This window comes from Homo sapiens, chromosome 4 (genome assembly GCF_000001405.40).
Source record: "Homo sapiens chromosome 4, GRCh38.p14 Primary Assembly".
Taxonomy (NCBI): domain Eukaryota; kingdom Metazoa; phylum Chordata; class Mammalia; order Primates; family Hominidae; genus Homo; species Homo sapiens.
In genome coordinates this window covers 98,459,560-98,747,917 of record NC_000004.12, presented here as the reverse complement: position 1 = coordinate 98,747,917, position 288,358 = coordinate 98,459,560, and the positions used below count along the sequence as shown (strand labels likewise).

Below are 288,358 nucleotides of genomic sequence, written 5' to 3'. Positions count from 1 at the left end.
CCTATCTTTTCACGCTGAGGATTACTTCAAAGGCTCAGCAGCCATGGGAAGGGAAGAATGACAATAAAATAAATCCCAACTGCAGAAAGGTTTGCTTTGGCAACTGCTTGATTGTTCTGTAGGTGGGGAGGTGCCTGCTCTGACCTCTGCAGCTCACTGGTCCTCACAGCTCATTACAGATGTTTTCCTTTGGTCTGGTTTCTTACTGTCCCTTCTGAGGCTCTGAGCCCCTACTTCTAGCAGGCTTATGTAAATTTCCCCAGGCCTCAGCTGCTCCTTCTTCCATTGATCCCTTTATCTGTTGCCAAGACTGATTCTCCTAATCTTGCTCTGAGCCTCCGTGTTTCCACTCAGGAGGGGAAAGTCTCAAACACTCTGAAGGTGGGGCACTCTGCTATTTTGCGCTGCAATTTATTTCAAGGTCACTGGGCAGGACTAGAGTGAGTGACCGGAAGACTGGCCTATCAGAGAACCGGCCTATCAGAGAGCCTGCCCATCCAGAGTGCTCAGAAAACACTTGTGGGCCTCAGTCTAAATCCTGAAACCCTACCTCCAGTATTGTTGCTTTGTGCAGGGGTTGCCAATTAAAAATAAAAAATAAAACGTTGTGTGAACCAAACCAATCACTGGCTGAATTCACCTGACTGATCCCCAGTTTAGGACCCTGGAAGACTTGCCTGAACTGGGAATCCTTAATTCTTTTTAAATAATGAGGGCCTTCTCTTGTAGTGTTTTTTTGCTTTTGAAAAAGCCTGAGTCATAAAGTCCAGGAATCTGGCCCCACAGCTGCCAGGATAAATGTCTGCTTAGACATCCACGGGGATGTCTGTCCTTCAGTTGAACATGGAGGTCTGGCTAAGTGAAATATTAAATCCTTCTCTTGACGAAATAGGGCCCAGAAAGCCTCCTTCTTTCGTTGCAGACCAGGCAGGTCCCTACTGACTGGATGGCTCTTTTGCTGCTACTACTATCAAGTGAATCCAGTGGATAGGGAGGTGAAAAGGCAGGACACCCATTGATCTTTTTGGTTCTTTCCAGAGGTTCCATATCCTTGGCTTGCCTCTCATGGCTGCTGCCTTTCCCTTCCCCACTGACTCACCCACACCATGAAATGTCAGTGCAGCTGGACAAACACAGAGTGCCCAAGTTAAAGCACTAAAGACCTTTCCTGGGGCCTCAAGCATGTTGATGATGAGAGATTGTTTCTTAAAAGAAAACAGTCCCACAGAGCCTATGCCACCTGCTATCAGACACTTCCTGCCTGTGTGATATAATTTGAGAGTTGGGCTGGGCACGGTGACTCATGCCTATAATCCCAACACTTTGGGAGGCTGAGGTAGGAGGATCATTTCAGCCCAGGAGACCAGCCTAGGTAACAAAGCAAGACCCTGTCTCTACCAAAAAAAAAAAAAAAAAAAAAATTAGCCAGGCACAGTGGCAGGTGGCAGGAGGTTGAGGAGGAAGGATTGCGGGAGCCCAGTAGTTTGAGGTACCTGTGAGCCATAATGGTGCCATTGCACTCCAGCCTGGGTGACAGAACAATACCCCAACTTGAAAAAGAAACAAAATTTAAAAAATTGAAAGCAATCTTTTATGATGCATTCTCTAAATTGCTCTGAATTCTTTAGGAGGTAAATTATTTTAGTTTTGTGTTTTGTTTGCACTAAGCTAACTTAAAAAGTACTAGGACAACAAATGACCCATGTGAAATTCTGTCCATGCAATATTAGATCAAGACATGGACTAATATGGCAATTTCCAGGAGTCCTGATCGTGTGTGTGCATGCGTGCACGCAAGCGCACTAAGAACTCATTGGAAATATAATGAGAGGTGAAAATTACACTCACCAAATTCCTTTCAGGGAAAGTACTGCATGTGGTTCAAAGAAATAAAGCTCTTATACAGCCACTTGGATTGAGAATTAGAACCTCTAAGAGGCACCCTTGAATAAAAATAGTTGGTCAACTAACTACGGTCTAAGGAAGATGAGTGCAATTAACACTAAGCTTTTGTTTCCCTTAGTGAGGTGCAGCCAAGGCAGGATTGCTGGGTCAACAGAGGAGATGCTGAGTCCTGGCATCCATGTCCTCCTGCTCCACCCATCTGCCCGAACATTTTGTCATCTCCCGCAAACATTAAGCTGAAAATCCTAGAATATTTTTAAAATATTAATTTGAAACAGTGTCAAAATGTTAGCTTGCCAAGGAGCTCGCACATGTTGGCTGAGACCCTGGACCTCAGGAGTCTGACCTCTTGGAGATTTGACTGGTTAATATCATGGAGGCAGCACTGCTCATCTGGAGAGTTTTTAAAACTAGGTGATTTGAGTGTGTCCTGGTTCCAGAGCGCCCTCTTGGGGAGTGGATAGTAGATTGGGAGATCTCAGAGAACATATGCTTTAGGGATAAAAGAGGAAACAGGACATATGTGCAGTTACTCAGTCAATCTTTACAGGTCATTGCATCTAATGGTACTAAACACCCTAGTTCTATTACCCCCGGTGTAAAAGTAGGTAGCTGGGCAGACATGAGCAGGGTAGGAGAGGTCCCCACAAGGAATGTCAGGTGACCATCAGGTGATGCTCAAGTTGTTGTTAACTGTCACTCTAAAATAATAATTGGACACAGCTGGCACCAGAGAAAGGCAGGCTCCCATTAGATAGAAAACACCTGAAGTGGGTGATCAGCGGCTTCCTGATAAGATCTCAGGAGCTGAGTAAGTGGACTCAAGCATGTGCCCTAAAAGGCAAAATGGTGGTGTTTAACTGGTATATGAACTTCTTCTAAGAATATTCGGCTGGTGTATTAGTCTGTTGTCATGCTTCTATGAATTATACCCAAGACTGGGTAATTTATAAACAAAAGGGATTTAAGTGACTCACAGTTCCACATGGCTGGGGAGGCCTCAGGAAACTTACAATCATGCCAGAAGGGGAAGCAAACACATCCTTCTTCACAGGGTAGCAGGAATCAGAAGTGCTGGCAGGGGAAAGCCAGATGCTTATAAAACCATCGGATCTCATGAGAAGTCACTATCATGAGAACAGCATGGGTAACCACCCCCATAATTCAATTACCTCCCACTGGGTCCCTCCCATGACACATGGGGATTATGGGAACAACAATTCAAGATGAGATTTGGGTGGGGACACAGCCAAACCATATGAACTGGTAAGGGAAAAACACCTCAAATGAACATGCACAAAACTTTGGTAAGCACACTGCACATGTAGCCCCTCCTAAGTCCTGGCAGGCCACCACATGCAGACAGCCTGCCCCAAGGAAAAAATCAAGGGAGAGACACAAACCCTGGAACCATGCCAATGTATAAACCTCCAAGTGAAGGGCTGAAAGTGCACTTGGATCTTTCAAGTTGCCTGCTTGGCCCTCTTCCAAGTATACTTTACTTCCTTTGGTTCCTGCTCTAAAACTTGCTTTGGTCTCTCAATCTGCCTTATGCCTCTCCAGTGAATTCTTTCCTCTGAGGAGCCAAGAATCGAGTTGCTGCAAACCCATACGGATTCACTGCTGCTAACACTGGCACCATCTCATTCTCACCAAGACCCATCTGAGATGAGTTGACTCCACATAAAGAGTCTCTGGGCCCCACACCTGAAGCTCCCACCAGTAGGAATTAGGAAGGCAGGTAGCTGTACTATAGGTAAATGGACGAGGTGGAGGAGAAAGGGCCTGCAGAATGAAATGACTTTTCAGAGATTCTGGAGAGGCATCTGGGCCATGGGTAAGGCCATCTGCAGAGAGGCTGAATATGATGGACCTCCTCTGTACCCAGAAGCTATGGTCTGAACATTTGTGTTCTCTCACCCACAATCTATTATTGAAACCTAATCACCAAAGCAATAATATTAAGAGGTGAGGGCTTTAGGAGGTGATTAGGTCATGAGGGCAGAGCCACATGAATGGGATTAGTGCTCTTATAAGAGAGGCTAGAGGGAACTTATTCTGCCCCTTCTGCCACGTGAAGACACAGCTGGAATGCATCATCTATAAGGAAGGGGCCCTCACAGGACACCGAATCCGCTGGAGTCTTGGTCTCAGAATTCTCAGCCTTCAGAACTGTGAGCAATAAGTTTCTACTGTTTATAAATGACTAGTCTAAGGTATTTTTGTTAGAGGAGCCCTAATGGAAGAAGATAGAGCTATTTGGTTGAAGTCTCTTGACCTAGAATGTAGCCATAAAAGAGCCACAAAAATCTCTTTAGGTCAAATTCATGTATTCTGCCCCATGTGGTTTGCCATCCCAAGCACCTAGCTCTACCCTGTAAGTCATTATTTATGTGCCCATCTTCTCTATTAACATGGGTTCTCATTTTGTTTGCCCTGTCTTTCCAGGAAAGGATAAGCTTCTTCCTTAAGTCTCGGGCTCAGAGTAGAGCTCCATGCACAGAGAGGGCTCAGGGAATGCTAGAAGCCTATGTTTACAACAAACTTGGTCTTGCAACTTCTTCTTCTCTACAGCTTATCCCAGGTCCCTTCCGCAGTGGAAGACCCTTTCGGGCTTTACTTGAAGTTTTCACTAAAATGAAAAGCAAATGTGGTTTATTACAATTGGTCTTTGTTTAGGCAAAATGAAGTATATTTTACCCTAATTAAAATGTTAAAATGGAAAATTTGGAGTCAACCTTAGACACTTTTAAAATAAGGGACTGTGCCTGTCCATGTGCCTGTGTGTGTGTGTGTGTGTGTGCTTGGTCCTCACTTAATGTCTCTAGTTGCTCATATGTTCTTGAACTCCAAATAAATATAAGGGAAATTATTTGACTTGGTCTGCATATGGAGTTGGGATTGTTCAATCTGGAGACATGAAGTCTAAGGGGCAATAGCCTGTGGAAAGTCATTGTTAAATAATAACTTTAAAAAGAAAATCAAAAACAGGCAGGGCACGGTGGCTCACACCTGTAATCCCAGCACTCTGGGAGGCCAAGGTGGGCAGATCATTTCAGGACAGTTTGGTCAACATGGCGAAGCCCCATCTCTACTAACACTACAAAAAAAATTAGCCAGGCATAGTGGTACATACCTGTAATCCCAGCTACTAGGGAGGCTGAGGCACAAGAATCACTTGAACCTGGGAGGCGGAGGTTGCAGTGAGCCAATATCATGCCACTGCACTCCAGTCTGGGCAACAGAGACAGAGTCTGTCTAAAAAAAAAAAAAAAAAAAAAAGAAAAACAGCTTAGATTGCTGCACGAGAGATTTTTATATTAACGAAAATCATTTAATGTTGGAATAGGTTACATCAAGAAGACATAGAATTTTCTCCAAGGGTCACTAAAATAAATCTTGTAAGTTACTACATAGTTTGGCACTGGTTCTAACTGAAGGAAGGTGGGACATCTTTCCCCACATTTTTAGCTGAAGAAAATAATCCTGATAATGGTTCCTCCAGCTTTAATTTAGTTTTTGATCTTCTATGCATTTATAACCAAGGGCAAACTGGTTCTACTAGACAAATCCTGCTTAATAATACATTTTCATGAGAAAAGATAGTGTGGACTAGTACAGAAAAAGAATTTTAGGCTGGGCGAGGTGGCTCACACATGTAATCCCAGCGCTTGGGAGGCTGAGACAGGCAGATCACCTGAGGTCGGGAGTTTGAGACCAGCCTGGGTAACATGGTGAAAGCTCCTCTCTACTAAAAATGCAAAGGAATTAGTGGAGTGTGGTGGAACAGGTCTGTAATCCCAGCTACTCGTGAGGCAGAGGCACAAGAATCGCTGGAACCCGGGAGGAGGAGGTTGCAGTGAGCAGAGATGGCGCCACTGCACTCTAGCCCGAGACTCCATCTAAAAAAAAAAAAAGAAAATCAAATGCATGTGTAATTTATGTATTATTATATTGAGATCAAATTTTTAAAAAATTGTGGAAAAGAATATGCCTCAGCATCCTTTAAACACTAGAAAATAATAATCTACAATAATCTTTTAGGGTTTTGTTTTTTTTTTTGAGACGGAGTCTCACTCTGTCACCAGGCTGTAGTGCAGTGGCGAAATCTCAGCTCACTGCAACCTCTGCCTCCTGGGTTCAAGCGATTCTCCCTCCTCAGCCTCCCAAGCAGCTGGGACTACTGGTGCGTGCCACCATACCAGGCTAATTTTTTGTATTTTTAGTACAGATGGGGTTTCACCGTGTTAGCCAGGATGGTCTTGATCTCCTGACGTCATGATCCACCCACCTCAGCCTCTCAAAGTGCTAGGATTACAGGCATGAACCACTGCCTGGCCACATCTTTTATCCATTTATTTCTAGTTCATAGTTTAAAAAGTTACAACTGCTATTGATTAAACATACACACACAAAAAAATACAAGATAAACGAAACACTAGGGAAAATCTTTGCAACATGTGAAAAATGCCTATTAAAATATATAAATGGTCTTTCAAATTTATTTTTACTTTTTAATTTTTTACTAGGCAAAGAACTTTATTAACCTTTGTTTCGAACTTTATTTCCCAGCTTCTGCAGCTTAATTAGCTAAAAAGAATGATTATGTATAAGCGAAAACTAAAAAGTGCTACAGTGTCCAAGGGGCTTGGGCTTAGAAGTATAGAGATCTAGATTTTATCAGATCCATGAACAAAAATTTCTTAAAAAGCAGTCATAATAGAAAATAGCAGCTCCCAGTAACTTCTTCAAGTTTTATCTTCTTCAGAAGTCGACTCAATTCAGCTTGCCTCATTCCTGGAAGCCTCATCAAAATTCTCCACAATTCTGGAACTCCATCATCATCATCCCCTCCAGTAGCAAGTGGTGCTTTTCCATCCACAGGTTGTTTGGGCAGAACTTCAGCCAGTCTCCTTAAACTAGTCAGACTGTCTGCACCAAGCTGGCTTAAGACACTGGGTAGCATTTCTGTCACCTGCTTTGCCTCAGCATGACCTGTTATGGTGAAAGTGTTCACTGCCAGCGATGCCTGAAATTTAGGGTTGTTAAAGTGGATCACTGTTCCTTGGTTTGTAAACATATTCACCTTTTCAATACCAGAGATATTGTTTACCTGTAACTTCTTTAAGGAGAATTGAAGCTTTTTATCATCGGCTGTGGCTGTTCTATGGAAGACCTTCTTCTTTCTGTGAGCAGTTCCTTTCCCACCAATGCGCACTTGTGCCTGCAGTTTGGCGAGTTTTCCTGGTTCATGATCATTTCTTTCATCTTGTTGGAGCAGATAAGGGGCTGCTAGGGGGACTAGGGTTGGTGCTCAGGGTATCTCGGGTGGACCAGCTAAGATTAGGCACACACATTCGGGGATGCAAGATGGCAGCTAGAGGGAGGATCTTTCAAACTTAAAAGAAGGAACTTACCGATCAGAGAACGGACAAAAGGCATAAATGGACAGTTCTCAGAAAAAGAATGTCAAAGGATGAATAAAAATATGAAAAAATATTCAGCCTCACTATTTATAAAAATTTGTTCCTTTACAAAGGTATAATTGACAAATACAAATTGTATATGATGTGACATTTTGGTATATGTATACATTGTGAAATGATTAAGTCAAGCTAATTAACATATCAATCACCTCTTATACCTTTTTTTGTGGTGAGAACATTTAAGATCTACTCTCAGCAATTTCAAGTGTGTAATACATTATTATTGTCATCATCATGCTATACAATAGATCTCCAAAACTTTTCATCCTATCTAACCAAAACTATGTACCCTTTGGCCAACATCCTTCTCACTCTTCTACCTGACCTCCAGCCCTTGGAAACTATTGTTCTACTCTCTGTTTTATAAGTTTGCTTTTTTGAATGAGATCACGTTCTTTGTGGGAACATGGATTGAGCTGGAGGCCATTAGCCTTAGCAAACTAACACAGGAACAGAAAACCAAATGCAGCGTGTTCTCCTTTCTAAGTAGGAGCTAAATGATGAGAACTCATAAACACAAAAACGGAAACAACAGACGCTGGGGCCTACTTAAGGGTGGAGGGTGGGAGGAGGGAGAGGAGCAGAAAAAATGACTATTGGATACTAGGCTTGGTAACTGGATGATGAAATAATCTGTACAACAAACTCCCATCACACGAGTTTACCTATATAACAAGCCTGCACATGTGCCCCCAAACCTAAGCTAAAATAAAAAAAAAAAAAAAAAAAAAAAAAAAAAGGAGCACGCTGCAATTCAAGACTCACTTCTCAAAAGAAAAAAAAGCCATGTTCTAAGGGAAGCTCAGACTTTCAGACTCTGTTCCTGGTTGTAATCAAATTATCTTTGTCTGTAAACAAACACCTTCTCCAGGGGAAGCTATAGATAGATCATATCATCACCGGTATGTCTCCACCTTTAATGACCAGTTGTTTCCATTCCTTAAAAAGTTTGCTTTTTTTAGATTCCACATAAAAGTGAGATTATGCCATATTTGTCTTTCTGGCTTATTTCCCTTGTCACCTATTTATCACAATCAGATTTCCTTCTTTTTTTAAGGGTGAATCATATTCCATTGTATATATACCATATTTTCTTCAGTCATCTGTTGACGGACACTTAGGTTGTTTCCACCTCTTGGCTATTGTGAATAGTGCTGCAATAAACATGGGAGTGCAGAGATCTCTTTGATATACTGATTTCATTTCATTTGGGTATATACCCAGGAACGAAATTGCTGGATCATATGGTAGTTCTATTTTTAATTTTTTTAATTATACTTTAAGTTCTGGAATACATGTGCAGAACATGCAGGTTTGTTACATAGGTATACACGTGCCATGGTGGTTTGCTGTACCCATTAACCCATCATCTACATTAGGTATTTCTCCTAATGCTATCCCTCCCCTAGGCCCCCACCCCCCGACAGGCCCTGGTGTGTGATGTTCCCCTCCTTGCGTCCATGTGTTCTCATTGTTCAATTCCTACTTATGAGTGAGAACATGTGGTGTATGGTTTTCTGTTCCTGTGTTAGTTTGCTGAGAATGATGGTTTCCAGCTTCATCCATGTCCCTGCAAAGGACATGAACTCATCCTTTTTTATGGCTGCATAGTATTCCATGGTATATATGTGCCACATTTTCTTTATCTATTTTTTATTTTTAAAGAACACTTTATACTGTTTTTCTATAATGGCTGTACTAATTTGCATTTCTACCAGCAGTATACAAGAGTTTCCTTTTCTCCACATCCTTTTCAACACTTGTTAACAGCCATTCTAACAGATACGAGGCAATATCTTATTGTACTTTTCTATTGCATTTCTCTTGTCATTCATAATGTTGAGCATTTTTAAAAATACCTGCTGGCCATTTGTATGTCTTCTTTCAAGAAATGTCTATTGCCTTAGTATATTCTCTGTTGCTACAACAGAATACCACAGACTGGGTAAATTATAAATAATAGAAGTTTGCTTGGCTCATGGTTCTGCAGGCTGACAAATCTAAGAGCATGGTGCTGGCATTTGATGACGGCTTTGTGCTTCAATATCCATGGTGAAACGGCAGAAGACAGAAGCAAGCACACAAGACTGAGAAAGCAAGAGGGGCCAGGCTCACTTTTATAACCACCTGCTCTCTTAATAACTGACTTACTCCCGTGACTACATTAATTCATCCATGAGGCTCTGCCATTATACCCAGTCACCTTTATTGGGCCCCATCTCTCTCTCTCAACATTGTTGCACTGGGGATTAAGTTTCCAACATGTGAATTTTGGGGAACACATTCAAAACATAGTATTTATTCAGGTCCTTTGACCATTTTTTTAATTGAGTTGTTTTCTTGCTCTTGAATTGTTTGAGTTTCTAATATATTTTTTATATTAACCTCTTATCAGATGTATTGTTTGCAAATATTTTCTTCAATTCTGTAGGATTTTTTTTACTCTGTTGATCATTTCCTTAGCTGTGCAGAAGTTTTTTTTTCTTCATTTGATGTAATCCCATTTGTCCATTTTTGCTTGTGTTTTCTGTGCTTTTGGAGCCATATCTAAAAAATCTTTGCCCAGACCAATGTCAAGAAGCTTTGTCTCCATATTGGTTTCTAGTAGTCTTACAGTTTCAGGTCTTACATTTAAGTCTTTAATCTGTTTTCAGTTGATTTTTGTATATGGTGTGAGATAAGGGTTCAGTTTTATTCTACTGCATGTGGATACCCAGTTTTCACAACACCACTTACTGAAGAGACAGTCCTTTCCCTACTGTGTGTTCTTACTATCTTTGCCAAAGGTCAATTGACTGTAAATGCATGGATTTATTTCTGGGCTCTCCATTCTATTCCATTGATCTATGGGTCTGTTTTTATGCCAGTAGCATGCTGTTTTGATTACTATCTCTTTGTTGTATATTTTGAAGTCAGGGAGTGAGATGTTTTCAGCTTTATTCTTTTTACTCCAGATTGCTTTGGCTACTTGGGATTTTTTTGTGGTTCCCTAAGAATTTTAAGATTGTTTCTTCTATTTGTGTGAAAAATGTCTTTGGAAACATGGAATCAACCCAAATGCCCATCGGTGATAGACTGGCTAAAGAAAATGTGGTACATATATACCACTGAATATTATGCAGCCATAAAAAGGAATGAGATCGTGTCCTTTGCAGGAACATGGATGGAGCTGGAAGCCATTCTCTTCAGCAAACTAACACAGGACAGAAAACCAAACATTGCATTGTTCTCACTTATAAGTGGGAGCTGAACAATAAGAACATGTGGACACATGTAGGGGAACAAAACACACTGGGGCCTGTCAGGGGGCGGGGTGGGGGAGTGAGAGCATTAGGAAAAATAGCTAATGCATGCTTGGCTTAATACCTACGTGATGGGTTGATAGGTGCAGCAAACCACCATGGCGCACGTTTACTTATGTAACAAACCTGCACATCCTGCACATGTACCCCAGAATTTAAAAATAAAAATTTAATTAAAAAAAAAGTCTTTGGAATTTTGATAGGGATTACAGTGAATCTGTAGATTGCTTTGGGTGGTATGATCAGTTTAACAATATTCTTCCAATCTGTAAACACAGGATATACTTTCATTTATTTGCATCTTGAATTTCTTTAATCACTATTTTATAGTTTTCAGTGTACAACTCTTTTACTTTCTTGATAACACTTTTTCCTAAGTATTATTTTCGATGCTATTGTAAATGGGATTGTTTTCTTATAGTTTGTTGTTACTATACAGAAATGTCACTGATTTTTATATGTTGATTTTTGTATCCTGCAACTTTACTTTGTTTATTAGTTCTGACCGTGTGTGTGTGTGTGTGTGTGTGTGTGTGTGTGTGTGTGTGAAGTCTTTAGTGTTTTTTCTTTCTTTCCCTCTTTCTTGCTCTCTCTTTCTCTCTCCTTCTTTTCTTTCTTTCCTTCTTTTATTTTATTTTATTTCCTCTTTCTTTCTGTCTGTGTGTCTGTCTCATTCTGTCACCCACCCGAGCTGGAGTGCTGTAGAGTGATCATGGCTCACTGTAGTCTCTATCTCCTGGGCCTAAGCAATCCTCCCACCTCAGCCTCCTGAGTAGTGGGGACTACAGGCATGTGCCTCCAAGCCTGGCCAATTTTATTTATTTATTTTTTAATTAAGACGGGTCTCACTGTGTTGCCCAGACTGGTCTTGAACTCTTGGGCTAAATTGATCCTTGTTCCTCAGCCTCCCAAAGTGCTGGGATCACAGGCATGAACCACCATGCCTGGCCAGGTTTCTATGCAAAAGACCATGTCATCTGCAACCAGAGACAATTTTACTTTTTGCTTTCCAATCTGGATGCCTTTTATTTCTTTTTCTTGCCCGATTTCTCTGGCTAAGACTTCCGGTACTATATTGAGTAGAAGCGGGGAGAGTGGGCCTCCCTGTCTTGTTCCTGATTTCAGAGGAAAAGTTTTCAGATTTTTATCATTGACTGTGATGTTAGCTGTAGGCTTGTCATACATGGCCTTTATCTTGTGGCGGTACACTGGGTCTGCTGGAGCCTGGGGTGGTGGGGACTGGTCTCAAGCCTGGGCCCACAGGGGCTGACCAGTGTCAGGGTCTGCAGGGGTGATCCTGGCCCTGGGTCTGTGGTAGTGGGCCTTGAGCTGCAGGGGCTGGCCTAGCAGCTGGGGCTGTGGGACCCAGTCTGGCACCAGGCTTCCCTGAGGTGGGCCTCGTGCTGGGATCTGAGACACAGTCCAGAGCTCACTTCCTTGCCCTCATGAAGGGTCTCTCTCTCAGTGTTGTGCTGCCCAGGCTTGAGGGAGGGGCAACACAGGAAATGTGAAACTGTCCTTTCTACCTTCTTCAAGGCATCTTTTCTTATTTTTATGCTGTACCCAGGTGCTATAACCTCTCACCTGCATTCTTTAACTCATGTGATGGTATTTTTGTGTGGGAATAGTTGTCCAAATTGATGTTTCTTGTGAGGGATGAATGCTAGAAAGTCTTATTCCACCATCTTGCTGGTGTTCCTCTAGAAGAAATTTTTAAAAGTATTTCAGTGAGCTACCATTTTCAAACCCAATACATTGACTAACAGTAAAAAGAATATGTCAGTGGCAAGAATATGGGAAAACTGGCATTATAGGAGAGAAAAAGTAATATCTTTTCCTCACCTATTGCAAGGTTCATGGGTGACATTCTTATAACAAAAGACAGATCACAAATATACAGCTAGGTAGAAAGAATAAGTTCTAATGTTTGATAACTAAGTAGGGTAACTGGGGTTAACAACAATAGTTGAACAACTATTTTTCAAAATAGTTAGGATTTGAAATGTGCCCAACACATAGCAATGATACTCAGGTGATGAATACCCTTAAATACCCTGACTTCATCATTACACATTCTTTGCACGTAACAAAATATCACACATACCCCATACATGTGTACAAATATAATGTATCCAAAAAACCAAAAACAAATCTAGGATATTAAAAAAGATAGATTAATAAGAGAAGATTACAATAAATTTATTTAATCAGTTTTATATGACACAGGATCTTTCTGTAATGAAGACCCAAAGACCCAGGGGAACTTAGTCTGTATATGTTTATGCTTAGGCTCAGTGAAGAGTGGACAGTGCATAAAAGTATCATTGGGCAAAAGGGGCTATAATCTAATGGTAATAAGCTGGTGGGGGGAGCTTAGCAAAGTCTATTTGTTCAGATTCTTCTTGGCTTCTTGTGTAACATTTCTTCCCTCTGAGTATAGGGAGGACACCTATTACTTGAAGGTCTTCAGGTGAAAGAAAGTCAGAGAGACCTTTCTGCTTCTGTGGTTTTCATGATTTCCTTCAGCTTAAAATACACAGTATGCCAATGTGCCACAGTTTGTGTTGTCAGTTTCTGAAATGGACAGCATTCATCTATCCGAAAGGCAGAAGCAAAATGGGTACCTTTCTGGATGGAAGTTAGGTGGTGTAAACCAACAAGCTTAAAATATACTTTGACCCGAGAATTTCACTTTTATGGATTTACATTATAGAAACAATTAGAAAACAATAAAATAAGATTTATGTAAAGATCACTATTCCATCATGATTTAAAATAGTGAAAAAATGGAAATAAATGCCTAAAGAGAAGACTGGTTATACTAATAATTTGATATCTATAGACTAAAACACTAGTTGCTAAAAATCACACTGCAGACGAATACTTATTGGCATGAAAAATGTTCAATTTATTGTTAAGGCTACACATTTTATGTGAGGTGTGACGTTATGAAATACATTCTTGTGTGTATGCTGCAGCATATACAACAAAGTTTTTCCTGATAGTGAAATTGATTTCTTTTGATTATCTTTTGCTGTTCCTTTCATTCCAGAAATTCCATTTGTCTGCACGGAGCATATATTACATAGTAGAAAGAAAAGATAATTTTTAGTAATGATAAAAAGGAACAAAGTAACCCCAATTCAGTACACTAGCCAACTAGTCAGAAATAGACTAGAGATCCCATAGTTATTTTAGACTATAAATTTAAACAGCTTTGAAATAAAAGGTAAGTTCTTGAGCTTACCACAAGGCCCTGTTCTCCCTTCCTCTTTGAGCTCTCTGTTATCTCTGCATCCCTTTCCAGGAGATGTGGGTGACTCTCCTCTGTTCCATGCACCAAGTGCTGGTCCTGATGGAGAGTTAAAGTCTTGACAACATAGCCAATCAAGCACAGGAGGCACCTTCAGCCACCTGCACAGAGATGACAGATTGCCCTACTTTAGGCCTTCACATTTTGGAAGCTCTATGTTTAAAATCTGTGCCTGCTTCCCTGCCCTGTTATTTATAGGTATTGCAGGCAGAACCTTTCATACTGTAGCAAATGAAGAATTATTAGAGTCAGTTAATTAATAGAATTTATATAACTAGCTGCAAGAAAAAATACTGAATGAGAAACTGCAAATCAACAAAGAAGTGCTTATTACTTGTAAAGAAACTGATTACTCAAAGTCAAGATATACATCAACTTTTAGAGGAGATTTCTCAGGTAAGAGGGAGGAAAACATCCCATTCTTTTCCTCTCCCTTGGAAGTGTTTTTTGTTTTGTTTTTTTTTTAAGGTTTTCCTAGAAGATATTTTTTAATTAGTAACTTCATCAAACGGTCAACAAGCATTGTCTTATTTGTTAGGGTCACTAGTTTGTGCCTTTGTATTCTATGGTCTGGGTACAAAGGATTCCCTAAAGCCACTTGCAATGATATGTTGTTATATACAGCAAAGGAGTACAATAGACGAAGAATAAACAGAGGAAGTTTTCTTCACTCTGAATTGTTTAGTGTTAAAATAGCACACTAAATAATAGCAGCTGGTCCTGCAGTGATAGGAATTTACACTTTTATGTTGTGCCCCATTTTCAGGTCTATGAGAAATCTGTGTGTAACTGGGAGATATGGACCTGGGTACTCTTCTGTTTGCTAGGCACTAGGGATGGCTGGCACAAAGTCCTCTGGAGTGTTACGTGGGGCTCCTGAAATCAGGGTTAAAAATTGCTAGCCTAAGTTATGCAAAAAATATATTCACAATAACAACTTGAGTTTGTTTAAGGAGGCAACATGTAAAAAGAAGAATCTGGAGCTAGCCCTGGTTCAGATCCTCACTTTCTTATTAGAAATGTAGCCTTAATCTCTACGAATTTCAGTCTTCTCAGCTGTAAAACTAGAATAAAATTATGTATAACAAAATATTTATAAAGTGCATTGAGTTTTATAATGCATTTTCAAATACATTAGCTTATTTATTCCTTGCAATTATCCCAGGAGGAAGATATTATCCCTAATTTACAGTTGAGGAAACTGAGGCTCAGAAATGGAAGTGCTTTGTCCTAAATCACACAGAATAGGGACACTTATCTTCTGATTCACAATCCTATGCCATTTCCACAAAATCATGTAAAAAAAATTGCTAAACAATCAATAGAAGAAATGGATTAAAAGAAAGATAGGTAAAATGCCCATCATCCAAGCACGCTCCTACTGTTGACTACACTTGTAGGTCCAGTCTGGCCTGTCATTTGCCCACCCCTGGGCTGCAATGCCTGTAAACTGAGCCATTCTCATAAACATCCCAGAGAAAAGTAGTAGTTAGCACACTGGTAAAGGCCTCTCTCTGCTTAACCCCAGCAGCAAGTCTGCCTGGACTGAGCTGAGAAGATGGTGGGAAGACTGCACAGGATGCCTTCTTCCTCCATGACCATGAAGGTGGCTCTCTACTTGCAGATGTGAATCAACTTAATCTAAATTGGTCAAATCAATTAGGAATCTCTGATTCTACCGGTAGGGAGCAGATTTTACACATCAGCAGTGGAAAATGCTCTCAATTAACTTGTGAACAGAAACTGGATATAACATGAAACTAAGGTTTTAATCTGAGCTACTGTGAAATTTAAACAAAGTAAGAACAGATTCCATGAAATTGACTCTGTCTTTGTGTACTTCTGGGCAGTTTCATGATGCTAGTCTGGATCATTAGCTCACTTTATTCCCTGTGGGGTCTTCTCACCCTCCACTGGATAACTTTTCCGAAAGCTCTGCCTGGTATTATAATTCAAAAGCTTTGAGAAACATGAAATTTGTGATCTGAGATTTTTCTAGTTATGTAATGATAACCCTCTCATTTCCATTGATAACCCTCTCATTTCCATTAAAAAATGTTCCAAAAAAACTTGAGGAATAAATTTTGTGACATGAGATCACATAAAGACTGGATTGTTCAAAGAATTAAGTGTTCATATCTCATGTCTAAAATTCCTCTACTAGAAATAATCCTCTAGATAGCGTCACAATCAAAAGCTTGAGTCTCAAAGTAAACGGAACCGGGTTTTAACCTCAGCTCTAACTGTGGGATCTCAGATGAGACATTTAACTTCTTTATGTGCTCGGTTTCCTCATCCGTAAAATAGTGACAATAATTGTACTTATAGAGTTATTATGAGGATTTAAATGAGATAATGTATATAACATGTTTAGTAACTCCTGGCAAATAGTTATTCAAGATTGTTACTATTGTCATGTTCATCAAGTTCTTATTCCCTCTCGTGTGCTAGACACTGCACTCACCATCAGGATTGCAGCTAAGGGTAGACATGGTTCTTCTCAGGAAGCCAAGCTGACTAGTGTCTGGCAAGTAGTAAGTGCTGAAGAACAATTAGCTTTTTTTTTTTTTGTCTCTGATAAAACAGACCTTTTTTTTTTTTACACTTTAAGTTTTAGGGTACATGTGCACAGCATGCAGGTTTGTTACATATACATGTGCCATGTTGGTGTGCTTTTGTTAATAAACAACACAATGAGAGGAGTTACTAAGGAACCCAACTTTAAGCAGGGGTCTTCACCACAAAATGAGCTTCCCACCTTAAAAGGTCAATTGATTTGGGGTCATATTCTTAATTTATAAAACATTCCAACGATTTCATTATAAAGACAATCATCAACAGAAAAACAGTTAAAGGCTTTGGACACAAAATTTGTAGAAGGAAATATAAATAGTGAAAAAATGAATGCATAAGGATGATGTACAAGTAAGTTTCCTATGCTTTCTAATTTTATGAATTTTTCCAAACTTTCTGAACATGTGTTACTTTAACAATTATTTTTAGATTATTATTTCCATAGAACTAGGACTTAAAATACCTATAAATGAAGAAGACAGGATCCTCCTCTACAATCCTCCAGTTATAAGCATCTGTTGAAGTTTTGTCATAATCTTGCTCCAAAAGAAAAGACCTGTAGGAGTTATTTCAAAAACTAACTCTTGGTAGTGCTTCTTGTAGGTAAAGAGAAAGTTAAATCCTCACTGTTAAACAAGGAAGGGAAAGAGAAGGTTTGGTTAATGGCCACAAGACTCTTCACTGACAGTCAACTAGGTAGGGATGTCAGTCATCATCCCTACCTAGAGATGATGAAGTCATCATGACTGCTTCCTAGAACGAGTCTTAATTCTATTAAAGTTTATCAGATAATTGCTTATCCATTTTTATCAGAGAATGCATATATTTCTTCCCAGAATGAGGTTGTAAATTAAATCAGACCCAGAAAGAGTTTGGGACAACTTTTCTTTCCACATCTTCCAATTTTCCTTTTCTTCCTCTAGTTCTTATTTCTATGATGGGTCTTCCTCCCTAGTGAGCTACCTGATCCAGAAACCTGGAAGTTAATCTCTCCTTTGCACTTTCAGGCCCAATCACCAAGTCCTGGGTCCCATTTGTTAAATAAATCTCTCAGTTCAGTTCCCTCCTTTCCAAAGCCCCCAACCACAACTTTAGTCTAGGCCCTAACCAGTTATTTCACCCTCGGACTCCTGGGATTATTTCCTAATCAGTTCCCAAGCCTCTGAGTCAAAACAGCCTGGACGAATATAAATTCATTTTTTCTATATTATCAAAAATATCCCTGACATTTATTACATATTTCTCGATTTCCCAATTATAAAAATTGTCACTTCATACTTCAGTCACATCTGTATTTAATATTATTTTTCACGAGTTCTTTTAAAAGATGACTTTTGGGCTATGCATAGCGGCTCACGTCTGCACACTCTCAGCACTTTGGGAGGCCAATGTGGGAGGGTCATTTGAGGCCAGGAGCTTAAGACCAGCCTAGGTAACATGGCAAGACCCCATCTCTACAAAAAGTAAAACAATTAGTTGGGCATGGTTGCACGAGCTTGTATTTCCAGCTACTCCAGAGGCTGAGGCAGGAGGCTTGCTTGAGCCCAGGAGTTTGAGGTTACAGTGAGCTGCAATTGTGCCACTGCACTCCAGCCTGGGTAGCAGCCTGGGTGGCAGAGTGAGACCCTGTGTTCCAAGTTAATCTTGGTTAAGAGATTCCTCATTCTCTGACTGATGAGATTCCCAAGGGGATTCAGGACAGCTGAGCTCCTTCTGGACTATCTGTCTTTAGGTAGATAAGGGGAGCTCAGAGAAAGCCTCTGCCTGCGTCTTCTGTTCCCCAAGTGCCCCCTAGTTTGAAGTAATCAGCATACCAAAGCAGCTGGCATATTCCGGGGTGGCATTTCTTGAACTCCTTCAGGCCAATAACTTTGTTTTTACTTACAACTAAAATCATCCTAATTGATATACTCTCTCTCCAGCTTCCCTCCCAATGCATAACCTGAATCCCAAAAATAAATTGAACATTTTATGGAAGCCCATAAAAGCAGAGGTTTTTGAGATTTTTCTAAGGAAAATAGGAACATCAGTTAAAGCACTTAATAACATTTATTAACCAAAACTAAATTATTGCTACAATCATAATGGCAAGGGAGTAACCAGAAATTTTGAGGTGCAGCTCTTGCAAAATACAAGGAAATTCACAGAGAAGGAGCAGGATGCTTGTTGCATATTAATGGCTCTTTCTGAGGTAGGAACCTGCAGTAAACCGCCTCCTGGCTATATGTGGCTTATCTGTAAGATGTTGTGAAATACTCCCTCTACCCCTAACCCCAGCTCCAACCTCCACCCCTTCCCTGAGCTTCATCCTAGATGCAGGGGCTAGCATGAGGTGGGGTTCTGTGATGAGGTGAGATGAGTGTTTTGCACATGACTTAGTAATTTTTAGGAGTTGAAAATTAAATTACTTTCAGGCCACCTCAAAATATCCCTGAGTCAAAACACCTGCATCCAAGTAGCAGCTTCAAAATGCCAGGTATTCTTTGCCTTTTTCTGGCTGGCCTTGCCTCATTAACTTAGTTTCCATTCAGCCTCCCGAGGAATTTTTATAAGATCTGATCTAATCATGAATTTGTTTAAAAATCCTTCTGGCTTCTGTTTTCCTTCCTCCCACCCCATCTGCTGGCTTCCTAGCTCTGGTTATATCAAGCTACACACAGTTGCCCAAATGAGCATGAGTCATGCCTCCATGCCTGTGCAAACCCCTTCCTCTGCTCAGAGGCTCATTTCCTGCACCCTGCCTGATGAAGCCCTTATCTCGGGTGGTATCCTCTGGGAAGTACTCCGTGTCTCGCAGGCAGGGGTTAGTTAGCCATTTCCTGCTCTGGGCTCCCACAGCATTCTGTGCTGATCCTCTAATATCACACTTATGCCTTCAGTGGAATTACTTACTCTCATATTTGTCTCTCTTGCTAGGCTGTGAGTTCCTCAAGGGCAGAAGATGTGTCTTCTTTATCTTTATAGCCCTTGAACTTGGCGTGGTACATCACAGGGCAAGTATTCAATAAATGTCGAATGAGTGAATGCACGGATGAATAAATGAATAATAAATTGATAAGAGAACCCAACTATAATAGGATGATAACACTGGGGCCTCTTTCATAGCTACACAATTTTCAATTTGTTCCTGTGAAATTTGATGTTGCTATGGTTTTCTACCTTCTACTTGAGGAAAAGGGAAGTTTGTGTTGTCCTTTTGGGTTTGGGAAGAAAGTTCTGATCTTTAGTCGTACTTGTATGTCATGATACGTCATTGCCTAAACTTTAAGGATTTCAATCTGATTTAGATGGAAATTTCCTGGATACTAAATGAGAGAATCCATGGAAAGTGCATGCCACACACAGGCATTAGAAACATTAGCTCTTATCAGCCGGACGTGGTGGCTCACACCTGCAGGCTCTTTTTTGGTTCCATATGAACTTGAAAGTAGTTTTTTCCAATTCTGTGAAGAAAGTCATTGGTAGCTTGATGGGGATGGCATTGAATCTATAAATTACTTTGGGCAGTATGGCCATTTTCACGATATTGATTCTTCCTATCCATGAGCATGGAATGTTCTTCCATTTGTTTGTGTCCTCTTTTATTTCCTTGAGCAGTGGTTTGTAATTCTCCTTGAAGAGGTCCTACACATCCCTTGTAAGTTGGATTCCTAGGTATTTTATTCTCTTTGAAGCAATTGTGAATGGGAGTTCACTCATGATTTGGCTCTCTGTTTGTCTGTTATTGGTGTATAGGAACGCTTGTGATTTTTGCACATTGATTTTGTATCCTGAGACTTTGCTGAAGTTGCTTATCAGCTTAAGGAGATTTTGGGCTGAGATGATGGGGTTTTCTAAATACAAAATCATGTCATCTGCAAACAGGGACAATTTGACTTCCTCTTTTCCTAATTGAATACCCTTTATTTCTTTCTCCTGCCTAATTGTCCTGGCCAGAACTTCCAACACTATGTTGAATAGGACTGGTGAGAGAGGGCATCCCTGTCTTGTGCCAGTTTTCAAAGGCAATGCTTCCAGTTTTTGCCCGTTCAGTATGATATTGGCTGTGGGTTTGTCATGAATAGCTCTTATTATTTTGAGATACATCCCATCAATACCTAATTTATTGAGAGTTTTAGCATGAAGGGCCGTTGAATTTTATCAAAGGCCTTTTCTGCATCTATTGGGATAATCATGTGGTTTTTGTCTTTGGTTCTGTTTATATGATGGATTACGTTTATTAATTTGCATATGTTGAACCAGCCTTGCATCCCAGGGATGAAGCCCACTTGATCATGGTGGATAAGCTTTTTGATGTGCTGCTGAATTCGGTTTGCCAGTATTTTATTGAGAATTTTTGCGTCAATGTTCATCAGGGATATTGGTCTAAAATTCTCTTTTTTTGTTGTGTCTCTGCCAGACTTTAGTATCAGGTTGATGCTGGTCTCATAAAATGAGTTAGGGAGGATTCCCTCTTTTTCTATTGATTGGAATAGTTTCAGAAGGAATGGTACCAGCTCCTCCTTGTACCTCTGGTAGAATTCGGCTGTGAATCCGTCTGGTCCTGCTGGACTTTCTTGGTTGGTAGGCTCTTAATTATTGCCTCAATTTCAGAGCCTATTATTGGTCTATTCAGGGATTCAACTTCTTCCTCGTTTAGTCTTGGGAGGGTGTATGTGTCGAGGAATTTATCCATTTCTTCTAGATTTTCTAGTTTATTTGTGTAGAGGTGTTTATAGTAGTCTCTGATGGTAGTTTGTATCTCTCTGGGATCAGTGGTGATATCCCCTTTATAATTTTTTATTGCATCTATTTGATTCTTCTCTCTTTTCTTGTTTATTAGTCTTGCTAGTGGTCTATCAATTTTGTTGATCTTTTCAAAAAATCAGCTCCTGGATTCATTGATTTTTTTGAAGGGTTTTTGTGTCTCTATCTCCTTCAGCTCTGCTCTGATCTTAGCTATTTCTTGCCTTCTGCTGGCTTTCGAATGTGTTTGCTCTTGTTTCTCTAGTTCTTTTAATTGTGATGTTAGGGTGTCAATTTTAGATCTTTCCTGCTTTCTCTTCTGGGCATTTAGTGCTATAAATTTCCCTCTACACGCTGCTTTAAATGTGTCCCAGAGATTCTGGTATGTTGTGTCTTTGTTCTCATTGGTTTCAAAGAACATCTTTATTTCTGCCTTCATTTTGTTATGTACCCAGTAGTCATTCAGCAGCAGGTTATTCAGTTTCCATGTAGTTGAGCAATTTTGAGCGAGTTTCTTAATCCTGAGTTTTAGTTTAATTGCACTGTGGTCTGAGAGACAGTTATAATTTCTATTCTTTTATATTTGCTGAGGAGTGTTTTACTTCCAACTATGTGGTCAATTTTGAAATAAGTGTGATGTGGTGCTGAGAAGAACGTATATTCTGTTGATTTGGGGTGGAGAGTTCTGTAGATGTCTATTAGGTCCACTTGGTGCAGAGCTGACTTCAATTCCTGGATATCCTTGTTAACTTTCTGTCTCGTTGATCTGTCTAATGTTGATAGTGGGGTGTTAACGTCTCCCATTATTATTGTGTGGGAGTCTAGGTCTGTTTGTAGGTCTCTAAGGACTTACTTTATGAATCTGGGTGCTCCTGTATTGGGTGCATATATATTTAGGATAGTTAGCTCTTCTTGTTGAATTGATCCCTTTACCATTATGTAATGGCCTTCTTTGTCTCTTTTGATCTTTGTTGGTTTAAAGTCTGTATTATCCGAGACTAGGATTGCAACCCCTGCCTTTTTTTGTTTTCCATTTGCTTGGTAGATCTTCCTCCATCCCTTTATTTTGAGCCTATGTGTGTCTCTGCAAGTGAGATGCGTTTCCTGAATACAGCACACTGATGGGTCTTGACTCTTTATCCAATTTGCCAGTCTGTGTCTTTTAATTGGAGCATTTAGCCCATTTACATTTAAGGTTCATATTGTTATGTGTGAATTTGATCCTGTCATTATGATGTTAGCTGGTTATTTTGCTCGTTAGTTGATGCAGTTTCTTCCTAGCCTTGATGGTCTTTACAATTTGGCATGTTTTTGCAGTGGCTGGTACTGGTTGCTCCTTTCCATGTTTAGTGCTTCCTTCAGGAGCTCTTGTAAGGCAGGCCTGGTGGTGACAAAATCTCTCAGCATTTGTTTGTCTGTAAAGGATTTTATTTCTCCTTCACTTACAAAGCTTAGTTTGGCTGGGTATGAAATTCTGGGTTGAAAATTCTTTAAGAATGTTGAATATTGGCCCCCACTCTCTTCTGGCTTGTAGAGTTTCCAGCAAGAGGTTCACTGTTAGTCTGATTGGCTTCCCTTTGTGGACAACCTGACCTTTCTCTCTAGCTGCCCTTAACATTTTTTCCTTCATTTCAATTTTAGTGAATCTGACAATTATGTGTCTTTGAGTTGCTCTTCTCAAGGAGTATCTTTGTTGTGTTCTCTGTATTTCCTGAATTTGAATATTGGCCTGCCTTGCTAGATTGGGGAAGTTCTCCTGGATAATATCCTGCAGAGTGTTTTCCAACTTGGTTCCATTCTCCCCGTCACTTTTAGGTACACCAATCAGATGTAGATTTGGTCCTTTCACATAGTCCCATATTTCTTGGAGGCTTTGTTCATTTCTTTATATTCTTTTTTCTCTAAACTTCCCTTCTCGCTTCATTTCATTCATTTGATCTTCCATCACTGATACCCTTTCTTCCAGTTGATCAAATCGGCTGTTGAAGCTTGTGCATGTGTCACGTAGTTCTTGTGCCTTGGTTTTCAGCTCCGTCAGGTCCTTTAAGAACTTCTCTGCATCAGTTATTCTAGTTAGCCATTCGTCTAATTTTTTTTCAAGGTTTTTAACTTCTTTAACATTGGTTCAAACTTCCTCCTTTAGCTCAGAGTAGCTTGATTGCCTGAAGCCTTCTTCTCTCAACTCATCAAAGTCATTCTCCGTCCAGCTTTGTTCCATTGCTGGTGAAGAGCTTCGTTCCTTTGGAGGAGGAGAGGCACTCTGATTTTTAGCATTTCCAGTTTTTCTGGTCTGTTTTTTCTCCATCTTTGTGGTTTTATCTACCTTTGGTCTTTGATGACGTTGACATACAGATGGGGTTTTGGTGTGGATGTCCTTTCTGTTTGTTAGTTTTCCTTCTAACAGTCAGGACCCTCAGCTGCAGGTCTGTTGGAGTTTGCTGAAGGTCCACTCCAGACCCTGTTTTCCTGGGTATCAGCAGCGGAGGCTGCAGAACAGCAGATATTGGTGAGCAGCAAATGTTGCTGCCTGATCGTTCCTCTGGAAGTTTTGTCTCAGAGGAGTACCTGGCTGTGTGAGGTGTCAGTTTGCTCCTACTGGGGTGTGCCTCCCAGTTAGGCTACTCGGGGGTCGGGGACCCACTTGAGGAGGCAGTCTATCCGTTCTCAGATCTCCAGCTGCGTACTGGGAGAACCACTACTCTCTTCAAAGCTGTCAGACAGAGACATTTAATTCTGCAGAGGATTCTGCTGCCTTTTGTTTGGCTGTACCCTGCCCCCAGAGGTGGAGTCTAGAGAGGCAGGCAGGCCTCCTTGAGCTGTGGTGGGCTCCACCCAGTTGGAGCTTCCCCACCGCTTTGTTTACCTACTCAAGCCTCGGCAATGGCGGGTGCCCCTCCCCCAGCCTTGCTGCTGCCTTGCAGTTTGATCTCATACTGCCGTGCTAGCAATGAGAGAGGCTCCGTGGGTGTAGGACCCTCCGAGCCAGGTGCAGGATATAATCTCCTGGTGTGCCGTTTGCTAAGACCGTTGGAAAAGCACAGTATTAGGGTGGGAGTGACCCGATTTTCCAGGTGCCGTCTGTCATCCCTTTCTTTGACTAGGAAAGGGAATTCCCTGACCCCTTGTACTTCCCTGGTGAGGCGATGCCTTGCCCTGCTTCGGCTCACGCTTGGTGCGCTGCACCCACTGTCCTGCACCCACTTTCCGACACTCCCCAGTGAGATGAACCCGGTACCTTTGTTGGAAATGCAGAAATCACCCGTCTTCTGCGTCGCTCATGCTGGGAGCTGTAGACTGGAGCTCTTCCTATTCGGCCATCCAACAAAAATTATTTTAATTACATAAACGTAAACACATTTTAATCATAATATATAAACACGTGTATGTGTGTGCATGTGTGTGTGTGTGTGTGTGTGCTTTAATAAAACCATGTGAAGGTGAGTGTTTGGGGGTTTTGTTTTGCAAAGCCCTCTTTCCGCTTCCCCTGGTGCACATATGGCTGGATTTTGTCTTGATAGGGTAATGATATACAAACAAGCAAGAAACCATTTAAGAATAGAATTGATTCTTTCATAATGTCTGTTTCTAACCAGACCTGACAAATGAGGAGCACTCAGATCTAGGTTGTAAAAATAAAATTAAATTTTTGTACTGATTACGTGTAATACCATTGAAGCAGAATATTTTGATGTGACTGTTTAAACATTTCCCTGTCAGTATGTAAAAACGTGTTTGTTACAATCAGATGTGGCAGGTTTCTCTCCCATCTATTCTCTTGTTTTCTGGGCCATAACAAACTAGATTAATGAAACAGCAGTCCTGGTAAGAGTAAGTAAAAGAGACTCTTTTAAAAAAAAAGGATAAGACTCTTTAAAAAAAAGTAAGTAAAAGAGACTCTTTAAAAACAACAACAACAAACAACTCTGTCAAGTGGTGGCAATTCTGGAAGTCTTTGATAAGGCAGAGGAAAAAGATGGAGATGCTAAGTAGTCTACCCCTTAAGACATTTTAGTACCAGACTATATTGGACTTAACTAAGGAGTTACACAAGGCCTGGGCTCAGTGGACATTTCTGCCCCATCTCTAAGATTTAACCAGGTTACCTGTTTTGTATACTAATAATTTTAAAAGTTGAGTTGTTAATATTTTAAAAGTACATTGACATATGCATGTACATTTAGAAACATACAGTTTGGAGATACTTTTGTTTTATATAAATGTCACATATTTTCAGCAGCTTGTTTATAATTTTATAATATTCATATGTGATTGCTTTATTTTTGAATAGCATCCCTCCTTGCACTAGGCTCTCAGTGAGCAGAATCTGTGTTTGACTCACTGTTGTATGCAGAGTCCCTAGAACATAGCAGGTAATCAAATATTTGATGAATGAATAAACTAGAGATGGCCTGATGATAAAATAAATTTATACTGACTAAGCACTTCATACACTGTCCAGTATTTAGTCAGCATTGAAAACATATTTATTCTTTGTACTGTTATTTATTCAGCATACACCTTCTCTACAATAAATCCCTCCTGTGCCAGTTTTACACCTAATCTATCTACGAAGCTCATCTGCAGCGTCTGTTTTTGGGGAGCCTTCCCTGAATGCCCCTTTTGGACTGGGGGTCCCACTCAGGTACTCTCATAGCATGTTGTGTTTCTCTCTATCACAAGATTTGCCAGTAATGTGTCTCTTTCCTCCCCAGATTGTCAGCTCCCAAGGGCAAGGACATGTCATATTAGGCTTGGAATCTCCAGTGCCTGGAACGCTCTTTGAAACATAGCAGGTGTTCAATAGATGTGTAATGAATCTTATTAAATCTCAGTTTCCCTTAGATTTGTTGCAACATGGTTTCTATTAGTCCATTTATGAAATTTGGGAAATAACTAGCTTTATTAATAGCTTTTGCAAACCACCTCTTAGAGTTGTGTGACTTTGGCATATGGCTAATATTCATTTTGTGTTGAAACTTTCTAGCTTCAGAATGAAAGATGATATATTCTGGTCACCTTGTACTCCTCTTTGGGAAATCTGTTCTCTCCTATACACTGACTAAACCTATTAATTTGGCTTTTGAGAAATCAAATACATGGAGACATAGAGTTGAAAGGGATTTCCTCCTCCAGTGACTTGCCTAAACTACCCATAACTAATGGTTGCTGAGCACATTTTCAAAGCTCTCCGGTGTTGGTAATGACAGAGTTTAATCACCTTTGCAGCTGTGTTCTGCCTTAGGTCAAAGATAATTCTCTGGTTGCATTCTAATCCCATTTTGTCTGGTTTTCATCTCTATAGAGACAGAGAAAAGCCAGCTAGCATCCTCCTCAAAATAAACCATCCTGTTCTTGAAGAAAGTTATTAAATCAGTCCTTGGCCTATAATTTTCAAGGTGAAGGTAGTTCAACTTCTTTCACCTTTCCTCCTAGGTCTTATCCTTCATCATCTGAATGGTTTCTGTCATTTCTCTCTGGATCTTTTCCAACTTCTCTGCCACTCTCTAGAAATTCAGAAACCACAACTTGACTCAACATTAATAAGCGGCTGACCAAAGTTAAATATAGAAAAAATTATAGGTTCTCAGCTTTGTGTGTCGTGCTCTGTCAGTACATGTCATGGTAGGAGAATGCCATTAATCTAGACATTACTAAAGCATCATTTGTGATATCCTAAAACAAGGTTGAATAAGGATTTACCACTTTAAAAATAATCTTCTCCATAAATACAATAAACAGAAGCACAGGAAGATATTTAAAATGCTTACAACAATATACTATTTCAGGAATTTGTAAGTGAAAAATAACCAATATCACACATTATAAGCTGTTTTCAACTTTTCACTAGACCAGTTTGCCTAAGGAATTCTTTTAACGATTGGTTTAGTAAATCAGATTGTATTTCTGTGGGTATTTGAAAATGATACTGCATTTTGACACTGAAATCATTTTGTTCATTAGAGCTTTTATTAATTCAATTGCCTTCCAAGTTTCTCAAATTTAGTATTTTTCTGTATTTTAAAAATAATAATGACATATTTTTAAAATCGCTGTTTTTTTTAATTTTAACTTTTTTAGAGACAGAAACAGTCTTGCTCTGTCATTCAGGCTGAAATGTAGAGATATAATCATAGATCACTGCAGCCTCAAACTCCTGGGCTCAAGTGATCCTCCTGCCCCAGTCTGTTGGGTAGCTAGGACTACAGGTGCATGCCACCACATGCAGCTAATTTTTAAATTTTTTGTAGACATGGGTCTCACTATGTTGCCTGGGCTGCTCTTGAACTACTGGCCTCAAGTGATCCTCCCACTTCAGCCTCCCAAAGTGCTGGGATTGCAGGCATGAGCCACCACACCCAGCCAATAACTGTATTTTCTTTTTTTTTTTTTATTATTATTATACTTTAAGTTTTAGGGTACATGTGCACAATGTGCAGGTTAGTTACATATGTATACATGTGCCATGCTGGTGCGCTGCACCCACTAACTCGTCATCTAGCATTAGGTATATCTTCCAATGCTATCCCTCCCCCCTCCCCCCACCCCACAACAGTCCCCAGAGTGTGATGTTCCCCTTCCTGTGTCCATGTGTTCTCATTGTTCAATTCCCGCCTATGAGTGAGAATATGCAGTGTTTGGTTTTTTGTTCTTGCGATAGTTTACTGAGAATGATGATTTCCAATTTCATCCATGTCCCTACAAAGGACATGAACTCATCATTTTTTATGGCTGCATAGTATTCCACGGTGTATATGTGCCACATTTTCTTAATCCAGTCTATCATTGTTGGACATTTGGGTTGGTTCCAAGTCTTTGCTATTGTGAATAATGCCACAATAAACATATGTGTGCATGCGTCTTTATAGCAGCATGATTTATAGTTCTTTGGGTATATACCCAGTAATGGGATGGCTGGTTCAAATGGTATTTCTAGTTTGAGATCCCTGAGGAATCACCACACTGACTTCCACAATGGTTGAACTAGTTTACAGTCCCACCAACAGTGTAAAAGTGTTCCTATTTCTCCACATCCTCTCCAGCACCTGTTGTTTCCTGATTTTTTAATGATTGCCATTCTAACTGGTGTGAGATGGTATCTCATTGTGGTTTTGATTTGCATTTCTCTGATGGCCAGTGATGGTTAGCATTTTTTCATGTGTTTTTTGGCTGCATAAATGTCTTCTTTTGAGAAGTGTCTGTTCATGTCCTTCGCCCACTTTTTGATGGGGTTGTTTGTTTTTTTCTTGTAAATTTGTTTGAGTTCATTGTAGATTCTGGATATTAGCCCTTTGTCAGATGAGTAGGTTGCGAAAATTTTCTCCCATTTTGTAGGTTGCCTGTTCACTCTGATGGTAGTTTCTTTTGCTGTGCAGAAGCTCTTTAGTTTAATTAGATCCCATTTGTCAATTTTGGCTTTTGTTGCAATAACAGTATTTTCTAATTGATTTTTTTTCTATTTCCTTTTAAGTTTTTATTTGTGAAACGCTGCTCCCCAGAATAGATTTTCACATTCTCTGTTCCCATTTTACCTGGAAATATGATGTAGTGCAATAGTGTTGCTAGTAGTTGTTGGCACCTCTCTGAAAAGAAGGTTGGCTCTTAAGGTGTCCCTGGTTTCCTTTCCATGTTCAGTTGCTCCTCATCTACTTTTGACTTTTCCAGCTGCCAAGTGGATGAGAAATGGGTTCAGAGACAACAACCCTCTGTTCTATAAGATTGCTAAATTTCACTATTAATTTGTAAGTTTTGACCTCAGTTTCTTTTGTTCTTCCAAGGACTAGCTGTACTTCCCCAAGTAGTTCTTTTAGCAAACTCCTTCCTATTCTTTTAAAAACATTTGTATATATCATATTGAAAAGACTTTATTTGGATTCATGAAATAATTTGTTTAGTTATTTTTTTCCTAAGTCAGTTAGATTCTGTTAAGTTTAGATTCTCTTTTATTTAATAGTTTTCCTAAAAGCCAAATTGCATACAAGGACTTGGATGCAGATATTCTGTTTGAGAGGTTATCTCAAAGATTAAGAAGGAGGGAAAGGGTCTGGGTGCGGTGGCTCATGCTTATAATCCCAGCACTTTGAAAGGCCGAGGCCGGTAGATCACCTGGGGTCAGGAGCTCGAGACCAGCCTGGCCAACATAGTAAAACCTGGTCTCTACTGAAAATACAAAAACTAACCGGGCATGATGGTGGGTGCCTGTGATCCCAGCTACTAGGGAGGCTGAGGCAGGAGAATCACTTGAACCAGGGAGGCAGAGGTTGCAGTGAGCTGAGATTGCACCACTGCACTCCAGCCTGGGTGACACAGCGAGACTTAGTCTCAAAAAAAAAAAAAAAAAAAAAAGGAAAAGGAAGAGTGAGAAAGGGAAGGAGGAAAAGCAAATATAGTACATTACCAAGGTCTAGCCATGGACAGTGGGGATTCAATTTCACCCAGAGCTCTGAGAAGCATATGGTGTTCCTCCCAGGACTGTCCCCTGAACGACAGGAGGCCAGAGCATGTGTCCATCAGTTCCCATCCTTCCTTACTTGAGGATTGCTCTGAGAGATGTTAAGTCTCTGACATTTCTGGTCTTCCTTGTGCATAGGCAGATGCTTGTGGCAGGCATTGGGACAGGCCCTGAGGCTGAAAATGGAAAGATATCCCAGGCAGGTACCTGAGGGGAGGCCTAAGACTGCACAGAACTGTCCATTACCGTTGCTCTGCGATTAAAAGTGAGATGAGGGAATGTGGCATGGAGCACAGATACCTTACCTTAAGCTTTCATATTGTAAACATATATGATTCATAAGAGCCCTCAGAACAAGTAGAGCTCATGATTGGCCTCCTTGTGAACAACTAATTACACTGAAAATTGGAATTTGGGAGCAATTTCTAATCTCTTTGGAATTAAAAAAAAATCAGCTTTAATAAGAATCCATATCAGTACCAGGTTACTTACATCAGCAAAGCCATGGAAATAAATCTCCTTTTTCTCCTCCCCCAGAGTTACCATAAAAAGCAAGACTCAGGCAGAAACCAAATACAGCTTTCCAAAGAGACCCTGGGAAAGAACCCGAGAGTAAACTACACCAAACAACAGGGGCTCCAGGACCCAAGGAGCCCACAGGGGCTCAGCTTGGTGTCCTGAGCCCCTGTTGATTCATGCGTCTGGGGCATCGTTTTTATTTGAGAAGGAATATTTTATTACATCACACAGTGAGAATAATGTTTATTAGAAAAGATGTTAGATTTATTTATATAATTAAAGGAAATCAACCAGACAGTGCTAGTGATTTAGAGTGTCATTATGTGTAAAGAGGGATGGTCAGTGCTTCAATTTATTCTTAGAAAGTATTTCTCAAACCCTTTTGACCATGATTGACCCAGAAGAAGACATACATTTTACACAATGACTCAGGAGACACATATATACATATATAACTGATAGAAAAGTTCCACAAGATAATCCTTCCTACATGCTGTGCTTTGTACTCTGATATTTTCTATTCTATTTATTCTATCTTATTTGTTCTATTCTTTTTTTAAAATGCTAGTCTAGACTCACTAGATTGTTTCTATGACCTACTAGTAGGTCACAAACTGCAGTTGGAAAAACACTTCCCTAGGGCACCATAGCTTTGCACTCAGTTCCACAACTGATTTGTTTCCTTCCATGTCATAAATCAATGTACATATAATTTATTGCCTACTATCACCATGGAATTGTTTTCTTATCCAGCCTTTTTTCCCTACCAAATCTTTTTCCTTCAACTAAGAGTGTCATAGTATAGGAGCTGCAGTTTTGGACACCTTGGAAACATTTCTAAATCCTTTGGTACTTCACTCTAAAAAGGACAAGTGATAAGACTTACAAAAGAGCATCCTGGAGTAGGACGGTTCAAGGTGCAAGAAACAGACATCCCATCATCAGCTATCCTAAATAATACAGAAATACACTATCCCACAATGAGAGAGTTCATAGACAGGCTTGGTTGCTTCAGTGGCTCAGTGATGTCACCTAGGACCCTGGTTCCTTCCATCTCTCGGCTCTGCCAACCTCCCTGTTGGTTCATTCTTAGGCTGGTAACAAGATAATTGCAGATGCTCCGGGTATCACATTCAGGCACAACTACATCTAAAGGGGGGAAAAAAAGAGTGACTCTCTTCTACCAGTGGTTCTTTTATGGAGAAGCTCCCAGAAGATGCCTTGTCATATCCTGTTGGCTATAACCAGGACACATGCCTATTCCTAAATCAATAACTGGTAAGGAAGATATTACCTTTCAACAAACGAGTTTATGGAGAAGAAAGAGATACCTACAAAATTAAGTCAAAAATCTTTGAAGTTATCATTGACTCTCCCATTTTTTTTTCATATTCCTCATCTAATTTGTCATCAAGTCCTGATGATTCTACTTCTAAATATATCCAGAATCAGACTACTACCCACTGTGTCCATTGCTACCACCCTGGTCCTAGTCACCATAATCTTCCACTTGGATATTATTGCTATATAGTCTCCAAATTGGCTTCCTTCCATTCTCCACACTGCTCCTCAGAGTACTCTCTTCTCAACACAGAGTAACCTTGCTACTCAAACAACATTATCAGGAGCCTGTCTCTCCCCACCTCTCCACAGTGCTTGTCTCCACATTGCCCATATTCAGACATACTGTCACTAAATGGGACAGCAATGAACATCAGGACTCCAACTAACATCTTATTATCTTAGCAACCTGCTGGAAAGAGATCCTATCCCAAAAGTCTAGCCACATTTCCAACCACATGTTGTAAAACATGGCCCCCACAAATTATTGAGCTGAGTGTCAATTTTCTTTTCTGTAAGTTGTGGATAATAATAATAATACATATTTCACAGACCACTGTAAGGAAATTTTGATTGATGTATCTAAAGGCAACTTGTATAGAATTTGGCCAAAAGTAGCCACTTAATATTTATTCATTGTTAATTTTCAGATATAGGTGAGTTGATTGTAGTTACTGCTTTAGAGAGCTATTAGAAATCAACATCATTTATCAATGCTTAAGAGTAGCACTCTTTGTATGTTATCTTGTGCTTTGATTGTTTTATGAGAATAATTTCTTCAGTTATATTGCCAAGTTTTCCCTGTGAAATAAGGTAGATAAGAGATGGTTTTAAAATTTGGAAAACCTAGATTCAGAGCCTGGTTCTGCCAATAAAACGTGTGGGATCTTATGCAACCAAATTACTTTCTATGAGACTCAACTTACTTATTCATAAAATGAGGATAGTGATACTTACCTTACTGGGGTTACTGGAAGGATTAAATGAGATGATATTTATTATTTACCTGGCACCATGTCAGGTTTAATAGACAGGGACCATTGTTATTATCAGCCTAGCATGATGTCCCCCACACAGTGACTACTCAGTAAATGCATACTTGGGATTAGATTAGACACACATTCCAGACCATCAGGTTTGGTGGTTCACACCTGAACTCTTGGGGCAGTTCTGCCTCCATAGGTATTTCTACAAACTCATTCTTCTTAAGAATTTCCTTGGACACAGAGTTCTGCACAGTCAGGTGTACAAGACACTTCTTTGGTTTAATAACTACCCAAAAAAAGATTTATTTTATCATAGTTTTTCTTAAGCTAAATTTTATTTCACATCAATAATTATTCTTGTATGTCATTTCCATCCTATACTAATCTTTTTTCTCAAGACTATTTCAAAGGGGCTATGGGGCAAAGAGGAGTCAGGAGAGAGTGCACCTGTGCCCTGACTTCTCCTAAACATTTGGTTTAGGAGAGATGTGTGTGTGGATCGAGTGTGGAAGGGGATAACCAGGTAGAGAAACAGCACTGATATTTTGGCACCAGTTGGTGATATTACCATCTTCATTCAGTAGGTTTCTCTTTTTGTCCGTGATATGATTTGGCTCTGTGTCTCCACCCAAATCCCAAATCTCATGTTTAATTGTCATTCCTATTGTTGGGGGAGGGACCTGGTGGGAGGTGATTGGATCATAGGAGTAGATTTCTCTCTTGTTCTCATGATAGTGGATAGTGAGTGAGTTCTCATGAGATCTGATAATTTAAAAGTGTGTGGCACTTCCCCCTTCACTCTCTTCCTCCTGCTCCACCTAAGACATGCTTGCTTCCCCTCACCTTCCACCATGGTTGTAAGTTTCATGAGGCCTCCCAGCTATGCTTCCTGTATAGCCTGCAGAACTGTGAGTCAATTAAACCTCTTTTCTCCATAAATTACCCAGTCTCCAGTAGTTCTTTATAGCAGTGTGAGAACAGAATAATATAGCCCACTTTTGGCTTATTACAAAAAAATATTTGTTGAGCTCATTTAATATACTGGGCTGCCTGGTTGATTTAGAGCAATGCAGAGGCTGCAAGGCACAGCCTAGGCCCTGAAGAAACATAAGAGCTGTTAGAGAGACGGTTGCAGAGTGGATGTGGGTGGAAGGGATTCTAGTGGAAGAAAACTTGAAGGAAGAGTGCTGGGGGCTACAGCAGAAAGGGGAGTATAAGAGAGAAGGCTGGAGAGTAAGTTGGGACCATATCATGGGTCCAGGAGTTAGAATTTTCATGTCACAAATCCTATCACAAGGGGCATCAGAAAGCAACTATTACCTCACCATGCCACCCTGGATGTCTCCATGGTGATGCTGGGCAAAGAGGCCAAGCAGAGGCTGCAGTAGCTTTTCAAGGGCAGTCAATTTTCCATCTGCTGGGGCTTTATTCATCTCATGACTTACCTGGAACTAAAGAAGGGTATAGAGCCTGGGATGTCTGAACCAATCGTTTTGAGCCTGCTTTGGAGATAAAGGACTATTTGATCATCTGGATTTGGAAGCCATCAATGGACAGGAACAACATGGAGCTGTGCGCTCTGATGGGGATAAGAAATGGGGCCTCATTCAAATGTTCCCTAATCGGCCAGGCATGGTGGCTTACACCTGTAATCCCAGCACTTTGGGAGGTCAAGGCAGGTGGATCACTTGAGCCCAGGATTAGAGATCAGCCTGGGTAGCAAGGCAAAACCCCAACTCTACAAAATATACAAAAATTAGCTGAGCCTATAGTTCCAGTTACTCAAGAGGCTGAGGTGGGAGGATTGCTTGAGCCTGGGAGGTTGAGGCTGCAGTGAGCTGTGATGGCACCACTGCACTCAGGCACCTAGCCTGAGTGACAGAGCAAGACCCTATCTCAAATAAATAAATAAATATATTTCGTGGTTGAATGGCACAGGACTCTTCATAGAGGCATATGTGGCAGAGTGGAAGCTCTACTGACTTTATGTATCAAAATGAATGTTTTTAACAATGAAAAAAAACATATCTACCTAGACTCTCCACCTTTGGCTAATAAAGAATTATCCCTATTTGGCTAAAGAAGGAATAAGGTTTGGAGAGGTTAAGCGACTTTCTCAAGGTCACACAGTTTCCACAGACCCTTTTTGGCATGAAGCAGATCCCAGAACCACCCCTTTAATATGTCTGTGTTCTAAAAGGGGAGTCAATGTGAGTTACAAAAGATTTTCATAACCTAGTTGACCAACGAACTTCATAAATAATGACAACTACAAATATTTTGGTATTTATTTTAATCTATTTTCACTCAGCTTAGGAAATAATAATTTAAATAGAGGATCTGCTTAGATTTTATTTATTCATGAAGCAACCACTACATAGAAAGCACAAGGCTAGGGCTCTTCAGTGAAGAATAAACAGTGCAAGCTTTCTCTTCTACCAGTCATTTTCATCCTAAAATGTGTTCTGTGCTCCATCAAGGTAATAAAGCCAATCCATTTTGACACTGAGTTATCCATTATCCAATGCAAAGCAAGTTTTAATATAAGAAAAAACAATACATATCAGACGGCTCAGTGGCAAAAAGATAAATGTAGGAATCTGACTGTTAAGGATCCAAGCTCCATCATTTCCTAGTCACTTGGCCTTCAGCCGATGATTTAACCTCTCTACTTACTTTTTTATAAACAGGTCATGATAATGGAAGGCTTCATAGCACTTTTTTTTTTTTTTGGAGATGGAGTCTTGCTCTGTCCTCCAGGCTGGAGTGCAGTGGTGTGATCTTGGCTCACTGCAACCTCTGCCTCCTGGGTTCAACTGATTCCCCTGCCTCAGCCTCCTGAGTAGCTGGGACAAGCATGCGCCACCACACCCAGCTAATTTTTGTAGCTTTAGTAGAGACTAGGTTTCACCATGTTGGCCAGGCTGGTCTCAAATTCCTGACCTCAAGTAATCCACCTGCCTCGGCCTCCCAAAGTGTTGGGATTATAGGCATGAGCCACCATGCCCAGCTGCATTTTGACAATATTGTATAAAACAACATACATAAAGCACTTAGCAATGTTCAGTCACCTAGCAAGCACTTAATCAATATGTGTTCCCTTCTCCTCTCACTGTAAAACATAAGCTTCAAGTAATCTCTCTTTATTGTGATAACACTTCTCTATAATCTTCCCCTTTGCAATCAATTACTAAAATGACCATATTAACTTTCTGAAGTTTTAGGTTATACTTTTTATCTTTTTTCACAGAATAATGGTTAACTTAATCTAAGCTACTTGCCTTTTATTTTACTAGTAGCCGCATGGCACATAGGGTGTAACTTAAAGCAATATAGAGCCTAATATTAAATGCTCATTTCATGTAGTATTCTTTTAAATGAATCAAATCCCCTAATTTGTTAGATTATTTTAAAACCAGCTAAGCAAACACATAGTCTTGGCACTCTATAGATTCCTGCTTACATCACCTATCCTTGAACATATTAGAATTCAGATTTTTTAAGTTTCTGTTTCTAATTGTGGTTTCCTTCAAAGGAATATTAAGTTCCTTCACATAAGGCACATACTACATAAATAAGTTATGCCCACTTGCAGAATGCTGCTCATACAAGAACCACAAGAATCCTACCAGAAAAGATAACAAAATTTCTCTAACCCTTGGAACAAGCAATATTTGTGGCATAGAAAAGGGGTGGCAAATAAGGAAACAGAACTTACTGAATCCCATTCAAGTCTCAGCCAAAGGAATTAGAAAACTGTAACCTTGATGGTACAAGCAAGATTTGCCTTTATTTCTCAAATAACAGTAAAGGAAACCATGAACAGTGGGAGGGTTCCTTCTATTTTCCCAAATAGAGTTCTCTTTCCTTTGGAAATAGAAGGGATATAGGAAGGCCATCACATGACTTTACAAATAACAAACTGAATTACTTTACAGCCAGTTTTACTACCACGAAAATGAGAGGTTTTTTTCCCAAATGTGGCTAATGATGGGTGTGTTGGGCTAGGACAACTTAATTTCTAATTCCAGAACTAACACACATATGCTTGGTTTCCCTCATCCTGGCTTTTCTGATGCTGCCATAAATTATGTTAATAGTACATTTTCTTCTTTGAGAGGAATAACAGAGTGACTGTTTATAGTTCGTTTTTTTATTATTTTGTTAGTTTTAATATATTTGACCAGAGAGGAATCTGCCAGACATAATAATATGTAACCAAGTCAACATGCATCCTGAAGCTGGAAGTTCCTTCAGGGCAAGGAACATTCTTGAAATTTTTTTCACATCCTTTAGGGCCGTAGCTAGTGGATATGGGTGAGGTGTCCATAGACCACGGCATTGAAAAGAGATTCAGGGCTGGGAAGATGGCAAAGTAGGAAAGACCAGAAATCTATCTCCCTATCTACACAACAATTACACTGGAGGAATTTGTCTAGTAACTATTTTAGGTCTCTAGAGTATATTGAAGGCTTACGTATTACAGGGGAAGACATGTGTGGTAAATTGTAGTTAATTTTGGTAAATTTAAGTTCTTAGCACAATAGCAGCTACCCATCCTCTATCCCTAGCCCCATGGCAGGCAGCTGTGCATGTGTTCTTGAAGTAGTTTGCACATACTTTACAGGAGCCAGGATGGGCAAAAAGAACACTGTTCTCCAAATATCAGGCATCTGTGTAATGATTGCTGATTGCTACTTCTGATCACAGAAGGTCCCACAAAGAGGTAAGTGGCCATTGTTATTGTACCTCCCACCATTGTTGCAAGCCCCTCCAGCTCAAGCTGAAGTGACTCCAGAGGATTTAAAGGGCTGCCATCATTTTACCCAACCCTTTTATTTTTCTGTTTTTCTCCTTTTGGGAGATAGACATTAAAGACTAGGACATTCAAAAGCAACTGTATACATGAGATAAATTAGAGAGTGATTGTGCTTGTCCAGGGAAAGGTACAGACTTAGAAAAGATTTGAGAAGATCCTAAGTTTATACCTCAGGTTGATCCTTGGCACAGGGACAACCGTCTACAACAATAAAAGCAAACAAAAACAATCAACAAAACAATAACACAAGAGAGTAAACCCTGGAAAAAAGGAAGAACCATATTTCCAGAGCTACTATATTAATACATTTGAATGCCCACTTTTCAACAAAAAACTACAAGGCATACAGAGAAACAAGAAAGTTTGGCTCACTCAAAAGAAATAAACTAACAAAAGTTATCCTTGATAAAGACTTAAACAAAACTTTAAAACATTGCCTTAAAGATGCTAAAAGTACTAAAAGAAGATTTAGAGAAAGTAAAAAAAAAAGTATGAACAAAATAAAAGTATCAATAAAGAGAAGAAATCTAAAAGGAAACCAAAAAGAAATTCTGGAGCTGAAAAGTACAATAAGTGAAGTGAAAAATTTACTAGTATGATTTGAAGGCAGATTTGAGTAGGCAGAGGAAAGAATCAGAAAACTTGAAGATAGAACAGTTAAAATTATTAAGTCTGAGGGACAGAAAGAAACAAGATTTTGAAAAAAGTGAACAGAGCCTACAGGGCCTGTGGGATACTATCACGCAGACAACCATATGCATTTTAGAAGTCCCAGAAGGAGAAGGAAGAGAGAATATTTGATAAAATAATGGCTGAAAATTTCCAAATTTGATTAAAGACATAAATATAAATATCCGAGGAGATAAACAAACTCTAAGTAAGATAAACTCAAAGAGACCCACACTGAGACACACTATAATCCAACTTTTGAAAGACAAACACAGAAAATCTGAAGGCAGCAAGAAAGAAGTGATTCATCACATATGGGAGATCCTCAATAAAATTATCTGCAGACTTCAGAGACTTTGGAGGCTAGAAGGCAGTGGGCTGATATATCAAAACTACTAAAAGAAAAGAAAAAAACTTGTTAACCAAGAATTCTATTTTGAGCACAACTAAGCTGAAGAAGTTTATTGCCACTGGACCAGACCTGAAAGAAATGTTCAAGAGACTCCTGCAGGGTGAAATGAAAGAACACTAAACAATAACTTGAAGCCATATGAAGAAAGGAAGATCTCAATAAAGGTGAATAAATGAGTGATTTAAAAAGCTACTATTATTGTGACAAAGATTTATAACTCCACTTTTTGTTTTCTACACGATTTAAGAGTCTAATGTATATATATTTAAAAGTATTAGCCCTGGCCGGGGATGGCGGCTCATGCCTGTAATCCTAGCACTTTGGAAGGCCGAGGCAGGCAGATCATCTGAGGTCGGGAGTTTAAGACGAGACTGACCAACATGGAGAAACCCCATCTCTACTAAAAATACAAAATTAGCTGGGTGTGGTGGCGCATGCCTGTAATCCCAGCTACTTGGGAGGCTGAGGCAGGAGAATCACTTGAACCCGGGAGGCAGAGGTTGTGGTAAGCCGTGATCGTGCCATTGCACTCCAGCCTGGGCAACAAGAGCGAAACTCCATCTAAAAAAAAAAAAAAGTATTAGTCTAAAAGCTAGTATTATTGTAACTTTGGTTGCAACTCCACGTTTTGTTTTCTACATAATTTAAGAGACTAATGCACTTAAAAGAATTATTTATTTGGAAGGCATACAATGTATAAAGGTATAATTTTGTGACATCAGTAAGAAACAGGTGGGGACAAAGATATAAAAGAGCAGAGTTTTGTATATTATTGAAGTTAAGCTGGTATAAATTCAGATTAGAATCCTAGAATTTTAGGCTATTAAATGTGATCCCTATAGTAACCATAAAACATAGGTATAGAATAGAATATGTGCAAAAGTAAATAAGAAATAAATGTCTACATTTTACTATTAAAAAATCAAACACAAAAGATGACAGTACTGCAGGAAATGAAGGACAAAAAAACTATAAGGCATATAAAAAACAAATATCAAAATGCTATAAGTCCTTCTTTATCAATAATTACTTAAATATAGATGGATTAAATGATCCAGTCGAAAGACAAAGATTGGCAGAATGGATAAAAATGCATGATCCAAATATGCGCTGTTTATAAGAGATTCACTTTAAATCCAAAGATAGAAATAGGTTTAACATAAAAGGACGGAAAAAGATATTCCATGAAAATAGTAACCAAAAGGTGGCTTTACTAATATCAGAAAAAATAGACTTTATATCAAAGAAGGTTATAAGAACAAAGAAGGACATTATACGTTAATAAATGGTTTGATACAGCAGGAAGATAATTATAGACATTTACATACTTAATAACAGACCATCAAATATAGGAAGCAAAAACTGACAGAATTGAAGGGAGAAATAGACAGAATAACTCAATGATATAGGTGCAATTATTCACATTTCAGAAATAGGAAAACTGTGGCTTAGAAAGAAAGACAAAGTCATTTGCCCAAAGTTGTGCAGCTAGTAAATGATGAAGCCAGGGTTTGGATTCAAGAATTTTGATTCTTGAATGTAGACTTAATTACTTAATTACTATAGTGTATCTCTTCCTTGAAAGAAAAAAAAAGTACAATTTTTGCTTTATTCCCCTAAAGTTTCAGTATTTTGTGCTCAAAAGTCTTGTCACCTCGATTTTTTTAAGAACCATCTTGTGGACTTCTATGAGCCTGAAAAGTTGTCTCAAAGTCCTTTAATTATGAAAAATCCATGTTTGAGGATGCAATTCTGTGACTCTCTTCAACAAGGTTCTTTGACTTAGCTATCTTGTTTTATTTAACTAAACATCTCCAATGTAATACTCTGCTTCAGCTTCTCCTAAATGTCCCATAAACTGTGATAATCATTAGGGCAGAAGCAGGAAGAAAACTCATGATCTTAAGATTATTTTCTTTGTAACATGTGATGAATCAGACTTGCAAAGTTCAAAGCACAAAAACTCCTAATGAATGCTAATTCTGTGGAAGATGTGCATATCACTCTCTTTCAAAAACAAAACTTTTTTTAGGTGTTCTGTTTGTGGCAGATTTTCCAAGTTTAGACTTGTATTCTCATTCTTCATCACTATGTGGATAGAACCCAATTATTAGGTCATAAATACAGTGAGAATCTAATATCTATCAATGACATGCAACAAGTCATTTAATTCTTTGTGTCTAGGATGGTTAATTTCAGGTGTCAATTTGACTGGATTCAGGGACATGCAGATAACTTCTGATGAAGCATTGTTTCTAGATATGTCTGTGAGGGTGTTCCAGAAGAGACTGGCATTTGAATAACTGGACTAGGAAGATCCCTCCTCACCCAGTGCAGGCCCATACCATCCAGTTGACTGAGGGCCTGACAGAACAAAAAGGCAGAAGAAAGGCAAATTTGCTCACTCTCTCTTCTGGAACTGGGACACCCATCTTCTCCTGCCCTTGGACATCAGAACTCCCGGGCCTTTGGACTCCAGGACTTGCACCAGATACTCCCCAATTTTCAAGCTGTCAGCTTAGGACTGAGAGTTACACCGTTGGCTCCCCTGGTCCTCAGGCCCTTGGATTTGGACTGAGCCATGCTACCATCTTCCCTTGTTCTTCAGCTTGCAGACAGGATATTGTGGGACTTCTCAGCCTCCATAATCAAGTGAACCAATTCCCGAAGTAAATCCCTTCTGATATATCTATATCTCTGTCTATCTATCTGTTTATCTATCTCGCTCTCTCTCTATCTATATTCTATTGGCTCTATTTCTTTAGAGAACTATGACTAATACAGGTTCTGAGTGCTTTCACTTTTAAAATGAAGTTTGGTATAAGGCCACCTTCAAACCTATTCTCTACCCTTTCCCTTCTACTCAATGTTCTGGGGTCCTATGGACTACATCAACAGGTTTTCTTGCCCTCTGACTTCCAGTCGGGTTCATCCAATGGGAGGCATCAGCAACAGAAGACCAGAAGAAGGTACACTTACTTGACCAGATACCTCCTTGTTAGCAGTAAATGCACAGCAACATTTCTCTACCAAAGATCGCTGCATCTTGTACAACCACAGCTCTTCAAGTTCCAATGACCACTTCCTCCCCTTCCCCTCAAACAGTAGTAGTGGCTTCCTGCCTATCTTAACCTTATCTTCACCCTGACTGATACAGAAGATATGAGTTTAAGTAAACTCTAGAGTTTACCTTTTTGATATGTCCTAGAAAGGTATTCTCTGCTGGGAGATCACATTATTATAATGCTTAGCCAATAAATGATACTCTGAGAAGAGCCAGTATGTATAAATGAGAGGACACCAGACTGGGAGGCAGGAGATCAACAGGGCTACTAAGTAGTTAGATAACTTTCTTCCTGATATGGTTTGGCTGTGTCCGCACCCAAATCTCATCTTGAATTATAGTTCCCATAATCCCCAGGTGTCATGAGAAGGACCTGGTACGTAATTGAATCATGGGTGTATTAGTCCATTTTCACACTGCTGATAAAGACATACCTGAGACTGGGCAATTTACAAAAGAAAGAGGTTTAATTGGACTTACAGTTCCACATGGCTGGAGAAGCCTCACAATCATGGTGGAAGGCAAGGAGGAGCAAGTCACATCTTACATGGATGGGCAGCAGGCAAAGACAGAATGAGGATGACGCAAAAGCAGAAACCCCTTATAAAGCCATCAGCTCTCATGTGACTTATTCACTACCACAAGAACAGTGTGGGTGAAACTTCTGCCATGATTAAATTATCTCCAACTGGGTCCCTCTCACAACACATCGAAATTATGGGAGTATAATTCAAGATGAGATTTGGGTGGGGACACACAGCCAAAACATATCATTCCACCCCTTACCCCTCTCAAATCTCATGTCCTTACATTTCAAAACCAATCATGGCCTCCCAATAGTCCCCCAAAGTCTTAACTTATTTCAGCATTAACTCAAAAGGCCACAGTCCAACATCTTATCTGAGACAAGGCAAGTCTCTTCTGCCTATGAGTCTGTAAAATCGAAAGTAAGGTAGTTATTTCCTAGATACAATGGAGATACAGACATTGGGTAAATACAACAGTTCCAAATGGGAGAAATTGGCCAAAACAAAGGGGTTACAGGGCCCATGCAAGTCCAAAATTCAATAGGACAATCAAATTTTAAAGCTCCAAAATGATCTCCTTTGACTCCAGGTCTTACATCCAGGTCATGTTGATGCAAGAGGTGGTTTCCCATGGTCTTGGGCAGCTCCATCCTTGTGTTTTCAGGGTACAGCCTCCCTACCCAAGCTGCTTTCATGGGCTGGAATTGAGTGTCTGCAGCTTTCCCAGGGACATGGTGCAGCTGTAGGTGGATCTACCATTCTGGGGTCTGGAAGATGGTGGTCCTCTTCTCACAGCTCCACTAGGTGGTGCCCCTGCAGGGACTCTGTGTGGGAGCTCCAACCCCACATTTCCCTTCTGCACTGCCCTAGCAGAGGTTCTCCAGGAGAGCCCCATCCCTGCGGTAAACTTCTGCCTGGACATCCAGGCATTTCCATACATCCTCTGAAATCTAGGTGGAGGTTCCCAAACCTCAATTATTGACTTCTGTGCACCCACAGGCTCAACACCATGCGGAAGCTGACAACGCTTGTGGCTTGCACCCTCTGAAGCCATGGTCCAAGCTCTACATTGGCCCCTTTCAGCCATGGCTAGAGTGGCTAGGACACAGGGAACCAAGTGTCTAGACTGCATACAGCCCAGGAATCCTGGGCCCTGCCCACAAAACCATTTTTTCCTTCTATACCTCTGGGTCTGTGATGGGAGAGACTGCCACAAAAGTCTCTGACATGCCCTGGAGACATTTTCCCCATTGTCTCGGTGATTAACATTTGGCTCCTCATTACTTATGCAAATATCTGCAGGCAGCTTGAATTTTTCCTCATAAAATGGGATTTTCTTTTCTATCACATTGTCAGGCTGCAAATTTTCCAAACTTTTATACTCTGCTTCCCTTTTAAAACTGAATGCCTTTAACAGTACCCAAGTCACCTCTTGAATGCTTTGCTGCTTAGAAATGTCTTCTGCCAAATACCCTAAATCATGTCTCTCAAGTTTAAAGTTTCACAAATCTCTAGGGCAGGGGCAAAATACCACCAGTCTTTTTGCTAAAATGTAAGTAAACAAGAGTCACCTTTGCTCCAGTTCCCAACAAGTTCCTCATCTCCATTTGAGACCACCTCAGCCTGGATTTCATTGTCCATATCATCAGTATTTTTTGTCAAAGCCATTAAATAAGTCTCTGGGAAGTTCCAAACTTTCCCACATTTTCCTGTCTTCTTCCGAGCCCTCCAAAATGTTCTGACCTCTGCCTGTTACCCAGTGCCAAAATTGCTTCCACATTTTTGGGTATCTTTTCAGCAATGCCCCACTCTATTGGTACCAATTTACTGTATTAGTTGATTTTCATGCTGTTGATAAAGACATACCTGAGACTGGGCAATTTACAAAAGAAAGGATTAATTAGACTTACAGTTCCACATGGCTGGGAAAACCTCACAATCATGGCAGAAGGCAGGGAGGAGCAAGTCTCATTTTACATGGATGGCAGCAGGCAAACACAGTGAGGAAGACGCAAAAGAGGAAACCCCTGAAGAAACCATCAGATCTCATGAGACTTATTCACTACCTGAGAACAGTATGGGGGAAACTTCCCCATGATTAAGTTACCTCCCACCAGGTCCCTCCCACAACACATGGGAATTATGTAAGTAAAATTCAAGATGAGATTTGGGTGGGGACACAGAGTCAAACCATATCAATGGGGGTGATTTCCCCCATGCTATTCCTGTGATAGTAAGTTCTCACGAGATATGAGACAGGTTTTATAAGAGGATTCCCCCTTCACTGTGCACTCATTCTTCTCTATCCTGCTGCCATGTGAGAAAGGATGTGTTTGCTTCCCCTTCTTCCATGATTGTAAGTTTCCTGAGGCCTCCCCAACCATGCTGAACTATGAGATAATTAAACCTCTTTCCTTTGTAAATTACCCAGTCTCAGGCAGTTCTTTATAGCAGTGTGAGAATGGACTAATACACTGCCTTTCCTTCTTTTAAAACTGTGGTAAAATACACATAACATAAAATTTACCATTTTAACCATTTTCAAGTATATAGTTCAGTGGTATTAAGTATTGCATACCATCACCACCATCTATATAACTTTTTTCATTTTACAAAACTAAAACTCTGTACCCGTTAAACAATAACTCCTCATTCTCCCTCCCCTCAGCTCCTGGGAACCACTGTTCTACTTTATGTCTTTATAAATTTTCCTACTGTAGGTACCTCATGTAAGTGGAATGACATATTATTGCTTTTATGCAACTGGCTTATTTCACTTAGCATAATGTCCTCTAGGTTCATCCTTGAGGGTGTGTCAGAATTTCCTTTTTAAGGCAAAATAATATTGCATTGTATGTATATATCACATTTTGCTTACCCAATCATTTGTTGATGGATACTGGGTTGCTTCCACTTTTTGTCTATTTTGAATAATGCCGCTATAAACATGGGGGTACAAATAGATTTTCAAGACCCTAGTTTCAATTCTTTTAGATATATACCAAGAAGTGGAATTTCTAGATCATATGGTAATTCTATTTTTAATTTTTTGAGGAACCACCATATTGTTTTCCACAGCAGCTGCACCATTTTACTTTCCCACCAGCAGGGTTCCAATGTCTCTACATCCTCACCAATGCTTGTTATTTTCTGTTTTTTAAATGGTAGCCATCCTATAGGTAAACAATTTCAACAAAGTTGTTTCATTTAACACCTATTCCTCCATTCATGGAATGAGGCTCTGGGAATACAAGAAACAGACCCTGCTTTAGTGGAACAGACAAAAGCAACAAAAGAGAAATAAAATATTTACAAATCATGATAAATGCTATGAAGGAAATAAGGAGATGAGGCTGATGATAATGGGAACTACTTTGAAAACTTTTTATGAAGCCACATTTAGATAAATGGAAGGAAAAGATTGTAGAAATGGGCAGTCACATGGGGCAAAGAACATGCAAGGCCTTGGGGCTAGAAAGAGCTGGGGTGTTCCAACTGCAGAGAGAACAACAGTGGGACTGGAAAGAGTGTAGCAGGAGGGTATAAGGATGGAGAGAAAGGCAGGGGCCTTGGTGTTCAGGGCCTTATGAGCCATTTTTCAGATCTGGGGTTTATTCAATGTTCTGTAGGAAGTCAGTGAAGAGTTTTATTTGGGAGAATGGCATGTTCTGAACTCTGGACTAAACACAGACCTTTTAAGCCTCGGTTTAATAAATGTCTTCTCAAGAGCTCCTTTGCAGCTTCAAGTCTGCAGATCAGAAGTTCAACAAGGCTTCAGAGGTTCCTAGAAGCCTTGTTGCACAGTGGTTAAGAACTCATGCTCTGAGGTCAGGCATACTTGGATTCAAATCCCAGCTCTACTGCCTACTAGCTATGTGACTTTCAGCAAGTCACCCAAGCCCTCAGATTTTCAGTTTCTTCCACAGGAAAATGAGAGAATAATGGTGCTTTCCTTACCAAACTGGTTAAGCATAAAATGAGAAAATGTATACGAATTCCTTAACACGGTGCCTAGTGCACACTAAAGTCTAAAAACCCTCAGCCATTATGATTACCAGAGCAGCAAGGGATGCTGAAGGCATTGGCACTGCGGCATAGACAACATAGTTTAAAGGAAAATGTATGGATTTTGGAGTTAAAAAACTCATATTCATTCATTCATTCAGCAAGCTTTTACTAAGGGCCTATTATGTCCTTACTTCTGAAAACATGAGAACACTGTCCTGGCTTTCAAGAATCAACAGCACAAACACATCTAATTATAACACAGTGTGCTAAGTGCAGTGGGAGATGTATGGATAGGGTATCATAAGTGCAAAGAGAAGGGGCACCCAACCAAGACTGGGGATAGGGAGTTAGGGAAGGTCCCTAAAGCAAGTGACAACTGAGCCAATTTTTATAGGATAAATTGTGTGTGAAGTGAAGGGCATCTACACAGAGAGGACCACATGAGCTCCGGCATGGAGGCAAGCAGCAGCAGAGTGCGAGGGGAACGAGAGGCAAGTAGAGGAGGAGGCTAGTATGTTAAGTGTTGTGAGCCAGCTAAGTGGCTGAGGAGGGCTAGACAGGTCTCAGATCAGAGAGGCCTTTTATAATAGGCTAAGGAACTTGGAGTTTACCCTGTAGGCAATGGTTAACTATTAGAACATTTCTAGCACCAGAACACCGTGTCCAGATTTGAGTTTTGCATAGTTCGTTCTGTTACATACATGGGAAATCGGTGTAACTGGGGAAAAAGTGAAAGAAAGGAGAACAGGTAGGAGGCAACTGCAGTAAACGAGTCAAGAAAGAGACAGTGTGAATCTGAATTAGGACATTGGACATAAGGATGGAGGAGATGAGGCAGATTTTTAAGTATTTTTAGAAGAGTAAATTGGCAGGACACGATGAGTTATCAGATGTAGAAGTGCTAAGAAACAGAGAGGAGTCAGGGATGACTAGAAGCTATTGACTTGGGTGCCTGGCTGGATGGCACACACAGAAACTAGAACGAGAGCTTGAAGTGGATTCTGTGCTGCTCTGCTTCAAGACAGAAGCCATCATTTCCCCAGCCTCCAGGAAGGATGGTTGCTGATGGCTCACAGCTGAGCCCTCTGTAGCCCAGGGGAGCTGCTTTGCTCAAGGTTATACTCCCATGACAGGGAGAGCCCACATTCAATGGCTGGTTGATGTAGGGGCGCAAAAGCCAGGCTGCTTTCCTTAATTCAGGAAAACTCTGATGGGCCATTCCAGCCCCAGAGCTCCAAGGGAGGAGCTGATAAATGGTGTCCCATTGATAAATATCTTGTACACAGATATGTGCTTCAGAGTGTTTCTTAGAGGACCAGACCTTAGATGGGAAGACATTCAAGTTTTGGGTGAATTGAGCTGGATATATCTGTAAGACTTTCAGGTTGAGGTATCCAGCTGGCTTTTTAGATACCTAAACCTAAAGCTCCAGGGAGAATTATGATCTGGAAATACAAGATTTTGGAGTTATCAGCACACCAGTAGTATTTGTCTATAATCCTTTACCTGTAGTTTCCAAATTCAAAAGAAAATCTAAAAAGCCAAAGTTTTTTTAAAAACTTATTTGGTGGCAAAGCCTGATCAGATTTGAGCCCCTTTGACTCCAAAATATGACCTGAACATATGAGAGGAGTATTTGCAGCCCCTTTGAAAAATCCTACTTAGTGTGAATATTTCTGTGTTTCGCTACAGAAATATCCATTTGTTTAACTATGGGTGCTGTCCCAAACTCTACTGGGACCAGTACGTAATTTTTACTATATGTTATATTACCTTTCCAAAATCTAAAAATCCTAAACCCTGAAGCCATCTGGCTCCAAGAGTTTCTGATAAAATATCTGTAATTGGGAGCATGAAAAAGAATAAGATTACCTAGGGAGAAAGTATAGACAAAATGCAAGCAATAGAGAGATAACAGCAGCATTTTGGACTAGACACAGGAGGGGTGACCAATCAAAGACAGAGAAGGAATATTCATAAGGTATGGCCAATCAGGAGAGTGCAGAGTCCTGGAGGCCTAGAGAACAGAGAGCTTTAAGGAGGAGGATGATCCATGGACTCAAGTGCAGCAGGGGTTTAAGAGCTTGGAAGTAGAACTTATCCTCCAGAGTTGGCAATTGGTGGTTGATGGATGATCATGGTGAGAGAAGTTCTGAGGAAAAGTGGGAAGAGAATGCAATACACTCCAATGCAGTGGATTGTGAAGTGAATGGGAAATGAGGAGAGAGATTATATAGTTGTTAGATGGAGAAGGGTATGTGGTTTTAGGCTGAAGAAAGCCTTGGGTGTGTTTATAGGGAGACAGGGAGAAGCAAAGAATGAGAGGCTGAAGATAAAGCAGAAAGTGAGGCAGGCTAATGAGATAAGATCCAGGGAGAGGCAGAGACAACTCAGGAGTGCATGAGGTTGGGATCCAAGTACAAGTACAGATGGGGATGTTGGGGTCTGGTCTTGACCTGAGGAGGAACTCCTTATCTTCTAAGATTGGGAGAAAAGGGATCAGAAAGGGGTTAGATAGAGAAAATGGATAGGTAGTGTAAACCAAGTATCTGAGATAGATCTCAATCAGTTTAGAGGTTTGTTTTGCCAAGGTGAAGAACCATAGCCCGTGACACAGCCTCTGGAGTTCCTGAGAACATGTGCCCAAGGTGGTTGGGCTACCACTTGGTTATATACATTGTTGTGAGACAGAAGTTACAGGCAAAGACATAAATCAATATATTTAAGGTTTACATTGGTTTGACTTGGAAAAGTGGGACATCTAGAAGTGGGGGCTTCCAGGTCACAGGTGGATTCAAAGATTTCCTGATTAGCAATTGGTCCAAAGAATTAAGCTCTGCCTGAAGAATTGGAGTCAGCTTGAGTTAAGATAAAGGGATTTGTATCACTGATCATTAGAGAAATGCAAATCAAAACCACGGTGAGATACCATCTCACGCCAGTCAAAATGGCAATTACTAAAAAGTCAAGAAACAACAGATGCTAGCAAAGCTGCAGAGAGATAGGAATGCTTTTACACTATTGGTGGAAGTGTAAATCAGTTCAACCATTGTGGAAGACAGTGTGGTTATTCCTCAAAGACCTAGACCAGAAACACCATTTGACCCAGCAATCCCATTACTGGGTATATACCCAAAGGAATATAGATCATTCTATTATAAAGATACATGCACTTGTATATTTATTGCAACACTATTCACAATAGCAAAGACATGGAATCAACCCAAATGCCCATCAATGATAGAATGGATAAGGAAAATGTGGTACACATACACCATGGAATACTACGCAGCCATAAAAAGGGGTGAGTTCATGTCCTTTGCAGGAACATGGATGGAGCTGGAAGCCATTATCCTCAGTAAACTAATTCAGGAACAGAAAAACAAACACCACATGTTCTCACTCATAGTGAGAGCTGAACGATAAGAACACATGGACACAGAAATGGGAATAACACACACTGGGGCCTGTGGGGTCGGGGAGAGCATCAGGAAAAGTAGCTAACACAGGCTGGGCTTATTACTCAGATGATGGATTGATAGGTGCAGCAAACCACCATGGCCCACATTTACCTATGTAACAAACCTGCACATCCTGCACATTTACCCCAGAGCTTTAAATAAATAAATAAATAATTATCAGAAAACATTCCCTTGAACTCTCTGGAACAGGTCCTCTTAGATCTTATTACCCAGGTATTAAAAGTAGAAAAAGAGAAGCTGAGAGTATCCACCTAGACAACAGCAAAGCTGGATTATCTTTGTATCATTCTTAAGAATAATAAAAAGAACTACAACCCATAAAAAAAGATAAAGGGGGTTGTGGAAGCCAAGGTTCTTGTCATGTTTATGTCACCTCCAGATAACAGGCTTCAGAGAGAATAGATGGCGAAGGTCTCTTATCAGATCTTAAAAAGGGATGGAGATTCTCTATAGAATGCAAGAATTTCCCCCACAAGAGACAGCTTTGCAGGGCCATTTCAAAATATGTCAGAGAAATATATTTAGGGGCAAAATACTTTGATCTTTTTTTCAGGGCCTGCTATCTGCTGTGACAGACTGCCACAATTACTACTTGAGACCCTCATTACAGCAGTTACTACTGTTACTACTTGAGACCGACATTACGAGACTGAACGAAGGGGGACGAATGAATGCAGAAATTAAGACTTAAAAGAAACTGTTTTAAAGAAAGGGGCCAGGGGACGAAGAAGAGGGCTCCTTGCTTCTAGTGAGCAAAGGCAGCAGCCATGAGCTTCTACAGCCCTTCGTATTTATTGGGTAGCAAGAGCAGGGAGAAGGAGGTAACTATTGGTCAGCTGCTTGATTGATCACATTATTGCTAACAGGCTTCAGATGTGCCTAATCACAAGAAATACTTGTGCCTGGGTTGTGACTGCCCTCAGCATTCCTTCTGGATGGCAGACAGTTTGTCTGTTTGCCAACATTCTGCACTTATGAGAACAGTTTGCTGTTTACTCATATAGCCTCCAGTGGTATACTGAGTTGATCAAGACCCTCACTCTGTCGGCCTCCAACAATCTGCCATGTGATGCTCTACCAGAGTCAGTTTGGAATTTTGTATCTTATTGCTACAAAGAGTCTTTCGCAGTCTTAAGGTCTCTCTTTTAATGTTAATGCTGGTCAGTTGCCTAAACTCCAAAGAGAGAAGTGTATAATGAGGCATGTCCAACTCCTCCCCTTCCTGTCATGGCCTGAACTAGTTTTTCAGGTTTCTTTAGGAGCCCTTTGGCCAAGAGGGGAGTCCATTCAGTCATTTGGGGGCTTAGAATTTTATTTTTGGTTTACAGCAGGAGAACATGAAGTTGAGGCTGATTGTCTGCTGACCTCCGTTTTCTCACTGAAGCAGATTAGCTCATCGGCTAAGAGTAAATGGGATGCAAGTTGAAAAGAGATTCAGGGAAAGAAGTGAAAGTTTGGTGTCAAGAGAGGGAGCTAAGGAAAATTAGAAAGATGAACAATTGGTGGCCCAAAGTTAGAGAACATGCAGTGACATTAACTGACACCGCGGTGTGATTTTTTTCTTCCCCTAGCTCTCAGCTTGATGCACAGAGATGTTAATTAAACAAAATAAAATATCTAACCATTAAAAGTTGTCACAGAGAGAATTTAATGACAAAGAAAATGCTTAAGATATTTGTGCCAGTTACTATTGGTACCTTCCTCAGAACCCCATGGCATTCATCTCTGTGCAGAGCTCTGTTGCTGAAAGGCTGCTTGCTGTGAAGACCTGAAACTCTCTGCCTGAGGCTTTCCACTGGCCAGTATGCTAGAAATCAAAGCCAGGGAACTTCTCCATTCCCAGGGCAATTAATGCTCCCTCTTCCCACTCCCCAGCCTGACCAATTATTAATGGGAAATTGATGGTTGAACACCTTAGTTTTCGCAGCCTTCCATTGGGACAATTTGAGATGTTTTTTATATTCAAATTTTTCTAGATTTCTCCAGCAGAACTCAGCTCCTGCTGCAACACAGTGCCAACTGGATTAACTACATACAATTTATTGGCTTTCTTTCTGTGGTGATTTTTTTTTAATAGGCTTCAAGTTCTACAGCGCTCCTCCCATGAAGTGGTAGGATCTATGTCTCTTCCCTCATGGGCTTGCAACTGCTTTCATAGAAAACGATGGCAGAAGTGACACTGTATGATTTTCAAGGATAGACCATAAAAGGCCATTGGCTTCCATCTACTTCTCTTGGGCGCTCACTCTTGGGGAAACTAGTCACAGACTAAGAAGTCTCACTAAACAGAAGTTGCTATGCTGGGGTGCCCCATGCAAAGATCTGGATCCCCTGCCAGCTATGGGAATGGCCATCTTGAACATCCAGCCCAACAGAGCTTTCAGATGCCTGCAGCCCTGGTGGACTTCTATAGCTGAGCCCTTCTTGAGTTCCTGATGCACCAAATCTTATGCAAAATAACACTGTGGTTGTTTTGTATCACTCAGGAGTAATTTGTTACACAGCTATAATGACTGTAACATTTCCCTTCCTTATATCTCTTTTCCACTTTCCTACTGGTGTTTCCTGGGATAGTTTTAAAGATAAATTATGTGCTCTTGAATTTTTTTTTCTTTTTTGAGACATGGTCTCACTCCAGTTGCCCAGGCTGTAGTGCAGTGGCGTGATCTCAGCTCACTGCAGCCTCAACCTCCCAGGCTCAGGTGATTCTCTCACCTCAGCCTCCCAAGTAGCTAGGACTACAAGCACACATGACCATGCCCGGTTAATTTTTTTGTATTTTTAATAGAGATGGCGTTTCGCCATGTTGCCCAGGCTGGTCTCAAACTCCTGGACTCAAGCAATCTGCCCGCCTCAGCCTCCCAAAGTGCTGGTATTATAGGTGTGATTGCGCCCAGCCTGGAATCCTTATTTCAGAATTTGTTCCTGGAGAATTCAAACTGAGAAAAACTATGTTACAAAATAATAGTTACAATATAACCTCAAAAATGAAAAAATACTAGAGAAAAAATAAATATAAAAATGTTAACCCAGTTAATTTCTAAATTGGAAAAATAAGGTTGATTCTTACTTTTAATATTCTTGGTGTATATTTTCCAAAGGTATAAAATATGTATGTATTACTTTTATCAGAAAGAAGTGGTTTTATGAAACATGAAAAAATGAGTAATGTTTTATGAAAAGATTTTTCTATGAAATTTAAAATTTAACAGTTTCCATAGTTAAGGTGAAATTTGTCTTCTAAAGTTTTTTTATGGTAGAAGTCCTGTTTTTAGCTTACTGGGCCCTACCTGCCTCCCTTGGACAGAGTTATTCCAGTATCATGTGACCCACACTCACCAATCACAGCAGACTGAACCAGGGAGCACCACATCTGAGTCCCCCAAAAAATCAATCCATAATGTGGCCAAAATTCCATCAGCTTCTCTCTAGAATTTGACAGAAGAAATGCAGTGCCTGTGATTACATGACCATGAAAATTACATATTCAAGGCCCCTGGCTGGCTCGCACCACATGCAAGTTGAAGTTGTATGGAGGGGCAGAAACCATGAGAAATAGAGGATGCTGATCTGCCATGGAGAATGGGGCAAATGCAGGGAGAGAAACGATGAAGAATTCTCTCTCTCTGTGTGTGTGCGCTGCCCGTGCATGCTTGCATGCTTGGAGAGAGAGAAAGATAGATGCCCGTCCAGTTCCTATGAGGCTTGGTTATACTTCTCACACTTCATTAACCTGAGAATCTCTCATACCTCTTCATAATCCCCTTTTACTTGACCTTGTTTGGGTGATGTCTGTTCTTTGTAACCAACAGAAACTGATCTGAACAAGTTCATTTCTGAAACCTAAAAAAGCTGAAATAATTCTAATGCTGATATGAATATTAACACAAATGCTTAACAACAAGGAAGTATTATTCATGTCCCCATTTCACAATGAGGCCAGTGCAGCATAAGAATATTTGGCACCGACCGTCCCACAGCTGGCAAGTGCAGGGCAGGATTCTCACACGGGCAGTCTTGCTCCAGGGGCGGAGCCCTTCACCTGGATGCAGATGGCGTCCCACCCTCATCTTTGTGATTCCTCACGCTGTAGGCTGGAGGCCTCAGGTGTGGCTCTTCTGTGATGACTGGTTACAGGGTGTTGAGGAGAACCAGTGTCAAGACTCCTATCCTGCACAGCAAGTCAGAGGCCACATTAAGAAACTAACGTGCCTAGGTGAATGATTGGCGAAACCAGCCCGGACGTTTGATTCCTCCTCCCAACATTTACATTTTTCAGCCATATTTATTAATTTTCTACCCATAATCTGACTAGCAAACACAAGATAACTCAAGTACATCGAGAATAAGAGGGAACTACAAACTGTAAAATACCCTAGGCTGAAAGGTGGAGGAAAGCTGAGTGGGATGCAGCTTGCCTCAGCAGGCTAAAGTGAGATCACAGCCCCAGTTTAAGGGAGCTAGGTGGGGAGACATCAGTGCTTTCACCAACAATCTTGAATTTGACCCTTCCCACAATCCTGTGAAGTGAATATTATTAAATTTATTTTATTTTATTGTTTTGAAACAGAGTCTCGCTCTGTTGCCCAGGCGGGAGTGCAGTAGCACCATCTCAGCTCACTGCAACCTCTGCCTCCTGGGTTCAAGCGATTCTCCTGCCTCAGCTTCCTGAGTAACTGGGACTACAGGTGCCTGGCTAATTTTTTGTTATTGTTGTTTTTAGTAGAGACAGGGTTTTGCCATGTTGGCCAGGCTGGTCTCGAACTCCTGACCTCAGGTGATCCACCCACCTTGGCCTCCCAAAGTGCTGGGATTACAGGCATGAGACACTGCACCTAGCCTAAATATTTTTTAGAAATGGGAAATGTGGGGCTCGGAGAGGGCAAGTGACTTGCTGCAGGACACACAGCAAATAGTGGCAGAATCAGATTCTAAATCTCATACAGTTTTCATCTCAGGATACTACCTCTTCAGTACGGTCTAGTCTATATTTGATTTTTCCCTACCACTTAACCCCCAGATTAATAACACTGTGAGCTGGAATAGCAAATCTAACTCTAACAATATTAATACTTGGCCTCAAATTATGCCATCTAGTGACCATACTAGCCTTACTCAGTAACATATAAGGCTAGTTACATCAGTTTCTCACATAGACACATATTTTCTGAACTCAACTGCTACCAATTTTCAAATTTCTAAATTGAGAGCCACAGCTCTCCAAATCGGATGTTAACAGAGCTTCCCTACACATAAGTTGCCGAGCAAACCCATCATTATATTCTGGTTCTTACACACACACCAAACAAGAAAGGGCATAGTAGGCAAGGAGGTTGATGAATTCATATCCAATAACACTTATTCTATAACTAGTTAGAATCATTTATTTTTGCAGGGTAATCATAATACTTCATCTGGAAGCTAAATTTTTCTTTGCAGATAACAGAAATAGAATCTCAAAAATATGTAACATGAAAGGGTGAAGATAGAAATTTCTCTCCAAGATTTATAATGAGGGGATAGGTAATCCACATAAATAACGAGCCCAGCATTTTTATAGACTAAATGAGGCCAGTCATTTGTAAAGATATTTCATTTCGTACTTCAGCAGCTCTCTGGGCCTTTAAAAATGCAGTGCACAGCCACGAGTTAATGCTTGTACAGGACTGCATACCTTTTAATCCAGCCGGAGAGTCAGCCCTGAAAGCAATGCATTTAACAGGAAACATCAGTGGCTCACGAATGTTCAGGAAGAGAGCCTGCTGACATGAACGTTCAGGAAAGAGAGTGCAAAAAGAGCCTTTCTGATTTTTTTTTTTTTTTTTTTTTTTTTTGGCAGACGGTGATAATGAAGGGAAAAGATTGGCTTGAGGACTGTGGGGGAAGGGGATCCACTAGCCCCTTAGAATATGGTTTCCACATTCCCATCGCTGCAATCTGCTTTAAGGCTGAAGAGTTTCTGAAGTTCTCTGATATCCACAGCCAGCTCAATTCACATAAGCGCAAATTTTAAGAGCCGCATTTTGGGCCTTCGGTAACATGGCTCTCACCCCTGAACTCTCAAGACCCTAACAATACTGAGAATTTACTTGGGAATGGGTAATTATGTGGAATAAGTATGAAATACTGGGAAAAGCATGAATTTAGCTACAGAGAGCCTTGCATGGAGATCCTGACTGCACAACTTACTAGCTGTGTGGTGATGGGTAGGACGCTTGAACTTCCCAAGCCTGTGTCCTCATCTCTAAAGTTCACTCAACAAATACTTATTCAACACCCACCATGAGCCACCATGAGCTGTTCTAGGTGCTGGGAATACAGAGCCCTGCCCTCATGGAGTATCCAGTCAGAGCTTAAATCCTCACAGCAAAGTGTCCCTGGAGAATTGTGAGGATCGGAGCTTCTGTCAGGGAGTTCCTGGAGCATTGTAGGAGGGCTTAACAGACATCAGCTCCTTCTCTATGAGAAGTTGATACATTCTTGAGGGTCCACTTGAGAATTCCTGGAGCCCTCAATGGGCAGAGTCAGAGCAGTTACCAGGGCACTCATGACCAAATATGGAGCTTAGATATCTCCTGTTTCCCGAGAAGGCTGCAACCAGCTCTGGAATCTCTGCATTATCAAACTTTAGACACCTGACCTTGTCATGAAATGTGGCAAACTCCACCTGGCTCTACGAGGTGAGCTATTTAGAGTTGCATCTCTTGACCCAGGCGACCAGGTATAGATTACTGAATTTCAAAATTCATTTGTCCATCTGTTCTCAGGAATTCAGAGTCAATCCATTCATATACCTACTTTGTAGCAGCCACTGGGTTGGGGAACATTAGGGACAAGTTAGGCTTGACCCTGTTGGAGCCTACTGTCTAATGGTTTGTTTGTGTAGGAGGTGGGAGGGTGGCTGATAAACAGGTACTATAAGAGTGCCTATTCAGGCACATAGACCCTAAGTCATACTGCCTGGGTTCAAATGCCTCAGTTTCTTCGTCTGTCAACTGGGAGAACCCTGATAGGACTGTTGTAGGCATTAAATAAACAAATATATAATCAAATCACTGGGATGCCATGTTGGTGATTACAGCAGTGTTGAGTCTTATTAAAGGCGGCATCAGTGTGATCTAAGGGCTTAGGGAATGGTCTCTGAGAGAATGTCGCTTAAGCTGTGACCTAAAGAATAAATAGAAGGAAAGTTGGGTGGCTTCTATTCCAGGTAGGGGAACTGTCAAGTGGTGGCATTAAGGGGAAACAATGGAGACATTTTTATTGTTGTTGTTTTGCAGAAACACTGTTGTGAGTTGAGTCCCCTCCCTGTACTGGCACTATGCTGGACAATGCAGGTACAGAGGTGGTGATCTTGCCACCATTCCCTCCAGGTGAGATAATGACAGATGAGGCAGCAAGTGTGATTGGGTGATCCAGACACCAAGAGAGCAGCATGAACAGATGGCTATAGGGGCACCAGCAAGCAGCAGTTGATTGCTTGGGGGCATGATTTAGCAAGGGGTTCACGGAGGAGGTGATGCTAGAAAGGTGAGGTGTGGTCATGAGGCAGGGAGGCAGAGAAGGGCATTTCATTGTAGGCCAACGGATCAGGGTGGGCAAAGGCCCAGAAATATGGTGCAGCTAGGCGCATTTGAGGAGGAGTGAGGAGTTTCGGGTGACTAGAGTGCATAGTTCCCAGCAGCGGCAAAGGGAGGTGTGGGAGAGATGTGGCTGGAGCGTGAGGGGGGCTTGGTCATCCTGGAGGGCCTTGGAAACCAAGCCAAAAGTTTAGATTTCATCCTGAAGAGCATTTAGAAATAGCTGTCTGGCAGCAGCATGGAGGGATGAATTGGAGGTGAGTGGGACAAGAAACTGAGAGGAATTAGGAGATAGCTGCCAAAGTCCAAGCAAGATAATAGGAGGGATCGAACCATGATTAGGACATGCAGAGCAAAGAAGAGGGAATGAAACCCAGAGGTATCTCCTATAGCACTGAGTAACTGGTGGATCAAGGGAGGTCCTGATGGGGTGACTGAATGAATAGTGGATTAATACACAGCATAGAGCAGGGTCTCAATGACCATGGGTGGGCTGGACAAGTGCAAGCAGAGAGAATGCATGCCTTCCAAAGGGCACAGCTGTGCTCAGCTCCACCTGATCACTAATGGTTACTGCAATGGTTATCTATTGCTGGGTAACAAATTACCCCAACACGTATTGACTTAAAACACAAACATATTTTCTCACAGTTTTTGTGGGCCAGGAATCCAGGCATGGTTTAACTGGGTCCTCTAATCCATGGTCTCTCACAAGACAATAATAAAGGTGTCAGCTGTGTCTGTGGTCTTGGCTTAAGGTTCAACTGAGGGAGGATCTACTTCTGAACTCATTCATGTGGTTGTTGGCAGGCCTCAGGTCCCTGGTGGCTGGTGGCTGATGGAATTGGTTCCTTTTCATATGGGTCTCTCCTTAAGGCAGCTCATAATAGGGCAGTCAGCGCCTCTCCAGAGCAAGCGAGGAAGAAAGATGGAAGGCAGTCTTTTTGTAACCCAATCTCAGAAGTGACATCCTATCATTGTTGCTGGATTCTGTTAATTAGAAGTGAGCCAAGTTCACCACACACTCAAGGGGAGGAGATTTGACAAAGGCATGCAAACCAGGAGGTAAGCATCATTGGAAACCACCTTAGTGACTACACTACAATATTCGTCTTTGAGAATACAACTCAGTGTTGGGACTGCCTGATTTTTCAAGAAAAATTGGAGATCTGATTTTTATGTGAAATCTTCCAATTTGAAAATACTGGCCCTTAATCCCAACAATTTTTTTTATATGCATTTGGTCAAATAAAACTCTCTCAAGCATGACCCATGGGAGACCATTATGAATCCTCTGGTACAGGGACCAGAGAAATAGGAGCAGAATTAGAGGAGAGGGAGCAGAGGTTAGGATGTTTGCCTCGTTCTTTACTTGAGGAAGTTGGGAGAGCCAAGTCATTGTTAAAATGATGGGAGCTTGAAAAAGATGAATGCCAATCATTCAATCCAGATAACTGTATTCGTATAAATTCTACAGTCATGTTGGTAAAGATGACTTGTTTTCATTAAAGAGAAGCCTTTGATCTCTGATCTGACAGCTGCACATCTATATAAAATGAGACACTTTGACATCTGCAGCTCTGATCTCAATTGGACAGGTGGTTTCCTGCACACTAATGGAACAGAAAGACAATTGAGCATTATTAGATAAGAGAGAATGTTCTCACACACAGGAAAACAGCTTTTTCCTTTGAAAAAAAACATGATAAAGAACAGAAAATGACTGACAGAATCAGAGCTTCCTAACTGTCAGAAGAGCTGTTTCAGCTACACTCTGGCCTCTGTTAGGGGAGATTAGGATCGTTTTCAGAAAAGTATTGAACATACCTTAGCATTAGCTGACTCAGGGAGGAATTTGCTGGTAAAATAAGCCTGTTCTCGGAGTGTGCCAAAGAGCTAAGATGCAGCTTGGGTTTTTCATAAACAAAGCAAACACTTTAGTGAAGCCTAATTTATACACATTCACTGAAAAGTTTAGTAAGCAGGAAAACTTCTTAGTGGAAAACCTTTTTTGCGTCTTCATTCAGCAAATACTTATGGAGTACACACATGGCTAGATGATGGAGATACTGTAGGAAAGACAGCCAAGGTCACTCTGCCCCAGTGCCTTACAGACTAGAGGACAAGGCGGATATGGAATAATGATAACAAAACAAAACTCTGAGTCACGTTTTGTCAGAGGAAGTAGAGGTGCCATGGGAGCTTCACCCCAAGGTGACCTATCTCAAGCCAGTGACTTGGGGAAGGCATCCAGAGAACTCAAAGATGAGTAAGAATTGCCCAGTTCAAAGTGGTGAGGTGGTGGGGTATTGGGAGAGGCTTTGGGCTATTTACTGCTTAAGTGGTAACACAGGAAATATTTTTTACGTATTTCACATTCAGCATTGGATTTTCTCTTCAACACTCAAATTATTATAGTACATCCTGAAAAAAAAGTCAGCTCACATTTGTACTAGAACTATAAAGTAGAAAATAAGCATTTCTTAGGATATTAATAACAGTGGGTTCTTTTGCCTAGAAAGCAAATCCTATATTTTTATCTCATTTCTCTTGTCACATAGAAGAAGCTATGTAAAGCCAGAAGATGAGCACACATGATAGATGAGGTTGTAGAGAAACCTTATGAGCTGCTGCTGGAATGTAAAATGGTGCAGGCACTTTGGAAAACAGCCTGGCAGTTTCTCAAACAGGCAGAGAGTTGCCACATGACCCAACAATTCCACTGTTAGGTACATACACAAGAGAAATGGAAACATATGTCTATACAAAAACCTCGACATGAATGTTTATTCAAAATATCCACAATAGTCCCAAAGTGAAAACAACCCAAATGTCCTTCAGCTGCTGAATGGATAAGCAAAATGTGGCATAGCCACACAATAGAATATTATTCAGCTATAAAAAGAAATGAAGTACCGATAGACACTGCAGCATGGATGGACCTTGAAAACACGATGCTAAGTGCAATAAGTCACAAAAGTCGCATTTTCATTTATAGAAAATGTCCAGAATAGGAAAATCTATAGATACAGAAAGTAGATTAGTGGTTGCATGGGCTGGGCGATGAACAGGAGAATGGATGAGAGTCAGAGCTCAAGGGTACAAGGTTGCTTTCTGAGCTGAAGGAAACGTTCTAAAATTGTGGTGATGATTGTACATATCTGGGAATATGCTAAAAACCACTAAATTGCATACTTTAAATGGGTGACTCTTCAGGCACGTGAACAGCTCAATGAAGCTGTTGAAGCAAGCACACAAGCACCCCGTCCTTCCTAGCTAGGTAGTAGAGCCCGCTAGCACAGGTGGGTGTGGGGTTTGGCTCCTGATGCCAAAGCACAGCCCTGCTCTTCCAGGGAAGGTTCTTTGGTCTTTGCCTTCTTTTCTTTCTATTCATTTTTTTCTTCATCCTCAATAAACATCAGGAATACTTAGGTGTTATATTTTTTCCTTCTTTTTAAATCTTTATTTACTAGCCTCTGGTAATGTATTAGAGGTGCAATATCTTTAATTTTGTTTGGAATTGTGATGCTTTACCCTCTATACCATACCTAAGACCTTCATTTTCAAATGTTTACCACTGTTTTTAACCATCCCCATGTATCATTTCAGCCTTTTCCCCAGGACTTTAAGCTTGCCAGTTCTGCATTAATCTATGAGACTCAGCTTCGTGGAGTAGCTGATAACTCATGAGCCAGCCTTGATCCCATTAACTCTTCTCTCCAGGGGCCCAGGAATGGGACTGAGGTTAGACATTACTGATATGATTATCTCAACTGAACCAGTGACAGCAAACATTTTAGATGCCAGAAGAGCTGTTGGGTGAAAATTAATATTGGTGTTTATACACAGACATGGTCTGAGAGTTGCAAATAAAAAGAAAAATTAAAATTTACAAAACCACACAATTATTTGGCCACACAATCCTGTTCCCCCTTTTAATACAATAAAATTAAAAATTTTCCAACTGGCTTATTCAGCAACTTGGCAAGTCATTGCAAGTTAGAGAATTTCAAATGTCATACACGTTAGGTTTTTTAAATGTATCTTATTTGTGGACGCAAATTTACCTTTCTACAAAAGTAACACATAGCTTAATATTAAATTGTTTGCATTATATAAACACACATGAGATTGGTGGTGGAAAGTCAGCCAAGAGTAAATGAGGAGTTCATGGGAAAATCTGCTTACTTCAAAAATGTGCTGGAGCTAATTTGCAAAGAGAAGAACCCACATGTGGATTATTGAGGGTTAGCTGTGTAATCCCCAAAGAGCAAAACACTGGTTACTGATTCCTATTGAGAGAGAGAGAGAGATTTACTGCCTGTTTCTGTGCTTGAGGCATTTTACATATATTATCCCAAATATTTACGATACACTTACAAGGTAGACATTATTAGCCTCATTTTCTAGATGAGGAAACTGAGGTCCAGAGAAGCTAAGTGGCCCAAAGCCATAGAGATATAATAGATGGAGCCAAGACTTGATAGACTTGGACTTATCCGCCACACAACATTGTACCTTTTGTTCATTCATTCATCTATTCATTCATTATTGTAGTATACAAACAACTGCCTTGATTGTGCAACAGCATCTGTGTATCATAATTAGCAAAACAAAGAAAGAACAGGATAGTGGTTAATGTCTTGATTGTAAATAGTTTTAATGGAAAAGCATAAAAAGGATAGGATTACTTAGCAGAGAGTAACATCTACATAAAAACATAATTTTAAAAATCAAACATCTCCAGTCAATAGCGGACAGTCTGCCAGAAGATCTGTTAGGTCTTGAAGTCAATTGCAGCAGTGGCATCTGTCTCTTTGTGCACGCTGAGCTGCTTTAGATGTTAGTCTAAGAAAGAGTGATTTTTTTCTTTGATATGTAAAGTTCAAAGAAGCTTTGTTATACAACAAGTTGAATAATAGCATGCAGGTGAAAAGAATTCTGGGTTGACTGGTAAACTGTGGCCCCCACCCAAATTGCAAATATTTGCGCAAAATCAGGAAAGCACAAAATGGCAAAGGAGCAATGAAAGGAAATGAGCCTCTCAGGAATCTGGAAATGGACTTTGATGCCCTTTGATTTTATTGTGGAATCAGCAGTTTAAATCAGGCCAAGACAAATAATAACAAAAATAGTAGTATTTTATCTCTTGATTGTGTGTTCAGGCTAGATAGTCACTCAACTCATGCAAAACAGAACACTCGAAGTTCTTAAGAGGAGCGATTTTACCAATAATCTTCATTATTATTATTAATTTTAAGGAGAGGAGCCATTCTCACCCCCCTCATTCTCACATTACCATGTTGGAAAACCTCTCCGGAAGGCTACACATTGGCAATATTCCAAAAATGTCCCTTGCAGTAGAGTAGGAAGGAGCCGGGAAGGCTGCTGACCACTGTGCCTCCCCCAATTCTGTTTTAGGCTAGGGAAATGTGGTAGACAGTATAATGGCCCTTCAAAGATGTCCACATTTCAATCTCTAGAACCCATGAATATGCTACCTCACGTGGCAAAAGGGACTTTGCAGAAGTGATTAAGGACCTTGAGATGGAGAGATTATCTTGGATTAGCCTGGCAGGCCCAATCTAATCACGAGTCCTGAAAAGTGAAGAACCTTTCCCAGCTGTGGTTAGAAAAAGTTGTGACAATGGAAGAAGGGTCAGAGTGATCCTATGTTGCTGACGTGAAGATGGAGAGTAAGGGCCATGAGTGTGGGCATCCTTCAGAAGCCAGGAAAGGCAAGGAAAGGAATTCCCTGCCTAGAGCCTCCAGAAAGGAGTGCAGCCCTGCTGACAGCTCGATTTTAGCCCAGCCAGATCGATGTTCGACTTCCGGTATAAGAACTATAAAACAATATATTTGTGTTGTTTAAAGCCACCAAGTTTATAGTAATTTCTTACAACAGCAACAGAAAACTAATACAGGAGAGACCAAGTCAAGGCAGTTAAAGAGCCTGAGGCTTTTCATCAGCATGTCCTTTCTCCCTGCTGCTCCATGTTAAACCAGGCGATGGGTACGTCGTGGTTAGGGAGGACACCTAAGTAATTTTTGACCAAAATCAAAGCCTGTTAAATTCCTTGTTACTTTTACTGATCTGTTAGATTGTGATTTTGTTTTTATATTCACTAAAGGATATGAATTGTATATTAATGTCTTTGATATCATTTCTTTGCCTTTCCTCTATCTGAAGACCTACATTTAATTATTAATCAAAAGAGCACCACCTCTTTTACTATAAAGAAATCTACCCTATAGCCAAGGGCGATTTTTACCTTAACACTGGTGGCTTCAGTTGGACCAAACAATGTAAAACCAAACAGTATTCGCTAGGCCCACAAACTAATATTATCATTATTATCACTATGACAAATAACAAAACTTGGGCATATTCAAATATATTTATCACTATTTCTCAAAACAACCCTTGTGCACATTCTATTTATAAACAAATTAATTAAAAGCATTTGGTCTTAGGCCCACATATGAATAAGGTATAAAGTAATAACTCAAATTAACTTTCAAAGGGTAGGTCCTCAATCACAGACCTTTCTGGATTTAACAAAACCAGGTCATCTGACTCTCTTTGTTACATAAGCCAGGCTAACATCTCCTCTTTGAAGATTATCTTCTATCCTTTTATGTCAGAAGTGGAAGAGTCAGAAAAAAATGCTTGTATTTTACACTCACAACTTATTTCCATCCATATTACCACTTTCCAACTCTTATAACCATTCCTCTCTCATTTACTCACTCTCTTTCCCACTCATCACAGCCTCCCCTTACCCCAGAGGGATGGTCTAAATTTCATTCCCTATTGCCAAAGCCTAAATGATAAAAAATTAAATATATAAAGAACTTACCTGGCTGGGCACAGTGGCTCACACCTGTAATCCCAACACTTTGGGAGGCCGAGGCAGGTGGATCACCTGAGCTCAGGAGGTCGAGACCAACCTGGCCAACATGGTGAAACCCCATCTTTACTAAAAATACAAAAAATTAGCCAGGCATGGTGTTGGGCACATATAATCCCAGCTACTCAGGAGGCTGAGGCAGGAGAATCGCTTGAACCCGGGAGGTTGGGGTTGCAGTGAGCTGAGACTGCGCCATTGCACTCCAGCCTGGGTAACAAGAGCAAAACTCCTTCTCAAAAAAAACACAAACAAACTGTGACAAAGCTTCAGATCATTCATTTAGCATTGTGAAAGGCAGGTTACTCTGACGTATGAATGAAGGTTAAGCTTCAGGCCGCTCTCATGGTGGGTCGTGTCATGCCTGGGCTCCTTACAAGGTCCTAGGAAGTATCCTGACACATGCATTCACATACTTGTAGATTTTTGTAAAATTTGCAAAAGTAAATATTTTTATCTTTTCTTTCTTTTTTTTTCTTTTTCGTTCTTTTTTTTTTTTTTAAGAAATAAGGTTTTGCTCTGTGGCCCATGCTGGAGTGCAGTGCCATGGTCATAGCTCACTGCAGCCTTAAACACCTTGCTCTGCCTCCCAAGTCACTTGGATTATAGGCTTGAGCCACTGCACCTGGCTCAAAAGTAAAATATTTTTATTGCAATTGGTTATGACCCTTGTCTCTTTCCACTTTGACTTCCCATCTATTACATTGCAGTCAGGTGGTATTACTGGGGACGTAAGTGTTTTGGGGAGCTGGCTAAGAGGAAGTTGAATTGGGGAATATATTAAATAAATTGTGGTTTTAGCAGGATATATTTATGAGGGTCAAGTGACTTCCTTACATAGTTAAGCTATTACTGGCTGATCTGGCATAGAAATGGCTTCTGGATTCTCCTCCTGCCCTTGAGCCAACATTACCAGGCATGATGTTGAAAGGACTAGGGCCAGAGGCCATATCAGGATAAGAACCTGCCCTGTAGTAGGAGTATGTGGGGAGAGAGATAAGCAAGGTCTGCAATGTGCAGAGCCAGAAGCAATTCTGTGGAAAATTCCTTCGAACATCAGACATGTAAACTTGTAAACAAAGAATTCAATTCTCATCAATGCCCCATCAAGACAGAAATTCTCTCCTGTTTAGGAATGTACATTATACATAATTATAAACCCAAAATACATTTTCATGAAAATCATCTAAAGTAGATTTTATCAGAATTCTTGGGTTTCTGATGCATAATCCTGTAGCAGTGAACACATCTATGTGTGAGGTTGCATGTTTTATGCATCCCATCTATCAATAATAAAACACAAATTTAGACCAACCATGCTAGAGGAAGGCTGTTTTCTATCTTTAGAAAGCTGTGTTACAAAATTGATGTTAAAGAGGTGATCAAAGAATATGCAGCCAAAATATGCAGAAAAATATATTATAAAAAGCTGTCAGAGAATTAAAAAAAAATTGGGTTCTAGATGTATGGGTATTCATAGTATTTATCATCTTTCTAATGTTTGTAATTTATTTTTTATTTCTTTTTATTCTAAATAAATATTTACTTTTGTATCTAATTTTATATTTATAATTTTATACTCTTTTTCTTAAAGAGAAGATTAAATAAACTTCAAGCCTCCCAAAAGCTAGATCCTCTCCTCCTGCATCCAATTCTAATCACTGATTACCCAAATTTGTCAATTCATGGTAAAGGCCTTCATTGCCCATTGGCAGTCTCTGGTTTGCTCGGTTATCTTTCTTTGTTTTAAATTAGAGACAGGGTCTCTGTCTGCCACCCAGGCTAGAATGCAATTGCAAGATCCCAGCTCACTATGGCCTTGAATTCTTGGACTTAACGAGATCCCCCTGCCTCAGCCTCCAGTGTAGGTAGGGCTACAGGCACATGCCACCATGGCGGGCTATTTTTTTTTTAATTTTTTGTACAGAAGGGGTCTCACTATGTTGCCCAGGCTGGTCTCAAACTCCTGACCTCAAGCAATCCTCTCACCTTGGCTTATCAAAGTACTGGGATTACAGACATGCCACCGCCTGCTTCATTATCTTTAATGTCTAAAACCACAGGGAAAATAAGAGAAAACAAACAAAACATCATGATACTTTCGAGAGTGAGATTTATATCTGAGCACGTGTCAAACATCAATTACCACCCAAGTCATTTGTAAATCTCTGCTTCCAGTGGAACCCAACTTAAGAAACATACCTGTATTGGTTTAATAGGGCTAACACAACAAAGTACCACAAACTGGGTGGCTTAACCTACAAGTGTATTGTCTCTGTCTGGAGGGCAGAAGTCGGAGATCAAGGAGTTGGCAGGGCTGGTTCCTTCTGAGGACATGAGGGAGAATCTGTTCAGTGCCTCTCTCCTAGCTTCTGGTGGTTGCTGGCAATCGGTGTTGCTTAGCTTATAGTTGCATGACCCCGATCTCTGCCTTCTCTTCACATGGCATTCACAGGGAGAACAGTCAACTGGAGTCGGGACCACTTTAATGATTTCATCTTAACTTGTCTACATCTGCACAAGCCCTGTTTCCAAATAAGGTCACATTTCTGAGGTACTAGGGCTTGAGACTTCAACATATCTTTTTTGGGGGGACACAATTCAACCCATAACAATGCCTTCATTTTTTTTGTACTTTCCTTCTATAAAAGCAAGTAATGATAGTACTCACTATTGATGAGAATACAATATGCAGTAAAGTGGTCATTCCCATTGCTATTGGAAATGTCAATTAAAACATTAGAAACAATTTAAGTTCATTTTAAGATGTAAATTCCAGAAAGTCAGGGACCTTGTCTGTTTTCCTCACCACTGTTATCTCAGCTGCAAAAACACAGCTTATCACACAACACACACTCAATGAATACTTGTTTTGAATTGATGTATTATCTTGAAATGCCTATACTAAATGGTTATGGTTTGGCATTGTTAGAATAACTAGACAGAAGAAAGTGATGTTAAATACCATACTCTTTACTAAATAGATGGGAAGTTTCCTCTCAGCCTAAGTATCTATTCAAAAGAATAATTTAGGTCTTTATAGAAATAATAGAATGTGTTTGCTGGAATTCATACAATGGTATAAAACCTATAGTTAATATTTAACTCTATAGAAAATATATGTATATTGTGTATTCAGTAAACTACAAATAGTTAAGTTTCCATTTCTGTCCCCAGTAAGGAATTGGTAAAAATGATTACCTTAGGTAAATATCTTTCACCTTTAAAAGTTCATTAAAAATTTCAAATCTCTTAGAAACCCCCAAATGAATTATCTGATCCCCTGATTAGGTTAGGTTCTCCTGTCACTCACTCTCACAGATTTCAAAACTTCTTTGTTGTTAGTACTTATCAATTTGAACTTAAATAATTTTTTTTATTGTTTTAAGGCCTAGCTTTGCTGCTATTATACAATCCATGAAAGCACACTTTTCTTGTCTTTTTCACTAAGGTAATTTAACCTCCAATATTTGCTTAGTGTCTAGCATATATTTGCTGCTCAATAAATATTTGCTACGTCAACACATAAATTACTGAAAGAATGAATGAGTGAATAAATGAATGCATGCTTGGAGTGTGAAGTCTGAGCCTGATTCCCCTGCTTTGGACTTTACCTAAGTTCTGCTGATGATCTTCCTCAAGAGCCTTGTCCTAAGGCAGTATTTTCAGGAATGTCATTTTCTTTCATTTTTCACCCTAATTTCTCTGCAGAAATTCTGTCTTTGAGTTTGCTCAAAATAATAGCCTATATCGATTTTATTGCAAAGGAGACATTGTTTTCCTTCAATAAACTCTGCAAGAATGCCTATTGCTGCTTGTTTGTTATCAGAGGAAGCTTCCCTTTCTATTTGCATGATCCTGTAGTTTTCCAGCCCTTTAATCTGGTTCTCCATGTTCCCTGGTCAGCGGCCTGTAGGTTGTGCCCACATTGTGTGGATGGAAGCTAAATTCTTCTTCTTTTGGTGGGCGAAGTAACTTACTGATTGGGGTCAGGGCTACAAAGAGATCCCCACTGGGCAAAAGAATGCATGCAGTGAAGCTTCCTTTGTAACGTTATTAGAAATTATTTTCTGGCTCCAACAGGAAAGGCTGTTTTCTAATTTAACCATTTCAGGTCCACTGTATCTGCAAAACTTTCATTTCCATTTGTAGGTAATTATAAATAATGGGATATATATTTTTATTTATTTTTATGAAAAGCTTTATATTTCTTTAAGATAGTCTACAAGTGGAGATGCCAAGTCACCCACTGAATACAGACTTTTCTTTTTGAGGGATCTTGATACAAATTCAAATTGCTTGTCTAAATTTATATCATCAGTACAAAAGAGAGTCCCCTTAACTGAACCTTTCCCAAGGATGTATATTATTATTTTTAAAAACAAATCTTTAGGGCTGGGTGCAGTGGCTCACACTGGTAATCCAGCATTTTGGGATGCCGAGGTGGGAGGACTCGTTGAGGTCAGGAGTTCAAGACCAGCCTGGGCAACATAGCAGACCCCATTTCTACAAAAAAACCCACATTGTTTTAAATTATCAGGGAGTGGTGGCATGTGCCTGTAGTCCCAGCTACTCAGGAGGCTGAGGTGGGAAGATCTCTTGAACCAAGAAATTTAAGAATGCAGTGAGCTATGATTGTGCCACTGCACTCTAGCCTAAGTAACAGAGTGAGACCCTGTGTCAAAAACAAAACCAAAACAACAAAAAAACTAATCTTTAGTAATAGTATTAGTGAAAAATGAGCACGATTTTTTTGTGTTGTTTCTTTGGTTACTATCAAGGATCAACATGCTTGCATATATGTGTTGACTGGGTGAATTTTCTCTTTTGGGTAATGATCTCTTTCATAAATATTATATTGGCCAGCTATCAACAGGGACCCTACCAGTTTTCGTATCTGTTTGCCTGAGGTCTTTATGTAGAAACTATATTAACTTTGACATTTTATGGAAAACATTTTTCCATTTTAATATTTGTCTAATAGTTGTTTTGTGTATAGAATTTCTCATTTTTATAGATCTGCTGGTCTTTATAGTTTTTTCTGTTATTTCTAGTATAGGAAAACTTCCCCCTTGTAGAAGTTTTATAAATAAATATCCATGTTTTCTTCAAATGTTTCTACTGTTAAATTTTTAAATATTTAAATGTTTAACCAATCTAGAATTCACTTTGGTGTGTGGAATAAAGTGAGAAATCAAAGTTTTTGTATTTCTAGGCATTCATCTCATCACCATTTATTGAATAATTTGTTCCTGCTCAAGGGTTTAATAAGCTTCCTATGGCATAATAGATTCTTATGTAAAATAGAGTCAATTTATGAATCTCAAAAACAAAATGTCCTAGACAAATTTTTCTTCAAGCATGTGCTACATGTTATTAATTTGCTACAAGGGCTCCAGGAAAGTGACAGAAACATGTGTGACCCGTATAAAAGTGGAGGGGTTATACAGTGAGAGACAGAAGGCTTGCATAAGTAAGCAGTTTTTTTAAAAAAATTAGAAAGATTCCATTTTTATTTTACAAAGTCATGAAAATATCATGTTCATATCAGCTGTGAAAAAGGAACAATGTGACAGAATGATCCATTATCCTAGGTGTGAATTATACTTTTCAGGTATGTTTTAGAATCCTTTTGTCAGTTAACAAAAATAAACCACAAATGCTTTGATACGGATTATATTAAACCACTTTCTTGGCCTCTAAGACTCTGTGCTCTCCAGGTTCTCTCCTATTTCATTAGTTGCCTTCTTTCAGTCTTCTCTGCTGGATCTTCTTTCTTGTCCCAAATTCTTCATGTTGGTGAGCCCCAGGATTCTCTCTGCATTCTCTCCGTCGATGACCTCATCCAATCCTCTGGCTGTACATTCCATCTATCTGTTGATGGCCCAACATGTTTCTATGAGTTTCATGATCTTTTAGCAACTGCCTACTCAACATCACCACTTCCACTTGGAGTCTAACAGACATTTCAAACTTAACATGTGTTAAGACTCCTGGTTTCAATCTCCAGCTCCTGCTCCTTTCCCAGTCTTCCCCAGTGAAGCAATTAGCACCGTGATCTAACCAGTAACTTCAGGACAAAAATCAAGGGACCAACCTGGATTCCTCCCATGGTCCCACCCTTCATACCCAACCCATCAGCAAATCTTTTATGTCTATCTCCAAAATCTATCTGAAATCTACTTCTGGTTCTTTCCACCCCTACTATACAAGTACAAGCCCATCTTTTCCAGACTGAATTACTGAAATAACCTCCTAACTGTTCTTACTGCTCTATTTTCCCCTCACCTGTACCCTGTCTATTCTCAGCATCAAGACCAGACAGCTCTTTAAAAAAAACCTTATTAGATCACATCCTCACCTGGTCAAAACAGCTACCACAAGACTTACACCCCAAAGTCCTGTTCTACAAGGGCCTGCACAATCTGCCCTCACATTACCTCCATCTTCATCTCCCACAGGTCTCCACTTTACGCACTCTGCTTTAGCAACACTGTATTTCTTTTCTTTTCTTTCTTTTCTTTTTTTTTTTTTTTTTTTTTTTTTGAGATAGAGTTTTGCTCTTGCTGCCCAGGCTGGAGTGCAGTGGTGTGATCTCGGCTCACCGCAACCTCTGCCTCCCAGGTTCAAGCGAGTCTCCTACCTCAGCCTCCCGAGTAGCTGGGATTACAGACATGCACCACCATACCCGGCTAATTTTTTTGTATTTTTAGTAGAGACGGGGTTTTTCCATATTGGTCAGGCTGGTCTTGAGCTCCTGACCTCAGGTGATCCTCCCGCCTCGGCCTCCCAAAGTGCTGGGATTACAGGCATGAGCCACCGTGCCCAGTGCAACACTACATTTCTTGCAGTTTCTAGACTATATCAGGCTGGTAGCATGTTGGGGCCTTTGCATTTGCTGTTCCCTCTGCAAGAAATACTGCTCTCCCAGATAGCCACACGGCTCTCTCCTACACTTTATTCAAGTATCTGTTCCAATGTTACTCCCTCAAAGACCTTCCCTGACCACATCCCCCTTCTTTCATTCTCTATCCCTTAACCCTATTTTATTTTTATTCAATGCACATATCGTTACCTGACACTATACTATATTAAGGCTTTATTTGTTTGTTGTGCCAACTCCTCAAGAATTGAAACACCAGGAGGGCAGAGCCTTTGTGTTGTTCATGACTGTATCCCTAGTACCTAGCATTTTGCTTGGTATACAGTGGGTGCTCAATAAATACTTGTTGAATGTCTTGGTTAAACCTACATTATTTGGAAAATATTTAAATATTTATATCAACATCTTTCTGCCCAGGAACATAGTGTATTTTTCCATTTTCTCAAACTTTAATAAATATATCTTAATAAAATTTTGTTCTTTTCTTTGACTATTTGAAAGACATTATGCATTAAAGCTACTTCTAGATGTTTTATATATTTTTTCTTCTTACTACCATATGAGCTTTTTTTTAAAACCATCTCAAATCTGTTTTAGAAAAGGTAAACTATATATATATATACATACATATACATACATTTAAAAGTTTCTAGCTGATTATTACAATTATATTGGAATGCTTTTGATTTCTGCCTATCTTACTTTCAGCCCCTTGTGTTTAAACAATTTTCAAGTTATTTATTTGGACTTATAGTCATACAATAACTGTCACAAAATAAGTATCATTTTATCTCTTCTTTGTTAATAGTATATCTTTTGTATCATGTGTTATTGCATTGATCACAGCTTTCAGAACTATATTAAACAATATTCCTTTTTTGTGCATATTTTAATGGGAATATAACTAATGTTTTGCTATTAAATATAATGATGGCTATTGGTTTTAATCGAATACTTTTTCTTATATTTAGTAAGTATTTTTTCTACTTCTCCTCTTAAAATAATAGTATCAGGGATTGCTGTTGATTCTTACCAAATATGTTTTAAGCATGTATAGAAGCAAGTCTATTCTTTTGTATTTGACATAATGATTGGATGTATTATGTTAATGGCTTTCCTATTATTTGATAACTTCTACCTCTCTGAAATAAGCTAGCTGACTGTGGTGAATTATTTCTTTATTTACTACATTTGCAACTTGATAATATTTATTTTGGAAGGTTTTCAGCTTTTTTTTTTTTTTGAGACGAGGTCTCTGTCAGCCAGGCTGGAGTGCAGGGGTGCAATCTTGGCTCACTGCCTTGACCTCCCCAGGCTCAGATGATCTTCCCACCTTAGCCTCTTGAGTAGCCAGGACTATGGGTGCATGCCACCACCCCCAGTTAATTTTTGTATTTTTTGTAGAGATGAGGTTTCACCATGTTGCCCAGGGTGGTCTGGAACTCCTGGGCTCAAGCGATCTGTCTGCTTTGGCCTCCCAAAGTGCTGGGATTACAGGTGTGAGCCACCACACCCAGCCAGTTGTGGATATTTTATGTCTCTCAGTAAGTGCTGAATATTTTAATTTAGAGTTTTCTTGCTGCTCTTTCTTCCTGTTCTTGTCTACCTGTCATTTCACTATTACCACCAATCCTTATTATTACTGGCAAACAGACAGATAATAGGGAGGAAGCTATTACTTCTCTGCTTCAGAGTATTGTCTCAAAAATAAAAATAGCCCTGTAATCTTCTTAACAGGTAAGAAGGACCAGGTGGTGAATATCTACAGAAAATGGTTCCATCAAGCTGGATTAGTGGGGTGTCACCTTCCAATATAGATAAAAGCCTGTCAAGCCTCTGTTTGACATTTATTAATGGGACTACCATTTGTTGAAAGCCTTTGTGTGTGTGTCAGGCACTTTACATGCATTATCTCAGACTTCATCTTAATTCTAGGAATTGGATATTAATATTCCCATTTTACAGATGGAGAAACTAAGGCAGGAAAGGGCTAAATAATTTGAACAGTTCAAATAATTTAACAGTTCAAATGGCTGTTTGTTGGTAGAGCTGGAATTTAAACACAGGGATCACTGGCTCCAAAGCCCACTCTCTTTCCATACAGCGACAAGGCTCACAGGGCAGTGCTCTGAAGAAGCAAGACCTCAGCAAACGAGGAGAGAGAAGATAAGCATGCTGCAAGACAGGATGTTATGACTGCTGCGGAAGAGTCAAGCACAGTGTTACTGCCATTCAGATTCATTTGGAAAGAGCTGGAGAGCCATTGGGAAGGAGGTGGCTTACAAAGGAGAGGAGGGTATTTTAGGTGGAGAGAAGAGTAAGGGCAAAGGCATAGGATCTAAAAAGCCTAGGACATGTTTACAGAAGAAAGGGTAATGCTCTTTAGATGGTGGATTGTGTTCATGCTGCTATGTAATCAAAGATAAGCCTGGAAACTTAGATTGGGTTCCTATTGTGAAATCTAAGAGATAGATGAAGGGGTTTGTTTTTAAAAGATAGTCAGCGGGGAGCCATTGCAGTTTTGAATAAGGAGCTAACAAGTCAGATTGGGGTGGATCATAATGGGTAAAGATGGGAGAATGACACTCCGATCACATGACTGTAAACAATTTATCAAGTAATAAAGGGAGCCCGGTTTGAAGAGTGGCGGGAGGAATGGAAAGCAAGGACCTGGTTTAGGATCAGATACAAGGGTAGGTTTACTATGTTTGTGCAGATGGGATTCTGGGGCACGGGGAATGGCAGTCGTGGATGCCTTCAAGTCACTGGGAGCCTGAGTCACTGGAAGAAGTGTTGGGCCACTACAGATAAGAGGATCTTGGAAGGCAAGACTGGTTGTTGGAAAAAAAGTTGATGAGACACCCGGATAGAATGTGGTTGTTTATAGAGGATTAGATTTGGAGTCATCTACCTAAAAATGATAACTTACATTGTAGGGTGTCATCAATGATCAATGTCTTTTTTTTTTTTTTTTTTTTTTTTTTGAGATGGAGTCTCGCCCAGGCTGGAGTGCAGTGGCGCGATCTCGGCTCACTGCAAGCTCCACCTCCCGGGTTCACGCCATTCTCCTGCCTCAGCCTCCCGAGTAGCTGGGACTACAGGCGCCCACCACTACGCCCGGCTAATTTTTTATATATATATATATATTTTTTTTTTTTAGTAGAGACGGGGTTTCACCGTGTTAGCCAGGATGGTCTTGATCTCCTGACTTTGTGATCCTCCCGCCTCAGCCTCCCAAAGTGCTGGGATTACAGGCGTGAGCCACCGCGCCCGACCATCAATGTCTTTTAGGAGAGCAGTTTTATTAAAGGTCGAAGGGCTGACGCCAGGCAGAAATTCTCAATCCTAGTTACACGTCAAAACCACCTCTGGATCTTAAAAACCACATCTGTTGAGTCAGAATCCCCAGAGTGGCAGATCAGACCCTTCTATCATTTAATACCACCACAGGGGATCTGCTGGGCAGCCAGAGTTGAGCACCTCAGGAGAAAGGGTAGAAATTTTGCTGTGAGAAGGCAAGAGTGAGACAGCCTCTTACCTAGCCAGGAAGAGAGATGTACCATCTGGGTTTCTCTTTAAGTTTCCTCTTTCACATCTTTCAAGCACCTCTTCGTTTTGCAGATTCTATTGATACCTAGTGAATACTTTTTACTGAGAGCCTTCTGGTCGCTTTAGCAGGCATTCATCTCCTCTTATCATAGGCTGTTAAAAAAAATCAGAGGGTGGTAGAGCTAGAAGGAAACAGATGTTTTAACTTTCTTTAGCATCGGATACCTTTCAGAAAATGAAATCTTACATGAAATCCTGATGTGTAAACAGACCAAAGCAGAATCATTCTGAGAGAACCACAGCCCAGAGCCCACTTACTTCCCCACTTGCCCCAAGCAAGGACTTTAGAGAGTCCTTCCAGATCTCAGGATCTCTATCTCACAGGTTCAGTGCCACCTTCTCTCTTTCAGATAAGGAAATTAAGATTTTTGAGTAGTGAAATAATCGATCTTAGGTGGCATATTTCGGTTAAATCTCCTAAATCCTTATGCAGTTTTCCTTCCTTCACAGGGTGTTGTCTCCCCTTCTGCCAGTCTGACATCTCCCTAAAATTCACTCTCCATTCCGACAGAGAAAGGTACACAGGGAATCAAATTACCCACAGCAGCCTTGGTACAAGGTTAAGTGACAGAAGAGGCTGCAACTCCTGACTGCCATGAATTATGTGGTTTATCTACAGGGATCTCATTTATTTCTGCTGCTCCAGTTGCAGCTCTCTCTGGTAATTCTGAGTGGCCTGTAAAATCATTATCTGGCCAACGGAGGGAGATAAAAAGCCTTGTTAGTTTTAAAGGGAAAGTTTCAGTGATTGAAGTTTTATCAGCAGGATGAGCACGGAAAAACTTTTTTCCTTATACTGATCTGAGGAAAAAGTAATGAGACCTAAGGCATTATAATTGAAAATGAGAATTGTTAAGTATCTTTTTTGCATATTTTATGTGACTGTCAAGGGAGGCTACTATGAGGCATATTTGGCCCTAATATACTTTTGGCATCTAGTATACTCCCTAGTTGTCCCAAAGCTTTGTCCTGGCTGCATCTCATTCTTTGGGAAAGTTTGTCACAATAGAAGGAACCACAACTTCTAAAGAGAATAAGATAAATTTCTGACATGAGGATACTTAACTTTAAATTCCTATATTTAAGAAAAAAATTATTCAGACACTTGAAGGATTCTTACTAAATCATTGCATTTAGAAGATTTAACCTCTTTTCTCATACATGCTATTTTCTTGTACAATGTGCCTTTGCTGAGGTTGCATTCATTGTTAATATTTCGCTGTATAATCACAGGTCTAGATGGGATGATAAAAAGCTAGTCCATTGCCTTGTTACTATGCAGGCACATATTTCAATCACAGAGACTGTGTTCATCTTTTTTTAAGGAGACATGGAGCAAGGTTTTCCTTGTATTAATGCCAGGTGATTTTGCAGGCTACTATTTAGCTCACAACTTCTTGTTCAAGTCTGAAGAAGAGAGTAGTTGTTATCTCCAAATTATCTTCTAGCACCCTGCAACAATACTCATTTCTTTCATTTCTGGCATCATTGCAAATTTTCTTCATCCATATTGTAGGGAAGGTCCTGATATTTGTGTCTGTGAGGGGACTATGCTCTAACTACATCCCTCTGTAATTCATGGTGTAAGTCAGCAGCTAAACTGGCAGGATAGAAATCTTTTCCCAGAGTGGCAATCAATAAAACTCATGAGTATCCCTTCATACGGATGCTTATCTTAGCATCTAGTTGAGTTGAGGAATCCAACTCAGATTCATTTACACAGCAGTACTAAAAACTAAAATTGGAAGTTCAATAAATAAATGAATAACTTTGCTAAGATAGTCCTTCTTTAATATCTGAAAATTCATGTTTAACAGAATGCTGCACTTACCTAGCTGTTTACATTTTTTCCCTGCATCTCCCTCCTTCTTCCTTTGATTTGTATCAGCAGCCAAAGCAATTGTGGATTGAAATACATATGCATTGATTTCCAGATTTCAGGCTTTGCTCCTCCTCCCTCTCTCCACTGCCTTTGGCCACTCCTTGTCCTACTCCATCTTCTAGGCTCTCAGTCACTTAGCTCTGTGTATTGAGAAGAGGCTCACCCAGACTGTGCTTAGTGTCCTGGTGGCTGTGGCTAAAGGTATGTAATCATAGTAATGGTAGCATGCCTTGGATTTACATAGACTTCCCAGCATTCTCACTTTAATCATCTCCATAGAGGACAAGGTTTAAATCCACAAACAGCAACTCCCCTCACCAAGAGACTAGGGTGAGCACTTTGAAGAGTGCTTGAACACAGTATTTTCCAATATTCCCAGCTGAAGAGTATTACCTGGGCACTTGTTAAACATTCAGATTCCTGGATCCCAAATAGACCCACTATAAATATGAATGCTTAGAGAAAGGTCCTGGGATCTATGTTTATATCAACAGCCCTGGAGAATTCACATCACAAGACAAGGTTAGAAAACATTCTGCTAGAAAGATGCCTATTGCTCTCATAGGCTCAGTGCCAGCAGCTCTAGAAGGACTCAATGACCAAAGTGCTGGGCATTTATATGGTGCCAGATTTATAGTGTCAGATGTATACCAATAGCAGGCTGTAAGGGGAGGCTGGGTGCTAGAGATTCTACTCAGGCTACTTTCTTGATCCTAGAGAGGTGCTCCAGGTGGTGGTGAATCCTAAGGGACTGCAGAGCTAAGAGGAAGGGACAGAGTGTCTTTTAATAACAGCCCTTGGGCCCTCTTAATTGGCTTGGCCCAGACCTGGTGTAGTCTGACCCAGGTTTGCAGCTTGGATGTGTTCTTCCTCCCAGGACCATGGCCTGATCCGTTAGTGTAACAGTGTACAGAGTGTTTGTCTGGTTCCCAGAGAGTCTTCCCTGCCCTAAACCAGAGTCTTGGAGAAAAGAAGGTGGGGATGGACCAGCTAGAGTAAAGCGGCAGGTAGGAGGTGAAGTTATGGAAACTGCAACCAGGAAGCTTGCACATTTCTGGGGCTATACAACTCAGCAAGGTGCTAGGATTCAACATAGTACTTTCATCTATAGGAATTAATCATACTGAGGGATAAGAGTTCTTGTTCTATACCTCAAACTTTAGTTTCCCTTAGTGGTAGTAAGTATTTATAGAGCTAAATTCAACATAAAATCTTAGATTTTCGGCCAGGCGCAGTGGCTCATGCCTGTAATTCCAGCACTTTGGGAGGCCTTGGCGGGAGGATCACTTGAGGTCAGGAGTTCTATGAGACCAGCCTGGTGAACATAGTGAAACCCCATCTCTATTTTATTTTTTTTAAAAAAAGTCTTAGATTTTCAATGATCTTGTACTGTTTTTACTTTTAGAGGATAAATGATCATTGAATTAAAACAAAAGTTAGTTTTCAGTTATAAATCATTACTGTGTATTTTATGCCTAATAACTTAATTATGTCACTCTGGAATTGATGAATTTGAAGAAACATGGAAAATTATATTGGTTATGGCTGTGAATCTAGTGATGTGAAGATGTTGGATTTATGTATGTTAATTTGATTCATATGCAAGTCAAAACACGCATATTTTTAATCAGCAAATGGTTTAATATGCTTTCCACACTTATAAAAAATGAAAAGTACTGCGAGCTATTTTTTGCCTCGTCATTCATTCTGTCAACAGTACTTATTATGAATGTGGTGCATTTGGGTACAAGGCAGAGTTACAAAAGCAATAGAAAATACATCCCTTTTGTAACAGAAGATAGAATAAACTTAAACACAATTTTTTCTCACTTTATGCTTTGAGGAGTGTTTCTAAGGAAAATCGTGTGGGTCATTTGAACTTTTATGACTCAAAGATCTAAATATTAAAAATTCAGAGCTGATTTATAACCATGTTGTTGGACCTTCTGTTGTCATTTTTTATTAGTCATTCATTAATTTATTCACTTTTTATAAAATAATATTATTCACCCAGCATGTGTGAAATACTTGCAAGGCAGCATGCTACAAAGAAAACTTGATCCTTGACCTCAAAGGGTTCACTGTTTACTAGAAAAGGTAGCTGAACTATTAAAATGAAAACTCGGGTCATCAGCTTGGAAGGCAGCTGTGCTCTCTCACCGCCACAGCCCAACTCACCTCAGCTGTGTTGAATTCTCATGCGAGGCTTGAGAGGGGCCAGTGCCTCCTATAAGAGGACAGAAGTGAAGGTGGGCTGATTTCTTGCCCAAGACTGTGTGCTGGACAGTCTTCCAGCTTCCTGAGCTGCTTCTCTAAAGCTTCTTTGTACCTCCTTCCAATTAGCCCAGAAACTGGTTCCAAGCCAATCCCATAACCTCCCGACTCTCTTGATAAGATATTAGTAAAATTATTACATAACTTTTTCAAAGTTAATTTATAGGTTAAATCCAAATAGCGTTTCTGCTCTCAACAGCTTTTGTTGGGGTGTTAACGATCCATTAGTGAACAATTAAGTTTATGAGGGAAGCAGCTGCCTGTTTAAAGGGATGCTTGGATAAATTCCTCAGCAAAGTAGATCCTTTTATATGTAATAATGTCTTAATTTATTTTTACAATTAGATTTTCTTTTATTTTAGATTTGAGGGTTCATGATTCCACTTATATGAGGTACCTAGAGCAGTGAGATTCATGAAGCAGCAGTCATGAATCTGACTGCTCCAGGTACCTCATATAAGTGGAATCATACAATATTTGTCCCTTTGTGTCTGGTTTATTTCACTTGGCATAGTGTTTTTGAGGTTTATCCATGTTGTAGCAACTATCAGAATCTTGTTCCCTTTTAAGGCTGAATAACATTCCATTGTAGCTATATATCACATTTTGTTTATCCGTTCAAACAAAATGTGAAATATGTTGATGGCCACTTGGGTTCTTTCCACCTTTTGGCTATTGTGCTGCTATGAGCATTGGTACACAAGTATCTGTTTGGATCCCTGCCTTCAATTCTTTGGGGTATAGACCTAGGAGCAGAATTGCTGGATCATATAGTAATTCTGTGGTTAATACTGTAAGGAACCACCAAACTGTTTTCCACAGCGGATGCACCACTGTGTTTAAATTTTAAAACTTATTCTCTCAGTCTTGATGTCATTCAAATAAATGATTCAGATATAAGGCATTAAGACTTGGTTAATTTAACTAATTGTTATTCCTACTAACTGCATTTAGTAAATGCTACTAGTACAGAAAAGAAAAATGAAAAAAATAGAAAAGAATAAATTGGAAGAGGTGTTTTTTCACAATCCCATTTTGAATATTTATCATACACATATCACACTTTGTTGGAACTATAGCACTGAAACCATTCTAACCCATGTTCTTACTCCTGTTTGTCTACTTTTTTCCAGGTACAATCTTAGGGCAGGAACCATGGAAACAGGTGCATTAACAGGAGATGTGTTTTTTTGTGTAAGATGTGTAAGTTTTTGTTGTTGAATCAATTGATTCTTTATAATAAAACCTAAATGAATATCTGATTAATCTGCTAATATCTATTCCTGTTTCTGGACATTAAATTCAATGTTCCAGTAATTATAGTTCCATCAGAAAGGCATATATCACAGAAGTAAAGCTTTTAGAAGGTAAAAGAAACCAAACGGTGACAGGAGAAATTATTGGATATGATTAGCATGCCCAGTGTTAAATGGGGCAGATTTCATAAGGGGTTGAATTATGCTTAACTCTGCAAAATACTTAGATTTTGGTGACAGATGGAAGGGTGGAGTTTGTGGACTGGGGCATGGCATTCTGAAATTGTTTGGAGGTAGGAATGTAAGGGAACATGCAAGTACTTTTGCCCTACAAGAATGAAACAGGCCAGGCATGGTGGCTCACGCCTGTAATCCCAGCACTTTGGGAGGCCAAGGCGGGTGGATCACCTGAGGTCAGGAGTTCGAGACCAGCCTGGTCAACATGGTGAAACCCCATCTCTACTAAAAATACAAAATTAGCCGGGTATGGTGGCACAGGCCTGTAATCCCAGGACTTGGGAGGCCGAGACAGGAGAATTGCTTGAGCCCAGAAGGTGGAGGCTTCAGTGCCCTTGACCAGATGGCTGGTAGACTACATCAGGCTGCTGCTGAAGTCACAAGAGTATATGCATTCATTAACAGCTATGGACAAGGACACAGGCCTGTTGTTTGCCTACCCTTGCAGGGTGGCTGACCAACAGCACATCATCGGGGCATTGCAACACTTACATGCCCTGTATGGTTGCCCTCTGTCCATTGAGAGTGATAGGGGAACACATTTCACTGGACAACAGGTACAACAATGGACACAACAAATGGACATAAAGTGGGGATTCCACGTGCCATACAAACCACAAGCTGCGGGTATGACTGAGCAATATAACGGACTGTTGAAAAATGGGTTACGCTTGCATGTTATACCACCGTCTTTGCGGGGCTGGAGTTCCAGGCTGGACCTGGCGCTCCAAACCTTGAATGAACAGCCATGGAAAGGTGGCCCAGCCCTGGTGGAGGCTTTGTTACACTAAGCCACCACCCCCATGCAGTTGCAGATACATACCAAGGATGACCTCCTTCAACCAGGTATGGGGATGAAAGGTAACCTGTTGTTGTCTGCCCCAACACCCCTGATGGCAGGGGAACAGAAAACCTGGCTGTGGCCATGGACCCTCCAAGCCCCCCACTGCTGGTGGTTGGCCATCGGAGCTCCCTGGGGGGAGGGCCTACAGTATGACTCGTATATCACTCCTTGGGTGTTCAATACATGGCCCCTACAGCGGGAACAGCCAGGGAAGGAACTCTCCTCTGGGGGACATGTGTACTGTCTGTTTGGCCTATTATGAGCTCTCCTGTGACTTTGGCACAGATACAGGACTCAAAGGAACCATGGGGAGTTGAGGTGTGGTACCATCACCCAGAGCAAAAGCCCTTGGTGGCTGCATTGTTATCCAGGGATGAAAGATTAGCCTGTATTTTGCCTGAGGGATATGATTTACCTCTGTTAGTACCTGTACCTGCTCTGTCATTTCAACTGTAGGTTAACATGCTCTAACTGCATTTGGACTGGGCCCACACCTACGCTGAGGTGACCAAGTTTCCATCTGTTGGATCTGCACTGCCCTTCCAACAGCAGCTGCAGATGGCTTGCCTTGGCACATACATTCAGTATCTGCAGAGAACTGGACATGGCTGGAGACCTGGGGTCCCATGGCTGATGTCTGTGAGGCAACATGGCAAGCTTTGAAAAAGGATGCTGTAAGACCCACAGCACACCCGCCCCCTGGCTGGCCTGTAGTGTTTATGATGGGTGGGGCTGGCTAGCGGGGGAACATGCAGTACCCCAAGCCCAGGTACTGTGGTACATAGAGCCACATTGGGGCAACACCCCTGTGGGATGGGTACCCATCATGGCCTGTGCAAACATAATACATGTCACCACACTGAAGGTATGATGGAACGAGCGGCCTCACCAAGGTTGGGCCCCAATGGATTTTGTGTCCCCTGGGAGTTTATGGGTCTGTGGGGACACAGGGTGGCCTTAGCTACCAGTGAACTGGACTGGACATTGCACCTGGGGGTGGCCTTACCTGCCAATGTTCTCCCCAAGTTGCCCAGATAGCTCACTTAACTGGGAGGTGCTATGTTCTCGGTTTGTGCAAGTGCGACGAGTCCCCTGGTGGTTCTGCCTCTTGGCAGTGACTATCCCTGGAGTGGGTGTCATAACCGTAGAAGCACAAGTTACCACTCTTGCACAGCACACCACTTGGGCTCTGAATTACACTTGAGTGGCCCCCCTCCTGTTAACCAATGAGGTTGATCAGATTAGAAAGGTGGTATTGCAAAATCAAATAGCCTTAGACATAGAAACTGCTGCCCAAGGAGGCACCTGTGCACTTTTAGGAACACAATGTTGTACCTTTATTCCTGACAATCGGTAGAACATAACAGCAGCCCTGCAAGGGGTCTCATGGCAGATTAACGCAGTTGAGAGCCTTACTGATGATCCCCTGTGGAGATGGTGGGCATCCCTAGGCTCTGGCCTACACTGGGCCCTAATAGTCATAAGTGGCATAGCTGGGATCCTAGTAGTGAGGTGTTGCTTTCTGTATTGTTGTTGTGGGTTATGGATTCAGGGCTCTGCCCTATGGGCACATGTGCCTGCCTGGAGGATGCCCTAGGCCTAGGGGGTGGAGTGTAAGGGAAATGGCTGTGCTTTAGTCAGGAGTAGGCTGAGGCAGGCTTCCGGCACAGCATAACTCAATGGGTTTGGAGCGCAGGCGCATAGCTCCGCACATTATGTAACCAAGCCATGTGAGGCACATTAGGTGATCACCCATGTGAGCTTGTGCTGGGCTTGGAGCCACTACTGTCTGTAAAAGGTATAATTACCCTGCTAATGCTGTACATATGGCTTGCTCACACCCAAAGAGAGGGTAAAGCCATGTCAAAACTGTCTATGATTCCTTTAGTGTTTTTCCAGCTACCCACCACTCATCCACTGATTCCCGTTGGATCTCAATTAGAACCTGGCAGCTAGCTTATGGGAACTCGGACATCAGTTAGAACCTGACAGCTAGCTTATGGGACCAGAGGGAAGGCAGAAGAATCAGGAGGCTCCCAAAGGTCTCAAGGGCAGCTTCAGGCTTGTCCAGGGGCTGCAAGAAATGAACTCCAGGTGGCTTTTGGTCTCTTTCTTTGCTCTGCTCAGTATCAGGAAGTAAGCTTCTAATTGGCTGAACTTGTGTCATGTGCTTGGCCCCTGGTAAGGTAACATCAGGGCCTAATGCCTTGATCCACACAGGTCTAGCTATCTCCAAAGCAGCAGGAAGTTGAGGTGCCAGAAGAAGATGGAATGGCCGAATTAAAAAAAAAAATCAATTACTGCTCTGTCATATTGTGTGAAAGACATAATTCATTTTATTGTACAAATGATTATAATTGATTCTTAAAAGTGAAACAACTGTGCTCTACATATGCTTATTCAATCATATTTACGAGACAGATATGCCCCATTTTATGTTATTCCTGGGGATCTGAAAACTGGTCTTTAGTAGGTATGTGTGGGCACAGGGCAAGAGGGTCACAGTGGGCGGTAAATCCTGAGGAATCAGTTAATTGTTTTGTTAGAGAAATAGACCATTTAACTGCTCACTTTTCGACTAAGGAACAGAAGATACAATATTAATTCATTAACTATAACAAAAATATAGTTTAATTTTATATCATAGCTAACTAAAAAGTATTTTAAGTTGACCTCATTTCATAAAGGATTTGAGGTGAGAAGACCTTTTGTTTTAATCAGGGTTCTTTGATTTGAAAATTTGAGATACTCACTTCAAAGTATCTAAAGCCCAAATGGGATGTGATGAATGATTCCATCTAAAAATCTCATAGACCTCAAAGACAGAGTCCTCTTTAAATCTAGAAGCAGGCCTTTAGCAGGGATGGGAGCCTTTCAGAGCACAAAATGCACAACCATACACAGCACCCAGGCTGTCAGACTCTGCTACTGTTTTTCTCTGTTTAGGCTTCCTTCCTCTTTCTGCAGAGGATGAGGGAGAGTCTTGGCTTCCTCCTGGAAATGCGGACCCACCCCCAGCTTTCGGGTAAACATTGCCTGCACTTCAGCTGGGCGCAGGGTTCCCTTTGTTACTGAGACAGACTCTCAGGTTGGCCCAGCCTGAATCTACCGGGACCCCATCAACTGTGAAGTACAAACCTCGCTGGAGGTGGGAGAGCACCTTGTGGTTGAGAAGGTCTGAGAAAGGGGTGGGTGTGATCTGTCAGACACCCTAAAATGTTTCCCTGTATTGTTTGAGACAGAAACAGCTAGGGAAGAGAGGGGGTGGTGGGTGTGGGGAATAGAAAAAACGTGGTACTAAGAGAAATGCAGAAATGCTGGTGGTGATTCAAGAGGAGAAAATCAATAAAGGCTTGGGGCAGAACCTCAAAAGGTGTTTAAGTCAGGATACTTTCAGTTGTATGAAACGGAAAACCCCTGTCAAAGTATCTTAACCAAGAAATTTGTCTCATCTGACAGGAAGTCGTGAGTAAGGCCACCTTCAAGGTTGGTTAAGTCAGCCATACAACAAAGGCTGGAAGGCCCTGGTTCTTTTTATCCTTCCACTCTGCCATCCTTGGTGTGGTCTTTGTCATCAGGCTGTAGAGGATCGAGGCATCACATCCAAACCCAACCAAGTCCAAGGGCGAAAGAGACCATTTCTTAGATGCAAGGAAACCTCTAGCAGATTCTTCTCATGGCTTGTTGACCAGAATTGGGCCACCTGCCCATTCCTGAACCACACATTAGCAAGAGGAATGGGACTGCCAGATGTGACGCAGAGGGCCAGTCTTCCCAGAGCATGTGGCTGCTTTAAGAGGGGGACGCTGAACACAGCTGCTAGGGTTCTGAGAGGAAGGCGGCAGGAGGGGTGTGGAGGCAACCAGCAGGGCGGCTACAGAGAAGCAAAAGAAAAACAGAGAGGAGCAGAGAGGCAGACAATGACAGAGCCCAAGAGGAGGGAGGCAGGAAGGTGGGCAGGAACAATAAAGCACAGGTGGAGACAGACAAGCTCGTTAAGTTTGGTGTCTTAGGTTAAAACGCTGTTGTCATATCTTGCTCCTCAGCCAGGCAACTATTAGAAGAACACGCTTTACCTGTTTTCACTGCCACTTGAAGAGCTGATTAACTTGTCAGTAGTTAAACTTATTAACCATTTTTCAACCTCAGAGTTATAAGGGAGGTGGCCTTAGCAGTATTCAGACAGAAAATTTTTCTCCTTTTCTCCTTAAAATAGATCAGCATTTATTGAGTTGTGAAGGAGTTGCGTGAAATAAATATGATTACTTAGTTACTTTCTTACATCTTTATGTATAATTTTATCTTCTTAATTGTAAAAGCAATTTAACCACACTTAAAAATTGCAAACCAGAAACATGAAAACAAAATCACCCAGCCTTATAACTGTTCTTATTTGGCAAAAATTAACTCCTAACTTTTTTTCATACAACTGCATACCGTTTTGTAGACTGCTTTATTTTTCAAAACGTGTATCATATACATGGTACAAATTTCAAAAACAGACTAAAGGGGTTATTTAAAAATAAAACATGTCTCCTTCCTATCAGTATCTTTAGTCCCCCAGTTTGCCCCCCATTCCACCCTAACTCGCTGTTACCAGTTTATTTCGTTTTCTTCCATAGATAGCCTACCCATTAACAAGGAAATATGTGTATGGATATTCTTTTGCCAACAGAGCTTATCTTTTCACAAAATGATAGCCTACTGTGTACACTGTTTTTGTTCCTTGTTTTTAAAATTTAACAATATTACTTGGAGATAATTCCATATATAGTGCCTTTAAAATTTAACATTATAATGTATCCATATATTGCCACATACTCTATAAGCAGTATCTTCAAGAGCTGTAAAAACTGTGAGCAAATGACTCATTCATTCCTTTAATAAATATTTATCAAGCACCTGCCATATCTGCAGAGCTCTGGTGATTCTAAGATTACCAAGGGTTAGGTCACACCCTAGAAGGAGTCACAGCAGATTGAGGAGACAGGTAGGTAAACAAGTTCTTACAGGCAGCCTTTAAGTGCCGGGATGGAAGAACACAGCGGGTGTTGAGGGAATAAAGAAGGAGCCTCCGAGACATTGAACAAAAGTAGTGAAGAATAAGAGAAATCAGCTCACAGACAAGAGACAAGGAGAATGCCCCAGGCAGAAACTCTAAATGACATGTGCAGAGGCACAGAATGTGAAGGAACATTGTGGTCCAAGTAACTACAAGGAATTGGATATCACCCCTACTCTTTGATCTTTAATTTCTGGCCAAGTCTTCAATATAAATAATGCTATGATATACATCTTGCAGTGTATAACTTTTTCCATCTGCTGGGGTATTTCTTTGGGTAGATTCCCAGAAGAGGGACTGCTGAGTCAAAATGTAGGAGCACTCTGACCTGATATATACAGCCAAAATGCTTTCCAAATGGACATATTATTTCATAAGGACACCAACAATGTATGTGCTAACCAGTGCTCATTATTTTTGTATCTTTATTAGTTTTAATGTATACTTCATTTATTACTAGATTAATTTCCCCATATATTTTATTTCTTATATGATTTATTTTCTGTTTATACTCAACCACTGCGATTCTATATTTTACTATAGCTCTATGAGCCCTACTTATAATATAGACATTCAGGTTTTTATTTTTCATGTTTGCTGCCAATTTTTTTTCTGGTTTAGCTTACACTAAAAAAAGCTGGACACGTAGAAGTGTTTAAGATATTACCCAATCATATCCATTGATTATTTCCTTCTATTGCCTCTAAGTTGAGAAATACTTCTATACAGAGGTTTGACAAATATTTTTCCTTCTGGTCTGCTTTAAAATATATTTAACTCCTTAATCCTCATAGAACTTATTTTGGATATACGAAATGAGATAATTCAATTAGTTTTTCCACCCCCCCCTCCAAATTACTGATTAGTTATCTTACCTTTCCCTTCTCCATTGATTTTTCTTTTTAAGACTTTATTTTCTTAGCAGTTTTAGTTTCACAGCAAAATTGAAAGAAAGACTGCATACTGTATGATTCCTTATATATGGCATTCCGGAAAAGGCAAAACTAAGGAGACAGGGATACAGTCAAACTTCAGTGGCTGCCAGAGACTGGGGGGAGGAAGGGATAAATAGGTGGTGTACAGAGGACTTTTAGGGCAGTGAAAATACTCTGTATGATACTATGATACTATGAGGGTGGGTTCATGTTATTCTATATTTGTCCAACCCTATAGAATATACAGCCCCAAGAGTGAACCCTAATGTAAACTATGGACTTTGGGTGATAATGATCTGGCAATGTAGGTTCACTATTTGTAGCAAATGTGCTACTTTGGTTGGGGATGTTGACAATGGGGGAGGGTGTGGGGTCGGGTATATGGGATATCCACTGATTTTTATTTCAAAGATAAATCCACTTAGAGATCAACTCAGTCATCAATTGCATCTAATTTCTGGTCCTTTTGAAATGTGTCACATCAGCTTAGGACAGACCTTTCTTCTGACTCATCCAGTATTCCTGCAGCGACTGTTCTATTTATATACAGAATTACAACATAGCTCCAATAGGCTTAGGTAAAGCTTGTCAGTACCTTCCTGTTAACAAGGAAATCTGCTGCTGAAAGACCTTACTTTTGAAGTCTACCAGATTGGTGGTAGTATGGCCTGTGTTTTGAGTGGGTAGAGAGCACTTTTGAGGGAGTGAGGATTATTTCATCCAAAGGGCTGAAGCTACTGTTATCCCGTGTCATAGCTTCTGAGGTACTGAATGAGTAGGATCTCCTGGCCCTCCCATCTCTGTGGGTACCTCGTTCATACTTGCGACCTCAATATAGCCTCAATCCTGCTGAAGCCCAGTACTATCTCTAAATGTGGTTTATTGCAGGAAAAAGTAGCTTCTTGACTAGCCAAAACTTGACTGCCGGTTGTCAACTAGCCAGTTTTTGAGAAAAGTGAGAGGTTGTTACGTAGGAAACCTTATAACTAGAGGCTCTCAAACTCAAGTATTTAAGTATCATCTTTTAGATTTCTGTGTCCAGGATCGGGTTGCACTGGGTGGTGCTGGAAAAATTTTTTGATCTCACCTCCTTCTAGCCTTTTGAATCCTTAAAAATATTCCCATAGACATTTATACACAGTCCTGGGCGGTTCTTCCTTCTCCTTCCGTGAAATACTGGTACCTGCTTTGCCAACACCTATGAAAGTGCTCCAGGAGGAGGGCGGATAAGCAACTAATGAGCACACCTGCTCAGGTAGGGTTCTAAAACAATTTCCAGCCACCTGTTCTATTCTTCCCCAGAGTTCAAAAGCTTAATGGTTCGTGATCCAAAAACCCAATTCAGATTCCCCAGAAGACCTCCCTGGAATCCGTTGTGGATTCCTTCCTAGAGTTAGGAGGCAAGCAGGTTTCTTAGGCACTATTCTGTCGGGGTAGGGGGGAGCGTGCGCTGTCCGGGTTTGTGTGGTTGCAATAGACCCTAGGGCGAGGATCGCATCCCGGGCCAGGACTCCCTTGAGCCATCTCTTTTTCCTCGTCCCCATTTCTAGGATAAAACCCATTTCTCCGGTAGGTGGGGAGGTTGGGTTAGAGTCACACAGGGATTCAGGAAGCTTTCCTTTTCAACGTCCCATCCCTTCATCCTTTCCTCCCACTTCCCGTGGCTCTTTTCTCCACCTTCCCCAACTACCCCCTTTTCCATTCAGCGAAGTCCACGACGACTTTCCTTCCCTGTCCAGTGGCATCGCATCTTCTCTAGCCACATAAGCCTGTTGTGGAGGAGGGGGCGCCAGTGTGGCTACCCTGGAAGGGGTGTCGGGGGTGGCTCGCAGGTCCTCACTCACCCAGCCCTCTCCCCGAGGAGCGACCCTCTCGCCCGCGTCCCTCCAGAGCTGCGCCGCTCATCAATCCCGGTCACTCTGCCAGCCTGCTCCCCGGGCGCCCTTCCTTCTCCCTCTCGCCTGCGGTCCTCCACCCTCCCACCCCCTACCTACCCCGCAGCGACGTTCGGGGTCAGCGGCGCTTGGGGTTGGCCCGAGAAGGGGCGGGGATAAAGCGAGCGGTGGAAGGAGGCGGCTACGTGGTGCCACCGCCGCCCGGGAGCGCCCGACCCCGTGCGCGCGCGCGCCTAGCCAAGGCTTGGGCGGCGGGCGGAGCTGCGGGCGGCGCGGGCGGAGGAGCAGCCGGCCGGGCGGGCGGAGCGAGAGGCGGGCGGAGCGAGGGGTGGGAGGGCGCGCGCGAACGGGCGGGCGAGCAAGCGAGCGGCGTCTCCACCAGCATCTGCCGCGGCCGCCTTTGCCCGAAGCCCGGGGACGAACCGACGGACCGACCGCCTGGCGCACGGACGCGGGCGCTCGCTTTGTGTTCGGGGCTAGCGTCGGCGAGGCTTGAGCTTGCAGCGCGCGGCTTCCCTGCTTTCTCGCGGCCACCCCGGCTCCGGCGGCCTCGGCGCGCGAGGGGCTGGAGGTGCGGGAGCCGCTCTCCGCCGGTCGGTCCCCGCGCGGCTGAGCCCAGGCCGCCAGCGCCGCGGCCCCGTGCGGTGTCCCTGAGCTCCTGCTCCCCGCCGGGCTGCTCCGAGCAACGGTGCTTCGGAGCTCCAAACTCGGGCTGCCGGGGCAAGTGTCTTCATGAACCCAGAGGATGTCCGGGAAGCACTACAAGGGTCCTGAAGTCAGTTGTTGCATCAAATACTTCATATTTGGCTTCAATGTCATATTTTGGGTAAGTTGGAGCGCTCCTGGGATTCCAACTATTGTGGCCGATCGATTCGCGACGATTTCCCCCACGTTGTTCGTTGCCTTTACTTTTCGCAGCCCCGCAGGCGCTTGCCGGAGCAGCATAGAGGCATTCGCCTTCCGCCTTTCCAGCTTGCGCGTTGGAGAGATAAACATTTAATCCTTTCGAGGAATGGGAAGAGGTGAAAAGAGAAATCGAGGCGGAAAGGGGGCACCGAGGCCTTCTGGTGGCTTTTTGAGGAACGAATAGCAGGGATGCAGATAAAAGAAAGGGTTCGGCAGTTTGAGAAATGAGCAACCACACGAATTGGATTTGCTCTCGGTGGGATATAGATGTTGGGCAGAGCGTGGTGTCATAATAGGGAAGGCTAATCGGGCACGGCCGACCCTGAGGTCCACCTTCTAACAACGATCTGATTGGACGAGGGCTTGGCTCCGTGTTGCCGCGGCTGGTCTGTGCCATGCTCAGCGTGTATCTTCTTGCACCATCTCGGGCTTTGTGTAGGATGCAGATGCCGTGGTATATGGTCCTGTAATTGCACGTAAATAACGTTTCCTGCACGCTCTCCTCTTCAGCTGGAAAGCGCTCCCTGTGCGTAATGGACTGGTCAGTGGGGGTGCGGGGTAGAGGGATTTATTTGTATGTATATATCATCGTCAGGATAATAAGTCACCGTCAACATATATTTCAGTGTGTTCCTGCCCCACGTCCTCATTTTTAAAGGAGTGACACAGAGCGGGCCGTTTGGGGGAACCTTTGTAGAAATGCAAAGGAGAAGGTGTGCGAGGCATGTTTTATTGGGGAACCGAGAGAGCAAATGCTTTAACACAAGATTCAAATGATGCTCTGCTTGGGACTGCAATGTGTTGGGAACCTATTGTAATTAGGCTGGGACGCCTACTCTTTTTGTTTGTTTGTTTGTTTTGATTCTTTTCCTTGATCTGGCAAACGTGTTCAGCAGCCAGACAAAGAGTTCTCCAGGACAAGGGGAAAACGTTGGTTCAAAGACCATGTTATTTTTCTTCCCCTTCTCATCCCATCTCATCCTCTTCCTCAGTGGGCACCCGCATTTCCATAGAAAGTAAAGATGGTGGCTGTCTGGGTAGGGGGTTCTCTAAGTTGCTGTTCAGTGTGAGGTAAACAATGCTCCAACTGCAGGATCAATAATTATCCACAGCAGTCTGAACACGGAATGTATTTATTTGAATTCTCCTTTAATTTGGGCTGTTTGCTGTACGTATATACATCTGTGAGAATAGTTGTCAATACGGCTCTTCATATTCTTTTTTTGTACCGCACTCTTACCAGGTTATTTTATTTTCTGTTTTCTATTATAATACCTTGCATTGGTCATGTATGTTTTGTGAGGGGAAATGCAAGGGATTGGAGACCACTTTCCGTGTCAGCATGTCATCTGTCTTCAGGACTAATAAAGATAATGAGGGGACACATGAATGGATGTCATATCCGATCATTCCACAGGCAGTTTTTTGCCAGTGTTGTGCATGATTCCCGGGAGCAGTCACCCACCTCCCTGCAATTAAACACTGCTACAAGTACAGGAAGAAGGAATTATTTTCTTTCTTTGCCCCTTCTCCATTTGTGAAAATGTTTAAAAGTGGTGGGTAGCCACGGTTTTGAGTAAGATATTCTGATTTGATTGGAACTTGAAACTTTGTGACTTGGAGAGGCACGGACTACCGAACTGGGACTGGTTCTTTTTGGGGTAGTGAGTTCAGGCCTCTTGTTTCTACTTGAACATTTCTAAAAGTTGCACATTTTAGCTACCCAGCAACAAAAAGCACCCAGGGACTTTCTCTGCCGTTTCCTAGCAGGGGGTGGTAAGGAAATAAAAGGATTTGGGTCTGTTTCCCTGACAGTTTGCTGTAATTCTGTGGAGTGCATAGAGACAAATTTAGCCCTTTCTATGGATTAGGTTGCAGCAAAACCCCTGGAATTGTAGAGAGCTTCAAAGAATTGCAGAGTGCTTGCTTGGAGAGGTCCAGAACAGAGCCGCATGTTTTCTGATTGTGAAGGTCTTCATAGGTGGGTGGGTGAGTATGGGAAGCCTGAAAGGAGACCTAGGCTATGGGACTAAACTAGCTGCCCCAGGCAGAATTGTTAAGTGAGTGCCTTCCTTATGAGGGCCCTTCACTTACCCTGCCTCTTGCCTTCCCTTCCTCTCCTCTCTGTGCCCAAAGCCTTCCTCTCAGATACTCCCTCATACCTTTCCTATCCTGCTCTCTGCCTCAAAATTACCCCATATTTAAATTTCCTGCTTTATTGTACCATGGTCTCTAGTGATGATCAACAGAAAGGCAACCATATGGTTTTGGTTAAAGTAATTCAGACTAAGATGTTAGTGACTGAAAAGCTGGGGTCAGTAGCTTGGCAGCTTGCTTCTGAAAAGTTACACACCTCTGCTCTCTACAGAGTCACCAACCTGTCTGTGATTGCCAAAAACAGCAGACTCGGTGCTACTCCCATACAATTATGAAGAAGAGATTGCCAACAGCATGGTTTCCTAATTTTCATTTTCACACTGAACTGCTAGACTACATTTGACATACACTGGTGACATTCAAAGGTATAGTTCTGGTAAAATAAAATTGAACATATGGTGGCACCAGCACTGAGAGCTTGGTTCTTTTCCTGATCAGCAGTTTGGCTCTTCATCAGTTAACTGCCTGGGCCTCAGTTTCTCAGCTGTTAAATTGAAGGAGGTGGATGAGTTATAACGTTCTTTCTAGTTCTTACACAGAATGAGTTTCTTGAGTTCCAATATGCTGGAGAAGAAAAATAGAAGAGTTTGGCCACTAATTTATAACAGAAGTAGTATATACCAGGACACGTGATAAATTATAGACATTTTCTGTTAGGGAGACTTGTCTGAAGACTAGTTTTATTACTTTCATTTCTTCCTCAAAGATCCTTTCATAAAAAACAAACAAACAAAAAACAAAAAACAAAAACAAAAAAAAACCAAGGCTGGGCGCGGTGGCTCACGCCTGCGATCCCAGCACTTTGGGAGGCTGAGGTGGACGGATCACAAGTTCAGGAAATCAAGACCATCCTGGCCAACATGGTGAAACTCTGTCCCTACTGAAATACAAAAAACTAGCCAGGTGTGTTGGCGGGTGCCTGTAGTCCCAGCTACTCGGGAGGCTGAGGCAGGGGAATCACTTGAACCCGGGAGGTGGAGATTGCAGTGAGGCAAGATCACACCACTGTACTCCAGCCTGGCAACAGAGCAAGACTCCGTCTCAAAAAAAACAAAACAAAGCAAAACAAAAAACCTTTCACTAATTTCTTCTTGGCTTGTTCAGTTCCTGGTATAGTGTCCGTGCTTCTCTCTCCCCACTGTGAATCTCAAATGTAGTCCTGTGAGTCATTAAATATATTTTTATTATTAGAATTACAGCTTCATGTATAAAATCTGAATCCTTTTATATAACAGTTGTAATGACATTCTGAGTAACAAAGTCAACATCTTGTACAGATTCCTTTCTCATTAGTTATCACAGGCTGGTGGGGGAAAACTTGTTTCCTCTGTTATATATTGGAACAATTCAAGACAGAAGGGAATTGATTTTATTGAGGGTGTCACCGTACTGGGACATTTCTCAGAAAACCCTGAGACTGCTTTGGGTTTGGGGGAGGGAGAAGAAAGAGGATTTTGTTTTAAAGTCATTTCTTTGGGGTACCGAACACCACATCCCATCACTCATCATTAATAGATGTTTTGCCCTTTTGGATTCTGGCTTTTAACTGTTTTGGATTCTGGATACTTAACTGTTCCCAGGCAAGTAAATTGATCTCAATATTCTGGTTATTTATTGCTACATAACCTCCAAGCTTAGTTGTTTAAAACACAGTTGTTTATTATTATAGTTCACAGTTCTGTGATTTGGCCAGGCTCATCTGGACAGTTCTCACTTGGGGTCTCATACAGTTGTGGTGAGATGTAGTTGGAGTTGGACTTACCGGAAGGCCCTCTGGGCAGGATGCCTGAGATGGTATACTCATATGACTGGAAGCTGATGCTTGCTGGGAGCTTAGCCAGAGTTGTCACTGGAGCACCTACCTACACGTGGCTTCTTCCTGTCTCTAAGTCTTAAAGAAGCTTCCAGCCAGTTAAGGTTCCACTTAGAACTGGCAGTGCCACTTTTATCTATTCCATTGGTTAGAGCACTCATGCAGACTGCTGAATTTCAAAGGGTGAAGAATTAGAAGCCACCTTTTGATGGAGAAGTGTCAAGGTCACATTGCAGAAAGTCATGTAGGTTGTGGCCATCTTTGAAAAATATAGTCTACTGTATTAAGGCACTGAGCCTTAATTTCTTGTTTATAAAGGAAAGATAACATTAATGGTGTTGTAGTTTTAAAGATTCAGTGAGATAATGTTTTATTCGGCATAATATCTCAATATTTAACAAATAGTGAATATCATTACTGTTGTTGTCTCCAGATTTTATACTGGTTCCATACAGGGCTATAGAACTTCTAGAATGCCTTAGTCTAGTACTTTGGCATCATTACTACTAGGTAATGATAATACCCTTAAGATCTGCCAAGAAGATGAGGCAAATGGATTCAATAGATTTTATAGTGACTTGTTAGGAAAGAACTCAATGGAAACGGTGGAATGATTTGGGAGAACCAAGTCATTTTTCTGTTTTCTTTGCTACAAAGGATTAGAAAAGCCTCAGTTACTTGAGGCCAACTTTCTCTTTTGATATGCTTTCAGATATTACCTTGTGTCTTTAAGTGCAAGTTTATCCAGGGTTGATGGCAGGATCTTGCCTCTAATTTGCTTCCACAGGGCTTAATTCAGAGAGGAGGGAGACTCAGGAAACCTTGGGGCGGTGGGGGAGGGGGGGCATCAAGTAGGAAGCTTTATCTTATGATTCACTATAAATTGCAAGATGTTCTGGAATGATGATACATCAGCAGTTTATAAGTCATAATTTTTGTTTTAATTTGCTAGACATCTGTTAGCTTCGATGGCAACCATATGGGAATCTAAATTGCGTTTTGAATTACAGGGAGATGGTAGGAAGAAAGCTAAATATGGTTATGAAAGTGTCATATGGGAAAAGTGTAAGAAAGGTATAAAGTGGGGAAAGTAATTGAATATAGGCTTGCTTAGTGTGGCCACTCCCTCTGTGGGGCAGTATGAAGGCGCAGAAGCATTCTCACTTGATATACTCCGCAGATTGAAATGAAGCCAAGTGGGGAGAAGTTGGAAAACCAAATCATGTTTCAACCACCATAAACTTGCCAAAATGTTGCACTCATTTAGATGGGTCACTTTGTTTTAATGTCCACAGTAATAGGTAGTCCCTGGCAAAAGGTGAAAGCAATCTGCATTTTTAACAGAACTTTTCACTAATGATGTTTTTCTTGTAAGCACCCCAAAGAGTCTTCCAAGAATATTATATCTTTGTGACAGATGAAGAAATTGGAGTACAGAGATGTGGAGTAACTTTTGAGGTGTTGAAGAGCATGTCAAGGTTCAGTTTCAGAGTGTTAAGTCTCTTCCGTAATGATAGCCCCAGCTTTTTGGGTGGAGACTTATTTTAGAAGATGCTTGTTATTCTAAAATAAAACATCAAGTAAGTCATTTACATCTGTTCATAATCGAAAAGTGATAAAGTTTTTGCATATGCCACAATTAACACCACCCACAAGCACAAAAAAGTTAGGATGAAAATGTTCTTCAAGAATATGGTGGAATAATTGTAGCCTATTGAAAATTCATAAATGAAAATTGGAGTATTGTAGACAGCATTCTTGAATCACATGTTTGTTTCTGTGTGTAATACTGATGACTGTCTTAAAATTTCTAACTTCCAAATAAATCATACTCCACTGGATTATAAGGGCTTCAAGTGTGGGGGCTGTCTCACTTTCATAAGCCCAGTGTCTTGCGCATTGTCTGAAACACAGTAGATGTTTTGATAAACGTTTGGGCCAGGCTTGGGGGCTTACACCTGTAATCCCAACACTTTAGGAGGCTGAGGCTGGAGGATGGCTTGTGCCCAAGAGTTTGAGACCAGCCTGGGTAACATAGTGAGACCCTATCTCTACAAAAAAAAATTAAAAATTAAAAATTAGCTGGGTGTGGTGATGCGTGCCTGTAGTCCCAGCCACTTGGGAGGCTGAGGTGGGAGGATCACTTGAGCCTGGGAGGTTGAGGCTGCAACTGCACTCCAGGGTGACAGAACAAGACCCTGTCTCAAAAAAAAAAAAAAAAAAAAAAAAAAGTATGTTGAAGGAAAGAATTACAAAATCATCAGAAAGTACGTAGGAATCATCTCCTCTAACTTCCTAGTCAGTGAAGCATTCTCCATTGTATCGTGCCTACCTTTCTAAGCATGGATCTGTTTTTGGACCACTTTAATTGTAGAGTTTCATCTGTTCAAACTAGATGTTATCTGTCTCCCCATCATTTCCATCCTCCTAATTTACTGTTCATTTAAAATTTTTATTTGGAAACATTAAACCAATAGGAAAATTGCAAGTAGTATAGAGAACCTGTTTTTATCCTGTTTGAGACAAAGTTGCCAGCATGTTGGCTATCACACAAACAGTTGAGTATGTATTTTCTGTAAACTGGACTATTCTCCTAGATCACCACAGTACAACCATGAAAGCCAGGAAATTACCAATGATACATTAACACCATTTAATCCTTAGATTTCATCCAAGTTTCCCAGTTGCTCCCATAATGTTTTAAAGCAAAAGAATTCAGGTCAGAACCACACTTTGTATTTAGTTACATGTTTTTAGTCTCTTTCAGTCCTTCACTATCATGCTCTTGATACTTTTGACAATTATAAGCCAGTTATTTTGCAGAATGTCCCTCAGTTTGTGTTTGTGCCATTTTCACAAGCTTAGATTCAGGCTGTGCATCTTTGGTAGGAATAGTACAGAAATGGTGCTGCGTTCTCATTGTACCCTATCAGGGTGGCATTGATTTCTGTTTGTCCCATTACTGATGATGGTCACTTGATCAAGGTGTTGTCTGCCAGGCTTCTCTACCATATAGTTACTCTTTTCTCATTTGTAATTTATAAATGTTTTATGGCAAATTACATTGAAACCATGTAAATAGCCTATTCCTCATCAAATTTTCAATCTGTTATTTATTTATATCAGTAAGAACTTAGTGTCTTCCTTTTTTCAGTGTGGTTTAATGTTACTGTCATTACTTTATTTAAAATGGCCCTAGGTTTGGCCAGTGCAGTCTTTTCACATTGGCTCCTGTGCTCTTTTAACTCCCATCAGTCTTTGAGCACCATCTTGCTCTCTGGCAGAATAAGATGTTCCAAACTCATTTTGTGATTTACCTGTGTCATCTTTTGTATCAGACATTTCTCCAAGGAGCTATTGAATGGAGAATGGAATTTAGAAGCCAAGATCTGGTTGCTTGGTGTGCTCATTGCTATTAGGGTGTTGCTACTCTGTGTATATACAGACACACATGTACATCTGTAATTCTGTATCTATGTACTTTTAAAACCATGAGTTTACAGTCATACCTTAAATTCCTGTCTGATACCACAGGGTTTAGTTTTTCCTCTCCATATTTTATAACTGCTTTATTTGACAGTGAGATTCTTGGTTCGCATTATTCTTAACAGTTTACTTATTTGGTAAATCTCCCCATATGTAACCAATCTTCTGCAGCTGCCACCACCTTTCCTCCTGGGGCTGCCCTCCTCAGCTGTTAGTGCTCTAGCATCCTGTGCCACCACCCCCATCCCCATATGGATACCTTTCTCCCTGAGATACCCTGCTCTGGGCTTCCACAGCATCCCTCTTCCTACGTTTTTGTAAACGTAGGAAGCCTACCAGATTGGACCTACCTAATGGCTTTGAATTTTCAGGAAGGAGAAGGCGAAGAGCCTCGGCTACTCTTGAATGATGTAAAATAAGACTTATCTTCCTTCCCCATGGTCCTTCATTATTTAAAAATAGCCATTATGTCATTCCTAAACATTCTGTTTTCCACCTTTAAAAGCTCCTAGTTCCTCCATGTGTTTACACTAATGATGTTTTTCTTGTAAGCATCTCAAAGAGTCTTCCAAACATATTATATCTTTGTGACAGATGAAGAAATTGGAGTACAGAGATGTGGAGTAACTTTTGAGATGTTGAAGAGCATGTCAGGGTTCGGTTTTAGAGTGTTAGGTCTACATATACTGTTTCCAGATTGTTCTTTGCCCTGGTCACGGTGCTCTGCCTAGGGTCCCATTTGGACACACCTCTATTAATGCAGCAACCAGAATGAAACACGTTGTTCACAGGCTTTTCTAACCATCCGAAGAGCAGCAGGCTCTTGAACTCTCCCTTCAGTCCCTAGGCTGTGCTGTGCCTGGTGGCAGAAGCCTCTGCTACTGTCTGGAATTGACTTTGAGTAAGTTACTTTCACAGATTAGTTCCTCAGTTGCTCATCTAAAAAAACCAGGAAAATAATTTTCTGCAAAGTTGTTATCCAGTATTATGTGAGATCATGCATATCAACGTGCTTCATAAATGGTAAATCTCTAAATACAAATACTAGTTATTAACCCAGGCTAAACTGCACTTGCTTTCCCTGGCAGCCAACGAACACTTTGGCTTGGATTGACTTTTTAGTGAAATAAAACCTTCACTTTTTCAAGTGAACTCTATTAAACCATCCCCCTAAGCTATATGCTAATCAGAAGCCCTAACCCTCCAGTTAATTATTTGAATTTAGATTTAGTTCTGTTTATTTCTCCCATTTAAATGTCTTATTCTGGCCCATTGGATTTCAAACCTGCTACCAGCAATCCTAGGCCTCCTTGAGGCGTATGTGGGTGGGTGGGTCTGTGCTGGTGGGGTGTGGACTGAGCAGTACCTCTCTTTCCTCCAGAAAAGCTTGGTTATTAGTTTGATATTTTGGGATACTAAGAAAGATTTTGCTTGAAAAAAGGGGTCCCACCACTTAAGAAAGAAAAGAACCAGTATTCTAGCCTTTAGATGTCTTTGAATCTTGATGGCCAAAGTACATTTTTAAAAAAATTACTCCTCGTGTGGGTTTTTATCTCTTGGAATCTCTCCATGCATGGGAAGTCCCTCTCACTAACTAGGGGTCACTTCTGTAGGATTAGTTGATATTTCACCCCTTTATGCATGTAGTGTGGCAGCCTGATTAGTAAGGAAATTTCAGTCTTCCCACTGGGAGATCTGGTTCAGTAGGTCCATCCAGGATGGGGTCCTGGAATTTCTGTTAAGAAAAAAATCAAAACTTCCTGCAGGTCATTGTGATGCCCAGCTGAGTTTGAGAAGCTTTAGCTTGTTTTTCTTGGGAAGATGTGGCCTCTCCTTCCCGTTGCTCCCTGGAGGGGATGTGTGGGAGAGCTGGGCGTGGGTGGTGTAGAGCGGTGACCATTTCACCAGCACATGAAGCTAGTGTTCTTTGCTTACGAGAAAAAAAAGGTGGCCTATTTTATCCCTCATGGAATTTTTTATTAATCCAAAAACGCCAGTTTATTTTTAAACCTGAAAGCCCTAAAAACAAAATGAGAAAAATCTCTTGAAAGAGAACCTCTGGTGCTGCAACTAGTTTGCTAGCAGTTAGCATCATATAGGGCTAGAAGCTAGCCATTTATTCGATAGGCACAGTGAAGAGCTAGACTTCTGGTTCCTTTGCCCTGCTTGTCCTGGACCACTCTGCGTGTGTCAGTGCAGTTGAGTAGCTCTAACTACAGACACTTAACAAGGGCAGACCACCTTCTCCTTCAAAAAAAATCAGCCTCCCCATCCACTGTTGCTGTTCCTTTCAGCCTCCCTTTTCTGGGGCTTTCTCGTTGGCCTCCAGCCCTGACTATGCTCAGTTTGTAGGAGGGGAGTTGCTTTCTGCGTCAAGGTCTGCATGACAGGTTCATTGAATTCCCTCTGCTGTAATGCTGTGGAGGGGACATTTCTTTTCCCATATCCAAACTTGCAGCACTGTCACAAAGACAGTTGACAATAAAGCAAATACAGAAGACCCAGACATGATATTTGCCAGTGTTCTTTAGAAAGCTTCAATGTGGAATATCCGGGTTATGCCTAGTGTTTTCCTGTTATTTTCTTAACTTTCTTTTTTCCTTCACCCCCTTTGAAAGTTAGATCTTTGATTACGGCTGGGTTCCTAAAGTAGAAATCTTGAAAAATAACATTTTGAATAAAACTCTGTATTATTTCTCTGAGCTGTTTTACTGGGTCTAACACCACTCCTTTTTTTTTTTTTTAAACAAAACAAAACAGAAAAGCCAACCAAACAAAACCAAACCAGAATGGTATGCAAACCCAATGGTTAGCACTGTGATATTATCCATATGTACATAGAGGATTGTTAGTTATGAATCACAAGGTATAATTTTTAAGTAATATAATCACTAAGCCCAATTACAAAATGGTGTTTTTGTGGATGGCAAAACATCTACAAATGGCAAAACATTTTGGCTCTCTTCATTGGAAGGGAAAAGTGATGTTCTATACCACTTCCAGCTACTATTTACTATTTTGATAAGTATTAGAAGGCATAGGGCTCTTTTTACTTGTTGGAAAATTTTTCTAAATTACACTTGGCACTAAGGCTTGAATTTCTAAAAATCTGGAGGGAACAGCTGGTGCTCTAATAAATATTCAGGCCAGCTATTTTAATGCATTGTACTCAATTAAGTAGTCCTAATAAAAGAGGAATACTTGACTTAAGCATTTCTCAAAGCATAATGTTGTGCTTCCAACAAAAATTTCCTCCAACTGTTGATATTTCCCCCCAAGCAGCCTTAACATTTAATTCTGCCAAGTAAGTAATCTAATCATGGATGATGCATTTAATGCCAAAAGTTAGTTCTCTTTTAAGGTATAGTTGTATCAATGTGGCCTAGCCCTTTAACTGGAGACTCCATAGGTCACTGACCTTTTAGAAGAATTCTTCGTCTGGTTCAGAGTGAGAGAGTATTGAAAGATTCATCCTAACTTGGGCATTCTGGTACCCTTGTGGTGGGAGGGCAGAAAGTCTGCTGTTAAGGAGTTTAGACTTTGAGTGTGTCTGGATTTTTACCCAGCTATGTTCCCAAGCTTGTGACCTTAGACGTTACTTGCCCACCTTGCAGTTAAGTCTCCCCTTCATCTGCAAAATGGCACGTTTAGTAGTATTAATATTATTAATAGTAGTATTAAGATAACGTCTATCTCGGAATCCTGAGGATTTGAGGAGTTAATATGTGTAAACTGCTTGGAATAGTCAATAGGTATTAGCAATTATTATACTGTTTTCCTCATAATTTATTTTGATTGTTTTCCCTTCTTTCAGAATCATTAAAATAATCTTACATTGTAACATATATTTTTTGTTCTCTGTAATATTCTGCCTACATAAGTGCATTCTCAAAATAACTTAAAAGGAAAAAAAGATCTAACAAATGTTCACAGTGTTCTTTTCATTGTAATGAGTGGCACGCAGTTCTTATCGTGGATACCAGACCATGAATTCGCTTCTATTGTTTGTTGTTAATTTTCCCTTTTTTCTTTACCCAGTTACATTCACTATTTTCTTTGCAAAATCAAAGTGTCTCCTATTAGTATTTTGTACTGGGAAGTTGAGTTTCTGATGGATAGCTGTGGTGGTGTTAGGCCTAACACCTGGGTGGGGTGGGGAGGATAGATACCCTTTGTCAACATCTGTTAAATCTGGGCATTCTGGAACTATCTAGATGGCTGTAACTAAGTGTCTTTAGTTCTTTATGGTATCATAAATCCTGCATATTTTGGTCATTTTTTTCCTCTATTTCAGACAAATTCTTGAGGTCATGAAGGTGAAACTTGAGTCAGTGATCCTGATAACTTGGGTTTTCCCCTTATATGTCCTTCCAGCTGATGCAGAGCTAGGATTTTGGATTGAACTACCTGGATCATTGACTAATCATCTTGGTGAATGAGAGACTCACTGGCTTCTCCTCTAGGGCATAATGGGATGCGATGAGAGCTTGTGCTTTTTTTTTTGCCACCTGTACTGTCCCCTGACACAGGAGACGTGGGCTGTCACATTTCCAAGTTGCCTCTTCCATATAACTGGGCTCAGCTCTGAGAGGAAGGCCAGGGCGTGCTAAATTAGTAGGTGCCTGTCACTCATTCCCATGCAGAAGGCATGCTGAAAACCCCAGCCCTTCAAGGGGAAGCAGGGGATAAAGGGATAAGTCTAAGTAGAATTTTTACTGTAGTTTTTATTAGTAAAAAAGAATGATATATGTAGCACAACAGGAACAGAAGCGTATTTAAAGTCATCTCTAGCTTACCAGAAACACCCCTAAAACTGCTGGTTTAGATTCATTAATCAACCTCATGGTCCTCAGATGGGTTGTGACTCCCTGTTGCGTAAACACGAACCATGTTACTTCCTGGTCCTCCTGACCTCCACTAGCTGATTTCAGCGAGGATCAGGAGTTAGGTCGCCAGCTGATCTAAAGCAGCGAGTCCCAAAGTTCAGCCATTTGTAAACCACCTGCATGGTTTTGGACCAACTCTTGTGTCACCCCATAGTTTCTCAGATTTTAATATGCATACAAGTGGCATGGGATATGTTGTTCAAATGCGGATTCTGGTTCAGTAGGAGTGAGAGGGGACAAAGATCCAGTACCTTTAACAAATGCCCAGGTGATGCTGATGGCTCTGGCCCACTGATCTCACTTTGAATCTCAAAGATATAGTCCATCTGAAACAATCTTTTCTTTTAAATTGACTCTGATTTTAATCTTAAATACATATATTTAAAAAGGAATGTAAAAAGTATCACTATTCAAATGCATATAATGACAATAATATGACTTACTAACTTCTAGGTAGCTATTATTGGTGCCTGTTGGTAAGCCTGAGTCAGAGGCCTCTTTTCTTTTGTTATAATGGAGGTTAACAAGTGTAGCAAGTGTTCGACATTCTGGCATCAAATGGAGACTTTCTCCTTAACTAGACCAGAGGATGAAAAGATAGTTGAAAACCAGTGACTTTATATTGAAGGATATTTAATGCCACGTTCTAAAACTTCTCTTCTGGTACCCCAAGTCACCAGGGAATCGCACTTTGGGGAACACTTGTGCTTAAGTAATTTGCAGCAAGGCATGCATTTATAAACTGAAATCTATTAGTGAGGTGGATGGATCCCTAGAGGTAAAATGCTTGGGGAATGTGTTTAAATGTTTGCATACTCCATGTTCTGTTTTCTGTTGAGAGTGTGGGAGAGAAGAGGGGCATCCCCCATTTCTGAAAAGTTGCTAACCCTAGGCCCAGTGAGTAGTTACATCTTAGGTATGAGAAGGAAAATGCTTTGGGAAATTGTATCTCAGGCCAGCAGGAAGTCAACTTTAAATGCTTAGGAACTGTATCTCAGTGGGCTTCCTCCTCTCCTCTTTCAAGTTACTATAGGTATTGCTTATGGTCAGCTTTGGAATGAGTCTATTTACATAATGCATTTTAAAAATAGGGTGCTTTTCATTGTTCAATGACGAGTTAGTGGGTGCAGCGCACCAGCATGTCACATGTATACATATGTAACCTGCACATTGTGCACATGTACCCTAAAACTTAAAGTATAATAATTTAAAAAAAAAAGGGTGCTTTTTTATTCCAAAAATACGGGAACATCAATATTGCTTTTTTAAAGGAAATTTACTACAATAATATTTTCTTTCGGTTCAACTGTATTAAAAGTGGAAACTCTTCGTCAGGTGCTCCGAGAACAGTGAACAAACACTTCAAATGAAAAAAATATTTTAGAGTTTCAGTTGTATTTCCCTATGAGGCCTTGAATTTAGCAAACCTTAGTTAATTAACTTTTTAAAGGAAAAATGTGCTCTTACATTAGTGGCTTTTAAGCATTTCTTCCGACTTTACCGGCCTTTCCCCCTTAGGACAACATTTAAAATAAGTGTTTTCAACAAACAGAGCAAATACCTTGTGAATAAACATCAATTTCACACAACCAGAAAAAAAAAATAAATCAATAAATCTCCTTTAGGCATTTGAAAAACTCTATACTTTTTAAAAAGGGAGGAGTTGTAATTCAGTAACAGGAAAACTAAACCCCAAGAAACCAGGCTGTTAGTTTTAGATGTTTTTCAGCATGACCTTATGGAGGCAGAAGACGGGCTGGGAACTTCCTGAGCACCTGTTTCGTTATTGGTGCCCTACTTATCCAAGGATGGGCAACAACTGCCCACAGGGCAACTCCTGTGAGAAAGCCTACTCTGTTTTTGTTTTTAATCTCATAACTGGAATCCTAGGGAAAATAGTGTTTTCTTTGGTACCAAGTTCTTTTGGCTTCATCTATTGGGTTTTGAAAGAATAAACTGAATGAAGAGCTGTCTAGATGATACAACTATATGTGGCATTTTCATATTTTTTCCTGACCCTGCAAGATTAATAATCCCTAATATTCTCACTATATGCTTTGAGAGTTTTGCTGTCCAGTGAAGATTTGAAACAATTGCACAAAAATTTGAAAACGGTGTTTTACTTGTCATGTTTAAAGATACAGAGTCACTATTTTAGAAGTGAAGGGATAGGGGTCTCAAAACAAATTGAAATATATTTTGTGAAATATATACATATGTATTCCACTTAAATATAAAATATATAGTACCAATATATATCCTTGATGCTTATTAAATACTGATCTATATCCTTGGACTTTTTAAAAAAAGTACAGTCATGTATCGCTTAACAACAGGGGTATGTTCTGAGAAATGAGTCATGGGATTTCATCATTGTGCAAACATTGTAGAGTGTACAACACAAACATAGACGGTGTGTAGCCTACTACACACCTAGGCTGTATGGCATAACCTGTTGCTCCTGGACCACAAACTTGTATAGCATGTTATGGTAATGAATACTGTAGGCATTTATAACACGATGGTATTTGTGTATCTAAACATACACAAGGTACAGTAAAAATATAAAAGATAAAAAAGTGGTACACCAATGTAGGGCACTTACCACGAATGGAGCTTGCAGGACTGGAAGTTGCTCTGGGTGAGTCAGTGAGTGAGTGGTGAGTGAAAGGGAAGGCCTAGGACATTACTGTACACAAATGCAGACTACATTAACACTATACTTAGGCTACATTAAATTTACAAAAAATATCTGTCTTCAATAATTAACCTCAGCTTACTGTCACATTTTATTTTATTAACCTTTTTTTAGCTTTTTTACTCTTTTGTAATAACACTTAGCTTAACAGATTGTACAGCTGTACAGAAATATTTTCTTTATATCCTTAGTCTATAAGCCTTTTTTTAAAAATTATTTTTTATCTTTAAAACTTTTTTGTTAAAAATGAAGACAAAAACACACACATTAGCCTAGACCTATACAGGATCAAGATCATCAATACATCACTAGACAATAGGAATTTTTCAGTTTCATTAGAATCTTATGGGACCACAGTTATTCCGTCATTGATTAAAATGTCGTTATGTAGTGTGGGACTGTAGATATGTGCTCTCTTTGGAGAAAAAAAAAGAGAAACTACCTAAATGACCGTATCACCTCTAAATATTTTCATTCATAAGAGACTAAAATTTCTTTACTGTAGTATACTATAAATATGCAAACTAAATGAAACTTGTTTTAAAGTTAAAAGCTGGAGATCCATTTTAGAAACTAACACATAAGCAGAAAAAAAATTTTGTGGTTATTAGTTGGAGGCTAGAAAAGAAACTCTTTGAACTATGAAGTTACTAAGTCTTAGCTAGAGACCCCAACAAATGATTAATTATTGCTAAGAATCTTTTAAAATCCAGTTTTAAAGTTTAAGTGTTGTTTCTGTGGAATTTTTCCCTCACCTGCCCCCTTCTTTCTGTGATTCTAATTCCAAAATTGAGAAGACAGAGCTTTTTACTTTTAGGGAAGCTAAACCTCTTTCTTGCTCTAAGAAGGTTGACCTGCTGATGAAAGAACAGAAGGTTGGAATTCTTTTGAGCAGGAATAGCTGTGCAAATGCTTATTTCATTGTTCTTTGGCCAATCTTTTTAGCACTCAAGTATTAGAACTATGCTTTAATTGGTCTTTTGCAGCCCTGATTGTATAATCTTAGGATTTATATGTTGAAAGAGACCTTACAAATAATTTGGGTCCTAGTTTTTACTACTCACTGTTCAACACTTTGCCTACCCTTTTCATAGTGGAATCCTTTGTTTTCCTAACCAAAATTTTAAGCAAAGACCCCAGTTTATAAAACAAAGAACAGAGCTTCTCTTCTGGGAGCCCAGCATCTCAGGTGCCTCAGCTGTGTTCTTGGTATCACTGTGTAGGAACAGTGTGCAGAGGGGACAGTGGGAGTCCTGGTGGATTTTACCCATGGGTGGAGTTTGAGCTGAGACTGGTGGAGAAGGCATCTGCTTACCGTTTATATGTTGAATTAGGATGAAGTCGGCACTTGGCCTGTGTTCTTTGTAGGATGTGTGCACGCTGAATTGTCCAAGTTCCCAAGTCCCAGCACTTTGACTGTATTTGGTTCCACTAAATGGTTTTGGCGCAGTCGTTTTGATTAACATCAACCTTGCTTATGTTAAGTAACTATTCAGGTTATTTATTATGCATTACTCTCATGCTTTGGAATGAGCAGACTCAAAAACTTCTGCTTCATATGGATTCCATATGTGGCCTTTAAGTTAGCAGAAACACAAAGGTTTCCAATTAATTTGCACATAAAATTGTATATTGAGTAAGTTAAGCTTGATGGCATAGGCATTATTTGAAATTCTTTGTCATCTTTAATATTTTTATATTTCATTTAAACAAGTTATTAGGTGTTTGAAGGTTCTGTGGTGACGAACATAACCTACACATTCACATATGTCCTGTTTGGTTTTTTTGTTACAGAATGCAGGTATCCATGGAATTTATTTTATTGTTTTATACTGATGAGCTCCAGATAGTAGGAGATTATATAAAAAGAGGGGATATTTACTTTTTTATTTCTGTGATTTAACTTTTTCTCCCCTCCTCTTCCCAATGCTAGGCAGAGAATATTACAACATGTAAGACAGTGGTTAAGGGTGAGACTGCCTGGATTCAAACATGGGCCTTGATATGTCCAAGCTGTGTGACCATGGATGGTTACTTCATCACTTTGAACTACTCCTTTTGGGCAAAAAGTGGGTAATATTAGTGGCGACCTCTAGGATCATTGTGAAGATTCCATGAGATGATGTACATCCAACCCTGAGCACTCAGTGAATGCTGACGTGATAATTGAGGGACCAGTAGGTGACCCACTCAGGGGAGTTGCGGGCTTTTGGTTCACTGTCACCTGGGAAAAGGTGTTGTCAGTGTCCGGACCCTCAACTTTCCTTGTTAGAAAAGTGTACCCTGTATAATAGAACTTGTCACTAATGCCAGGCTTTGTTTCCTTTGTCCCCCACCCATTGGAGGAGAGTGTATCTCCATGCTTTCCTTTGGCAACTGGATCTGAGGGTTTTCTCATCAGAGCAGCTGCCATGTTCCTCTCCTCCTGGGCTGTAATTTCCTCTCCTGTGTAGCCATAGCTGTCCACCACGTCCATTCCTGACATGGCCTGGCCAGTCCTTCCTTTCTGGATAACAACGCCAACATTTCTTATGTCTTACCTCAGGGATCATTTTCAGGCCACAGACCTACCTGTTTTGTTTTGTTTTTTTAAAATGGTAGTATCTACAGAACATTACAGTTTCCGTAAAATCATGTATATAAATATGCCTAGAAAACTACCTGAAATATAGCAGCTATCCCATAATTACTAATTGAAATACGTTAGTTGAATCTGAAATAAATTTCTTAGCCTAGGAACAAAGTTAGCATCCATCTGGGTCTCTGCAAAAATTTGTAATGTGTAAAAATAGGCATGTTTAGGAAGTTGCTTAATTTATTAATATATACTTCATTTTTATGGCAGTTACAGATTCTCTAATTGAATTTATATTTGCATGATTACAGTTTTTTTTTTGTTGCAAACGATTTTTATGGGCTGCTGAAGTTTAAGGAGTCTGGCATTTTAAATTGTTCTTCACTGTCTGAGAAGTAAAAATATGTCTTAAAAAATCATTGATGTTATAGTAAAGGAAAGCTCCCTCCCTTCCCTAAGTTAGTGCCTTTCAGAATGTGAGCATTTGTCAAGTGGAATTCTGTCTGATCCTTTTTCATTTTCTGAGCTATTATAAGTGCTTTCTTTTCCTTTAACTGTCATAAATGGTTTTTCTTCCCTTAACTAAGTAAAGATTTCTGGAACAATGTTTTGACCAGATTGAAACCAGCTTCTGTCCTATCTACTAGTCATTCATTTCTTGATTTCTCGTGCATTTCTAAACATAGATAAGTTTCTAATGGTGAAGAAAGTGAAACAGAAAGGAAGGAAAGAAGCAAAAGCTGGGTTGGGTCACCATATTGAGCGAAGGATATGCTTGTGGGGAATCCTACACTGTGATATTGGAGTAAACAGTTACATTATGGGGTGAGACCAGGTGAGATGGCTTATGCCTGTGATCCCAGCACTTTGAGAAGCTGAGGTGGGAGGATTGCTTTAGGCCAGGAGTTCAAGACCAGGCTGGGCAACAAAAATGAGACCCTGTCTGTACAAAAAAAAAAAAAAAAATTAGCCAGTCACAGTGGGGTGTGCCTGTTTTCTCAGCTACTCTGGATGCTGAGGCAGGAGGATTACTTGAGCCCAGAAGTTCAAGGCTGCAGTAAGTTATGATTTTGCCACTGCACTCTGGCCTGGGCGACAGAGCAAAACCTTGTCTCAGATTAGATTAGATTAGATTAGAATAGATAGATAACATAGATAAGATCAGTGTTTCAAAATCCTTTTCCAGTGAGAGGCATGTACTGCTGCTTTTGTAACCCATGACATTGAGAGTGTAGCAGGGGGTTCATGTGGAGGAGTTGCTGAGACCAAGAACCCCGTAAGGATAGTCATCTAAGTTTGGGAATACACACAAATTGTTGGGAGACACTTCTCCATGGGTCTCTTGTGCTCCTGCATGTCTTACTGAGTATACCAAGAACGTTCTTTACCTGGGCCATTTCTTCGTGTTGTGTTTGCAATGAGCAGCCTTGAGGGATGAAGTAGTGTCTCTTTCTGGGACAAAGACTGACCTACTCTCACTTACTGCTTACTATAAAGCAGCAGGTTTCCCAAGCATAGGTTCCTCAGCTGGATGCACGCTCACTGCATGTGCAGCTGCCATCTGGGCCCCTCAACGCTATTTCCATTGGACTGATGTAAACATGATGCTGGTGTTGTCTGAATCATGCTGTGAATAATAAAGTCCTTTGTCCTTGACCCGGGAATCTCATGTCTTCTGCCAGCTTCTATGAAACAGTAACAGGCTAACTTATTACCTTGCGAGTAGGGTAAAATCAAACAAGACCAGATACAGGTGGAGCTTCCAGATGAGCTGAACATGTGGAGGTTCCTGTAGGGTGGTGCTCTAGAAAGGGCATGGAAGCGCCATGTCCCTTGCCCCATACCTTTACCTGTGAATCTCTTCATCTGTATCCATTGTAATTTTTTAAAATAATAAACTAGTAAATGTAAAATAACCAAAACAAAGAAACCAAATGCCGGTGTATTACATATAAGTTGATACCTAGCCAGTTAAATGCGTTCAGATGTGTCTTGTTTAGGAGGTAATCACCCGGGCCTCCCCCACAAAGTATGGTTCAAAGGGTCATGGTGGGTGGCTCCTCAGAGCATCTCAGCTCCCTTAGACCTGATGAAGGCTTCACAGGCATTTCATATCTGTGCCTCTGGCCAGTATATCTCCAGGGAACTGAGTGCCAAGGGAGACCAAGGCATCTTTACTGACATTGTTGTACCTTAAGTGAGGCAACATGTAAAACTGTGACACATGGGAGTGCTTGATTTTTGAGCGTGCGGAGCAACAGGGTCCAGTGTTATGGTGGCAGGGGCAGGAGAACTCATGGCATCAGGAGCGTAGACAGCCCCACTGGGCACGAATTATAACCCAGGCAGAGGCAAGGCGCAAGGGTGGTCAGACATCTGGCCCTGAAATAAGAAGAGACAGGTGGGAAAGTCCAGGCCAAGACCGTGGAGCAGAGTTAAGAAGGAGCAGGAAGAGCCGATCTCAGAAACAGGCTGGCTCTGTTGAAATTGGACTGAGGCAGATAATTTCTTTCTTTCTTTTTCTTTTCACCTTTCAGCACTGTTGGACATGAAGGAAAGATAATTTCTAAGTTTACTTTTTGATATTTATAGATAAAATGCTTTCAAGCAGTTAACCAGCCTATTGGAGAGTGACACTTAGATCATCTTGAAGTTGGTTTGGGCGATTTAGAGAAACATTTATAATTAAGTTATGCAGTTAATGAAAGCCAAGTGGGGACATTTGTTCAGAACAATTGTTTTTGTACCTTTTCTTTGTGATAGAGCTGTAAAAGTGTATTTACTTGTAAACTGCAACAAGTTTTTGCTCCTTCCCCCATCAAAAGAATAATATATCTATATAATAATTAGGCCTGAAATTAAGATTCTAGATTTAAAGAGGACTCCCAGGGCTCAAATATAGGAGATAAGATGTTGAAACACCACTCCTGTTGTTTGCAAAATGAATATTAATGACATTTAGTCAAAACCAAATTCTAAATATTTAATAATATGTGAAAATTATTAACTGCCTGTGGTCATCAGTTGAGACCCATAGTTACTGCTGGAATCCAGGGATACAGGGATTAAAAAAATAATGGATCAGAAAGTAGATGTTAATGGGGAAGTATCTGTGGGAGAGTGACCTCTTATCCCTGAGGGCCGCCATGTACAGCTACACAGGAGGCGAACTGCACAATTCCCTGGAATGTGCGTGATGCTCCCTGGAGTTGTGCAGTGTGGCAGTGCTGTGTGCATCAAGGGCAGGAGCAACGGCAGTCCTTCAAAGGCTTAAGTAAGTGGCATAGAAAGTGGACAGTCCTTTTAAGTTGCATGGCTTCAGACACTTCTGTTAGTGTGATAACTACTGCCTGTGCCTCTCACTCTTTGAAGAGGAACTTGCTGGTGATGGGGCTTCTCATGGGGAAGCTGGGAAGCTCCCTACCAAGGGGGAGGGTTCCTAAGCCTGACAAGGACTGCTCATCAGGTGCTTTGGTATCCTGTAGACTGGGCTAAGAAACCTCACACCAGGGTCCACTCTCCAGCTGGTCTCCACTGGGCCTAGGGAGACCAAAAGACCTGCAGTTGCTGAACCTCTCTTATTGTACCTGTGAAGCCAAGTAAACCATTTGTTCACTTATGTTAAAGAATAAGCTTGATCATTCATGTTCAAAATAGTTAACTCTTTTTTGTGAATTAATAGTCTGGCTATAATTACATTTGACATTTCAGTCCAGTATATTTGTCATCCAGATGAAGAAGCTGCCAGCCGCATTTTTTTCCAGCAGTTTTACTTGACTTTCTTTTAATTTTATGTACAAGGTGTTATTTAAGTGCACAGATTAATAGAGATAATATTTATATGTAAAATTATTTTTATTGCATACCTCTATGAGTAATTTCTCACTTGCATTGTTATAATACCTCCCATCCTTCCCTAAAGCGCCACTCTCCCCACTCTACTGCAGGAGATTTCTCTAGCAGCAATTCTGATTATGTCATACTCCCCTGCTTTAAATAGCTAAATATTCTTAATTTGGAAAAGATTAAAGCTAGGCACCATTATAGGAACCTTGCCTACTTGTCACCTCTCATATTTTCTCATCCATATTCTGTTCCACAGTCTTACCTGCATGGAGCAAAGGTGTAGGGCATATTTGATGTCCATTATAAAATATTCAGGCTCCCTCAGTTCAAGGGTCCTCCACTGTAAAGCAGTCCACTATGTATGCAGGTGTCAGTCCTTTTTCCACCACCTTGTGGGAATTGGGACTTGGAGAACTGCCACATTATGCCCTTATTTACATTTCTTGACTCTGTAGCTTTGCGCTTACCTCTGCTTTAAATGATATTTCTGCCATTTCTGTCTACCTTCCATCAAAGGTATGGTGTCTACCTTTACAATAAGATTGTAAAGAATAAAGAGGTAATGAGTACAAAGCACTTAGCTCAGGGCTTGATTAGCTGCTGCTGCTATTATTGTTACTCTTGCAAAATTGGTTCCAGAATTATACCCTTTGGGTGCTCTTTCCTAAACTTCTTCTATCCCTACCCTATTATTTAGGGAGACCCTATTTAGCAGTTCAGTCTTTATATATTCCTTATAGCTCTTTGTTGGCAATATTTTTAAATCATAAAGAATACCTAAATCTATAATGATACTAAAAAGAGTATTTGTCTAATTTTCTTCTGGCCAGGTGGATGGCATCTATGAAGAGGGGGCTGTGGAACGCTCTCAGCCAAAGAGTGCTAGTCTGGCATGTTGTGCTTTTTCAGTTTGAATGGCTCTGGGCAATCTGTTTTGCTGTAGTCTCTTTTTTTCCCCCGTTCAGCACCTTATTTTCCACCTGATGGTCTTTGATTCACAGCAAATTGTTTGTCTTCTAAAGGATAAATCGAAGGTGGGTTTAAATGGTTCAAATACAAGCTGGCTATTAAACTGTGAGTTTTACAAGCTGTCATGTCATATGGGCTGAGTTCTATCTAGCTAGATCCACCATTGGAACTATTCTAAGCCATGGTGAAAAGATAAAAGACATCAGCCAATAAATCCCTTCCTCATGTAGGGGATTCATTGTTGGGATAGTACCTCCACAGGGTGTACTATCAGGCCCAGGCTTGTCACCATGACCTCTTTGGTGCTAAGTCAGTTAGAGGACCCATTTCTCACTGGTCTTTGAGTTCCCCATGGGATAGGACCTTAAGGGGGTTTTATCCCAAGCTTTGCCAGGGCCTGGCTTCTGGAAGGCATTCCATAAATTGTTTTGAATGCATGAATGACTAAATAAGAAAATGTGAGAGTGCTTCGTTAACTGTAAAATTAGCTAAATGTCAACTAATATTTTTTCCCTTCTGTGATGTGGAAAGATATGCAGGTGCAGGAGCAGGCAGCTGATGGTGGAGACTGGGGCGAATGGAAAGTGCCTGTTATAAATGGCAGCCTCCTTACCTGTGCTTCTGTCCAGCTCTCTTGCCTCTCACCCTGAAAGGCTGTGGTCTGTCAAATCACTCACAGGTCTGTCTGTGGAGAAGTCCTAAGTAGTATAGGGTCCCCACTTCTGTGATCCATTTCAGTTCCAACCCAAAGGACTTTCCAAAGAATGGACATCTTTTGTCTCTTCTCCCACTCTGTCCAGTTGGGTTTATAATCCCTTTCATTATCTTCTCCTCATTCTCCCCACTCTGTTCTGGTCTTCATCTGTAGAAATTTATCTGTCACCATTTTGGGTGCTCAGGATGCTATCGTTTCTCAGATCCTTCCTTCGTGTTTCATGGATACCTCCTGGAACCCTTTTTTCAGTGAGCTGGGAATATGTCTTTCAAGAAAAGGAGGTGGTATATATTATAAAAAATTTAATTTGGGACAAAGCATCTGACAAAGCGTTTTTCCCTCCTTATGTGTGGACTTACAGCAAGTGTTTTATAATAGCATGCAAAGTAAACCACATTTGATGGGTTTTATTGAAAATAATACATTTACCCCAAAAGGGGAAAAAGTACATTTTTGTGCATGTCAATTGACAGTATTTGAAATGGAAATTTTTCTAGAAAATTTGGGAGGTAACAGTCTCAGGAAAGGAAACTTTATATGCTATAATCCAGACATTGGTCACAGAGAGATTTCCTTTGGTGGCTTAGGTAGGGCAAGGCAAAAGGCCCCTTGTACCCATCTGCTGTAGAGATAGCATATGGAAGAGCCCTGCCACTCCCTGCCAGTCAAGCCCTTGTGATAAATCTTGATACTCCCATGTATATTTGCCTGCTTGTGCTGCCAAGGCCACTGAAAAAGGTCAGTGCTTTGTGAAATGGAGAGTATGATATAAACATAGAAGTTGTTAGTAATTTTTATTGTGATTGATCACTTTTTTTTTCTTTTCTTTCCTTTTTTTTTTGAGACAGAGTTTCGCTCTTGTTGCCCAGGCTGGAGTGCAGTGGTGCCATCTCCACTCACCGCAACCTCTGCCTCCCGGGTTCAAGCGATTCTCCTGCCTCATCTTCCTGAGTAGCTGGGATTACAGGCGTGTGCCACCACGCCTGGCTAATTTTGTATTTTTAGTAGAGACGAGGTTTCTCCATGTTGGTCAGGCTGGTCTTGAACTCCCGACCTCAGGTGATCCTCCCGTCTCGGCCTCCCAAACTGCTGGTATTACAGGCGTCAGCCATCGTGCCCGGCCGTGATTGATCACTTTTAAGTACATGAGAATTCTTGGCATGACATACAAAAGAGGATGGGCAGAGTTCCTTTTCCTGTCTGTGATATATTTCATGACGATCCAGTCTTTGCGGGCAGTGGTTCAGGGTAGTGCAGCCATTGTAACCTAAACCATTCCTGTGTGTTTATTTATCAGATTTTCTCAAAGGGTGAGTGCTGATCATTTTAAATTCTGTTTAAAAATAAAATTGTTCATCGAAGTGATGAAATAAATAGGGGTCAGATATGATTTTAGAGATTTCGAATCCTGAAGAGGGTTTGAGATTTGAATACCATCTCTGTACACTCAAGGCAAACTTCCTGTATCACTCAGGACTCATAACTTCATCTGCAATTTTATTATTGGGTGACATAACTGAACAGGTCGCTGCAAACACTGAGAATTATTGAGTTGTTTAGGTGAGTCTCTCTTGTTTAAACTGTTGAAAGGTTCATTGATTTGTGGGTGAGGGAAAACTGTTGTAGCGTAGTTTTAGTGTTTGCATTTCATTTTAACATTACCTTGCAAGGGATTTTTCATGCTGTACTAAGGAGATTACAAGGCCACCCTAAGGCATTTTAGGGTTATATAAGGAACTGGCTTTGCTGTTTTATGTACTGGCCCTTTTATTTTCTGGCTAAGCCAGAATCTTGGTAACCCTCTCACCTATCACCTTTGGGTATTACCTTTTCAGCTCTCCCTTTGCCCTCATGAGTCCAACCAGTGCCCTGGTCTGAGCCTCCATCCTCCCAACTGCCCTGGCTTCCTGCTGTCTGCCTTCCGTGTTCCTGCCTACGGTTCATGCTTTGCCCTGGACCTCAGTGGTCCTTCATGTCTGTCTGATCACGACACCTCATGCTATGAGTGACCTCCACAGCTTCTGCTGCTTTTGGTGCAGCATCAAATCCTCCCGGTCTGTGCTTTCTCCTTCAGGGCCCACCTGCAGCCTTATTCCCTTCTCCTCTTCCTTCTCTTCCACTCCAGTCCTCCTCCCCATCCCCAGTCAAGTTAACCCTTGGAATATTCTGTCATACCACCCAGGACTTTTCCTTCAGAGCATACATCATAATTAGGTGAGGTCATTATTGCATATTTGGGTGATTATTTGATTGTCTGTATCTTGCGCTAGGCAGTCAACTTCCAGAGGGAAGTGGCTGTCCTTTTAATGCAGCATTGATGGTAGCACCCACACTCAGGGCAGGGTTTTCGAAGTGCTCCATAGGTCCTGGTTTTCCGTGACAGTGCTGGTATACCCCTGAAGTCCCCATGTAATTTATTAATAGTGTCCCCTTTCACTTTCAAAGTTACTCTCATTTTGAATGACAGCATATATGATGATCCCTTCTAAAGCCCAGTGATATGTAGTCATTCAGGTAAAAGGTTTTATTGTCAGGCTCCCAGAGTGGGAGAGCCTGGTTCCAGGGTCGGGGGGTCAGAGGGGAGCTGTTGCTGAATTTTGATTCTGGCTGAAGATAATTTATCTTCTTGAAACTCTGGCAGCATATACAGATGTGCCTGTTGTTAACATTTTAAGAGGTAAGAACACTCTCTGTGCACCTGGGATTTTGGAATATGATAGTGGGAGGCACCAAGACTGTTACAGAAATGGAAAATGAACACAGGGTGGCAGAGGGTAGGTACTTCTGCCAGTCAGAGGCAGACAGACTTTCAACTGGAAGGGGTCAAGGACACTATTGCATTGTGTTTGGCCAAACAAACAAAATGCATTCTAGGGGAGAGCTGGTTTTAGTCGTGTGTTTAGCGGGGGCTCAGTGAGAGGCACACAGATGATCTGTGCATCCATTTCTCTACTGATGTAAAGACTCAAAGAAGGTAGTGTGCACGGTGCCAGGGGAATCTTGTTGAATTACTAACAGTGAAAAACTAAAAAGTGGCCTAAGATCTTGGTTTCTAAGGCCTATTATGGCCGAGTCCCCAGAGACAAAGTTTCCTCCTGTCTGACTTGGAGCAGATGCTCGTCTGCCTCAGGAAAGGCTCTGAAGAATCCAGGAGAACATGCTTTGCAAGGCACTTTCAAATTGCTGGGTCCCTTCAGGGGAAAAGGGGTTTTTATGACACCACTAGTCTGAAGATAATTTTTATCAGATCCTATAGCCTGAGGTCTTAAAACAGAACAACACTAAAGAGCCCCTCTCAGGCCTGGCTTCCTAGCAGCAGTTGGATGGGACCTTGAAGTGGTGGCTCCCTTCATGTTGGCCCTGCAGGGTCAGGCATCTAAGACTCGTGGAGGCCCAGGCAGTCTGGAGGGATACCAGATGACATAGCAAATGCCAAAAAAAAAAGATCGAGTGCTATGTTTGCCTGTGTGTGGGTGTGTTTGTTTCACAGGTACAGGTGCACCCACCCGGAGTCAGGGATGGAACATGTGCAGTGAAGGCTATATGCTTCCCAGATATTGGGGTGAACTTGATGAGAGTCTGGTGGTGGACTCAGGGACCTGGAATTGTCTTCCTCACTTTCTTGCCACTTCTCAGTGTGAATGTTGTCTGTAGGGGGTGCTCTCCTTGCTTGCCGTGGGTCTCAGAGCTACCAGAGCATTAGAATGTAGGAGATGCGCAGGCCTTGTGGACGTTTTGCCAGTCGAGCGATTCAGCAAAGTAATTGCAAGGTTTCTCTAATTGTTAAATATCTACAACAGGCTGAATTTGGATTGGCTGAAAAGAAAGGTGAAATGAGGTCATCAGAATTACATGATTTTTTTCAAGTTCTGGCATCTTGTGTTCTTTGCCAAGCAGAAATATTCCAGTAGAACTGTGATAATGCCTTTCATCTATCTGCTGAGCCTTCCAGATGGCAGTTTCTCAGCCAGTGAGCAAAAGAAAGGGTGTTGAGATTTATGAGTAAGTTGATTCCCTTCGTTTGTACTTCCCAGTGAACTCTCATTCGCTATTTGTGCTAAGCACCAGTGGCAAGTTATCCTCACATCTTTAGCTCTGCAGGGCCCTTAAGCCAGTAGGCCTTACTTCAAGGGGAGGAGGGCTTCAAATTCAGAGTAATAAATAGCTGTCTAAATAGAGCCCTTCACATACTTTCTCAGAGAACTTTTTGTGATCTAAGTGGACTTAAGTTTCTTGAGGACAGGGGCACTCCTTTCTCCTGGGTAGCACCAATGCACAGGAAGCTTGGCGTTGGATTCCGTGGGCCCCTCCCTTTCTAGTTATGTGCACAGTCTCCCGGGTTGAGAGAATCCCTCCCTTTGCTAAGTCATCTTCATTCAATCCAGGGATGTTTAGGGAATATGCGTGCCTCGGATGACAATACAAGATGGATTAAGGTGATTCTTGTGCTTTGAGAGCTCTCAGTCCAATGGAGGAAAAACATATAAATAAATACACACATAAACGAGAAGTGGTGTATAAGTCTAAAGATCAGGTAATGAGGGAATGTTTTAGAGGAGGTGGTGCTGCTGTATGTATTGGAGGCGGGTAGGGATTTGCTGAGCAGAACATGTGCCATGTTGTTTTCTCCATCAGGCCTCATGGCTGGAACAGCTGCAGTGCTTTTCGTTTGGTGCCTCCTCTGCTTTGCCTTTGTCCTGTTCTTGTTCACTTTGAGCACCCTTGCAGCCTACCCTGGGCATAACCCTCCAGGAACTCTGATGCTGTTTAGTAGATACTCAGAGGTTACCACTTAATCCTTGTTGGTTAGTTTTGTTCCCCAACTCGAGCGTGAATTCAGGACAGGGCCCATCTCTGACCACACCAAATGCAGTCAGTGCATATGTTAAGATTTAGGGAAAGCGTTTGGGTTGGTTAGTCGAGTATTTTCATAGATTATTATTACCTGGTTATGTAAGTATGACAAGACAGTTTAACAATGACACAAATATAAGCAGAGGATCTGATTAAAAATACTTTTTTTTGAAAGGGAAGCATAAGTTTGTGGTCAGCAGCAAATAACCCATTTGATCTTCATTCATTTATTCTTCCATTTATTCACTCACTAACAGTCTGTACCTTTGTGAATAGCAACAGTCTTTTTCTTCATTGGTGTTTTTTGAATGCTGGGTTTTTACTGCCCTGGGGATTTTCTTTAAACCTGATAGTTGTTTTGATAAATCATCTGGATACCAGCTTTGAGCTAATTCTTTTCTATTAAGTACCTCTTAGAGTGGCTGACCATAAACCATTTGAGAAATCACTACATTTTATTAATGACTTTTGAGATTTAGCAGCAACTTAAATTAATAATACTGGAGTGTGCTTTGGATAAAAGACCAGGAGACTGCTTCATTCTGCAAACCAGAGCAGAGATGAGAATGTTTGCATTAGGAGAACGTAATTTATCAGCATTTTAGGCTAGTGTGTCGATTGATACAAGGTTGGGCAATAGTGGTAGGCAGTGTTATAAGTGCTGTTTGTATGTATCAGCTCATTTAATCCTCCCAGTAACCCTTTAAGATGTCTGCACTATTATTTTTCACATTATTCTGATGAGGACATCGAGGCACAGAGGGGTTGTGTGACTTGCCTGCAATCTTGGTTGTGTGCTCAGAAATAGTCTTTTTGAGACTGAAGATATTCTGGTTATGTGTAATACACAGTACAACTCAAAGACTGTGAAATAGTTCATAGACAAATTATCCATTCTTTGCCACTTTAGAGTAATTATGCTTATTGTTTCTGTTTCAGGATAATATGTGTGTGTTTATAAGCATTTTTTCCTTTTTATTTAATTGCAGTAACATATACATAAATAACTATGATGGCTAGTTTTGAACTCATTTAAAAACAAGTAAATTTATGCTTTGATAAGCTAAGGTACATTCAAAGCATTCCCATTTCCAAAGCAAAGTGTTTTCAGTTAAAGATTATAGATGTTGCCTTTTGCCAGGGATGCTTGTGAGAATGTCATTTAGAGAAATCTTAAAGTAATTTATCCATAATATTAACTTAGCATGCCTTCTCTCTGCAATGTACAATGTATCATAGGACAATGTATGATACAGCTCAGTTTTGATATATCAGCAAGTTGAGTAGTAATTTTTGTTTGTTTGTTTTAGTTGTTTTAAAAGCTGGTGTTGCAGATTCCTATGCTTAGAAGGACCAGGCAGAAAATAAGCCATTAAGGGTGCTGGGAATGCAATAGGGAGTGATGGGGAGTGTGGTAAAGGGGTCAGCAATGCTTCTGCCATGCCTATCAGGGAGCTGGTTTCCATTAGCTGTTGGTTGACCCAGGAATCTGTACCTGTGTTGCCAGATCTAACCATTTTCCAGGAGAGGCTGGAACTTCATATTTAAAAAATGAGAATTTGTCAACTTTAATAATTTGGAAGAAAATTCAAATTAAACCAATACCAGGCAGTGTGGTGTACCCCACATTACAGAGGAAAGTAGGGGACTTGGGAGGTACATGAGTCAATCTATAGATGCTCCTGTTGTCATGTTAAACTTGTGCTTGCTTTCAGTTGCTGTTAACATTTTGGGTCCACTGTATCTAGACATGTCCTTCAAAAGTTGCATGTAAGTTAATTTTTTTTTCTGTATTTAAAAAATGGCCCCACAAACACTAGTCTAGATGTTGAAAAAAACCCTTATACCTTATTATGGAGACTTCTGATGAGTCCTTTTGTACAGTGAACAATCACTTGCTGTATTTACGTTTGTACTTTTGTGTTTAAAATGGGGAATGGTGTTAGATATTGCATACTGCTTGAGTTAAGGAGGTCGTTAACCAGGAATGCTTTGGATTACTCAGATTATTATTGCACTGGTGTTTGTTGTAATGGAATTTGACCTGTCAGGGGAGCTGTAGATGTTTGGATGAGTGTTCAGTCCTTAATACTGTTATCTAAATTCTAGGCATGTTGCCTGTAACTTCCAGTTTCAAAAAATCTATGTCAATCTGTTCTTTTATAACCTAGTGCTGTTGTTTTTTTCCCTCTTGTTTTATATTTAATCATTCTCTTTGGCTCACAACAGCAGTCCAGTCCAAAGATTTACTTTTTCTATTTTCAACCCCATCATTATTTTTGTGTAAAAAGTATGTTTTGAGTTACAGCAATTCATGGAGATCAAGCTTCTACTCTGTAGGGAGAAGAGAGATGTCATTTACTACAGAGTTTATACACACAAATGTTCTGCTGCATGCTGTGTTCCCACTGAAATCCAGGGGGTTTATTTGCATTTATACTTAAAGAAGAATGACCGTATTTGGCTGACTCTAAGCCAAGATGATACAGGCCCAAAGTTTTTCATGGAGGAATGGGGGAGTAAGGGAAATAGGAACATTTGGAAGAAATAGTTGTTGTTTTTCCCTGTTTTATTCAGTGGGCATTTTATTCACAGATCATTTGATGCATTGCATTTACTCGTGTTATTCTGGTTCCTTTTGTGTTTTTTTTTTCCTTTTGAAACAACTTCACACTTACAGGAAAATGGCAAAAATACTAAAATAAGAACTCCTATAAACCTTCACTGATAAAATCCCTTCAGTTTTCTCCAGTTATCCCAGTAACGTCCTTTATAGCAAAAGGATCCGGTTCAGGATCACTCATACCCAGCTGTCATATCTTTCCAGTCTCCTTCATTCTAGAAGCATTCTTCATTCTTCCTTCATCTTTCATGACACTGACACTTTTAATTACAGGCCAGCTGATGTGTAGAATGTCCTTCCTTTTCTTAGGAGATGTTTTCTGTCCTTCCTTGAAAACCCCACTAGTGTTACCTGCCACGAGGAGAGCTAGGCGCTCTGCCCCCTACCCCAAGCTGGTTGCTCTCTCTTACAATGCTTCATTAATCAAGTACCCTTTTTTGGAGCATTGATGATATTCATTCATCCTTTTAGCCAGTAAATATTTTTTGATGTCTATTACGTGCCAAATGGGATACATTTAAGAACAAAGCAGACCAAAAAAAAAAAAAAAAAAAAAACCTGCTCTCATGAAGCTTACATTTTAGTGGAGGGTAACAGATAACCAACAAGAAAAAATAAGTAAAACAGCAAGTACATTAGATCATTAGATAGTGATAAACGCTAAAGAGGATCGAATCAGGCAGGAAAAGGGATGGGCAGGTTCTTGATAAAGTGGCCAGGGAAGGCCTCCCACACTAGTGATTGTGGAGCAGGAACCCCAAGGAAGGGAAGGAACAGGCTGTGGGGCTAGCTGCAGGAAAGCGGTCCCGGCAGAGGGAGCCTGTAGGGGTGAAGGTTCTGCTGCACCAGGTGGGCCAGGGGTGAGGAGGAGGCGGTCTGGTGGCTGGAGCCAAGCAGGAGGGGAGAGGAGAGTGGTAGGAAATGAGTCAGAAAGGCAGAGCAGGGAGATTATTCTAGGCTTGTTGCCACTGAGGGAGATGAGAAACTCTGGGGGAATTTTGAGCAGAGAAGTTACATGATCTGACTTATGCCTTAAAAATCCTTTTGTTGTTTACGGAATAAGCAGGTATGTAGGGATGGGGTCAAGGTTAGAAGCAGAGAGATCAATTTAAGATCAATTATGGGAGGTTATGATAAGCCCTTTGTGTATCTGTTTGTCCTATTAGCACATAAAGGGGACTCAGTGGTCTTCAACCTTTAGAATACATAAGATGTACCTGGGCTGTTCGTGAGTGATGCAGATTTCTTCACTGGGAAACCAGCATGTACCTGGGCTGTTCGTGAGTGATGCAGATTTCTTCACTGGGAAACCAGCATTCATTAGATCTCACCTGTGTTGTCAACAGCCAGCCCCAGGTGATTCTCATGTGGATGGTCCTTGAACAACATGTTGATGTTGATAAATATAGTAACAAGTGAGGAATGAGTGAATAATTGGTTTATGGAAAATCCTTTAGAGATACTTAGTTATGAAGTGTTTCCACTCATTGCTTTATTTCTCATAAACATAGTACTCAACTTAAAAATATGTGGTAGTATAAATTTTCTCTTAAAACTTACCTGGCACAGAAAGATCTAATAAGCAAAGTGATTTTTTTTTTTCCAAGAGAAGATGTGTATTTGATGAAATAAACATACTACTCTGACATACTATTTTCTTGCTTTTAAACGTGGTTTTCAGAAGGAATGAATAAATGCTACTAATAGGGTTCATTCATAAAGAAGCAATTAAATGTATTCAAGAGGAAATTGGTTTCAGGGAGTAGGTCGGATGAAGCCATTTAAAGATAGTAATAGCAAGTGAGTCGTATTTTAGAGTGGACCAGATCTGGCTTGACATTTCATTGCACCAGAGGTTCACAGGAAGGAAGGGGTTTGGCCCTCTGGCCCTGGAAATATGTAAAGGGCAAAACATAACAGACTTTTGTTTTTTCTCTTTGGTGAAGTAACGTCAATCTTGCATGGGTAATCTTGAGTTGAACATGAAAATAAGTCTTACCTTGATTAACTGGGTAAAATCTTGGTCAGTTTCATGGGCTTTGGAACCAAAGTGGCTCCAAATTCTGCTCGGAACTATCAGTGTGACTGGGCAACTCACATCACCTTCATTTCCTTATAAGCGGGAAATAATACCTGCTTCACAAGCTCATTGTAAGGATTGAGAGTTAATCCATTTATGTCTGAGGTTGCAATTTTTTGAATTTTTGCAATCAGACCTTGGCAACCACCTTGAGCAGAAGGGTATAAAAAACTCCCACATGCTTAGCGTTCCAGTAATGGAACACTAGGCATAAATAACTACTGCCCATAGGGCTCTTACAGAATTGTCTGGTGTATTATAAGCACTCAACAATTATTAGCTTTTTCTCCTCCTCCCTTTCCTATTATTGTTGTTGTTATTATCATTATTATGTTTCAGTGCTTTCAAATCGTATTTTGCCTTTTGGAATCCTACAAATTTTCAATGATGGTTTTTTTGGGATTGGTTGTGTCTAAAAATACGTTCATTAATGCCTCTCTGTATAGGAGGAATCTAAAGTCTTAAGTGTGGCGTTAGTCTTGTGTATTTATGATCACTTCCTGGAAGTAGGCTGCCATCACTTATGTAACATTGACTTTCTTTCCCTCTATCAAAGAGAAGCTCAGACTTGCTTCAGGGAAGTATGTTGAGAATTAATGAATAAGTTAATGTTTGTGGCTCTACCCCATTAACTACTAATTAATGTAAGTTACTGCTCTTATAGTTCTCCAAGTACTATCGTCATACTGATTCTCTGAACTAGGGACAGGGACATTGAGAAGACTTTTTCTTATGTACTGTGGGGAAGCAGTGTTTTGTAAAATTTTTGCTCTTGCTTTTACAACAGAGTATCACTCCGTATCTAAAATTTTACACCTCCTCTACAAAACAAACAAACAAAAAACACAGAAAAACCCAACCTAGATTAAATCAAGTAACTTCTTATGGAGCTCTTAGTAATGAAATGTTACTTATGTTAATACGTATTTTTTTTTCCTCTGGGAAACCATTACTTTCATTCTTGACTTTATCTCCTCATCATTATGCTGCACTTAGTCTGTACTTGGCAATAATGTTCTAAAAGCTCTCATAACAGTTCCATGAAGGCATAGTGTGGTAGAGGCAGTCCTAGCGTTGTGGTTTGTTTTTTTTTTTAAAGGTTTGTATTTCAATTCTGTGTTTCTAAAGGTAAGATTTGGATCTTCTGCCCCTGAACTTTTGTCTGTAAAACAGGGATGGTAATAACTTCTATTTGGGTTTTTGTAAGGCTTTGGAATAACATATATGTCAAATACCAGGCCTGAATACCAGCAAATGTGGCTGATTGTGACTAATGCAATGATTTTATTACTTTTTTTCAATATGATTCAATTTGGTAATATAATTAGAACCAATTTCATAGTTTCATATAAAGCAAAAGAAGGTATTTATAGGGTCCTAACATCAATCATATTTCCACCTGACATAGGCTTACCTTAAATAACTAATATCCAAACTTACTCTGGGAGGACACCTCTTCTGTAAATGGATAAAATTGAACTTTTCAAAGTACGTGAATACAGAGGAAACATGGAATTGTATATATGTATGTGTGCATGTGTTGTTTTCAAATAAAGTAACTCACTGTAATGAATTACAGTGAATTTTAAATTTCCCAATTTTGTATTAATGTTGAAAGCCACCAAAGGAGTAAGGGATGGGTTGTATCTCAAAAAGGCCACCGGCCTGAGCTAAAACTGTTTCCTATACTCTTCTAAAGGCAATGTTTATTTAATCCCAAGAGTCCTTTGTTCTCATGATTACAAAGTTAAAATTTAATTATTTGCATTGTAGACTTGAAAGGATTAGCTACACTCGTGATTGATATGTAAAGAGAGTTTTATAATCTCTGGAACTATGGCTTTTGAGGAACAAAATAATTTAAGCTATAATTTTGAAGTGGGACAGAGGATATTATTACAGGTTTATTCATAGGATTCTCATCTTTTGATTGGACTCTAATTAAATACCTTCTTGTCAGCAGGGAGGGTGTGTGGAGGAATTATGATTCTCCTGCTTTAATCGTTGTTGATTTCTTAGTGATACTTTGAAGTGGCATCCAACTGTCTTCTCCAGCTTTCAGACCCTTTGATGAAACAATAGAAACTTGTTAAGTACATGACCAGATTCTTTTCATGCAGTTCCCTTGGGGGAGGTCTATTTTAAATTAGATAGGTTTGATGTCCAGTCTGAAAAGCATTTATTCACCAGTTCTGATAACAGGTCAAGTAGTTTAACCTCTTACACATAAGACTAAGGGAATTAAAACCTTTCCTTTCCACCACCACTACCCTCCCCTCCCCTAAAAAAGGAAAGGAATTTTAAAAAGGAAAAATGTAGAAAGAAGTAAAATGGTGTTTATCCTTTTTTGTTAAAATGTCACAATTTAGACCATTTACAAATCTGTTTCTTATTACAAAATGATGAGTCTCTTTTGTCTTTGCTCAGTCTCCTTCCTCTTAGTCCACCAATATTATAATTTTGTTAAATTCTGCTTATCACACTCCTTCCTGCAGACACGTTTTCTTCTGTCCCACCACTCATTTTCAGAGCTCCTAAAAGTTCAGAAGCCCCTCTTTTCTATACTTTGCACTTTCTCTCATGGAATCTCTTCCATGCCCATGACCTGCTGAGTCTCAAAGTTTAACTCCAGAGCTGACTGACCTCATTTTTAAGCCTCAGACTGACTGTCCTACCTGACATGTCCTCTTGAATGTTTTAAAAGTCATGTCAGACCCATCGGTTCAAAACTGAACTCATGTTCTCTCATGAATGCTGGTTTCTATGACTTTTTTTCTAAGCACAACTCAATATCTCATTTGCTTGAAGCCCTCCAGAGAACCCTCAGACATTGCTGATGGGAATGAAAATGGCGCAACCACTGTGGAAAGTGTTTTGGTGGACCCCCAAAAAAGTTAAAGAATTACCATATGACTCATCAGTTTTACCCCTAGGTATACATTTCCAAAAGAATTGAAAACAGGTGTTCAAATAAAATGTGTGCATGAGGCTGGATGCAGTGGTTTATGCCTGTAATCCCAGCACTTTGGGGATCTGAGGCGGGTGGATCACTTGAGGCCAGGAGTTCGAGACCAGTCTGGGCAACAGGCTAATTTGTCTCTATGAAAAATACAGAAATTAGCCAGGCATAGTAGTGGGCACCTGTAATCCCAGCTACTTGTGAGGCTGAGGCACGAGAATCATTTGAACCTGGGAGGCAGAGGTTGCAGTGAGCCAAGATCGTGCCACTGCATTCCAGCCTGGGCAACACAGTGAGACTCTGTCTCAAAAAAAGAAAGTGTGCATAATGTTCAATAGCAGCATTACTCATAATAGCCCCAAAGTAGAAACAGCTCAGATAATTGTCCCTGATGAATGGGTAAACAAATTGTGGTATACCCATACAATGGTATAGAAAGGAATGAAGTAATGATACATGCTACAACATGGATGAACGTGGAAAACATTATGCTAAGTGACAAGCCGTACACAAAAGGCCACATATTGTATGTTTCTATTTATATGAAACGTACAGAATAGGCAAAAATCATAGAGACAGAAAGCAGATTAATGGTTGCCAGGGGCTGCGGGGGGGGTGGGAATGAGGTCTCCTTTTGGGATATGAAAATGTTCTACAATCAGATAGTGGTGCTGGCTGCACTATATTGTGAATTTACTAAAAGCCACTGAACTGTGCACTTTAAAATGGTGACATCTGGCCGGGCGCAGTGGCTCACGCCTGTTATCCTAGCACTTTGGGAGCCTGAGGCGGGCGGATCACGAGGTCAGGAGATCGAGAGCATCCTGGTGAACATGGTGAAACCCCGTCTCTACTAAAAATACAAAAAAATTAGCCGGACGTGGTGGCGGTTGCCTGTAGTCCCAGCTACTCGGGAGGCTGAGGCAGGAGGATGGTATGAACCTGGGGGGCAGAGCTTGCAGTAAGCAGAGATCGCGCCACTGCATTCCAGCCTGGGAGACAGAGCGAGACTCTGTCTCAAAAAAAAAAAAAAAAAAAAAGTGACATATTGGTTCCCTAGGGTTGCTGTAATGAAGTTCTAGAAACTGGGTGGCATAAACTACAGAAATGTATTGCCCCACAACTCTGGAGGCTGCAGCTCTGAGATGAAGGTGTCACAGGGTTGGTTTCTACTGATGGTTGTAGGGAGAATCAGCTCCGTGGCTCTCCCCTAGCTTATAGTGGTTTGCCAGCCATCTTTGTCATTCCGTGGTGTATAAACCTGTCACCTGACCTCTGTCTTCATTTTCACATGGTGGTCTCCTTGTGTGTGTGTCTGTGGTCCAAATTTTGTCTTTTTATAAGGACACAGTCATACTGGATTAGGATCTACCCTGAACGACCTCTTAATTAAGTATACCTGCAATGATTCTATTTCCAAATAAAGTCACGTTTTGAGATGCTGGTAATGACTTCAATATGTGAATTTTGGGGATATGCAGTTCAACCCATAACAGTGACTTTTATGTTACGTGAATTTTCAATTAAAAAAATGTATATAGACAACCCCTCCAGGGACTTCTAAGTGCTGTCAAGCACCAGACCAGCAAAGCACCCAATGTGGTCTGACCCCTGCCTACCTTGTCAGCCTTTTTACTCTCCTCTCACTCTGTGCTGTTTTTTCTGTGCCAGCCACACTCCCTCTGATTGCAGTGCCTGTGCCTACAGCCTGCTTCTCCCTCTCTTTCCATTAATGGAGGTCTTTTCACCCTTCAGATCGCAGCCCTAATGCTACTTTCATGGAGAGCGCTCGCATGACTTCCTGGCACAAGGCAGCCTCTGTTATATGCAGCACCTTTGTTCTTATTGTCGACTGCTGTGTGACAAAGCACTTCTAAACACTGTGGTGTTAAACAGCAACCACTCTTAGGCTTGTGGACTCTGCAGGTCAGGAATAGAGACGGCCTAGTGAGGAAGGCTTATCTCTGCTCCATGATGGGAGAATGTGAACAGCTGGAGGCCAGAATCATAAGGGAGCTTCCTCAGGTGTGTATGCCTGCTGTCTGGACTGGGATGACTCCAAGACCAGCCTCAGCGGGGACTGTTGACCATGGCTCCTACTGTGGTTTCTTCATGTGGCTTAGACTTCCTCACGACTGGGTGGCCTCCGGGTGGTCAGACTTCTCACAGGGTAGCTCAGGGTTCCAAGAGTGAGCTAAAGAAGCTGCATGGCCTCTTATGACCTAGCTTTGTTACATAGCGTCATTTCCAACATGTTCTATTGGTTAAGCTGTCATAAGGCTGCCCATATTCATGAGTGAGGGGACATAGACCTCACCTCTCAGTGGGAGGAGTTTCAGAATTTGCAGCCATGTTTAAAAACTGCCCAAATTCTCCATGCTACGTCTAAATGTTTGTGTCTCCCAGAATTCATGTGTTGAAACCTAGTACTCAATGCAATAATATGAGGCTTTTAGGAGGTAATTAGATCCTAAGGGTGAAATTGGATTAGTGCCCTTATAACTGAGGCTGGGGAAGCTTGTTTGCCCCTTCCAACACGTGAGGACGCAGTGAGAGTGCACCATCTGAAAAGCAGAGATGAGCCTCGCCAGACGCTGAATCTGCTGGAGCCTTGATTTTGGACCTCCCCACCTCCAGAACTGTGAGAAATACATTTCTATTGTTTATAAGTTACACAGTTTATAGTGTTTTTATTATAGCAGCCTGAACAGATGGACACTCGTCAATCTGTGTTCCTTCACGGTGCTCTTTTCTAATTACTCACTCCTTTGCATCATTATTTGATTGACTTCTGCCTTTTTAAATAGGCAGTAAGCTTATTTTGCTCACTACAGTATTGCCAGCAGCTAGCACAGTAGCTGGCACATAGATGGTTTGTAAGACTTTGAAATAAAAGTTGACTGGGAAGAATTAGAAAAGGTAGAGCAAGGAAAGCCATTTGCTTATATCATAAACATCACAAGCTTGTGCAGCTGATCCAAGCATGATCAACAGCAAATATGCCCAGTGGCCTGTAGGTTTATTGTTTCATGCTCATGATCTCAGTTTAGCAGTAAATCTGAGGCTGCCTTGTGAATATTGATACTGCACGAGATGTCTGAGAGCTGCCACCCAAGAGACAGTCATATTGACGCCTGCAATAAAATAACAGCAACAGAAGTATAAGCAAAGCCAAATGTCTCCTGAATGAATTTCCCAAAAGAGATAAGCAGAATTAAAAATTTAAGGTTTAAATAGGCTAATACTGATAGAGTTTGTGTGTGTGCTCGTGGATTTTTATACTTGTTGGGTGAAGAATGAGAGGTAGTAGGAGATACAGTTTTTTATTTTTAATGACTGACTTTATCAGAGCTTTATGGGGCTGATCATGTTTATTTAATACTCTCTGTAGAATTTAGAAAAAGATTATCTTTCCCTTCTCCTTGGCTCCCCAGTTTAAAAAAAAATTTCAAGTCTGAGACAGAGGCACGTAAAGCCTTGCCTAGCACACGATTCACTTGTCCCCCGGCTTCTGCACAGCTGCTTTACAGCTATGCTATAGACTTGTTAGATGAGTGCCAATTTCCCTGTCTTTGCCTGTAAATTTTCAGGGCAGTCAGTTACACAGAACCTCTTAAAATGGAAGGTGATTGCTGCTTACTAAATTAAAATGCAGTTTTAGTTTTTGCTCCTACACACTGAAGACCCCAAGGCAGTGTGGTATAATATGAAAAACACTGGCTTTAGAGTCCCGTGGACCTAGGTTTGAACCTTGACTCTGCCCCTTTTATTGATATGACCCTAGGCAAGTTACTTATCCTTCATATGCCTCCTTTGCTTAAAAAAAGGAGGAGGTAATAACAGAGGTGTTAGAAGAATTTAGTGAATCGTACATATAAAGAGCCTAATGCAGTTTGCCACGTAGTGAAGCTCAATCAATATTAGTTATTACGACTGCTATTATACAAATGTAATTGCTTGGGGTTTACTTAGAATTTGTATATAGTAATACTTGAATGGCTTTCAAAGAATGCTTGATTTTATTCTGGTTTTGCTCTTAATTGGAAAGTAAGTTCACAGTGCCTTAGGTCTGAGGTATTAGTACATTAATAGTGTGATTATTCCTACTTTGTCTTTGTTTTATACTGGTGACTTTTTTTTTTTGAAAAGCATTTATTAAAGAATAAATATAAATTGAAAAGGGGAAATGGTCCAGAATTCTAGGACTTTAGAAAATTGAATGCACTTTTCTACATTTTTCTAACATCTGTGGGAGTTAAAGCTGCCAGATAGAATGCATGGACCTGTTTGCTTCAGGATGTTTGATTTAAAACAGTGGTTCTTCCCTTTCCGGACAGGGTCAGAATGACCTGGGTTCTCTCCAAGGTTGTGTACAAGAGCTCCACACCTTCTGTTCAGAAGACCAAGGACAGTGGCAGATGCCATGGCCTGTTGTGAAGTGAAGTTGGAGGAGGGAGAATTCTAGAACAGATGGTTTCTTGGATATCTGGGGCCTGTCCAGCTCTAGCTTTGAAAATGATGGGCCAGACCTTGAACTGGCATGGATACAGGCTTAAGTGCCAGAACAGGAAGTGAGGTCCTAGGGTGATGTCTTTGGGGCAGCTGCTGCTACTCAGCTGGTGGGCTGGCACCGCTAGCTTTGGCTTCCTATGGTTTGGTGAGGTGATTGTGTGTGGTACAATAACAACAGTGAGGTGGGAAACTGGGCCTGCAATCTGAGAAGGCCATAACCACTTTGGAGCTGTTGGCCTATTTTAGAAGGGGTGTCAGCTACTGTGCCTTGCAGGACATGTGCTACCTTTGGCATGACGGAAATGCATGAATGTGGGAGCCAAGGATACATGCATCCCCTACACTGATCAGCCTGAGTTCTGGCTTGTGTAGAGCAGTAAGCAGTGCTTTGTGGGAGGGCTTGGCTGTCCCCTTTGACATTAGCCTCCAAAGACTAGGAGCTTATCACAGACTTTGCTAACATCCTCTGATACCTTTTTGGAATAATTAAATCATTCTTGGCTAGGTTCTGCTGTTTGTCCTGCCTCTCACTAGCTGGGTGTCCTTGGGCGAATTACTTAATCTCTCTGTGCCTAGCTTTCTTTATGTATAAAATGAAGAGGCCAGACTAGATGATACCATAGATGTGAGATGATCTCTGATGTCCAAATCTGATTAAATAATTTTTAGGTATACATGTATTTTGGTATTTGCTTTTTTTGAATAGTGAGTCCCACAAATATTACTTCTGTGTAAGTGACACCTACACCCTTTCTTTTGTTCATAAATTCTTTCTTAAAGATTTCTGTGAGCTCTAATCCCAGTATTTTGGGAGGCCAAGGCAGGTGATTGTTTGAGCTCAGGAGTTCAAGACTAGACTGGGCAACATGGTGAAACCCAGTCTCTACAAAAAATAAAAAGAATTAGCCAGGCATGGTGGTGCACACTTGTAGTCCCAGCTACTCGGGAGGTCGAGGTGGGAGGATGGCTTGAGCCCAGTAGGTCAAGGCTGCAGAGCAAGACTCTGTTTCCAAAAAAAAAAAAATTTACGTGGAGCTTCTCAATATCTAGTATTCAAGAATTTGGAAATTGGAGTGTATCGTTATTTTATGGAGAGAAGGACCCATTAATTCCCTCTCTCGTAAATGATCTTGTCCCATTTGTTGTTGGAACAATACTGGTTGCAACTGTTGTTTGAGAGGCAAAGTATGAAAAGCATGGTGTCGAATTATAGAAACATATTATTACAGTGGCACTAGAGGCTCTTCATACTAAGAGGAGGAGATTGAGGCCCAAAAATGTTTCAGGGTGAGTCTGAGGCTGTGCGCTATGCTCCCCTTGAGAGTGGAGGCTGTGCTTTGTTCATCTTGCCATCCAGCGCCTCTTGGGCTGGTTTTGTTTTATTTTGTTTTGTTTTGTTTTTAAACAGCTCTTGTCAGAGTGACACTAGGTAAAGATCTCTCTTTAACTTCCCCTTGACCTGTTCGATGCTGAAATGCCGTCACCCATATTTCTAAGCATTATTTCAAGGTAGCACAAACTCCAGGAGCCGTGGGTTTCCTTTTCAGCATGGTCTGTGTAAACATGGGCTGTTTCTCAGAGGCTGGGCTGAGGCCCCAGAAGTTTTCTTCATAAGGGGTCACCTCTTACCTCTGCCCCTACAATTCCTTTTCTATGAGGTTTTAATCTCCAAGAGGGAAGCAGAGGTATGGTTCTGAGGAGTGATGTGGATTCTGGGGAATGCAAGGGAAGCAAGGGCCAAGTGGGTTGAGCTAACGTGGGGACTGAGAAACCATAGTGAGGGAAAAGGACAAGCAGAAGGAAGGGCCTTGTAGAACCACCTAGTGCTTGGATAAGATTCTTCTGCAGAGCCCTGGGAAATTGGAAACACTCTCCGGGGTGGTGTGTGCACTGGCAGTTGAATCTTAGCATCTTCGTTGTTTCCTTTTGATTTCACTTGTTCTGCTTCTTCTCTTGCTGTAGTTGCCACGTGCCCTGACATTTCGCAGAACTTTGTTGCCATCCATCCAGATTTGGCCATTTCTCCTTTAATTCCACCTGTTGCCCCTCATTGTAAGTGTGACACACTTATCTTCTTTGGTTTATTCTAAGGCATTAACTAAACATGTCTGAAATTCCGACGAGTCTAAGAATCAATATGTGTGTGTGTATACAAAAAGTAATTCTGCCTCAGCCTCCTGAGTAGCTGGGATTACAGGCATACATTACCACGCCCTGCTAATTTTGGTATTTTTAGTAGAGACAGGGTTTCGCCACGTTGGCCAGGCTGGTCTTGAACTCCTGACCTCAAGTGATCTGCCTGCCTTGGCCTCCCAAAGTGCTAGAATTACAGGCATGAGCCACCATGCGCCCGGCCATCAACGTCTGTGTTTAATGCCAGGTTTTTTCTTTTCCCTAAAAGCATTGTTCGGAAATCTCTGCATTTGAGAATCTAGAAATAATGATAGTCAAACACGGGACATTTTTAGTGAAGAGAAGCTGAGTGATTGAGAACAAAATGATTGGAAAGAAGGGGCGATGACAACCTTAAAGGTGGGAACAATTTGCTAAGAGAGAGGGAAAAGTACTGTATTGTCATTGTCCCTGAGGTTTCCAGGCTTGTGTGAATTTTGAACAGGGGCAGCCTGTCCAGTTGTAGGAAGGTTGTGGCATTAGGCTCTCTTGGTCCCAAGGCACAAAAACTCTGTAGCAGGGGTTTTCATAGCAGGTTACACGTGGCAAGGCAGATGGGAATCTTGAGAATATCTGAGGATATGAACTGTGGCTGGGCCACACAGGTATGGGCTGTCACGTGGTTCCCGATCCAAGGCAGCACTGGGGGGTTGGTGACTCTTTCCTCCTTGAAATTTCTGCTACGGTGACTGTGATGATCCTAGCTAGTTGGCATCATCTCTGTTGAAGTAGACACTTGAATTAAATATGTTGCCCTATGTTGTTGGCCAATAGGGCATAGTGTATATATCAGGGAGGATGGCAGCAGCTGTTGGCTGCGATGGCATTTAGCTTGGGCCTGACATTCATGAAGGGCCTCAGATTTATTACTTCATGTTGTCTCCACATGAACTTGTACGTTTAGTCACAGAGACAAACTGGCAGGATTGAAAGAAGATGGCATTCGTCATCCAGATTTAAATATGTTTCTCATTAATAGACATTCTGCCTGTAGTGCACTATGAATTAATACATTTTATAAATCTTGTAACTGCCTTATGAAGAGCATAATTAGTTATAAGTGTTTGGATGTTAGAAATGTTAATTTGTTCAATATAGGCGTTAAAATGTTTTGTCATTTTCTTATTTTTAATGTTATTGGGAACTTTAAAAAACAAGAGTGGCTCAAGCCCCTCTTGACCTCTTGGAAGGCCCTGCTGAGCTGGGTTTGCATCGGCTGTTCTGGGTCATATGTTCACTTTGGGTCCAGTTGGCTGGGCCTAGGGTTTCACAAGGTGTGGAAACCTTTGTCCCCCATATGTAAAATAGCCTGGCTCCATTTCTGTCAGAAATGCAGCCCACTCTACCCGCCACAGCCCAGGCAAGGGGATGGAGCTGGGTCAGTGGGTGTGACAGGCTGATGACGGAATTGAAGAGGGGGAGCCTGTGAGTCTGACTTACGGGACTAAAGAATAAGGCCCCAGGCAGAATTCTTGATTTAGACATAAGACTCCAAAGTTTTAGGCAGTTCATTTCAGTTTTCTGCATCTACACTTATAAACTACAGATGAATAACACCAAATGACTTTTGAAAACTCTGAAGACTGTAAAACTCATTTGTGCTTTGAGATACCAAGCCACTGCTAAACTACTTTCTTGAAAATGAAATCATTGTTTAGGCAGTTGGTGGTTGTTTGGAAAAATTTCAGAGTGAAGGGCTCTAGGAGAAAAAGAGTTCCAGAAATAAGGAGAGGATAAAGTGATGCAAGGGACCATTTAGCCGGCTAGATAAAGGCTGGAAGTGATAATTGGTTGTGCTTAGGGAGGGATAAAATTGGAAAGCAATGTCAAAATGCAGCGTGAGTCATTTTGGGGGGGGAATCTTTGAAATGAAAAACTGGTATTTAGTAGTAACAGCGACCATGCATTTTAAAATCCATCAACCAGCATCTCTATTCCCCACCCTCAATATCAACCTGTAATAATTTATGCTGTAACCACCACCGAGAGATAGCTTAGGACTGGATTACATCAGTCACTTTTTTTTTTCTTGGTTGTATGGCAGATATTTTGATGTTTACAATAGGGACTAGAGAATTTTATGGGGAAAGGTTGGCATATTAACAGTCATTGAAGTAAGCAGTCTGGGACCCTGTTGTGTTATAAGGGAAGGGATTTTGGACCTTGGTGTTTTGCAGAGGCCATATTTGCATAATTAGAGAGCACAGGATTATGGGTAAAATGGTTGCAACTACTAAACTAGCCTAGTTTATATGGATTCTTGTTCATTTGCAAAATACCTTTTCTGTGTGCTTGTTGAAACCATAATATCCTGGGTAGGTTTTATTACAATAACTTATGGTCTAGTAAACATATCTGGAAATACCATAAGAGAAAGCATAGGCAACATTTGTAAGCCTGCTGCTTTATGAAGAGATTGTGCTTATCAGAAATTGTAGCATTACTGTAAATTTTTTCTTTCATATGGAGTGATTTACTTGGTATTTCAGTATATTAATTTGCTAGGAAAATGTCAAGTTAGTACTTCTCTCAAAAGGGCATTGTGCATCTGAATCACCCGTGGAATTAAAAAAAAAAAAAAAAAGGTTTTGCCCTCAACCCAGATGTGTTGTGACTTAATCTCCAGTTCTGGGCCTGGGCACCCATCTAAAATGGTGAAGAGGACAGAAATGATTCTTGACTTCTTGGTGTGTACGTCTGTGAGGAAGCCAGATGATAAACACTGCAGGGGGAAAAAACCATAATTGTAAATTGTGATAAGTGCTACGGTGAAAAAATAAAACACGGGGTAAGAGACTGGCAGAAAGAATGTAGTTTTGATGGGCGGGAAGGCCGCTCTGAGGAAGTGAGACCGCAGCTGAAAACTCAGGGATGGAGAGGTTAGCCCTGTGGGGGGAGGGAGGAAGGAGCATTTCAGGCTGAGGGGACAGAGTAAGGGAGGCCTGATGTGGAGAGGGCTTGGTGGGTTTGAAGAGCTGAGATGATTGGGACTTGTGGCCAGAGATAGGGGAGCGGGGGGAGCCCCGCGGGGAGCGGGAGAGGATGGTGCTCCTGGCAGAGATGGCAGGTGGCCTGCTGTTTCTATTCTGTGCTCCTTAGTGTCTTGGTTATGAAATGACTTGCCAAAATGTCCCTTTAAAAGAAAAGGGGTCCTTGCCAGTTACAGCAGTGTCACTGTTTAGGTCTGCTAAGCAAATTCTAGGGTGTCTGATGGCTTTGTGTTGGGAGTTGTAAATGGATTTCATTTGAGAACATGACAAGAACTGAAAGATTAGTTTAAGCAAAAGAATTTAATTGAAGGATACATCATTGTTCTTGTAAATCCTTTGATATTTGGCTGTTGTCTTCCAGCCTTTTCATTCCCTGCATCCTGTCTGCTGCTTGCAGGACTGGGCTGTAAGCCTTCATTCACCTACAACCCTTTTGTATTGCTTGGAACTTGCTTGCTTCTTCCTCCTGCTCCTCTTGTTCCCCACTCCTCTTCTCCCTTCACCTCCCCATCCTCCTCCCCCTCCTCTTCCTCCTGCTTCTCATCTCTTCAGATGGAAGAGAGATGGGAAAGAGCATTCACTTAGTTATTCTTTGGAATAAAATATACGTCAGTTTCCAGCGAGGGAATTCTGGCAGATTTACTGACAGGTGACAGTGTCTGTGTAGAATTAGGATTCCTAGGAAACATTAGTTCTAACTACATTATTGATAACAATGCCATGTGCATTGTAAATTTGGGACCAGGCCCTGCATGCAGTTGTGTGGTGGTTCCCTACACAAGGGCTCCTGGCTGAAGGGCAAATGAGGGTGGAATCCACTGAAATGCAGCCCACTCGCCACCCTCCACGGCCCAGGCCAGGGGATGGAGCTGGGTCAGTCTGGAGGAAGAGGGTGTTCTTTTCTGTTTCTTACGCAAGCAAATCACCAGGCCCATTTCTTGACTCCTTCAGAGGTGCCAAAAGGGCTGGTGATAGCCCTGCCTGGGACAAACCTCAGTGACTTCTGGGTCGCACATTCTTGCCTGGGAAGACCCTGTTCTTACCTGGTAAGGCACAATTGAAACTATGATTGGTCCACTTCACAGACGAGGCAGCTTGTTTTCTCCCCTGGTGTGTTATTAGTTTTAATGGACATATTTGTGCAATCAGTGTGTACAGTTCATGTTGGTAAGCATCTGGCATATTTTCATTATTTTAGAATAATGCTATGCTGAGCTCACATTTCAGCTTCTTGTCAAAAATAGTAATATTCTGGTATGGCAGATTTCCTTCTGGGGCAGTACTTCCCACCAGTGTGTGCTGCCTGGATATAGTTTCATTCACAGAGGCTGCTTCACATCACATTTCAATGCATTTGTGCTTTAATAGTTGATTCTTAGTATTAATAAAATTGACCGGGTGCTTTCATCTCCAGTTTATAAAGGAGGAAATTGTGCAAGGGGGAGGCTAACTCACTTGCCCTAGACAAATTAGAGGCTTGTTTCAGGGTTGGAAAACAGGTTCTCATATTCCTTCTGGAATATGTTAAGGTGTGGACTAATCTCTTCTGTGACAAGGACATCCCTGAGTAGTACAGTGTGTCCTCAGATCGTAGTCCAGAGTTAAGAAGTCAGGGTTGGAGGAGTTCCTCTGCCTTCCTCCATGCCTGGCTGTCCAGATGGCTCCGTTTGTCACCATGTCTTAGCCAGTGGTGCAAGTGGCTGTGTCTTTAAGAGGGTGACCTCAAAGTTGGACACATTACATCGAGTCATATCACATCACGGTATAGTCACAGGAACAAACCTAGTTCCCAGGGAGCCTAGGAAATATAGTCTATACCTGGGGAGCGGGGTCAGGGGGAATCACATGCCTGACTAGAGCTAGGGGAGTTCAGTACTAAAAAGAGTAGCGGGGAGGATGCCGGGGCACTGACTACCACATTAGTCCTCGTTCCTCCCTGAACAGCCTTAGGGTGGGTGAGCAGCCCTAAGTGAGTTGTTAGCTAACAGAGATGTATAATGAAGGGGCACCACAGAGCATTTTATATTCCTACTGTAGCCCTAAATGAATAGGCAGCTCTTTGTACATACGCTTGAATATGCTTCTTGGAACCAGTTCATTCACTCGACAGATACGTGCTGAGCGCCAGTTCTTTGCCTGGGTGCTGTGTGGTCTAGTAATTGAAGGTACCTGTAAGATGGCCAGGGCCAGCCCTGCTCATCATGAAGGGCCTACTTATGTAGATAATTTTGAACCTCAAATAGGAGGGAAGTTGGAGTTGATTTACCTGTCATTAAGTTGTTAAAGAAAGATTTTTCCTACTGGTAGCAACTGAATGGAGCTCTACTATGGTTTGAATGTGTCCCCCAAAGAGCATATATTGGAAACTTAGTCCCCAGTGTAACCGTGATGGGAGGTGGAGCCTAATGGGAGGTGTTTAGGTCATCAGGGCTCCCCCTCATGAGGGGATTAGTGCTGATTATAAAAGGGCTTGAGGCTGAGTTCGATCTCTTGCTGCCCCTCATCTTTTGCATTCCACTATGGGATGATGCAACAAGAAGGCCCTTTGCAAATGCCAGCTCCTCGGTATTGTGTTTCCTAGCCTTCGTAACTGTGAGAAATGAGTTTATTTCTTTACAAATTACCCAGTCTGTGGTATTCTGTCATAGTGACACAGAATGGACTAAGATGAGCTCAGAGGGAGAGAAGGCTGTCTAGGCCCGGGGCCTTTGCTGTACAGCAGCTGGGCTAATGCCTCTGCGAATTATATTAGCCTGTTTGTGTTAAATGAGGAGCCCTCCTGCTTGAAAGAGGCAAGGCATTCTGCTTATGAAGCCAGAGAAATCAGTCAGGCAGCCTCTGACTTACCTTTGCCCTCCCCTTCTGCTCAGAATCCTTCAACTCACTGTCCGTCAGGCTCAGCCCTGTCTCCCCTGGTCTCTCCCAGACCTGCCTTTCTGGGTGTGGGGTCTTCTTGCCTCCCTAGGTAAGGGACAGATAATGCCTTGACCACCCAGGGAAGAGGAGTTTGGGACATTACCCCTGAACTGAGAGGTGGTGCTGATGAGAGTAATTAAGCACCCAGAGACATTGTCCTTCAATACATTGCAAAGGAAAGCTTGCTCAGAGTAGACCTGCACCTGGACACGAGAGGCTGGAGACTGTATTCAGGACAGTGCTCGTGGGGAGCTTCCTTCACTGCTCCACTCTTGTGTCCTGTGTTACAGGGGCTGCTGGCTGTTGCCACTGTTTTTCAGAGAATGGGCTGCCTGTACACACCTGACTTGGGTGATCATGTCTACCCAGGAGGACCAGCAAAAAGGGACAAGCAGTGATGCCATCTGGTTTTACCTCCAGCATTCCGAGCACTGCCCTGGCCCTCTCCCCCAGCCAGTGGTCGGGGTTGGGTGCGCCCCACTCTGGCTGCACAATAGAGTAACGCAGGAGCTTTAAAAACTCCCAACACCCAGAGCTCACCCCCAGCAAATCCGACCTAAATAGTCAGGCATGGGGCTTGGACAGCAGTATGTGTATATATTTTAAGGTTTCTTAGTTGAATTTAAATGTTACAGTGGGGATTGAAAATCTTGGTCTAGTGGTGGTAGCTGTTGGGTTTTTTTTCTTTTCATTTTTTTTGCATCCATTCCTGTTACTACCCTCTAGACCACTGTGATTTCTTAGTCTAATCCTGACTTGCTACCTGAAACCCTCTAAATGTAAGTCTCGTGCAAGAGAGTGAGAGGTAAAGTTTGGTTTTTATGATAAGAGATACCTTGCTCAGTAAGCAGAAATAAGTGCCATGTGTTAGTAACTACAGTTTTGTTTTGTTTTGTTTCCTGTGGGAGCGACAGAAAAGAGTTTACAGGGTGTGGTGGGGAAAAGAAGAAACGAACATCTCTCTGAGGGCGAGTATAAGGTTGTGGACTTAGTGGGAAAAGTCCTCAACTTCAAGTCAGAGAGAACTGTCGAGGAGAGAGACTGATGAAGAAGACACAGTGAGGTTTTTAGTGGTTAAAAACACAGCACTGCGTTTACATAGTCTATTTCCCCCCTAACAGTGGCAACATGTTGTGGATTTTCTTTTTTTTTCTTTTTCCTGGAGAGAAGCATGCTGCCTCTGAACAGTGGAGAGGAGGAAAATCATCAGCATCCTCATTGGGGTCAGGTGACCTGGGCCTCGTTCTTCCGCTGCCACCTGCCAGGGTTGGGATTGTCACAGAAGACTGTTCCTCTCCGTGGTGACTGATTGCGGAGAGATAAGGGGGTTAGGAACATGCAGCTTGCTGTGCTGGGCTCAGAAGGGACTCCATGTGATTGACTCCAGTGGAGACTTATTTTACCTGCCATTTCTGTAGCAAGAAGGAACCCAGATGGGGCCAGGGGTCTGTGAATGCCTGGAAAGTATATGTCAAACATTGTGTGAGGGTACACATCCTTTTCTGGGGAAGAAGTTCCATGGCTTTTAAAAATCAGAGTCCTAAAGGATCCCAGTGACTAAAAAAAGGAAGTGAAGAATTCCTATCATAAGTATCTTTATCTGTGATAGGGAACGGGAATGTCTGCCTGATGTAGTCTAGAATCCTGTGAATTCAAACAGATACTTTGTTCGTTCACACTCCCGCAGCTTATGTCTAGCGTGTTATGCTATAACGAATAGGGTTCTAACATTAAACTTATTTTTTGAGAAATCTTCAGGAAAAAATACCATCTTATGAATAGGTATAGTATATATAAATTTCATGGCCCGGCGCAGTGGCTCATGCCTGTAATCCCAGCACTTTGGGAGCCCGAGGCAGGCGGATCACTTGCGGTCAGGAGTTTGAGACCAGCCTGGGCAATATGGTGAAACTCCCTCTCTACTAAAAATACAAACATTAGCTGGGCATGGTGGCGGGCACTTGTAATCCCAGCTACTCAGGAGGCTGAGGCAGGAGAATCGCTTGAACCTGGGAGGCGGAGGTTGCAGTGAGCTGAGATGGCGCCATTGCACTCCAGCCTGGGTGACAAGAGTGAGACTCCATCTCAAAAAAAAAAAAAAATTTCATTTAAGGCATCACAGATTGTTTCTTTTTTTTCCCAACTGTGTACTCTAAATACAGGCAAAAAGCATGTAAGGAAGGTTGTAACAAAATGTATATGTAGGCAATAGGACTGATAAAATACAAATAAATCACAAAAACTATATGGAGGAAGGGGGAAATCATGCCAAATAACTTAGGCTACTGAGGTTATTTGAGCATTACATTTATAATGAGCTTCCTGGAAACCAAAGTAAAAAGAGAAACACAGTGGATGTTAGAATTTCTACTTAAAGATAGCAAATTCTTTCGTTAGGTAAGACAGTCTTTCTGGGGTTCATGTCTAAGACTTTATCACATGTCGCATTCCTCAACACTTTCACCAAACATACAGAAATGCCTCTCTTGTGATTGCTTTCCACTTCCACAAAACTAATTGTGTGGGATACCCATCTCCGGATGTGTGGTTCTTTGATGAACTCTCTCCCCTGTTTTTCTGAAAACTCAGTTACCTTAGCTGCTGGGAATCGCAGTGCAAGATTACACTCTGTGGAACTGCCCAGAGCGGGGAAAATGAGGAGGGTGACAGGTGCTTTCCTTCAGGAAATGACAACTTAACAAGCACAGTGATGGTTTTTTGCTATGGAAATGGAGGATGCTGACCAGAATGTCTGCTGGGATGGCAGGTCCCCCGGCTGCTCCCTTCCCCCAACTGCCTCACCACCTCCCCCTGCCACACCACCCCACTATGGGGAGTTGAGCTGAGGAGGCCCTTTGCAGCCATCCGTCTGCACCTCGCCTCTTTAGGAAGTACTCTTTCTTTCACCTTCTTGCACATAATTTACTTTGTGACTACTCATAAATGCCCCCTAAAGATGAAAACATATTTTTAAAGTTGGAGTGAGAATCACCGTAAAGCCTTTATAGAACCAAATGACGTTTCTTTACCAAACTGCAGAGCTTTCTTTTCTGCTCCTTTTCTTCAAAAAGAGTCACAAAAATTCAGGAATTTTAAAAACCTCTGCATTTAATTCCTCATTGCCTTTCATATATGTTCAATAATTGCATAAGCTGTCTCACTTAAGCTGTTGCTAATAATAGCTTTTTTGTCGTTTTGGAAAACTATAACCAAGAACCCTAATACATAAATACTTCAAAGTATGTTTTCTTAATAATGGTGTTTGATGTAGGGTGGAGGATGAGGGGAAGTCAAATATTTAGACACTTACATAGTTTATGTTTAAGAATTATCTACCTGTATATCCATTATAGTTTTATCCAGAAATAGCATGTAGTGTGGAAAGATGTTTCCGTAACCTTCCTGGAGTAGCTCATAAAGCAAACCTAAGAATGCTTTGGAAGTCTTTATGGTATGAGTGTTTTGTGTTTGTCCTGTTTTCTTTTGAAAAGTACAGATCCAAGGGCAAACCTTTCAGAATGGGGTAAGACAACAATTGAACTTGATGAGTTGCCTTATGTAGCAAAGATGGCTTCAAAGATAAAGGTAATCTGCAGAAATAAAATCAAGCTTCTTTTGCTCTGTGACTGCATCACATGAAAATGGCTAGGTAGATTTTCACTCGATTGGAGTTTGTTTAGGGTGGTCTGATTTAAAATGTAGGCTCTTGTGATGTGCATAATTTTAGATGGTCTTGATTGCCCAGAGCAGCTGTTACTGCTGTGCAGAAACAAGTGTTCAGTGTCCCTTTTGGAGAAATGTGCCGTGTGCATACAGATGCCATAGACAGAGAAAACAAATGGTGGTGTCAACATGAGCCCCACCTCAGGTAACAAGGACAAGCTGGATTCCAGAGGCAGGGTTGTGTGGGGACAACTCCGTGAAGTCCACACAGCAGAGAGGAGCTACAGGGAGGTGTTTATTTCACAATGGTTCGTGATTTTTTTGACCAATGCTGGATGGGCAGCTAAGATATAGTATCAAAAACACATTAACTATAAATGGGTGAATTTTAAATAGCCACATGTACACCTCCATTTTTAGACTGTTGAGAAGCCATTAAAAATTAGTTCCTCCTGTGATTATTCACAGGGATGAAGTATTCCGAGGGATTGACAGTTTGTGGCTAAGCCATTTAAAAGGCTGTATAAACTGGGTATTTTAAATTAGTCTTATAAGTGAACTTCAGTATACTATGGAGTATTTTTCTTAAAAATTGTATGCTTGTCATCTTTTGGACATTCTTTGGGTCAGAGACTCAAGTGATTCATGCAGGAGGTCACAGTGAGTAGTGACTGCTGAATTAGGAGGTAGGGCAGGGCAGAGGTATGTCTCTGCTCTTCTCAGCTGACCGGTCGTGTGTTGGTTACTTTGTCCACCAAACAGTTCTGGCACCAACTTTGGAAGGGTGATGCGATATTATGCTCAGTGAACTGATTAGTGCCCCCACAATTGAACCTTAGCCAAGTTGTTGGTTGATAATTGGCACATTTTTTCTGATATGCTGATAATCCAGTTACTGCTTCAAGTTTATATTAAAATGTTTGACTCTTTCAAACCTTGCGGTTTTTGATGATGTCAGTAGGTCACCAGACTTTCTGAAAATAGTTCTTTGTTTCAACAACAACAACAACAAAAAAGAGAAAAGAGATAACACATAAGCAATAACTTACCATTATTGTTTTTTAAACCTTCACAAACTGACTTCTTTCATGGAAATACTGAAATATTTATTTTGTATTTAATTTATTATATAATTTAAAATGTAGAGCGAGTGAATTCAGTTTGGGATCTACTGAGTCACAGTGCCTGGTAGCAGTTGGATGTTGTAAGAGTGAAGTCTGAGTGGGAGAAAAGGGTTGAGGAATCTCAGCTGAGTGTCCCTGAGCAAGCTGCATAACATCTCCAAGCCTTGGTTTTCACATCTGACAAATGGCATGAGACCTGCTCTTTAGGGTTGTATTAGAGATTAAATAGTCACATAAGGAGTACTGAGACTGTAGTATGTGCTCAGTAAATATTCTCTTTTCTCTCTCCCTCTTTTTGGGTATGAAGGTAGTTGTAGTTGTAAAATTTTCTTCCACACTTAGGAACAGATATTTCTCTAAATGTAAGCCCCCTGGGCTTATTCTAGTTTGTTCGTACATCTTAAAAATGGAAACCTCAGACTAAATATAGTATTCAAGTATAAATCCCACTACTGCCTAGATAATGGTAAAGACATTACTTCATAGTCTTTGCGTGCCTTGTTCCCATTAATACATATCATGTCATGTTAGCTGTTTTATAAGACAGTTCATTGCTGATTCATCTCACCAATTCAGTTCCAGAACAGCACCGTGTCAAGGATGCAGTGGCTCTGTCATTTTGATGACGAGATGTTAGAACAGTTTTCAGTGTAAGAATCTGCTTAGCATTACAAAGCATTCATTTCTGTGGAAAGAAGTCTTCACAAAGCCCGGGAATTGACTAAAATAACCACCCCTTTTTTAGGGGTTTGGTGTAAAGAATAGAACATATTTGAAGCCTGGGTGATTGGTGATGGGGAAAGTTACATGAACTGAGTTTTGGCTTCATTTCCCGGAGTGATGATAATGAGTTTACTGGGTGCTGCAGTACTACGAGATCACAGAGTGCCAAGACCTCAGTGCAGTGCTGCGTGATTGAAATGACTGATACTCTCTTTTTTTTTTCATGCTAGTTCAGCCTGTTTTCATACACTCCAGAGGTTCAGTAAGCATCAAACAGGGAAAAGGAAATGGCAGTCCAATAGAGCGGTCGTTCAAAATGACCAAAGTAATTCCAGAAATTCAAGAAAGTAGTTGTTTCTCAAGTGTCCATTAGGATCGGGCTGTCTTAGAGTCTGCATAACTCGGAAGTGATTAGAGGGGTTTTGTGGCTTTTCTGTTCTCTGATGACTGGAGCTGGTTTCAGCCTTCAGAGTAAGTAGCCAGAGAGTAAGATAAGAAATGCTGAGGAGCTGAAGTGGGCACCAATTTTATTTTCCATTGTGAAGGAGATGAGCATCTGTAACCCACAGCAAGATCAACCACCACATTAAATTTATATTGTTTGAGACAGTTCTGATCCACTTGAGTGTGTGTGTTCCACTAACACTCTGAGATGGTTGCATAGGCCACAACTGTTCTGTCCAGTTCCTGCCTGATAGGTAAGCTCTCTGGGTAACTTTATTCCCATGAATTGAGATAGCAGAAGACAAACACCACAGTGGCATTGGTGTATCCAAGGCACTGATTTTGTTTTTCTTCCATGCGCTAGTTTGAGCTGGCCAACTAATCATGGTATTAGCCTCAAAATGTATTGACAACAGATTTGTTTTGATAGCAAAATTGCTTTTATACTTGAGAAATCTGATCTTTTATAAAAGGCCCAGGGTAAATGTCCTTTAGCAACATCATGAACATGTGTGATATCAGTGATATGGTGGGGAGATGTTCCTCAGCAAAGGATGTCTGTATTTGTTCCTAGGATTGACAAAGCTGTAAAGCAAAGTGCCTGGTAGGGGGGAGTCTAAAGGAACTAGTAGGTAAAATGATTAGAGAGCTTACTGTAGTACAGATGGCGATATGCAGTCTACAAATGACATCTCCTTGCCACCACTGTTACTATGGGTTCTAATGAAAAGAACCTGAGACTTTTGAGAATTTTTGAGTTCAAAGGTATAGAAGAAGGAAAGAAGCTGTGAAAAGCAGGCATAACATTGAGGGACAGAGAATTTGGCTAGGTAGGTCTAGACTGTAAATACAGTAAACTTCCCACACTACAGTGGTAAAGTAAAATTTTCCCCACTTTACAGCATACAGCCACCTTCTCGCCATATTCCAAACTTTTTCATTGCTATTATACCTGGTATTATTTCACTTCACTTTATTGCATTGCTGTATGTCATATGTGTTAGGAGCCTGTTTGGAAGAAGAGCAGCATTGTAGAATTATGGAGACAGCCATCTCTTGCACCCGTGTTTGAGCATCTTCATTTAAAGGGGTTACCAGTCCCTTGCATAAATGTCTATTTAATCAGCTTGCTTTCCTAATCTTCTGCATGAGCAATTCTGTCGCAGGGCAAAAGCGTTGATTGTAGGGGAAGAAGAGAGGGAAAGGAGAAAAATGTAGTTTTGGAAACAGAACACTTCAAATGAGGGTAGGCCAGGTTCTGTAGCTTCCTCAGGGATTTAGAGTAGGGTTGATATGAGAGCTGTGAGTACCTAGGCATCTGTGGAGAAGAGGGAGTGGAAGAGAGGTAAGTGAGGCTTTGTCAAAAAGAAATTTTGAAATGAGTAAAGTGTTTCTGGTTTTGCCAAAAAAGGAGAGGAAATTCTCAATAACCTTCTTATACCACAGGCTTCCTCCTTATCAGACCAATAGTGATCGTATCAGACATGCTGCAGATTAAAAAGACATTTGTGGGTCAACCTTTAATTTTTACCATTAATCACAGGAATGCTTTGTTTTATTGTGCTTCACTTTATTGCTCTTCACATATATTATGTTTTTGGTTTTTGGGTTTTTGCTTCCTAACAAATGGAAGGTTTGTGGCAACCCTTCATGGAGCAAGAGTATCAGTGCCATTTTTCCAATCGCATGTGCTCACTTCATGTCTCTGTGTCACATTTTGGTAATTCTCACGACATTCCATACTTTTTCATTGTTACTATATCTGTTATGGTGATCTGTGATCAGTGATCTTTGATGTTACTATTGTAATTGTTTTGGTGTGACATGAACCACGCCCATGTAAGAAGGCAAACTTAATAAATGTGTGTGTTCTCACTGCTCCACCGACTGGCCATTCTTGTCTCTCCTCCTCAGGCCTCCGTATTCCCTGAGACACAACAATATTGAAATTAGGCTGATGAGTAATGGTTTCTCAGTGTTTAAGTGAAAGGAAGAGTCACATGTCTCTCACTTTAAATCAAAAGCTACAAATGATTAAGCTTAGTGAGGAAGGCATGGTGAGAACTGAGATAGACCAAAAAACTTGGGCCAAACCATTAGCCAAGTTGTGAATACAAAGGAAAAGTTATTGAAGGAAATTGAAAGTGCTATTCCAGTGAACCCATGAATGATAAGAAAGCAAAACAGTCTTATTGCTGATATGGAGAAAGTTTTAAATAGAAGATCAAACCAGCCACAACACTCCTTAAACAAGAGCCTAATCCAGAGCAAGGCTCTAACTGTCTTCAATTCTGTGAAGGTTGAGAGAGGAGAAAAAAACTACAGAAGAAAAGCCGGAGTCTAGCCAAAGTTGGTTCATGAGGTTTAAGGAAAGCAGCCATCTTCATAACATAAAAGCGCAAGGTGAAGCAGCACGTGCTCATGTAGAAGCTTCAGCAAGTTATCCAGAAGATCTAGCTAAGATAATTGATGAAGGTGGCTACACTAAACAACAAATTTCTGATGTAGATGAAACAGCCTGCTATTGGAAGAAGATGCCATCCAAGACTTTCATAGCTAGAGAGGAGAAGTCAGTGCCTGGCTTCAAATGACAGGCTGACTCCCTTGTTAGGGGCTAATGCAGCTGGTGTCTTTAAGTTGAAGCCAATGATCATTTGCCATTCCGAAAATCCTAGGGCCTTTAAGAATGATGCTGACTCTATAAATGGAACAACAAAGCCCAGATGACAGCACATCTGTTTATAGCCTGGTTTACTGAATATTTTAAGGCCACTGTTGAGACTTATTGCTTATAAAAAAGATCCTTTCCAAAATATTACTGTTCCAGTGTGATAATGTACCTGGTTACCCAAGAGCTCTTATAGTACAAGGAGATTAATTTGCTTTCATGCTTGCTAACAAAACATCCATTCTGTAGTCCATGAATCAAGGAGGAATTTGACTTTCAAGTCTTATTATTTAAGAAATACATTTTCTAATGCTGCCATAGACTATATAGTGATTCCTCTGATTGATATGGGCAAAGGAAATTGAAAACCAGGAAAGAAGTCATCATTCTAGATGCCATTAAGGTCCTTCATGATCCATGGGAGGAGGTACAAATATAAATATTAACTGGTGTTGGGGAGAAGTTGATTCCAACCCTCATGGATGTCTTTGAGGGATCCAAGACTTTAGTGGATGTGGTACAGCAGATGTGATACAGATAGCAAGAGAACTAGAATTAGAAGTGGAACCTGAAGATGGGCCTGATTGCCACAATCTCATGATAAAACTTGAATGGATGAGGAGTTGCATCTTATGGAGGAACAAAGAAAGTGGTTTCCTGAGATGAAGTCTACTCCTGGTGAAGATGCTGTGAACATTGTTGAAACGACAGCAAAGGATTTAGAATATTCCATAAACTTAGTTGATAAAACAGGGTTTGAGAAGATTGACTCCAGTTTCAAAAGACGTTCTACTGTGAGTAAAATGCCATCTGACAGCATAACATGTTACAGAGAAATCTTTTGTGAAAGGAAGAGTCAATCAATGCTGCAAACTTCATTGTTGTCTTATTTTAAGAAATTGCCACAGCCACCCCAACCTTCAGCGCCACCACCGTCATCAGTCAGCAGCCATCAACATTGAGGCAAGGCCCCCCACCAGCAAAAAGATTACGATGTGCTAAAGGCTTAAATGATTTTCAGCATTTTTGGCTATAAAGTATTTTTAAATTAAGGTATGTACATTTTTTAGACATGATGGCATTGCACACTTACTAGATGCAGTATAGTATAAATATAACTTTTATGTGTACTGAGAAAAAAATTGTGTGACTCGCTTTATTGCAATATTTGCCTTAGTACTGTGGTCTAGAATGGAACCTGCATATCTCCAAGATATATCTGTAGTGTGATTATTTTGGAAAACCATTTAGTAGTTACCCAAGATAAGTTAAAACATGTCCACAAAAAAGACTTGTATGTGAATGTTCATAGCAACATTATTCACAGTGGCCAAAAACTGGAAACAACCCAAGAATCCATCACCTAGTGAATGGTTAAACAAATTGTGGTATATCCATAAAATGGAATACTACTCAGCAACAAAAGGGAACAAATTTACAGATACATACAACAGCATGCATGAATTCCAGAAAAATTGTGCAGTCAAAGGAATAAAACTCAGAAGACCACATACAATGTTCATTCATATGAAGTTCTGGAACAGGCAAAACTAGTCTGTAGGTACAGAAAGCAAATCAGTGGTTTTCTGGAGTTTGACATGGGGGTACTAACAAGGGAACTTTTTGGGGTGGTGGGAATGCTGTATATTTTGATTGTGGGGATGGTTACATGGTTGGATGCATTTGTCAAAACACACTTAATGGTAATGCAAAATGAATATATTTTATTTTATGTAAATTATACCTCAAAGTTGAATTTTTTTAAAAAGTTTCTTTTAAAAAGTAAAGACATTTGTGGTGCTTCTTGTAAATTTTACTGCTGATTATGACCTTGTTTCTTTAGATTTGACTTTCCAAGTTTGAAAAGACCAGTTTAAAAATGACTTTTGCTGGGCATGGTGGCATGTGCACGTAGTCTTACCTACTCAGGAGGCTGACGCAGGAGGGTCCCTTGAGCCCAGGAGTTGGAGGCTACAGTGAGCTATGATTATGCCACTGCACTCCAGCTTGGGTGAAACTGTGAGACCCTGTCTCTAAAAACAAAAATAAAAAAAAATTAAAATGGCTTTTTAGATTATAATCTATATGAAATTGGGGGTTATTTCGCACTTTTATATTATTTGTCCATTTTGCTTCTTTCTAAATAGCCTCTGGATTGTGTGTTATTTTCAGAAAGCTCTTGGAGATTTTTTGAAGTGTATGTTTTAACAGGATTTTCCTGTTGCTCTTTGGCAAACTTTGTCCTTTTATTGTTTAAGGAGTATAAATAACAACAGAACAGAATTACTTTCTGGTGCATTTTCCTCTTCTCCTGAGTCTTTTATGTTCAATAACTCTGAAGTTCCTGTTATTCCTGCCTTTGAACGTAGAAAATGAGACTCTCTCTCAAATACCTGAAACTAAGGCACATAAAAAATTTAGGAGGGGCCAGGCACGGTGGCTCATGCCTGTAATCCCAGTACTTTGGGAGATTGAGGCTGAGGTGGATGGATCGCTTGAGCTTGGCAGTTCAAGACCAGCCTGGGCAACATGGTGAAACCCCATCTCTACAAAAACAAAAATTAGCTGGGTATAGTGGCACGCACCTGTAGTGCCAGCTACTTGGGAGGCTGAGGTGGGAGAATTGCTTGAGCCCGGGAGGTGGAGGTTGCAGTGAGCACAGACCGCGCCACTGCACTGCAGCCTGGGTGACAGAAGTGAAAAGAAACACTGTCTCAAAAAAAAAACAGGAGGGAGGAGCCAAGATGGCCGAATAGGAACAGCTCCGGTCTACAGCTCCCAGCGTGAGCGACGCAGAAGACGGGTGATTTCTGCATTTCCATCTGAGGTACCGGGTTCATCTCACTAGGGAGTGCCAGACAGTGGGCGCAGGCCAGTGTGTGTGCGCACCGTGCGCGAGCCGAAGCAGGGCGAGGCATTGCCTCACCTGGGAAGCGCAAGGGGTCAGGGAGTTCCCTTTCCGAGTCAAAGAAAGGGGTGACGGACGCACCTGGAAAATCGGGTCACTCCCACCCGAATATTGCGCTTTTCAGACTGGCTTAAGAAATGGCGCACCACGAGACTATATCCCACACCTGGCTCAGAGGGTCCTACGCCCACGAAATCTCGCTGATTGCTAGCACAGCAGTCTGAGATCAAACTGCAAGGCGGCAACGAGGCTGGGGGAGGGGCGCCCGCCATTGCCCAGGCTTGCTTAGGTAAACAAAGCAGCCAGTAAGCTCGAACTGGGTGGAGCCCACCACAGCTCAAGGAGGCCTGCCTGCCTCTGTAGGCTCCACCTCTGGGGGCAGGGCACAGACAAACAAAAAGACAGCAGTAACCTCTGCAGACTTAAGTGTCCCTGTCTGACAGCTTTGAAGAGAGCAGTGGTTCTCCCAGCACGCAGCTGGAGATCTGAGAACGGGCAGACTGCCTCCTCAAGTGGGTCCCTGACCCCTGACCCCCGAGCAGCCTAACTGGGAGGCACCCCCCAGCAGGGGCACACTGACACCTCACACGGCAGGGTATTCCAACAGACCTGCAGCTGAGGGTCCTGTCTGTTAGAAGGAAAACTAACAACCAGAAAGGACATCTACACCGAAAACCCATATGTACATCACCATCATCAAAGACCAAAAGTAGATAAAACCACAAAGATGGGGAAAAAACAGAACAGAAAAACTGGAAACTCTAAAACGCAGAGCGCCTCTCCTCCTCCAAAGGAACGCAGTTCCTCACCAGCAACAGAACAAAGCTGGATGGAGAATGATTTTGACGAGCTGAGAGAAGAAGCCTTCAGACGATCAAATTACTCTGAGCTACGGGAGGACATTCAAACCAAAGGCAAAGAAGTTGAAAACTTTGAAAAAAATTTAGAAGAATGTATAACTAGAATAACCAATACAGAGAAGTGCTTAAAGGAGCTGATGGAGCTGAAAACCAAGGCTCGAGAACTACGTGAAGAATGCAGAAGCCTCAGGAGCCGATGCGATCAACTGGAAGAAAGGGTATCAGCAATGGAAGATGAAATGAATGAAATGAAGCGAGAAGGGAAGTTTAGAGAAAAAAGAATAAAAAGAAATGAGCAAAGCCTCCAAGAAATATGGGACTATGTGAAAAGACCAAATCTACGTCTGATTGGTGTACCTGAAAGTGATGTGGAGAATGGAACCAAGTTGGAAAACACTCTGCAGGATATTATCCAGGAGAACTTCCCCAATCTAGCAAGGCAGGCCAACGTTCAGATTCAGGAAATACAGAGAACGCCACAAAGATACTCCTCGAGAAGAGCAACTCCAAGACACATAATTGTCAGATTCACCAAAGTTGAAATGAAGGAAAAAATGTTAAGGGCAGCCAGAGAGAAAGGTCGGGTTACCCTCAAAGGAAAGCCCATCAGACTAACAGCGGATCTCTCGGCAGAAACCCTACAAGCCAGAAGAGAGTGGGGGCCAATATTCAACATTCTTAAAGAAAAGAATTTTCAACCCAGAATTTCATATCCGGCCAAACTAAGCTTCATAAGTGAAGGAGAAATAAAATACTTTATAGACAAGCAAATGCTGAGAGATTTTGTCACCACCAGGCCTGCCCTAAAAGAGCTCCTGAAGGAAGCACTAAACATGGAAAGGAACAACCGGTACCACCCGCTGCAAAATCATGCCAAAATGTAAAGACCATCGAGACTAGGAAGAAACTGCATCAACTAATGAGCAAAATCACCAGCTAACATCATAATGACAGGATCAAATTCACACATAACAATATTAACTTTAAATATAAATGGACTAAATTCTGCAATTAAAAGACACAGACTGGCAAGTTGGATAAAGAGTCAAGACCCATCAGTGTGCTGTATTCAGGAAACCCATCTCACGTGCAGAGACACACATAGGCTCAAAATAAAAGGATGGAGGAAGATCTACCAAGCCAATGGAAAACAAAAAAAGGCAGGGGTTGCAATCCTAGTCTCTGATAAAACAGACTTTAAACCAACAAAGATCAAAAGAGACAAAGAAGGCCATTACATAATGGTAAAGGGATCAATTCAACAAGAGGAGCTAACTATCCTAAATATTTATGCACCCAATACAGGAGCACCCAGATTCATAAAGCAAGTCCTGAGTGACCTACAAAGAGACTTAGACTCCCACACATTAATAATGGGAGACTTTAACACCCCACTGTCAACATTAGACAGATCACCGAGACAGAAAGTCAACAAGGATACCCAGGAATTGAACTCAGCTCTGCACCAAGCAGACCTAATAGACATCTACAGAACTCTCCACCCCAAATCAACAGAATATACATTTTTTTCAGCACCACACCACACCTATTCCAAAATTGACCACATAGTTGGAAGTAAAGCTCTCCTCAGCAAATGTAAAAGAACAGAAATTATAACAAACTATCTCTCAGACCACAGTGCAATCAAACTAGAACTCAGGATTAAGAATCTCACTCAAAGCCGCTCAACTACATGGAAACTGAACAACCTGCTCCTGAATGACTACTGGGTACATAACGAAATGAAGGCAGAAATAAAGATGTTCTTCGAAACCAACGAGAGCAAAGACACCACATACCAGAATCTCTGGGACGCATTCAAAGCAGTGTGTAGAGGGAAATTTATAGCACTAAATGCCTACAAGAGAAAGCAGGAAAGATCCAAAATTGACACCCTAACATCACAATTAAATGAACTAGAAAAGCAAGAGCAAACACATTCAAAAGCTAGCAGAAGGCAAGAAATAACTAAAATCAGAGCAGAACTGAAGGAAATAGAGACACAAAAAACCCTTCAAAAAATCAATGAATCCAGGAGCTGGTTTTTTGAAAGGATCAACAAAATTGATAGACCGCTAGCAAGACTAATAAAAAAAGAGAGAAGAATCAAATAGACACAATAAAAAATGATAAAGGGGATATCACCACCGATCCCACAGAAATACAAACTACCATCAGAGAATACTACAAACACCTCTACGCAAATAAACTAGAAAATCTAGAAGAAATGGATACATTCCTTGACACATACACTCTCCCAAGACAAAACCAGGAAGAAGTTGAATCTCTGAATAGACCAATAACAGGCTCTGAAATTGTGGCAATAATCAATAGTTTACCAACCAAAAAGAGTCCAGGACCAGATGGATTCACAGCCGAATTCTACCAGAGGTACAAGGAGGAACTGGTACCATTCCTTCTGAAACTATTCCAATCAATAGAAAAAGAGGGAATCCTCCCTAACTCATTTTATGAGGCCAGCATCATTCTGATACCAAAGCCGGGCAGAGACACAACCAAAAAAGAGAATTTTAGACCAATATCCTTGATGAACATTGATGCAAAAATCCTCAATAAAATACTGGCAAACCAAATCCAGCAGCACATCAAAAAGCTTATCCACCATGATCAAGTGGGCTTCATCCCTGGGATGCAAGGCTGGTTCAATATACGCAAATCAATAAATGTAATCCAGCATATAAACAGAGCCAAAGACAAAAACCACATGATTATCTCAATAGATGCAGAAAAAGCCTTTGACAAAATTCAACAACCCTTCATGCTAAAAACTCTCAATAAATTAGGTATTGATGGGACGTATTTCAAAATATAAGAGCTATCTATGACAAACCCACAGCCAATATCATACTGAATGGGCAAAAACTGGAAGCATTCCCTTTGAAAACTGGCACAAGACGGGGATGCCCTCTCTCACGGCTCCTATTCAACATAGTGTTGGAAGTTCTGGCCAGGGCAATCAGGCAGGAGAAGGAAATAAAGGGTATTCAATTAGGAAAAGAGGAAGTCAAATTGTCCCTGTTTGCAGACGACATGATTGTTTATCTAGAAAACCCCATCGTCTCAGCCCAAAATCTCCTTAAGCTGATAAGCAACTTCAGCAAAGTCTCAGGATACAAAATCAATGTACAAAAATCACAAGCATTCTTATACACCAACAACAGACAAACAGAGAGCCAAATCATAGGTGAACTCCCATTCACAATTACTTCAAAGAGAATAAAATACCTAGGAATCCAACTTACAAGGGATGTGAAGGACCTCTTCAAGGAGAACTACAAACCACTGCTCAAGGAAATAAAAGAGGACACAAACAAATGGAAGAACATTCCATGCTCATGGGTAGGAAGAATCAATATTGTGAAAATGGCCATACTGCCCAAGGTAATTTACAGATTCAATGCCATCCCCATCAAGCTACCAATGACTTTCTTCACAGAATTGTAAAAAACTACTTTCAAGTTCATATGGAATCAAAAAAGAGCCCACATTGCCAAGTCAATCCTAAGCCAAAAGAACAAAGCTGGAGGCATCACACTACCTGACTTCAAACTATGCTACAAGGCTACAGTAACCAAAACAGCATGGTACTGGTACCAAAACAGAGATATAGATCAATGGAACAGAACAGAGCCCTCAGAAATAATGCCGCATATCTACAACTATCTGATCTTTGACAAACCTGAGAAAAACAAGCAATGGGGAAAGGATTCCCTATTTAATAAATGGTGCTGGGAAAACTGGCTAGCCATATGTAGAAAGCTGAAACTGGATCCCTTCCTTACACCTTATACAAAAATCAATTCAAGATGGATTAAAGATTTAAACGTTAAACCTAAAACCATAAAAACCCTAGAAGAAAACCTAGGCATTACCATTCAGGACATAGGCGTGGGCAAGGACTTCATGTCCAAAACACCAAAAGCAATGGCAACAAAAGACAAAATTGACAAATGGGATCTAATTAAACTAAAGAGCTTCTGCACAGCAAAAGAAACTACCATCAGAGTGAACAGGCAACCTACAACATGGGAGAAAATTTTCGCAACCTACTCATCTGACAAAGGGCTAATATCCAGAATCTACAATGAACTCAAACAAATTTACAAGAAAAAAACAAACAACCCCATCAAAAAGTGGGCGAAGGACATGAACAGACACTTCTCAAAAGAAGACATTTATGCAGCCAAAAAACACATGAAAAAATGCTCATCATCACTGGCCATCAGAGAAATGCAAATCAAAACCACTATGAGATATCATCTCACACCAGTTAGAATGGCAATCATTAAAAAGTCAGGAAACAACAGGTGCTGGAGAGGATGTGGAGAAATAGGAACACTTTTACACTGTTGGTGGGACTGTAAACTAGTTCAACCATTGTGGAAGTCAGTGTGGCGATTCCTCAGGGATCTAGAACTAGAAATACCATTTGACCCAGCCATCCCATTACTGGGTATATACCCAAATGAGTATAAATCATGCTGCTATAAAGACACATGCACACGTATGTTTATTGCGGCACTATTCACAATAGCAAAGTCTTGGAACCAACCCAGATGTCCAACAATGATAGACTGGATTAAGAAAATGTGGCACATATACACCATGGAATACTGTGCAGCCATAAAAAATGATGAGTTCATATCCTTTGTAGGGACATGGATGAAATTGGAAACCATCATTCTCAGTAAACTATCGCAAGAACAAAAAAACCAAACACCGCATATTCTCACTCATAGGTGGGAATTGAACAATGAGATCACATGGACACAGGAAGGGGAATATCACACTCTGGGGACTGTGGTGGGGTCGGGGGAGGGGGGAGGGATAGCATTGGGAGATATACCTAATGCTAGACGACACATTAGTGGGTGCAGCGCACCAGCATGGCACATGTATACATATGTAACTAACCTGCACAATGTGCACATGTACCCTAAAACTTAGAGTATAATAAAAAAAAAAAAAAAAAAAACAAAAAACAGAGATCCCTTAGTTAGGTAAACCAGGCCCTTTCTGATTGGTTGCTGTGAATCTCCTGGTTTTTTGAATACTGGCTCATTTTGAAGTTCAGTTTCATTATGTGGCACCGAACAGGAGCGATTCCATACTGGTTCTGTCTGGTCTTTTGGGGCCTAGAGCACAGCCTCAGCCCTAAACAATGGCTTCTCTTCCACTTTGTTTAACAGTTCTCTGAACTCTTTCAAATTAACGTTTCCGTATGGCATGAGATAAAGGTAATGGTTCATTTGTTCTCCATGTGGCTATCTAGTTGTTATAACACTATTTATTGAAAAGTGTATCTTTTCTTTATTGAATTACTATCATATCTTGTTAAAAATCGAGGATATGTGTGTAGGTCAATTTCTGGATTCTCCATTCTGTTCCATTGATCTCTTGGCCATATACCACACTGTCTTGATTACTGTAGCATTATAATAAATCTTTAAATAAGGGAGTATAAGTCCTTCAACATTGTTCTTTTTAAAAATTCTTTTGGCTATTTTTGGTTCTTACCATTTTCACATAAATTTTATAGTTTGTCAAGATTTAGCAAAAGCCCTGTGGCAGTTTTGATTGGAATTGCATTAAACTTATAGATAAATGATGACTAATGGGAACGTAATGCATGTCAAAATATGTAAGCACATGTAATTTAAATATTTCTGGTAGACACATTAAAAAGAAAAAAAACCATGAAATTAATGTTAATAATTATTTTATTTACCCCAATATATGAAAACATCAACCTGTAATCAATATAAAAACATTGATATGATATTTTATTCTTTTTTTGTACTAAGTCATTGAAATCTGGTGTGTTTTTACACTTACAGCACACCTTAGTCACCTTAGTCTGAATTAAGATTCAGACTAGCCACATATCAAGTGTTTAGTAGCCTCATGTGGCTCATGGATACCATACTGAACAAAATAACTATAGATCAATTTGGAGATAATTGTCAAATAAATAGTATTTAGTATTCTTAACAAAAAATGAATTTAAAAGTGTATTATTAAGTGTCTTATTTATCTAAACAGGTATTAGTGTACAGTTCTTGCATGTACTTTGTTAAATTTATTCCTAAGTACTTCAGGTTTTTGCGTGCTGTTATTAATGGTATTGTTTTTCATGTTTTAGTTTTTAATTGTTCATTGCAACTTATATAAATAATTGAATTTTGCGTATTGGCCTGGTATATTCTGCAACTTATTGAAAGTGTTTACTAGCTCTGGTATGTTATTTTGTTGACACTTTAGAACTTCCTACCTAAAAAAAATATGTCTGTAAATAAAAGCAGTTTTCACTTATTAAAAAAAAAAAACAAAAAAACAAAAAAAAGGAAAAGCATGGCAGGGCAAAGTTGCTCATTTCTATTGGGCTATGACTGGGAACCAAGAGTTAGGGAAGTTGGTTTCCTACTTGATGTACACACCAGTCTTTGAGGTTTACTGATTACAGGTACCCAAAGTGTGTGTTCCTGCTTGCCTTCTCAGGTTCCTGTGTGGATGGATGGTTATCTTAATGCTGGTAATTAGGCTAAAGGAGCCATTTCACCCTTGTGGGGTCTTAGTGAGCTGATAATAGACTAGTCTTGGAGTTCAGTTGACCTGTGTTCAGAACATGACACTGATCAGCACTGTGACCTCGGACAAGTTAATTCATCTCTCTCTCTCTCTTTTTTTTTTTTTTTTGAGACAGTCTCGCTCTGTCGCCCAGGCTGGAGTGCAGTGATGCAACCTCGGCTCACTGCAACCTCTGCCTCCCGGATTCAAGTGATTCTCCTGCCTCAGCCTCCTGAGTAGCTGGGACTACAGGCACATGCCACCACACCTGGCTAATTTTTTGTATTTTTAGTAGAGACGGGGTTTCAGCGTGTTAGCCAGGATGGTCTCGATCTCCTGACCTCGTGATCTGCCCACCTCGGCCTCCCAAAGTGCTGGGATTACAGGAGTGAGCAACCACGCCTGGCCAATTCATCTCTTGAGCCTTAGTGTCCTCACCTGTAAGATGGGAATATCCACTTTACAGAGTTTTCTGGAAAATTAGATGAGATGAAATAAGTGAGAGTCATAGGTGTTGTGCCTGGCACATCATAGGCACTTGGTAAACCTGAGTTCATTTCCTTCCTTTATTGGGCAGCTTCCTGGCTCAGGTCCCTATTTCACATAAATTGTATGCCTAGCAGCACCCTATTCATTTTATAAATTGAATATGAGAATCAGATGATAAGAGTTTGGGACCATCTTTAGCAGATGGTTTTTGTTAAAGGTACCTTTTGAAGTGGGGGTAGTGCCGTTTCATTTCATGGTCTGTGTTGTGTACCTTTGCAGCATGTCTTTGTGATATGCAGTGATGTGACTGGAATTTCGTACAGTAGGATGGGATACTGAAAGTAAATCTGATCATTGGTAGCACCTTTCCTGTAATTACAGCACAGGAGAGAGGTAGTGTGACTATGTAAATAGAGCTAGAAGTGCTATTGAAATAACTCAGCAGATTCTTTAAAGAGAAAAAGGGGAGAAAAACCCCACCACCTTCCACAGAGACATTCCCATGCTAGGCCTGCACTGACACTGCAACACCAGATAGACGATTCAGTTTATTTTGCTCCAACATTTTACGCGTTGGTCAGAGAAAATGGTTTTCATTAACACAAGGTAATGAAAAATTTTGTGCCATGGTATCATGTTTGTAAAAAGCTTAATTACATTGTTGCTGTTTCTGTTTTGAACCTAATTCTGGTAGTCTGCGCGTAGCTGGCGTGCCAGTTCCGGGTTGTGGGTCTAGGCAGTTGGAGAAAAGAAGCAATTATCCAGTTAATGTAAAGAATCCTGCTAAGGAGGAAAGAAAGGTGCCCCTCATGCCCTCATCAGTCACTCCAATTGGTGTTTATAGGGAATTAAGTTCTCTGGTAATTGCCCTCCTTCCCTTTCCTTTGTCTGCTAGGGCCATCATCACAGGCCTTAAGTGAACAACTCTGGGAGTATTTCCGGCCTCTTCTCTAAGTCAGGCCAGTAATGCAGCTGTTAAGCACTGACATCTGGGTCTCAGTCATGCTTCCAGACCAGGATTGTTCTTAGTTCCAGGAGATTAATTGACCCATAAGAAATATTATAATGCAAATATATGTTTGCGCCAATTTGCTGACCAGTGCTTGCTATCCTGGAATTCACAGTGTGGCAGAATACAACTGTCTGGCATTAAGGATAACCTAGGTCTTGTTTCCACTTGTTTCCAGCATGTACTAATCTAGGGTGAACTTTCTTCACACGTAGAGAGCATCAAAGAGGAAGGTGTTGAAGCAGGAGCCCTGGATTAGGGATCAGGAGTGTGGAGTCTGGTTCCAACACTGTCACATTTCTGCTGTGTGTCCCTTTCCAGGCCCTTAACCTGTGCTGGGCCTCAGTTTTCTCATGTATAGAATGCAGTAATCATAGCTTAATTTCTAGCCAGCTTTCTAGGGTTGTTAATCTATCCTTTTATCAAAAGGATAAAATGATATGTTATAAATGAAGACACCTTAAAAAACAAAGCACTCTGCAAACGTAAGATGTTATTAAATGTAAACTCAATGACATTATTTCAACATTCACATTAGAGAAACAACATTTGAAGTCTTCTAGGCCACACACAAGTTATTGTAGAGCTTAAATTTCTCTTTGGTGAAGTTCTTTTAGGACAGATAAATATGCCTCAGGGCCAGCTTATCTCTTTGAACATCGTAACTGGATATTCTTTGGCTTCCTTTTTCCATTATTTAATCTTACTAAATTTCTCTTTTATTTTGAAGCATTGGGAATAATGAGAAAACTGGAAGATTTCAACAATAATGAGTGGAAATAATATGAAGGACCTATGGGAAGAGAGAATAAATTATATTAAATATATTCAAAGCAAAAGATGAGAAAAGACATTCTTTAAAAAATAGTGATAATGTTAAAATATCTTTTTTAGAAGTAATAGACTTGGGAACAGAAAAGGGATGTTGTTAACTTTTTTTTTTTTTGAACCGAAGTTAACACCCAGCACTGTCCTTTCTTTACTTAGCGAAACATACGGTGGAAACAGATTTCTGTGATCTTCTGCGGTCTCTGTTACTGGCCACCCCATTCATGTGACATCGGCACACTTGGCTCATTTAAAAGGCTTCTCAGTGATGTCTTGAAAGCCTAATCCTTTTTCATTTTATCTCTTTCATCCTGCAGGCCATGATGAAGTTAATTCGTTTTAACTTTCCGAGACACAACCACTTTTACAAAACAGGAAAATGAAAGGACTCTGAAAAGTGTGACACAGAATATCTAGTTTGCAGAATAGACTGTGCAGGGCGGGAGGATGGCCGACGACGGGTTTCATTTAGGAACTCAAAGTGAAAGGACAGGGCAAGAAGTGTAGTGAACACCTTCAGGGAAATGCCGAAGAGACCAACTGTTATTTGAAAACTTGGATAGGTTTTGGGGCCCCAGATCCAAGCACCTTGTTTTGTTGTTGTTGTTGTTGTTGCTGTTTTTGAGACGGAGTCTTGTTCTGTCACCAGGCTGGAGTGCAGTGGCATGATCTTGGCTCACTGCTGCCTTCGCCTCCTCAGTTCAAGCGATTCCCCTGCCCCAGCCTCCTGAGAAGCTGGGACTACAGGCACGCACCACCATGCCCAGCTAATTTTTTTGTATTTTAGTAGAGACAGGGTTTCACCATATTGGTCAGGATGGTCTCAATCTCCTGACCTCGTGATCTGCCCGCCTCAGCCTCCTAAAGTGCTGGGATTACAGGCATGAGCCACTGCGCCCGGCCAGCACCTTGGTGTTTATGGAGATGGCGATGTGCCTTGCTTCACTGGGGTATGGATGGGCGGAGTTTCTGTTCCAGACTTGCTTGTCTTCCCCAACCCTGCCTACCTTCTTTAGAGGAGGAAATATATGTTCAGTCTTCATGGAGCTAAGAAAAAGCCAGACAGCCGAGGAAGAAGCTAATAATTAGGCTTCTTTGGAAGGTATGAGACAAATTGGCAGCATGGTCACCCGGGAAAACACAGTGGGGCTTTGTCTGCAACTAAGAACTCTAGAAATCATGGTGTCTGGATACCACGGGGTTTAAGCTGTGGAAGCCTCAGCCTGCGTGTGGAAGCTGGGCTTTCTAATTGGATCACTGGCACACACAGTGCTGTTGCTTCTTCTCTGCCCATGTCCCCCAGAGCATCTATCTGCTTTTGTTACTGCATTGTTATGAATGCCCTTCTTTGGCGCCCTCCACTTTTCCTGAAGGCAGGCTGGGAAGCAGCCCTTGGCATGTGTGATGGCTGCGCTGCATGCTGGCCATCGAAGGATGTCCATCCAAGGAAAAGCTGCTCTCCCTCAGCCCTCACCCTTGGCTTTTGCCCCACCCTGCCTCCCAACTGCCGGTGCATTCAATTCCCTGCCTTTGTCCAAGGGGCAGGACAGGGCACGACCACTTTGGCTCCCCTTTTCCCTTTGGAAGCCAAAGTCACTCCTCCAGCTTCAGAACTGTGAGTTTCTTGTGCATGCCGCTGGCTTGGTGGGAATATGAGAATGGGAACTCTAACTCTCACTGTGTGAAGAGTTGGCAAGGGTGCATGTGCACGCTATTGTGTGTTATCTGTAAGAGAACTGCAAAAACAAGTGTCTAGAATTAGATTCAGTGCTTCAGGACCCCCTCTCCTTTCTCCATTTAGATTCCTCAACAGAAGCTGCTTTTCGCTTGATTAACTGTAACAAACTCTCTTTGGAGTTTTGTATTTTGGAAACTGCATTGCCAAAGGAAAATCATTATGTCTGCTGTAAAAGCCCCAAATAAATTCCTCCTAGGGTAAATGGAGGAAAAAGAATAGAAGGGTTTAATCTATCATCTTGCCTATTAGTGAAATACTTAGTGACCTAGTTCATTTACATATTAAATGTGCTAGACCTATTTGTGCCTTCTTTTTTTTTAACTTGTTACCTTGGAAACCATGCCCTGGCTCAGAAATTACACAAGGCCAACAGCAAATCTGCAGTCTGGTTTCTTCACACAGACAAGTCAGTTAATGGGGAAAGGTTAGATTGTCCCAAAATGTCTTCAGTCGTTAGTAGAAAAAGGAGAGGAAGGAGAAAAAGTGAGAAACATGTATTATTTTGGTAACATTTTCAAAATACTACTTTTAAACTAATTGGAAGGGATTTTACCTAGACTTAAGAAGAAAATAATAGTGTGGACTCTTAAAACTTCAGTCTGCTTTTAAAGAACTTTCCTGGTACATTTGGCAGCACTGGCATGAAAAGGATCAGCTATCAATTGACATTGAATTCCAGACCTACATTTAAGGAATCTTGACTCTCTCATTGCTTTGTTGTAATAGCACTGGTTCTTCCAGATTGTTTGGTGGTGTCTTATGTTCTCAGGCCAACTTTTCAAGAGTCTGAGAAGCAGAATTTAAAAATACGATTTAGTTAGCAGCTAGAGAGCAAAATTTCAGCCCATCTTCCCACCTGAATATGTAGCCTGCAAGTTCTGGGAGAACAAGGAACTTTACTGATCTTCTACAGTGTCTCATTTCACAGTGGAGGAGATTGGCACCCAGAGAGGTGAAATAAATTGCCAAGGGCATCCATCTGGTTTGGGGCAGTCTAGACTAGAAAACAGGCTTCTTAACACATCTTGCAGCATCATGGATGGAACTGGAGGCTATTATCCTAAGTGAAATAACTCAGAAACAGAAAGTAAAATACTACATGTTCCCACTTACAAGTGGAAGCTAAACAATGGATACACATGGACATAGAGAGTGGAATAATAGGCTGGGCGCAGTGGCTCACGCCTTTAATCTCAGCACTTTGGGAGGCTGAGGCAGGTGGATCACTTGAGGTCAGGAGTTTGAGACCAGCCTTGCCAACATGCTGAAAACCTATCTCTACTGAAAATACAAAAAATGGCCAGGTGTGGCGGTGCATGCCTGTAATCCTAGCTACTTGGGAGGCTGAGGCAGGAGAATTGTTTGAACCCCGGAGGCAGAGGTCGCAGTAAGCCAAGATTGCGCCACTGCACTCCAGTCTGTGTGACAGAGCAAGACTGCCTCAAAAAAAAAAGAGAGAGAGTGGAATAATAGACATTGGAGACTACCAAAGGTGGGAGGCTGAACGTTGAAGTATTGCTTGTTTGTTACAGTGTTCACCATTCGGGTAATGGGTACACTACAAGCCTAGAGTTTGTTGCTATGCAATATATGCACACCAGAAAATATGCACTTGTACCCCCTAAATGTATAAGAATTTTGAAAAAACTTTTTAAAAATTAGGTTTTTTGACTGCAGATCTAGTGCTCTTTCAACATTAGTCCTGACACAGATAAGTCACTTGCTTTGAGTTCTGTCAGAGGTAAAGCTGGGTGAAGAAATTGTGAGAAGAATGCTATTCTCTTTAAGCCAGCCACCAGCCAGCTTACTTGGGAAGCGGTGGAAGGAGGACACAGTGTATCCTCAAATGTTAAATCCCTTCTTAGTGGTATTTGTTGTGGATAGAAGGAATTAGATTGAATGTGGAACTTTGAGCACTCTGAGGATAAATTGTGCCTTCTCATTCAAGACACATTCAATTCTCTTGGTCACTCCATCTTTTCTGAAGTTCCTTTTACCATGCTTTGCAGTGGCGATAGGCCTATTGCATGAAGAGATAAAATGTCTTTTAGGCTTTTTCCTCTTAAAAACTTGGGATAAGAACAAGTTAGCCTGAGGCAATCACAGAGTCTTTATAAAGAGACTTTTAGCAAGGAAATGATTTTTCAAATACAGTACAGGATTTTGGGCATGACTTTGAACTGGAAAGTCTACATATATAAGTAGAAGATGGTGTGTAATATCTTTGCAAATACTTTTGTGTATTCATTCCTCATTTGTAAATGTTTTCTTACCTGCTGACTCAAGCACTGACAGTGTATTTGTTTGCTCATTCAACTATGGACTGTGAACATGCTTGGGAAACAGAGTTGAGTATTGTACGCAATCTCTGACCTCAGTAATACTTAGGCATATATGCTTATTCAGTAACTGGACATTTTAAAATAAAAAGAAATGAGTATTTTCACTGCTTGCATATAATGGGAATGATTGAATAACTTTCCCATAAGATGGCATTAGTTCAAGTGTCCTTATTTTAGTAAGAGTATTTCAGGCCAGGTGTGGTGGCACACACCTGTAGTCCCAGCTACTCAGGAGGCAGAGGCAGGAGGATCCTTTGAGCCCAGGAGCTAGACTCCAGCCTGGGTAACAAAGAAAGACCGCATCTCTTTGAAAAAATAATTTGGAAGCTCTCCGTAAAAATCTCACCTCTTATTTTCCTCAAAACAAGCTCTGGTGCATTAGGGTATATAGTAGGGTCCCCTGGCCTTTGGAATGGGGGGTTATTTGAGACTGGAAGGTGGGAGTGGGAGAGGGAGGGGGAGCCAGGGACAAGCATGGCAAAGTTCCAGATTCTCTGTATTTGTGTGAAAAATCACAAAACCCTACATTGACTGTGTAGTGGATGTCAGATGGGAAGAGGGAGTGGGGAAGCAATGAATAATAGCAATCACAGGTGCAGGAGCCACGTCTCCTCCTGGGCACTTTACATGCGTTCTCTCACTTATTCTTCTTTCTCACCCTGTGAGGCTTGGTCCAGTTGCTATTCCCAAATCACCCATGAGGAACCTGATGCTGTGAAGATCAGCAGCATGGCCAAGGCCGTGTAGTGAAGTGATGAGCAGGAGTTAGTCCCGGTCTTTCTGTTGTCTGAGCTTACCAGCTCTTGCCTTCACACAGTGCTCTCTCCTCTCTTATCAAGTTGAACGTGGGTCAGGACCATGAAGTTAATTTTCTTCCTCCTTTTAATCATCAAAATGGAATTTCTGTTTTGCCTGTTAGAGATTATTGATATAAGAAAGGCTGGGCGTTAAATGCTGAGAACACATGGACACATAGAGGGGAACAATCACACCCTGGGGCCTGGTGGAGGGTGGAGGGTGGGAGGAGGGAGGGGATTAAGAAACAACGAATGGGTACTAGGCTGAATACCTGAGTGATTAAACAGTCTGTACAACAGACCTCCATGACACAAGTTTACCTGTGTAACAAACCTGCATTTTAAAAGTTAAAAAAATGAAAGGCTTTATATCAATAAATAAGTGGGCCTAAAAAAGGGAGACAAAATGAAGGAAAATTATTCTGGATTCTTAAGAATAAAAGTGAAAATATCGGACTAAACTGATAAAATGAGGTAGAAAATAGAGGAATCACATACACAGTTTTGACTTCCAACCCACTTTGCCTTAAGTTATTTCAGTTGACAAGTCGAAGTTGGGTTGAGGGGATGAGGGTAGGAGGTGAGTGATGTATGGATAAATACAACGTTCTATTTTCTAATGGTAAGTATATCTGCCTTCCCTCCCTCCAGTGCTTTTATACGGTACCAAGGAATATGTTTTGCTTTTTGTCTGACAAAGGGAATTCACAACTCATAACAGCTATTTGACATCTTTTGTGGGTACCAAGCTCACTTTTCTTCTTTCCAGTGATAAGTGCCTTAATAGAACAAAGTCAACATAATCCTTGCCTCCAGGGAGCTTGCAGTTTAATGAGGGGGGCACATGTTTACAATATAGTGGGGTCAGTGCTGGGGAGGCATTGAGGAAGAACTTAGTGTATGAATCCATCTCCGAACTTCAGTGATGTGGAAAATAAGCTGTTAGAAAGATATCTTGGACTTCATTTTTCAAGCAGCTTGAACTCCTCAAACAATTGTTCTGCAGACTTATTTGCCACGAGATTTGTGACTTGAAGTCTAGTGTTTAGATCACAGTGAGCTTTTTGGAGATGAGATTTGTGCTCACATCTGTGGCAAGTCAACGTGTGGCAAATGCCTGTTTTGACTGTCAAAACGGAAAGCAAATCTCTTTGCGTGATTTTCTATGTCATTTTCTTTATTAGTGCACATGTCATGGGCGTTTCTTTTCCTTGCAGTTTTGTGTGAACTTAATCCTAGACAGAACCTCAGTTTGAGTGGTTAAGGCTCAGCATCCTGGTCAGCGTCTGAGCTGCTGTCCTCTGGGTCCCTGTTGTGCCGTCAGCTCCAGTGGGGATGGCACCAGGTTCAGGAGGCTGAAGAAGTGACCCAGAGCCAGCAAACGCAACATGCGGTTGCGTCGGGGGCTTACATACAGGGGAGAGGGCCCAGCGGCTATGCGCTGGACAAGAGAACCGCAATCACTTGCAAAAGCTATGCAGTTTATATTGCATTTTCACTTAGTACTCTGTTTAACGATTCCACCTGGCAACCTTCATTCATGCCAAAACTCGGGGCCTCCATTTCCCTACAGCCCATGTCCCACAAGAGATGGGCCGGGAGCTCAGATGTTCCTCATAGACAAGGAACAGATCTCTGGGGTGGCCACTTCCAGATCCCTAGCTCAGAACTCTGAACACATTCGGGGGCATCTGCCATACAGAATCATTCTTAAGAGTACGCTTAAGTTACTGCTATCAGGTGCATTTACTGTATACCCCTAAGTGACTTCAACTTCTAGTCAGTCTAATGAAATTTGATTTCATGCAGAGGGTCTCTTAGACAAAAATTACATCTATAAGCAAATTACTGGCTGCGCAGGTTACTTTGAAATATTTCTGGTGTTTTTTTAAAAAAATCAGTTAAGCTGATCAGAGACAAAGGGAAGAAATTACCCTTTTCTTTTTAATGTGCAGCAAAATGTGTACTAATGGTGCAATCACAGAATATTAGGTTGTTAATACAATCAATAAAAAGTTAATCCGTTTTGGATTTCATTGTATTATGTTTTTCTTGTTTGTGGAATAACGTAATTGTGACAGAGTAATTAATACCCTGCAGAGGGATTAGCCGTCAAGATTGAGATAAAAGAACAAGGAGACAAGAGCAGAGTTGCCTAGAAGACAGGGGCGTTTAGAAAGTGCTGAGGCATAGAGTTTCCTTAAGGTGATTTTTTACCTTTCCTGACTCTAATTATACATTTTTGCATCTAGTAGTGATACAGCTGGGTTGGTAAAACATATTATTAATAGAAGTGAGGGAGTTCTGAGGTGGATCAGATTTTTCCCTTTAAGCTTGGTTTCCAGCCAAGCCACCGGTCCTCAATTGGTATTTTGCTGTGTGTTCAGAATGGCTTTTTCACTTCTGTAATTTACTTATTTCTTATTATTTGTTATTCAAAGATCTTTTGGTCATTTATTCTGCACAAATCCTAGAAAATGAAAGCCAAATAAGGAGGGATTCCCCCAAATGAGTACTAGTTTTTATATCAGTGCATGGTGGGCCTCTCAGTGCCAACAGATTGTTCCCGTTAATTTTTTTTTCCCCTTTATATTGACTCTGGGGTTTCTAATGGTCAGCCTGTGCTTTCAGATTGGAGTTATTAACTTTGACCAAAACAGGAGTGGTTTGAGAAGAGGCAGTAGAGAGGAGAAAGTGGAGATCTAGCCAGAATCTTTTGTTTTCCACAGAAATTAGAGAGGGAAAAGACTATAGGAATCAGACTCTGTCAGCCTTGTCCTTTGTAGCCCCTACCCAGGCAGCAAAGAGGAAACTGTCTTCTTCCTGTACGGGTCTCCAATTGGCTGACATTATAAATAGTCTCAGTGGCAGGTTTCTCATTTTTGAATAAAAAAACAGGTTTTCATGCTAAATTATTAAACATTCTGTGGTTTGGCTTTAAAATCAAATAAATAACTCTCTTTATGAATGCATTAGACACCCTCCCTAGTTTCCTTTTAATTGTTTGTTCTCCCCTGTTCCTCATCTTGGACTTCAAGGCCATCATCTTGGTATTCTGGTGTCTGCTCTTCTCTTGCTGACTTCTCTCTGGGAAACCTTTTCCAGGTCGGCTTGTTCCACTATCACCCACCTCCCTGTGAAGGAAGATTGAAGCTGGTGTAGATGGGGCTTCCTGCCTGCCCTGGAAGTCTGAGCCAAGAGTAATTTTACCCTCATCTTTCCACAGTGTGTATAAGAGTAAAAAAGGTCAGCTGGACAACTTGCCTCGCTGGGATAGAGCAGTCAGAGTCAGATGATGTTTCTATGAACTGTTTTGTTGGGGTCAGATGGACTCAACTGTGCAGTCCACATCATCTGCCCCCATCTGCACTGACCTGATATGGTGGGTGGCCACATCCTAAAATAGTTTCTCAGAGACTTTGTGTGTGAAACATACATATAAATGTGTTCATGTTTATAATGTTGGTGTGCAAGAGTTTATTTTGCTTAAAGAAGATAATGGAAATTTTGGTTTCAACTAACATATCTATTTTCTCTCCACTAATGAGTATGGAAGGTTTTCTCCTAGATGAAAACATGGAGAGAATCACTAATAAGAAGAGAAAGCTGTTGAGTACTGTTAAAATATCACAAAACAGTTACTATTATAGTCATATATATGATACGTTCATTCTTTTAGAGGATAATTTAAACATTATTTTGGGTATATAGGGTTTTAAAAAATCTATTCAGCATCTAATATGAATGTGTGAAAAATTTCACATAAATTTTCATATAGTAATTGGGACCAAATTATTTGCTGTCTTTTGTCTCTTTCACATTGTTTATGAAGATCTGGCTTGAATAAAGGAGTCAGGAGCTTTCGCCTTCCATAGCTAAGCCCAACTGTCCTAATGCTGCATAAGACAGCTGGGATTAGAGAAACTCTTGAAAAGCAGGATTGGTAATGGGAAGTGATAGCTGTGTGTGAAAGCCTTAATGCTGAAGTGCATTCTTGTAACGCAATTTTCTTGTCTGCCTTGTTATCTTACAATTTTAGTGGGAAAAATAATAACAATGTTATTTCAAAGAAATGGTTAAAAAATAGTCAAACTTAATAGAAAGCAGAGCCCTGTCCTTTGGTTAAACACTCATTTACTCAGCTCTCTCTCTCTTTTTAAAAAACAGAACCATGAATCCTTCCTGTACAGTTGCATGGGTTGATATTAACTCTCTCTCAGCTTATTCACTGTCCACCTAAAAGAATAGTACAGGGCTCCAGAAATGTACCTTGCTCTGGTTTATAGGTAAAATGCTGCACTTGGGCATAGGTTTGTGGAGGGTGAGTATTGTTTCTCTTCCTGTGATGAAGATTGATGGCATTCCTGATAAAGGAAGAAGAGCGTGTTTGAGGATGCTGGAAGATGCTGAAGTGAAGCTGAGAACGTGACGGCCAGCCTGGGCTCTTGGGGGTGGAGGATGGTTGTGGATGCTGTGTTGCAGTTGACTATGCCCTTTCTGGAGGTGTACGGGTAGCACCTGTTCTGCTCTAACAGCTTTGTGGGGAGGACAGCCACCCACCAGAGCCCCCCATCCAGCACGTCTTCCTATTTCCTTGGTATTAGTAACTACATGGGGGATATTTATCTATGTTTTAATGCACACAGGCTAGTGCAGTCAAGGGTGTGGGGCATACAAAGGTAAAAAATAGATCATTGTTACCCTATAGAAGCTTTCAGTTGGCATGTGTAGTGGGAGGTGTGCTTTAGGGAGGTGTCATATGTAACTTAGAGGAAAGAATTCCCAAGGTGGCTGAGAGGACTGGGGAGGTGGGAGAGTCTGCTTTGGATCTGGAGGAAAAGTGGCACTGTCTACCTAAGAGAATAGTGCCAAAGACAATTTGCACAGAGTTTGGCATATAATAAGTACTAATAGGCTAGGCACAGGTGGCTCATGCCTGTAAGCCCAGCACTTTGGGAGGCCGAGGTGGGCAGATCACTCGAGGTCAGGAGTTTGAGAACAGCCTGGCCAATATGGCAAAACCCCATCTTTACTACAAATACAAAAATTAGCTGGGCGTGGTGGTGTGTGCCTGTAATCCCAGGGGTAGCTGAGACAGGAGAATCTCTTGAACCCAGGAGACGGAGGTTGCAGTGAGCCGAGATTGTGCCACTGCACTCCAGCCTGGGCGACAGAGCAAGACTCTGTCTCAAAAAAATAAAATAAATACTAATAAATACTTAATGAAAGAAGGAGAAAAGTCTAGGGAAGTTATTATTTGGGGAAGAGCTAAGAGGAATTCATCTGTGAATAGACAAACTGAATATCATTCCACGATTACTTTCACTTTAAATGTAAGTATTTAAGGGTACCGTGAATGAATTCCTTCACAGATGTGTTGGCTCTGCAGGGATAAAGGTGATGGGGTTTCCAGTTCATGTTGCAAGTTCATGTCTCAAGGGGAGGTTCTGTGAGACTTGGGCTGTGTCCTGACCACACAGCTTTGCATAATTGATTAATTCTGCATAACTGCTTGCATTCCTTTCCTAAAATAACTTTCACTTTCTAATTAGCTCTCCAGAATTAATAAGTGCCAAAAAATAGGATGTGTGTTGAATCTTGTGATCTAATGTGATGCTGCCAACTCACACAGATTTAAGGTATAATTAATAATGCTGAATCTCTGAGGGAATTCTTAATTCCTGAATTGGTAGACAGATCTCTAAAAAGTAGCTAATACTTATTGTGTTTACCATGTGCCGGGCACTGTGCTGAGGACTTTACCCAGTTTACCTCCTTGATCTGTTTTCATTATCACAAACACCCTAAGGATTAGTATTATGGGTATCTCCATTTCTAGAGAGGTAAAGTCACTCACACAGCCAATTGACACAGCCAGTGAATAGCAGAACTGGATTTGGGCTGAAAGAGTCAGGCTCTGGAGCCAGTGCTCCTAAAGGCCATGTGACATTGCTTCTCTTTTCTTTCTCTGGGGTGTTCCAGTTTTCCTCAGGGCTTCGTCATTGCTGCTTTCTACTTGCTGACACTTTTGTCAAATGTGATAAACAGCAAAAATTGATACAGTACAGGTCCAAAATAAACGGACCCTGATAGGTACCACAGGTAAAGTTGTTGGCAAATGACATCACTTATGTAATGGTAGGTCCTTCACTGGAGGTCAATTATGGAGCGATGCTGTGAGGGAAAGGTAGGTAGATGTCTCTGGGCTGGGAGAAGGCAAATGATGAGGGGACTTGGAGTTTCAGGGGGGGAAACAATAAAGATTCTGGTTGGCAAGTTTCTTGGCAAATTTTAAGGGTGGTAAACATTTTAAATCAGTATGTCAGTAACTTCTGCATGAGAAGTGCCAGGTACTTCACAAAACTTTAATATAATGTGTGAGCCTTAGGGTTGAAAGTAGGGATGGCACTGCTTCTGGCTTCTCTGTTAACAGAAATATGAGAGAGAAGTATGAATAATTTTTTCTCAAATTGAGTTTTAGATTGGGGTTTCATTTTTCAGCAGAATATAAAACAGTTATTTTCTATTTCCATGAATACCAGGAGGGGAGACTTAATAAAATGCAGTAAATATGGCCGGGTGCAGTGGCTCACACCTGCAATCCCAGCACTTTGGGAGGCCGAGGTGGGCAGATCACCTGAGGTCAGGAGTTCAAGATCAGCCTGGTCAACATGGCAAAACCCCATTTCTACTAAAAATACAAAAAATTAGCCAGATGTGGTGGCGGGTACCTGTAGTCCCAGCTACTCAGGAGGCTGAGGCAGGAGAATCACTTGAACACGGGAGGTGGAGGTTGCAGTGAGCTGAGATCGCACCACTGCATTCCAGCCTGGGCGACAGAGCAAGACACTGTCTCAACACAAACAAACAGAATAAAGTAATAAATAGGTGTATGCTGAAAGAAAAATCATTCTTAGTCCTGGCCTTTTTTTGAGACAGGGTCTTGCTTTGTTGCCTAGGTATCATCACAGCTCACTGCAGCCTGGACTTCCTGGGCCCAAGTGACCCTCCATCCTCAGTTTTCCAAGTAGCTGGGACTATAGGCACATGCCACCACGCCTGGCTAATTTTTTAGTTTTTTGCCCAAGCTGGTCTCGAACTTCTGACCTCAAGCAATCCTCCCATCTCGACCTCCCAAAGTATGTTGTCTGGGATTACAGGTGTGAGCCACTGCTCATGGCCCCATGACATTTTTTAAATCAAAATATCTAGATAAAAATCAACATATTCAGACAATCTAATTTGGTTGATATACAACTATGTTTTTAAAAATTTTCCCTTTTTGAAAAAGGCAATATTTGTGGTGATTGTAGACTTAGCAATGTAAGTTTAAGTTTTGTAACATTGCAGGTTGATTTTGAGTTAATTGAAACATTTGAAGTTTAATATGTTGGCAAAGTGGATTGTGTACATGAATTGAGGGGGAAAGAGGAAATTAATACTGTTTGATTTTTTTTTTAATTTTCTTGTAAATAATGTGAATATCCAGAAAGCAACAGAATAACCTAAGTTATCAGAGGCTGAGAAAGGACATAAAATAACCTTTATTATTATTATTGTTTTTTTAGATGGAGTCTCGCTCTGTCCACCAGGCTGGAGTGCAGTGGTGCCATCTCAGCTTACTGCAATCTGTGCCTCCCAGGTTCAAGCAATTCTCCTGCCTCAGCCTCCCAAGTAGCTGGGATTACAGGCATGCACCACCACACCCAGCTATTTTTTGTATTTTTAGTAGAGATGGGGTTTCACCATGTTGGCCAGATGGTCTCGATCTCCTGACCTTGTGATCTGCCTGTCTCAGCCTCCCAAAGTGCTGGGATTACAGGTGTGAGCCACCACGCCCAGCCACTTTTTTTTTTTTTTTTGTGGGGTGGGGGGCGCAGATGGATGGGAATGGCATTGAATACAATATTCAGGATATTGTAGATGAAAGAGGAAAAGTTTCTAGAATATTATGTGACTGTTGTGGGAGGTGTTGAATATTATAAATAAGGAGATTTTGCTGCTGTTGTTTTTGTTTCTGAGGAAAAGAAACCCTTGGATTAGCCCCAGTGGTTCTGGCTGGTGAAATTACCCAGTAAATAACCACAGACGTCTCGTTAGCAGAAAGAGAGAAGGGAATCAGCAGAAAGAGCTGGGGAACAAGGTTCACTGGGGGCTTTCAAACTTCTCAGGTAGTATGTGTATTGAAGAGCTTAGATCTGAAAGATTAGGAGTTATATTGTCTCATTGAAAAGAGACTGACAGTATGGGCTTTAAAAAAAAAAAAAAAAGAGCCCGCCAGCCTGTTAGAGATATACTATGTGCTCAAATACTTTTGTGAAAAATTCAGAAAGCCTATGTATAAATCTGAGAGAGAATGTGTGTGTGAGTAGCGATTATCTCTGATGACTTACATATTTTAAATAATTTTCTATATTTTTTGTTTTCCAGATATTTGTATATATGGATCCATTTTGTTCATGTTGAGTTTGTACTTTATTTTTAAAAATTTGCCACTACATTGTAAGCTTTCCCTGTGTCATGAGGTGTTCCTTGCAGAGGGGATTCACAAGACTCTGTTTCCTTCTCCACTCAGCGTGCTGGCTCTGGCTCTGGCTCTGGCCCTTGTCTGCACCTCTCAGCTCCTACACTCCGGAGTCTGTGCTTTTCCTGTGGCCCAGAACATTCCAGCTGCCACCCTCTTCACCTGGCTAGCTCTTAATCTTCGTGGTGCCCTTTTCTTTTTTAGGAGGACTTAAATGCATTGGACAGTGGACAAAGACCATTTAAATGGATTACAAAAAGCAGACTTCACCAGGCAGAGCGGCCTCTAACTTCTTCAGTAATGTTGCCATTTACCATGTGTCTGTTGGGGATCAGGTCCGTCGCTAGGCACCCTTCGTGCTTTTAGGTAATAGTCATAGCTACCCTGAATAAGGGTGAGGAGATGGCATTCCCATTTAGAAAAGTTGAAACCAGGATTGCAAGAAGTGTATGAGCCGGGATGGGAAGCCAGGTCTGTCTCTCTGCCCTTAGATCACGCTGCTGTTACTATTCTTTGTGACACCCTAGGACATTGCCGTGGAAGGAAGGGGAGAAACCTTGATAGGGCCCTTGGATGAAGCACTGCAGCTTATGCTAAGAAGATCAAGGCCCTGTTAGACTGGAAACATTCATTGTAAGACCTAGTGCCATAAGGTAAAGAGGTCTCTAGGAGAATGCTCAAGATCTCTGAGGGATAACTGTTAAATATCCTGTAAGAATTAGGCTTAAATTATACACACGTGAGAAAGGTAAGTGCTCTCAGTGCAGGGGGTAAAATAAACCTTTAGTGAAACTCTATGACGAGGAACCCTGCCCATCAACTGTTGGTAAGTTTAGAAAAAATGAAGAGATGCAATTCAAGGTCAGTAAGTAGGTGAAATATGATGTGCGCATAAACCTTTAAAGGTTTGAGAGGTTGGCTGTTTTTGGTAACGGGTTAACTTGAGGATTAATGAGTCAGGATATATGGAAAGTTAAAATTCCCTTCTCTGCACCATTCAATTCAGTTCAACAAATACTTTCCCAGGCCAAATGGGATCATTAGCCTTGTAGGAAACTCTTGGCCTTTTTAAAATGATGACATTGTGGCCAGTTTTGTAAATACAGTTGATGCGTGAATCTGTAGACCAAGGATCAGATTAATTTTGTAATGCCCTCAGGGAAGGCAGTTGATGAACTGGTTTCTCTGCATCATAAGAGCAGTGTTAATGATCCACTTGTACCATGAGATTCTAACATTCCTGAGTTACCTAAATGCTTCAGTGTTCCCTGCCATGTAATTTTAAGCTGTATGTACATTTTTGGGATAATTTTTATCCATATTTTGTTTAAAAAATGAACTAAACCAAACTAAAATTCAGAACATTTTGTACTTCTGCTTCTTATTAAGATTGTTTAGTCCTTGGTGGGTGATGTGAGAAGATCAGTACTTAACAGTTTGAGAATTCTTGCTCTCATAAATCAAAATAGTATTCGATGACAGTTTTCAAACAGTTTCAAGTGATGATTTAGATTCTCTTGTAGTTGTTATCTACTTTAGAATAGTGTTACTATGATTTAAAAGTTGGTATTTCGGCTGGGCCATGGTGGCTCAAGCCTGTAATCCTAAAACTTTGGGAGGCCAAGATGGGAGGATCACTTGAGCGCAGGAGTTCGAGACCAGCCTGGGCAACATAGACTCTATCTGTACAAAATACAAAATTTAAAAAGTTGTTATTTCATGAGTTTGCATTTTTAAATGCAATGGACAATAGATAGAACTGTTTATAAGATATATTTGCTTGTATGTTTTTCTCTTCATATTACGAGGTCAAACCACAGAGGAAAAATAAAATTTGGAGGCCCTAAGCCTATTTACCCAATGTCTCCTAGAAGAGCCCCCTTCAGAAACTTCTAGCAATTGTTAGTGTTGCTTGGGTTAATAGCCATGGTCAAAGCATGAACAGAACAAAATAAAAATTTTCTAAATATAAAGGAAATATGGTAATAACTGAGAAGCCAAGCATTAATAACTGGGAAGCCAAGCATTCTCTCAATATCCTCTTTCTCCATAAGAAACGTGTAGCATTTTCCTTGGAGAAGGGTCTATGTTACTTTTGTTCAGCCCTTGATGAAAACAACATATGGTTAGTTTTATGAGGACTTAGAGACAGATGGTGACCTACAGGCTAATTATGCAGTGGGCAAGATTCTTTAAACAAATCACTGTGATTGTGACATGGCCCTTTCTCATGAGTTAGACAATCTGGACTGTTCATTGTCACACTAGGTAAACATGTTCCAGGTGAATGAGGAAGAGGTGCTACGTGAGGGAAATGTATTTACAACATCTTTTCATCTCCATATTTACTTTAATGGGTATAAGAGAAAAGGAAGTCAAGAAGGTAAAAGGGGAGCACACTAAAACCTCAGCTAGTGCTAGGATTGTGTTATTTTGGACAGCTAACTTTTCAGATAGCTGAGGGGTTCCCCCATTAAGCATAAACGTTTTTCTTTTAATCACTTTGAATGAACTCTTTCTGAAGTCTTCCTTGCCCTCTGAAAACAGAATGTCTGAGACGTAGTAGGCTTTATAGTGTTTATGATCTTACTTTTCCTGCTTTCCCAAACGTAAGCTTCATGAAGGTAGCGGTCTCAGTCTGTTCTGTGCTGTGACCCTGGCCCCTAGAACAGTGCTGGTACACAGCCACATTAAATATTTGCTGAAGTAAGTGGGAATTAATTAAAGCTCTTTAATCTTCACAACTGTGTCACTGTCCAGGCTTTGTTCTCCCTGTTTGTAGATTGGTCAGGGACCCTAGAGTGCATTGTGCCTATGCTTACGGTCTTAATGTCCCTCTGCCCCAGTGTGGTGGCTCATGGCTGTAATCCCAGCACTTTTGGAGGCCAAGACCAGCGGATCACTTGAGATCAGGAGTTCGAGACTAGCCTGGAAAAAATTGTTAACGGCGAAACCCCGTCTCTACTAAAAATACAAAAATTAGCCAGGTGTGGTGGTAATCGCAGCTACTTGGGAGGCTGAGGCATGAGAATCACTTGAACCCGGGAGGCAGAGGTTGCAGTGAGCCAGGATCGCACCACTGTACTCCAGCCTGGGTGACAGAGTTGAGACTGTGTCTCTAAATAAATAAATAAATAAATAAATAAAATGTCTCTCTCATTATATTGTAATTGCCTTTTCTTGTCTCTCTCCACCACCGGACTGTAATATCATTGACAGCAGAAATTTTGGAGGTTCACTGTTATATCCACAATGTCTGGTAGTACATATTGTTACTTGTTTCTTGAACGTGTGAACAAACTAATTCACCAAAGGAAATGGTCACTGCCCTGGGTCCTTTCCTTTACAAAATCGTATGATGTAGATAGTTTGATGCCCATTTTACATACACACAGCTGAGAGGAGCAGCCGTGATTTGCATCCAGGTTTGTCAGCCTCAAGGCTAACCTTCCACCGTATGGGTAGCTCCTCACCTTTACACACACAAGTGCCCCCTTTCTGATGTCAAATTTTCCTAACCTTGCACAGTATGTGGTTTTTTTTTACTTACCTCACCCAGAATGGTATAATAAAAATGCTGTTATCAGTTTAGTAGTGCTTTTAGTTACTGTTTTTAGTCATTATACTAACATTGTAAATTTGAAAAAAAAAAAAAAAAGCCAGAACGGTTTGTGGGAGAACTTCTTGTTGGTTGCAATGCTCCAGGCTGCCTGGGGTTTGCCAGCCACCCCCCTGCAGTAACCCTGTGCACTTCCCCTTTCCCCAGACTCCCTCCTCCCCGCCAGCAGCCCCTTCTGCGCTCCCCCGTGCAGCCTGCCCTCCATGAGTGGCCACGGACTTCAGGGTCCACGCGGTTCTTCACACCGCCCTTTATGTGATGTGTGTCCCCTCCTTGGCTGTCTGGTTTTGCTTTTGTCAGTAGGGCTAGTGGCCAGCCCATCTCCATTTTGAATTTGCTGTTTTATAATAAGCCTTTGATTTGAAAGCCAGATGATCAGGGCTGCTAGAACTTGCTAGAATGAGGAAAATAGACAAGTGGTCCATTGACCTCTGAGTGAGTTACAGTAACTTTTACTACATGGATTTCTTTTTTTTTTTGAGATAGAGTCTTGCTCTGTCGCCCATATTGGAGCGTAGTGGCGCGATCTCGGCTCGCTGCAACCTCCACCTCTCAGGCACCCTGAGAGGCCCTGTTCTCAGGCCTTCTCAGGGTACTGGTAGGTGAGGCCCCAGCACGCGTTGCTCAGAGCCAGTTTGGCTCAGGTCTGTAGGAGGTGCGATGTGGACATAAGTGGGGTGGAGTATGAAAGAGGAGAGATGGCAAAATGGGAGAGCGTTTACCTGGTCAAGGGCTTAGGTCACATTAGGTTCTCAAAGGCAAATATGGCTTCATGTGGATACTTTCTTGAGTCCATCTCTCTCTGTTTCTGTTCCTCCCTCTGCCTAACCTATCCTGGCTCTAAGCTGGCTCAGACACTGCGTTTGTGTCTTTTCACGTGGCATTTTTCTTTTTTCCCTCCACCTTGCTAAGTGCTGAAATTTGCAGTCAGCATTTATATATGCCCTATAGACAAGGCACATTTCTCTAGTTTTACCTTTCTTGTCATTTGTGATCTTTTAAATTTTCAGTCAATGGAAAGTAATTGTTAATATGAATTGCAGTTTGGAAACTTTGTGCCAGATGATGAAACTGAATGAATCTGTGGTCTTTACGTAGGCAGTGCCTTACGTATGGTTTGGTTTTTGGCCCATGTACTAGATGTTTGCCTTTCTGTGGGCTGTCACAGATCTGGCATGTACCTTTATTTTTTTGGGAGTTTCTACATGTGTTGCTGCAATCTCTCAGCTAAGAGTATTTTTCAGTCCTCTTGCTATTTGTTTTTTACCACTTATAGGGTGAAAGGAAGTAAAATTAGATAGGATTTTGATGTTTGATTTAAAAATCAACATTTCCATGAATTCAAAACTTCAAGAAGATGAAAGGATAACATTGATTCTTCTGTTTAAAGAAAATTGATTTCCTTTGGCTGAAAAAGTTTTGTTCTCTCTCTCTTGGTGTTCATTATTTTAGATGTTCCCTTTGGACTCTGTGCACATCCCCATCATAGAACCTACTATATTTACTATGATAGTAAATTGACCTCTCTGCCAACACCACTGGACCATGTAAGTTCCTTGAAGGCAGGGGTCCCTAGTGACAGGCAGAGTAATATCTGGTACATTGTAGACACTCAGTAAATGTTTGTGAAATGAATAGAGTGACCAAGCAATCTAATGAATATGGTCCTATCATGGTCCCAACCAGTCATTGGACTGAGTATAGTTTTGATGGTGTCATCTCAAATGAACATATCTCAAATCACATCCAGGTTCAGCAAATTTTCTTCTCTGTCTTGCCAAGGTGGGGGCCCCACTCTGAGTCCCAGAGATAGAAACTCCAGTCATCTTTGCATTTCTTTTACTTCCTTAGTGTCTCTTGTATTTTCCTCTGTTTTTCTCCATTCCTACTGCCTCTACTCTAGTTTACACTGTTGGTCACCTTATGTCTGTAGCCTGTGAGCTAGCTTGCTGACACGAGCACCCCCAGCCATCCTGCACTCTGCCGCAGCCAGATCAGGCTGCCTCCCACATCCCTTCTAATAGGACGTCCCTGCAGATGGTCAGAGTGGGTTTTCCCAAGGAGTTCTGCAGGGCGGTGTGTTCCAGTGGACATCCTTGGTCCCCTGAGGACCAAGGCTTAGAAACTGATTTTATGAGCCTAGCCAGAGCTAATCTCTCCATCGTGTTATCCCAGTTCAGGAAGTGGATATATAAAACCAGATTGTCTGCTTACTGCCTTAAAATGAGAATAGAACTGTTTCTATTTCCATTTCATGGCCTGGGATTCTGGTGTGGGAACATCTAGTACACATTTTCTTCCTGTAGTCAGGCCTTCGTGGGAAGCCAAATCATAATCAGATGCTTACTTGGCTGGTATGGAATAAAAACAAAGAGAAGTGAAGTGTCAGATGGCATCAAGGTTAAGTCCGAGGCATCCATTTCACAGTCAGGAGGCTTGCCAGTGGGAATACCCCAAGTGAGTTGGCTTCAGCTGCCTGCATCCTTCTCCACAGTGAGGCTGACTTTGCCAGTGGGTCCTGACCCTCCAAGGCTCAGGAGGTTGCCTCAGGCCCTTTCTCACTACATATTGCTGGGAGTGGCAAGGCCATTGCTGTTCTCTTTGACTATCTGCTTTCCTCCACTTTCAAATCTGACCAAGCCCTTCTGATTGACATTCTTACCCTTAGATATAATACTTTCAATTCTTTAGGGCTTGGAGCTGTTTCTCCAGGATGATTTTGCATGTCTTGGCTTTTTAAAGTTTAACTCTAAGAGCAGTATGCTATCTTTATTTCAAAGCCTTTATATCTTCTCTCCCTCACTCACCATCTCCTTTCCTCAAAACCCTTTTAAGCCCTAACTGTTATTGGTGGGAGTCTAAATTTCTTTGCCTAGCCTCTGAGGTCCTCTGTCTGCCTCCCTGAGTGATCCAGACTTCTTTTCTTTTTTTTGTGGTGGGTTGGTGGTGGGCTGGGGGTGGGGGACTGTCGCCCAGGCTGGAGTGCAGTGGAGTGATCTCGGGTCACTGCAACCTCTGCCTTCTGGGTTCAAACGATTCTCCTGCCTCAGTCTCCCAAGTAGCTGGGACTACAGGCACGTGCCACCACGCCCAGCTAATTTTTTGTACTTTTAGTAGAGATAGGGTTTCACCTTGCTAGCCAGGATGGTCTCGATCTCCTGACCTCTTGATCCGCCTGCCTTGGCCTCCCAAAGTGCTGGGATTACAGGCGGGAACCACCGTGCCTGGCCTCCAGACTTATTTTCTACTTGTTTCCCTGTGGAATAAGAGGACTGGGTCAGAAGCCCCAGCATAAGTCATTCTGTCTGTCTGCTGGAGTTTCCTGAGCTCTAAAAACCCATCTTGCCTATCTCATAGGATTGTTGTGAGGGCCAAATACAGTGACAAGTGTTCATTTTCTCTATTGGTGCAAGATTCTGCGTAGGTGATGTGACTCCTTTTTTTTAAGCTATCATATATTGAGCCCAAGCAGTGTGCATGTATTATTTCATTTAGTCCTTTCAAGTAGATCCTGTTGTCATCCCCATTTTACAGATGAAGAAAGTGAAACTCAAAGAGGCTAGAGAAGTCTCAGGACTGATGGAGACCAGATGAGTCTGTTTAATCCCTTTAGTCTGCTCTGAACTTCCAGTACCCACGGCTATATTGGACTGAACACTCGCCTGACCAGGCCCCCCGCCCCGCCACCACCGCCAACAACTAACTGAACTCGTTTCTACTTCTCTGACCCACTGCCCTGGCCAAAGTCCTCCCTGCCTTTCCAGGCCCCTTTCAGGTTTCCTCTCTCTCCTTTTGTGTCTAGCCCTCATTGCTCACCATCATCTTCTCTGACCTCCTGTGGTACTTGAGGACATACTGGAGGCAGACCCATCTGCGATTACATCCCAACCGTGCTGTGTTGCTTTGAACAAGGCAGCCACATCTCCGAACCACTGAAAAAAGGCATAATAATGATAGCTGGATCCTGGGATTTCTGGATTCTGTAAAACCAATTGTGTAAAAGTTCTTTGTAAATGGTTAGATGTGCCTGGTTTCTTCAGTAATCAGTTATTTTTGAAATTATTTTTAATTTGTCCCATAGTAAGGAATATATTTTAATGTTGTGATGGGCACATACATTTTAATTAAGAGTTCCACAGGAACATTTTCTTCTTTTTTTGTGTGTGTTAAAAACAGTGTTTATTTTGACCCATTTAATTGATTTTGACTATCCACTGTAGGAGGCTACCCACAATTTGGAAGGAACCATCGGGCCTAGATGACAATAAACCCTTTGAGGGCAGGGAATGTATTTTGCACTTCTGCGTCCTCATAGGCCCAACAGGTTACGAGAAGATCCAGTCTGTTGATGGATTTTGTGCTGGGAGTAGGCAGGATGGAGAGACTTATTCAAATTTCAAATTATTTATTGAGTGCCCCTTTGCAAGAATTGGCCAGTTAAACCCTGGGGGGCAGCTTTGTAGCTGCACTACTCGGGAGCCTGCACCCTCTTGAAGACATCATGCCAGCGTCTCCTGCACTTGGCCGTGTAGGCTGCAGCACAGCTGTTTCTGCTACAATCAGCTCCAGTATTTGTATTCCTCCTCTTGAGGCCGAGGCTTGTTCGTTGGCCCCAGGGAATGTGTTGTGTTGGGGTTTGAATCTCCTGTCCTGCGTGCGGTGCCCCTGCCAAGGGCTGTGCACCCACCTGTCCCAGATGGGTCTTGCGTCATGTTTTCCCTGCTATGCTGGTGGTGACAGCATCCTGCTGTCTCAGAGTAAAGCTCAGCTGCATATATGCCACCCGCCCTCCTCCACAGCATCCAGGCTTCCAGTGTAAAAGCCTCTTACAACATCAGGCGGGAGAAAACAAGCCTGCCGCTTGTGGTGCCTTAGCACCAATTTGTCACCCACTTCACTCAGCCCTGGCCCCCTGCTTCTCCTCTGTATGGTATCTTTTTTTCCCATGGCTGCTCCAGCTGGGCTCTGGCCTGACACTGGAATCACATGTTTTGGCTCTAGCCTTTGGTATTATTCTCGAGGTTGTCAGCATACATCCCCACTGCCATCTTTTTCTAATGCAAAGGTCTTTTCATTAATGGATATTTTTTCCTGTGAGACTTGTTTAGGGGAGAGATGCATCCCTCATTTCCCCACCCCCACCCGCCATAAGGTTTTTACAAGCCAAGCTAGAGATTGCTTTCCAGCCACTTTCAGAAAAATGCTGGGGCTCCACTTTGTGTTTAGCACAATCAGCACACATAATTCTTGTTCTGCTTGGGCTCTGTTCAATGTCACTTGCTCCTCCTGACCCTAGAAAGAGTTGAGAATTATAAGCACGGATTATAAGGACTCATAATCTCAGTTGCCAGAGTAAGGGAAATAACGTTTTCACCGGTTCCCTGAAATAGACCTGGCGGACAGCTGTTGCCTCCCCTCCCCTTTCCTCTCATTTCCCCTGGAGATGTACTCTGCCTGTTTCTTCTCCTCGCTAAAACTAAGGAACTTTCCCTTGTGTTTTCTTTTGGCTTCTAGATTGTTCACTTGGCTTTTTATCTAAGCTTGTATTAAATTGCTTCATGATCTGTGCCTGCAGAGGCTTTGGCATAACATGGCTCACAGAGAAGTGTTGTTTGTTGTGGTTGGACCACTTTGTTGCAGCAGCATCTGTTCTTGTCTGAATGGGGCATGCAGGTGAAGCATGTACTCTAGGCCACTGAAAAAGGAGGGAACACAGGCACCTGGACTGACCATTGGCAGCTGTGATCTACTTATGTGACTCTCAGACAGCCTCTCAGCTGCTTGTGATAAAGGCTACAAAATTCCAGGCAGCTTTTTGGTCCCCATAACAAGTATATATAACTCCTACTTTAAGCAGTCCAAATTTAATACAGAGCAATGGGATGAGATGTATGTAGGTGGTGTCACATCCACAAGAATATCTTTAATCATTATTCTTTTCAGCAATTCAGTTTCAAGAGGAATAAGTGAATTTAGGAAATTTGTATATGGGAAAACATTGTCAATCAGTAAATGCGTGGTCTACTGTGTATATTTTCTCCTCAGTTCTTTAAGGCCCCCAAAATGGGATGAAAATTTGCTCAAAAGCTCTCATGCAAAATTATAAGAATATGGAGATATATTAGGAAATGGACAGATAAATATGCTTTCAAGAATCTTATTAAAGTGCTCAACAGTTATATGAAACATGCAAGTATAAGTTGAAAATTTAACTGACATGTGGACATTGAATGTTTCTGTGATTTTAATGAAAAAAAATTCAAGGAACAAGGGGGAAAAACACCAACCGTCAAAAGGAAAAATGCCCTCTATCTACTCATGCAAATAGTCCCCTTGTTCATAGCAGTCACAAAGGATATGACGAGCCATATTGTGCAGGATCCAAGGTTCATGAGAAGTAGGTTTGTAGGTGGCAGGTAGTGGGAAAGTGATTTATGTCCCATGAAAACCCATTCAGCTGTTGTAGCACTTCCAGGGCCTGTGACGTGTGAGGGAGCCATTGTCTTAACACTCAGGGTGAGGACAAAAAGGCTTCAGTTGCTGAAAGGTGCTGGTTTGAGATGGTGATATCCTGTCTCTTTTTCCAGCAGAAGCAGGAACATGATGTCTAGGGTTTTTAAAAGAAAAAGCTTTTGTTCTTTTTTATTTAGTGACAGTAGAAATTAAAGTAGGGCCTTAAAAATTAGAAACACACGTGAACCCCAGGGGGCGAAGCCTGCAGTGAGCCGAGATCATGCCACTGCACTCCAGCCTGGGTGACAGCAAGACTCCATCTCAAAAAAGAAAAAAAAAAAAAAATTTAGAAACACAGTCAATTTTAATGTCAAGACCCAAGCCTCAGCAGTTAAATCGGATGCCTCCTTAAAAAATGTGTGAAAGTTATTTACCCTCATTTCAATTTGGGGCAACAAATGAATGGCTACTTAGGTTAGGTGTGGGAAGCATTAATTAATAATGGGATAAAAGGACTCAGTGAGATTAACTTAGATCACCTATATTTAGCTTCTGATTTTACTTCATTCTGTTTGCTTCTTTCATTAATCTAAATTAACTGCCAGAATTGCATTTATTAGTATGTAGGAGAACAATAATCAAGAAGTGTTTTTATTTATATTCGTAGGAGGCTATGTTGTTATTCATGTGATTCTTAGAAAATAATGGATTTTACACAGGAAAAGATGTTTATACTTTTCAAAGATCTTACTCATTTGGGGTAAGAATTTGATAGAAATGCTAGGATTTGGTGTATAGAAAAGCATGTAAACTGTATGTATCATTTAGGTTTCTAATGCCTGTTATTGGCTTTCATGTAATTTGGATTGGGAGTCTAGAAGGAAGGCAGTGATAACAGGAGGGGCTGGGGAAAAGTGAAATTGTTGCCCATTTCTTCAATATAGTGTGATAACTGTCTCCCATTTAATTTTGTCTCATCACACGTTTTTTGTGTGTGTGTCTGCTTTTTGCCAAAAAGTACTTACTGGTTCTAGGCCTCAAGGAGCTTATGATTTAGCACAGATTTTCTCAGCCTCAGCACTGTTGACGTAGTGGGCCAGGTAATTCTTTGTGGTGGGGACTGTCTTGTATATTATAGAACATCTAGAGACTTCCCCAACCTCTACCCACTAGATGCCAGTGCACCCTTCCCCAATAGGGTGACAACCAAGATGTCTCCAGATGTTATCGAATGTCCTCTCAGGGAGGCCCAGAATTGCCTCCATTTTGGAACCACTGGTTTGACACAGCACGTCTTGCTATAGAAACTCACTAGCATTCTTTGCCATTACAGCTGTTCAGTTACTTATGCTTATTTCTAGTTTTGGAAAAGCCATTTGAAAATGCCCTGAAGTGATTTTTATTCCATTCTCATAATTCTTGAAAAGTGTGTGGAAAGCTAGAGGAGAACTGTTAACTGTGTCTGTGTGCATGTGTATGTGTAGGGGTGTTTTCATCATTGTCATCGTTATTTTATGAAGAAAATGGAGGCCTCAAATGTATGAGCCAAAGGACAAACACTGAGATGTCCATGAGAAAGCAGGGCGAGGACTGCTTTCAGGAAGTTCCTGATATTTCCTGTATTAACACAATCTGTTAAGACCCTGAAAGCTTAGGGCTTAATAAAATCGTTGAGATCTTAAATGTAGAGGATGTAAGATTTTTTATAGATCAGCTTTAAAATGAAGCCTAGGCAAAAATGAAGTAGATTTGCCCCTCTTCACCCTCACCTGCCTTCTCCCGGTTTCTTCTCTTTCCCTCCTCTCATCTCTGCTTGCTCTGGCAGTTCCTTTAACAAACATATTGTTATGTGATGACTTTGATGAATTACAAACAGGTACCTCTCTTTCAAGATACATTATATTCATCTACCAAAAAATGGTCGTAATAGCTGTACAAAGCTGCAGTGACCCACGGTAACTGGAGCCCCAGGAGTTGTGCAGTGCACAGCTTGCACAGCAGTAAGTGGTGGCTATGTTTGGGCAGTTTCATTCCCTCCCATGACATTAGCTTTCACCTGAATGCTGTTCTGTTTTTGACCCTAGACCAAACCTTTTCTGGGAACATCATGCCTATGTAAGCTACCTTTTGGACACATTCTTCCTAGAATACTCTAAAGCATCCCAAGTGTAACATATGCAAAATTGAATTACTGTTTTCCCCAAGCCTGGTTTTTCTTAAATTTAGGAGTCGTCTTAGTCTCTCTTTTTATATACTTATATACACACACTATACACATACACATGTATGTATCACAAGCCTTCTCAGTCCTCCCCGTATAGTTCTTAAATCCTGTTTTTTTGTTTTGTTTTGTTTTGTTTTGTTTTGTTTTGTTTTTTGAGACAGAGTCTCGCTGTGTTGCCAGGCTGGAGTGCAGTGGCGCGATCTCGGCTCTCTGCAACCTCCACCTCCCAGGTTCAGGCAGTTCTCCTGCCTCAGCCTCCTGAGTAGCTGGGACTACAGGCATGCCCCACCACGCCCAACTAATTTTTGTATTTTTAGTAGAGATGGGGTTTCACCATGTTGTACAGGATGGTCTTGATCTCCTGACCTTGTGATCCGCCTGCCTTGGCCTCCCAAAGTGCTGGGATTACAGGTGTGAGCCACCGCACCCGGCCTGTGATTTTCTTTCTACCCCTGCTTTCCTCCTGTTGTCTTATTTCAGTTTTCATCTCCTCTCTCCTGAGGCCTGGGCCATTGCAGTCATCTACTACCTGCTTTTCCTGTCCAGGTATCACACCCCTTCAAGCATGTTTCAACTAGAATGCTCTTGTAAAACACAAATCTGGCCTTACTGTTTCCCATCAGAGCTCTTTGAATTCCTTCTGTTATGCCATAGTTTATGCCTCCTTTATAGCCTTATTTATAACCTCATCCCCTCCCCTCAAATGTCTAGGCATTCAAAATCTGCAAAGTGCAGGGCCTGTTCTAGGCACTGGAGACTCAGCAGTGAATAAAACAAAGTCATTGCCATCATGGAGCCTACTTTTGAGGGGGCTGGACTATTCGCAGTTCTGTGAGCTGCCATGCTGTTTCGTACCTTTGCTGGAATGTGCCTGCCCACAGCTAATCTTCCTGGACAGTGTCTGCTGGAATTTCAGGACGCAGCGACGGTGTAGTGACCCCACTAGCATTACCACTCTTCTTTTTATGTCTTCCTTGTGTTGTGTGCTTCAAGCTTCCTCTTCACCAGGGCCTGGCCTTACCAGGCTTTGTGTTTCCAGCACCTATAGTAGTGCTCAGCGCATAACAGATGCTTCTAAATGTTTATTGAATGAAAAGCACACAAGCATGGAAACACTTTGGGATCCGTGTCCCTCAAATGTGTCATGTATTTTCTTCCTTTCTTTGCTTATACGCTTTCCACTGCCAAGAATATCCACCCCAACCATCCTACCAGGCCCTTATAAGCCACTTGCCCCATTCTTTAAAGTGTCGCTGTCATAAACCCCTGCTGAACCCTTGCCTCAATTACTTATTGACCTACTTGCTTTTTTCATGCTTTCAGTAGCATTTATTCAATAAATACTGAATATCTACCATTTTCCAGGATTTGTGCCAGGTCCTAGGGATATGACAATGGAAAAAGATCTGCTAATATTGTATTTTTAGTAGAGACAAGGTTTCTCCATGTTGGGTCAGGCTGGTCTTGAACTCCCGACCTCAGGTGATCCGCCCACCTTGGCCTCCCAAAGTGCTGGGATTATAGGCGTGAGCCTGGATGACTGTCCTTTTTGCAGTGATGTATAGGCCCAGGCCCTTTCCACGTTATGGCTCTGCTAGCCCCATTGTGTTCCGTTTTATGTGAAAGGGTAAAGAAGAGAGCATGGAGTGGATATATTTGTTTCTTAAAGCCTTGCCTCAGAAGTGACACCTACCACTTCTCTCACAGTCCATTGGTAAAGACAAGTCACAAAGCCACTCAAACTGCAAGGGCAGCTGAGACATGTGGTCTAGCTGGGTGACCAGAAAGACAAAATGGAGTTTTGGTAGACAGCTACCAAACTCGGCCACATACCTCATTATACTAGCTGCAAACTGTGTTATCGTTAGTTGCCTGCATATTAATTAGTTCCTTCTGCTTAGAACACTTTTATCTAGAATATTTGCAACATTTGCCACTCACTTCATTTAAATCTCAGCTCATCTGAAACTTCTTCCAAGTGTAAGACCACTCAGTCTGGAAAAGCTCCCCATCTTCCTACACTGCCTTTTTTACTTTAGAGCCCCTGTCACACATTATATTATATATATAGTTTAGTTTATTGTGCTCCCCTGCACAGGAATGTAAGTGTCATGATGGCACAGCATTTGTTTTGCTCATTGTTCTATCTACAGAATCTAGAAGAGTGCCTGGCACTTGTCTTCAAGGATTATCCACATCCTGAAGGCAGAGCTTTGTTGTTCACATTTCAGTGAATATTTGCTGAGCGGAGCCTCATGCTAGACAGGCCTTGGAGGCACGTCCTAAACAAGGAAAACACGCCCCCTGCCTCCCTCAATTGAAGATATTAGTCTCTTCAATCTCATTCAATTTTATTTCTCTGTGCTTAGCATTTAGAAGCAATTAAATATGTTTGTGGAATGAACAAACTAATTAACAGCATATTTAGAAAATCTCCCTGTAGTAAATATATTAAAGTTTTAGAAAATCATGATAATCTAAGTGAAATATTTTACAGATTATGGGGAAAACATGAGGGATGAAAATTTACCCTGCTCTGCTTTAGCTTTTGAAAAAGTCTGCTTATGAGCCACTCTCTTCATTGCTAATAATAACACCAGTGGGGGAAACTTGAAGAAAGAGGTATTTGTCACCAAATGGTAAGTTAGCAGCTTGTCTTGTTATCTGGGTTGGAACACAAAGTCATTAAGTGGCATTTGGACTAAATCTGATTGGAATTTAGAATCTACTTGGAGACAAACAAAATATACTTCTGCTTAGAAAAATTACATTTTCCACTTTAAGATGTTGTGGATTAGAAAATGATAAGAATTAATTTTAAGAGAACGCCTGTTTTTTGAAAGGATTGGTTATATGTTGGTGGAAATTCTTCAGGGAAGTGACATCTCTGGAGGGGGAAACACAAAAACAGCTCAATACAGTCAGTCAATTTATTCTACACTTAAGGAAAAAATAACTAAGTCTGCTTGCTGGTTTTCTGTGGGCTGTTAACAGCTGGTTGACTCAAATTTCTGCTTTCTACCAATTGTGAAAATTAAGCTTTAATTTAGAGGAGCACCTGGATGTTGAGACTCTGTCTGAAGATACAGGGGCTAAAAATGTTCAGATTCTGTCTGAAGATACAGGGGCTATGGCTTGTCTATGGTTACAGTTTTTGCAAATGCAGAAAAGCTTTTCGAGCCTACTTATGTTATGGAGTATTTCCAATAGTGGTTATTAAAGTAATTCAAGGAAAATCAGTAACTAATGATAATAAAAAAGTTGCCTTAAAATAGTGTTCAAGAAAATAGAGTGTGTATGTCATATTTTAGCACATAGAAAGGCTTAAACCCTCTTGTGAACTCCTACTTAACCATTTCTTTATTATACTCTTCTTACTCAGATTTATAAATTTTCCTTCCTTTCTGCAAAAAGACAGAGATAAATAAAGATACTAACTTTTCCCCGTCATTATATCACCCCATTACCCTGTTATGACAGTAATATTCATGTTGAATATCCGGTCATGTTTAGCCATTTGTATTGTGTTTAAAGTTATTTTTTATGATTTCCAAATTTGAAATACTGGAAAGGAAGATCCCAGCCTGATGGAAATTTTTACCAGAATAGTGATTCCTTTTTGCTGTAGAAAACATGGGAGGGAAATTGTCTTAGTGTCGTTACTGTCTAGTAATACTGTTTGAATTCTTGAAAGGCTTGTTTCCCACGGTGTTTTACTGCATTATATTCATGGAAGGGAACATGCAAGCCAGAGACAGTACAGGTTTTAGGCAAAGAGGCATGGGTTAGGATTCTGCTCTGCCACTCTGAAGGGAGTTATTTCTTCTGGCTTATTCTGTGTCTTTGTTATTTAAGTGAGGGCATTTACAGGACCTACATCATAGAGTGCTGGGAGATTAAACAAGAAGACATTCACAGGTTATGCCCTGCTGCTAAAGAAAAGGAATTACCATTTTCAATTTGTTGTCTAAAGACCATCTGAAAATCTTGCTGTCCCTCAGTTAGACTCTGGCCTATCCACAGTAGGTCAGCTTGCCCACATGGGTTTCAAGCAACTCCACTCTGCTCTGAGGCTCGCTAAGGGTGAACAGGTGATCATGAATGTGGAAGGCTGAAGAAGAAACTGGAAAAAGCTGAAACTGAATATCAGCATTTAGAAACTGCATTTGGAGTGCTGAGATAATAGAAAGCTTTCAAGGCACTTTGGAACTCTACATATGTTAATCAAGAGCCTCAAAAGCAGCCCATCGATTGGCAAACCAATCTCTTCAAGTGCCACCACATTAAAGTCCCTGGGGAAGCTGTGGATATTAGCTAGCAGCGGTGCACAAGCCGTTTACCCTCCCTTCGCTGCAACTTTAAAAACTTTTTGCCTAATAATCTCTGTTCTAAATTCAGTATGGATTTACTTAGCCAGCAGATTGAGATCCAGGGGGACAGTGTGAGACTTGGAAGAGTTTTATATTTACAGGAAAGTTGCAAAGATAGTACAGTTTCCATTTACTGTGCACCCATTTTCCCCTGTTACTAACACCTTATGTTAGAAATGCTTGTTCCCTGGTGCTGCAGAGAAATAAATGTATGAGCATTCGAACATACATTTAATAAAAATGGCCTTGCTAAGATGATTAAATTTATGTTCGAGTGCTGTTTCTTTGCGTCACCGGGGAACAAGTATTTCTAACACCTTACATGTTAATATACTGCATTTGTTACAACTAATGAGCCAATATTGATATATTATTATTAACTAAAGTTTGTACCTTATTCAGACTTCCTTAGGTTTTACCTAATGTCCTTTTCTGTTCCAGGATCTCACCCTGGGCACTACATTACGTTGTTCATGGTTTCTTAGGCACCTCTTGGCTGTGACAGTTTCGTAGACCTTTTTGTTTTTGATGATCTTGACAGTTTTGAGGAATAGTGTTTAGGTATTTTGTGGAATGTTCCTCAGATTTGTCTGTTGTTTTTCTCATGATTAGACTAGGGGAAGACCCACAGAGGTTAAGTGCCATTTTTGTTGTATCAGGGGTACATCCTGTCAACATGACTTATCACTGATGTGATCATGTCAACATAATCTTGATCACGTGGCCGATGCAATCCGCTGCCAGATTTCTCCACTGTAAAGTGACTCGGCCCACCTCCTTTGGAAGGAGGCCACTACGTACAGCCCTTGCATAAGGAATGGGGAATTTTGCCCTTCCCAGTTGTGGGCAGAATATTTACATAAATTATTTGGAATTCTCAGTTGTATTTCTAAGTGTGTGATTTTAAAAACTACTTGGATGTTAAAATGGTTACTGTTGTATTCATTATTGAGTGAATACTTACAAATGTGGTCTGATGAACATTTTATTCTACCTAAGGGAAAAAAACAGCTTCCCAAATTGCAGCCACCCTGCCTAGTTCAGAGACTGTAGAATTTGTATTCCTCCCCGAGTGTGTTCTTAGTAGCACGCCAGAAGTGCCAGATGCTACCCTCTCTTTTTCTGTGTCATGATTTAATACCATTTGTGCATTTTCTTCTGCTTCAGTTGATTTAGTGTCATTTTTGGAGACCACAGACCTATTTGTATTTTATATGTTACTATACAGTGTGTATTCTGTTTAGAAAAATAAAAACGCTAGTATGATAAAATGTACTATTTTATTATCTTTATTTTTAAAGTGTTACTATCAAAGACATCCTTTGGTGTCTCATAATTGGCTTTGACTTTGTTGCTCTCAATAAGAGTATATGATTCCAGATTTTCTGTTTAGTCAATGTTTAAACTACTTCATGTTTAACATTTATGCACATTATAATACAATGTGGTAATAAGGGTCATTTGGCTTCTTGGCTCTTTCAAAATATTGGTATAATTTTTAACAAATTTATTTTGAAATAATCATTTCACTTTTTGATGAGTATAAACTTGGTGAGAATTAGAAACTTCTTCAAAATATAGAAGTCTATTTTCCTTATCTTTGGCAAAGAATGATAATAATTGGACTTCAAAAGACCCAGCCCAGTAGTCCCCACTGCTAAAAATGAATAATGGCCTATCTCAATCCACAGAAGGAAAATAAAATGGGCTAATAGAAACTTTTTCAGTTTCATGTTTTTCTCCTGTCAACATTTCATAAGTGTTTGGCATTTGCTACCACATCTCTTTTGGTGAGTATTAGTGAAAATGAATGAATAAGTAGTAAAAGAATGTTAACAGAAAAATTTGGACACAACCAGTTAGTTTAATAACTCTATTATTTTATTGAGAACACGCAAGTTTAGGGTATGGTGTTTTTTTATTCTTTCTTAGGGTTGAAATAATCTCCCCTGCCAGGTACGTATAAGCTATGGTTTTAGATGGCATTCATATACTGCCATTTCTGCCAGAAAAATTATTCCTCGTTCATAAAAAGAAGCAAAGTATCTCAGTGTTTCATATTTTTCCTCAATAGGCAGCTCTGCTTCCCAGTGCTTTATCATCAGAGCAAGTTTGAAACCCACCACGTGGGTGAATGAGATGCAGTTAGGGAGTCTCTGGGAGCTTCCTGAGACAGGAAAGCATGGGTCATCCTAAAGTTGTATAACAATCATCTGTGTATCCTTCTACAGGAAGGATGGAATTGACTTTTCCACCCACAGATTTGGCATAAAATGTCTCTGCATCTGGGGCCAAGACAGTGTGTAAGGATTGTGAAGTCCCAGTGGTTTGGGTAGTAGGTGAAGATGCCAGTTCAGTGCTGAAGAGCCATTCCTACCTGTGTGTGTGTGTGTGTGTGTGTGGGGGTGCTGTGTGTGTGGGGGTGTGTGCTGTGCACGTGTGTGTGTGCGCACGCACGTGTGTGTGCGCGCGCGTGTGTGGAGTGATTTTTCAGTCTTTTTGCAGGGAGGAGAAAAGAATGAATTAGTAGCTTTGCTTTTGCTAAGGATATCCTAACAGTGTGGTGGATCCTTTTTGTTTAACAGGGTAGGTCAGATTACTGAGGAGCTGTTGGTTTATTGTTTTGTCATTAGTGCCATGAAGCTGCTACCGCTGGTTGTGGGTAAAGCAAGGCACATGAAAGCAGTCTGAAAATTTGTATTCAAGCTAATTTTTAATTTTTAACTACTTGTTTACTTATTTCTATATTTACCCTTTTAGCATAATACCTGAAAACTTAAGGGGTTGGGAAATATCATTCATACAGCCAATTTTTTTTAATACCTTCTGTATTCAAGGCACTGTGCTGGGGAAACACAAGTGGATAAGATGGACATGGTCTCCATTCTCATGATGCATACAGCCTACTAGGGGAGACAGCTGAAAAACAACTACAGATATAATTAGAAGGAATAATTTCAGGAAGTGTGGTTAGTAATATGAGGGGGGAATAAATTCGCAAAGGTGGCCAGAAAAGACTTTACTGAGTTATCATCTCAAACAAACCCTTAGGGTAGGAGTACCCTGTCTTTATAAAGGAGAGAAGAAAGAGATGCAATTAGCAGGATGATTGACGTCAAAAATTGCTTGATATAGTCAAGGAATAGAAAGTAGGCCTGTGTGACTGGAGAGAGTGGTATGATGTGAAATTGGAGAGTTGGTAGAAAGGAGAGCACAGAGATCCTTAGGGATTATGAAGTATCGTATGGTGCACATACTGATGGATTTTCACAAACTGAAGAAACTCTGTAACCAGCACCCAGATCACGAAGTTGGACATGTTCAGTACCATTGGGGCTGCTGGAAGCAGTAACCACCCACGCTGTTAGCTCTCTTGTGTTCACATTTCAGGGCCTTGCTTTAGGAAAACTTCTGGTGTTCTCAGGCTATTTCTTCTATTACCATCCAAGGCCTAACACTTCTAGCTCCAAGCAGAGTATCTTTCTGTGGGATTTTTATACTCATGTCACTTCCTCTCCCCAACCCCCACCTTGAACATGTATTATACATGGAATTCTTTGGTAAATAGAATGCAAATTTGTTTTCAAAGCTTGTTTGGCACATACTCTCTCCTTTAGAAAGCAAAGGGTGTCCTTTCAGAAGGTTCTTATAATATTTGTGGATCTGGCCTTCAGGTCTAAGCTGAAGCTTTTGTTTTCATTTGGACTTTATGCATGTATTAACAGTTTATATTTTCTGTGGTAATGGAATATTTTAGGGGTTGTTTCTTCATTATATTTAGATTCTTATATTAAAAAGCGTGCAAAGGCATTTAACCAAATTTAATCTAGAAATAAAGATAATATGGTAATTTCAAATAGCTTTTTGTTCAAGATGAGATTTTAAAAGTTATTATTCCACAGTGAATTTTAATGATGATTGTGTACAATGGCATTTATGGATGTGCAGCAATTGAATGAGTATGATTAGCGCGTTAGATTATGGATTTGTAATGTGAAATGAGAACTTTTTAATAAGCTTTCTCCATAATGGTTCACGCTGTGAACAAACAAAGTATGAGACACTGAGCTTCACTAAATCATTGCAGGGCTTTGGAATCAGTAGGTTCATGTTTTCAAATAGTTTCCTATTTTTAAAAACACCGCTAAAAAGTTAAGAGGCAGCTACATAACTAGATATCTTATATTTTGAGGAGTTGGAAGAACATGTTTCTTTTTATAATAAAAGGAAAATGTTATTGTTGAAGTATATTTATTGTTCAAGTATAAAATGGAATTGAAGTTATGCTTTGAGAAAAACTTGATTGCAAGACCTTATTAGGATTTAACACCTCATCAAGACTGCTTTTTACATTTTTTTTTTAATTTATTTTTTTTTTAGATAGAGTCTCGCTCTGTCACCCAGGATGGAGCGCAATGGCATGATCTCGGCTCACTGCAACTTCCGCCTCCCCAGTTCAAGCGATTCTCCTGCCTCAGCCTCCTGAGTAGCTGGGATTACAGGCGCCTGCCATCACGCCCAGCTAATTTTTGTATTTTTAGTAGAGACAGGGTTTCGTCATGTGGGCCAGGCTGGTCTCGAACTTCTGACCTCAAGTGATCCACTTGCCTCAGCCTCCTAAAGTGCTAGGATTACAGGCGTGAGCCACCGTGCCCAGCTGCTTTTGACATTTTCTTTGGGAGGTTTCTGGGGTACAATTAGCTGAAATCTGAAGTTTGGTTTTGCATGGTCTTGCCCAAGCTGGTGGTTGGTCATTGTGGCCTTCTGATCTGGTGATCCTAAGAAACATTCTGAAAACATACCCAAAAACACATAAAAGGCGTACCTTACCATTTAAAGGTTCTTTCAGTAAAGGCCTATGAGTAATTTTTCATGGAGGGAGCCCATTCTTACGAAGTTTTAATGGACAAACATATCATTATCTTTAAATTGTATTATTACGTTGTCTTTTATTTTTAAAAGCTCATTTTTCCCCATTATCAAGATAACATGTTCTAGACAGACAATTTAGGAAATGCATATGATTATTTTTGTTCTAATTTTCTGTAATACCACCACATAGAGACAGTAGTTTTTAAAAACTGTGTGATATTTAATGTATTGTTTTCATTTCCTTTAAGATGCAATTTAGAGTTTTAGCCTTGAACTTTAGTTTTCCTTCCTCTTGGAGATTTAGTTTGATGCTAAAGTGCTATCTTCTTGTTTCAACTTTTGCTTAATTTACTCCAACACTTTTAGACAGCAAATTAGGTAACTTTATACTAGTGTTATCTAACAATGTTTTGCTAACTTCCATTTTAAGATGTTAGCTCACAAAAAAAGCTCTTAATTTAAATACATATAAAATTTTGAAAATGTGTGACTTTAATTAAAGACCATTGTTGGCTAGCATCATGGAGGTGTCAAGAAAATTAATAGTAAATGGGCCAGTCATCATTTCAAAACTTTCATGTTACATGACAACTGAAATTCCAGATACCCTTTAAGAGGTAAACTAGTTATGGAGAAGGGATGGAGAAGCACAGAATCCTAAATTTACTGTGGTTAGTCATGCACTCTGTGAGATGGAGGTTATTAGCCTCATATACCTAAAAATATATCCAGTGACCAAACCATGTCATAGGGCTCTGTCCATTTCTTGCCTTTGCTTTCTCTTGGACTGGCTTCATTCTTAGGGTATCCTCATGTGGTTTCAAGGTAGCTACTAGCAGCTCCTATTGTCTTTCCCATGAGTTTAATAACTGTAGTAAATGAGTCTCTCTTTGAAAATACTTGAATAGAAATCCCAGGATGAGTCTTACTGGACAAGTCTTAAGCACCCACTAGTCCCAAACCAATTGTTAATGTGAGATAGGTGGAATGCTGTGATTGCCAGGATTGGGTCACATCCTTACCATCTTACTCTAGAACACCAGCTTATTGCCCAAAGAAAGACCAAGGTGTTGTAATTGGAAAAAGGGAGGCAGACTACAAGCACACAGGAAAACTTCCTGGGTGTTCACTAAAAAGGTCGATGAAGAATGAAGCATAATTCCTTGAATGAAAATGAAAATACAGCATAGTGAAACCTGTGAGATACTGCAAAAGCAGTACTAAGAGGGAAGTTTATAGCACTAAATGCCTACATCAAAACAGTAGGTCACAAGTTACCTAACATCACACTTGAAGGAACTAGAAAAATAAGAACAAACCAAACTCAAAGTTACAAGAAAATAAGCGACAAAGATCAGAGCAAAACTACATGAACTAGAGACCAAAAAACAATACAAAGGATGAGTGAAATGAAAAGTTGGTTTTTTGAAAAGATAAACAAAATTGATAAACCACTAGCTAGACTAACCAAGAAAAGAAGAGAGAAGATCAAAATAAACACAATCAGAAATGAAAAAGGAGACATTACAACTGATCATGGAAATATAAGATCATCAGAGACTATTATTATTAACAACTATATGCTCACAAACTAGAAAAGCTGGAAGAAATGGATAAACTCCTGGGGACACAACCTCCTGAGATTGAAGAAATAGAAGCCCTGCACAGACCAATGATGAGTAGTGAAATTGAATCAGTAATAAAAATCTCTCAACAAAAAAAGCCCAGGACCAGATGCAGTCACAGGCAAATTCTTTCAAACATACAAAGGAGGCCAGGTGCAGTGGCTCATGCCTGTAATCCCAGCACTTTGGGAGGCCGTGGTGTGTGGATCACGAGGTCAGGAGATCGAGACTATCCTGGCTAACACTGTGAAACCCCATCTCTACTAAAAATACAAAAAAAAAAAAAAATTAGCTGGGCGTGATGGTACCCACCTGTAGTCCTAGCTACTTGGGAGGCTGAGGCAGGAGAATCCCTTGAACCCGGGAGGCGGAGGTTGCAGTGAGCCAAGATCGCGCCACTGCACTCCAGCCTGGGTGACAGAGCAAGACTCCATCTCAAAAAAAAAAAAAAAAAGAAAAGAAAAAGGAAAAAACCATACAAAGAAGAACTAATACCAATCCTCCTGAAACTATTCCAAAAAAAAAAAACGAGAGGATTCTCCCCACCTCATTCTACAAGGCTAGTTATAACCCTGATACCAAAACCAGACAAGGATACAACAAAAAAGAAAACTAGAGGCCAATATCCCTGATGAAAATATATGTAAAAATTCTCAACAAAATACTAGCAAATTGAATCCAGCAGCTCATCAAAAAGATACTATACCGTGATCAGGTGGGATTTATCCTAAGGATGCAAGGATGATTCAACATGTGCAAATGAAGAAATGTGATACATCATGCAGACAGAATTAAGGACAAAAACATATGATCGTCTCAATAGATGCAGAAAAAAGCATTCAGTAAAATTCAGCATCTCTTCATGATAAAAGTCTTCAACATACGAGACACAGAAGGAATATACTTCAACATAATAAAGGCCATATATGACAAACCTACAGCCAACATCATACTTAATAGGAAAAAGTTGAAAACATTCCCCTTAAGAACTGGAACAAGAGAAGCATGCCCACTTTCATGACTCTTATTCAACATGGCACTGGAAGTTCTCACCAGAGCAATCAGGCAAGAGAGAATAATAAAAGACATCCAAATTGGAAAGGAGGAAGTCAAATTATCCCTGTTCACTGATGATATGATCTTATATCTAGAAAACCTTAAAGACTCCACCAAAAAACTCTTAGATTTGATAAATCAATTCAGTAAGGTTTCAGGATACTAAATTAACATATAGAAATCAGTAGCTTTTCTGTACACTAGTACAGTAATGATCTAGCCGAGGACCAAATCAAAAAGTCAACCCCATTTATAATAGCTACCAGAAAAAAAAAAAAAAAAACCCAGCTGGGAATATATTTAAACAAGGAGGTGAACTACAAAACACCGATGAAAGTAATCATAGACAACACAGACAAATGGAAAAATATCCCATGCTCATGGGTTAGAAGAATCAACATTGTTAAAATGACCATCTCCCCAGAGAAATCTACAGATTCAATATAATCCTTATCAAACTTACCAACATTATTTTTCACAGAATTAAAAAACCCAATCCTAAAATTCATATGGAACCAAAAAAGCCAGAATAGCCAAAGCAATCCTAAGCAAAAAGAAAAAATCTAGAGGCGTCACGTTACCTGACTTGAAATTACACTACAAAGCTATAGTAACCAAAACAACATGGTACTGGTATAAAAATAGACACATAGATCAGTGGAATAGAATAGAGAAGCCAAAAATAAAGCCACATATCTACAACTGATTTTCAACAAATTCAACAAAAATGTACACTGGGGAAATGACACCCTATTCAATAAATGGTGCTGGGAAAATTGGATGTATGTTGTAGAAGAATGAAACTGAACCCATACCTCTTATCATATACAAAAATTAACTCAGGATGGATTAAAGACCTAAACGTAAGACCTGAAACTATAAAAATCCTAGAAGAAACCTAGGAAAAACTCTTCTGGACATTGGCCCAGGCAAAGAATTTATGACCAAGTCCTTAAAACCAAGCACAATGAAAATAAAAATGGAGAAATGGCACTTAATTAAATTAAATTAAAAAGATTCTGCACAGCAAAAGAAAAAAATCAGGAGAGTAAACCTACAGAATGAGGAAAAAAAAATTCCCAAAGTATGCATCCAACTAAGGGCTGACATGCAGAATCTACAAGAAACTCAAACAACTTAACAAGAAAAAAACCCCAAAGAACCCCATTAAAAAGTGAGCAAAAAACATGAACACACATTTTTCAAAAGAAGACATACAAGTGGCCAACAAACATGAAAAAAATGCTCAACATCACTAATCATCAGAGAAATGCAAATTAAAATCACAACGAGGCCAGGTGCAGTGGCTCATACCTGTAACCCCAGTACTTTGGGAGACTGAGGTGGGCAGATCACAAGGTCAGGAGTTTGAGACCAGTCTGGCCAATATGGTGAAACCCTGTCTCTACTAAAAATACAAAAAACACTAGCTGGGCGTAGGGCACCTGTAGTCCCAGTTACTCAGGAGGCTGAGGCAGGAGAATTGCTTAAACCCGAGAGGCAGAGGTTGCAGTGAGCCGAAATCACACCACTGCACTCCATCCTGGGTGACAGAGTGAGACTCTGCCTCAAAAAAAACAAAAAAAAACAAAAACAAACAAACAAACAAAAATAAAACAACCACAATGAGATACCTTCTCACACCAGTCAGAATGGTTGTTATTCAACAGACTAAAAATAACAGATGTTGGTGAGCATGTGGAGAAAAGGGAACGCTTATACACTGTTGGTGGGAATATACGTTAGTACAACCTCAGTGGAAAATGGTATGGAGATTTCTCAACTAAAAATAGAACTACCGTTGGATCTAGCAATCCCATTTCCGGTATCTAACCAAAGGAAAAGGAATTATTATATTTAAAAACACCTCAAGTCATATGTTCACCACACTGCTGTTCACAATAGCAAAGATATGAAATCAACCTAAGTGTCCATCAGTGGAGGATCATTGGATACAGAAAATGTGGGTTACACACACACACACACACACACACACACACACACCTTGGAATACTATGCAGCGATAAAAAGGAATGAAATCTTGTCTTTTGGAGCAACATGGATGGAACTGGAGGCCTTTATCATCAGTAAAATAACTCAGAAACAGAAAGGCAAATGCCACACATTCTCACTTGTAAACGGGGGCCAAATGATGGGTACACATGGACAGACAGAATAAAATAATGGACATTGAAGACTAAAAATAGTGGGAGGATGGGAGGGAGGTGAGGGTTGAAAAATTATGATTGGGTAGAAAGTTTACTATTTAGGTGATGGGTACATTAAAAGCCCAGACTTTACCACTAGGCAATATATGCATGTAAGAAATCTGCACTTGAACTCCCTACATGTATTTTTAAATTTTAAAAATTAAAAAAAAAATTGCCACTGTGCCATTAGCTGGTACCATGTAATTTAGCATATAACTGTGTACGGATCTCTTTTCTCCATCATTGCTTCATCACGTTAATTTTGTTATGATGAGGGACTGTCTTTTACTTTTTTTATATTCCTCTTAGCACTAAGCAAATAACAGGACCCTAAACACTTAACTGATTTTTCATTTCTGAAGTACAATAAAGATAAGTAGGAAATGTTAATATCATTGTTTTGTTTGTTTGCTGGTTTTGTTTTTCAGTAGGTGTTTGAGAGAAACACTTAACTCTCTAAGTGAACTAATTTTTTGCCATGAATGTGTTCGGCACTAGGAAAGGTGATACATACTAGAACTGAGGAACTTAACTGGGGGTTCATATGCTTTCTAAGAGACCGTGGGAGAGTTTCTGGGCATCTCTGCACCCCTAAAATCCTAGCAAAATTGTGTATGTGTGCACGCTTTTGTGTTTTTTTCTTTTTCTTTTTCTTTTTTTTTTTTTTTTGAGACAGAGTCTCGCTCTGTCGCCCAGGCTGGAGTGTAGTGGCATGATCTCGGCTGTCAGCTCACTGCAGCCTCTACCTCCAGGGTTCAAGGGATTCTCCTGCCTCAGCCTCCTGAGTAGCTGGGATTACAGGCACCCACCACCACGCCAGCGAATTTTTATATTTTAGTAGAGACGGGGTTTCACCGTGTTGGCCAGGCTGGTCTCAAACCCCTGGACTCAAGTGATCCGTCTACCTCGGCTTCCCAAAGTGCTGGGATTACAGGCGTGAGCCACCACACCTGGCTTCTTTGTGCATTTTTCCTGAGTAAGGATGTGTAGCTTTCATTAGATGCTCAAAGGAGATCCTTAATCCACAGAAGGTTCAGAGCCACTGATAGGAAATATTTAACACTGACAGAAAATAGTTCTGAACTTTGCGATTAAATAATTTATTGTGAGTGGGAGGAGCTAAAAGAGTGATGCCACTTAGGAGAAGCACAAAGGAATCTGAGCTCGAGGATGAATTGTTAATCTATGTTAATGAATTCAGTCTGTACAGGGTTCAAACAAAATATATTATGGATGAGCCTCTAATAAAATGGACTTCCTCTGCTCTGCCAGTCCGACAGTTAATGATGGCTGGCAATTTTCTGCCGGCTGATTTTGGCTCAGTGCTTTGGAGCAGGCACAGGCCCAGTTCTCGCCACTTGGAAGGAAAGGGAAAGTGATAGTTTGTTACTTTGCTCTCATAAGCAATTTATGACAACAGTTTAATAAAAGCTTAAGAAGTGTCCTCTTCCTGGGCGGGGAGAGGAGCCGAGGAGCCTCAGTGGGAGCACCGCGTGGGATGTTAAGCCCCTCAGCATCTCCTGGGGCCGCCTGACGCTGCCACACAAGAGAAGAGCGAGGGGGAGCCAGCGAGGTGTTTCTTTTAGCCCAGGCAAGGCTACTGTTATGCTTGCCAATTTGACTTTTCCCCAGCAAACTCAAGCTGTCCTGTGAGTTTCCACATCAGCCGTGTGCCTGGGGAGCTGCTCCGAGCTTGGGCTCTGGTGCTGTCTGCTGCATGGACCTCATTAGCGCTCACCCAGCAGATTGCTTTCATATCGCTGCTTCACCCTTTTCAGTTTTGAATTACCACATAAACATCAGATATTGGGGGTTTTGTGAAAGGATCCTTAGTCTCTAATATTTAGTTAAGGAAAAAAGCCCTCTTAGGGAATCAGATAGATTTGCTTAGAGGATTTCCTCAGGAAAATACATTGCAGTATGGGTCAGTTCTAATTTTCCTCAATTCCTGAGGCCATTTAGTTTTCACTTCTCTCTCTCTCTCTCCCCACCTCAACCCTGTGAGTCCAGGTTTAGGGGATTTTACAGCCAGCCTTCACACAACTTTCTGCTCTACATTTGTGGCCTTAAAACTTTATGATTTATAGGAAAGTATATTTCATGTCATGAACTGGGATATAAATATGTATGTATATATGTATAAGCAAAAAGGTTTCACAAGGCAATATTTGCCCTTATATACCATAGTCTGATATTTTCTATTCTGTCGGGGAATACTGCTGGTCTTCACTCATTAAATCATTTTCATGGCTCACCAATGGTTTGCACCCTGCAGTTGGAAAACACCTCTCAGGGATACTCAGGGATCCGTCCTTTCTATCACTGTGTTGAGGGATGGCTCAGGGCACCGTGTAGTGGCTGAACCTCTTTATGTGGTACAGCAGAACCAACTTTATGTATTTTCAGTAACACTTCTGATATTCTGGAGGGAGTAGAGCATAGTGATTTAAGAGCGAATGTTCTAGTTAGAATATGCTTGCTTGGTCCTGGGTCTCTGACCTACCACCTGCTCTGGTGTTGGGCAAGTTTCTTAACCTCTCTGAATCAGTTTGCCCTTCTTTAAAATAGATATAATTTGAATACTTATAGCGAAACATTGTGAAGATTGAGATGTATATTATTAATACATTATTAATATATCCTAATGCACATCTATTAAGACACAATACAGAATTAATATTAATAGCAAACATTTGTTCAATGTTACTATGTGTCTGTGGTAAATTTAACAAATGTTTGCTATTAACATTATTAATACTGTATCTTAATATTTATGTGTATCTCCAGTTGGATTACATTTTCCTTCTGCCCTTTGAAATAACTTATGTTGAGCCTATTAAGAATATGTGGGTTGGGTGTGCTGGCTCACGCCTGTAATCCCAGCACTTTGGGAGGTTGAGGTGGGCATATCGCTTGAGGCCAGGAGTTCTAGACCAGCCTAGGCAACATGGTGAAACCCTGCCTCTACAAAAAATACAAAGAAATTAGCCAGGTGTGGTGGCACACGCCAGTAGTCACAGCTACTTGAGAGGCTGAGGTGGGAGGATCACCTGAGCCCAGGAAGCAGAGGTTGTAATGAGCCGATATCACACCACTGGACTCCAGCCTGGGTGACAGAGCAAGACCCTGTCTCAAAAAAAAAAAAGTCTTATGTGTAGAAATAATCCCTATGTTCAAAAGCATGAACAGTAAGCAGTGTGGTTAAATGAAAAAATATATATATTGCAGCTAGATAGTTACATTTTGAATTAGGACATTTTCAGCTCTAAGTGACAGAAACCCCAATCAAACTGGCTCAGGCAAAAATAGGAATTTACTGATTGACGTAACAGAAACATCTAGGGATATTGCTTTTGGCATTGGCCATTTCCAGTTGCTCTGAAGGTATCAGCAGTTTTTCTCTTCATTTCTTGCTCTGCCTTTCTCTGTTGGCTTCTTTTTCAGGCAAGCTTGCCCCCAAGCAGTGGCAGAAACAGCCACCAGCTGCTCTAGGTTTCTGTTTCACTAGCAGGAAGAAAAACCCTCTTCTCTGGTAATTTCAGCTTAGTCTTGCATCTGATGGACATGGACTTTGGTGGGCTAGGCTCAGCTCACCCCTCCTGACTCCTTGCCACTGTCGGTCACGGAGCCATGAGAGGCACTGGTCATTAGATGTCCTGGGTCATGTACTTGCCTTGTAGGCTCAGCCCTGTTCAAGCCACAAGGTCAGAATGGAGGAGGGCTGCTCCATGGGGGCATCTCAGCAGATGCCCATCACACACTTCCACCATCCCTCCCCTGAACATAAGACTTCCTACATAGATGTTTTCTTTGAATAATTCAACTGAGAGTAGTGTTAACACCTAGATACTTCTTATTCCAAGATATACCTCATTTCCACTCTTAATTTAAATTATAGCTATGTTCAAAGATGTGTCATCCCTTCCTTCCTGATCACTGCTAAGATGTTCTTTTTAGCCACCCCGTCTTTGTATTGCCACTTAAAAGTCATCATTTCCTTCTATCTCATTTTATGCCTCCCTCTGCTTTCGCACACCTTTAGTACTTGTTGCCGTCGTTATGAACAGCAAAATACAGACATGTGACACCCCACCTCCTCAGCAGTCTATCCTTTTCATTTTGTGCTCTAGCCAGCCCAGGGGTCAGAACTGCATTCTGCAGCTTTTCTTTCATTCTCTGGCTGTGAATGAGGGTCCCTGATTTACCAGACTACATGAGGTTGGGACTGTGAGTTGTTGGACAGGCCATGGCTTCCCCTATACACACACACACACAGACACACAGATGAAATGGTTGACAGTGGACAGTTTGGTTGCAGTAGGGACTCCAGATGGTGAAGTGTGTCTGCCAGGGAGTTAAAGAGAATTGTGGGTCTGGAGCCAGTGAAATTGAGGGCACATTCCAGAGCTTACGTCTGCCATGTGCAAGATATGTTTAGCTTGCTAATTAAATTAGGAACAAGGTAAGCACTTGTTTGTTCATTCATTCATTCATTCATTCAGAGACAGGGTCTTGCTCTGTCACTCAGGCTGGAGTGCAGTGGTGTGATCATAGCTCACTGCAGCCCTGAACTCCTGGGCTTAAGGAATCCTTCTGCCTCAGCCTCCCGAGTAGCTAGGACTACAGGCGTGCACTACCACACTTGGCTAATTTTTAAAAATTTCTTGTAGAGACAAGATCTCACTATGTTGCCCACTTTGGTCTCGAACTCCTGGCCCCAGACAATCCTCCTGCCTCGGCCTCCCAAAGTATTTGGGATTACAGGTGTGTGCCACTGCACCTAGCTGACATTTTTTAAGCCCAATATTGTGATCTAATATTCTATAACTGTATAGGATGGATAAATCAAATGTCGTGAAGTTCACATATAGAAAAAGGTATGGATTCAGGTAGTCTCAAGGTATGCATTATTTGGGGGAAAATTAGAAAATTCCCTAAAGACATTTAAAAATTCTAAAGTAGGCTGGGTGCAGTGGCTCACACCTGTAATCCCAGCACTTTGGGAGGCCAAGGCAGGTAGATCACTTGAGGTCAGGAGTTCAAGACCAACCTGGCCAACATGGTGAAACCCTGTCTCTGCTAAAAATACAAAAAAAAATTAGCCTGGCGTGGTGTCGGGAGCCTGTAATCCCAGCTACTTGGGAGGCTGAGGCAGGAGAATCGCTTCAACCAGGGAGGCGGAGGTTGTGGTGAGCCGAGATCACGCCACTGCACTCTAGTCTGGGCGACAGAGGGAGACTTCATCTCAAAAAAAAAAAAAATTCTAAAGTAGCAGAATTGTTATGTATGTATTTATGGATGGGTGTATATATATGTATATTAAGAAATGCTAGTCAAAGTGCAGATATGATTTACACATTATCTAATGGAAGCTTTCTAACCCCCGACCCCATAGGCACATCCACGATGCGAGAACACAGGCTCATGCAGAGTTGAAACGCTGTTGCCAAACTAAATCAAGACTGATAATTGGCCAGTTAGCTCAAAGAGTCAATGAAAATGATGAGGGTGTGTGTAAAATGACACATACTTTACACATTTTATTTTAAATGAAAATACGATTTTGAAGTAGTATATTGTCTAGCATTTTGGTTTTTTCCCTGCTCGTGCTGTGTGCATGGAGACTCTGATATTTTTCCCCCAGTGGTATGTCACTTGCTGTAATATTTTGAGTACTAGGAATGTTTTGAGATAGGCCCAAGGTCTTTTTCTTGTCTAAGTGTCCTCTGACTGAAGTATCTTCCTTGTGTAAACTTCAGCCATAATTTGTCAGCCACAACTTCCATTTACATTTTTTTAAGGTGGACCTAGAACTCAGCAATACTTGCAAAGTAATCTAAGTCGGGAGGTTTTTCCAGAATTTTTCCAGTGTTATGCAGTTGTCTCCGTCACACCTCATTCAACAGCAAACTTTTGTCATGGTTTGCCTTCATGGAGTCTTTTTTTTTTTTTTTTTTTTTTAAAGAGATGAGGTCTCACTGTCACCCAGGCTAAAGTGCAGTGGCACGATCATAGCTAATTGTAACCTTGAGCTCCTGGGCTCAAACGATCCTCCTGCCTCAGTCTTCTGAGTAGCTAGGACTATAGGCATGTACCACTGTGCCTGGCGAATTTTTAAGTCTTTTTGTAGAGAATGGGTGTCTTGCTGTTTTACCTCGGCTGGTCTTGAACTCCTGGCCTTAAGCGATCCTGCCACCTCTGCCTCCCAAAGTGCTGGGATGACAGGCATGAGCCACTATGCCCAGCCTGCCTTCATGGAGTCTTTACAAGGCATTTAGCTTAGTTTTTACAGAAACAACTATTTCTTGACTTCCATATTTAATTGATTTTATATAATGCTTGCACAGTATGCATGCAAAGCAAGTACACTTGGCACAAAAAGATTTGAAAGGAAACATAGCTCACCTGGAATAAGCACACAGCTCCATGGGTGGAACGGATGTGAGCAGATGTGTTGGCACTAGGACCACTGGTAGCTCACACTTAGGTGGGGCTGTGTGTTCTAAGTTCTTTGTATACATTGACTCATTTCATCTTCACAGAACCCCGTCAGGTAAGATATTATTATCCCTTTACACAGATGAGGGAAGTTATGTACAGAGAGGACAAGAGATTTGCTTCAGAGTGGCCTACTAGCTGCCAGCATTCAGCCTGCATTGGGCTTTAGACAATATGTTTTGCGAAGGAAATGAGAGCATTTTGTGTGGGGGTAAATTAAGAGCACAGAGACACTATATAGAGATAATCCCTTAATAAAACCCACCATAACACATAAAGACTTCTGAAATACTCTCCATATCTCTCTAAAATTAGAGTCTAGGCTTTTAGAGGTAGAGATGACCTTAACGTATCCCCTGCATATCCCAACAGGATAACCAAGACCCAGATGGGTGAGGTGATTTGCTTCACAGGCACCCAAGAAAGTGTGGCATAAAGTTTAGTTTCCTGATTTAACCCCCATTTTCCTTCTCTCTCTCTCTCTCTCTTTTTTTTTTTTTTTTTTTTTGAGACAGAGTCTTGCTCTGTCACCCAGGCTGGAGTGTAGTGGCATGATCTCGGCTCACTGCACCCTCCCCCTCCTGGGTTCAAGCAATTCTCATGCCTCAGCCTCCTGAGTAGCTGGGATTATAGGCATGCCACCATGCCCAGCTAATTTCTTTGTATTTTTAGTACAGATGGGGTTTTTCCATGTTGCCCAGGCTAGTCTCGATCTCCTGGCCTCAAGTGATCTGCCTGCCTCAGCCTCCCAAAGTGCTGGAATTACAGGCGTGAGCCACCATGCCCAGCCTATCCCACATTTTCTTATGGAAGAAAAGGATGCATTGTAGTGTATATGTAATCTTCTGAGAGAAACATTCAGGAAATGAGCCTCTCAGAGTTTGCCAAGAGAGCAGGAAGGTTGGTGGATAAGGACCACCTTAGTGTTATCAAATCCACATCTCTCCTGCAGTCAGAGTAAAGCCTGTACCAGGTAATCTTAGGACTAGAAAGGGTCTAGCGATGTGGTTTTATCCACCCCTGTCTAGAGAAGGAGGGAATGAGGCCAGCTGAGCACCAACAAGGTAGATGGTTTTGTCACTATTTTATGGGTAAGGAAGTTGAGCTTCAAAGAGAGAAAATGATTTATCCAAAATCACACTGCTAGAAGGAAATGGAACCAGGACACAAGCCTGGTCTTGCTGAAGCTAAGGCCCGTGTTCTTTATGCCGTGCTAATTGTTCATCCTGTGCAGTTGTTTAACCACAGTTTTCTTGGCTAGAAGTTCTTCCTAAAGTTAACCCTAAATATCTCTTGAATTTAAATGTGTATCCTTCTGTAGTCCTCAGTCAACAAAAGAAGCGATTGATCAGCCTATTTGAGAGGTTATAAGAAGACACAGATTGGCAGTGTTTGAATGTCAGTAGTACTCATCAAATAATCCCAGGATAGAAGGCATTTTGTTCAACTCCCCATTATCCCTGCTCACATTTGCTCTGTAGCATCCCCACGAAGCCTGTGCTGGGTAGTTTTCAGTCCGGGAATTAAGAGATATAAGAAAGAGGGGGCTGGGCACGGTGGCTCACGTCTGTAATCCCAGGACTTTGGGAGGCTGAAGCAGGCAGATCACCTGAGGTCAGGAGTTCAAGACCAGCCTGGCCAACATGGCGAAACCCCATCTCTACTAAAAGTACAAAAATTAGCTGGGCATGGTGGCACGTGCCTGTAATCCCAGCCACTCAGGAGACTGAGACAGGAGAATAGCTTGAACCTGGGAGGCGGAGGTTGCAGTGAGCCGAGATCGCGCCACTGCACTCCAGCCTGGGCTACAACAGTGAGACTCCATCTCAAAAAAAAAAAGGAAGAGGGAAGTCACCACCTTAGCCCATCCCATCTTCTTCCCAAGAGGTCATACACACATATGCCGTCTTTGATTTGTATTTGCAAAAGTAATTCATGTTTATAGTAGAAACTTGGATCACTGAAGAAAGCTCAAGAAAGAATTTGAAAATCTATGTGTATGAGTTATCTATTGCTATATAACAAGTTACCCCAGAATTTAGCAGCTTAAAACAAACTTTTATCTCCCATAGTTTGAGAGTCATTAGTCTGGGAGTGGCTTAGCTGGGTAGTTCTCTCATGGAGTTGCAGTCAAGCTGTGAGTTGAGGCTCTAGTCACCTGGAGCTTTGTCTGGGGCTGCAGGGTCTACTTTCAAACTCACGTGAGTGTTGGCAGGAGACTTCAGTTCTTGCCATATGGGCCGCCTCATGGAGCTGCCCACAGCATGGCTTCCCACAGAGCCATGTTGATGAGAGAGAGAGAGAACACGCACTAGAGAGCAACCAAGACACAGCCACAATCTTTTCTACGCTGATCTTAGAAAGGATGTTCCTGCACTTCTGTTGTATTCTGTTGGTCACACAACCAACCCCGGTATAATATTATAGGAGGGGACTACACAAAGGTGTGAGGACCAGGGATGGGAATCATTGAAGGCCATATCGAAGGTTGCCTACCACAGCATGTAAATTAAAATTATGTTGCAATAAATTACATAAGTTTTTGCCCACAGTTCTCCTTTTCTTCCCCCTAGAGTATTGCAAGATACAAAAGATCACCAGGAAAAAAAAAATCTAAAGGGAATGCAATGTTGAGGCATGAATGTCCCAGTAAGCTGTTTATTCCTTTCTCATTCTAGAGGAGCTTCTTGATTTTATTCCAAGTCTGCCATGTCAAAATTGTGGTTTGGGGAAGAGGGGAGTAAGGGCAATAGAGTGGATAGAAGCATGTGGATGCGCCTTGGTCCTGACATTTGTGTTTTGGTGAACCTGCTGCCTCTGAGAAAAGATAAGGAGTTTAGGATTTGGTCCAGGCTGAAACCTGGGAGAAGCTCATGGCTCCTGGACCTCCTTATTCTGCTTTTAGATGCAAATAAGAAACAGAGATTTGTAAATGATATTCTAATTTTTACAAATAATTATTTGAGGAAAAAGATTTGACTACTTCAAACATACAAGCATTGAAAGTAACATAAAAGGTTTTTTGGTTTTTTTTTTTTTTGGTGGGGGTGAGGGGGAGAAGCATTTTGTTTATGCAAATACAGGGTACAGAGATCCAGAAGGAGATCATAACATCTGGACAAGCAGTAGCATTCCCCAGCCTCCCACCCCCAACTGTTACAGATAACAGAGGAAACTTGTGGGTAAATAAGTAGTAGGTAATACAGGCATTTATAGATAGGGGACGTTTTCATATCAGACACGGCAGAGCTTTTTTTGAAAAGCACATACCTGTATGATATTTTGATGAATAAAGGTAATGCAGAAGCAAACTGTAATATCAAATAAATTTGAGTGAATTCTTCTACAGTACCTACAGTCAAAGGAAATTTATCAGTGAAAATCAGTATACAACAAACAGCAAAATGGAATAAATTTGAATAAATTCCTGCACAGGCAGTCACAGGACATGTTGATAAATATTTCAGTATAAACTGATACAAAGTATAGCATAAAATATTAATTTTGAAGGAATTCCTATGTCATGCCTTGAATAAAAGCTAATATTTCACTGAATAGTGTGTATGTACCAAGCAACGGGAAGAAAACTGAATTAGTTTTCACAAAATGGCTCTAACTTAATGTGTATAACCATTTTTCAGCTGACTTTGAGCCACAGGTTGCAGTAGTCATATGGATGTGACTCTTAGATGTCAGAGGAATGGCCCTGCTCTGGTGGCGGGGTGGCTGTTGGCCTCTGTCCCTGTCCATCCTGTGGACCTTTTTGTGGACTAAGGAGCTGATGTAGTGAACTGGTACTGCTGGTGTGTGGCTTTCTGGACCTGCCTCCCTCAGCCAGAGGAGACCCTTGGATTTCTCCATCCTAAGCCAGACTTACTGATGGCCAAGAGTGAGGAGCAGGCAGAACAGCCACAAAGTAACTGCTTTGCTCTTTGGCTATGCCCTAAAGTGTCCAAAGTCATTGTTCTAAAGTGGAGCAACTACATAACTGACAGTTAACCTCTAGAGCCCTGTACAAATCCTTCCTTTTAGTCCAGATGCTATATGAGTTTGGGGAACCTGAGCCTTCCTGTGTGCACGTATTCCCCTATTGCTGCTGATGCAGGGAAAACTGTGCCCAGTAGTGACACCATCCAGCACCTCAGGTGCCAAAGTCCCCAGGCCGTGATCACAGAGCATGGGGCTGAGCCCCTCATAGGTGGTCACATCACCCTCTTTGTCCTGCTGTCGGCTGGAATGTGTCCAGCCTAGCTCAGCATGGAAGAAGGTGAACCCCACCACCTACCATGAGCAGCACCTCAAATGACAATGCCACAGAGAAAATGGAGCAAAACCAGGATGACCTTGCCAGCTCTTCATTGTAGGATCAATGCATTTAGGTGCAGAGGGGTGTGGATGGAAGCCATGGCCTAGCTTGGCTTGTCGCAGACCTCTGTGCCAGGCCCTTGCCACCTCCTAATGCAGACAGCAAATACTGGAGGCCTGAGCATCAGCTCTTGAAGTAGCTCTCTGGGAGGGCGGTGAGGCACATGTTGAGAGCATGGGATTTGCCAGCAGAAAGATCTTCAGTGAATTACCTAAGCTCATTACACCTTAGAGTCCTCATCTGTAAAATGGGGCACTTGCCTAATGAGGGTGTTATGAAAATTAGCATATTTAAAGGTACTAGGGCTGTTTCTGGCACATTGTCAGGGTTCAGTAATTCTAGTTAAAAATAGAAAAGTGGCTTCTGGCTGGCAAGATGGCCGAATAGGAACAGCTCCGGTCTGTAGCTCCCAGCGAGATCGACTCAGAAGGCGGGTGATTTCTGCATCTCCAACTGAGGTGCCCGGTTCATCTCACTGGGACTGGTTGGACAGCGGGTGCAGCCCACAGAGGGCAAGCCGAAGCAGGGTGGGGCGTCACCTCACCCGGGAAGCGCAAGGGGTCGCGGAATTTCGTCCTCTAGCCAAAGGAAGCCGTGAGGGACTGAGCCTGAGGAACTCCGGCATAGATACTGCGCTTGTTCCACAGTCTTCGCAACCCACAAACCAGGAGATTCCCTCCGGTGCCCACCCCACCAGGGCCCTGGGTTTCAAGCACAAATCTGGGTGGCCATTTGGGCAGACGCCGAACTAGCTGCAGGAGTTCTTTTTTTCCATACCCCAGTAGCACCTGGAACGCCAACGAGACAACCATTCACTCTCCTGGAAAGGGGTGCTGAAGCCAGGGATCCAAGTGGTCTGGCTCGGCGGGTCCCACCCCCACAGAGCCCAGCAAACTAAGATCCACTGGCTTGAAATCCTCGCTGCCAGCACGGCAGCAGTCTGAGCTCCACCTGGGGCACTAGAGCTTGGTCGGGGGAGGGGCGTCCGCCATTGCTGAGGCTTGAGTAGGTGGTTTTACATTCACAGTTTAAACAAAGGCACTGGGAAGTTCGAACTGGGCAGAGCCCACTGCAGCTCAGAAAGGCTGCTGGGGCCAGACCGCCAGATTTCTTTTCTCTGGGCAGAGGATCTCTGACAAAAAGGTAGCAGCCCCAGTCAGGGACTTATAGATAAAACCTCCATCTCCCTGGGACAGAGCACCCGGGGAAAGGGGTGGCTATGGGCGCAGCTTCAGCAGACTTAAATGTCCCTGCCTGACAGCTCTGAAGAGAGCAGCGGACCTCCCAGCACAGTGTTTGAGCTCTGCTGAGGGTCAGCCTGCCTCCTCAAGTGGGTCCCTGACCCCTGTGTATCTGGGAGACACCTCCCAGTAGGGGCCGACGGACACCTCATACAGGAGAGCTCTGGCTGGCATCTGGCAGGTGCTCCTCTGGGACAAAGCTTCCTGAGGAAAGATCAGGCAGGAATCTTTGCTTCCGCTGGTGATACCCAGGCAAACAGGGCTGAGAGTGGATCTCTAGCAAACTCCAGCAGACCGGCAGCAGAAGGGCCTGACTGCCAAAAGGAAAACTAACAAACAGAAAGGAATAGCACATCTGCTTAAAGACCCCATCTGAAGGTCACCAACATTAAAGACCAAAGATGGATAAATCCACAAAGATGGGGAGAAACCAGCTGAAAAAGGCTGAAAATACCAAAAACAAGAACACCTCTTCTCCTCCAAGGGATTACAACTCCTCACCAGCAAGGGAACAAAACTGGATGGAGAATGAGTTTGACGAATTGACAGAAGTAGGCTTCAGAAGGTGGGTAATAACAGACTTGAGCTAAACGAGCATGCTCTAACCCAATGCAAGGAAGCTAAGAACCTTGAAAAAAGGTTAGACGAATTGCTAACTAGAATAACCAGTTTAAAGAAGAACATACATGACCTGATGGCACTGAAAAAACAGCACAAGAACTTCGTGAAGCATATACAAGTATCAACAGCCGAATCAATCAAGCAAAAGAAAGGATAGCAATGATTGAAGATCAACTTAATGAAATAAAGAAAGAAGACAAGATTAGAGAAAAAAGAATAAAAAGGAACGAGCAAAGCCTCCAACAAATATGGGACTATGTGAAAAGACCAAATCTGTGTTTGATTGGTGTACCTGAAAGTGACAAGGAGAATGGAACCAAGTTGGAAAACACTCTCCAGGATATTATCCAGGAGAACTTCCCCAAATTAGCAAGACAGACCAACATTCAAATTCAGGAAATACAGAGAACACCACAAAGATACTCCTTGAGAAGAGCAATCCCAAGACACATAATCTTCAGATTCACCAAGGTTGAAATGAAGGAAAAAATGTTAAGGGCAGCCATAGAGAAAGGTCAGGTTACCCACAAAGGGAAGCCCATCAGACTAACAGTGGATCTCTCTGCAGAAACCCTACAAGCCAGAAGAGAGTGGGGGCCAATACTCAACATTCTTAAAGAAAAGAATTTTCAACCCAGAATTTCATATCCAGCCAAACTAAGCTTCATAAGCGAAGGAGAAATAAAATCCTTTACAGACAAGCAAATGCTGAGAGATTTTGTCACCACCAGGCGTGCCTTACAGGAGCTCCTGAAGGAAGCACTAAACATGGACAGGAACAGCCGGTACCAGCCACTGCAAAAACATACCAAATTGTAAAGACCATTGATGTTATAAAGAAACTGCATCAACTACCAGGCAAAATAACCAGCTAGCATCATAATGACAGGATCAAATTCACACATAACAATATTAACCTTAAATGTAAACATGCTAAATGCCCCAATTAAAAGACACAGACTGGCAAATTGGATAAAGAGTCAAGACCCATCAGTGTGCTCTATTCAGGAGATCCAACTCACATGCAAAGACACACATAGGCTCAAAATAAAGGGATGGAGGAATATTTACCAAGCAAATGGAAAGCCAAAACCAAACAAACAAACAAAAAACAGGAGTTGCAATCCTAACCTCTGATAAAAAAGACTTTAAACCAACAAAGATCAAAAGAGAAAAGAAGGGCATTACATAGTGATAAAGGGATCGATGCAGCAAGAAGAGCTAACTATCCTAAATATATATGCATCCAATACAGGAGCACCCAGATTCATAAAGCAAGTTCTTAGAGACCTACAAAGAGGATTAGACTCCCACACAATAATAGTTGGAGACTTTAACACCCCACTGTCAATATTAGACAGATCAATGAGACAGAAAATTAACAAGGATATTCAGGACTTGAACTCAGCTCTGGACCAAGCGGACCTAATAGACATCTACAGAACTCTCCACCCTAAATCAACAGAATATACATTCTTCTCAGCAACTCATCACACTTATTCTAAAATTGACCACATAATTGGAAGTAAAACACTCCTCAGCAAATGCTAAAGAATGAAAATCACAACAAACAGTCTGTCAGACCACAGTGCAGTCAAATTAGAACTCAGGCTTAAGAAACTCACTGAAAACCACACAACTACATGGAAACTGAACAACCTGGTCCTGAATGACTACAGGGTACATAACGAAATTAAAGCAGAAATAAAGATGTTCTTTGAAACCAATGAGAACAAAGACACAACATACCAGACTCTCTGGGACACATTTAAAGCAGTGTGCAGAGGGAAATTTATAGCACTAAATGCCCACAAGAGAAAGCAGGAAAGATCTAAAATTGACATCCTAACAACAAAATTAAAAGAACTAGAGAAGCACAGCAAACAAATTCAAAAGCTAGCAGAAGACAAGAAATAACTAAGATCAGAGCAGAACTGAAGGAGATAGAGACACGAAAAACTCTTCAAAAAAATCAATGAATCCAGGAGCTGGTTTTTTTTTTTTTTTTTTTTTTTAAGATCAACAAAATGGATAGACCACTAGCCAGACTAATAAAGAAGAAAAGAGAGAAGAATCAAATAGATGCAATAAAAAATGATATAGGGGGCCGGGTGCTGTGGCTCACACCTGTAATCCCAGCACTTTGGGAGGCCGAGGCGGGCGGATCACGAGGTCAGGCGATCGAGACCATCCTGGCTAACATGGTGAAACCCTGTCTCTACTAAAAATACAAAAAATTAGCCAGGCTTGGTGGCGGGTGCCTGTAGTCCCAGCTACTTGGGAGGCTGAGGCAGGAGAATAGTGTGAACCCGGGAGGCAGAGCTTGCAGTGAGCCAAGATCGCGCCACTGCACCCCAGCCTGGGCGACAGAGCAAAACTCTGTCTCAAGAAAAAAAAAAAAAAAAAAAAAAGATATAGGGGATATCACCACCAATCCCGCAGAAGTACAGACTACCATCAGAGAATACTATAAACACCTCTATGCAAATAAATGAGAAAACCTGTAATAATGGATAAATCCTGGACACATAACACCCCCCACAAGTCTAAACCAGGAAGAAGTTGAATCCCTGAATAGACCAATAACAAGTTCTGAAATTGAGGCAGTAATTAATAGCCTACCAACAAAATGTCCAGGACCAGATGGATTCACAGCCGAATTCTACCAGAGGTACAAACAGGAGATGATACCATTCCTTCTGAAACTATTCCAAACTATAGAAAAAGAGGGAATCCTCCCTAACTCATTTTATGAGGCTAGCATCATCCTGTTACCAAAACCTGGCAGAGACACCACAAAAAAGGAAAATTTCAGGCCAATATCTCTGATGAACATTGATGCAGAAATCCTCAATAAAATACTGGCAAACAGAATCCAGCAGCACATGAAAAAGCTTATCCACCACGATGAAGTCAGCTTCATCCCTGGGATGCAAGGCTGGTTCAACATACACAAATCAATAAACATAATCCATCACATAAACAGAACCAGTGACAAAAACCGCATGATTATCTCAATAGATGCAGAAAAGGCCTTTGACAAAATTCAACACTCCTTCATGCTAAAAACTCAATAAACTAGGTATCAATGGAACATATCTCAAAATAATAAGAGCTATTTATGACAAACCCACAGCCAATATCATACTGAATGAGGAAACACTGGAAGCATTCCCTTTGAAAACTGGCACAAGACAGGGATGCCCTCTCTCACCACTCCTATTCAACATAGTATTGGAAGTTCTGGCCAGGGCACTCAGGCAAGAGAAAGAAATAAAAATAAAGGTTATTCAATTAGGAAGAGAGGAAGTCAAATTGTCCCTGTTTTCAGATGACAGATATTTAGAAAACCCCATCGTCTCAGCCCAAAATCTCCTTAAGTTGATAAGCAACTTCAGCAAAGTCTCAGAATACAAAATCAATGTACAAAAATCACAAGCATTGCTATACACCAATAACAGACAAACAGAGAGCCAAATCATGAGTGAACTCCCATTCACAATTGCTTCAAAGAGAATAAAATACCTAGGAATCCAACTTACAAGGGATGTGAAGGACCTCTTCAAGGAGAACTACAAACCACTGCTCAAGGAAATAAGAGAGGACACAAACAAATGCAAAGACATTCCATGCTGATGGATAGGATGAATCAATATTGTCAAAATGGCCATACTGCCCAAGGTAATTATAGATTCAATGCTATCCCCATCAAGCTACCAATGACTTTCTTCACAGAATTGGAAAAAACTACTTTAAACTTCATATGGAACCATAAAAATCCTAGAAGAAAACCTGGGCAGTACCATTCAGGACATAGGCATGGGCAAAGACTTCCTGACTAAAACACTAAAAGCAATGGCAACAAAAGCCAAAATAGACAAATGGGATCTAATTAAACTAAAGAGCTTCTGCACAGCGAAAGAAACTATCATCAGAGTGAACAGGCAACCTACAAGGTGGGAGAAAATTTTTGCAATCTGTCCATCTGACAAAGGGCTAACATCCAGAATCTACAAAGAACATAAACAAATTTACAAGAAAAAAACAACCCCATCAAAACGTGGGCAAAGGATATGAACAGACACTTCTCAAAAGAAGACATTTATGCAGCCAACAAACATATGAAAAAAAGCTCATCATTATTGGTCATTAGACCACAAATCAAAACCACAATGAGATACCATCTCACACCAGTTAGAATGGCGATCATTAAAAAGTCAGGAAACAACAGATGCTGGAGAGGATGTGGAGAAACAGGAATGCTTTTACACTGTTGGTGGGAGTGTAAATTAGTTCAACTACTGTGGAAGACAGTGTGGCGATTCCTCAAGGATCTAGAACTAGAAATACCATTTGACCCAACAGTGCCATTACTGGGTATATACCCAAAGGATTATAAATCATTCTATAAAGACACATGTATGTATGTTTATTGCAGCACTATTCACAATAGCAAAGACTTGGAACCAACCCAAATGTCCATCAGTGATAGACTGGATGAAGAAAATGTGGCACATATACACTATGGAATGCTATGCAGCCATAAAAAAGGATGAGTTCATGTCCTTTGCAGGGACATGGATGAAGCTGGAAATCCTCTTTCTCAGCAAACTATCACAAGAACAGAAAACCAAACACTGCATGTTCTCACTCATAAGTGGGAGTTGAACAAGGAGAACACACGGACACAGGGAAGGGAACATCACATACTGGGGCCTGTCGTGGGGTAGGGGGTAGGGGAGGGATAGCATTAGGAGAAATACCTAATGTAGGTGACAGGTTGATGGGTGCAGCAAACCACCATGGCATGTGTATACCTATGTAATGAAACTGCAAGTTCTGCACATGTACTCCGGAACTTAAAGTATAATTTAAAAAAGAATAAATAAAAATAGAGAAGTGTGCCTGTAATCCCAGCTACTCAGAAGGCTGAGGCAGAAAGATTATATAATACCAGGAGTTTGAGGCAGCAGTGAGGTATGGTCATGCCACTATACTCCAGCCTGGGCGACATAGTGAGACCGTCTTTTAAAAAAATTTTAACATTTAGCCGGGTATGGTGGCACATGCCCCTAGTCCCAGCTACTCAGGAGGATGAAGCAGGAGGATGGCTTGAGCTCAGGAGTTTGTGGCAGCAGTGAGCTATGGTCTTGCCACTGCATTCCAGTCTGGACAATGGAGTAAGATCCTGTTTCTAAATATGTGTGTGTGTGTGTGTGTGTGTATAATATGTGTGTATATGTTGTGTAATCTTAAGTGAATCTAATAACTGCTCTAGTTTACTCTGCAAATGAAAAAACTAGACTAGACAACCTCTAAAATCTTTGTTGATTCTAAATATCTGTGTCTCAGTTTAGCTCCCATTCCCTTATTCCCAAGTCCAATGCACATCCCATCACTTTGTTTCAACTTTCATGGCCGAAGTGCAGGTGGGGTGGAGTGTGCCTCTAGGAAAGTGGAAACGGCTGTGGCTTTTCCACTGTGGCTTCAGGGAGCCCTGGCCTTAATCAAGCTGCTTTCTAGAGCTGTGTTGCCTCTGAGCCTGTTTCCTCATTTGTATGATGGGGATATCATTGTCTCCTTCACAGTGTGATGACAGTTAGTCATGTACAGAAGGCACCTATAGCTCCTGGCACAGGCTGATGAGCAACAAAAGTTCACCATTATCACTTTCTCAGTGTCTAGGGGACATTTCATCCCTGAGCATCTCTGGCCATTTCAGGATGTGCTCACTGTCTCTCATTTGCTCTGGTCCCAGTGACCTTGTTAGCTCCTGGCAATGTGTGTGCAGGCCCTTCTGCCTACCCAGTCAGGTGATGGCCTGGTGAACAACAGCAGAGTAGGCCCATGCCTGATGCTCAGTCATTTCACCATCTTTTTCCTGCCAGGTGCCATGTCCAAGATACAACACCTACATCAAGGAACTCAGAGTCTGAAGTCAAGGCTGCAGAAACTGTGGTCTAGCTTTCTGACCAAAGCTGGGTTTTGTGCTTCTATGGCAGTGTAGATTCTTTTACTTGAACATACTCAAAATCTTAGTTTTTAATTGGTGATTCTTTTTAGGATTACAGCAGTTTTTGGTCTCAAAGCCAAAAGATTCTGAATTATTACAGATCTTGTGTTATTTTGTGGCTGTATAACATCTCTTAACCAACCAAACAAGATGAGTAGGTTAGAGATTAAACTGGCTGCAGAAGTCTAAATGAAACTGAATCCCCAAGTTCTGAGACGCAGTGAGGAGAAACTGTATTGCCAATAGATCTTCTCATCCTGCATTTGGAGTGGTCGGGATTCTGGAGTCAGATGCCTGGGTTTGAATTGGGGTTTTCCCAGTCACTAGGTAGGTAGCAACTCTAGTCCAGGCTACTTAATGTCTCGTAAGCTCAGTTTCCACAGTTGGAAAGTGACGATATGGTGTTTACTTCAGTGGTTGTCCTGAAACTTTATTGAAATGACACAAGTTCGTAACTGTGCCAGTTCCATTGTAAGGATGCAATAAATGTTAGCTCTTGTTTTTATTAATGACGAGGATATAATGTTTAAACTCAATGCCCACTTCGGGCAGTTTTTTACCCTGTAGAAGCAGTTGTAATCATTTTCAAATCAGGCTTGCTACACCCTTCCAGCTGGAAAGAAAAGTCTCTAATTTCATTGATTTTCGAGGGCACATGCTTTAGTTGAATGAGTAGTAACCAAATGGAGATATGTAGTAGGCGGTTAGAAGTGTTAGCATCTTTGGGATCATGTGGTCAACCACATTATAAATGAATGCTTGGATGTAAGGGCAGACCTGCATCTGTGTGTGTGTTTTCAGTGGGTGGATGGGGCCATGTGGTATCACAGCGTGCCACACAGGGATTTACGGTGGTCAAGAAGCATTTGTGGTACAGAGCTTGGAGTTTGGAGTAAGGCTTCCTTGTTTTGCATCCTGGCTCTACCACTGTCAATCTGTGTGACCTTGGGTGAGTCACTTAACTGTTTCCTCACCTGTTAAATGTGAATAATAACAGTACCTCTCCCCTTTTGTGAAGACTGAATGAGATAAATGAAAAGCTGTTTGCAGTATGGTCATACTAAAATGGGAGCAGTCAGTACCCTCCCCCCATTTCCAGCAGAGTGGTGGGCAGGTCTAGCTAGCCCTTGTACATACACCTTGCAGAATAGTTTATAGTAGTGAGCATAGCTGGTAAATGTACAATAAAAAAAGTTCCTGTTTTTCATTTCTACCTGATTGAATGAGACACCTATTTAATGCAAATTTCAATAATGCTCTGATACTAACTCTGTTCAAGTTAGTAAGAGAGCTTTGTAGAGTTATTGTGACACCTGGGTTAAGTATGGCTGACTTTGGGTTAAGTATGAGGTCTAATCATCCCAGTCTGTCCTCTAGATTTTTTGCTGTTTTGTTCAATATAATTATGTAAACAGGTATTCTCTATGTAAACATTTGTGAAAGTTAAAATACCAAAGCAGATTAAATATAGAACTAGACTGGATGCCTACATCAGTGTTTTAGTGACAGCAAAAAAAAAAAAAAAAATCATCTGTTACATTTAATTATTTTGGCTAGTTTCAGTTCTGTTGGTTTGATAGTATTCTTTTTAGTTGATATATAAATTTGCTTGGGGTTTTATACCAGTCTTCTATTTCTGCATATTTAAGGAATATTTTAATAAATAATAACTTATGTCAACCTTGAGGATCTATGACTTTTTTCTTTTAAAGAGAGTTCATATATTAGTCCATAACCATTGAATAGATCGTTCAGAGTGTATGAAGAAGAGCATAATCCTGTGCACAGCTGGCTTTTCTGATTTGCAGGGTATTTAGTGTACATTTCTCTATCCAGCTCATATGCCGGACAGAGGAACACTTTACCCTTCTGGTCTCTCTGCCTGTTGGGCAATTGGGTTATTCTGGGTATGTGGAGGAGCTTTTTTGATTCTTGTTGTGAGGGATGCTTTCAACAGAAAAGAGAGGAAGAATATTTGTCTTTCATTGCTCAATACCCAGATATTTCATATTCATCAGAAATAGCTACTTCTGAATTCTTTTTTCCTCTTTAAATTAGACACAACATTATCCCGTCTACTGTTATTTCTTTTTTACATTTTTATATTAGCAGTCGACTGTTGGCATGTTCTCTCAGCTGCCTCTAGTGATGACATCCGGGCTTTTAACAGCCATGCTTTTCCAGGGAGCCCTGTGCACTTCATAGATTACACCGTTAGTCCTCACAGTTGTTCCCGGAGGTAGGTAGGATCAGACAGAGCACGTAGGGGTGAGAACAGAGGGCTGGGGCGAGTCAGTCTGAGAAAAGCAGTGGGTTACTTCTTTTATGTTAGCATTTCTGCTTTAGGCAGAGTTCTGCATTTCCACCTATTTTCATATTTTCTTCAAAGCATTTTTCAAATGATAAGTCATTAGCTTCATGGCTGCAGAATGAAGTAAGGGGATATTAATATAGCTATTGAGAAATAAGAACCTTCACTGAAATATTTTTAGGGTCGTTAAGAGCAGTTTTAACTCTTGGTTTGGGTGTGATTTTTGCCTAGAATTTGGAGTGTATTTAAATTGATTTTATATCTAAATTGAGTGATCAAAAGAAACCTCTCTAATGATATAGTTGTCTAATGTCTATTCAGTGTAACTCTTTGAAGGTGCAAGATTAATATTCCTAAAGCCCAGCTCTGATCATTTCATAATTTTCTTTTGTGTCCTTTTTAACATTATGAGCTTTGGATTCAAAAGACCTGGCTTCATTTTATGGGCTGGTTATATAACCTGTCTGATTCTCACTTGCCTCCTCTATAATGGAGGTAATAATACCCAACTCAAAGAGTGGTGGTTACAATTAAGTGAGATCATGTGTGTGAGATACTAAGCACAGTCGATGTCAATAAAGCTTTAAAAAGGCAAAAAACAGTACAAAATCCAGATTCTTTGATGCTATGTTTTAGATGCTGCCTTGGAATCACCTCATAACTGAGTTCTTATTTTCCAGCCAAATACAAAACCTCACTCTTCATTTTTCATGAAGCAGAACAACCAATACAATTTACATGAGGCTAAAAAGCTTCATGAAATAGTACTTTATCTTGCCACATGCTATAGCATTCTATTCCATTTCATTGAGGAAGAAAATGGCCATTAAACTGTGATATCAAGCAAGTTGCAACCTGTTTAAAAAACAGTGGTCTAGAAGGCCTTCCATCTCCATTTCTTAGAATTCTATCCTCCACCCCCCTTGAGACCTGTACCCCCTCATGAAATCTTCCCTCATCTTGGCATCTGGTGGCCTTCTCTGAACTTATTTTTTCTCAGTCTCATTTATGGCATTTACTGCAAATTGGCATTTAGGTTCATTATTGATTCATAACTTATCTCTATGGTGAGATGATAAGTACCATCAGGGCATGAACTCCATTGTGCCATCATTTATCAACCTGTGAACATAGCAAGATGTCCTGCCCACTGAAGCCCTCAGAGGTATTTGTTAGGAAATTGCCTGGTGTCTTGGATGCTTCCTTACCTTTGTGCTGACATTTGAAAGCCGTAGAATTAGAGTTTGTGTGTTTACCCTTGGGAGCGGGTTGCCTCTCGCCATGACTACTATCTAGTTCAGATGTTTTCACCTGGCCTGCCTTGGATTTCTTGTGTATGTGAAAAAGAATGACATTAGGTTGAGATTGGTATTCTGGCTTCTAAATGGAGATTCTCAATTTTCCTGTTTCCTGACTTGACTTTGTTGGGCCTCAGAGGTTCCTTTCAGTTCTAACGGTGTTTGAGCAAAAATCAGCCTCCTTTCTGATGAGACCCAGCCTGATATCTTTAAACCTTGGACCTTTGCAGCATGTAACAGTTAATGATTTTAGCCTATGAGACCTGCACTTTATAGCCTAGGACACCTTTGATGTTTCTGTGTATGTACACGGTGATCTGTAGATTCTATATGTGAGTATATTTATATGCAGTATTTTATTCATATAGAGCCTTTCATCTACAATGAGAAAATAGTATACAGACAAGAATGGAATACTTATATCTTAATTATACAGATACAGTAAGTCCTCACTTAAGATCATCTATTTGGAAACTGTGACTTTAAGCAAAATGACATGTATGTATAAGAAATCTAATTTTACCATAGGCTACTTGATACAGACAAAAGTTGAAGTTGCTAGGACATATTTCTGGTCACAAAAACATCAGCAAACTAAGTAAAGATTCAAAACACTTTTAATATTAAACATTGAAATAAATGTGAGCTATATATACAGAACTCAGGAGGTGGAGGTTGCAGTGAGCCGAGATCTCACCACTGCACTCCAGCCTGGGGGACAGAGCAAGACTCTGTCTCGAAAACAAGAGAAAGGATTAATAAAAACAAAATAATTATTTACTCAATGATTCCATGATTTTAGTTCAGGGTTGAGAGTGGCTGGAGTCTGTCCTGGCATATCAGGGCACAAGGCAGGGACCCACCCTAGACAGGACACCATTCCATCACACATCCACACTCACTCAGACAGGGACCGTGTGGACACTTCAGTTCGGTTCACCTAATGCACACATCTTTGGGATGTGGGAGGAAACCAGAGTACCCAAAGAAAACCCATGCAGACGTGGGGCAAATGTGCAAACTCTGCACAATGGCCCCGGCCTCTCATCAATGTTACTGAAGGAAACGACATTGAACAAAATGACATTTCTCGAAGACCTGCTGTACACCACATCTCACATTTGGAGCCCAGTTTTGAGAACCTAGTGATAAGATTTTAGGAAGAGCAGGACCCATTTTATGTTTACACAAATTACCTACTCAAGGGTCAACCTCATTTAAAGGAACTGATTTAATTTAGGAAAGCTGTTTCTTTCCCTTTTAAATCTAATTTAAGAAGCTTGACTGAAATAGTAATAGATACCAGAGAAGTGACTGTGCAGCTACGTAAACTAACAGACCTGGCCATAGAAACATCTCTCTTGGGACAATACCTTGATAAAATACATATCAGAAATATCTAGGAAATTATAGATAAAAAACAGATCATTAACAATTTAATGACACACAGTAAAAAGATTTTTAAAAACATAACTGCATAGTAAAGTCTGGGAAAAGTTACTGACTGGTACACAGGTGTAGGCAGTAAATCTATTCATAGTCAGATTTTTCTCTTTTGAGCATTGAACAGTTAATAGGGACTTATGAAATGAGTTTTGTTAATTCAGTACTCAGAATTCTCAGACAAGCTTCCTTATTTAGATTCTTTCCCATCTAGTCTGCCATTTACCAGAGCTAAAGTGTGTGTCAAAGGAAGCAGGATTTATCTTAAAGGAGATTTGGAGGAAATCTTCCTTCAATATTTAAGTGTTTGACAAAGTCATGCTCACATGGACGTCAGTTTTAAGAGGAGGAAGTTTAAAATCAGGTGGCTTATTTACGTTACTGGCTGAAAGCCTGTCTGATAGGATTGACATGGAGCACTAATTAATCACCTAGGGTCTCCTCATTTACTAATCATATTGCACAAAACTTCCCTGCTGACTGAGGCTCAAGGGCAAACTGTGGGCTTCCAGCCAGCTTATTTTTCATAAGCATTATGCTACCACTGTAAATTAATGTGAACCTAATATATTCTGTCAGCGGTTTACTTTCCCATGGCGACCCTCTCTGGTTAAACAGCTTTAAATGAAATCTTGTATCAAAAATGAAAAGAAGTTTCTTGCAAAAGGAAAAAAGGATTTTAGGTCCTCTTTGCAATCTTTTTTCCCCATAGTATATGCTATTTCGGTTCTGATACAAATCTGCTAGATTAACTGAATAATGCACAGATGATGTGATAGTTTCTTTTTGTTATCTGAAAAGTGACCTTATATTGTGCTTAGGTAAGAGACTTTTTAATTACACTTTTAATGGCAATAATAGTGTGTTTATTGAGTGCCTACTATACATAAAACACATACCTTAACTCATTGATCCTCATATCAATGCTATGTGAATGCTAGGCAATAGTCTGTATTTATGGGAGAGAAAATTGAGAGTGTCAGCTTGCCCAGGCCACATCCATTAAATGCTGGGGCCCAGATTTGAACCAAGGTTTGTCATCAGAGGTCAGGCTCATTTGGCTGTGTCACTATTTATAATTTGTATGGTCCCTTTATACTTTCTGTTTTAACTTCAGGAAATTAGCAGTCCTCTTAATTTTTAAAGATAAAAGCTGGGCACGGTGGCTTATGCCTGTAATCCCAGCACTTTGGGAGGCCGAGGCAGGTGGATCACTTGAGGCCAAGAGTTCATGTTGACCAGCCTGGCCAACATGGCGAAACCTTGTCTCTACTAAAAAATACAAAAATTAGCCAGGTGTGGTGGTGCACACCTGTAATCCCAGCTATTCAAGAGGCTGAGGCAAAAGAATCACTTGAACCCGGGAGGCAGAGGTTGCAGTGAGCCGAGCACGCGCCTCTGCACTCCAGCCTGGGCAACAGACGGAGACTCTGTCTCAAAAAAAAACCATAATTTTTATTTCCATGTTGATTTTTTAATATTCATCTGAATTAGTAAATCATTTTAGAAGCTTGCTGATCTCTAGCACATGCTTTTATATCTTCAACTCACTTTAATGTCATGCCACTTTTATTCAGAGAACAAAAAGTTATGGATGTCTTTAAACCAGAGGAAATAAGGGACGCTTATTCACATCCCTCATGCTGTTGTTCATCAGGAGACTCTTCCAAACAATTCTAACAGAAAAGGAAAATTCCAGAGTGCACACACATGGATAGTTTCCAAGGCAGTGCTTGTTGAGAACCCAGCCTTCTCTCCTGAAGCTGTGAATAGTTTGTCTTATATGTAAATTAATTTCCAAGAGTCTGTGCATTAAAGTCTTATATAAAAGAACATATAAAAGAATGATTTGTCAAAACCCATTTTCCTTGTAAAAAATACCTAACTAAGGAGAGAGGATGATATTCGGTGGCTTCTGTGGGCTCTGTGTTAAGCCAGTACTTTACTTCTTAGTATGCAGTGCTGATGTTCTTGGTTGAAAGGAATCCATTCCATTTCTTTTTATAGTATCATGAAAAGTTGGAAAGAGGAAAAACTGAGCTGAACATACAGAATAAATAACTAAATGGTGTCGTCAGGCTGCCCTTTTGTTTTCAGACATCCCCCCTCCTTCCTCCTTTGTGAGTCACTGAGCCAGTAAGATGGATCAAAGATGCCTCAGTGTATAGAACATTTTATGTGGAGGTTATTTGTCATCCACAACAAAGGACTAATTGCCTCTGTGCCTTCTTTCACATGATAATCAATGGATTGGGATCTCCTGATTATGCCCCATGCATCCTGCATTCATCTCTCAAGATGTTTTAGGTTTTGATTGAATTTATAAAGCATCAGAAAGATGACGTCAGTTCAGTGCAACTATTAAGGGGATTTTAAACATGGGTATGGAAATATGAAAACAGAGCTTGAAGTGAAGGCACCTGTCATCATTCTTTTTGTAAATGGTTGATTTGATCGGAGGTATAACTTCTATGATAGCTATTAAGAAGGGTCCTGGCATTTTTAAGATGGAGCGTTTATTTCAAAAGGCCCACCAGGAGAAAATTCACTTCCTGTTTCAGCGTGGACTTGAGGTTCTCAGAGATGACTTCTTGGATGACTTTGTTGCTAATGTTATCAATCAGGTTTCATTTTAAAGAAGCTTTCTGAATTCTAACAAGAAGTCAGTGTACTCTGAGTATAGTTTTCTGTAGTGGATTTGCCTAATGTGGGGGTTGGGCACATAGGCCACGGGAGCGTGTAAGTGTAGGAAACACCATTCAGCTCATTCTGTACAATGTCTGAAGCTTTGAAGTTACATTCTCCTGGCATTTCAATTATTTCAAAGGCAAGATGTTTACTAAAATGTACCTGAAACATGGAGTTATTTCTTAGGAACTTTTAATATTTACAGTTAAATTAGAACACTTTAAAATGAAAGAATGATATATTGACTGTAGCACAGACATCTGTTTAATAACAGTCACTTTTCCTCTCTTTAAATGTATAAATGTCCTGTGTTTCTTAGAAAAGAAAGATTTCATCAGTGAAACAAACAAAAAAAACAGAACCCACAAAAACAAAATAAAATTCAAAAACACACACAGATATATAGGCATAGAGAGAGCATTTGTGATAAGTGTTTTAAAAATAGCTATTAATATCTCAGCAGCCTCCTCAGCTCTGATGGTGCTGACATCCCACAGGGCAAGCTGAAGCAAGCCAGGGGGCTGGAGAACAATCTAAGACACCAAACTCTTCTGTGGAACAATAACACTGAGTGTCAAGGACTGTGAAGGGTCTGAGATTTCACCCTGCATGCCAGCAAACAAGTTATCCTGCCACAGTGTCACAAATCCTGGCAGAAGGCATCACACTGCTGGGGCAGACACATAGGACTTTATTAATCACAGCAATGCCAGGAACCAGAGGATCAATATTTTTGTACACTTTCCCTGAGCCCTAATTCTTACAGGGTGGTGCAGAGAGGGCCAGGTGATACATAGTGAGTTGTATTCTAGGAGAGGAACCCTGAACTTAGGGAACTCCGATCTTTTATAATGGGCAGTAAGTCTCCCTGACCCTTGCTCTGTAAAGAAACACTGAATCTTTCAAGGCTATCTGCTGTTCAAATTTTCTTGAAAAGATAGTAACGAAGGACTCACTTGTAATGTCAGTGCCTTGCTGATAAGGTGGCTCACACCTGTAATCTCAGTGCTTTGGGAAGCCGAGGCAGGTGGATCACGAAGTCAGGAGTTCAAGACCCGCCTGACCAACATGGTGAAACCCTGTCTCTACTAAAAATACAAAAATTAGCCAGGCGTGGTGGCACGCACCTGTAATCCCAGCTACTCAGGAGGCTGAGGCAGGAGAATCGCTTGAACCGGGGAGGTGGAGGTTGCAGTGAGCCGAGATTGCGCCACTGCACTCCAGCCTGGGCGACAGAGCGAGACTCTATCCCCCCCACCCTGCCCCCCAAAAAAGTGTAGATGTGAGAATTGTCTCCCCACACAAACTCTTCTGGAAATAGGCACCAGATAAGTACCGATTCCATGAATGGCTAATCTGTGCTGCCTTCTAAAGGCAGTGCAGGTACCAGATGACACAGCCATAACTGCAGCGTTATATCTCTGTTATTTTAAGAAATGGATAAAAGGTGGTATTTTAATTTATCCTGTATCTATGCAACATATTCTTTTCCAAATGTCTTCCCTGTGTTTGACAGTCACAGTCTTGTGACATTGCAGCAGGTGTTATTACCCATTTACACTTGAGGAGACTATCATTCAGTGACTTGACCAAGGTCACACACAGTTACTCTGCAGCTCGCCACTACACCTGGGGGCTCCTGACTCCCCGTCTGATGGTCTTTGGAACACATTGTGTAACACTGCCTCCCTTTTGTCTCCTACGTAAGGTAACGGATATTTCCAGATATTACAGAGGTGCCCCCAGGCCAGTCCTGAGTTCCTTTTTGGCAGTTTCCGTGCCTCCCAACTCATCTTACCTAGCCACACAATGCCCAGTGTCTGGTGGTCATGCTGGACTCATTTGAGTTGAGGGAAGTTACTTTTTTAATGCTTTCTTGTTGCTCTATGTTTTAATTTTCACTTAACGGAACACAAACAGTCTCCACTGTTGCCACCCCTTTGCTTAGTAGAGCTGGCCCCTTCCCCTACTTAATGTGTAATTGCTCTATGGGCTTTGGTGGCACCTCTTTCTTGGTTTCCTGCTGCCCTTTTATCTAATTCTTCTGAATCTCCCCTTTTGGTCCCCTCTGTACACTGCCCCATACATCTTCATGCTCTCTAAGACAATGCCTTGATCCTCTTTCCTCCAGACTATATGTAGCCTTAATGATAACCACAGTCAGTTATTTATTGAGCCAGGCATATGCCAGGCACCTTTTCATGTGCCACACACTTTAAGCACGTTATTTGAGCACATGCGTTATCTCATTTAGTCTTCCCAATGACCCCACGAGATAGATTCCACTTGTCTCTGTGTTTTGTAGAGGAAGAAGTAGAGGACTGACAAGTTAAATTACTTGTCTGAGGTCACACAGCCAGTAATGGTGGAACCTGAATGCTAAGCTAAGTTTGACTCTAGAGCCAACTGCTGTCCAGCCCCCAGATTTCCTTGTGCAAGAGTCAGAATCTTTCCACATCAGTGTCTGACATCTGTCTTGGTAATAACGCCTAAAACTGAAATCTAAAACTGATATTTCTCTCCAAATATTCTCCACTTCTAGTATTCCTAACTTTGTAAATGACACCAAAAGCCTGCCAAGTTGTTTAAGCTAAAAACTGGGACGTTTTCTTAGACTGCACTCTTTTCTTCACCTCCCAGGACATTCCCCTTCATCCATTCATTTTTTTCCTTGCCTTTCCTCTTGTTTTTCCTTTCCTTTCCTTTCTAACAGACTCACTGTCTCACTCAGGCTAGAATGCAGTGACGTGATCATACCTCAATGTAACCTTGAACTCCTGGGCTCAAGCGATCCTCCCACTCAGCCTCCCAAGTAGCTGTGACCACAGACACATACCACCATGCCCGGCTAATCTTTTTAATTTTATTTTCATATTTATTTTTTATATTCACTGTGTTGCCCAGGCTGGTCTCAAACTCCTGGACTCAAGCAATCCTCCCACATTGGCCTCCCAAAGTGCTGGGACTACAGACTGAGCCATTGCACCTGGACCTAAAGGCCCATAATTTTAACCTTGTACCCTGCTGCTTCCTGCCACTGAGTCCATAGAGTCTCTGCCTTTTCATCTGCTGTCTCCATCTTGCTGCGGCTGCCTCTTCCTTTTTCAGCTGATGTCATTCTCACCAAATTAGTAGCCTCCCAATTTGTCTTGCTACCTGCAGTCTCATCTCTCTTCAATTCATTCTTTGTACTGTGCTGGAAAGATGTTTCTGAAATGCAAATCTGATAACTTGTTTTGCTTAAAATCCTTGGTTGGCTTCCCATGGCTTGCTGGTCCCTTGGTACCCATAACACATACAGCTATGCTGATCAGGCCTTAACCCTTCTAGCCCAGAGGTTCTCAAACTTCAACACATGTCACAATTACCTGCAGGGCTTGTTAAGAAGACAGAACTTGCTGGGCCCTGCCCCCAGAGTTTCTGATGTAGTAGGTCTCGAGCTGCCTCAGAATTTGCATTTCTGACAAGTTCCCTGGTGCTACCACTGGTGCGGGACCATAGCCTGCCTAGTGCCTTGTCTGGCTCTCTCTGCTCCAGCCCTGGAACCACTTGCAGGTTCCTGAAGGGAGATGCTGTTTCAGGCTTTGATCCTTTTGGATAAGCTGTTGCCTCTACAGGAGATAGTCTTTCTATCGCCGTCTCTTTAAAATACAGTTCAAGTGTCACTTCCTAGGAAGCTTCCTCTGACCCCTGCAGTGATCTCATAGTTTCTGTGGCAACCCATGTGCATCTCTGGGAATGCTCCATTTCTGTAATTGAGTTGTCATTTTATTTATGTATCTCCCACCCACTCCCACCAGACCATTAGCTCTTTAAGAAAAGATATCATTCATTTTCTTTTTCACCCTTCTATCCCTGGCACCTAGCATGGTGGCTGGTATATACTGAAGATATTCATTAAATAAGTTGAATGATATAATCCTACTTTTACCTTAAAGAATAATTCTATTTTGGTTTTTATTTGCATTAACCTTTATCATACCTTGTTTTTAAATGTCAGGATAGACTGGGTGTGGTGTGGCTCACGCCTGTAATCCCAGCACTTTTGGAGGCTAAAGGGGGGAGGATCACTTGAGCCTAGGAAAAGTTAAAAAAAAAAAAAAAAAAGTCAAGATGTTTCAACATAAAAACAGTGTGCATCTGACAGTATTAAACTTTCGAAGCTACCATTAGAGAGAGCTTATAACTCAGCTGTCTAATGCAAACCGCAGTTTATTCCTACAAAGGCTGATGTTTGTCTATAGATAACTTACTTCTCATGCCTCTGATTTGAAGTGCTTGAGTTATTCCTCAGTCTTTCTCAGCCTTCAGAACATTTCTCTGGTATGTTTTTCAGCCTTGGATTTATCTAATCAGGGAGTTACAGATGGAATAGTGCAAGCCTTTCTTTTACTGAGACAAGCAAAGATTAGTGGGCTGTAAACTTGCAGCCTCCATGTTTCCATCCAAAAGAGGATGGCTCATCCCTCACTTTCCCTTTTACGTGCCTGCATTGCTTGGGTAATTTCCAAGAAGAGTATCAGTTTGATTGCTTGCACAGCCCTCCCTTCTCTCCCCTCCCCATCTCAGATGACTAGTCCTTGCCAAAATGTCAAGTTCCAAACCCTAACAAAAGAGTTTGCAAACAAGACTGTCCCTGGATTGTAGACATTTCTTCAAGGGGTGCCTGGCCTTCTCCTGGTGTAGTGCAAGTTCAAAGGCAAAGAGCCCTTTCATCCTCTGGGAAAACAGAGAACACAGTTCCAAAAATGCTTGGATACCTCCAAATAGACCTCCTCCCCTGCCTCACCCCTTTCCCAGGCTCTGCTATGTGGTGTTTTTCAGGAACCATTCTGTGGATTTTAGCCATATCATTCTGCTTCCATAGTTCAACAAGCAAGCAGCAGACAGCTCTTTCCTGCAAGTGGATGTGTGGCTGAATTATATATTCCTTACACAGCAAGTAACAACATCTTGCCCAGTAGTTCAGAACAACTGGTATCTCCATTCAATTATTTGGAAAGAAATTTCCCTCTGCCAGAGCATGATTAGTCTCTGAGCACCATCAGTCTCATGCCTGTTTTGCATATCTTGTAGCTTACTGTAAGCTTGTCACAGGATTAAAGCATGAAAGCAATTGATCTGGTCTCTTATTTATGTCTTAGGACCAGTCTTAATCTGTTTTGTGGTGTTGCTACAATAGAATACCCGAGACTGGGTGATTTATAAAGAAGAGACATTTACTTAGCTCATGGTTCTGCAGGCTGGGAAGTTCAAGGGCATGGCCCTGGTTTCTGGCAAGGGCTTCCATGCTGCATCATAACATGGTGAGATGCACAAAGGGGAGACAGACACGTGCAAAGAGGGATCAAACAGGAGAAGGAATCTCACTTAATGCCAACCAACTCTTGTGGGAAATAATTCATTCCCAGAGAACTAATCCAGTCTCAGGAGAGCAAGAACTCACTACTGTTAATACAAGTGTTCAGTTACCTCTAGAACAGCTGCAAGCCATTCATGAGAGCTCTGCCCCCATGACCCAAACACCTCCCACTAAGCCCCACCTTCTGACACCACCACATTGGGGATCAAATTTCAACATTCATTTTGGTGAGGGCAGACAAACCGTGCTCAAACCATAGCAGAATGCTTTTGGCTGCATGTAACAGAATGCCCCCAAAGTAGCTTTAGCTAAGATGAGAGGCGCTTACTTAAAATAGGAGCCCAGGGGATTGCATGGAACCCAGCATAAGGAGTGCAACCACAGGTCCCGGGATAAGAAGCTGGAAGCAGTCAGGAACATAAGCTACTCTGGGTCTCTTTTCTACTTTCTATATCTACATAATATCCCCCAGTCTATTCTAGCATGAGGGAGACTAGGCTGAGAAAAATCACTTTGTCCAATACCAGACTCTTGGGAAATGGGAGACTCTGGCCCAGCCTGGTATTCAGTGGAACAGCTCTTCCTGAGTCATATGTCTGACCCTAGTGACTCATCTGTCCAGAGAGTGGGAGAAGGCCCATCCTCCACAAATATGCGTACAGGAGCCCCTGTTGGGGCAGGGCCAGTTTTCAGAAAGGGGGATGTAGATGGAGGAGCTAACTCGATTAATATTGGTTATCATTTGTATCCCACGTTCTTCTGAAAGGATTCTGTAAAAAAATAGGCACAATGAAACCAAACCCATTCACACAGGATATCATGCAAAAACCAGGAGCAATAAGGTTACGGAGAGGAAAGATGCATCTAGAAGCCCTGATGGAGAGAAACTTCTTTAATGCAGAAATTAAATTAATCAAAATTAGTGGATTTAAAAGTTCTGGGGCTAGTCATCCAGAATTCATGAACTAGGTTGCTAAGAAAAGCAATGGAAAAGATGTGAAATTAAGTACCATATGAGTATCTGACTAGAGTGTGTTAGTTTGTTTTAAATGCATGGGATACTGTATACATTTTTTCCTGGAATGACCCTCAAGCTGAAATTGAGGAGAGAAGATAAATGGGAGGCCGGATGCTGCCACTTCCTGTGAGCACATGCTCTCTGGTTAGGACAGGCCCCATCACTGATCTCTGTTATCTAATCCCAGGTCACATCACTCCTCCATAATCCTCTGTGTTTGGGTGTGTGTGTGTGTAAATGTCAAATAAGGGCACATGCAGCAAGTGATACAGAAGTTCAGGAGAGGGAGAGAGAGAGAGAGAGAGAGAGCCTCTGATCACTGTGAACTAGTATATTTTCTTGTATTTGGAGGAGGCAGGACGTGAAGCTGCATTTCATTTTGACCAGTTGTAGATGGCAGGGTTGGAGGGGCAGGTTGAGAAATGTGTCAGGAGGGGGGCAGGAACTGATATTAATGACAATACTTGCCAAGCACTCAGTGCTCACGTGGTCACATCAACACACACAATTGCTTTGTGCAGTTCTGAGGTGCCCTTCTTATCTGCATGTGACAGGTAAGGACACCAGAGCTCTAAGAAGTCAAGAAACCCTCCAGTGATTCTTTGTCTCAGGAGAAACCAGAGTCCTCACCACAGCCTGCAAAGCCCAACACAACCTGGCTCCTATCATCCTCTGTGCTGTGTCTTGCAGCCACTTGGTGGCTGTGCCTCCAGACTTTCCCTGGAATGCTGTTCCCCCGACACCTGCCATTCACTCCTTCACCTCTTTTGTGTTTTTGCTTATATGTCACTTTCTTAGTGAAGACCTCTGTTATTTGCTCTGCTTTCATATTGCAGTGCCTCCTCTGTCTTCTGCCACATGACAAGCCCGTGACACTGATCTCTTTCCACAGCACTTCCCATTTTAAAAAATTCCCTGCATCTACTCACTTATGTTTCTTTATATTGCCTTTCTCTTCCTGCACACTTCAACTAGAATGTAAACCCCACAAGACCAGTCACTTTGTTTTGTTTCCCAGTTTATCCAAAGCCCCTAGATGACCTCCTTGCTCATGGTAGGTGCTCAATAAATATTTGCCAAATGAATGAAGACCCTTTCCCAAGATCATGAAACTACGTAGCACTGGAGTCAGGGTTCAGCAGGCAGAGTGCACTCGGGCCACACTGAAAGGAGGCCATCAGGATGAAGTGACATGAGAGATGGTGACCCTGGCTGGATGGGACATGTCCTGTTTACAGTTTGAGCTTTATCAGTCACGCCATCTTACCATGAGGACTCCGGACAGTTTGAATGTACAAACTGGGACACGGGGACCCAATGGGAAAACTGGGATTGACTTTCTGCATATTGAATTTTCCACCAGCCCACAGTTACTCCTTTGACATGGCCAGAATTATCCCCAGAGGTTTTTTTATTCCTGAAATAAGTCCCTCCTCTATAAAGACATTTATTTTGTTATTATAAGTATTTAGCACATTTGTGTGGACCCTGCTAAAACGAGTGTTGTTCAGACTAAAGTGTCAGAAAATATATAATACAGAGTACAGGTGCTGCAGCTTCAGGAAAATACAACTTTCCTAATGGCACTTCTCCCCTTGCCTCCCTTCTATGCTAAATTTTTAAATGCATTTCTCCTGTTTATTCAGGCAGGGATTAACATTTTCTTAAAGACTTCATCAGAATGTTGGGTTTTTTTCCATTCATTGTTATTTAGGATGATATTTTTGTGACTCCAATTTAGGTAAGAAGATTGACTTGATCTTTATTTTCCTCTATCATATTTACCTTGTGTGCTGTTATTTTGAGTCTGTTCACAGGATCCTGGGCAGATGCCATCAATGTAATTGCTATGTTTTTAAGCAAAGAGGATTGAAAGTGTCAATTTAAGAATTGTCTAGGAACTTGATATATACTATCTATCTATCTATCTATCTATCTATCTATCTATCTATCTATCTATTTGCTTTTTATGAATAAAAGTAGCAGGGGTGTTGGAAATATATGTATATTTTTAAATAATTTATTTTTTAAAAGTATACAAACCGAAATTTATTTCAAAGAGAATTCAGATAGCAGCCAAAATACACAGAAAAGAAAACTGTCCTTCAGAAGTGCCACTAGATCAAGCTAGTTATGAAATTGGCACCTGAGAATAACTTCTGTCAGAGGGGATGTAAGTCTTTGGAATTTTGAAGAGCCATAGTCTCTGTAGAAGATGCCAGAAATGTAGGCATTATCCTTAACACTTCCTTTTCCTTCCCCTTCCTCCCACCCCCACTGAAAATGTCAGTTTTACTTCTCAGTAGCTCTCAATTCCGACCGTTTCACCGTATTTCAGCCCAGGACATGATCACATCTTGCCTGTATTACCAAAGTCACCTCCTTTTGATCACTGTAGATGCACTCAGACTCTAATCTTTTCTGCGGCCCAGATCCTCATTTTTCCAAAGCCCAGATCTGCAAAGACCTGCCTGCCTACCCCACCCCTGCTCACCACACATAGCTGGCCTTTAAATGGCTTCCTGGCACTTGTAGGAGAATGACTGGATTCCTTAAGGTGGGCTACAAGGCCTGCATGGGCTGGTCCATGCTCGTGTCTCTAATTGCAAACCTGCTGTACCTTCCCCACTTCCCCCATTCTCTGTGCACCAGCCACAGCAATTGCCTTTTAGACCTGTTTACTTGTCATGCTTCTCTCTCTACTGGGACTTTGTACATTCTGCTCTGCCTGAAACACTCTTCCTCCTTTCTTTGCTCATTAACTCCTTCTCATCCTTTGGACTACATGTACGCATTTCTCACTCAGGGAAACCTTCAGATGCCCCTCCAGGTCAAATCCCCCTGTTATAGTTTCTTTGGCCTTATTTGTTTCTCCTTTGTAGCACCATTAGGAATGATTTTACGTTTTACTCTTTATTTGAGGACTCTCTCTCTCTCTTACTGGACTGTATGCTCATTGGAGGCAGGAACTGTTTCTGTTTTCTTACCTTCATTTATCCCAAGAGAAAAGTAGTGTCTAGTACAAAATAGGAACTCAAGAATATTTGTTGCAGATTATAAATGAATGGATGAATGGCCTCTTGAAGTATCCATTTTTATACCAGTTAGAATAAGGCACTGTACCAATTTCAAAATGTTGGAGGTTCAGCAAGGAAGAAAACCACCAGATAGGGAGGAAAGGATCTTCCTTTTGTAGAATTCAGAGAAAAGTGGGGCAGATGTGTCCCTCCAGAGGTAACTAATCGCCCTCATCACATGCTGGGGCCATTTTCTTCTCCAGCTGTTCCCAAGGGTCAGCTCTGCCGGCTGTCCTTCTGCTATGCCTGAAGGCTTCCATCAGCCTGCCTGAGGGCTGTTCTCATTCCTAGGTGGGAAAACATACCTTTGATGCCTAGAAATTAAAAGAGTAATTTAGAGACTTAGGGCATGAGTTTCATTACAGTTCTCCGTCCCTGAGCTTGCTCTGTGGACAAACATTCTGTGCATATTAGGAAAGTATAATAGTTTTGGTCTTGGGCTAAGGATTCAGATTTTCTGAGCAATGTAGCTCAGGCACCTTTATGATCTTGGGAGGAATACTTAAAATTTCTTTTTTTTTTCTTTTTTGTTTGAGACGGAGTCTTGCTCTGTCGCCAGGCTGTAGTGCAGTGGCGCGATCTCAGCTCACTGCAACCTCCGCCTCCCAGGTTCAAGCGATTCTCCTGCCTCAGCCTCCCAAGTAGCTGGGACTACAGGTGTGCACCACCACGTCCAGCTAATTTTTGTATTTTTAGTAGAGACGGGGTTTTACCATGTTGGCCAGGATGGTCTCGATCTCTTGACCTCATGATCCGCCCACCTTGGCCTCCCAAAGTGCTGGGATTACAGGTGTGAACCCCTGCACCTGGCCTTAAAATTTCTAAGCCTCAGTTTCCTTATCTATAAAATGGGGATTAAAACAATATCTAGTGCCTGGGATATTGTTATGGGATACTTTGTACCAACATTATTCTATAAAAATATAATGCAAACCACCTATGTAGTTTACGTTTTCCATAGCTATCTTTAAAAAGTGAAATGAAATTAATTTAAATATTTGACCCAGTATATCCAAAATGTTATCACGTCAAGATGTAATCGATAATAAATATTAATGAGATATTTTACATTCCTTTTATTCATATTAAGTTTTCAAAATTCAGCCTGCACTTTACACTTACCAGTGCAGCTCAGTTTGAAACAGTAGTCATGTGCCATATAATGATGTTTCAGTTAACAGCCAACTGCATATACAATGGTGGTCCCATAAGATTATTATATTGTGTTTTTACTATGCCTTTTCTATGTTTAGATACGTTTGGATGCCAGATACTTACCATTGTATTACAGTTGCCTACAGTATTCAGTACAGTGACATGCAGTATAGGTTTGTAGCCTAGGAGCAATAGGCTATACCATATAGCCTAGGTGCGTCATAGGCTGTACCATCTAGGCTTGTGTAAGTACACTATGATGTTTGCATGACTACACATTTCTCAGAACGTATTCCCTTTATTAAGCAACACGTGGCTGTAGTTTAGCCATACTTAGCATTCAACAAATGCCGGCAAAATTATTGTTATTTATTTTAAAACATCAAAATTTGGGTTGACAAACATTTGTACTGTACATTTGCATATATTGCCATGTGGGAAGATGCCTCAGATAAGATGCCTCAGATATATTTTTTTCCATTTCAAAAGAGTAAAGGGTTGACTTTAAGACTTCTCAGCTATTTCCTGCAAGTGGGCCTCCCTGGGTTTCAGAATGAGGTCAGTTTCGTGGTTTATGGTTGTCTTTTCTTTGGGAGGTGGGAAGGGGAAACTGAATGTGCCTCAAGTATTGCATGCCTGTCTCTGTTTTTTGGCTCTTCTCTGTTTAATTATTGGGAACTGGAACAACTTGATTTTAAAACAAAACATATGGTCTGAGAATAATTGGGAGGACATTTGCTAGTGATGTAGCACTGAAGGTATGTATCAAGTTGAGGCCCAGGCTTGCACCACTTGCTTGCTTAGGTATTGAGTGTTTCCCTTAACTTCAAATTGTGTTCTTTCCCAGTTCTTAAACCCTTGTTTGGAAAGTCACAGTCAAAGCAGGAAATATGGGAGCAAGATTATAAAGGAAATTGTCTGTGAGTCTTCTTTAAATCCCTACTTTTTTTCTCTCTCCTCTTTATGGAAAACCATTGGTTTCCAAGCTATTTATATGGCTCGTGAATGAAAAAAGTTGTCTCAAAGTGCCAAGAGGAGAGACGAAAACTTTATTTAAAAAGGAGAATGTGGACCCACCATTGAATTTCTCTGTTCTTTTGCTTAACTCCATTGTGGACACCAAAGTGGGGAATTTCTGTTCCACAGCCAGTTCTTATGTGAAGGCAAGGTTTTTATCTCTCTTTACCTTTTCCACACCCCTTTGCTTGCTGGGGGAGGAATATATGATATGCTGATCATGTACCATGTAATTCCAGCCTGAATGCCTCAACTTTTTATATCATGGGAGCAAAGGGGAATTTATCAGGACTGCTAAGAACATGTATTTCTCTTGTTCAAGTCTCTGCTCCTCTGCTTAGAAGCTATGTGCCTCTGAGCAAGTTATTTAAACTCTCTAAACCTCATTTTCCTCTTTCCTAAAAAGGGGATAATAAGAGCGCCTATTTCAGAGTAAAATTGTTGTGAAGCTTTAAAGAGACATTGCACACAAAGCACTAAGCATGATGCCTGGAAAGTAATAAAAACAAATCTTAGCGATCAAGCAGAGGCCTTCGGCAGGAACATGTCCACACCATCAGCAGCAGGAGGGACAGTGAATACTGCGTCAGGGAAAATAACCAAACATTTGTCCATGAGGAGCTTCAGCATTGGAAAGTCAGCCATTTCACTGGGTTGTGTTTGATGTCAATGGGTTGAAGTCAAAGCCTTAACTCTGTGCTTCTGTGCTTCCTAGGTCTCATGGGAGCCTGTACACTCACTTGTCAGTGGTCGTTCTCTTTTGCCCAGCACCTATAAATATGAGAGTAACATGCTGAATTGTTTTACTTTTGTGCTACAGAGTCCTAAGTACCTTTGAGTCTTTTGGAGATTCACTTGTTTTGGATCTGAAATGTAAAATGAAATAGCTCTCTGACCAGGGCTGAGCACGGTTTTTCAGTTGGGATAGTAAAACGAGAAATCTTTCTGAACACTTTCCAAGGAGTCCCCTATAAGAGCAAGGGGTAGGAAGAAAGGGGTCTTCAGTTCTTGCCAAATCAAGGACATGATTTTCTGTATAGGGCTCAGAATGTATTGTGTGTTGTCTTGCTTCAATGTCAGATGAGTGTCGAGAGCTTCGGGAAGGTCTGCTTTTTAAAAACACCACTATGTTTTCGGAGCAGCTAATTGTCTTTTGTCAGTCCCCTTTTCTTTCTGCTCCTGCCATCTGTCCAAGTCCCGTTTGGATTTATTAGTGATTGCTTACAAAGTATCAGGAACTCCCTGCTGAGAACAGTGAAGCCCTTGCCCAGTGGGCAGGTCTCGGATTTCCCTGGAACTGTAAAAAATAACCACTCTCACTCATTTTTTTCTCTGCATACCCCTCTCAGTGGACCACTTTCCTCACATTAACTTAATCAAGATGTTAGTAAAATAAACGGTGTGCTGCCATCACACTGAAACTTCTTGTCTCTTTTCAGTGTTTGGAAAGGAAATTGAGAGTTGCTATTGATAATAAAGATGAAGCATATCTTTACTCATGGCCAATTACACACAGTCCTGATCATTGGATTTTTAGTGGGTGGACAGCTCTGTACAATGTGTCATCAAGTCTGTGTCGCCCCAGTTACAAAACACTCCATTGTTTTCTATATCAAGGGGGAAAAAATTATGAGATACCATGGATTTTAAGATACATCCCAATTTCAGATGTGTTCAAATGTGGGGAAAATATATGTATCTTATAGCAGATGGAATACAGTGAGAATTAATTAAAATGGAAAGCCCTAGTCCGGGAGTGGTGGCTCACACCTATAATCTCAGCATTTTGAGAGGCCGAGGCGGGAGGATTGCTTGAGCCCAGTAGTGTGAGACTAGCCTGGGCAATATAGTGAGGCCTTGTCTCTACAAATAATTGAAAAATTAGCCAGGCATGGTGGCATGCGCCTATGGTCCCAGCTACTTGGAAGGCTGAGGCAGGAGGCTCGGTTAAGCCTGGGTAGTTGAGGCTGCAGTGAACTGTGATTGAGCCACTGCACTCCAGCCTGTGTGAGAGAGTAAAACCCCATCTCAAAAAAAAAAAAAAAAAAAAGAAAAACAGTAAAATGGAAAGCCCTCCTGGTTATCACCTGTTCCTCTCCTGGCATTCCCCCAGTCCTCAACACAGCTAATTGACAGAACGGTGAGATTTGTGGGTATGTATGAGATGTGCCTCTGCCTTAGGGCTGAATGCGTAACTCAGTCCCATGTGTTGTATACTCTGTGTATGCATGAAGTTGTGGAACTGAGTCAAAACCAAGAAGGGTGGTGGGAGGTCCTCTGAACTAAAATTTACACAATCGAAGTTTCTGAAAACAGAACTTAGGAATTTTCTTTGGGTTACATTGATAAGATTCTTGTTACCTTTGGAAGGCATGATCAAAGAGGGACATCCAAGGCTCTACATGCCCCTCGCTGACCTGGCCCATTTGTAATGGCTCAATACTGAAGAGAAGATCCCAGTTCCTCTAAGTTAATGCCTCTGCTTATCCATTTTCTAGTGACCACAGGCCTCAGATCCATGGGGAATCCGTTTCCTCCCCTACCCTAAAAGGCAGCATATTAAATGTTATTGATAATTTCAGTGTACTCAGGATTCTACCTAATTATTACTCTTCATAATCTGAATGACTTCTAACCAACTGTGTGTCTCCAGCCCTTCTTAATGCTGTAAAAATTTTAAGTAGGGGGATTATGGTATTTATTTTCCTGGTAAAGATAAGTGCTCACACTTTAGGAAAAGCTATTTCCCAGCCAGGTAAAGTGACAAAAGAATTGATTGAAAAGTTTCTTCTTTATATTAGCGGCATTTTCCCTTATATTTACACTGCTTTCTTTCTTTTTCAGTTTTTGGGAATAACATTTCTTGGAATTGGACTGTGGGCATGGAATGAAAAAGTAAGTTGAATATCATGACAATGCACACATCGTGGTTGTTAGAGGCTGCACATCATATTATGTATTATCCCCCTTTCTCTTTGACAACCACAGAGTATAAACATGGCTCTTTAACAAGAAAAAGTGTTGGTGGAAGATTAATGTCATACTCTCAAAGACACTTTAGGAATTGTGCCTAAATTGATGACTGCATCAAAATAATTACTGAAGTAACAATACACGTGCTCAACAGAGAATATACCTTGGAATTTGATCAGTTAGCCAAAGATCGATGTTCCTATGGGATATTTTCTCACTCAGGCACAAGAATTCCAGTAATGATTATAAATATCACTAAACCACCTGTAGCCTTTTTTTCTCTTCTGCTTTTTTTCTTCAACTCTTTGGAAGATAACTCAAGATAAAAACGATTTTTTTTAGTGTGTTATGTGGTAAACAACTATTAGCATGTGGATTGAAGGAAGTGGGATATAACTTCATGTTTGAGTATCAAATACACTCATCATTAATGTAAATAATGGGAATGTTTGGCTGCTGGTGGCAAGTATTAAGAAATATTCAGTTTATGATCAAATACAGTATAATAAAAGGAAAATCTGGAAATACAGAGTAATCTATGTGACAGTGAAGATACAATGTTCTGGGCAGTTTCTGCTCTAAGCAACGCACTCATGCAGACACCCCCTGTGTCCACACCTCTCCTTCCCATCGCACCTTCTAATTTTTCTCTACAGCTCCCCCTACTGAGGCCACCAGTGGAATTCAACAGTGAATATAAACACCCGCCCCCTCCTCCCAGCTTTTTTCCTTCCTTCTTTGCAAGTGAAATCACCTGCAGCATTTCATCTATCCTTGTATCTGGCTATACACAAAAGCTTTATTATCTCCCACGTAAGGACAAGGGGATGTATAGAATGGTTAAAAGCTGCCATAAACTAAAATCTAGCTTAAAATTTCCCAGAAGACCATTCTTTGATCCCGTAGGTGTTTCACCCTCTAGCCTGACCCTGGCCTGAAGCTGAGAGTTCCTTTGAAGTGGTAAATGCATTAAGAAAGGAGAGAAAAACTGGGAAGGTCCAGTCAACAAAAGCCCCTCAGAGGCCAGTAGGCATTTCCACAACTAAAACAATGTTCAGACAGACCATATAAAACAAAACTCAAAGCAAATCCTGAGTTTTGCAAATGAACCATCCTGTATTTATTTACAAAATTCTTCTACAGAATGTAAAATGTTTTATGGAAAACAAACTACTTTTTAGCAACAAGAGTAACTGAGGCTACCTGGAGTTTTGAGGCAGGGCAGTGATTATGTATGAGGGGAGACAAATTAAGTTCCCAAAACAGAGATAATTTCATCTCTAGAAACTTTTACATTGAATATCGGTTGATCTTGTCTTGGATTATGGTTAACTTTTGCCTCAAGCCTATTGTGAACTTGGAAATTTGTGGAATCTGGGAAGTTGGTTAGATGCCAGATAACACAGCTTTTTATAACTCCTTTAATAAGAGTCCATTTCTATCTGCTTTGAAAAAATGCTGGAAGGCATTAAATGAACTAATTATCTGTTCTAGCAATAAACAGCAGTTGGTAATTTTGAAGTTTTTTAATTTTCTCTTTATGAAATATAATTATCTTTTTGTTTCATCAGTTGCCTCAAATGTCTCTTCTCTGATAAAATCACAAACTTCTAAAACTGGCAGTGTCATACAAATATCAGAGCAAGGGGTTGATGCGGTCTTTAGGGAGGGATGAAATAGCAGTTCCTTTTTTGTAAGGGCCACCATCAAGATTTCTCTTGAGATCCGAAGTTAACCTGGCCAAGGTCACCCAGCTCCATGTAGCAGAACTCCATAAGCAGGGAACAAATAGAGGCAGCAGAGGGTGAAGCGGGTGTTAGCCGTGCACCAGCCCAGTTTGGTGAGTGCTGGCCATGTGTCTGGGGCCTGAGTGTGGGGAATACGACAATGAGGGATGCAGAGTCCATGCCTCATGGAGCTTGCATTCTGGTGGGTCACCAATGAGAAGCAGTTACTGCCCAAGTATGTTTGTCCAGATACTGGTAAGTTCTGGCAGGAAACATCAAGTTAGAGAGTGGTGGGAAAAGGAGTCTCTTTTAGATGAAGTAGTTGCCAACAGCCTCTCTAAGGAGGTGGCATGGGAGCAGAGACCTGGATGAAGGAAGAAGGATCTGCAGGGTATGGGGGAAGAACATTCTAGGAAGAGGGAAGAGCAAGTGCAGTGGCCCTGAGGCAGGGACTTTGGTGACTCCAGGGAACAACAAGAAGGCCAGTAGGCCTAGAAGGGAGAAAGCAAGGACAAGAAGAGGTGGGTTGTGTTGCCAGGTAGAGGCCAGACTGGGCAGAGTCCTGCAAGAAGTTTGGATATATTCTAGGTACAAGGGGAAGCCACTGGAGCATTTTGAAAAGTCTAATATGACTTTTTTTTTAAGATCACTCTGGTTGCTGGGTGGGAAAAGAGCACAGCTTTGTGGCTTTGCTATGGACTGAATATTTGTGTCTCCCCACCCTGCCAAATTCATATGCTGAGGCCCTCATCCCCAATGTAATGATATTTGGAGGTGAAGCTTTGGCGGGGAGGTAATTAGGTCATGAGGGCAGAGCCATCATGAATAGGGTTATTAATGCCCTTCTGATAACAGAAGAGACAAGAGAGATTATTTCTCTGTCTGCCAGGTAAGGACATAGCCAGGAAGAAAGCCCTCACTGGACACCAAATCTTGGCGCCTTGATCATGGACTTCCCAGCATCCAGAACTATGAGAAGTAGATGTTTGTTGTTTAAGTCACCCAGTTTATGATCAGTGTTATACAGCCGACTAAGACAGGGGTAAACAGACCTGAGTTCAAATACTGGCTCCTCCAGTATTTGACATGTGTGGAATACACACATCTCATCTGTGTGATGTTGGCCAACTGAGTTAACTTCTCTGAGATGCCATTTCCTTGTTTGGCAATAGGTATACTGTTCTCACCTTATAGAATTGTTGTGAAGATTAAATGAGACCTCCCTCAGCACAGTGTCTGCTCTAAGGCAGATGCCCACTGGAGACATGGCTCCCTCCCCTGGACACATGACCATAGGCTGTCCACTCTTAATATGGGGCAAGAGCACAAAGGTAGTTTTGAAAGGCAGCCTCAAATTTTAGGAGAGTTTCAGGCTCCAATCCATGGACCAGAGAATTGGGTTTGTTTTGTGGTCTCTTGAGGAGGATGTGAAGTGTGTTGATCTCCTTGGTAACTGCAGAGACTGCTCTCTCAAAGCCCTTTGGGTTAATTTCTGAGTTCGGCCAGGCCTCTGCTGGAGTAAGTTTTCAAGGTGAACCCCAGCCTGGTAGACAGTGTGGTGAACACTGCACCTGCTGAGCTGACACCATCAGCCCATGAATCAGTACATCCCCTAGACCCAGATGTGGCGACATTTACTTGTAAGAGGCCTGGAGGGTAAATCCCCAAACTGGATCATAGCTGGAAGGATGAGATTTCCACTGGAAGAAACACATTTTCTTAGCAGATAGGACTTTCAGCATATTCATGTGAAGTACAGAAGCATTGAAAGCAAAAATGATTACCCCATACTTAATATCAGTCTGAGTTTTAAACCTAGGGCTAATATTGCAGTTCAACATTAGACATAATAATTTAAAGAATTCATTTTGTCTGAGTTTTAAATCAACTGTAAAAATGCAAAGGATGAGTGTCTCCAAGGGAAGCTGATTTATGTGCAATTGTTCAGAGATCATAGGATCTGCTGTTTGGAAGGAACATTAACAATTATGTGACATGAATCACCTCCACAACACCCTTGACAACATCCAGTGACAGTCAACTCATTCATTCAGATAACATTTATTGAGCACATAGCATGGGCAGGGCTTGTGCTGAATTCTAGGGAAATGTGGATGAAGTGACCTAGTTTCAGTCTTCATGGAGTTTATCCAGTTGTAGGAAGGGTGTGTGCATATACCTAAAATAATACACTGCAATAAATGCTACTTAGGGGTGTATATATGTTTAATGGTTCCCACAGCAAAGTGCTCAGCATTTCTGTCTCTTTAGGTTGCCCTTCCTGTTGGAAAGACCTTCATTCCACCGAATTAGAATCATGTCCCACTAGTTTTCACTCATTGATTCTGGATCTACCCTGTTGGATCCCACAGAATAAGTCTTTCCACATGTTAGCCCGGGAGGTATGTCAGGGTGAGGGCCTGGTTCCTTCTGAGTTTCCAGGCTAAACATCTGCTTCTCTCTAGGTGGTCCTCACAGGATGTGGGCTGGAGCCCCTTGTCCATTTTGTTGGTGCTCATCTGGCCCCGCTCTGGTGTCTTTTCTGCACCATGGAGAGGAAGCTTTAGGGGCTGTAGAGAGTGTGGCTGGATTGCGTCCTTTCTCCCCTCATCAATCTAGCTTGGGATCCACTGTAGATCACGGTGTCTGCAGCTCACTGAGAGTCCCAAGTAGGTTGCAGACCCAACTGGTTACCCCATCCACCTCACCTATGGCTGATTTTCATAGGCAGTTGCAGGATTCCACAATGACACAGTGATATTTCAGCCCACCTGTCCACCTGCTGAGATCACTCCAGAGCCTCTATCTAGCATCTTCCCCATTCCGCCCAGCTTGATTTCAGCTATACATTTTGATCAACCTCCTCCCTCTATTCCTTCTGCTAAGGCAGACTGTCCTTTTGCCCCACCATGCCACCTGGGAAAATTCTGATTCAGTAGGTCCAGGATAGACACTGCGATGCTCTATTTTAACAGGCCTACTAGATTGTTGTGACTGCAGTCAAGTTTAGTTATCATTGATAAAAGCCAGTGACATGCTGTTGAGCAGGCCAAGGACAGAGCCCAATGACATGTCACTAGAAATTTCCTTTGGGGTTGACACTCATTCACTTATGTGTGCCCTTGGGTGTCATCAGTCAAGGAGTTTCTCATCCATCTACTTGTCATTACATCAGACTATATTTCTGCATCTTGTCTTTGTAGATAGATGGTATCTTTCACTTTTTCACTGGTTAACTGGCCTAGGCACTTAACTGAACCTAGCACTTTCTTATTGAACCCATGCTGGGTCCTGAAGCACATCATTTTCTCATCCAGGTACTTGGGAACCTTTATCAGCAAAGCAAGGACTAAGGCATAATACATCACTCCTCAATTCGAGAAACGTTTTCCTCACTTGGCTTCCAGGATATCACACTCTCCTGGTTTCCATACCTCACAGGTGGTGCCTTCTCACATGTGTTTGCTAGTTCCACCTCATTTCCCTGACCTCTAAATTTTGGAGTGCCCAAGGCTCAGTCTGAGCTTTGACTCGTCTTAAGAAATCTCATCTAGACTTGGGGCTTTACATGCCATCTGTCACTGATGACTTCCAAATGAATATTTTTGCTTCCAACCTCATCTGAATTCTAGACTTGCATAGCCAGCATCCACACTGAAATGCCTGGTAGGCTTCTGAAACTTAACACATTCAAAACAACACAAGTGATTCTCATGCCCTCCCAACCTGCTCTTCCCAATTGCGGTAAAGAAACAACTCCACTCTTCTACTTGCTCATTCCTGACACTCTGCTTTCTTTTCTCCTCATACCATATTCAGCCCATCAGCAAATACTGTCAGCTCTACTTTGAAACTATATTGAAAATCCGATTTCTTCCACCACCTCCGCTGTTATACCCTGTTCTAAGTGGCCACCACATCTTGCCTGCATTTGTGCAGAAGCCTCCAATTATCTCCCTGCCTCTGCTCTTGCACCCTGACCCTCACCCTAGGGCTGTCTCTGTGCAGCAGCTGGAGTGATCCTTTGGAAATGTAAGACAGATCCTTTTACTTCTCTGCTTCTAGCCCTCCAGTGAGCTTATCTTCTCACTCAAAGCCATATATGGTGCCCATGGCCTGTGTGACATTTGCTTTCATACTGTGTGCTTCCTCACTGTGTCCTATGGTCCTACTTATCAACTTGCTATTCCTCCCGCATCCCAAACATACCCCCACAACCCCAGGGCCTTTGCACTTGCCCCTGACTGGCATGCTCTTCCCCAGAAAACCACATGAGTGCTATCTTCTACTTCCTGGTTTCTTCTCAAATGTCACCTTTGACCTAGCCCTTTCTTCCCCTTCCTTGTGTTTTTCCTTCTCATGCGACTCATCACTTAGACGCTAACAAGTTTATTGCCTGGACTTTTTATTTATTACCACACTCTAGTACCTAGAATGTTAGATGGCACATAGCAAGTATTCAAGAGGTATTGCTTATGAAAGAATGAATGAGCAAATGAGCAATGACAGCATTCTTTAAAACACTGGCTATGTCATGGAGTTATAGAAGTCAGTACTTGCCTCACATCTCCAGTAAGCATACTATATTAGCGATTCTTACAGAATAAAAGGAGGTAAATACGTGTGGTTTCTGAAGTCTGATTTGAGAATAATACGGGGTTAGAAACAAAATATATATATTGTCTATATCAGAAAAGAAGAAAATTACTTCTCTCGTAAAAGTGGAAATCTATATATGATTATCTCATTTCATGGAAAAATTAGGGATGCCATTCCTTTTCCGTTTTGCTCAACTCTTATGCTTATTACTTAGTTCTTAAGTGGGAGCAAGAGGGAGAGTGATCACTCACAATTAGAAATAAAGGTATTGGGGCGAGGGAGGACTCAGCTTTTCAGAGGAGGGAAAATGCCTTTCCCTGGTCCTTAGTGTGAATTGAATGTTCCCATTCTGCCCCTGCCTCCCTAATACAGCACCTAGCCCACTAAGCAGAGTGGATACCTACTCCTGGCTTGTCTGGCCTGGAAACTCCTTGAGGACAGGAGCCTGTCTTTGCCCTTTATTCTCAGTTCCTACCACAATGCCTCCTACACAATGGATGCCCAGAAGCTGTTTGTGACTAAGCCAATGAGAACATGCAAAAAGAGCTTTACACGTTGTAAAATGCTACACAGGAAAAAAATACCACTTTTTATAAAGGAGTTGCATTTGCACTTCCCTGACTTCTGGATCCCCTCAAGTTAACTTTAAGAGAATGACATTCTATTTCATAGGTGGGGAAACCAAGGCACAGAGATGTCAAACTGGAAGTCTGGCCCTCTCCCTCCCAGTCCTCTGGCCAGTCCCCTGTCATCCTCCATTGCACTCACTACGCTGGGTTCTCTAGGGGTGATTGGAAGGAAAGAACTGGTGCCCAGTGCTGATCCCAGTAGGGAGAAGGGGGAATTAGAGGAGCTCTAGCCCCCATATTGCTTTTCTCCTTGGCTTTGCTGTAGATGATGTTTCTTTTTCCTGGAGGGTTTTTCCCAGCCCACTGTCTGTGATTTTAGGTCTCAATGCAGAACACTCCAGTTCTTCCTGTCACAATTATACAGGAGACTCACCTTGGAAAACCTTTCCCTATTTGCCGAGGAAGGAAAATTCAGTGAGATTCATTGATTCAGGAATGTCATAGCAGTACAGGCCAGTTTCTGTTGCCTGAGGGAGGCAATAGAGGAAAATGGTTACTCAGATGACTTGAGCAGAAAAAAATAGATTTCTTAACATTGAAACTTCTTTAAGGAGACATTACTGAGATGCTGAAAATACTTCTATGAAGACTTGGTTTTATTGACTGAAAGTAGATTGTGATTCTTTTCCTCAATTATCCCAATGATTCCCTCAAGTTCTCTGTTGTATCTAAAGAGCTGGAAACCGGCCGGGCGCGGTGGCTCACACCTGTAATCCCAGCACTTTGGGAGGCCGAGGCGAGCAGATCACGAGGTCAGGAGATCGAAACCATGCTGGCTAACACGGTGAAACCCCATCTCTACTAAAAATACAAAAAATCAGCCAGGCATGGTGGCAGGCGCCTGTAGTCCCAGCTACTTGGGAGGCTGAGGCAGGAGAATGGTATGAACCCAGGAGGCGGAGCTTGCAGTGAGCCCAGATCACGCCACTGCACTCCAGCCTGGGCAGCAGAGTGAGACTCCATCTCAAAAAAAAAAAAAAAAAAAAAGAGCTGGAAACCAAACAGCTCATGGTCAGTACCTGGAAGCTATGTGATCTGATGTGCTCTAATCAGTAATGTTTCACACACACATGAAGTATATGGGAAGAAAATTTAATGTTTCTCTATGTATTCCCCTTTAAACTGTATTCAGTGGGGTTTCTTAGGGATGAAAATTTAGTTGGGTCAAAAATTCAATGACTTTGTTGTTCACTCTCAGATATCACAGTCCTTCTCTCACTTTGAGGCACAGATCCAGGCCCAGTGATTAGACAGGGCTGGATAATAAAACTGCAAACCTAACTTTGCATTAAAATGTTCTCCCTGCCGAGCCCATCAGCCTTGGCCCCTGAGGAGGGAAGGGAACATGGGCCCTTGCCCTCTGCATCCTCCTTCTGGCCCCTGGCCCTGCCCAGATGCCTCTGCCCACCGCCTGCCCGGGCAGAAGCTGGGGTGGGCTGTGCTCTCTGGGCCTGGTGGAAGTTAAAGAGGAGAATATCCTGGTCTTTGTGAAGCTCCCCTGCTGAGTCCCTGTGCCTAGTGATTTCCTTGAGCTTGGTAGCCATCTCAATTCCAGGTGACCACCTGGCAGCCCTGCTCATCCCTGGCCACCTTCCTCAGCCAGTGCACCTCTGAGCTCTGCCCTCTGAGGTCACTTCTTCACACGCCTGCAGGCAGCCCTATCTGACAGCGTCCAGGATGACCTCAGGCCACCTCTTCCGTGCTGTCCCCGTGTTTTCTCCAGGACATACTCATCTGGGAGCGAGGTCAGTGCCCCCAGAACAGCCCATTGCCTGTCCTCACCTACTTCTGATACCAGAGCAGCCAGCCGGCCCTTCTCTCTCTAGGTTGCAAGGGCAGGAGGCAGCCCACAGCCCCTTCCTAGGCAGAGTCGGGCCCTAATGGCTGTGCGGGTCAAGTGCAGAGAACCACTTCAGAGCTCCCGGGAGGTGCCCTTGGAACTCCTCCTAAGGTTTAGGGTGAGAAAGAGGCTATCCACACTCCACCCCCAGGCCCTGGGCAGTGGTGTCACAGCACAGCAACTGCTTTCTCCAGAGAAACCTTGCCTCTCAGTCCTCCTCTGACCCCTTTTGTCCCTGCCAGATTTCACCGAGGCGCACAAAAGAAAGATGTCCTTTGTCGGCGGTGGTGGAGGTGGGGTGTGGTTGGGAGGTCTTGTCTCCTACTCACTTTGGTTTTCAGATAGTGATCAGTGAAATCAGAGGCAAGAATGTTATAACATATTGTGTATATTTTTCTTAAAATTTTAGAAACATATGTATGATGTTACGTTGGAAATAAGAATCCTCCTGCCAGCTGCTACCCCAACTTCCAGCAATAGATCACAGGGAGTGGTGTGAACCCTGCTCTTGGGTCAGGCGGCCCAGGCTCAGAACCCTGCTCTGTCACTTCCTGACCTGGGCTACCTGGGCATGTTAGTTCCTCTCTGTGTCTGTCTCCTCACATGGGTAAGAGTGCCTGCCTGGCTGGTTTCTGGTGAGGGTGAAGTAGTCCAGGTAGCCCAGTGCCTGGCTGGAGTCACTGCTGAGAAGTGTAGTTCTTTTGGTGCTGCTTTTATTCAGGCCTTCAGCAGATCTCACCCGGATCACCCCAGAGCCTGCTAGCTGCTTCCACAGCACGTGACTGCCACCTGAGCGGGCTTCTAAATTCAGAAATGGCCTGGAGCTTCCTCTGCTCCAAATGCCCTCAGATACAAACCCAGCCTCGCCCAACCAGCCTCTTCATCTCTTCTCACCGCTTGTCACATAGAGGCCCCACTGGGCCAGATCCTGTCGCTTTGTCTGCACTCTTACTGATGGGACCTTCTGCCCCTCCCCATGCACCCCCATAACACCCACTGCTTGTGCCTCTGCTCCATGCACTCTGTTCTTAACCGTCTCCCCTCTAGACTCAGCTCCTGAGGGTGTCACTGGATGTTTTGCTAGAAATAACCCTTGACTGACATAATACCTGGCAACTCACAGGTGATCCTCATGAAAGTATTTGCTCAATAAATGAACGAGTCTCATATTTTTGAGGTCCCAGAATAGAGGGTCACCTGCCGCTAGTCCAGACTTCACCTTTTTTCACTTGAGTTTAGGGGCACCATGATCAGAGCCTGTTTTAGCTCAGGCTGCTGTAACAAAATACTATAGACTGGGTGGCTTAAATAACAAACATTTCTCTCTCACAGTTCGCCAGGCTGGGAAGTCCAAGATCAAGGTGGTGACAGATTCAGTTCCTGGCGAGGGCCCTCGGTTTGCAGCCGCCTTTTTGCTGTGTGCTGGCATGGCAGAGTGAGAGAGGGAGGGCCCTGGTCTCTTCCTTTTCTTTTTTTTTTTTTTTTTTTGAGATGGAGTCTCTCTGTGTCACCCAAGCTGGAGTGCAGTGGCACGATCTCGGCTCACTGCAACCTCCGCCTCCTGGATTCAAGCAGTTCTCCTGCTCAGCCTTCCGAGTAGCTGGGACTACAAGGCGCACGCCTGGCTGATTTTTGTATTTTTAGTAGAGACGGGGTTTCACTGTGTTGGCCAGGCTGGTCTCAAACTCCTGACCTCATGATCTGCCCGCCTCAGTCTCCCAAAGTGCTGGGATTACAGGTGTGAGCCACTGTGCCCAGCCTCTTCCTTTTCTTATAAAGACACTAATCCCATCATGGGGGTCCCACCCTCATGACATCTTCCAAACCTAATTACCTCCCAAAGGCCCCACCTCAAAATACTACCACACGGGGGCTTAGGGTATCAGAATGTGAATTTGGGGGAGTCACGAACATTTAGTCCATACCAGAACCTCTATTAAATCTTTCAGCTTAAACTTTACACCTAGGCTGGAATGTTTCTAGGTATGTCTCCCGTCTTCTGAATGTAAATGAAAATATCTGGGAATGGCTGAGAACATGGGTGATTTCTGAAAGGCTGCGCTTTTGCATGTGGCTGTTTCCACGCTGATGGGGCAGTGGCTCTCACCAGAGTGTGTAGAGATGGTAGTTTCCCTGCCTGTGAGCAGTGCCACCTGATGGAACTTGGTACCGCTGGCCTCCCCAGCAGCTACTTGATTGCAGGATTGTATGGAGACCTAAAAGATGACTACCCCTCCTTCTCCTCTTCTCCTCAAAGGCAGGTCATGGCCACTTTTTAATCTGCAAAAAAAGGATTACTTGAGTTTCACTAATGACCTTTTTTGACAAGAAAAAATGGGAAGGAGCCATGCACCTTTGAAGCAGCTAGTCGTCTTTTATCCTTGTATCTCTTTGCCAGGCATGAACTAAGCTGCTCTTGCTCCCTTACATCTCCCTGGACTGTTCAGGGCCTGACAGGCTTTCTTCTCATTCCTAGTCGTCACTCTGGCCTCTGCAGCAGTTCCTTAGATAGATGGATGTTTGGAGTTTTACAGAGTGGCGGAGCATCTTTGACAAGTTTTTATAGGGGCAGGTTCCTCTGTGGCCCTGTGGTCTCTATTTGTTCTTACTGTGCATACTGTTTAGAACCACATTTCTAACTCTCCAGGATCACCCCTCGCTGAGTAGCTGTATTTTCTTTGAAATGTCATTCCTCGTTACCCTTTCTCACTAGGGAAATCCTTCTCTATCTCTTACTCTAGGAAAACTGTTGTCAGTAGGATCTGGTTTATGGAGGGGTTGGTGAATCAAGAGCTAGTCTCATAAATCTCAAAGGGGTCCATCTGGCCCAGCTTTGGGTACACATTTCATAGGCCTGTCTCTCTCTCTTTCTTATCCAGCAGTTGGAAGGAATGTGCTTGTATATGCAAAAGCAGAAGAGTCCCAGACCTTGGGGTTTATTAATGCTATTTTTGTATTTCTTTTCTGTGTGGGTTGCGAGAAGAAGCTTGCCAGGTGGCACACAGAGGCTCCTCTGTGCTGGTGATGAAAAAAAAAAACACAGACACTCCTGAAGTTTATTGGTGTGGAACCCTTCTGGAGTTTTGTTTGCCTTTTCGTTTCTGCATGTGCATAGAAACCTCTTTCAAGAAGAAATAGTTACTCAGAACATATTCCTTTATTGCAGAAGCATGGGGAAGAAGCTGCTTAAATTCCAGAGACAGCTGAATGAATAAGGCACTAATGAGGAGAGGGAAGGTTAGCTGGTTTGTCCTTTTTTTTTTTTTTTTTTTTGAGACGGAGGCTCTCTCTGTCTCCCGGGCTGTAGTGCAGTTTCGCAGTCTCAGCTCACTGGCGTGGGCAAGGTCCGCCTCCCGGGTTCATGCCATTCTCCTGCCTCAGCCTCCCGAGTAGCTGGGACTACTCCCACCACCACACCTGGCTAATTTTTTGTATTTTTAGTAGAGACAGGATTTCACCACGTTAGCCAGGATGGTCTCGATCTCCTGACCTCTTGATCCACCCGCCTCGGCCTCCCAGAGTGCTGGGATTACAGGCATGAGCCACTGCGCCTGGCCGGTTGGCTGGTTTTTCACATTCTTACTGAGACATACTGTGTTCATCAAACCACTGAACAGCCAGATCTAACGGGGATAGAACATAGTTCAGCCACTGGAAGGTCACTCCAGAGTGGTGACTGACAACCAGTGTGCCAGTCAGCACCCCAGCAACAGAGGTATCCTTGCTCCTGGTTCCATGTGCCACCATCGTGGCAGCACCACTGCTGTCTTACCGCAGTCACTGACTCCTCCCTGCTTTCTTCTCTGCTGCACCACTTCTCAGTACCCTAAGCTTCCACCACTCATGGCTTCTGCCTACTCCTGGCTTCAGCTTCCTCATGGCCTCCCTCTTCTGCCTTTTCTCTCCATGTCTTAGATTATTTCCAATTCCCCCCAAAAGAAGATCTTATTAACAAGTTAGTGACTGTCACCTCTGTTAGGCATGATCATCAACTGTGGCCATGGCTTTCCTTAGAGGGGGTCAGGCAGGGCAAGTACCCAGAGCAAAACAGTTTCTTCTCCAGTGCAGTTGGGTTAGACACTCCTCCTGGGTGCCTCTACAGTGTCTGGTGTCTTCTTCTTGTTCTAATAATTATATTATTAATATAATAGTGATAACAGTGATTATGGCAATATACTTTTATTTAATTCTTATTATATTCGAAGCACTTCACATCGTGTTTGGATTTACTTGGATTGTTTCCATCATCCTCATAATAACCTTAGGACATAGAGTACCATTTTCACAGATACAGAAATTGAGGCTTAGGCAGATGAGGTAATCTGCCTAAGATGACACAGGTAGTAAGTGCGATCTTAGGCAGGTTACTTCATCTGCCTAAGCCTCAATTTGGCTTAGCATTGGGATTCAAGACAAGCTAGTCTGTATTAGTGTCTGTCTGTTTGTCTGTCTCCCCCATTGTCCAGGCTACCCCACTTTCTGAGTTTTGGATTTACTTGGATCCCAGGGGATATTGGAGGTGAGCCTCATTGGCTTAAGTACAGTTCAGGATGGTTTGTTCAGGAGGAGGTTGATTCTGGAATGCTCTCTCTGCCCCACTCTAGAGCAGGCTAGTCTAAGTGGCTGGAATATCAGAGTCTCCCTTGTACCACGATGGGTGCAAATGGATACATTGTTGCTTGTTGGCTCTCTAAACTTCTGTTACAATCCTATTGCCTCAGACATGGACCACTAATGTGTCTTATTTCTTCTTAGACATATACTGGTCTCTTTGCTAAGTTATGAGAGATGCTGTCTGGTACCTAGTGGATAATGGAAATCTCCTATTGCAGAATCATCTCTTAAAGGCTTCAAGTGGATATGCCAGAGTTAGTTGTCCAAAAGCTAATTTGCAGAATGGCCAATTTGTTGAATATATTTTTTTCTTTCAACTTTTTAAATTGACTGCTATTCATTTTGTCTTTATAGCAGCACTTTATGTTATGGTCAATTTGTTTTTTGCCTCTGCTGCCTGCTGCAACAACAGCTGTAGACCTCAGAGGCAGGAGAAGAGAAGATTAAGGATCCTAAGAAGAATATTGACATAGCATATAGTCTGCATACGAAGAATTCTTATGAATATATTCATTTATATCAGTTCTTACTAATAAAATTTTAATGTATTAATAAGATATATGTAGAGGAATTCTTCCCACATAGCATTCTGAATCGATCATCTTGAATATATTTTTCTCATCACCTGCAGTCTTGGTCTCTGGCTCTCTCTCATTCTGAATCTTTCTGTTTCTGCTACTACTGTTCAGAATCTCACTTTCATATGTCAACTAAAACGGATGGAAATAACTGTGTGTGGCCCGTTACTCTGCTTCTCACTCATTTATCCTTGTTCCAGTTAGGTTCAGCTTCATGGGATATTTTCTGATGTTATCTGCGAAGTCTAGTACCCTTGACATCTTTAGCCCCCAGGGCTTGCTATGCTTGTAGGATTCAGGTAGGAGAAGGATGAGAACTTCCTATGGAATATAGATGCCAAGCTCTGTGTGTGCACTTCTGGCATAAACAGGTACAGAAGAGAGTAGTCAAATAACATTTTGTATTTATTTACTTATTTATGTTTTATTACTTTTTGAGATGTGATTTCACTCTGTTGCCCAGGCTGGAGTGCAGTGATGTGATCATGGCTCACTGCAGCCTCCAACTCGTGGGCTCAAGTGATCTTTCTGCCTCAGCCTCCCAAGTAGCTAGGACTACAGGCACACACCAGTGTACCTGACTTATGTTTAAATTTTTTCTAGAGATGGGGTCTTGTTTTATTGCCCAGGCTGGTCTCAACTTCTGGCTTCAGGCAATCCCCCTACCTCGGCCTCCCAATGTATTGATTTTTTTCCGTGTTTGAGGTTTTAAAAGTTGGTATTTAAACTCAAGGGCTGAACATTCAAGTTTACATGCAGAATTGGAGGTTAAACCATGTTATGCATTATTTGTCAGTAACATAGACAAATCACCTAAAAGTTCCATAAGAGTTCCACAGAACTGCTCATTTCATTGATGATGCTGAATTCATAGTGAGTTAACATGAATGAGACTGTTTACACCGGCTTAATTACTACGTTGACTTGAAATATCAGCCAGCTGGGGAAAATGACCATTTAAAACCTGGCACATCCCTTTGCTCCCTATACCCACATTTTTTCCCAGCTTCGACCACGTGCGTGTGTCTGTGTGTCTATGTGCATGTCTGTGTGTGCGTTTACGTGCATGGAGGACTGAAGCATAGTGTATTCAAAGCTTTTGTGTTGTGCAGGACTTCGCAGATGCAAATGAAGACCCAAAGAGAACCAGCATAAGCAATCAAGGGAGTGTATCTAAGGCTCCTGGAGTGACACATAGAGCTCTAGGGCAGGCCTCAGGAACCACTGGACTGGGGATTTATAATGCTGTCTGGATTTTCCCTCCCTACTCTTGTTCTTTGTTTCTTCTTGAGCGCGGTTTTCTGCTTCTCACTGCTGTCTGACTTTCTCCACTTGGTAGGAAATATGACATGCTTCACAAGGCTCTGGAGTTTGGCATTTTAGAGTCTCAGCCACTAGAGAAAGGTGCCTGTTCTAAATCCTGGCACTTTAGGAAGGGAATCCAGGCTTCTCAGCCCTCACCAGGCCAGCAGGATTGTATGAGATCTTGGCAGCTCTGAGGGGTCATGGAGTGAAAGGAGGGGCGAAGGCATCCTTACAAGGAGGAGGTGGTGCTGTTCCCAGAAGAGGCGGGGGCCTCAGGTTCCCAGAAGACTAGGTGTCTGCTGGTGGTGTTCTTGCACATTCCTAAGGATTTACTGTGAATCTGGTGCCTGTTTTAAATTGCTTGGCAGACTTAACTGTAATCTTAGATTTTTTTTCTTACAGCTTCTTGTCAACTACAAGGTTTAATTATAATTACTCTTCAGCAGGCATATACTAGCACTTCTTACTCATCTGTCAAATTGAGCTGAATGAAATTAAAAAGTCCAGAAAGAGACCCCATCTTTAGGACAACAGAAGACTGAACAGTCAACTCCCTATCATTTTTGTAATCCAAATCACTGTTGTCAGGATTATGTTCCCCCCCACCTTTTTTTTTTTTTTTAGACAGAGTCTTGCTCTGTCACCAGGCTGGAGTGCAGTGGCTCAATCTCAGCTCACTGCAACCTCTGCCTCCTGGGTTCAAGCGATTCTCCTGCCTCAGCCTCTCGAGTAGCTGGGATTACAGGCAGGTACCACCACGTGCAGCTCATTTGTGTATTTTTAGTTGAGACTGGGTTTCACTGTGTTGGCCAGGATGGTCTCGATTTCTTGACCTCATGATCTGTCCGCCTTGGCCTCCCAATCCCTCTGTGTAGTCAAAAGCAATAAAACTGCTGCTCTTCAGTGAATGTTGGGAAATTGTGCACAGATGAAAGAATAAGTCTGTTTTTTTTCTCCTGCTAGGTAAGTAATCCCTAATTTTCCCTAATCCCAAGGGGAAAAATACTGGCCATTGGGCATTGACTTCCACATTCACTTCTTGTGTTTCAAGATTTGAGGTAGTGATGATGGCTAATAATATATTCTTGAAAAATGCCGAGTGGATGTAAAGTGTTCTCACCACAAAAATGATAACTATGTGAGGTAATGCACATGCTAACTAGCCAGATTTAGTCATTCCACTATTTATATATACACGCACCTCAAAACATGGACATGTACAATACATACAATTTTTTTTTTTTCTGAGGCAGAGTCTCGCTTTGTCACCCAGGCTGGAGTGCAGTGGTGCGATATCGGCTCACTGCAAGCTCCGCCTCCCGGGTTCACGCCATTCTTCTGCCTCAGCCTCCCGAGTTGCTGGAACTACAGGCGCGTGCTGCCACGCCCGGCTAATTTTTTGCATTTTTAGTAGAGACGGGGGGTTTCACCATGTTAGCCAGGATGGTCTCGATTTCCTGACCTCGTGATCTGCCCGCCTCGGCCTCCCAAAGTGCTGGGATTACAGGCGTGAGCCATCAAGCCGGGCCAATACATACAATTTTATGTCCATTTCAGTTTTTTAAAATTTTAAAATAATTTTAAATAAGTAGATAAAGGATATATTCTTTTCACCCAGGAAAAAAAAGATTTGAGTTAGTTTTCAACTGATAACTACGTGGGTATATTCTGAATCCATTAAAAATAAAGTTCTTGGTAGTCTTTCCTATGCTTTGTGGGAGATTAGTTCCCCCCAGCACGCTGTAGTATCTGTTTGCAGCTCTATCTTTGCCAGAATTTAGGATTAAATAAGTAGAATCTGCAGTCCAGCTCAGCCCCCCAATGATTGTTGTTTCCGTGGAAACAGTTGAAGGCTCTCAATTAAAACTGCCTCTGAAGGCTGGAGAGAGTAAGTATTAAAATGAGTTTGTCTGAGAAGCCAATTTTTATCCTCCAAATTAAACCCAGAGAGTGCAGATGATCTAGGAATCTCCTGACAGTTGGGATCATACTTCTTTGTCTTTGGGGGAGGGATTATTTTGCTATTTCGGGCATAGGTATGTTTGCTAGCTTGTTGCTTGCTTTGCTGAGTTGCTCAGATCATCGTCTTTGTTACCCACTGAGCTCTTTATGTACAACCATGGATCATGGGCAAGGGTTTGGGAGCAATCTGATCTTTGTTCAGACTTGTGAGCCGCAACTAAAAAGCCCATTAAAAATGGATGAAATCATAGAACGGTCTCAAAGTTGAAAGGAATCCTAAAGGTCATTAAGGCCTAATTTCCCATCCACTTTGGGAATCTTTCCTAGAATGCTGTTGACAAAGGTTCACAGCATCAGCAACCCTGTTGGGGAATCCCGTATTTCTCAGGGCAGCCTTCTTTGGTTCATTGAACAGACTTGGTGGTATTGTTACCGGGGGTCCTTGTTCTTAGAGCTCCCAAGATGGTGGCGGGCCGCTTCCAAGGTGGCGGCAAGCCTCTTGTTCTCTGACCTGGGGTTCTTGGCCTCACGGATTCCAAGGAATGGAATCTTGGGCCATGCATGCGGTGAGTGTTATAGCTCTATCCAGCTCGATTAGGATGAACCCTGGGCACTTAGACCGTGCAGGAACAATGGCGAGCCTCTAGCCCGATTAGGAGTGGCAGTGGGCACCTCGCTGGATCAGGAGCACAGCGGATACCCTGCCGGATCCGGAGGGGTGGAAGTCAGTGGTGGCTTCTACAACGACGGCAATCAGCAGTGGTGGACGGCGAGTGAAAGCTCAGTTCGAACCAGAACAAACACAGACCAGAGAGTGTGCAGTTTGCAAGATTTAATAGAGTGAAAACAGAGCTCCCATACAACGGGAGGGGACCCAAAGGGGTTGCCCACTCCCTGCTTGAATGCCTGAGTTTATATCTCGATCATTGTCCCTCCCCCTGTGCTCTCAGGCGATATATGATTTGACAATTTCTTTACCTCCTGCTTTAGCCTAATTTGTATTTTAGTGAGCCTATTTACTACCTGATTGGTTGGGTGTGAGCTGAGTAGTTACAAGCCCCATGTTTAAAAGTGGGTGCGGTCACCTTTCCCAGCTAGGCTTAGGAATTCTTATTCGGCCTGGGAAATCCAGCTAGTCCTGTCTCTCAGTATTAGAAATGCCTCTTTATGATGGAACTGACATTTCTCTCTGTCAATTCTGCTACTGCTACCTCTTCTTTCTGGTGCCAAGTTAGCTGTGTCTTCTTCTCCCATAATTAAGCTTAAAGTCTTTTAAGAATGTCTTCATGTATCCCCAAAGTCTTCTCTCTCTTCCGGTGGCTGAGAAGGTCCATAACCTGAAAGCTTCAGGTACTAACATCTGTGGTTAAAGGCATTGTCAGAGGAGAGGCTGGTTTCCTAACAACCCTGGGCCTTTAGCACTGTTGCTTGGATTTTTTATTTTAAGTTTATTTTTGTAGAGAAAGGGTCTCGCTATACTGCCCAGGCTGGTCTCAAACTCCTGGCCTCAAGCGATCCTCCCACTTCAGCCTCCCAAAGTGTTGGGATTACAGGTGTGAGCCACTCCACCCAGCCTGTTGCTTGGATTTTGTCCGACTTCTCTGGCAAGTTTTTTCTCAGCATCATTTGTATAGGTGGAGAATTTGGTTTGAGTATTTCTGTTTTCCTTCAACCTTTTCCCCCGGAGTAAATATTCATAGTTCACTGCTTGGAAACCCAAGAAACAAAATTGGATCAAACCTTTGGTCTATGCAGACTTGTGAAGGGTGTGGTTGCCTTCTTTGATGTCACCTCAGAAGTTAATGAATACAACCTCAATCCTAACTGCTTTAATAGCCTTTCAACCATTTGTCTGTGACATTAAACCTTAGACTTTTTAAAATTAGGTTTAAGTTTTACATTATAAGAGTTCTTTATTTCCCCATATACATTCTGTTCTTAATATCCTATTATTGTTCGTAAGTTGACACCCCCCTAAAGGAAGAAACAGACAGAAAAATAGAACAAACGAAATACGCTTCTCCAAATGTTCCTACCTACAACCTTTAAATGGATTAAAACTTAAAACTCCTAAGTTCAGATGTTGGTTAGTGCTGACTGGGAAGTACTGGGAAGCAAGTGTGTGGCCCCTGCTTGGTACTGAAATAGACATTGTGTACTGGTTTCAAAGAAGCGATGGCGTCTGTCACCTTCAGCCCATCACCAAACTGCTCTGAGTTCCATTTTCCTCAAGTATAAAATCAGATGATTGCTTCCTGTTCTTACAGGTTATTGGGAGTGCTTTGAAAACAATTTTTTTTTATTATTAAGGCTTTACAGCAAACTATACTGTGATTCTCTGGAGGTATTTTGATTTGAGAGTACCAAACAACTTCAATAAAATTAAAATATTGGTGATATTGGCTGTTTAAGGCCCATGCACATCCACAGTTTCAAAATAATCTTGTAACATAGGTTCTGGGTGGTATTTAATATGGTATCACACATAAGGGAAGAGGGGATTTCAGTAAAGAAATGTCATTTTTTGTGGAAAAGTGAAATTACTCGAGGTCCGTTTGGTGTTCTTGTGGAAGAAGAATAAGAGTTGAAAGTGAGGAAGTAACCTTTGATTTGTAAATCATTTAAATTTCAACTCGAAGGGGGTAAGAAATACCCCAACAGCAAGCCACAGAACAGCCACCAGAGCAAACCACACAAGGCTTTTGGGATCTCAGCCTAATAAAGGTCTCCCATGGAGCTCAAGAGTAGATCCTGAGGTACGATATTTTCTTGGAAAAAAAAAACTTGTAGGTGTTTGTAGCCGGACCGGGTGCTGTGTTAGTTTTCAGCTTCTAGCTCGATCCTATTTCCTGAGAAATGCCAAGGGCTTTGCAATAGGCATTTGTCTAACTTCTGCGTGAATTGGGTCTTACAGAAGATGACCTCCCCCCTCTCTGGGGGTCAGGGGGTGTGTGTGTTTTTTATACATCTGTCTTTTTTTGTTTGTTTGTTTTTACTGAAGACCTCTTATATTTGCAGACACTGAAACCAAAGGTAACACCACGTCTTCTCCTTACAGGGTCTAATGACAGTTTCTTGGGCTCTTCTTTTCTTTTTTTTTTTTTTTTCTCTACATATAGTTTTCCCAAAAATATGAACACGTTTAGATGTTGGAAAGAAAGCAGTTTCCCTCCCTCCTTCCCTCCATCCCCCCCTCCCTCCCTTCCTCGCTTCCTCCCTTCCTCCCTTTTGTTTCTCTCTTTTCTCTTTCTCTCTCTTTCTCTTTCTTTCTCACTCTTTCTTTCTCTTTCTCTTTCTCTCTCTCTTTCTTTCCTCTCTTAAGTATTAATCACATACCTGATAATCAGATGCCCTCTGAAGGTTTTCTTTGGGAGGGGAAAGGACAAATGCAATAATCTTTACATGTTGGAAAACTGACCCCACATCCCCGTGCCTTGTTGTGTGTTCTTTTCTGCTCCCAGGGAGTTCTGTCCAACATCTCTTCCATCACCGATCTCGGCGGCTTTGACCCAGTTTGGCTCTTCCTTGTGGTGGGAGGAGTGATGTTCATTTTGGGATTTGCAGGGTGCATTGGAGCGCTACGGGAAAACACTTTCCTTCTCAAGTTTGTAAGTATTCCACTCTCTACTCTCAGATTGAGAGCCAAAACTTTACCTTCCATCAGGAGGTCACCCTATCTACAGGCAAGACAGTGAGCTGTACCAAAGGCACTGGCCAAAGTAGGGCCCAGGTCATTATTTTCTTTTGAGAGAGCTCTCTAGCCCTGATTCCCAGTTGTGCCTCCTTAATAAGTACAACACCACCCCCACCACCCCACCATGCCATCCATGGAGGTTTTGTGCATATATATCACAGACTTGGATTCCATTCCCTAAGATATCTTTAGGACTAAGGTAGGTATATATATATATTTTCTTCTAAGTGATTCCTTCCCACCGTTTTAATGCACATAGTAAGTGGGGAGCTGTGCAGGCTGTTGGTTTGGAGAAACCAGGCAAAAGCACAGTGACTGTGGCCTGTCCAGATTAAATCTGTTAAGCAGTAGGTTTTGCTAAATATGGAGAAACAGTAAAAGGTAAAGCTTCTTTGTCCTTAGCTGGTACAAAGTTCTCCTTTGTAATTTTTAGATGTGGTGCGGTTGGCGTGATCACTGTCTGAGTGAATGTTTGTAGAGGAGAGGTTTCACCAGGGGGTTCACTGGTATTTAAAGTTAAAATAGAGAATGAAAAGTGAAAGCCTTTGCGTTGGAGACTCGTTTCAAAGGAGAAGAAAATGGCATGTGCCGTTTATGTATCTTATATAGGGTTGTTGAATGTAGCCAAATGTGCCTGTCAGCATGGAGCTTGGCACTCTGATGGGCGTCTGAATCATAGCTCTCTATACGAAGCATCCATTCCCCTTTCTAAGAACAGAGAAAGGATCCAAAGCACCCACCTTCATTTGCTGAGGAAGGATGGGGATGGTGGAGATTTCTAGAGAACAGTTGTAGTGTAATATTTCCTGTTACCACAGTTATTCCCAACTTTTGTTGACACATCATCATCCAGGGACATTCTCATTAAAAAAAAAAAAAAAAAAAAAAAGCATATCCAAGAAGTAGCCCAATAGTCATGTAATGTGTGATTCTCTTCCCCAGCATTTCTGCCACATCATCCTCCAGCGTCTTTTCTTAAACATCCCTGAGAAGAGGGTACACGGTGTGCCCCACCCAGGGCAGCCCATTTCTGAGCAGCTCTGTCTCGGAGAAGTTTTTGGAGGCTATTTAACCTGAAAATTAGCATGACTTATTCTAACAAGGAGAACCGAGGGGTACCTGGTCTTACAGATAAGTTCACAAGCAGCTGGTTCTCTCTTGTGGATACATGGGACCACAGTGGCTGTAGCTAGTTTCCTAAGACTCCATCTGCCTTATCTGCCAGATCCTTCCTTTGCCACACACACACACACAGTGTCTCTCTCTCTCTCCCTCCCTCTCTCATACACACACAACCAAATGCTTCATTCTTCACCTAGTCAGAAACCTGGGGAGCCCCCAGGAGAGCTCTGTCCCTGATTGCCACCTGCCAACCTGCCAGTCTTCTTGGCTTGAGGCATCTCAGTGCTCCAGTGCTCAGCTCACCTTGCCAGCTTTCCTGTAGCCTGATTGGGTCCTGGTCATACTCATCTGTTGCCACTATTTCATCAGTTTCGGCCTCCATGCCCCAAAATGTGGGATCCTTTTTTTTTTTTTTTTAGATGGAGTTTCACTCTTGTTGCCCAGGCTGGAGTGCAATGGTGTGATCTCGGCTCACTGCAACCTCTGCCTCCTGGATTCAAGCGATTCTCCTGCCTCAGCCTCCCGGGTAGCTGGGATTACAGGAGCCTACCACCGTGCCTGGCTAATTTTTTCATTTTTAGTAGAGATGGGGTTTCACCATGTTGGCCAGGCTGGTCTCAAACTCCCGACCTCAGGTGATCCACCCGCCTCAGCCTCCCAAAGTGCTGGGATTACAGGCGTGAGCCACCATACCTGGCTGGGATCCTCTGAATTGTATTTTTTTTTTTTAAGTAAAGATGGGGTTTCACCATGTTGGCCAGGCTGGTCTTGAACTCCGGACCTCAAGTGATCCACCTTGCTCAGCCTCCCAGAATGCTGGGATTACAGGCATGAGCCACTGCACCTGCTCAGTCCCCTTAATTGTGATTTACTTTAATATAGTTTCATTTATAGTGGTGGCCCCTTTAATATAGTTTATCATTTCTTACAGTTGAAGAGTCCAGTGTTAACTGAACAGGCAGAAAACTACACATTTCTCTAAATCAGCACCTTAATTTATAAAGTCTCATGTTGGAAATGAAGAGAATTGTGTTGTTTCTTGGCTTTTAAGACTTGGAAAATATCTTAAATGGCCTCTCTCCATTTAGGACAAACAATAAAAACTTGCCTGGAATAATCTTCGAACAGAAGGTATGAGATAAGTAGTAAGTAAACGTCCACAGGACTCCAAATAGCTCTAAAGATCTGATTCCCCTAGGAGACTTGCTGAGGGAAAATCTAGGAACTAAGATACTGCAAAATGGAAATAGACCTTCTTGGTTGACCGAGGCTCTAGGGTGAAGCCTGTGAGTCAGTGTCTGCACCTTTGGAAATAGAGGAAATTAGCTCAACAGGGCTTGGGGCATGTAGGTATCTGCCAAATATTTTATATGAATTGAATTTGGACTCAATTTTTGGTATGTATAATATGTAACATGAAGAGAAAATTTACCAGGGGAACTGGAAAATGCACTTAACTTTTATGGAGGTGAGAACAAAAACTGAATTAAAATCTTTCCCTGACTTGGTGTTTCCTGTGTATGCTCATGCATGCTAGCTATAATTTTGTCATTTCTGTACTGTGATAATTCATAATTCATATTTACATGCTTAAGGTGGGGCCTAATACAGGGCAGGGCGTTATTTACACTGTAGGGTAGGCATTGAGCAGAAGTGGTGTGATATTTTTTCTGTTCATTTTTCTAGATTGGGGAAAGTTTAAATTGAAATTATTGGCATCACTGATGATAATTAAGAACTGTTTAAATTCCATTTCTGGCGAATTCCTGAAGGATATATAATCAGGAACTCTAGGGAAACCTGAAGGGCTGAGCTGGAGGGTCTAGAATTGGGGCCTTAACCTGGGAGTCCAAAAACTTTGCCAAACACTTATTTCCACCTTCCACTCCTCCTCCCGTGCCCACCCTCACAGAGCAGTACTTGGCACCCTAGACAAATACTGCCAGATCTACAGACATCTAATGTCTGCAGATACCCACTCCCTGCCTAGCCTCCCTAATCACATAAGACTGGGACATCTTCGAAGGCAAGGATACCCCTTGTTCTTACTCATCCTTGTTTCTGCAAAGCCCACCTACCTCAGGGCCTGACTCATTGTGGGTCATTCAGTAGATGTTTGCTGAATGAATAAACATTGTTTGTCTTTTGTTCTTTTAATGAGTAACTGCTGTTTCCTTTGCACCCCTCCCCAATACATTTTTCTCTTGGCTGGCAGCTCCTTGTCTGCTTGCTGAAGATAGAACCGCAGACCACCTGAGCACCCCCTGCCTCCTCAGCTGCTCACTGTTCTTCTGCATGTGGCCTTCAGGACCTCTGCCCAGCAGTTGTGGCCCATGTCACCCTCTCTGCTGTTGTCACCAGAAATTTACCCGCACTGTACCCTCTGGTCCTTCACAGCTCATTTCTCATAATCTATTTTAACAACAAAGTTTGAGAAGGTTAAGAATACAGGATGGTAGGAGGTGGAAAAAACAGTGGGCGTGAGCAGTAAGTCGATATGACTAAGCTGAGACTCTTCTGAGTCTTCTAGATGGAAGGGGAATTTCTCCAGAGTTACGGGCAGTTACCACGTTGCCTCATGGTCTTGAGCCCCTCTTTTAAAACCCCTGTTGTCTACATTAAGCGGAAGTCTCCCCTTGGCTGCATTTTGATGTCACTTAAAATGTTGCTGGGGCCCATGCTTCCTAGAGGAAGGCAAGCACAGCTAGCATTCCCAGGAAAGCCCTCAACTCAGGGGTTTCATTTTGTTTTTATGATGGGAAATAACTTTCATTTCGCGGTCACTGCCCACCCCACTACTTCCTCTTTGACCCCTTCATCTAAGATGAACACATCTGTTATTTTACCCTGTATAGCAGGTGCAAAAGAGAATTAAAATGGTGTCTGAATCCATAAAAGGAATATATTGCATAGAGAATCAAGGCCACAGTAACAAGTGACAGGCGATCTTAAAATATTGGAATAATCTATCTTTCAAGTTACAGAAGCTTACTAGAGATAGGGGCAGGTCATTGTTACAAGCATCTGGCAGTACATTAATCATGAGAAATTAATTAGGCCTTAATGTGGGTCTAATGAGAAATCCTTATTATCCATGTTTGCTTATGGGCTTTGTTGGTTAATTATCAAATGGAACACTAGAGACCCTAAAATGTGATTATAAAATGATTTTTAAAAGTCCTTTCTTGGAGTGTAATATTCTATTAATGAATCAGCAGAAACTGAAGATTATCTGCTTTGGAGATGTGTAACAATCCAATGTAATTACAAACCTGTTTAGAGAGGAACCATTTAGCTATATATGATCAAAATAGCCCTTATAACTGTTCTCTGTGTATGTGTCTTTTATCTTAGTTTTCTGTGTTCCTGGGAATTATTTTCTTCCTGGAGCTCACTGCCGGAGTTCTAGCATTTGTTTTCAAAGACTGGATCAAAGACCAGCTGTATTTCTTTATAAACAACAACATCAGAGCATATCGGGATGACATTGATTTGCAAAACCTCATAGACTTCACCCAGGAATATGTAAGTTTAAAGTGGTTTGTTTTCAAGTTGAAAGTTCTCTGAACGATGACCCCAGTGAATTTCATCCCTCCTGGTTTCTGCATCTGCCAGCTGGAAACTACCTGACTATTCTGCATGGGTGTTTGTTTGTTTGTTTATTATTTTCCGACTTGCTCTGTGACTTACAGGATTTGTATTCTAAATGGAAATTTCCTATTTTCACTTGTTTCAACTTCTGTTAAGTTAGAGGAACAAAGAAGAAAATGCTTGAGCAAAACGTTATAATCATGGCTGTCCTTTCCTATTTGCATTTGAGGAACATTGTTTTGCTCCGGGTTTAAAGTTTTCTTTGGTTATTAAATATGGATTCTTTCTTATCCCTTGCCCCCTTTTTTGGTAATCCTTGATATTTCACAGCTCATAATAATCTACTTATCAACAGAATAATTTGCCACAAAGTTCCTAAAATGTGCCTATCCAAATATTATTATTGCACATGCAGTTAAAAGCAAAAGCTTAGAAACTCCTAAGTCCTAGTGGCTTCTAACAAGTGAAGAATCTGTGCAGTGGAATCCGGGCCACTCTCTCCTATCCCTGAGCATTGGAGTCCAGGCCACTCCCTCCCGTCTCTGAGCATGCCTGTGAAATGGCTCTTTCAGTGCCAGCAAAGCAGCAGATGTCCCGTTTCACTCAGAATGCAAGGGACCAAAAGACACAGGTCTAGTGCCAAAATCTGATAAGGGACCCTGGGCTCACAGGACCTTGACCTATTTCCCCAATAGCAAAATGGAAATAATACTAGCTACTGTCTAACTCACAGGGATATTATGACACTAATGAGACATACATGTTTTTATATTAGGCTAAGGTGTTAGGGTCCTACAAACTTGCAGGTCTTTATATACCTGCACTGAAAAGTCGGGTAGGCTGAGCTTGGACTTGGACAGCGGTGTCTGTGGCATTCATGTATATGGCAGGACCGGAGGGCAAGCAGAAGCCCAGTGAACGGTAGCCTTCTTGGGGTTGGATAGTTGTCTGCCTGTGATGAAGGGAGGCAGCAGCCATGTTGACACTCTTTATGAGGGAGGCCATCCCCTTCCTTAGGCACTCAGGACTGAGCAGGGTTATGTGGTTTTGTTCAGTGGCAGCAACATTTCGTCCTGGAGTAAGCTGCCCCTTAAGTGGGAAATTAAGCCCTGATTCATGTCCTCAGCCGACTTCACTGTTTTATTAGGTCCTAATGGGTGCAGGCTCCCTAATAATCCCTTTCCTGGCATTATTCCTGACTAGTTTGCATGACACATTGATGGAGCTTTGTGGACACACCTCGAAATGCATGACCCAAGCCCTGGAAGGACCATGTTGTCTTGGGATGCTGTGTGCTTTAAACGGAAATACTACAGTTTCATGTGATTTTCTTTTTGCATCATGGAATGTAATGTTTAGAAGTAGCTGTTGGTCCGGAAGGTCTTCAAATGGTTGAGACTTGATATTTATTTAACTCAGAGAAGTAGAGAAAGTGCATCCCAGGGAAGTGAGGAAGGGGCTTGTGTAGTAGCCTTTGACTCCGGCCCCATTTAAGAACCACTGAATTTAACCGCTTGTTTTAATATATTTTAATTGGAAGACTGACTTTTTAAAGTTGAAAATGTAAAACACATGCACTTGTTTTTAAACAAACTCAGAGTAGAAACAAATATGATGAAAAGTTAACCTCTAAAATTTTTGGTGGTAATGGATATATCAACTATATATCCATTGATTGTGGTGACATTTTTGTGATGTATACAGATGTCAAAATTTATCAAATTGTATACTTTAAAATGTGCAATTTATTGTATGTCAGTTATACCTCCATTATTGCGGGATCTGGCCAGCAGCCTGCAATGCAACAGGGATCTCTCTGTTCCCAGGCGGATCGGCAGGTCGAGAAATAATAGACACACACAAGATAGTGAAAGCTGGGTCCAGGGGGGTCACCGCCTTCTGGTCACGCAGTGCCAACAATGCACTGGATATACCAGAATTTATTATTAAGTTTAGTGAGGGTGGGGGTAGGTTAGTGAGGGATTTAGGTCATTTGATTATGAGGTGAGATGGTCACATGGGGATGAAGTAATTCTTTAACATAACATCTGTATGCAAAAGTACAGTATACAGGGATAAGAATTTACAATATAGTGTGTGCTTCAGTAATTTCTAACAGAGCCTTAAAACAGAAACACAGTCTTTCCACAACCTATGATTAGCAAGATATTAGTCAGCAGTAACAGTTGCAGCAAAAGCCAGTTACAAACAATCCATAGAAACAGGACGTGAAGCTACACAACCAGTTAGACCAGAAATTCTCAGAAGGGAGTATGCCTTAACCCTAAAGAGGTCTAGAAGAGCCGTGGCAAGATGAGGGCATTTATAGCCCTGTCTTATACATATGGACAGGTGCCCCTCATGTGTCTGTTTATAGGCTCTCCACAAAGGTCGCATTCTATTCCCAGAGCTATGAACATCTGCTTTTCTGGGATAGGAATCTTGGTGATGTGAAACCTCCCTGACTGCACGTCCATTCATAGGCTCTCTGCAGGGGGAAGCACATCACGCACTGTTGGCTCATTCTGGCAGTCCAACCTGGCATTGTCTTTACACAATCCTGCATGCAATTTTGTATTTCCAGTAATCAGGAGCATTTCATCTTTTATTCCATAGCAATAGTTTCAGGGGGTCTCCCTGCGCTCCATAAAACAAAACAGATCTTTAAAAAAACTATTAGAATGTAGAGATCAAAACTTTGAAAAAGTAAGCTATAGTTAGCCCACCCATAACCCCAGTTGCCTCCTTCAGTCACTACCACTGTCGTTAGTGTCTTATTTACCCTTCTAGAATGTTCTTGTTTCTCCTTCTAGAATGACGTGCCCAAGCCAAACAGATCTTGTTCTAACTGAGCCCTGCTGTACAGCTGCTCTGCCCTTCTTCCACCTAACACCACAGGTCTCATCAGTTGTTTAAATCACGTGCCAACACATCCCTACAAACCTTCAGCCCTAATTAATTTGGAAGATTTTATATGGGCCATTTAGGTTCAGTTTGGCTTAAAAATAAAGTCTAGGACAGAAAAGAAGGTCAGAGCTGGCAGAAGCTGGTGTCGTTCGGCGGGTGTGAGTGTAGGTGACTGCTTGCCTCCAAGTTGGGATGTTCTAATTCTTTCCTGTTTGCTCTAGTGGCAGTGCTGTGGGGCTTTTGGAGCTGATGATTGGAACCTAAATATTTACTTCAATTGCACAGATTCCAATGCAAGTCGAGAGCGATGTGGCGTTCCATTCTCCTGCTGCACTAAAGATCCCGCAGTAAGTGAATGCCAGCGAACTATTGGCCTACTCTGTACATCATGCCGAGAGTGTGCATGGGACGAGCAGAGTGATTTTTTGGTTGAACCCTCTTCTTACCTGGTTACTCGTATTTGTAGCTCCTGTAGGGGGTTATGGTGCTCAAATCTTCCTAGTAGGAGTAATAATTGCTGGCATTAATTTAGCAGTGTGTGCTGGTTCCTATTCTAAGCCTTTATGTGTGTTGGCTCATTTAAGTTGGGCACATTCCTACTGGCAGATACCACCATTACCCTCCCTTTTCAGGGGAAGAAATCAAGGCACATGAGGTGTAAGTGACTTTCCCAAGCTTGCACTGCTAGCAGGCAATGGAGTGGAATATGAGACCCAGGCAACTTGCCTGTATCATCTGTTAGCCTTTCTTCATGAGAAGGGCAGGCTCATATGAGAGCTCTCTGCATTGGTTTGGGGTTAGTAACCCTTTTCTTTTTGGCTTAGTTCTAGGGGAACTATTAGGAGTAGGAGGAGAGTTTGAGACAAGATAGGCCTGGACTGCTGTGTAGGAAGACCACAGCTGCCCAGACTCCTGAATGTCATCATGACTATAGTCATGCAGTTTGCATTTTATTATAAAAAAGAATAAAATATAAAATCTATTTGTAAGTCACTCACTTTTGCCACAGGTTTGATTATATTTTGTGTCAAATCGTGCCTGGTATATAGAATGACTTAAAATGCAATTCTTAAGCCAGGCATAGTAGTTCACACCTGTAATCCCAGCACTTTGGCAGGCTGAGGTGGGAGGATCCCTTGAGCCCAGGAGTTAAAGACCAGCCTGAGCAACATAGTGAGACCCCATCTCTACAAAAAAATTAAAAAATTAGCCATGTGTGGTGGCACACACCCGTGGTCCCATCTACTCTGGAGGCTGAAACAGGATCACTTGAGCCCAGGAGTTTGAGGCTGCAGTGAGCCATGATCATGCCACTGCCCTCCATCCTGGTGACAGAGTGAGACCACAATTCTTAAAAAAAAAAAAAAAAGGTAACTCTCTAGTGTTAGAATGACAAACATGAGAGGTTACTCCACGCATCTCTGTGTGCTCCTAGCTGCAGAACCCTTCTGGGACTCCTCAACTGTTCTCTGGCCCTGCAGTCTCCAGATGTACTCCCCAAGGCTCGCCCTTACCCCTCAGAAGCAGAGCCGAGTGGGTGCTGATGAGCTCAGTGGGGATGCTCCTTCTTATGGTGGAGGCTGTGGGGCTCTTAAAAGGAGCTATGGTCTTGGAGTGGAAAAGCAGAACTTCCCTGTGGGCTTCCTCCAGGGGACCACCTCAGCTGTTTCTCTTGGTCTGAAAGAGGAGACAAAGTCACTAAGGACTGTGCTGCCCCGCCAGCTGCCCTTCCCACCAGCTCAAACCTCCTCTCCCTTCTGAGGAGAGCCACATGGCAGCAGAGTGCCCACTCAGAGCTTGAGGGGCTCATCCTGGTGGCCTTGCACTGGCCAGCGGGTGCCGCACAGTGCGCCTCCTGTCGCCAGTTCCTGTCCCACATTAACACTCCCTTGGGAGAATTCTGTATTCTCAGAGGCATTAATGCTTCCCCTTTCACCTACAGATCCTCTGGGCAGAGCTAGCTCATTCCTTGCGCTCTAAGCTAATAAAATCTGCCCCACACCCCGCAGAGAAGGAAAATAAACAACCCGAAAAAGTGGAACCATGTTTCTGATCAGACCCTGTGAGACGTCAGGTTGTCTGTGTGATTATGTGGTCGGGGCATTGTTTTGTTTTTTAATTATTAAAAGCTCATTGAAAAACAATTTAAGTAACATGGAAGTACATAGATTAAAAAGTAGCAGTCCATCCAAAAGAGCATACATGAAGATTCACTGTGCCCTTTATGTTTTTTATCTGTGTCTCCAGTTCCCTAAATCCCATAAGCTTCTTGAGGTTGGCACCACTTTGAATCTTGAGCCTCCTGTGTGATAGACTTGCTGTCTTTTCTGATATTCCCCAAGCCTTAGTTTTCCTTATTTGTAAAATAGGGCATATTTTAATACCTACTTCTGAAGATTGTCGCAATAATGACATGGGATCATGTATATAAAGTGTTTAACATAGTGCTGCAGTCTTTGTGCCCAGATACACATTTTATTACTAATGCGTAACAGAAGTCTTCTGCTCATTTCTAGGTGGGCTTTCTGTCTAATGAGTAAATTTCACTTTTCTCTTTCCTTTCTTCACCAGGAAGATGTCATCAACACTCAGTGTGGCTATGATGCCAGGCAAAAACCAGTAAGTGGAATCTCATGTTGTTGCTTAGCACGAAGGGTGTTGGAGGAGCTTTGGCCTGTGCCTGGTGCTCTATCTGTGACAATGTGCTCTCCTCTTCTCTTGTGAAGGAAGTTGACCAGCAGATTGTAATCTACACGAAAGGCTGTGTGCCCCAGTTTGAGAAGTGGTTGCAGGACAATTTAACCATCGTTGCTGGTATTTTCATAGGCATTGCATTGCTGCAGGTAAGATAAGGGTCCTTTATGGATATCACAGGGAAATAATGCCCTGGGAGAGCCCTTGCCAGGATCGGAGCTTTGCTTAAAAACCTTGATTGTCATAGTTTTTAAGACACATTGGAGGGCTGAGGAACAGACCTAAACGATTTGGTTTGTGTTTTATTTTATTCATTTATTTATTTATTTTATTTATTAATTTTTTTTTGAGATGGAGTCTTGCTCTGTCGCCCAGGCTAGAGTGCAGTGGCATGATCTTGGCTCACTGAAAGCTCCGCCTCTTGGGTTCATGCCATTCTCCTGCCTCAGCCTCCCGAGTAGCTGGGACTACAGGTGCCCGCCACTACGCCCGGCTAATTTTTTTGTATTTTTAATAGAGACGGGGTTTCACCGTGTTAGCTAGGATGGTCTCGATCTCCTGACCTCGTGATCCGCCCATCTCGGCCTCCCAAAGTGCTGGGATTACAGGAGTGATCCACCGTGCCTGGCCTGATTTGTGTTTTATTAAAGCTCTGAGTTTAGATGCTACTATCATGAAATACTTTAGGAAACCTTGTCTTTTTCTAAGATGGAGACATTAATTAGATAGTGGTTGCCTACTGGCATTCCATCGTTTACATGGGCTCAAAAATACTGCATTGTGGCAACTGAGTCAAACATGCATAGTTAGAAGTAGATCTCAGTGGTGACGTTAAGGTTTTGGGAAGTTTCACAGAGATGTCATACCCCTTTCTCTCCCTAAACTACCTTGCCAAAGTGCTAGTGAAGGAAGGGAGCACCCACTTTTCCTCCTGGCCAGTCTTAAGAGCTGGACTCTTCATGTTGTTGGTGTGATACTTTCCAAAGAGCACATAGTTGAAACAAATTAAAGAAGACCTAAGTAAATATAAAGATATCCTGTGTTCACAATTGCAAAACTTCATATTATTAAGGTAACAACACTCATCAAGTTGATCTACAGATTCAGTGTAATCCCTATCAAAATTGTAACCACCTTTTTAGCAAAAATGGACAAGCTGATCCTAAAATTCATATGGAAAAGCAAGGGACCCATAATAGCCAAAACAAATTTGCAAAAGTAAAACAAAGTTGGAGAATTCACACTACCCAGTTCAAAACTTAGTACAAAGCTATATAGTAATCAACATAGTGTGTACTTGAGTAAGATTAGCCATATAGAGAAGTGGAATAAAATTGAAAAATCAAGAAATAAAACCAGGCCAGGTGTGGTAGCTCATGGATGTAATCCCAGCACTTTGAGAGACCAAGGCAGGAGGATGGCTTGAGCCCAGGAGTTCAAGACCAGCCTGAGCAACATAGCAAGTCCTTGTCTCTACAAAAAGTAAAAATAAAAAAATTAGCCAAATGTAATGGCACATGCCTGTGGTCCTAGCTACTCAGCAGGCTGAAGTGGGAGGATTGCTTGAGCCCAGAAGGTTGAAGCTGCAGTGAGTCGTGATTATGCAACTGCACTCTAACCTGGGTGACAGAGCAAGACCTTGTCTCAAAAAAATAAGAAAAAAATATATATGATTAAAAAGAAGAAATAAGGCCGGGTGCAGTGGCTCATGCCTGTAATTCCAGAACTTTGGGAGGCTGAGTCAGGTGGATCACTTGAGCTCAGGAGTTTCAAAACAGCCTGGGCAACATGACAAAACCCTGTCTCTACAAAATATACAAAAGTTAGCTGGGCATGATGGCGCATGCCTGTGGTCCCAGCTACTTGGGGGGCTGAGGAGGGAGGATCACTTGAGCCTGGGAGGTTGCAGTGAGCTGAGATCATGCCATTGCACTCCAGCCTGGGTGACAGAGCAAGATCCTATCTCAAAAAAGAAGATGAAATAAGCTCGTACGTATATGGTCAGTTGATTTTTGACAAGGGAACCAAAACCATTCAATAGGGAAAGAGCAGTCATTTCAACAAATGGTACTGGGAAAACTAGATATGCAAAATAATGAATTTAGACTAACTCACACCATATGTAAAAATTAACTCAAAATAAAGCAAAGACCTAAATATAAGAGCTAATGCTATAGAACTCCAGAAGAAAACATAGGCATAAATATTTGTGACTTTGGATTAAGCAGTGTCTTCTTAGATATGACATCAAAAGCATAAGCAATGAAACAAATGTAAATAAATTGGACTTCAAAATTTAAAACTGTGCTGAAAATGATACCATCAAGACAGTGAAAAGATAACTCCTAGTATCTAGAAAAATAAAGAACTTTAAAAAGTCAACAATAAAAAGACAAACAACTTAAAAATGGGCAGCCAGGCATGGTGACTTGTCCCTGTAATCCCAGCTGCTTGGGAAGCAGAGGCAGGAGCCTGCACTGAGCTATGATCACGCCACTGTACTCCAGCCTGGGCAACAGAGCAAAACCCAGTCCCTTAAATTATTAAAAAACAAACAAACAAACAAAAATACGGGCAGAGGATCTGAACAGACATTTCTCTAAAGATTAAAATTGCTAATAAAGGCCGAGGCGGGTGGATCATGAGGTCAGGAGATCGAGACCATCCTGGCTAACAAGGTGAAACCCCGTCTCTACTAAAAATACAAAAAATTAGCCGGGCGCGGTGGCGGGCGCCTGTAGTCCCAGCTACTCGGGAGGCTGAGGCAGGAGAATGGCGTGAACCCGGGAAGCGGAGCTTGCAGTGAGCCGAGATTGCGCCACTGCAGTCCGCAGTCCGGCCTGGGCGACAGAGCGAGACTCCGTCTCAAAAAAAAAAAAAAAAAATGGCTAATAAGCACATGAAAAGATGCCAACGTCAGTAGTCATTAAGGAAATGCAATTCAAAGCCACATATTTCATACTCGTTAAAGCGGTTAGAATAAAAAAGACAGACAATAACAAGTATCGGCAAGGATGTGGAGAAAACGAAACCCTCATATGTTGCTAATGGAAATGAAAATGTTGCAACCTCTTTGGGAAACAATTTAGCAGTTTCTCAAAAGTTAAATATAGTGCTACCATATGAGTCAGCAATTCTACTCCTAGAGGAGTACCCAAAAGAATTGAGAAAGTGTTTACCCAAAAACTTGTATGCTCATGTTCATAGCAGAATTATTCATAATTGCCAAAATGTGAGAGCAATGCAAATACACATCAACTGAGGAGTAGATAAACAAAATGGGGCATATCCATGCCATGGAATATCATTCAACCATCAAAAGGAATAAATTAATAGCACATGTATATGAACCTTGAAAATATTTTGCTACATGAAAAAGACAGCCACAAAAGCCCCATATTATATGATTCCCTTGATATGAAATGTCCAGAAGAGGCAAATCCACAGAGGCAGGAAGTAGATTAGTGGTTGCTAGGTCTGTAGGGATGGTGGGATGGGAATGACTGCTCACAGGTACAGGGTTTCTTTTTGGGGTAATGAAATGTTCTGTGATTAGATAGTGGTGATAGTTGCATAGCTTTGTGAATATACTAAAAGCCCCTGAATTATACACATTTCAAGGATGCTTTTTACCACATATGAATTACATCTTAAATTTCAAAAATCAATGATTTAAAAAAATGGGACACAGTGGCCAGGGAAACAAGTTACAAGTGTCACTGTTTCACTCACATTTTCTTCCTTTCTCAGATATTTGGGATATGCCTGGCCCAGAATTTGGTTAGCGATATCGAAGCTGTCAGGGCGAGCTGGTAGACCCCCTGCAACCGCTGCTGCAAGACACTGGACAGACCCAGCTTTCGGGACCCTCCCGCGTGCCGAACTGATCTTCGAGCTGCATGGACCTAATCACAGATGCAGCCTGCAGTCTCGCCTAATGGAGCTGCCATTAGGGGAGTGTAAAACTGGGAAATGCTGCTCACTGACAGAATTAAAAAAAAAAATAACCAGTATGAAAGTCGTTGCGCCGTGAATCTCTACTGTAGCCATGAATTTATGGACAGTTAGATGCTTACCAAAAAAGAAAAAAAGGGAGGGTAGGGGACCCAGATGTACTTGAATGTGCAGAAAATACATTCTTGTCCTCATCTTCCGTAATTGGAGGGCTGGGAGAGGCAGCTTTGCTCTTCACCACACCTTGGACGGACCACCTTCTTTCTGTTCCATGGCCTGAAGGAGTGCATCTCCTCAAAGACTCAGCCCCTCACCTGGGAGGGCAGTGGTTTGTGGGCATCCCTCCATGTACATTTTAGGAAACACTTGCAACTCTCATCTGAAGAAGAAAACAACTCATCTTTGGGTTCAGATTTTGTGATGGTATTCAGCAAGTCACTTGGGCGAGCACACTTGGTCTATCCTGGAAAGTCTCCTTATAAGAGAAGTTGTGTATTTCATGTGCACCGAGCAAGGGCATTGGAAGACGTCATGAGGCTGTATTTTAGCAGGACTGATCGTTTTTCTAAGTAGACCTGAGCTTTGTTTATCAGTGAAATTCAAGGAGAAAATGAGGTTAATGAAGAGGTATCAGTTAAATATCCCCTTCTTCTCACCCTGCCAAAATTAGCAGTTGGATTTTTGGAAACTCTGGAATATTCTGGGTCATTTTGTTTTGTATGTTTGTTGTTTTTCGTCTTCCAAAGGTGAAAGCTATGATACAGTTCCACTTAAATTTTAGTGTTTTCTTACTCAGCTCAAGCATTAATTTTTGATTAAGTCTTAATCTGCATGACCTGTGAATCTGAATCCATCATCTCCCTTTCCTGCCAGCTTTTCTACAAACATTGAAATATGTTATTTGGTCAGCACTTATTTCCTAGGTTCACAGCCTTGGGAGGTTGTGGCATGTCCTCCCAGTCTGGCTGGGAAGAGACCAGCTGTACCATCCAAATGCTTCCCTGGTCTTGATGATCTCTTCCAGAGTCGATCTGAGTGGCCTTTTCTGCACCCTCCCCTTCTTTCTCTTTGAATGGAATTAAACCCAATTTGGAAACAACATTGACCCAGTCAAAAGCTTCTAATGGTTTCTTTTTCTTCCTCCAGTTTTAGTTTGCTTTTATTAAAAAAAGAAAATAGTGCATGGCCATAGCTCCTTCAGTTCTCTTATTGCAGACTAACCATCAGGATGGTATCAAAGCACAAATACTTTGGAGGGGAATGCGTTGAACTGGGGCAAGTACTCTGTAACACAAAGTGGGAAACCACTTCCTGGTGCTGCCGCTCCTGCCCCCACTTTAGGTGGGAGGGACGAGTTTTGCCCTCTAGATTTTAATCCAGCTGGTGTCCACCGGATGTTGCCCTCCTGGGGAGCAGATATCAGTCTGTGGAACTCTGGGAAAACCACAGGCACATTTTTCGGTGCGGACAGATTTGCCAGCACATAACTGGGCAGCCAGCTAGAATACTTTGTGGAAATTAAGCGAGGTTTTCCATTTCAGCCCCATGGTGCATGGTGGTGGCCGATGAATGTGTCAGTCTGCTCAGAGAAAGGACAAAAAGGAAATTATTTTCAAAACTGTGTTCACTGTTTGGGTGTGTGTATGGCTCTGCATGTGTGTGTTTTTGTCTCTGTATAGGTAGAGGTATTCACATCTTACTCCGACTGTAAGGTTGTCTTACTTCATCTCTGCCCCCACCACAGTTGCCATTTTGTAATGTCCTTCCAACATGGAGAAGACACGAGCTCTCTCCAGTTGGCATCATTTGTCTTTTTTGTTGATTGCCTCATTCTCCAGTGAACTCCATCTGGCCAATTGATTCAGAATCAGGCAAGATCCCTGCCCTTTGGCACATCCACTGAAAGGCCAAACAGCAAGTCCGAGTGAGTTTTAAATATTAATTAATCACCCTTTATTTTTTACACTTGAGAGTGATTGTAATAAAGGCTGTCATTAATAAACTTGGTTCTACCTTACATGGTGTGTCTTTCTTCATTACTTCTTTCTTGAAATTGTGAAATTTTCGAATCCAGTGGTTCTCAAACTTTAGCAGGTGTCAGAATCACTGGGAGGACTTGTTAAAACACATGAATGCATTTGCTCCGTGCCCATAATTTCTAACTTAGTAGGTCTGGGGTGGGGCTGGAGAATTTGTATTCTGATAAGATCGTAGGTGATGCTGTTTGCGGCTTGTTTGGGGACTACACTTTGAGAAGCATTGTTCTGATCCAGTTTTCTAGGAGGGGAAACAGAAAGGTAAGATTTTGTAGTTGGGAAGGGAAAGGTTCCTTTGTACTTAAAAATGCTGACTGACAAGACACAGAGGCCAGAGCCTCGTATGTAGGAAATCCCTGCCCATGAGGTCATCTGCTGGTTACAATCACTTGGGGACCATGTGAAATACAGATTCCCCAGACCTTACCCCTAGCAGTTCTGGAGTGGGAGACAGGGTAATCTATGTTTTAAAAGCTCCCTTGAAAATTTAATGCCTGGTGGGATTTATGACTTATGGGCTTAGATAAATGTTGATAATATTCACAACCTTTTATATAAGAAAATAATTTCTCACAGTCCCTTGGAGCTGGAATCTTAAAAACCCATTAGAGAAACGTCAGCTTAAATGTCTTTCATTGTGAATTATCACTGCAGAAGAAGACTTCCGTCGTTAGAACTGATTAAATACTTTTTTCAAAGATCAAATGAAAACAAATTTTAAGGTTCATATAGCACACTTAGATCCTGACAACATAGTGTCAGACTTGTTCAAGAAACGTTTTGCCTCATATCTCAGATATTTGAAACAACGTTATTTTGATTTTAAGGAAATTTATCAGTGATGATTGGAGATGGCCAATCCCTGCTTCTTGAGTTTTCTTATTGTCTACATTGGCCCTCTTTGCTTGTTGCAAACTATAAGCCAACAAAGGAAAAAAAAATGACAGCTCAGAAGTAAAAGGATGCTTTGTCTATAAAACTCAAAAACTTGGAGGAAGTTTCTTCAATGTGTAGAAGGTAGACTTTAGGGGAAGCTTATTAAATTTCTCTTTATTTCTGTTGTTGGGCTGGTTACCACTAACATCATTGCTCCTATAATTTAAAAATATACAGTTTTTAAATGTGAACTCAGGAATTTAAAAATATTTTGCATCATGAAGTACTTAAAGAAGTGCATTTCCTTTGTTCTTCCTCTTCCTTCTCCCAGGGAGTAATAAACCTGGACTTTTCTTTCAGCCTTCTTCCTGCCACAGGTCCCAGTTGTCCTTTCCTCAAGGGGATCCTCAAAGTGTCTCTTGGAGGTTTCTTGTGCAAAGTGATCATTCATTTCCCCGTGTTTGTGTGGGCAGGAATGGAGTGATTTTGCAGTTTCGTCTGTTTCCGGCTGGCTTGGACAGGCGCCCTGGGAAGCCTGTGGGCTGAACAATGAGGAGCTGGAGCCCAGTGACCTGGCAGGCCACCCCAACTCCCTTTGTCATTTATTCCACGAAGCCCTCCTTCTCTAGGGAAATCCTGTTTAGACCTCCAATGAAGAACTGGGAAGCCCTCTATAAACGCTGGCCAGCAGGGTTTCATGGCCAGAGCTCTCTCCAGTGAGGCCATGGGGCTGCTTCTAGGTGCTGCCCAATTCCAGAGTGAGAAGCCTAGTCTTTGAGGAGGAAAATGCAGCATTTGCCTGAAAAATACATTAACATTGGCTTTATCATGATGACACAATAAAATCCATAGAAAATCTACACATGATAACAGACAAGGCAGTCAGATGGGGGTGGGGGGGTGGGTGGGGGCAGGGAGCACGGCGGAGAAGCCAAACTCTGAACTTGGAGCAAAGCCATCCTTACACTCACCCGAGCCTTTTTGTTTGGAGGGGTTTGCCACAAAGAGTTTATAAAATTACAGTTTTAGGCCAGACAAGGTGGCTGGCTCACACCTGTAATCCCAGCACTTTGGGAGGCCAAAACAGGATGATTGCTTGAGGACAGGAATTCAAGATTAGCCTGGGCAACATAGCAAGACCCCGTGTCTTAAAAAAATGAAAAAAAAAATTTTTTTTAATTAGCTGGACCTGGCGTCATGCACCTGTACTCCCAGCGACTCTGGAGGCTGGGGCAGGAGGACAGCTTGAGCCCAGGAGTGAAGTATGATCGCACCACTGCACTCCATCCTGGTTGGCAGAGGAAGACCCTGTCTCTAACTTAATAAAATTACAGTTTTTAGGACTTCTTGAGGGATTAAGTACAGCTTGCTTTGGCGTTTTCATGCTGAGTGGTTCTCTTGTAAACTTGCCGCTGGTGAGAGGAGGCTGATTTAGTCCCTTCCTGTTATCCATTAGCCGGGGCTAAACCTCTGGGGACCCGCACTGGCCATTGTGATTTATTTTTCCACTTCTAGGAATTCCCAAGTAAAGTAAATCTAAGGGAAGAGCAGGCGAGTTCACGGGCTTTCACTGTAAATATGCCCCGAAAGGAAAGCAGTAGCAGGCTTCCCACGCTCTTGCCCCATACCGAACGCACGCTTGCATTCTCCGTGGGGGAAAGCTACTTTTCAGATACGGAGCGGACCTTCAGGTGCTGTGTCAGCTCTTGCATTTGCAGAGCAACTCGTTTGAACGGGAACGTTTTAATGGCCTGCCCTCTAGTGTCGACTGCGTAAAACCACTCCGGACTGGAGTTGGAATAGTTCAGGGATAAAAACACTGTATGTTCAGAGGCGCTTGTGCTTTGGAGAAACTTGAAGGTACACAGCTTATGTTGCCTGCTTAGGGCGGGTAGGTGTTTTATTTCCTTTACACGCTCCTGAAAATGGCAAGGCTTGTTTTGGAAAGATGAGAGAACAGGACGTTTTGCTCCCATCACCATCTATCCTGCTTGGGATCTTGCTGCTGGGAGTTTATCGCGGCAGGATGGAGCTGGGCCTTGTCCTCCCACCAGTTTTCAAATGTGGTTTCTAGACGACGATGGTGACTGCCTAAAGCTGCTCATCTTCCAGGCAGAGGCACTGTCCTAAAGGTGTCCTCAATGGGGCTGGGAGGACAATGCTCTGCACCCTCCCTCCCAGGGAACACCACCCTCCATTGGAACTTCAGAGGTTTTTGTGACAAAAGGCCCCAGGACCCTGGTTTGCACTTCAATTCCTCTTCAAAATGAGCAACTCTCCAGAAACAAGGAATAGAACATCTTTATATTTCTTCTAAAACCACCAGTGTGTTACTTCTACACACTGTACTTAGAAATACACACATATATGCATACATACCACCAGTGTGAATCACCTGGATTTTGCTTTGGTCTTGTCAGAAGCGTTTGAACCAGAACAACTCCATTGTGAATAGGACCTGGGTAAAATGAGGCTGAAACCTACTGGGCTATGTTCCCAGATGGCTAGGCATTCTAAGTCACAGGATAAGATAGAAGGTTGGCACAAGACACAGGTCATAGACACCTTGCTGATAAAACAGGTTGCAGTAAAGAAGCCCACAAAAACCAAGATGGCGATGAGAGTGACCTCTGGTCGTCCTCACTGTTACACTCCCACCAACGCCATGACAGTTTACAAATGCCATGGCAATGTCAGGAAGTTACCCTACATGGTCTAGAAAGGCGAGACATGACTAATCCACCCCTCGTTTAGCACATCATCAAAAAATGACCATAAAAATGGGCAATTGGCAACCCTGAGAACTCCTCTGTCTATGGAGTAGCCATTCTTTTATTCCTTTTTTTTGTTAATAAATTTGCTTTCACTTTATAGACTCACCCTGAGGATGGCTTGAGCCCAGGAGTTTGAGACCAGCCTGGGCAACATAGTGAGACCGTCTCCCTACAAAAAATTTTTCTAATTGGTGGACATGGTGACACAAGCCTATAATTCCAGCTATGTTGGAGGCTGAGGTGGGAGGATTGCTTGAGCCTAGGAGATGGAGGCTGCAGTGAGCCATGATTGCACTGCTGCATTCCAGCCTGAGCAACAGAGCAAGATCCTGACTCAAACAAAAAAAATACGTAAAAAAGAAAACAATCAGCTGGGTGTGGTGGCTCACACCTGTAATCCCAGCACTTTGGGAGGCCTAGGCAGGCAGATCATGAGGTCAGGAGATCAAGACCATCCTGGTAACACAGTGAAACCCCGTCTCTACTAAAAATACAAAAAATTAGCCGGGTGTGGTGGCGGGCACCTGTAGTCCCAGCTACTCTGGAGGCTGAGGCAGGAGAATGGTGTGAACCCAGGAGGGAGAGCTTGCAGTGAGCCAAGATCACGCCACTGCACTCTAGCCTGGGAGACAGACTGAGACTCCAACTCAAAAAAACAAAAAAAGAAAACAATCAACATTTTGTGGGACATTTTAAACATAGAGAATGATTTATTATGATTAAGTCATAGTCTGCATTCTGTATTTATTTGAAGTAAATTATCTTAAATTCAAGTTGTTAGAGTGACTCAAGTTTTATAAAGAAAATAGCCATATTTCCACACTTGTGCTGTCTTTAGTCTTGTTACTTTGCAACTGAATCAGGCCCACTAGTTCTCTGGCTACCTGTTGCAGGCTGGGTACTAGGGGTGAATATATCATCTATCCCTTGAAATAACAGGTCACATTTATTGACTAGAAGTTTACTGTGTTCCAGGCAGGTGTTATAAGCACGCTGCATAAGTTCCTGAGGAAATGTAAACTGATGGAGGGGAAAACCCCACATGTGGAAAATTTCCAATTCATCAAGAGCTAAACTGACATCTCTCAAAATGGTGCCTGGTTGAGATACAGGAAGAACACAGGGGTTAATGGAAGATGGTCTCAAGAAGGAAGAGAGGTTTGGTCTGGGCCCCTGGGGAATGTGGAAGGGGCCATAATAAAGCCTATGCTGCTGGGGAGGTTGGGAAGGGCCCAGAACCTCCAGACGAAAGAGTGGGGAAAAGCTCAGATAAGCAGCAAGGTCCAGTATAGAGAGTCTTGGAATTGTGGCCCAGTACTTGGCATATACCAGGCACTTGAAAGTTTGCTGAATGACAGCAGTGGTAATTGAGGTGATCAGTAACTACCTCATCCACAATGAAGGTGTGTTAGTCTGTTCTCACGCTGCTAATAAAGACATACCCAAGACTGGGTAATTTATAAAGGAAAGAGTTTTAATGGACTCACAGCTTCACATGGCTAAGGAGAACTCACAATCATGGCAGAAGGTGAATGAGGAGCAAAGTCACATCTTACATAGCAGTAGGCAAAAGAACTTGTGCGGGGGATCTCCCATTTATAAAACCATCAGATCTCATGAGACTTATTCATTACCAGGAGAACAGTATGAGAGAGACCACCCCCGTGATTCAATTATCTCTACCTGGCCCTGCCCTTGACATATGGGGATTATTACAATTCATGGTGAGATTTGGACGGGGACACAGCCGAACCATATCAGAAGGTGATGTGAAAAGTAGAATTTTTTTGTAAAATTGGACAACATAGGTACAAGCTCTGTGCTGTTAGGGTTGAAACCTAATCCCTACCGTGGTAGTATTAACAGGTGGGGCCTTTAGGAGGTGATTAGATCATGATTGCAGAGCCCTCATTAACAGAGTTAGTGCCCTTATAAAAGAGGCTTGTGGGCGCTCGTTTGCCTTCTTCCACCATGTGAGGACACAGCGAGAAGGAAGCAGTCTGCAACCCAGAAAAGAGCTGTCACTGGAATCCAGTTATGCTGACACCCTGATCTTAGACTTCCTAGCCTCCAGAACTGTGAGCATATTTCTACTGTTTATAAATTACCCAGTTGACGGCATTTTGTTATAGTAGCCTGAACAAACTATATTACCAGCTGTTTTCTCCATCTGGTTCTGCTGTTCCTGTGAAATTCTAGGACCCGGGAACTGGCAGGGAGGTCACTACATGTTGCAGTGGGAGGATATTTTTTAAAGTAGGTAGAGATTGGGGTAACAATCTTGTTCTTTTTTAGATTCAAGCCAGGCCCCTGCATTAGAGCAGCAGTTTCTCAGCCCTAGATGCACATTAGAATCACCTGAGAGCATTAGAAAAGACAAAAAATAGCCAGGCGTGGTGGCTCACACCTACAGTCCCAGCACTTTAGGAGGCCAAGGTGGGTGGATCACTTGAGGTCAGGAGTTGGAGACCAGCCTGGCCAACATGGTGAAACCCCGTCTCTATTAAAAACACAAACAAAAAATTAGCGGGGCATGGTGGCACAGGCCTCTAGTCCGAGCTACTAGAGAGGCTGAGGCAGGAGAATCGCTTGAACCTGGGAGACAGTGTTTGCAGTGAGCTGAGATTGTGCCACTGCACTCCAGCCTGGGTGACAGAGCGAGACCCCGTTTCCAAAAAAAAAAAAGACAAAAAACATGTGCTCTCTTCCACACTGTTTCTAAAATTCCCAGGTCATTCTAACGTACCCCCATGGTTTCTCAAATTCTGTTGTGCACACAAATCATCTGGGTCTTAATGCAGGTCCTGATTCTGTAGGTCTTGATTGAGGCTGAAGAATCCATGGTTCTAGCGTGCTCCCAGGTGATACTGATGCTGTGGTCTGCAGACCGCACTTTAAGAGGCAAGGACAATCTACAAGTAGGCCTCATTTAGAGCTGTGCAAAACTAATACCTTGTATTAATATTTTTTAGTGATACATTTCCTAAAGCTACTAAGCTGAAATTTTCAGGTCTGGGAAGGAAAATACAGGTGACTGTAAATAGGCATTAAGTATATGTTTGGTAAATGCGTTTTATTCTAATTACAAAAGAAAAATCTCAGCCAGGCACAGTGGCTCACACCTGTAATCCCAGTACTTTGGGAGGCTGAGGTGACAGGATCACTTGAGCCCAGGAGTTGGATACCAGCTGTATTAGTTAGGGTTCCCTAGAGGGACAGAACTAATAGGATATAGATATATATGGGGAGTCTATTAAGTATTAACTCATATGATCACAAGGTCCCACAATAGGCCATCTGTAGGCTGAGGAGCAAGGAGAGCCAGTCAGAGTTCCAAAACTGAAGAACTTGGAGTCTGATGTTAAAGGGCAGGAAGCATCCAGCATGGGAGAAAGATGTAGGTTGGAAGGTTAGGGCAATCTCTCTTTTCACATTTTTCTGCCTGCTTATATTGTAGCCATGCTGGCAGCTGATCAGATGCTGCCTACCCAGATTGAGGGTGGGTCTGCCTTCCCAGTCCACTCACTCAAATGTTAATCTACTTTGGCAACACCCTCACAGACATACCCAGGATCAATACTTTGTATCCTTCAATCCAATCAAGTTGACACACAGTATTAACCATCACACTAGCCTAATCGACAAAGCAAGACTCTGTCTCAAAAAAATAAAAATAAAGAAAAATCTCAATGCAGAAAAAAAACTAGTATTTTCACCATCTAGAGATATATACTTGTAAAATATTAGTGTGTCTTTCCATTGCTTTTTAAATTTGTTTTAAATCGTATAATCCTGTTCATACTGTTCTGTGGTCTGCTTTTTTAAAAATTGGGATTTTTCAGTGTCAGTGAATGCTTTATACAACATTTTTTTGGTGGAATCTTATTCTATTTTATAGATCAAGGGTTTCCCTAAGATGCCAAGGGTTCACAAGGTCAAAACTATTTCTTAATACTAAGACATTATTTCCCATTTTGTTCTTAATTTTGGGTTTGCTGATGTGGTGATGTCATCACTCTGACAGCTACATGATGTGATGTCATCACTCTGACAACTAATGGAATGTGTGCTTGTGTATTTCTGTGTCTTAAACTTTTCTCCCTTTTCATTTCTAATATGATAAATATTCACATAGATAACCCACATAAACCAAAGCTCTTCAGGGGGCTCAAACATTCTTAAAAGTGTAATGGAGTCTTGAGACCACAAAGTTTGAGAGCTGCTGGTATAGATAAACCACTATTTTACTAGCCAATTCATCACTGAAATGGTTTGGCTCTGTGTCCCTACCCAAATCTCATCTCGAATTGTAATCCCCACATGTTAGGGGAGGGATCTAACCTAACCCCTAATCACCTAACACCATGATTGGATCATGGGGGTGGTTTCCCCATGCTGTTCTCGTGATAGTGAGTGAGTTCTCACAAGATCTGATGGCTTAAAACTGTGGCACTTCTCCCCTCACTTGCTCTCTCTCCTGCTGCCTTGTGAAGAAGTTGTTGCTTCTCGTTTGTCTTCTGCCACCATTGTAAGTTTCCTGAGGCTTCCCCAGCCATGTGGAACTGTGAGTCAATTAAACCTCTTTTCTTTATAGATTACCCAGTCTCAGGTAGTTCTTTATAGCAGTGTGAGAATGGACTAATACAATTACTATTAGAAATTTGGGCTGTCTTGAATTAAATACAGTTGCAATGACCTTTTTTTAAAAAATTTAAGTTCTGGAGTACATGTGCGGAACGTGCAGGTTTGTTACATAGGTATACACATGCCATGGTGGTTTGCTGCACCCATCAACCTGTCATTTACATTAGGTATTACTCCTAATGCTACCCCTCCCTAACCCCCGACAGGTCCTGGTGTGTGATGTTCCCCTTACTGTGACCCTGTGTTCTCATTGTTCAACTCACACTTATGAGTGAGAACATGCAGTGTTTGGTTTTCTGTTCTTGTGTTAGTTTGCTGAGAATGATGGTTTCCAGCTTCATCCATGTCCCTGCAAAGGACATGAACTCATCCTTTTTTATGGCTGCATAGTATTCCATGGTATATATGTGCCACATTTGCTTAATCCATTCTATCATTGATGGGCATTTGGGTTGGTTCCAAGACTTTGCTGTTGTGTACAGTGCCTCAAACATACATGTGCATGTATCTTTATAGTAGAATGATTTATAATCCTCTGGGTATATACCTGATAATGGGATTGCTGGGTCAAATGGTATTTCTAGTTCTAGATACTTGAGGAATTGCCACACTGTCTTCCCCAGTGGTTGAACTAATTTACAATCCCACCAACAGTGTAAAAGCATTCCTATTTCTCCACATCCTCTCTAGCATCTGTTGTTTCCTGACTTTTAATGATAGTCATTCTAACTAGCGTGAGATGGTATCTCATTGTGGTTTTGATTTGCATTTCTCTAATGACTAGTGAGGATGAGCTTTTTTTCCTATGTTTCTTGGCCACATAAATGTCTTCATTTGAGAAGTGTCTGTTCATATCCTTTGCCCACTTTTTGATTGGGTTGTTTTTTTCTTGTAAATTTAAATTCTTTGTAGATTCTGGATATTAGCCCTTTGTCAGATGGATAGAATGCAAAAATTTTATCCCATTCTGTAGGTTGCCTGTTCACTCTGATGCTAGTTTCTTTTGCTGTGCAGAAGCTCTTTAGTTTAATTAGATCCCATTTGTCAATTTTGGCTTTCATTGCCATTGCTTTTGATGTTTTAGTCATGAAGTCTTTGCCCATGGCTATGTCCTGAATGGTATTGCCTAGGTTTTCTTCTAGGGTTTTTATGGTTTTAGGTCTTACGTTTAAGTCTTTAGTCCATCTTGAGTTAATTTTTGTATAAGGTGTAAGGAAGGGATCCAGTCTCAGCTTTCTGCATATGGCTAGCCAGTTTTCCCAACACCATTTATTAAATAGGAAATCCTTGCAATGACCTTTCTTATGCATTTCCTATACTTTGCACATAACTCTAGTTATTTCCTTAAGATAGATTGTTAATAATGGAATAACTGGATCAAAGGATTAAAAACATTTAATTTGTGATACCTAGAGTTAAGCCTTATTTAAAGCTGTGCAAAATTAATACTTTATCATTGATACTTAGGTTTTAAATTGAAAATTGTTAATTTTGAGTCAAGATTTGCGCCTAGATTAAAAGAGGAAAAAATGTCATTAATGTCTTTTATCTGTTCCAGATTACCATTTCTGTTAACTTAATACGATATTAAAATGCCAGTTAAAGAAGCCAAAAGTATAGTGATGGAGGTATTTAATCGCCACTGAGACATTTAGAGCAAGGAAGTACCTGTACCCCAAACCTCCCCCAAAATAACTTGATTAGAGGGAATGAAATAAGAAAATGACTCTCAGCTGGGCGCGGTGGCTCAGGCCTGCAATCCCAGCACTTTGGGAGGCCAAGGCAGGTGGATCATGAGGTCAGGAGTTCAAGACCAGCCTGGCCAACATGGTGAATCCCTGTCTGTACTAAAGATACAAAAAATTAGCCAGGCATGGTGGCGTGTACCTGTAGTCCCAGCTACTCAGGAGGCTGAGGCAGGAGAATCGCTTGAACCTGGGAGGCAGAGGCTGCAGTGAGCTGAGATCACGCCATTGCACTCCAGCCTGGGCAACAGAGCAAGACTCCATCTCAAAAAAAAGAAAATGACTCTAAAGGGTATGTCATGGCTTTTTAGAAAAGATCATCTCAAGACTCTGGCTGCAGGTTCTAATTTAATTTCTACTGATATTTTATTCTGCTTTTTTGAACAATTGCTAGCACTGACTCTCAACACAGGGGTCTCTTGAGCCTCATGTATAGCAAACATTCTACTAAGTTCTAGGGTGGGAAAGGGAGGTATTAAATAAGAAGAGACAGAGACCACTCATTTATCTGCAGTGCAGAGGATGCTTTGACAGGTGTTGATTCCATTATTGACTCTGTCATGAAAGGAATTAAAGTCAACGGACTGTACATTTGAATGTATGCCTTATTTGGTATCTATGAAGGCTCTAGGAGGTTGTTCACTCACTAAGCCTGAAGAATATTGCACAGACTTTACACAGGGAAAAAGCTCCTTTGGTAGCTTTAAGAAAAAAGGAAACCCATTTGTGGTATATGAGGTGAGTATCCC

At 41.6% G+C, this 288,358-nt stretch overlaps 1 protein-coding gene, 2 long non-coding RNA genes and 2 pseudogenes across 9 annotated transcripts, besides 12 other annotated features; 2 read left to right on the top strand and 3 right to left on the bottom strand.

The window, feature by feature from the left end:
* Positions 1 to 463: part of an enhancer, noted in NCBI's record as "NANOG-H3K27ac hESC enhancer chr4:99668606-99669156 (GRCh37/hg19 assembly coordinates)", that runs on past the window's edge. NCBI's record gives its function as "activates a minimal SCP1, AML or CMV promoter by ChIP-STARR-seq in primed H9 embryonic stem cells {active_cell/tissue: H9 hESC(primed)}" and the evidence as "EXISTENCE:reporter gene assay evidence [ECO:0000049][PMID:30033119]".
* On the bottom strand, positions 6,422 to 7,293 carry BTF3P13 (basic transcription factor 3 pseudogene 13; annotated as a pseudogene).
* LOC107986231 (mitochondrial import receptor subunit TOM7 homolog) lies at positions 33,947 to 34,218 on the top strand (annotated as a pseudogene).
* Positions 60,646 to 61,072: a transcriptional cis regulatory region, noted in NCBI's record as "candidate enhancer chr4.2290 targeted for multiplex CRISPR interference". NCBI's record gives its function as "positively regulates TSPAN5 gene expression with high confidence in K562 cells {active_cell/tissue: K562}" and the evidence as "EXISTENCE:mutant phenotype evidence [ECO:0000015][PMID:30612741]".
* Positions 64,807 to 65,262: a transcriptional cis regulatory region, noted in NCBI's record as "candidate enhancer chr4.2289 targeted for multiplex CRISPR interference". NCBI's record gives its function as "positively regulates TSPAN5 gene expression with high confidence in K562 cells {active_cell/tissue: K562}" and the evidence as "EXISTENCE:mutant phenotype evidence [ECO:0000015][PMID:30612741]".
* LOC112267901 (uncharacterized) lies at positions 69,270 to 89,195 on the bottom strand. Its single transcript, XR_939016.3, has 3 exons — positions 89,046 to 89,195; positions 74,491 to 74,654; positions 69,270 to 69,943 (listed from the first exon to the last, which is right to left on the bottom strand). It is a non-coding gene; the product is annotated as an uncharacterized LOC112267901 (long non-coding RNA).
* On the bottom strand, positions 83,367 to 89,016 carry TSPAN5-DT (TSPAN5 divergent transcript). Its single transcript, NR_148380.1, has 3 exons — positions 88,896 to 89,016; positions 86,992 to 87,120; positions 83,367 to 84,928 (listed from the first exon to the last, which is right to left on the bottom strand). It is a non-coding gene; the product is annotated as a TSPAN5 divergent transcript (long non-coding RNA).
* Positions 89,150 to 89,329: a silencer, noted in NCBI's record as "silent region_15578". NCBI's record gives its function as "represses an Ori minimal core promoter by ATAC-STARR-seq in GM12878 lymphoblastoid cells {active_cell/tissue: GM12878}" and the evidence as "EXISTENCE:reporter gene assay evidence [ECO:0000049][PMID:35858748]".
* Positions 89,307 to 277,551, top strand: TSPAN5 (tetraspanin 5). Of its 7 annotated transcripts, XM_047449473.1 has the most exons (10): positions 90,269 to 90,378; positions 173,013 to 173,174; positions 173,336 to 173,461; positions 240,190 to 240,240; positions 261,034 to 261,180; positions 265,743 to 265,913; positions 269,108 to 269,233; positions 271,458 to 271,505; positions 271,613 to 271,729; positions 275,331 to 277,551. In XM_047449473.1, the coding sequence occupies exons 5-10, from the start codon at positions 261,115 to 261,117 to the stop codon at positions 275,394 to 275,396; spliced, it is 594 nt and encodes a 197-aa protein (XP_047305429.1). In that variant the 5' UTR covers positions 90,269 to 90,378; positions 173,013 to 173,174; positions 173,336 to 173,461; positions 240,190 to 240,240; positions 261,034 to 261,114; the 3' UTR covers positions 275,397 to 277,551. The 7 variants fall into 7 exon arrangements, with proteins under 7 accessions (NP_005714.2, XP_005262737.1, XP_047305432.1 ...); XM_047449472.1 differs by having other exon boundaries at positions 173,013 to 173,461; NM_005723.4 differs by lacking the exons at positions 90,269 to 90,378; positions 173,013 to 173,174; positions 173,336 to 173,461 and adding an exon at positions 89,307 to 89,772.
* Positions 89,583 to 89,742: a silencer, noted in NCBI's record as "fragment chr4:99579327-99579486 (GRCh37/hg19 assembly coordinates)". NCBI's record gives its function as "represses an EF-1alpha promoter that drives an FKBP-Casp9 reporter gene in an ReSE screen in K562 erythroleukemia cells {active_cell/tissue: K562}" and the evidence as "EXISTENCE:reporter gene assay evidence [ECO:0000049][PMID:32094911]".
* Positions 93,450 to 94,649: an enhancer, noted in NCBI's record as "CDK7 strongly-dependent group 2 enhancer chr4:99574420-99575619 (GRCh37/hg19 assembly coordinates)". NCBI's record gives its function as "activates an origin of replication core promoter dependent on BRD2, BRD4, P300/CBP, MED14 and CDK7 cofactors, with strong dependence on CDK7, by STARR-seq in HCT116 cells {active_cell/tissue: HCT116}" and the evidence as "EXISTENCE:reporter gene assay evidence [ECO:0000049][PMID:35650434]".
* Positions 108,059 to 108,158: an enhancer, noted in NCBI's record as "active region_21735". NCBI's record gives its function as "activates an Ori minimal core promoter by ATAC-STARR-seq in GM12878 lymphoblastoid cells {active_cell/tissue: GM12878}" and the evidence as "EXISTENCE:reporter gene assay evidence [ECO:0000049][PMID:35858748]".
* Positions 149,735 to 150,333: an enhancer, noted in NCBI's record as "NANOG-H3K27ac-H3K4me1 hESC enhancer chr4:99518736-99519334 (GRCh37/hg19 assembly coordinates)". NCBI's record gives its function as "activates a minimal SCP1, AML or CMV promoter by ChIP-STARR-seq in primed H9 embryonic stem cells {active_cell/tissue: H9 hESC(primed)}" and the evidence as "EXISTENCE:reporter gene assay evidence [ECO:0000049][PMID:30033119]".
* Positions 163,326 to 163,620: an enhancer, noted in NCBI's record as "tiled region #11258; HepG2 Activating DNase matched - State 9:DNaseU". NCBI's record gives its function as "activates a minimal TATA promoter and a strong SV40 promoter by Sharpr-MPRA in HepG2 cells {active_cell/tissue: HepG2}" and the evidence as "EXISTENCE:reporter gene assay evidence [ECO:0000049][PMID:27701403]".
* Positions 211,037 to 211,550: an enhancer, noted in NCBI's record as "H3K4me1 hESC enhancer chr4:99457519-99458032 (GRCh37/hg19 assembly coordinates)". NCBI's record gives its function as "activates a minimal SCP1, AML or CMV promoter by ChIP-STARR-seq in primed H9 embryonic stem cells {active_cell/tissue: H9 hESC(primed)}" and the evidence as "EXISTENCE:reporter gene assay evidence [ECO:0000049][PMID:30033119]".
* Positions 228,991 to 229,070: an enhancer, noted in NCBI's record as "active region_21734". NCBI's record gives its function as "activates an Ori minimal core promoter by ATAC-STARR-seq in GM12878 lymphoblastoid cells {active_cell/tissue: GM12878}" and the evidence as "EXISTENCE:reporter gene assay evidence [ECO:0000049][PMID:35858748]".
* Positions 256,746 to 257,040: an enhancer, noted in NCBI's record as "tiled region #12770; HepG2 Activating non-DNase unmatched - State 22:ReprW, and K562 Activating DNase matched - State 8:EnhW". NCBI's record gives its function as "activates a minimal TATA promoter and a strong SV40 promoter by Sharpr-MPRA in HepG2 and K562 cells {active_cell/tissue: HepG2 | K562}" and the evidence as "EXISTENCE:reporter gene assay evidence [ECO:0000049][PMID:27701403]".

What these genes read in the sequence shown, in the direction of transcription:
- TSPAN5 (NM_005723.4), top strand. Translation starts at nt 89,692, where the DNA reads ATGTCCGGGAAGCACTACAAGGGTCCTGAAGTCAGTTGTTGCATCAAA. An exon ending in ACACTTTCCTTCTCAAGTTT is followed by an intron (nt 261,181 to 265,742) that starts GTAAGTATTCCA and finishes CTTTTATCTTAG; the next exon opens with TTTTCTGTGTTCCTGGGAAT. An exon ending in GCTGCACTAAAGATCCCGCA is followed by an intron (nt 269,234 to 271,457) that starts GTAAGTGAATGC and finishes TTTCTTCACCAG; the next exon opens with GAAGATGTCATCAACACTCA.